At 45.0% G+C, this 288358-nt stretch overlaps 4 protein-coding genes across 8 annotated transcripts in view; 2 read left to right on the forward strand and 2 right to left on the reverse strand.

Annotated features, from left to right (window-relative positions):
* Positions 1 to 8612: 8612 nt before the first annotated feature.
* LOC137528097 (uncharacterized) lies at positions 8613 to 181311 on the reverse strand. 2 transcript variants are annotated; one of them, XM_068249372.1, is made up of 16 exons: positions 181228 to 181311; positions 162194 to 162311; positions 145916 to 145954; positions 132940 to 133071; positions 118152 to 118241; positions 108995 to 109048; positions 105582 to 105695; positions 96966 to 97079; positions 95123 to 95257; positions 75575 to 75685; positions 62479 to 62586; positions 52570 to 52791; positions 35905 to 36153; positions 30571 to 31062; positions 17724 to 17759; positions 8613 to 9093 (listed from the first exon to the last, which is right to left on the reverse strand). In XM_068249372.1, the coding sequence occupies exons 1-16, from the start codon at positions 181297 to 181299 to the stop codon at positions 8972 to 8974; spliced, it is 2208 nt and encodes a 735-aa protein (XP_068105473.1). In that variant the 5' UTR covers positions 181300 to 181311; the 3' UTR covers positions 8613 to 8971. The 2 variants fall into 2 exon arrangements, with proteins under 2 accessions (XP_068105473.1, XP_068105474.1); XM_068249373.1 differs by lacking the exon at positions 17724 to 17759.
* A 12905-nt stretch (positions 181312 to 194216) lies between these two features.
* On the reverse strand, positions 194217 to 225918 carry LOC137528099 (major histocompatibility complex class I-related gene protein-like). Of its 2 annotated transcripts, none has more exons than XM_068249378.1 (5): positions 225756 to 225918; positions 217772 to 218029; positions 215151 to 215426; positions 204122 to 204397; positions 194217 to 194506 (listed from the first exon to the last, which is right to left on the reverse strand). In XM_068249378.1, the coding sequence occupies exons 1-5, from the start codon at positions 225817 to 225819 to the stop codon at positions 194370 to 194372; spliced, it is 1011 nt and encodes a 336-aa protein (XP_068105479.1). In that variant the 5' UTR covers positions 225820 to 225918; the 3' UTR covers positions 194217 to 194369. The 2 variants fall into 2 exon arrangements, with proteins under 2 accessions (XP_068105479.1, XP_068105480.1); XM_068249379.1 differs by lacking the exon at positions 225756 to 225918 and adding an exon at positions 222116 to 222178.
* Positions 225919 to 245162: 19244 nt separating this feature from the next.
* LOC137528098 (class I histocompatibility antigen, Gogo-B*0201 alpha chain-like) lies at positions 245163 to 271567 on the forward strand. 3 transcript variants are annotated; one of them, XM_068249377.1, is made up of 6 exons: positions 245163 to 245247; positions 246722 to 246846; positions 253262 to 253519; positions 260341 to 260616; positions 268055 to 268330; positions 270375 to 271567. In XM_068249377.1, the coding sequence occupies exons 2-6, from the start codon at positions 246804 to 246806 to the stop codon at positions 270509 to 270511; spliced, it is 990 nt and encodes a 329-aa protein (XP_068105478.1). In that variant the 5' UTR covers positions 245163 to 245247; positions 246722 to 246803; the 3' UTR covers positions 270512 to 271567. The 3 variants fall into 3 exon arrangements, with proteins under 3 accessions (XP_068105478.1, XP_068105475.1, XP_068105476.1); XM_068249374.1 differs by lacking the exons at positions 245163 to 245247; positions 246722 to 246846 and adding an exon at positions 249052 to 249144; XM_068249375.1 differs by lacking the exons at positions 245163 to 245247; positions 246722 to 246846 and adding an exon at positions 249052 to 249144 and having other exon boundaries at positions 253292 to 253519.
* A 5796-nt stretch (positions 271568 to 277363) lies between these two features.
* LOC137527287 (major histocompatibility complex class I-related gene protein-like) overlaps positions 277364 to 288358 on the forward strand; it is a 46228-nt gene continuing 35233 nt past the window's right edge. The window contains exons 1-2 of the mRNA XM_068247796.1: positions 277364 to 277421; positions 281264 to 281518. Coding sequence (XP_068103897.1) covers positions 277364 to 277421; positions 281264 to 281518 — 313 coding nt within the window. The remainder of the gene's footprint in view (positions 277422 to 281263; positions 281519 to 288358) is intronic.

Consider the following 288358-nt stretch of genomic DNA (forward strand, 5'->3'; position numbering starts at 1 on the left):
CAGCGGCACCCCGGAGTGGGAGGCTGGGTGGCGCAGCTGCCCCCCCCCCCCCCCCAAGCGTGGCCAGCGCTGGGGAGAGCCGTCCGCACCCACTTCCTAATATTAAAAACAGCCACTTACCTTAACGTCCATTGGGTTCTGCTACATGCGCATTAATTTTCTCATGGAAAGCATTTTGTGCAATTTGTATCCTTTGGAGGCAGGTGGTGGATGGCTTGCTCCGGTGGTGTGAACCCTGGAGTGAGTGCGCCTGTCCACCCCCCCCCCCCCCCTCTGGAGTGCTGTATGTGAGCCAGCCCTGAGCTCTAAAGCTCGGGGTGACCCATGCTTCTCTCCTTTCTCATGTGGTGCCCCCAAATTAATGCGCATGTAGCAGAACGCAATGGACGTTAAGGTAAGTGCCTGTTTTTAATATTGGGAGGTGGGTGCAGACGGCTCTCCCCGGCGCTGGCCAAACTTGGGGGGGGGGGGGGGGGTCGTCCACGCCACCCAGCCTCCCCCTCCGGGGTGCTGATGTGGTTTCCAGGCAGTGAGAGAGTCTGGGACCCTGCGGTCCCCCCAGTTGTATAAAAAGGGGGCATTGGGAATCCTCCCCGTGGCGCTCCTGGAGGTCTGGAGCACACCAAAAACTGCTAGCAGATCCGCAAAATGCTAGCAGATTTTGAAACGCTTTTTCTTATTTTTCTGTAGCATTTCACCTAGCATTTTGCGGTTTTGTAAAGCGTTTTTGGTGTAGTAGATTTCATATATTGTTACAGTAAAGCTGTTACTGAACAGCTTCTGTAACAAAAACGCCTGCAAAACCGCTCTGAACTGCCGTTTTTCAGAGCGGTTTGCGTTTTTCCTATACTTAACATTGAAGCAGAAACACATCCGAAATCCAAAAAAATGCCTTACCTCGGGAGTATGCGTTTCAGCAAAACGTCTCCCGCTCTGGTGTGCACCAGCCCATTGAAATACATTACCCAAGCGTATCCGCAGCCGCAAGTGGATCGCAAAACGCTGCCGAACCGCTCTGGTGTGCACTAAGCCGGATAGTGCTAATGTAGCATGTAGCAGGGTGACTGCTTTGTGGTATTGGTTTGTGCATGCATTTGCATGAGCATTGCCTCATGAATATCCAATTAGGCCAGATTTGCAATGTCAGACTTGCTAGGGTAAGGCCTCTTTTCCATGGACTGTGAATAGGCAGTGAAATGGCTCTCAAACTCTCACAACTGCTCACTGCTGCCTGGTAACTGCTCACTGCTGCCTGGTAACTGCTTGCTGCTGCCTGGTAACTGCTTGCTCACTGCTGCCTGGTAACTGCTTGCTGCTGCCTGGTAACTGCTTGCTGCTGCCTGGTAACTGCTTGCTGCTGCCTGGTAACTGCTTGCTGCTGCCTGGTAACTGCTTGCTGCTGCCTGGTAACTGCTTGCTGCTGCCTGGTAACTGCTTGCTGCTGCTGCCTGGTAACTGCTTGCTGCTGCTGCCTGGTAACTGCTTGCTGCTGCTGCCTGGTAACTGCTTGCTGCTGCTGCCTGGTAACTGCTTGCTGCTGCCGCCTGGTAACTGCTTGCTGCTGCCTGGTAACTGCTTGTTGCTGCCTGGTAACTGCTCACTGCTGCCTGGTAACTGCTTGCTGCTGCCTGGTAACTGCTTGTTGCTGCCTGGTATCTGCTCACTGCTGACTGATAACTGCTTGTTGCTGCCTGGTAACTGCTTGCTGCTGCCTGGTAACTGCTTGCTGCTGCCTGGTAACTGCTTGCTGCTGCCTGGTAACTGCTTGCTGCTGCCTGGTGTCTGCTCACTGCTGCCTGGTAACTGCTTGCTGCTGCCTGGTAACTGCTTGTTGCTGCCTGGTATCTGCTCACTGCTGCCTGGTATCTGCTCACTGCTGCCTGGTAACTGCTTGCTGCTGCCTGGTAACTGCTTGCTGCTGCCTGGTAACTGCTCACTGCTGACAGATAACTGCTTGTTGCTGCCTGGTAACTGCGTGTTGCTGCCTGGTAACTGCGTGTTGCTGCCTGGTATCTGCTCACTGCTGCCTGGTAACTGCTTGCTGCTGCCTGGTAACTGCTTGTTGCTGCCTGGTATCTGCTCACTGCTGACTGATAACTGCTTGTTGCTGCCTGGTATCTGCTCACTGCTGCCTGGTAACTGCTTGCTGCTGCCTGGTATCTGCTCACTGCTGCCTGGTAACTGCGTGTTGCTGCCTGGTATCTGCTCACTGCTGCCTGGTAACTGCTTGCTGCTGCCTGGTAACTGCTTGTTGCTGCCTGGTATCTGCTCACTGCTGACTGATAACTGCTTGTTGCTGCCTGGTAACTGCTTGTTGCTGCCTGGTATCTGCTCACTGCTGTCTGGTATCTGCTCACTGCTGCCTGGTAACTGCTTGCTGCTGCCTGGTAACTGCTCACTGCTGCCTGGTAACTGCTTGCTGCTGCCTGGTATCTGCTCACTGCTGCCTGGTAACTGCTTGCTGCTGCCTGGTAACTGCTTGCTGCTGCCTGGTAACTGCTTGCTGCTGCCTGGTAACTGCTTGTTGCTGCCTGGTATCTGCTCACTGCTGCCTGATAACTGCTTGCTGCTGCCTGGTAACTGCTTGTTGCTGCCTGGTATCTGCTCACTGCTGCCTGGTAACTGCTTGCTGAGCACACAGCTCAACAGTCCGTGGAAAAGAGGCCTTAAACTTGGTGTTTGATCACGCATAAATTTTCTCATGCAAAGTACTTCTTCTTCTTGTTTGAAGGTTGAGGCACTTAGTCTATTATATATATAGAAGATGTACCTTTCCTCTCTTTTCATTGCATACTAAAGTTGAAATACTTTGTACCTGCTAAACATGTTCATGTGTATTACTTATCTTTTTGATAAATAAAAACAAGTGTTGGACTTAAAGTTGGTAAAATATACCTAACTACAAGCTATCTCTCCTGAAGCATATACACTTCTCCCATATGCAATTCCATTTTTCACCTGAGTTTTCTCCTAGGTTATATTTTGAAACTTGTCGATAAAATTACTTTTGCCTGGTAACTGCTTGCTGCTGCCTGGTAACTGCTTGCTGCTGCCTGGTAACTGCTCACTGCTGACAGATAACTGCTTGTTGCTGCCTGGTAACTGCGTGTTGCTGCCTGGTAACTGCGTGTTGCTGCCTGGTATCTGCTCACTGCTGCCTGGTAACTGCTTGCTGCTGCCTGGTAACTGCTTGTTGCTGCCTGGTATCTGCTCACTGCTGACTGATAACTGCTTGTTGCTGCCTGGTATCTGCTCACTGCTGCCTGGTAACTGCTTGCTGCTGCCTGGTATCTGCTCACTGCTGCCTGGTAACTGCTTGCTGCTGCCTGGTATCTGCTCACTGCTGCCTGGTAACTGCTTGCTGCTGCCTGGTAACTGCTTGTTGCTGCCTGGTATCTGCTCACTGCTGACTGATAACTGCTTGTTGCTGCCTGGTAACTGCTTGTTGCTGCCTGGTATCTGCTCACTGCTGTCTGGTATCTGCTCACTGCTGCCTGGTAACTGCTTGCTGCTGCCTGGTAACTGCTCACTGCTGCCTGGTAACTGCTTGCTGCTGCCTGGTATCTGCTCACTGCTGCCTGGTAACTGCTTGCTGCTGCCTGGTAACTGCTTGCTGCTGCCTGGTAACTGCTTGTTGCTGCCTGGTATCTGCTCACTGCTGCCTGATAACTGCTTGCTGCTGCCTGGTAACTGCTTGTTGCTGCCTGGTATCTGCTCACTGCTGCCTGGTAACTGCTTGCTGAGCACACAGCTCAACAGTCCGTGGAAAAGAGGCCTTAAACTTGGTGTTTGATCACGCATAAATTTTCTCATGCAAAGTACTTCTTCTTCTTGTTTGAAGGTTGAGGCACTTAGTCTATTATATATATAGAAGATGTACCTTTCCTCTCTTTTCATTGCATACTAAAGTTGAAATACTTTGTACCTGCTAAACATGTTCATGTGTATTACTTATCTTTTTGATAAATAAAAACAAGTGTTGGACTTAAAGTTGGTAAAATATACCTAACTACAAGCTATCTCTCCTGAAGCATATACACTTCTCCCATATGCAATTCCATTTTTCACCTGAGTTTTCTCCTAGGTTATATTTTGAAACTTGTCGATAAAATTACTTTTGAACCACCAGCAAGCAAAAAAATTATCACAATAATTTTGATAGTACTTTTTACCTACATTTTGATACTTTTTCCATTGCAAAGTGCTAAAATGTTTTTTAAATCGAAAATGAAAATGTTTCTCGTAGGAGAAAACTCAGGTGAAAAAGTGAATTGCATATGGCCCTGTCTCTCTTTCTAGCTCCTATCACACAGGGAACACAAGATGGAGTGATAAACCCCTCCCTCTGCCCCCCTTAAAGGGACTCCGGGCACCTCTCATGGACATGCCTTCAAGATTCCGACCAGTACTGCAAAGTACTTAAAGATGCATACCATTCTGTAGCTTGTGTTCTCCTCTTTCATTGCCGTTCTACACCAAATAGTTTTCATTTGATTTCAGTTTAAAAATCGTGGCTGCCATCTTGGCTATGTTATAACTTCTGGGTCACCTCTGTCTTCTCTGTTAGAGAAGTGCATCACTGAATGAAGCAGGAAGAGGAAGTGACACGCATGGCCATTGCAAGAGGCTCCTCCAGAGGGGTCATAGCACGACTTTGTTGGAAGTCATCTGGCTTAAAGGCATGCCCATGAGAGGTGCTCGGAGTCCCTTCAATATCTGTCTATGGTGCTGCCTATGGTAGGATCTCTATCTCATTGGGTCTTTTTGTGCATCCTGGTAGCAAATGATTTTCTCAGCTTGGCTAAAAAAAAAAAAAAGACATGGCAAATCACTGGGCCTTTCTCATTGAAAATGTCTGTAATCAAGAAGGCCCCGATTTTATCACAGGATCAAACTTACGATTCTCACTCACTCATCCCAACTAGGAATGCTACATATGAATGTCGTATGTGTTTTTACTACATAGGATTTGATATTCGTGCACTGATCCTGGTGGTGGTTAATGATTAATTTTATATAAGACCAAATTATTTATTGGGAGAGAGCAACTTTTATATCTTATTTCTTGACCATATATGGTTGTGCGTGAAAGTTGCTCCCCTGAGGACAATCAGGATACAGATTTGAAGCTCAGCTAGAACCATGAGGGCAACCAGCAGGTGCATGCTAGCATGTGCGCTGAGCTCATTCCCACAGGCAGCATTCAGGGGACTAACCAAAATATCCCACCATGGTGTCAGATCTTCTCCCCTCCCCCTTCAGCAGAGGTCAGCAGAAGGAAGTGATGCTAATAAGTATCTTTTACCACTCTTGGTTTCTGGCTGCGATGATTTTCTCTTTACCATGGTTCATACTGAAACCTCCTCTACTTGCACATACCGGGCCCTGGCTTGAAGACTTCATAAAGTCTGAACCTGGTACATCCAATAAAGATGGTGACATCAGTACAGGCCAGGGGATCACTGCACTCACCGCAGGAATGGGGAGAAGTAATTTTCATCTGCATTGCTTCCTGCTGCCAATCTCTGCAAGAAGGGCAAGGGGTGGAAGGTGACCACTAGATTACCAGGAAGAGCTGTACAAAGGAAGGTAGACTACTAGACTACCAGGGAATACCTTGGGAGGCAATTGCAAGTATTATATGACTCATAAAGGACAACTAATGATAAAAACAGCTTATTTTGTATATTGAGAATATTAGGGCACTCATTACTGTTAGTGCTAGGAGCACTTTATATTTTCAAAAAGCTCTCTCTGCTGTAAAATCAGCTTTTTTTCACACATTTTTACTGTGGAAAAGGAATAAAGCAAGGCCTGTACTCAGTGGCGGCGCCAGGGGGGTGCTTGGGGGTGCTCAAGCACCCCCTAAATTTGTTCAAGCACCCCCAAAGCACCCCCTGGCGTGAACTGACTTCAGGCGTCTAAGAGACGCCGATTCAGTTCACAGCGGCAGCCCGAAGCAGCAGAGCAGGGCTACGGTAAGATTGCCGCCCGAAGCTCTGCAGACTTGCAGTCTGCAGTGCAGGGCTTCAGGTGGCCATTTTCCCGTAGCCCTGCTCGCCGGGTAATGCAGGCTGCAGGAAGGAAGAGGATCGTGGGAGCTGAGCTGGGCGGTGCCACAAGGAGGTCGGGAGAGGAGGAGGTCGGAACAGGAGGTCTTCTGACTAGGTGAGTAAATGGGTTTTTCTTTTCTTTTTCAGGTGGTGCTGCTGATTGTGGTCAGAACTGCTGAGAATTGTGCATATTGGGGTCAGATCTGCTGAGCATTGTGCATATTGGGGTCAGATCTGCTGAGCATTGTGCATATTGGGGTCAGATCTGCTGAGCATTGTGCATATTGGGGTCAGAACTGCTGAGCATTCTGCATATTGGGGTCAGAACTGCTGAGCATTGTGCATATTGGGGTCAGATCTGCTGAGCATTGTGCATATTGGGGTCAGATCTGCTGAGCATTGTGCATATTGGGGTCAGATCTGCTGAGGATTGTGCATATTGGGGTCATATCTGATGAGGATTGTGCATATTGGGGTCATATCTGATAACGATTGTGCATATTGGGGTCATATCTGATAACGGTTGTGCATATTGGGGTCATATCTGATAACGGTTGTGCATATTGGGGTCATATCTGATAACGATTGTTCATATTGGGGTCATATCTGATAACGGTTGTGCATATTGGGGTTATTGAACGTGTTTTTTGTTCAAATCTGCTCACATTACGTGTATTTTCTTGAGAAAACCTGCACAATTATGTGAATTTTCTGGGGAAAGGGTCACCAAAACTTGGGCCCTCTGTCTTTGAGTTGCACTTTTAAAGGGAACCCGAGGTGAGAATAATATTGAGGCTGCCATATTTATCTCCTTTTAAGCAATACCAGCTGCCTGGCTGCCGTGTTGGTCCTCTGCCTCTAATTCTTTCAACCATAGACCCTGAACAAGCATGCAGCAGGTCAGGGGTTTCTGACAATATTGTCAGAACTGACAAGATTAGCTGCATGCTTGTTTCTGGTGTAATTCAGTTCACTACTGCAGCCAAATAGATCAGCAGGGCTGCCAGGCAACTAGAATTGTTTAAAAGGAAATAAATATGGCAGCCACCATATCACTCTCACCCTGGGTTCACTTTAAATTACAGTTAGCCCCGCCCTCATCCGGTCATGACCACGCCCATCTTTTCGCCACGGCGCGCTTAGCGCGCCGCAGGTTGTAGCTACACCCAAGCGCGCCGCAGGTCGTCAGCTCCCCCGGAAATTGGTCCAGCACCTGCATAGCACCCCTAAAAAAATTCCTGGAGCCGCCACTGCCTGTACTACATGAGGGGAGCGAATTAGGGAGGGTCCACCATGATAGGAATGGCTTGCTTTAGAAGCATGGCCAGGAAGGAAAGGGTCAGTAGGAAGTGGGGATACATTTTTCCCAGGCTGGAAGTTGATTGACAGGAGTGGGAGGCCAGGGATATAGGGAGGAAGGGGAGGGGTCTTAACAGTCAGGAGTGAAGAGCTGGAAGTTGAAGCCCCTTCCACCCACCCCATTTTATTTGCAGGTTTATTGGTTGAGTGTTTTATGGTCTTTATCATTGCAGCCAGGTGAGTAAGGTCTCCGGAGGTTGGTCGGTGAATTTACTGGTGAGGTCTTCGCCTTGGTGTGGACACCTCGATTAAGGGTTGGGTTCTCCAAGATGGTGTCCTCGTTTGGGAGCTGGTATAACCATGCTGCTTGCGAATATTGGTTTAAGCCTCTATATCCCTTACCTCTGTGTTATTTTCTTGGTTTACAATTACGGTGTACAAAGAATTTTATAAGATTTATATTTTATTAGTAAAGTGGGCTGCTATGGCCTAAAATGTCAGGAAATGACTGGACGATCTTACAGCAGAGAGAGAGAGAGAGAGAGAGCTGTGTAAAGAAATAAATTGCTCCTAGTACTGTTGGTAATGTGTACCCTAACATACAATATTAAAAAAAAGTTGTTTTTTATTTGTTTTTATCGATAGTTGTCCTTTAAGGGTGATTGATCATTAGGCTATCAGAGAAAGCCATTAGGGTGGAGGAATGTCATTAGACTATCAATCAAAGCTTCAAATTGTTTGCAGACTACCAGGGACAGCTATAAGGGGGGGAGACAGGACCACCAGACTACAAAGAAAAGCTATAAGGGAGTTAGAGGCTCTACTAGACTACCAAGATAAGCTATAAAAGGAAAGAGGGTAACCACTTGGTCAGGGCTTCCCAACCCTGTCCTCAAGGCCCACCAACAGTGCATGTTTTGCAGAAAAACATTCAAAGGTGAGATAATTAGTGTCTCAGCAGAGCAGATAAGCTACCTCTGTGGATTTCCACAAAACATGCACTGTTGGTGTTACTTGAGGACAGGGCTGGGAAGCCCTGCACTAGGCTACCAGGGAGAGCTATAAATCAGAGGGAGGAACCATTAGATCACCAAGGCAACCTACAAGAAAGACACTTCCTAAAACCCCACTCACTTTTGAGACCATACCAGCTGCATATTAAAACACATTATGCTTGCTCTAAACCTTTTACACTCTTTTTTACCTTTAGTCATGTTTTATTATCATTCCTGTACTAGGAGAAAAAAAGTACACAATGCATAAAAGAATTCCTTTATTTCGAAAATCAAATACTGACACCATACACTGTAGTAGTCACACAATTGAAGTTTTATAATAAATGGTATAAATAGCCAAATGTGATTTTATCTATTAAGCCAATTTTACGATGAAGCCAACACTTATCTGTATGTTTTTGGGATGTGGAAGAAAACCAGAGTGCCTGGAGGAAACCTACGCAGCCACAGGGAGAACATACAAACTCCGTGCAGATAGTGCCTTGACATGCACTCAGTTTCTGCCTTGAGCTTTTATGTTACATCACTTCAGATGTGGCTACTGATTACGAGGAATTCAAGAAAATATTTTTTTTAAAATAAAACTATACTACGTAAGAAAGGTTAGACTAGCTGGAGGGGGAGGGGTGAATTAGTTGAGAGGGGTTGGTTTTCTATGGCCTGAGCTTCCATCTCATCCATGGTATCTTCATCATCACCTGGGGCAGCTGTGTAAATTACTGACTCTGTAAAGACATAACAAATTAAGAAACCAATGTTATCAGAGTCAGAATCAGAATCATTTTATTTCACCAAATACAGCAAGAGCTGTAAACGTAATTATTTGTGGTACACATGGCATAGACAGAGTATGAGACAGATGACAACACATACAATAGAACAATAGAAATGCAGTAATCAGTTCGTATTGGCTATTTCACTGCTGTGCAAGTACAGTCCAGTGACTAGTAGAAAGGTGCAGTTTAAGGGCCCGAGTCAATTTGGGTATCAGTCAAGGCAGGCAGCGGCGGGCACCGGCTGGCCGACCCGGCTGTAGCACGCTGGTGTGCCTTAGGAGATTGGAGTTCAGTAGCCAAACAGCTTGGGGGAAGAAGGTGTTCTTCCGCCTGGTAGTTTTGGATGGTATATACCTTGAAGGATACCTGAGTCGGTGGTGGTGGTGGGTGGGGTGGGGTGGAGTGGAGTTTCACTGACACGGGGCTTCTTTCAGCCACCCCACCATATATCAGGTCCTTCAGAGTCCTCCCAATCCCCTCCAGTGTGCTGCCGTCCTTTTGAAAATATATCTGCTAGTCAGAGGAGTTGCAGGCTACTGTGCATGCTTTGGCTGCACCCTTCCTTGATTGTGCTCCCAGGGCGTAAGCATTCTAAGCATGCGCAGAATGCTTTCAGCCACTGAAGCATGATTGAGAAGATCCATGGCCTTGGCCACCCACGCGCAGTCAGCAAGCTTTCAGAGGGGGACAACATCATACTGGTAGGGATCTAGAGGAGTCCACGGCATAGACTTCATGAGGACTGTAAGAAGCCCTAGGTAAGTAAAATTTCACTTTTCCCCCAGCCTCGGATTTTCTTTAAATGTGTTTGCTGTTTACATTTTAAAATTTCTTCATTTGCTTACTTCTACCTTTTCCTGATTCTTCACTGGCCCCGCTCATTGCTCAAACATCACTCACTCTAATGCTGGGCATACACGGATCGACTCCTGCCGCGTCCCCGCTCGTCCGCATGTGCACCCGAATTGATTCCCGCTCGTCCCCACCGGCGCTTCTTATCTTCCGCTCGATTCGCCGCCATTGTCCGCCCGTGGGGATCGAGCGCGGAATCGATCCCCGCGGTGATGGGACACGTCGGATATTATCAATCGAGCCATCAGGGGGCTTCGAGCCATGTATGCCCAGCATAACAGACCTCTTCCTCACTCATTGCTCAATCACTCACGTTCTTGGAGCCCTCTTCCTCACTCATTGTCCAAACCTCTCTCACACTCTTACAGCCCCGTCCTTACTCATTGCAGAAACATCACTTGCACTCTTACAGCCCTCTTCCTTACATTTCTAGCCCTCTCCATTAAAGGAATGTAGTTTCCATTCCTACAGCTTTAATTAACCCCTTGCCACCCATGCAGGCTAGTATTGACAGGATGACTGAGACAACCTGCATGGGGCTTCGCCATACCAGCCCACATATACAGGATGGGCCATTTATATGGATACACCTTATGTATGGATACACCCCATATACCACACCATACCATCCAACAGTCTTGGAGGGATCTATACAATGTGGGTTAGTGTCAGACCAATAGCGGTGGTTTTGTTTGTTAACTTCACCATTCACATAAAATGGTGTATCCATATAAATGGCCATATTAAGGTGTATCCATATAAATGGCCCACCCTGTAGTACATGATATGGGAGACTATGTAAAAGATGGGCAACAAAGCCACCCCTTTTCCTTCAGATTCCTTCTATATATCATGGACAAAGGGCTTTTCCCCACCTGCGGTGCCCAGGAGGAGGTGGGGGTGCATATGTCCTGGGGGGACTTATATTGGAATCTGGGTGTACCCTTTAATAAGGGGGCAGGACACAGATGTCCTGCCCCCTCCAGGTCAAAAGGTAGAGATGGTTACTCTTAACCCAATACCTTTTTAATCATATAAAATAAAACTTTATTAGAGAAAAAATACGTATGTATTCTTCTGTTTAACATTTATCACTACTTTTTTTCTCTTTTCAATCTAGATAGTAGTAATCCAGACAGCGGCATTTGGAGCTGGGCAGGTTGCCCAAAGCTGCTAGAGTCTACTTGGCAGTCAGTCCAGTCTCTCCCGTTCAGCTGCCGGCCAGAGCGAGCGGGATAGAGCGACTCCATACTACCTACAGCCAATCCTATGAAGGACTGTGAGTATTGTCTCCGTCCCATTTTACCACACGTATCTACCTGCACTATTAACCATCAAGCTTTATGAGCCAAGCAAGTCTGTCACTGGATTTAACCTACAGAAGGTACACTATCAGGACTATCCATCACATGACCTAAACCTGAGTGACTTTGGAATCATTCAGGCATTACCAATTAAGATACTGGAAAGGAAACTGTTTAAAGAGACTCCGTAACAAAAATTGCATCCTGTTTTTTATCATCCTACAAGTTCCAAAAGCTATTCTAATGTGTTCTGGCTCACTGCAGCACGTTCTACTATCACCATCTCTGTAATAAATCAACTTATCTCTCTCTTGTCAGACTTGTCAGGCTGTGTCTGGAAGGCTGCCAAGTTTTTCAGTGTTGTGGATCTGTGATGCATCTCCCCCCTCCAGGCCCCTCTATGCACACTGCCTGTGTATTATTTAGATTAGGGCAGCTTCTCTCTTCTCTCTTATATTTACAAGCTGGATAAATCCTCCTCTGAGCTGGCTGGGCTTTCACATACTGAGGAATTACATACAGGCAGAGCTGTCTGCACTCTGCAGGAAGAAACAGCCTGACACTTCAGTGGAAGATAGCTGCAGGGGGAAAGAAACACACAAATGATCTCTTGAGATTCAAAAGGAAGGCTGTATACAGCCTGCTTGTGTATGGATGTATTTTCTATGTGTGGACATGCTGTACATCAACCTACTTCCTGTTTTGGTGGCCATTTTGTTTGTTTATAAACAAACTTTTTAAAACTGTTTTTAACCACTTTTAATGCGGCGAGGAGCGGCGAAATTGTGACAGAGGGTAATAGGAGATGTCCCCTAACACACTGGTATGTTTACTTTTGTGCGATTTTAACAATACAGATTCTCTTTAAGCTTTATTAAGCAGCACATCAAAGCATCACTATTAATTTTTATTGCATTTTATAATTCTGGAATTTTTATAATTATTGTCCGTTTTTCACTACTGCAGTAGGAGGGTTTTTATGTGTTTCTGTGAAAAAATTGGTGACTTTAAAGCACATTGTAGTGTTAGAATCACTAATTCCATTGTGGTTATTTTCTATTTTTAATAAAATATCAGATTTTAAGGATCTTTTTAGCACTGTCTGGATTACTACTATCTATTTTGTCTAACCATTTGGGTGTTTGGGAAACCCACAACCCAGACTCAGCTGCATATTTTAGTGGGCGCAACACTGTTGATTTTTATCTTTTCAATCTAGATTTAAGGGTCCTTTCCTGACGCTGTTCGTTCCCAGCCGCTACTCTGGTCTGTCTGCTGCACAACAGGACACATGCTGCTCCTTCTTTTGACGGTTCTTTGCTACATTGTTAAGAAAGTTCCTGTCCTTTAAACCGACCAATGAAAATCCTCCTCAAGGAGAACTTTAATTGTTAAAAACTGAAGACCAATGGGAAGGCCCGGTGGGAGGCTTATGTGTGCCACTTTCTCCTGGCTGGCAGCAGACAAGTGACAGTTGGCCCCATGGCTAGCAGCGGGGGACAATTTTTTATTTATCTATTTAAAATACTTAGAAAAGGATACTCTCAGATGCCTAAATAAGCTGGCGGGACAAGGGCAATAGGAGTGGTGATTTATACATTTGCACAGGGGAAAAGAACTCGCTGGGCGATTATATCACCCAAGCAAGTTCTTTACCACCTGGTGGTGGTGGTGGGGGGGGGGGGGGTTGTTTTGTATAACTTGTGAATTGCATAGGGTCCATAGTGTGATAGTAACCTTTGACAGCAGATTTACAGCAATTATAAAGCAAGTTACTGGTGAAATGCATTACTGTTTGGATCAGTTATTGTATTGCCAGACAGTACAGGCCCCCTACGTTGCTAGACCCAATAGCTAAGCTATCACACTGTTTGTTGTGCATTTTGTTACATCCTTCGTAATGGGCACTTCAAGCTTATATTCGCTGAAACCCCCAAACATGCATCACAATCTAGCACATATTACAACCTTCTCGTGTAGCAATTTTACATTGTTTCACTTAAAGGGGCACTATAGTGAATCAGTGTTTATATAAGTGGAAGATCAAATTAAGCAATTATGTGAGAGAAGAAGCTACAACAAAGAATAGATTTAAAAAAAAAAAAAAAAACTAGCTGAGCTGAACTTCACTCACATAATCTTTTGGCCTCCCAGTTAAAGTGACGTGCAAGCAGCTCAGCCCATTATGTTATGGTGAACATCTGTTGTAACTGTTTATTTTTCTAAGCTCTGTCCACTTTTCACGTGTGCACTATAGCTACCTCCACCGCTATGGACAGTAATGAATCTAGCTAGACTGCTCTTACTAGCTGCGTAGCGTGTCAAGACTCTGGCACTCTGACTGGTTAAAAAAGACCCTGTCATTGTGTCGGGGTTCATGCTGCTAAAAAATAGCAGTCTAGCTAGATTTATTACTGTCCATAGCAGTGGAGGAAGCTATAGTGCATTTATGAAGGGAGGACAGATCTTAGAAAAATAAACAGTTACAACAGATGTTCCCCATAACATGGGCTGATTGGCAGCGGATTTACCACACACAAGCCTATAGGCACAGATGTCCTGGCACCCTAGATTTCACCCTCCATGAACCTACAAACCCCCACCAAACTGCACTACAAGTGAGCTGGCTGTCCCAGCTATCTCCTCCCCCTTACTTCCCTTGTCTGCCATAGGTAGCTAGAGGTGCCCCTTAGTATTAGGTAGCTAGAAGAACCTCAGTATTTAGTAGCTAGAGGTGCCCCCGGCTGAAGGGAGATCTGGACAGTGGAATGCCAAGAGCTGGGTGAGTGACCTCTCATTTACACACTCATCAGGACTCTGCATAGGGAAGGAGGGAGAGAGCCTCCTTTTCATCATATCCATCAAATCTATCTCCACACCCCCGATCTCTCCCCCTCCACCATGGACAAGGTCTCCTTCTGCCTCTCAACCATCTCCTCCTGGATGTCAGCTAGGTTCCTGAAGCTTAACCCGCACAAAACTGAGCTCATAATTTTCCTGCCCCACTCTGCACTATCCCTCCCAGATATTCACATCACTATCAACAGCACTACCATCTGTCCTACCTCGCAGGCCCCCGCTGCCTGGGCGTCACCCTAGACTTTGACCTCTCCTTCAGCTCACACAACCTGCAACTTCCACCTTTGCAACATCTCCAAAATCGGCCCCTTTCTGACCCTGGACACTACCAAGCTTCTCATCCATGCCCTCATCATCTCCCGCCTTGAATACTGCAATGCCCTACTATCTGGCCTCTCCTTAAAATGCATTGCACCCCTTCAATCAGTCATGAATGCAGCAGCTAGACTCATTCATCTTTCCTACCTCTCTGCTTCCACTTCTCCCCTCTGCAAAGCCCTACACATCTGCTTAAGGATCAGTTTTAAGGTTCTGTGCCTTACCTACAAATCTGTGCACCAGAACTGCCCAACCTACATTTCTGAGCTTGTCAACAGATATATATACCTTCCATGAGAAAATGTATGCGTGCTCAAACACCAAGTTTAACCGTAGCAAGTCTGGCTTTGCAAATCTGGCCTAATTGGCTATTCATGAGACAATGCTCATGCAAATATGCATTTGCTTTGGCATGCCAAACTATGCAGGGTCAAAAAACCAATACCGCAAAGTGGACGCCTTGCGGGAATTAGTTCATGCTACATTAGCACTATCCAGGTTCTAATGTAGCATGAACTAATTCCCGCAGGGCAACCGCTTTGTGGTATTGGTTTTTGACCCTGCATAGTTTGGCATGCGAAATCAAATGCATATTTGCATGAGCTATGCCTCATGATAAGCCAATTAGGCCAGATTTGCAAAGCCAGATTTCTTAGGGTTAAACTTGGTGTTTGAGCACGCATACATTTTCTTGTTCCAAGCAGATATATATACCTGCCCGCCCCCTCCGCTCCTCCAACAATCTCCGCCTGACACCCCCCCCCCCCAAATCATTTCTCAATCCCATGCACGCTTATAAGACTTCTCTAGAGCAGCCCCCACCCTATGGAACTCCCTTCCACCCTCCCTCAGACTTGCTCTTTCTTTCAACACCTTCAAACAAGCCCTCAAAACACATTTCTTTAAAATGGCCTACCCCACATCTACCACACTCTAACTCGCTCAGTCCACCACCTTTTCCACAGTCCTACCTTATGTGTCCCTCCCCCACACTTTAGATTGTAAGCCTTTGGCAGGGCCTCCCCCCTCCCTTAGTGTGTCCTTCTTAATTTTGCTACCCCAGCAATGACAGCCTTCTCATGGACTAACTCGGACTTGTTTTGCCCGGTCTCTGTAAAACGCATTTTATACCCTGATTGCATGTACAACCTTGTGCTATGTTGTATAACCATTTGCTACCTCTCTGTCTGTCACCCCTTGTTACAATGTATGTATCCCTATTTATTGTCCAGTGCTGCGTAATATGTTGGCACTTTATAAATACAATTAATAATAATAATCAGGTGCCTACAGTGCCTTATGGTAAATCCAGCCCTGCTGACCGGCTTGTACATTGTTTGTAACAAATGTGACGGGATGCCAAAAGATTCATGTGAGTAAAGTAACAATTCTGTTTATTTTTTTTTATATACATATTCTTTTTTATGGGTATATCTGTCACATGCTTGTTTCATTTGATCTAGCCCTTAAATAAACACTGATTCGCCACAGTGCCCCTTTAAGCCACTTTTAAGCTCTTAGGGCTCTTTCACACCAGAGCCCTTTTTCAGCGTTTTAACGCAAAGTCTATACTTTGCGTTAACCAAGGTGTCACAGGAGCCCTACTGGCTGACCGCACTTAGCCTTCTAAACGGTGCCAGCGCACAGATCGTGCGAACTCTGGTCGCAGTCAATGCGCAGGAACCGTTAAGAATTGGCCGCAGACAACTCAGAAGGGAGCCTGTGAGACACGGGTGATTACAGCGTACACACGATTCCAGGGGATTTGCCACCACCACTGGTATGGGCCAGTGGACCCGATTTACTGACTGACTGGTCCTGCGAATAAAATGGTTAAACACACGATATTCTGTCTAGCCAACAACAAACAAACAGTAGCGTATCTTCAGAGACCCGGGATCAGTTCTGTGTGTGCTGATAAGCAGGATAGCGGAACAGTGAATGACTTGGAGGAAGTCTTTATTCACAGCAATATAAATAATTAATATATACAGACAATTATTAAAATCAACAATTATTGAAACAGTAATAGCCAGAATGAAAAATAAAAGAAGGGAGAAAAATACTTAGTTCCTGGAAAGATGTCCTTTTTGTGGGAAAAATCAGAGTTCTGGTTTCCAATCAAGTTCAAGCAAAACGGTTTCAAGTTCTTAGAGTTCTTTGTTCAGATGGGTCAGCAAAATGGCCACCAGCCCTATGTCCTCTGGCTGGCAGCAGCTTGTCATGAAGATGGTAAAGGGAGGAATGATGCCCTCCTGCTGGCCAGGTGCTTTTGATGAAGCTGGTTTGGGGGTGTGGCAATGCCGGCCCATCTGAGTCACCCACCAATGACAGTTCATTCCCTCTGAGAGATTTTAGGGCTAAACTTATGAAATGCTGTAACTCCTGAACCATACACGTTATATTTAGGGGGGTAACAGCTTCAGACTTGTTGGAAAATACAGATAAATATGACATCAGACACGGCTAAGCCAGCGGGTCAGGCTCCTGAGAAGATTCATATCTCGATAACCGGACGGTCTATCCCAAGGAATTTCATATCAGCACGATGGCCAGATTTTACCGGACAAGACGATATGAATTTTATAGCTGTGCGACATACGGTTTTCGTATGCCGACAGGAAATCATATCACCCATGCTTTCCTTATGGCCCATGCTCGGTGCCGGATCGGCTGGCTTTCTATGGCCCCCCTGTGGAGCCAGTTTCCTGGTCCTTTTCATGGGGACATCTGCTGTAGGGGGAATGAGCTGGGCCCGGCAGGGAGTCCAGCCACGTGCGACATTCCGGAGGGGTGAGGGGACTGCTCTGGCTCACAGGGGAACATATCTTTGGATTTAAAATAACACAAAATGTCATTTTCGGATCGCTTGCACGACTGCTCAGATCCGACAGGGAGCGATCAGGAAAGCGACTGTGAATTCTCTAGATTCACCTGCGTTTCTCACGGCTATTCCGTGACACAAGGTAAAAGGAAAGTCCATAGACTTTCATTTTACCTTTCACATCCGACGCTGGAGTATCGGTGTTTCGAGAATCGGCGTTTCCCCTTCGGGTTAATTAACTACTACCGCTGCTACTCAGCGTCGCACTGCAGATTCCCGACGACACACCGCAACGCGTGCAGGAGCCGTTCTCCTACACGCTTTTAATGTGTAACCGGCCTTATAAAGTGCGAGAGAGCCTATCACAATGATGGGATGACAACTATATTGCAAAATTTGACCAGCAAATAAATGCTACTTACTCTGCGTTTGTTGAGTCCTTTTCTTACATTTGTTCTCTAAAAAAAGAGTAAAAAATGTAATTACTGCCAAATAGTAGATGTTGGCCTCAGCTCACTAAGGGCAGTTCGGTAAACTAATTTAGGTCTGTAAATTACTGCATTCGGTATTTTACACTTTTTTTTCCTAATTCACTAAGATTCCTTGCATGTGGTAGAAGTTTGGTAATGTACAGAAAAAAGCATGATTTTTCATCCACTAAGCCCTGCTCAGCAGTCTCACCAGCTGCAGAGCAGGTCAGGCAGCCAGGCCTGGGCTCACGAGTAGTCACGAGTGGCTAAGCACTTGAATACGTGATTTAAATGAGGCTTAATTGCCTCAGCTGTGCTCTTCAAATAGCTTGCACGTGTCCTATTAGACGCGTTGCAAGACTCACTATGCACACTTCCTCCTTCAAGCCGGAAGGAGGAAGTGTGACGGACGGTTGCGTGGCCGCAGCCGCGTCCTTGAACCGCCCGTGCAGAACATGCGATCGCAATCGATTCTCTGCATCGATTGCGATTAAGATAGATAGAATCTAGATTGGTTGTGTAGGAGCATCTGCAGTCAATCTGGGCTCTCTCTTTTCTCAGCAGAGAGATAGCAGTACTTAGGTGCAGGATGTCTTTTGATTTGTTAATTAGCTTGGACAAGGCTTGTGCCCAAGGAGAATGTTTATTTTTAATTACCTCAGGGAGATGTCCCTAGTCACCAGATGGGGACTCTATTCATAGAAAAGCTTCCCTCACAGCAGGAGACCTATTCAAAACCTGCTTTCCCACAGACTTCATGGCACCGATAAGTACAGATATGAATGTATGTGGGTTATGGTTTCTTACCTATTATATGGAGACCGTATATCGCATAGCTATAAAATTCATATAGGTAGTCTTATTCCTTAAAGTCTGCCCAACGCGCTGATATAACAGTCATGGCAATATCTCGTCCAGTTATTGCGGTATGAATCTTCTCAGGAACCTGAGAAGCTACCCAAGTCACGTCTGATATCATATTAATCTGTATTTTCCGACAAGTATGAATCTGTTATCCACCTAAATATGACATGTATCGTTTAAGAGTTACGGCATTTTATATGTTTAAACCTAAAATGTCTCAGAGGAAATGAACTGTCATTGGTGGGTAATTCAGAGGGGGCCGGCATTGCCACGCCCCCAAACCAGCTTCATCAAAAGCACCTGGCCAGCAGGCGGACCTCATTCCTCCATTTTCCACCTTCATGAGAGCTGCTGCCACTTTGAGGAACAAGTGGCGGCCATCTTGTCTGAACTTTGCTCCTGGACTGAAACAAAGCACATTTTCCATGTGCTCAGATTTTCCCAGAAGGACATCTCTCCATGAACTTTAAGTATCCGTGTTTCCTCCCTTTTATTTTCCTACTGTTACCTCATGTCTCAATAATTGTTGATTTTTAATAATTTTCTGTATATATTAATTATTCATATTGCATATTTAATAAACGACGTTCAAACGTCCTTTGTTTATTCAGCTACCCTATTACTCAGCTATACACAGAAACTGAACCCAGACTTCTGGAGAGACACTACTATTGTATTGTTGTTAGCTAGACAGAATAGAGTGTGTTTAACCATTTTATTTGCAGGACTAGAAATAGCTAGTCAGTGGGTGCTTCTGGCCCAGGAAAGCAGAAGTGGTGGCAGTTATACCCTGAACTAGTGTGTAAGTTGTAATTACCGTGCCTCACAGGCTCCCTTCTGGTCGGGCTGCTGCCCAAATTCTGTCGGTTTCTGCCCACTGATCGCGACCACAGCTTGCATGGTCTGTGTGCTGAAACCAATTGGAAGGCAATTTGCGGTCTGGCCACCAGGGGCTCTGTGACAGGAAGTGTGCGGTAGTGAGTCTTGTAACAGACAGGCAGGACGTGTGCAAGCTATTTGGAGCACACGATATACGATGGACTTATGGGTAACTAACCCCTTGTTTCCCCCGCCGCACAGCTGAGGCAATTAAGCCTAATTTAAATCACGTATTTGAGTGCTTAGCCACTCGTGACTACTCGTGATCCCATGCCTTCAGGCAGCAGCTATCAGTCTTCTCTTACACGTCTGTGCATGAGCTGCTCTATTTTCCGTCCAGTACATCCCTGGAATCCCTTTGGATGTGCATCTCTGCTAACTAGAGAGAGCTCTTCTGTGTATCAATATACAAATACTAGCCAACCCGCGTCGTAGCATACGCCGCATCTATCTATCTAATAGAGTACGAGCTTCAACCTTGAAGCAAGAAGAAGTAGGCTTTCCATGAGAAAATGTATGCGTGCTCAAACACCAAGTTTAACTGTAGCAAGTCTGGCTTTGCAAATCCGGCCTAATTGGCTATTTATGAGGCAATGCTCATGCAAATATGCATTTGCTTTCGCATGCCAAACTATGCAGGGTCAAAAAACCAATACTGCAAAGTGCTCTCTCGCTGCCTGGGAACCACACCGGCACCCCGGAGTGGGAGACTGGGTGGCGCAGCTGCTCCCCCCCCCCCCCCAAGCGTGGCCAGCGCTGGGGAGAGCCGTCCGCACCCACCTCCTAATATTAAAAACAGCCACTTACCTTAACGTCCATTGGGTTCTGCTACATGCGCATTAATTTTCTCATGGAAAGCATTTTGTGCAGTTTGTATCCTTTGGAGGCAGGTGGTGGATGGCTTGCTCCGGTGGTGTGAACCCTGGAGTGAGTGCGCCTGTCCTCCAACCCCCCCCCCCCTCTGGAGTGCTGTATGTGAGCCAGCCCTGAGCTCTAAAGCTCGGGGTGACCCATGCTTCTCTCCTTTCTTATGTGGTGCCCCCAAATTAATGCGCATGTAGCAGAACGCAATGGACGTTAAGGTAAGTGCCTGTTTTTAATATTGGGAGGTGGGTGCAGACGGCTCTCCCCGGCGCTGGCCAAACTTGGGGGGGGTCGTCCACGCCACCCAGCCTCCCCCTCCGGGGTGCCGCTGTGGTTTCCAGGCAGTGAGAGAGCCTGGGACCCTGCGGTCCCCCCAGTTGTATAAAAAGGGGGCATTGGGAATCCTCCCCGTTGCGCTCTGGAGGCCTGGAGCACACCAAAAACTGCTAGCAGATCCGCAAAATGCTAGCAGATTTTGAAACGCTTTTTCTTTTTCTGTAGCATTTCACCTAGCATTTTGCGGTTTTGTAAAGCATTTTTGGTGTAGTAGATTTCATATATTGTTACAGTAAAGCTGTTACTGAACAGCTTCTGTAACAAAAACGCCTGCAAAACCGCTCTGAACTGCCGTTTTTCAGAGCGGTTTGCGTTTTTCCTATACTTTGGAATTGAGGCAGAAATGCATCCGAAATCCCAAAAAATGCCTCACCTCGGGAGTATGCGTTTCAGCAAAACGCCTCCCGCTCTGGTGTGCACCAGCCCATTGAAATACATTACCCAAGTGTATCCGCAGCCGCAAGTGGATCGCAAAACGCTGCCGAACCGCTCTGGTGTGCACTAAGCCGGATAGTGCTAATGTAGCATGTAGCAGGGTGACTGCTTTGTGGTATTGGTTTGTGCATGCATTTGCATGAGCATTGCCTCATGAATATCCAATTAGGCCAGATTTGCAATGTCAGACTTGCTAGGGTAAGGCCTCTTTTCCATGGACTGTGAATAGGCAGTGAAATGGCTCTCAAACTCTCACAACTGCTCACTGCTGCCTGGTAACTGCTTGCTGCTGCCTGGTAACTGCTTGCTGCTGCCTGGTAACTGCTTGCTGCTGCCTGGTAACTGCTTGCTGCTGCCTGGTAACTGCTTGCTGCTGCCTGGTAACTGCTTGCTGCTGCCTGGTAACTGCTTGCTGCTGCCTGGTAACTGCTTGCTGCTGCCTGGTAACTGCTTGCTGCTGCCTGTTGCTGCCTGGTAACTGCTCACTGCTGCCTGGTAACTGCTCACTGCTGCCTGGTAACTGCTCGCTGCTGACTGATAACTGCTTGCTGTTGCCTGGTATCTGCTCACTGCTGCCTGGTAACTGCTTGCTGAGCACACAGCTCAACAGTCCGTGGAAAAGAGGCCTTAAACTTTGTGTTTGATCACGCATACATTTTCTCATGCAAAGTACTTCTTCTTGTTTGAAGGTTGAGGGCGGCACTTAGTCTATTATATATATAGATACACATCTGAAGGGATACAGAAACGCCTTTTTAAATGTCTCCTTCTCCTGCTCTGCTGTTCTGAAGTCCCACCAGCCAGAGGATCAGATCAAATGGAGTGAGAAGCAAGGCTGTGTGGCTCTCCCTATTAGCTGTCTGCCTCTTCCTGTTGGCTGTCTGCTACATTTGCTAAGCTCTTCACCACTGAGTGCTGTTTCTATTTCTGTCTTCACTGTATGCAATTGCAAAGTCCTGTTCACCTTTACAGGTTATATTAGGAAAAGAGTGAAACTGCAACCAAAATGACTCCCCTCACTACAGTGAGAGGCTATAAAGAGTTTTAGGATATCCCTAGCCACACCCTAATGCTGCCTACTGCACTGATTCAAATGTACATGATGAATTAAGGTTGAACTGGGGATGCAATATCAGAGGGAACTGAGGTCCTACAATGGAGAACATGCCTACTGATGAACAGTGAGCATAGATTATGGGGCTGCTAATCTTGAAGCTCAGCTAGTTCAAGAAAACATGGCTGTGCACTTTTACTTTTGGTCCTGTTGTACTGCTTTAAAGAGTTACACAATAATATATTTATTAAAAATAGTTTAACCTTTTAGCAGCCAAATAAAGTAAAACTTTGTGGCTGCAGGGCCATTTTTCTCCTGCCGAAGGGGGAAGTGTGCCTGCCCCAGCCTGGCAGGCTGCGGCTTATGCAGAGCAGGTGCAGGGAGCTGTTGTCGTTACCTGTTTGGACAGTTGGATCAGCTTCTTCTCTCCTCTATCACAGTGGCAATGTAATCCCAATATCATCTTCTGGGTCCCGATCACATAATATGAGTTGTGATCAGGGCCATTGTTACAGTGCCACCACTCCTCTTCCCAGTGGCGTAGCTAAGGAGCTGTGGGCCTCGATGCAAGTTTTACAATGGGGCCCCCCAAGCACTCTATATATAACAATTGATAAGGCGCACCAAAACCTGCAAATGGCAACTACAGTGTCCGAGGTGCAAGAAGGGGATGGTGAGCAGTTTGTTTATGATTACCACTATTTAAAGTATCTATAGAAGTGATTATTATGAGCACAGGACCAATAGAGAGCTAATACTGTAGTTGAGGGAGGGCCCTTCGGGGCCCCTCTGGCCCAAGGGCCCCGGAGCGGTCGCAACCTCTGCAACCTCTATTGCTACGCCCCTGCCTCTTCCACCGAGTGGGGTGTAACGCTGACACCATCCTCTGGGTCCTGATCACATGTCATCGATGTGATCAGGACCTAGAAGATGATGTCAGGATTGCAGTGCTGCAGGAGGAGGAGAGAAGAAGCCGATCATGCCATCCAGACAGGCAACTATGACAGCCCCCTTCTGCTTGCTCTGCCTAGCTGCATTAGGCAGCCGAGTTTAGCCGGCCCCCACTGCCCTGCCACTCATACAGGGGAGCTAAAAGATGAATAATAGTTTACTTTAAAAGACTTTAGTGGATTTACTGAAACCTAAATGGGTTTAGCCTGATGCCCCAATTCTCAATTGAAAGAAATTTTACATTCTGTTCGATCAGCAGTACCGTATATACTCGAATACAAGTCGACCTCAAAGGAATAAGTCGACTCCAATATTCAACCCTCCTAAGATGGAATTTTTTATTGACTCAAGTATGAGTCTACCCAGCAAAGTTAATGGCTGCACTTGGGGCTCAGGAGGGGTTAATGACTGCACTGCATACTGTATTGCAGCCTTTAACCCCTCCTGTCCCTTAAGTGCAGCCAATACCGCCTCCAGGCCCCCAAGTGCTGCAATTATTCACGCCCTTTTATGCAGCCCAGTATTTCCCCCCTGCCCCTTTCCTTGTTAATTGTTGTGGCCAGTACTTCCAGACCTGTGTTTTCTTGGCTTTTCCTTTCCTCAAAGTATAACTTACCACAGGGTAAATTGCTACAAATGGGAATGTCACTATTAGTACACACATCACTCAGTGTGCTCAGTGTTGCCTGTGACTCGTGTATAAGTCGACCCCTATACTTTTATGAAGTGAATCAGATCTAAATTTCTAGACTTATACTCAAGTATATACAGTATTTGGATTTTAAGCCCAATATCAATCAATGTTTATTGATCAGCCAAAGGTCGATCAAACATAAATATTGATCAGTGTATGGTCCACTTAAAAGGGCACAAAGTACCTGTGACTGGCAGCTAATATCATCTATATTAGAAAAAGGCATTGGAGACGGTCAATGTGATGTTGCAATTCCAGTTTGCATGCCAATTTTTAATGCAAATTGTATGTAACTTGGAGTCCAGCCATCAAAATCAGAAGGAAGTGCATTTGAGTGGCCCAGTTCCAAGCTACGGGGGAAACTCGAAAAATTCGAATATTGCGCAAAAGTCCATTTATTTCAGTAATTCAATTTAAAAGGTAAATCTAATATATGACCTAGTACCCCTTTTCACCAAGCAGGAAAAAAGGGCGCAGGAACCTTTTCGGAAAAAGTTGTCTGTAATAAAAGCCGATTTTACATCATGACAGGGATATATGGGCGCATGGCGCTGGCCACTAGTGGACCAAAATTTACCTTCTTGGCCACAAATTGTGGCTAAAGAATTGTGCAAAAGGTGGATCAGCGCATCACCAGGCTGCCTCCTGTGGCTAAAGAATGGCCGTGATATGTTGCTATGAAGGTAAAGGCTACAATAAGGTACAATTTAATTTCCGGGCACCCAACTAGTGGCAAGAGGGGGCAATTTCTGTCAGATGCCCCATAGAATCACAGCCGCCAGGGGCTTGCGGAAATCCAATAGTGGCCATGGAAGGAACGATGCTGCAATTTGTTTTTTCACAAGCACCCAAGCGCCCGCAAATCTATCAAGCGCCTTTGTCTGATGAATTTGCACCCTCTTGCTGCTAGTCGGGCACCTCCAGATGCCTCATTCTACCTTTATTTGCTGCATATCATGATTTTACGAAGGGGAGGGTAAGGATTTAGAAGAGAGATTTAGGGTTAGGCACCACCGGGGGGGGGGGGGGGGGTGTTAGTTTTAGGCACCAGCAGGGAGGTCTTAGGTCTAGACACCAACAGGGAGGTCTTAGGCACCACCGGGGGGGGACTAAGGTTTAGGTGCCACCGGGGCGGGGAATCATCTTCAGTTTTAGGCACCACCAGGGGGAAACTAAGGTTTAGGCACCACGGGGGGGGGGGGGGGGGGGGGGGGGTCGGGGCATTTTAAGCTTTATGCACTACTGAGGGGAAATGGTCTTAGGTTTTAAGCACCACCAGTGGGGGATCTTAGGAAGCGGATGCTCCCTGCAACAGATCCGTTTGTTGTGAAAAATAATGCGCTCCTGGCAAGGCTGTTGGGCCAACAGCTGCTGCCCTACCAGTTTGTGGACTGTGCCCCCTTCCACAGACTTATGAACAGTGTTTCTCCATGATGGCAGATCCCCAGTCGCCATTATTTTACAAGGAATGCTATCCCTGCCCTTCACCAGCACATTGTGGAGTGTGTCGGCCGGTCTATGGATCACGCTGTCGGAGGCAAGGTGCACTTCACTATGGGTGGCTGGAGTAGCAGGCATGGGCAGGGAAAGTATCTAACTTTTACCGCCCGTTGGGTCACCTTCCATGGTGCTGCTGAGGAGGGTGCAAGATCTGGGGCATCTCAGCTGGTGGTGCTGCCACGTGGGTTGAAGGGGAGGCCTGTTCTACTTCCCTCTGCTACCTGTTCTGTCCAAGGCCAGTCTGCTGTTGCTGAGCCTCCCAGTAAGTGGTCCCGCTCCTACACTGGTCTGCAGCACCATCGATGCCAAGCAGTGCTGAAACTGGAATCCATGGATGAGAACAGGACAACCGGATCTGTATTCCTTGCAGCCTTACAGGATCAGATTCGGCAGTGGCTGACCCCCTGAAAACTGGAGACAGGTGTAGTGGTGTCTGATAATGGTGCCAACATGCTGGCCACCATTTCACACGGTGACTACACTCACTTACCTTCCTTGGCCCACGTCTTCAACTTTGTAGTGCAGAAATTTTTACGCACTTTTGATGGGTTCCTGTGGCCTCAGCACGAAAAGTGTCAGCCCACATCCGTCGCTCCGCAACCGCCACCGCGGCCTTGAAACTGCTGCAGCACCGCCATAGCCTGCCGCAGCACAGGCTTATTTCCAGTTGTCCAACGCGGTGGAAATCCACCCTCCACCTGCTGGAGAAGTTGTGGCAGCAGCGAATGGCGGTCAGGCTATACCTGTCTCAGACATCTTCCTCCAGAACAGGGCCACTGGACTACATTACTGGGGACCAGTCACAGCTGATTGGGCAGGTGTGCAAATTGTTGGAGCCGTTTGAGCAGGCATCAAAAGTGGTCAGTGAGGAGCACTGCAGCATATCAGAAGTGCTCCCTCTTGTCTTCATGCTGGACAAGGCTCTTGACAAACTGCTTGAACAAAGGGGAAAGCCCTACTGAACAGTGGTCAGTCAAGTGGGGGAGTGAGTGAGCATGCTCAAGTCCTGGATGAGGAGGCAGAGCTTGTGGAAGCGGAAGAGCCCATTGTCCGGGGGTGGGAAGAATATTCTGATATGGAGCTGGAACACGACGACAGTTCTGACAGCCAGGAAGAGGTGATTCATGGCGGACATCTCTTCCATATGGCTGCCCATATGCTCCAGTGCCTCCATAAGGACCCCCGGATTAAAACTCTAAAATCAAGGCTCGACATGTGGGTGGCCAACATCTTAGATCCCCGGTGCAAGGGGAAAATGCGACAGTTCATACCCCCCTCCCAAGCAGACGCCAGGATGACCATATCCGAGATGCCCTTCTTCGTTGGGTAGAAGATGCGTTTCCTGCACCTGTATCCCAGGCCCAAGCTTCATCATTCTCAGCAAAGGTCTGGTGGTCCCACTCCGAGCAGCAGCACCAATAGCCAATCTGTGAACCTGCTGAGTATGTTGAAGGAATTTTATCAGCCAATGCCAGACACTCCTTCTAGCAGCAGCACCACCAGCGGACAAAGTGGTCACCACCAGCGGCTGGCCCGTATGGTGAATGATTACTTGGGGTCGGCCAGTGCTCCAGACAATATGGAGAGTAATGATGACCCCATGGACTATTGGACAAATCAACTGGATACCTGGCCTGAACTTGCTCAGTATGCACTGGAGGTGATTACATGCCCCACCGCCAGTATTCTTTCTGAGTGAATATTTAGTGCTGCAGGTGGGGTGGTCACTGACCAACGGACCCGTCTGTCCACAGACAATGTGGACATACTAACGCTCACTGATTCGCGATGAAGATTGGACAGAGTAAATTAATATTAAAATTTTGCTGTAATGACTGCCGTGAAACCACCTGTAGGTCCCATGGCCTACAACAACTCCTGTTGCTCCCCAAGAAAATTATAATGACTGCTGTGAAACCACCTCTAGGTCCCATGGCCTACGACAACTCCTGCTGCTCCCCAAAAAAAAATTATGACTGGTGTGAAACCACCTCTAGGTCCCATGGCCTACAACAACTCCTGCTGCTCCAAATAAAAATTGTGATGACTGCCGTGGAACCACCTCTAGGTCCCATGGCCTACGGCAACTCCTGCTGCTCCAAACAAAAATTGTAATGACTGCCGTGGAACCACCTCTAGGTCCCATGGCTTATGACAACTCCTGCTGAATTCCACACAATACCGCCGGAATGTAACGGTTACGGAATTTCGTTCTGATGGAATTCTGAATTTCAGCAGAATCGAAAATCGCCCTTTCCGATCATCCCTACTTCCCATGTAATCAGTCTATCTATATACTGTATATAAAATCAGATGTGTGTATGTGCCGTGATTATTCGAAAACGTCTTGACCAATTTTAATGAAACTTGGTATATAGATCCCTTACTACCTGGGATGATATGTTCTGGGGGTCTCTCGCCCCCCCCCCCCCTTTTTGCACACCTGGGTGGAGCTACAAACAGCAAATCAGATTTCACCCATTCATGTCAATGGAAAAAATGTAAGAGGCTGCCATTCTCACAGTAATCAAGCCAGAGTCCCCACACTTGACACAGGTGGTCACTTGGTGACCGAGGTTACAAATCCAGGAAAAGTGGGCGGAGCATAAAACAGCCAAACACATTTCAACCATTCATTTTAAATGGGAAAATGTAAGCTGCAGCCATTTTTAGACTGTTAATTGCAGGGTTCTCAAACTTGGCACACTTGGTCACTGAGTGAATGAGATTAAGATTCAGGAAAGTGGGTGGAGCCTACAACAGCCAATCAAAATTCACCTATTGATTTTCAAGGAGAATATTGAAACTGCTGCCATTCTTACACTGTTTATGGCAGAGGCTTCAAACCTGCTACAGTTGGTCATTGGGTGACTGGGGTCCAAATTCACTAAAGGGGCAGGCCCACAAACAGCCAATCAGATTTCCTTGCTGGATAAACTGCTTCCATTCACACATTTTTGATGCCTGGAACCTGAAAGCTCACAAACTTGGTCATTGAGTGACTGTGTGTCCAGGTTAAAAAAGTGGGTGGAGCCAAAAACAAATTTCACTGGTCAAATATAAACTGCAGCCATTCTTACACTGTTAATGGCAGGGTTCTCAAACATTGCCCAGTTGGTCACTGGGTGACTGCGATTAATATTCAGGAAAATGGTTGGAGCCTACAACAGCCAATCAAAATTCACCTGATGAATATCAAGGTGAATATTTAAATTGCTGCCATTTTTACACTGTTAATAGCAGATGCCTCAAACCTGGCACAGTGGGTGACTGGGGTTTAAATTCAGAAAGGGGGCAGAGCCACAAAAAGCCAATCAGATTTGTTTAATTTCAATGGGAATATACAAATTATTGATACCAAGGACCCCAAAGCTCATAAACTTGGTCATTAAGTGACTGTATATCAAGGTTAGAAAAAGTGGGCGGAGCCAACAACTAAATTTTTTACATGGGAAAATATAAACTGCAACCATTCTTACACTGTTAATGGCAGGGTTCCCAAACTTGACACAGTTTGCCACTGGGTGACTGGGATTAATATTTAGAAAGTGGGTGGAGCCTACAACAGCCAATCAAAATGTACCTATTGATTTTTCAAGGGGAATATTTACATTGCTACCATTCTTACACCGTTAACCTCAAACCTGATACAGTCAGTTATTGAGTGGGGTGGAGTCAGATTTTTTTAGCCAATCAGATTTGTCAGATTGACTTCAGCAATTTTTTAATTGGCAGGGTTCTCAAACTTGACACAGTTGGTGACTGGATGACTGGGATTAATATTCTGTAAAGTATGTGGAGCCTACAACAGCCAATCAAAATTCACCTATTGATTTTCAAGGGGAATATTGAAACTGCTGCCATTCTTACACTGTTAAGGGCAGAGGCCTCAAACCTGCTACAGTCGGTCATTAAGTGACTGGGGCTCAAATTCACTAAAGTGGCAGAGCCACAAACAGCCAATCAGATTTCTTTGCAGGATAAGCTACTTCTATTCACACAATTTTGATGCCAGGAACCCGAAAGCTCACAAACTTGCTAATTGAGCGACTGTGTGTCAAGGCTACAAAAACTGGGTGGTGCCAAAAACAGATTTCCCTGGGAAAATGTAAACTGCAGTCCTTCTTCACTGTTAATGGCATTGGCAGGGTTCTCAAACTTTGCACAGTTAGTTACTGGGTGGCTGGGATTAATATTCAGAAAAGTGGGTGGAGCCTAAAGAAGCCATTCAGTATTCACCTGTTTATTTTCAAGGGTAATATTAAAATTACTGCCATTCTTGCACTGTTAATGGCACAAGCCTCAATCCTGGTACATTTGGTGATTGGGTCACTGGGGTTCAAATTCTGAAAAGGGGGCAAAGCCACAAACAGCCAATCAGATTTGTTTTTATTATTGCCAAGGACCTGAAAGCTCACAAACTTCAAAGTTATTGAGTGACTGTGTGTCCAGGTTACAAAAAGTGGGCAAAGCCAAAAACAAATTTCACTGGGAAATTATAAACTGCAGCCATTCTTACACTGCTAATGGTAGCGTTCTCAAACTTTGCCCAGATGGTTACTGGGTGACTGAGATTAATATTCAGGGAAGTGGGTGGAGCCTGTAATAGCCAATCAAAATTCACCTGTTGATTTTCAAGGGGAATATTTAGATTGCTGCAATTTTTACACTGTTAATAGCAGAGGCCTCACAATTGCTACAGTTGGTCATTCGGTGACTGGGGTTCAAATGCTGGAGAGGAGCGGAGTCACAAACCACCAATCTGATTTGTTTATTTTCTATGGGAATATACAAATTATTGATGCCAAGGACCCCAAAGCTCACAAACTTGGTTATTGAGTGTTTGTTTGTTAGAGTTAGAAAAAGTGGGCAGAGTTGACACCAGCCAAATACATACCTGGACAACGCTGGGTCATCAGCTAGTTTCATATATTAATTTCAGCTTTTAAGTTGAATTACTGAGCTAAATGGACTTTTACATGATATTCTAATTTTTCAAATTCCACCTGTATATACAATTTGTATTAAATTTACATGCAAGCTGAGTTTCTCGTCATCACCAGGAAAGAGGCGATGAGGTGATTCTCTTCGCTGCCAGGTATATTCTCCATACAAGAAACAAACAAAACAAAAATCACTGCAGTTTCTCATTAAAAAGATGAACATGTATGACCAATCTATAAGACATACAAAAAGATCATCCATAGGATCATTAAACTTACCACAAGACTTTATAACAAGCCCTAATCCAACTGGGACAACAATGATACAGAAAATAGATAACCCTTGGACTAGCATCCACCAGGAACCTTTGCTGGGATCTGGACAAGATGTGGAATTGTGTGGATGAAGATCTGGTGGACAAGCTGTGGAATCGTTTGGACCAGGATCTAGTGGACTTGGCGTGGAAGCGTTTGGACCAGGATCTAGTGGACTTGGCGTGGAAGCGTTTGGACCAGGATCTAGTGGACTTGGCGTGGAAGCGTTTGGACCAGGATCTAGTGGACTTGGCGTGGAAGCGTTTGGACCAGGATCTAGTGGACTTGGCGTGGAAGCGTTTGGACCAGGATCTAGTGGACTTGGCGTGGAAGCGTTTGGACCAGGATCTAGTGGACTTGGCGTGGAAGCGTTTGGACCAGGATCTAGTGGACTTGGTGTGGAATCGTTTGGACCAGGATCTAGTGGACTTGGTGTGCAATCGTTTGGACCAGGATCTAATGAAGTAAATACATTGAAGTCACAGTTATTGATGAAATATAGTTATATGGAAACTTTACACATATAAATGCTGCTAAAAATAGAAAGATCTTCTCTCTTGTAGTAATTTTTATATATCACTGTATTAAGTACTTTCAGATCACTTCCCTACCATTAAGTTTTCTTTTGCACAGCTTATGAACTTCTTTTCTATTAAATCAGATTCTGAAGTTAATAACTTCCAGCAGCCTTGTTCACAAGAGTCCTCCTCAGGCATCTGCTTGGAAACTAGAAGAGGGCCTGAGGAGAATCTGGGACGCTAAGACAAGTATCAACTTTTAACCTTTTCTTCCTTGTAGGCTTTTACATCCAATTTCAACAGCATAGAGCTGGGCAACAGTGTGCAGGCACTTCAAGGATACCCGAGGTGCCATGTGACATGATGAGATAGACGTGTATGTACAGTGCCTAGCACACAAATAACTATGCTGTGTTCCTTTTTTTTCTTTCTCTGCCTGAAAGAGTTAAACATCAGGTATGTAAGTAGCAGTTCCTGTCAGAGTCAGAACTGGGTCAGACTACAGTGTGACCCTCACTGATCAGAAATTAAAACTATAAAACATTTTCCTAGCAGAAAATGGCTTCTGAGAGCAGGAAAGAGATAAAAATGGTCAACAGTTCATAGATTTTAGCTCTGGCATACTTCAATGAATGTGTCATTGAGCAAAAACAATAAAACAGTAAAAACTTAAAAAGTAGATTTAAATATGAAATAAAACTGGAATATCTTAAAAAGTAATTTTTAGGAGAAGGAGGATAGATACAATTGTTTATTTCATTCGTTTATTTTCACCTCGGGTGTCCTTTAAGTTAGCTGTCATTTGTTCCAGTTGTTGTACCCTGCAGAGCTTGGGTAAACGTATGCTGGTCGCTGGAACTCTTTCGAGCAGGACACGTGAGGGGTGACAGCAGGAGCTATATGACTACGGAAGTTTGTGATATGCAAATGTGAAAGAATATATCTGGTGAGCAGAAGCACATAGGGGAGGTTGTGGTCTCTTAAATAGGTGGCAGTTACCTCACTATATGTGCTGCGCACAAGGGCGATATTGTTGAGACTTGCATCTCTCTCTCTGCTTATTTTTAAGATACCCAACTTTTTAAAGAGACACTGAAGCGAAAAAAAAAATATGATATAGTGAATTGGTTGTGTACTATGAATAATTACTAGAAGATTAGCAGCAAAGAAAATCTTCTCATCTTTTTATTTTCAGGTATATAGTGTTTTTTCTAACATTGCATCATTCTATATTATGTGCAGATTACACAACACTCAGCATTCAAAATGAGTCTTTCAGAGCAGTCGGTGAAGTAATGAACTCTCCTCTGCCAGAGGAAAAGTAAACAGTTCAATTACAGTTGAGATAATAAAAGTCAGATAACAGCCCTCTCCACGACTAAGACTAAAGGTGGCCATACACTGGCCGATTTGCCATCAGATTCGACCAACAGATAGATCCCTCTCTGATCGAATCTGATCAGAGAGGGATCGTATGGCTACCTTTACTGCAAACAGATTGTGAACCGATTTCAGCCTGAAACTGATCACAATCTGTTGTGGTGGTGGTGCTGCCGCCGCTCCCCCCGCATGCCCGCATACATTACCTGCTCCGCCGGCGCGACTCCAGTCCCCAGGTCTCCGCTGCTCCGTCTCTGCTCTGGTCTCCAGGTCCAGCATGCTTTACTTCTTCCTGCCCGGCAGGAAGTTTAAACAGTAGAGCGCCCTCTACTGTTTAAACTTCCTGCCGGGCAGGAGGAACTGAAGCATGCCGGAGACCAGCGCGGACACGGAGCAGCGGTGACCGGGCGTAGACGTGCCGGCGGAGCAGGTAATGTATGCGGCTCTATTGCGTCGGTCGTCGGGCACTCGAACGCCGCTAGAGACGCGCTCCCTACCCGCGGGCGATCGACGGTAATTTTCCGCACGGAGCGATCGACGGGATCGGACGAAATGGATCAAAATTCGGCGTGTAGCGTGAACGATTGGCAGCAGATTCGATCCCAGTGATCGAATCTGCTGTCGAAACGGCGGCAAATCGGGCCAGTGTATGGCCAGCTTTAGTCCGTGAGTTAATGGCTTGTTTGCATAGAGATAACAACTGGAGTTTCTTAACTCTTCCTGTACTGGAAACAATTAGACTGATGTATCTGATCTTAAGGTTTTATTTCTTAGCTGTACTACACATACAAATCATAATATCATAATTTTTTTTGCGCTTCAGTGTCTCTTTAAGAAGATTGCGAATTGATTGCATGTCACTACTATTGTAATTGGACTTGCTTGGTGGGACTCCCTCTCATTTATAAATGGCAGCCTACAATCTAAGGACATTGTGAAGGGTATTGAGCGCAGTGTCACTGGAAAGAATGTGTCTTTGTCTGTATGGGTATAAAAGGGAACCAACACCCTATAACACTGACTTCATTTGGGACTGCTAGCAGCTTTGCCTATTACCTATTATGGCATATGGGACCCCTTAGGACTATTTTTGAACTTATCTCTGACCAAGCTGAAAGACATCTGGACGTTTGACCATCATCATCATCTGACCATCATTCCATAGCTAAGTATTTATTCACTTAATGTTATCTTTTACATCTAAGAGCTGTCTTCTGAGTTATTTTTATGTGCTCTAAAACTGTGAACCTATTATAAATACAATGCTTTGGCGTTAAATAGGCATTTATCGTTAATTATATTGGCTTTACCCCCCGCCCATTTTTTCCTTGCGCCTCTATTTCATGCATGAGACAGAGTGGCCCGACAGCTATTTAATGGGTCTCACTGCTTTGTCAAATGCCTCTGAGGAAGCGAGGAGATCCATGAAACGGCTAGCAGGCCACTCTCATCTCATATTTTGTTGTTACTGTATGTAACCCGTCCGGCTCTATACTCTTGAAATTGGACGTCAGCTTAATTCTGCAAGCCGTGAGCACAGTGTAACTTCTGCTTCCACTGTGAGTTCTGCTAGTCTGCATTATTAGCCATCCACCTCGGCAACTTCTTCTAAGGTTTCACACTTCAAGTGCACCTGAACTAAGGCCCAGTGCACACCAAAAACCGCTAGCAGATCCGCAAAACGCTAGCGGTTTTTCAAACGCTTTTTCTTTTTTTTATGAAGCGTTTCAGCTAGCTTTTTGCTGTTTTGGGTAGCTTTTTTGGTGTAGTACATTTCATATATTGTTACAGTAAATCTGTTACTGAACAGCTTCTGTAACAAAAACACCTGCAAAACCGCTCTGAACTGGCGTTTTTCAGAGCGGTTTGCGGTTTTCCTATACTTAACATTGGAGGCACAAATGCCTCTGCTATCAAAAAAATGCCTCACCCCGGGAGTATGCGTTTCAGCAAAACGCCTCCCGCTCTGGTGTGAACCACCCCATTGAAAAACATTACCCACGCGTTTCCACAGCTGCAAGCGGCTGTAAAAACGCCAGAAAACCCGCTGGGTGTGCACCAGCCCTAAGAGGGATATGGAGACTGCCATATTCATTTCCTTTTAAACCATACCAGTTGCCTGGCTGTCCTTCTGGTCTCTTTGACCACAGTCTAAATCACAGACCTGGCTAATTCAGAAACATCTGATCTGCATGCTTGTTTAGGGCCTGTGGCTAATAGTATTAGAGGCAGAGGATCAGCAGGACAGCCAGGCAACTAGTATTGTTTAATAGAAAATAAATACAGTATGACAGTCTTCATAAAGGCTTAAAAGGTAATTTTTAATTAACAGACATCCTGAAACAAATGTATGTCAGCCTCCATATCCCTCTCGCTAAAGATGTCCTTTAAAGTCACTGGGAGTAATTTTAAAAAAAGCCAGATACTTACTTAAAGTGAACCAGAGACGAAGCACCCTCCTGTATTTTACAATATATATCAGTGGGAACATTAGAGAATACACCTACCCTGCTCTCTCTTTCATCCTTCACTGCTAAGTCTGCTTGTTATCAGCCCTGATAAAATCCCAGACTGAGCATTCAGTCTGGCTTTGCTCAGGAATCATTATAGCTGAGTCTGTCTTCTGATGTCTTTTCAAGCCCAATTTCTGAGCAAAGCCAGACTGAATGCTCAGTTGGGGATTTTATCAGGGCTGATAACAAGCAGGCTTAGCAGTGAATAATGAAACAGAGAGCAGGGTAGGTGTTTTCTCTAATGTTCCCTCTGATATATATGGTAAAATACATGAGGGTGCTTCGTCTCTGGTTCACTTTAAGGAGAGGGAAGGCCTATAAAGCCTTTCCTCTACTCTCCCGGTTCCCTTGGTGCGGTGCTAGCTTCCCCATTTGAATCCCCTGCCGCCGGGGACTTCGGAAGTCTTTCGGAGCTGATTCCTTCTGAAGACAGGCGGCTCCATACTGCGCACGTGCGAGAGAGGGCGCTTGTGCGTGCGCACTATGCAGCGGTCCGTCTTTGGGAGCACTCGGGCTCCAGAAGACTTTCGAAGCCTCGATTGGGAGGCGAAGACAACAGTATTTGACCAAATTGGTTGAATACTGCCACTGGGGGAACCAGCGCTGGAATGGGGACCTGGATTGGAGCGGGAAGGCTCAGCCTTTCCTCTTCTTAGGTAAGTTGTTTTTTTTTTTAAATGACTCCCAATGACTTTAAGGAGAAAATATAAAATATCTACTTTTCCCTTGCTACATCTTCAGAAACCAGATGTGCAGAGTAATGGGAGACTGGAAGAATGTTCATATAGGGTACCCAGGTAAGGTTACCTGGGCACTCCATATGATGGCTTTGACAACCATACAGGTATTTAGTGTCATGGTAACAGTATATGTAAACAAAATCTCACATTTGATGAAAATTTCTTTATCATCGATCTCTCCTCTGAACTCGGACTCCACAATATTTTTTACTCCTTCAAGCACGTCACTGTCCTTCCGTCCAATCCCATTAACTTGTTTAAGGATAGGATCATCAAACAACTCAAACACTTGATCCATTGGAATCACGTTGCCGTCTACTGTATACCGGTATATGACATCGGTCACATTAAAATGTTCAACAATCAAGCCACGAGTATTCTGGAGAACATGTCTCTCTGCAGAAAGATTCAAACGGGAAATGGGTTAATGAACTTCACTCCATGTGATAATTATCCTTTGCTGCAGAGGCATAACTAGACTTAATAGGACCCCTCCCCCCACTGCAAAAATGATAGCATGGGGTCCCCTTGGTCCCAGAACTCCATGTGGGTCATATGATTGGGAGCTGGTGAATGGCAGCAGAGCATGCACAGCATCTGGAAATAAATTATACGTTACCGCTACTCGCTAATCTGCATGTCAGGAGGAGGTGGCGGGGACAGTTTTTGTGAGCGAACGGGGATGTCTCTTTGCTAATTGGTTGCACTTGCGTTTGGGGAGAGGGAGGAGAAGGGGTCCCCAAGGCCTCCTGGCCTCCCTGTAATAGCAGGGGTTGCAGGGGTGATTTTTACTTCCAATGCTTTGTAGTACAATTATTTGCAATGACCAACTTCTTACGAGACTGACATTTCTGGATGATTCACTTTACATATGCCTGGATTCTCGACACTGCCATGCTACTGACTGGCAAACTTACAAACGGCTTTAGGCAATTTAAAGACTGATAGCACAATCAGGAGAAACATGCGTTAATTGGGCCACAGATCAGTCCTAGGGGGCATAAGTGTTTTCATCCACTAGAGATGGCCCGAACAGTTCGCCGGCGAACTTCTGTGGTTCGCGTTCGCGGAGAGCCGCAAACTTTTCCGGAAATTCGATTCGCCCCCATAGTGCATCATTAGGTTCAACTTTGACCCTCTACATCACAGTCAGCAGGCACATTGTAGCCAATCAGGCTACACTCCATCCTGGAGCCACTCCCCCCCCTTATAAAAGGCAGGCAGCGTCAGGCATTGGACTCACTCGTGTGCCTGCAGTCATTAGAGAAGGGAGAGCTGCTGCATAGCGAGCTATAGGGAAAGCTTAGTTAGGCTCTTGTAGGCCTGTTAGCTTGCTCCTTGCTGATTCTTATTGCTAAAAAAAAACACCCCTCAACAGCTCTTTTGAGAGCTAATCTTGTTATTGTGATCTACTTTTTTTTTTTTGTGTGGCCCACTTGCATTATATATAGCCCTGTCAGTCAGTCGCAGCTGGCCTTTGGAGTAATTGCTACTGTGCCACTGCCAGGCCCAGCACATTCAGTGACTACCTGTGTGTGTGACAGGCAGCTGTAGATTTGTAATCCCATCCCAATCACTGCACCTGTTCACTGTTCAGTGCACCTACCTACCTACCTATGTGAGCGCATGTAGGTTAATACCACCAGTCATTGCACCTGTTCACGGCGGTACCTGTGTGTGTGTGTGACAGGTGCACATTTGTAATACCCATCACTGCATATACCTACCTTTTGTTCACAGTGCACCCACCTACCTACGTGAGCACTGTGCCTGTCCGGTACTTGTCTGTGAGTGACAGGTGCACAATATAATTAACCCATCACTGCATATACCTACCTGTTCCCTTCAGTGCACCCACCTACCTACGTGAGCGCATGCAGTGTCACTGCGCCTGCCCGGTACCTGTCTGTGTGCAACAGGTACACATTGTAATACCCATCACTGCATATACCTACCTGTTCCCTTCAGTTCACCCACCTACCTACATGAACGCACGTAGTGCCATTGTGCCTGTCCGGTACCTGTCTGTGTGTGACAGGTGCACATTATAAAATACCCATCACTGCAAATACCTACCTGTTGTTCACAGTGCACCCACCTACCTAGGTGAGCGCACACAGTGTCACTGTGCCTGTCCGGTACCTTTCTGTGTGTGACAGGTGCACATTGTAATACCCATCACTGCATATAACTACCTGTTGTTCCCTTCAGTGCACCCACCTACCTACGTGAGCGCACTCAGTGTCACTGTGCCTGTCCGGTACCTGTGTGTGTGACAGGTGCACATTTGCAATACCAGTCATTGCACAATTGTTCACCATACCTGTGTGACCGCACGCTGTGTAATATACCACTCCGAGCATACCTGTTAACTGCACGTGTGTGACAGCTGCACATTGTATTGTAATACCAGTCACTGCATACCTTTCACTGCATCTGTGACTGCACATTGTATTATACCTGGCAGTCAGTGCATACCTTACACTTGAATGGATGGCAGACTTGCCCTCCATAACAGATTCTCGTGAAATGTAGTAAAGTCGATTAGTGTCATATACAGCAGGGCCTCGAAAGTCCTCCTGTATTGTTATTTTTTGTCACTACGTCGGGACTTGCATGCCATGCCTGCTGCCTTCCTTGGATGTGTGGTGGTAGCCGTTTCTCAGGCTCCAACTCCGGACCGGAATCGAACCCTGACTCCCCGGCCGTACGCTTTCTGGTAGAGAAAGAACCATTGACAGTATGAGCAGCGATGGACTACTGGGTGCGCAGGCTTGACCTGTTGCCAGAGCTGTCCCAATTTGCCATCCAACTTCTGTCTTGCCCTGCCTCAAGCGTCCTGTCAGAAAGGACCTTCAGTGCAGCTGGAGGCATTGTCACTGAGAAGAGAAGTCGCCTAAGTCACAAAAGTGTTCAGTACCTTACCTTTATCAAAATTAATGAGGCATGGATCCCGGAGGGCTACTGCCCACCCGAAGACTAAGTCAGTCCTCACACACAGCATCTCTGCCTGCATACCGTGTGACTGCCTGCCCCAAGACTAAGTCGGTCCCCACACAGCATCTCTGCCTGCAGGCTGCTTGACTGCCTTCTCCGCCACAACCAATAGGGTCCAGGATTCCAGGCGGATTCCTGAATTTTTAAGGCCGCTGCTAGCAGCGGCCGCTATAATAATTTTTCTGGTGCGTGTACATGCCTGCCTAATTTTTCTGGCTGCACTGCAGCTGCAACAACAAAACAAAAGGCATGTACATGTGCCAATTCCCCTTTGTGATCGTTACCTTACCGAGTATTACAATGAAGCAATGACTGCCGGCTATATGAGTGTCTTGGGGGGGGGGGGGGGCACACCCAAGATAATAAGGTAGTTGCTTTATTGTGGACAGACCAAATTTGATCAGTTGGACAGTCACTGTTGTTCTATCATTGAGCTACCACAGCCCGGTGACCATATGGGCTGTAAAGCCACTATCACCTGCACTCTCGTCATGGTGCGCACCAGTCCAGCACGGCCGTCAATACACAAACGGCTGTTTGCAGTCACTGCATACCTTTCACTGCATTCTCGTTAAAGGATTTAAAGTTGATTCATTACATTAGGGCCTCAAAAGTCCTCCTGAGTCCTGTATTGTTATTTTTGGTCACTACCTTGGGGCGGGCATGCCATGCCTGCTGCCCTCCTTGCCTGGATGTGTGGGGGTAGCCGTTTGTTAGGCTACAACTCCGGACCGGAATCACACCAGGAATGATTCCCCGGGCCATTACCCTTGGTCAGTGGTCACAATGGCAGACTTGCCCTCCATAACTGATTCTAGTTAAAGGATTTAAAGTTGATTCATTACGTTAGGGCCTCAAAAGTCCTCCTGAGTCCTGTATTGTTATTTTTGGTCACTACCTCGGGGCGGGCATGCATGCTGCCCTCCTTGCCTGGATGTGTGGTGGTAGCCGTTTATTAGGCTACAACTCGGGACCGGAATCACACCAGGAACAATTCCCCGGCCATTACCCTTGGTCAGTGGTCGCAATGGCAGACTTGACCTCCATAACAGATTCTTGCCGGAGACCAACCTGGTGAATCGCAGTGAAGGCACCATCAGACTTGCCCTCTATAACTGATTCTAGTTAAAGGATTTAAAGTTGATTCATTACGTTAGGGCCTCAAAAGTCCTCCTGAGTCCTGTATTGTTATTTTTGGTCACTACCTCGGGGCGGGCATGCCTGCTGCCCTCCTTGCCTGGATGTGTGGTGGTAGCCGTTTGTTAGGCTACAACTCTGGATCGGAATCAGGGGTCGAGTCCTGCGTGAACGCGGGGGGACGACGTCCACTCACTTTTCTTGGAGAGTGGACGCCGTCCTCCCTAGCACCCTGGAGGGAAGCAGCGCAGCAGAGAGGAGCATTGGGCAGAGCAGCGGGGAAGGGCGGACGTTTCGACCCCCCCTTCCCTCACCTTAGGGCTCCTCTCCCTGGCTCTCCCCTCCATAACATTGCGGCGGTGGCTGGCGGCGGTGCTCCGGGCGGGCGGTGGCTGGCAGCGGCGGCGGTGGGCGGGACTTACCTCCTCCAGTGTTCCAGCGAGTGGACGCCGTGCGTGCAGCTAGTCTGGTCTTCACTAGACCAGACTAGCTGCACGCATAGGCACAGCGTCCACTCGCCGGAATACTGGAGGAGGTAAGTCCCGCCCTCCGCCGCCGCTGCCAGCCACCGCCCGCCAGCCACCGCCCGCCAGCCACCGCTGCAATGTTATGGAGGGGAGAGCAAGGGATAGGAGCCCTAAGGTGAGGGAAGGGGGGGGGAACGTCCGCCCTTTCCCGCTGCTCTGCCCAATGCTCCTCTCTGCTGCGCTGCTCCCCTCCAGCTGGGGGGGCACCTATACACCTGGCTACATATACTGAGGCCACTATACACGTGGCTACATATACTGGGGCCACTATACACGTGGCTACATATACTGGGACCACTATACACATGGCTACATATACTGGGACCACTATACACCTGGCTACATATACTGGGGCAACTATACACCTGGCTACATATACTGGGACCACTATACACCTGGCTACATATACTGGGGCCACTATACACCTGGCTACATATACTGGGGCCACTATACACCTGGCTACATATACTGGGGCCACTATACACCTGGCTACATATACTGGGGCCACTATACACCTGGCTACATATACTGGGGCCACTATACACCTGGATACATATACTGGGGCCACTATACACCTGGCTACATATACTGGGGCCACTATACACCTGGCTACATATACTGGGGCCACTATACACCTGGCTATGTATACTGGGGCCACTATACACCTGGCTACGTATACTGGGGCCACTATACACCTGGCTACGTATACTGGGGCCACTATACACCTGGCTACATATACTGGGGCCACTATACACCTGGCTACATATACTGGGGCCACTATACACTTGGCTACATATACTGGGGCCACTATACACCTGGCTACATATACTGGGGCCACTATACACCTGGCTACATATACTGGGGCCACTATACACCTGGCTACATATACTGGGGACACCTATACACCTGGCTACATATACTGGGGACATATACACCTGCCTACATATACTGCGGACACCTATACACCTGGCTATACTGGGGACACCTATACACCTGGCTATACTGGGGACACCTGAACACCTGGTTACATTTACTGGGGACACCTGGCTATACTGGGGACACCTATAGGCCTAGCTACCTATTCTGGGGACATCTATACACTTGGCCACCTATTCTGGGGACAACTATACACATGGCTACTTATACTGGGGACACCTATAGACCTAGCTAGCTATACTTGGGGTACCTATTTTGGGAGAACTGCTGTCAGATCTGTATTTTTGGAGAACCGCTGATGCCAGATTACGTGTATTTTGGGGAACCGCTGCCAGATTGTGTATGTTGGGGGACCACTGCTGCCAGATTACATGTATTTTGGGTGTTACGTGTATTTTGGGTGATCCACTACCAGGTTTCACATATTTTGGGGAACTGCTTCCAGATTATGTGTATGTTGGGGGAACTGCTGCTGCCAGATTGTCTATTTTGGGGGAACCAGTACCATATTATCTGTATTTTGGAGGAACCTCTGCCAGATTATGTGTATTTTTGGTGAAATGCTGTCAGATTACATCTACTTTTTGGGGATACACTACGACAGAGCTCAAACTTCCCCTGGCAGACCTTTTATACCACTGCTAAGGCCATGTATATTTTGCCCCACCCATGACCACACCCACACTATGAGTAACCACGCCCATTTTCCGGCGCAGATGTTTTTAGGGTTAGTCCACTCACTTCTTTTTCTAGGACTAGACCCATGATCGGAATCACACCAGGAACTATTCCCCGGCAATTACCCTTGGTCACAATGGCAGACTTGCCCTCCATAATAGATTCTCGTTGCAGGTACTGAACAGCAAGTGAAAAATGTAATGTAAAAAAAAAGATGTAAGCTTTAACAATGGTAGAGAAAGAACCATCGAAAGTTGATAAGGCAGACAGACATTACCTAACCAGACATCACTGAGTGAGGAATAGCAATCTCGCCATGGTGTGCACTGCACAATAGTCCACCACGGCCGTCACTACACAAACAGCTGTTTGCGGTGCATTACACAGTGAGTTTGGTGTGTCAGTGTGAAGCAATACTCTAATTACACTCCCTGATTGATGTAAACACATGCAAGATGTTTGAAAGCACTTTAGGCCTGCAATTTAGCAATCAATGTGATTTCTGCCCTTAAAACGCTGCTTTGCGTCACATCCAGATTTTCCCCGGGACTTTTGGCGTCTATCCCACTCATCCATGCAAAAACTCAGATGTTAGACCCCTTGAAACATCTTTTCCATCACTTTTGTGGCCAACATAAATGTTTCTAGTTTTCAAAGTTCGCCTCCCCATTGAAGTCTATTGCGGTTTGCAAAAGTTCGCAAGTTTGCGGAGGTTCGCGAACCCGGGTTCGTGAACCTAAAATCGGAGGTTCGGGCCATCTCTATTCACCACATTAAGAACTACAAAACCACCCAAATTACTTTTTTTTTTTTTAACTTTTAGATCAAAAGATGCCCTTTTGATCACTATTCAAATTAGGATCATTATGAGCCCCTGTATGGGTGTATTTTCAAATGGACACATGTTTCCTATATTACTGCAAACTCCAAATTATTTAAAGAAGAAAAGCAAAGCTTTCTCATTGGATTTTGAGAATGCTTTACCATTCACAAGCTATCAGTTGGAAAAGTTTTTAGATATTTTCTCTAACCAGCTGGCTGACTCATCTCCCTAAATGAGTCAAAAGGAAAGCAGCAAAGAAACGGGTACAGTTAAAAATGGCGCCGGCCGAATAATGGCGCCATTATTAGAACGATATTTTTAAAAAACGATATTTATCGTTTTAATCTTCATTTTATTTTCTTAAAACGTTATTTATAGTTTCAAATTGTCATCTTTGGTTGGCATTCTAAAAGTTTATTTTTATTTAATAACAGTGTTATACCTAATAGCCCTAACTAAACCGCCGCATTCCCGACGCTCTAATCTAACTAATTGCCCCCAAACTCCCCGGGGGGCAATCCAGGCTTCGTTTCCCAGTGAGGCAGGGCTAGGAGCTACAGCCCTGCCTTACACGCGTCTGTCAGCGGAGGATCTCCGCCTCTCCCCCGCCCCTCTCAGCGAAGGAAGACTGAGAGGGGTGGGGGAGAGGCGGAGATCCGCCGCTGACAGACAAGTGTGAGGCAGCGCTGCAGCTCCTAGCCCCGCCTCACTGGGAAACGAAGCCCGGATTGCCCCCCGGGGAGTTTGGGGGCAATTAGTTAGATTAGAGCGTCGGGAATGCGGCGGTTTAGTTAAGGCTATTAGGTATAACACGGTTATTAAATAAAAATAAACTTTTAGAATGCCAACCAAAGATAACAATTTGAAACTATAAATAAGGTTTTAAGAAAAAAAAAGATGAAGATTAAAACGATACATTTCGTAATGACATCCTGCGCCATTATTTCAACTTAAAAACTATAAGTATCGTTTTATAATTAAAGTCTATGAGGCGCCGTTTGTATACCATTGGCGCTAGGCACCGTTTTTCACTCATCCGAAAGAAACACAATCATAAGAGTGTGATCTCAAAAGCAAACCAAGAATAGTAAAAAAAAAAAAAACCTGATGAGATAAAGCATTGTATCTATAGTTCTAGTTCTATATAGGACTTCCCTGAAATATTATAGCATGATATTAAAGGTTGAAATCCTGGATTTACGCTTTGACTGTCTAAGGCCTCTTGCACACTGCATGCATTTCCGATTCTGCTTTTTAATCGTTTTTTTACCTCCGATTCAGATTCAGATTTTTAATCTTTACTGCATGCTGCATTTTCTGATCCGTTTTTCTGTTGAATGTATTCAGGGAAAATCAGAATTGAAAATCGGAAATGAAATCGGAATCCGAATCAGAAAACGGATTTGCAGTGTGCAGGGAGCCTTAGGCAATTTTCTAATCTTTAGTCAGCTTCCATACAAAGGTTCAAATATTATACTGTTAGCCACTAGTAAAAGCAAGGAGTTTTGAATCAGGATGATACCATGTATTGCTTGGGGGTTATACTTGACTCAGAGCTCTCCTTTAAACCTTACATTGCCTCATTAACCACCACCTGCTATTTCCAGCTCAAAAATATATTCTGTATCCGTCTCTTCCTAACACAAGAGGCCACCAAAATGCTTGTACATGCCTTAATAATCTCCCGCCTAGACTACTGCAACACCCTGCTCTGTGGTCTACCAAAAAACAGGCTAGCACCTCTCCAATCCCTTCTAAATTCAGCTGCCCGCCTCATTCATCTTTCCACGTGCCCCTTTGATGCAGCCCCACTGTGCCGTTCTCTCCACTGGCTACCCATTACCCAGAGGATCCAGTTCAAACTCCTGACTCTAACATACAAAGCCCTTCACGAGTTGTCTAAGCTGATCACCTCCTCTCATGCTCGCATCCAGGAATTTACACGAGCATCATCCCTCATCTGGAACTCTCTTCCACAGCCTGTACGCCATGCTCCAAACCTGGACATCTTCAAACGCACTCTTGAAACACACCTTTTCAGACAAGCTTATAACATTTTAGAGCCTCTATTTACTTATCTGTTCACAATGTGATCAGAGGCAAAGGGTCACTGCCTCATCCATTCTCCACCCCCTTACCTAGTGTGTCCCCCCCTACCCATTAGAGTGTAAGCTCGCAAGGTCAGGGTCCTCCTCCTAATGTTTACTGTTTTTGTCGCAATATTTGTGCTGCTTGAGACTCTGCTGTACATTTTTTGGTTGTATCTATGTTCCCCTTGTTGTCTTATTGTGCTTTGTTAAGCACTGCGGAATATGTTGGCGCTATATAAATAAAAAATATTAATAACAATAATAATAATATTGGCTAACTTAAAAAAAAGCGTAAGCTTTCAGCCAATAAGCCTTCTTCAGACTCTGTTCTTGTATGCTGACAAGTTGTTAGAACACACAGCTTATATACAGTATACATCAGAAGGAGATACATAGATTGTTTTGCAAACATAAATAAATGGGATTTGGATGCCTTAATTACAACAGACTAACCAAATGGGATCTTGAAAGGATGTTTGCTAATTTACGAGAGCTAGATAAGACCTCTTGTTTACTCAAGCACCACTGGGACTCCAAGTTCATATTCCGAGTTCAATAGATAACTTAGAAGCATAACGGATATTGTATTTGTTTAGGCTGAAAATAAATGTGGCATTAAATACTATCAACATCAGAGCAGCACAAAAAAATGCTATCCTTGTTCAAAACTCAACCTAGCTACAGTTTTGAACCAATGTATAGATTTTGTCTCTGCTATTAGTCTTTCTTTCTGTGACTTAAAGCCACCTTTTAGAACAGTAACCAGAAGGTAATTTAAGGATCACAAACTTAGACAGATATTTCCTGATCCTGCCCTCCTGGCATATCGACAGCCACCCAATTTAAAAAAGATTGGAACATCCTTCTGCCGACAAAAAAGTTGCAAGACCTGTGGACATATCTACTCCACCAACAGGATATCAATACCAGGTATACAACAGGAATGCAAAATATAAGGCACCTTTTCCTGTTAGTTCACTAATCTGGTATATCTGATCATGTTTGCAAAATGCCCCAAAGCAATTTATATGGTTGAAACCGGACAAACGCTACATAAATATATGAACTCACACAGGTACACTATTAATGATAAAAATGAACAATAAAAAATCTGTTCTAGCAGTCCATGCATATATTCACTTTCAGGAACACATCTTAAATTACCGTCTGTTAATCCCGAGTCAGGTTCAGGACGGAAATCCGCAGCTCAGACCGGTATTCCCGTGCCTGAGTGAGTTACATGCAGGAGCTGCTGCAGGTCTCTCTGTCGTACTTTTTTTTCTTGTTTTTAGGGTCTAAAAGCTTGTGAAAAAATGCATGGCTTTTAGACCCTAAATCTGGAAATAATCATAACGCCAGGGAAGTTAAGTCACAGAAAGGAAGACCAATAGCAGAGACAAAATGTTTACAGTACATTGGTTCAAAACCGTAGGAAGAGGTTGGAACAAGGATAGCAATTTTTCCTGCTGGTACGATGTTGATAGTATTTATTGCCACATTTCTTTTTAGCCTACACAAATACTGTGTCCGTAATGCTTCTAAGTTAACCACTTCAGTACCAGTGAGTACCAGTGAGACGCCTGCAGACCCAATCAGGTGCGGATATTGCCGCCTGAGCCTGATCAGAGAGCTGCTACTGCGCCTGCGCTGGATCGTGGTAGATAAATATTTACCTCGCGGGTTAATGGCCAAATTCATACTAACCAATTTACTCATATTAATGGAATTAATCCTTTTTTATCAATCCCATTGATCTGATTGGCTAGCAGGAATTTTTGTATCAATGTGCACCACATTTACTGATTACCCTGGTGATCAGAAACAATTTTCCACGGAATTGTACTGTTTATGGCACCTTTAAACGTTGTCCACCAGATCAGATCACTGTGATGGAATCTGCTAAAGATTGTTGCCCCAACATGCCAGCTGATCATAATTTTGATTGTTTTCTAGTAGAAATCAGCTGACATTACCTATCAGATGGGACAGTTTCCTTAGTGGACGATTGGGGCTGGGGAATGGGGAGCAGTATCTGTGTATGTATGCTGCTCTCTGGGGCCCCATACAAAGTATTAGCACAGCAAAGTACTCTCACACTCACTTCTAGCCTGCATACTTCCTTCTCTGTGTTTCTATCATCTCCCACTTCCTGTAGTGATCCTGTGGCCTGGCGGTATATGTGAGTGCGTACATGCTGCTAGATCGCTACAGGTACAAAGAGATGATGGCAGCACAGAGGAAGGAGTATGCCAGCTAGAGAGGTGAGTGTGAGAGTGAGAGTGCTTTGCTGTGTTAATACTCCGCACGGGGCGGAGAGGTGTACACACATACACACACACACACACACACACACTCACACTCACACACTCACACTCACACTCACACACTCACACTCACACTCACACACTCACACTCACACACTCACACTCACACTCACACTCACACTCACACTCACACTCACACTCACACTCACACTCACACTCACACTCACAAACACTGAGCTGCACTGGGTGGGAACTTGGTTAGATCCTAAGTATAAATATAAAATGGAGGATATGCTACCACCATTACAGACGGTAGTCAAATTGCAATAGTTCCATAACAAGTTGAAACAGATGCTGTATTCCACTTTTCCCTCCCAATTTCTGTCCTATCCTACTATCCTCCACTACTGCCCCACACTATCTGCCACCTCCATACCTGTGGTACACTCAGTGGAAGAGAATAAAACAATTAAAAAATTTAAATTGATGTGTCTTACCTCATAGAGGACAAGACTTCGTCTATAAGGTAAGCCACCTCAATTTTAGTTTTTAATTGTTGTATTCTCTTGGGCGACTCTCAACCGTGTGTTCCTGATATCCCCCTCCGTGAGGGGTGAATCCCCTGAGCCCTCTTTTCAGAGAGCGACCGACATACGGATCTTCCGTACCCGTTGAGAGATGGCCGTTAGTAGAATATCAGTAAATTTACTGATATTCTGTTCTTTTGCTGGGCTACTTTTAATAGTAAAATATTGTTAAATGATACCAGTATTTTACTACAGCTAAACTTAACCCTATTCTCACACAGAATCCTCCCTCTACCAATGCCAAACCCTAATCAACCCCACCCACTCCAATCAGGCCAGGATATACATCACAGGAGCCTATAGGCACATGTGTCCTGGCACCCTAGACTTCGCCCTCCATGAACCTAGAAACCCCACTAAACTGCACAGCAAGTGTGCTGGCTTTCCCAGCTGTGACTTCTCCCTTACTTCCCTTGCCTGTCATAGGTAGCTACAGATGTCCCTTAGCATTAGCTAGCCAGAGCTATCCTCAGTATTAAGTAGCTAGTGGTGCCCCTGACTGAAAGGAGATCTGGGCAGTGGAATGCTGAGACCTGGGCGTGTAACCTCTCATTCACACTCTGCTCCAGACTCTGCATAGACAAGAGGGGAGGGAGGCACTTGGGGAGAGGAGTGATCCATCTTTCCACCAGCAGGGGCCTGTAGACACATGCCTACACTGCCTTATGGTACTCCGACCCTTTTTCCTGTTAGAACACAAACACAGCTCGGCAGCCTGCAGCGCTAGGACAGTTTCCAATAGATTTCATGCTGAAATCTATTGGAGATTTGTCTGCGATATATGATGAGCAGGCAATAGATCCGTCTCTGATCGGATTGGATCAGGTAGGGATCTACCTGATGCTCGATCTGGTGGCAGATTTAACAGCGTATGGGCACCTTTAGTGGTTATTTCAAAATAACGTATGCAAGGACAGACCATAAAGACAGGCCCGGATTTGTGGCAAGGCCAAATAAGATGGTGCCTAGGGTGCCATAAAGAGAAGGGGTGGACAGCACTCAAGCAGTTAAAATGCAAGCCGCCAGCACACTCACCCGGCCAGCCCACAGCCACCCTGTTATCTGTGAACATCACAGACCACTACGGACTTGGTGCCTGCATTGTAGAGTGGGAGCAGAGCCAAGCAGCAGCCTGTCACTCACATCTCTGCTGGGCTCCCGCACTGAAGCTTCGTCAACTGGATGTCTCTCACTCCCCAGCCACCATCAGCCAACTAGTGTTGGGCGAACATCTAGATGTTCGGGTTCGGGCCGAACAGGCCGAACATGGCCGCAATGTTCGGGTGTTCGCGCCGAACTCTGAACATAATGGAAGTCAATGGGGACCCGAACTTTCGTGCTTTGTAAAGCCTCCTTACATGCTACATACCCCAAATTTACAGGGTATGTGCACCTTGAGAGTGGGTACAAGAGGAAAATTTTTTTAGCAAAAAGAGCTTATAGTTTTTGAGAAAATCTATTTTAAAGTTTCAAAGGGAAAACTGTCTTTTAAATGCGGGAAATGTCTGTTTTCTTTGCACAGGTAACATGCTTTTTGTTGGCATGCAGTCATAAATGTAATACAGATAAGAGGTTCCAGGAAAAGGGACCGGTAACGCTAACCCAGCAGCAGCACACGTGATGGAACAGGAGGAGGGCGGCGCAGGAGGAGAAGGCCACGCTTTGAGACACAACAACCCAGGCCTTGCATGAGGACAAGAAGCGTGCGGATAGCATGCATTTTGCCGCCATGCAGTCATAAATGTAATACAGATAAGAGGTTCCAGAAAAAGGGACCGGTAATGCTAACCCAGCAGCAGCACACGTGATGGAACAGGAGGAGGGCGGCATAGGAGGAGAAGGCCACGCTTTGAGACACAACAACCCAGGCCTTGCATGAGGACAAGAAGCGTGCGGATAGCATGCATTTTGCCGCCATGCAGTCATAAATGTAATACAGATAAGAGGTTCCAGGAAAAGGGACCGGTAACGCTAACCCAGCAGCAGCACACGTGATGGAACAGGAGGAGGCGCAGGAGGAGAAGGCCACGCTTTGAGACACAACAACCCAGGCCTTGCATGAGGACAAGAAGCGTGCGGAAAGCATGCATTTTGCCGCCATGCAGTCATAAATGTAATACAGATAAGAGGTTCCACGAAAAAGGGACCGGTAACGCTAACCCAGCAGCAGCACATGTGATGGAACAGGAGGAGGCGCAGGAGGAGAAGGCCACGCTTTGAGACACCCACTTAACCCACTGCTGGATGCTTGAGAGCTCATCCAATTAATTATCTGGTCCTGTTCTTTTGGATTTGTGAGGGTTGATTTCCTGGACAACATGGGCGGTATTGAGTGGGTTTTCTTCAGTGCTCCACTGTGGCCTGTACGTGAACAGTCAGGGGAAACACCTCTTCCCTTGCCCCTCCCTCTTTCACAGGATTTCTTCTTCATTTCACTTATCCTTAAAGTACACGCTGACTGGCAGCAGTACAGTGGCAGTACAGAAATGCTATACAGTGGTGGGTGAGCGGTGTACTACTGTTGCCAGCAGCGACACAGAGCACAATGCTATACAGTGGTGGGTGAGCGGTGTACTACTGTTCCCAGCAGCGACACAGAGCACAATACTATACAGTGGTGGGTGAGCGGTGTACTACTGTTCCCAGCAGCGACACAGAGCACAATTCTATACAGTGGTGGGTGAGCGGTGTACTACTGTTCCCAGCAGCGACACAGAGCACAATTCTATACAGTGGTGGGTGCGCGGTGTACTACTGTTCCCAGCAGCGACACAGAGCACAATGCTATACAGTGGTTGGTGAGCGGTGTACTACTGTTCCCAGCAGCGACACAGAGCACAATGCTATACAGTGGTGGTTGAGCGGTGTACTACTGTTCCCAGCAGAGACACAGAGCACAATGCTATACAGTGGTGGTTGAGCGGTGTACTACTGTTCCCAGCAGCGACACAGAGCACAATGCTATACAGTGGTTGGTGAGCGGTGTACTACTGTTCCCAGCAGAGACACAGAGCACAATGCTATACAGTGGTGGTTGAGCGGTGTACTACTGTTCCCAGCAGAGACACAGAGTGGCAGTAAACACAATGCTATATAGTGTGGGTGAGCGGTGTACTAATGTTCCCAGCAGCGACACAATGACGGGGGGGGACCCTGGCTAGCCTGGCTGGAGAGAGAACTACCCTGCCTGCCTACCCAAAGCTAAACCCACAGACAAATGGCGGAGAAATGACGTGGATCGGGTATTTATTTACCCGAACCACGTGACCCGTTCGGCCAATCAGAGCGCGTTCGGGTCCGAACCACGTGACCCGTTCGGCCAATCACAGCGCTAGCCGAATGTTCAGGGAACGTTCGGCCATGCGCTCTTAGTTCGACCATATGGCCGAACGGTTTGGCCGAACACCATCAGGTGTTCGGCCGAACTCGAACATCACCCGAACAGGGTGATGTTCTGCAGAACCCGAACAGTGGCGAACACTGTTCGCCCAACACTACAGCCAACACATCACAAGATGATGAGGGGGAGAGGAAGATACGCACAGTGTCTGGAGGGGAAGAGGAAGCTTCTACGCTGGAGCCTGGTGGAGAGGTTTCTTAAGTAGGAAAATACAAATATTCACATAGATCTTTACATCTGTCCTGAAAGCGGGACAAATGAGGAAGAAAGAGGGACAGAGGGCTTTGGTTCCAAAGAGGGACTGTCCCTCTGAAAGAGGTTGTTGGGCATAGTTAGAGAGTGGGTTCGTGTTAGACATAAGTACGCTGGCAAGGAGGAAGTTAGTGTTAGGCGTAGGTTGGGGGTAAATGTTAGGTGTGGGTAGTTGGGGTTAGTGTTAGGCGTAAGTATGGGGAGGTTAGTATTAGGTTAGTGTTAGGCATAGGTGGGGGGTTAGTATTAGGTGTAGATAGGGTGGAGTTAGTATTAGGCGTAGTTAGGGTGGAGTTAGTGTTAGGCATAGGTAAGTAGGAAGAAGGCGATAGCAGAATATTGGTAACAATACTAATATTCCACTATTGGAAACATGTTGTGCTCATATTAACAGGCACACCTTTTAAATGTACCCTAAGCAGGCTGCTTGATTGCAACATATTACATGAAAAACATGATCCTGATCTTTGGTACAACGAAAAAAAGAAAGCAGCAGGCACTGTGTCTTCTGTTATTTTCAGTAATGGATATATAGAGCAGTAGTATGAAAAGGGTAGGACATCCTTTCAGAATGACTGCTCTGCTCAGGGTACATGAAACAAACAATTGGGATACTTGATTCTGGAGAGAAGTATACCTGGCACTGCTATGTCATATAACAAATAATAGTTCCATATTCAGTGGTGGTAATGTAAAAATGCACAAATCCTACCCTTACGATGTAGCTGTGGGGCTGTGTGGGATGTAATAGGGTAAAAGAAATGTTATAGTACCTTACGTTTAGGCCTATTTGTCTTTGCTGCTAATTTATCTCTCTTTCCTATATATATATATATATATATATACATATATATTTTTAACATTGTTTTCTGTATGCACTGTCCTTTTAACTTCAGGTCATCCTGTGTTGTTGTGTTTCAACACAGGAGTTGTTGTTGCCACCGTCCTACAGCTACATCGTAAGGGTTTGTGCATGTTTACATTGCCACCGTTAGATGTGGAACTATTTTCCCAATAAAGTTATTTGTTATGACATTGCAGTGCCGAGTATACTTCTCTCCAGAATCAAGGATCCTGATCTTATGTATGATCCTGAAGAACAAATGTTAACAGGCACTTACCTAAGGAATGGTTCAATGAAGTATTAGGATTAAGGATGTTCGCTTTCAGGAAATTCTCCCACCCCTGGCACACTCTAGGGAGATTACACAATCTTTGCAGACTGTGATTACAATTTGAATTGCATGAATATGTTTTATCGTCGATCTGGACATCACAGTTAAATTCTGTTTGTTTGAGGTCTCTGTCAGACTTTAAAATTGTATGGATCAAATAGTGCTTTCCTAAGGAAAGAAAAAAATAAGTAGTGAATGAGGAACAGACAAAAATCTAACTTCTAGAAGAAATAAAAAGTTTGAACAGATGCAAGTCCTTTATTTGTGTTTTTATACATTATTATTAGTATTTTTATAGCACCAACATTTTTCACAGCCCTGTAGAGCGTATAAATAGTCTTATCACTTAACTGTCTCTCAGAGCGGCTCCCAATCCAATTCCTATCATAGTAAAATGTTCATCATAGTCTAGGGCCAATTTTTTAGGGGGCACCAATTAACTTGTCTGTAATTTTTTGTGATGTGGGAAGAAACCAGAGTGCCCAGAGGAAACCCACACAGACACAGGGAGAGCATACAAACTGCATGCAGATAGTGCCCTGGCTGGGATTCAAACCAGGGAGCCAGTGCTGCAAGGTGGGAGTGCTAACCACTATGCCACAGTACAGCTCTTAATTATCTTTGATATACATGCACCGCCACCACAGAACAGCAACACATCATGGCATTGCACATGCAATGTAAGTGTGCAGGCTACAAAGAAGAGAGCTTTACTGATGGTCTCTGCACAGAAGCATAGTTTCCAACCAAACACCCTGCCGGTTGTTGATACTTCTGAGCAGTGGCTTTCTAAGGGAGTAGTGCAGGGAGCAGCCCACCCCGGGTCTCAGTGTGCAGGGGTGGGTGACAACCGGCCCCCCTCCAGCCTCAGTGTCCCGGCCGGCCACCGCTGTGCACCTCCACGCTACCCCCTTGCCGCTATCTCATCTGCTCACGGTAGTCCAGCGATTTCAGACTTCCTGTCACTGCTATGCTCTGCCCCTAGTGCTGGCATTGCTTCCTGTATGCGTGTAATCATGTGATGCAGGAAGTGGTGTCAGGGAGTAGGCAAGAGCTGAGTAGTGACAGGAAGTCAGATATCAGTGGACTGTGCTGCAAAGCAGGTATAAGATAAAAGCACATCTTCCAGCTGCACATTTTCTGCATGCATGGCTACTTATACTGGGGACAACTATTCCATGCTACCTATACTGTGGACAACTATTCCATGCTACCTATACTGGGGACAACTATTCCATGCTACCTATACTGGGACAACTATTCCATGCTACCTATACTGTGGACAACTATTCCATGCTACCTATACTGGGGACAACTATTCCATACTACCTATACTGGGGACAACTATTCCATGCTACCTATACTGGGGACAACTATTCCATACTACCTATACTGGGGACAACTATTCCATGCTACCTATACTGGGGACAACTATTCCATGCTACCTATACTGGGGACAACTATTCCATGCTACCTATACTGGGGACAACTATTCCATGCTACCTATACTGGGGACAACTATTCCATGCTACCTATACTGGGGACAACTATTCCATGCTACCTGCGCTGTCGACACGCAGCGTGTCGCGGTGGGCTGTGTTTACCTCTGTAATACCAGTCTCGCCACTCCCCCGCCTCCTGCATAGCTCCGGTCCCCACCCGCGTCCCTTCCCTCCCCGCTGATTGGAGGGAAGGGACACGGGCGGGGACCGGAGCTATGCAGGAGGCGGGGGGAGCGGTGAGAGTGACACTACATAGGTAAACACAGCCCGCTGCGTGTCGACAGCGAGGCTGTGATTTATGGGGGACAGCAGAGCGCAGGGGGAACTTAGGGGGGATTGAGATAGCAACAGAGGCTGGGCAATATAGGCAGACCCAGCCTCTGTATGCGGATATCATTCTTAGAGCCCCACCTCGGGTTCTCTTTAACAAAGCCTACAGGTGAGGTTCCTCATTCAAGTGTGCTACTGAATGTCAGCTGCTGGCTCGGTGTGATATTTACATGTCATCATACATAGACTTCAGAGGGAATGCAAACGCTCACCCCTTTGCATTGGAGACGGAGAGTCTGCACTCTCTCCAAATAAACCATAGCTGGTCTTTGCTCCAAGCTGCTTGCGGGCGAAGCATTCTGGCCATCTCTACCCGCCAACCCTTAACGCCTAACCAATGTACTGTTGTGGCTGGATAGTGTACTGGAAGTACCTACTCAGTAAAGAGTCCAAGGCAAAAACCCCTAACACTGCAGGGTTGCCTTTTGAGCACGTCCCAGTGGTTGCAGCTCTTGAGGCTTTGAGTCCGACAGGAAAAAAGCGCTATACAAATGTTCTAGATATTATTCCGATTGTTCCAATTATTAACCTCCCCCTTAATCTTTAACCCTTAACCTCCCCCCTACCCAACCCTTGACTCCTAACCCTTAACCGTTTTCCCTTCCCCGTGCCGAGTAACTACATCCCTGCAAAAACCCATATCTCCTTGCAGGGATGTAGCTACTACGTCCCTCACCACCGCGCACTCCCGCTCCCCCCGCTTACCACTGCCAATTGTTAGCCAAGAAATCAAAAAATGGGAACTCGGTTCCCATTTATTGATCTAAATCCCCGTGTGAATGACTGCAGCCATTCATGAGACAGCACCGTTATTCACAAAAGCCGATACTTACACATCCACGCATAACGTCCTGTTTGTCTACTAGGGATGCTCATTCGGATTCCACGGAAATGCAATTTCCAAAAGTCCGATCGGAAATTTCATTTCCGCATCGGAATGCGGAAATCGGTAATGCAAGTGCGTTAGGCGGATTTCCGCCGGAAATCGCGGAAGATTCCGCCGGAAATCACGGAAATTCCACCCGACTTTAACATTGATTTTCTCAAAAACTATAAGGTCTTTTTGAAAACTTTTTTTGCATCTTGTTCACAAGATTCAGTTTAATAAACCCTGAAAATTTGGTGTTTCTAGGACTTACGGGGGCTTTGCTATTAACCGCTAAAGTTGGCGGATTTTTACTGTAATGTAAAATGCAGAAAATCTGCTTCTGCCTATTTTCTGCATTTACATTACAGGAAAAATCTGCCGAATTTAACGGTTAATAGCAAAGCCCCCGTACGTCCTAGAAACACCATTCCCAGGGTTTATTAAACAGAATCTTCTAAACAAGATGCAAAAAAAAGTTTTCAAAAAGACCTTATAGTTTTTGAGAAAATCGATGTTAAATTCGGGTGGAATTTCCGCGATTTCCGGCGGAAATTCCACATTGGAATGCGGAAATTGGTAGCGGAAAGCGGAATCGGTATTTAGCAATGGCGGAATGCGGAATTACCGCGGAATCGGAAATTGTCATTTCCAACCATCCCAATTGTCTAGTAATACTATGCATAGGGAAGTTATGTGCGAGGACATATTGTGGCCAAATAGTAAAATACATCAATTTTTTTTAATTAACCACTTGAGGACCACAGTGGTAAACCCCCCTAAAAACCAGGCTATTTCTTTCATAATTGGCCACTGCAGCTTTAAGGCCAAGCTGCAGGTCCGCACAACAAGCACACTAGTGAATCCCCCCCTCCTTTTCTCTCCACCAACAGAGATCTTGTGTTTATTTTTTTTGAATAAATATTGATGTATATTATTTTTTGAATATTTTGTACTATTTCTTTTTTTTTTTTTTTGTTTTTTTTTAAATCCCCTCCCACCCCCAGCCAGACACTCCTGGCGATCGGCTGTCATAGGCTTCTGCCTATGAGAGCCGATCGCTCTCTTTTGCCCCAGGGGGACAGCCGTGTCACACGGCTGTCCCCAGTACAGCGCTTTTGCTAATCGCAGCACTGTACTATGTGTAGAGACAGCGGTTTCGCAGCGTCAGCCATTTCACTCACTCGTGCGGCTGCAGTAATTAGAGAAGGGAGAGAACCTGGCTGCTGACATAGGGAAAGCTTAGTTAGGCTCTTATGTTAGGCTTGTTAGGTTGCTTCTTCTTGCTGATACTTATTGCTAAAAAGCACTCCTCATCCTCAACAGCTCTTTTGAGAGCTAATGAAGTTCTTGTGATCTATTTTTTTTTTTTTTGTGTGTGTCCCACCGACACTTGTGTTGCATATACAGCCCTGTCAGTCAGTCGCAGCTGCTGGACCTTGGCCCCTTGGTAATTCCTACTGTGCCACTGCCAGGCCCAGCACATTCAGTGACTACCTGTGTGTGTGACAGCTGCACATTTGTAATACCAATCACTGCATACCCACCTGTTCTGTGCACCTACCTACCTAAGTGAGTGCACGCAGTGCTATATACAAGTCAGTCGCTGAACCTGTTCACGGTACCTGTGTTCGTGACAGCTGCACATTGTATTGATACCAGTCACTGCATAGCTGTTCACTGCACCTGTGTGATTGCACATTGTATTAGTTAAGTCAGTGCATACCTTTCACTTCATCCCCCCAAATATGGGCAAAACAGGCAAAGGCAGGCCACCTGGCAGGTCTGTTCCAGGTCATGCTGTCGTGATTACGTGTGGCCCTGGACCAAAGTACAGTGTTCAGAAGGCGCGTGCCATCAACCTCCAAGATTGTCAGGACGTAGTTGACTATTTAACACAGAACACCTCATCTTCCTCAGCTTCCGCACAGAACCGTGACATATCTTCCTCCTCTTGCTGTGATTCTGGCACCCCACTTAACACTCAGTCGGCCGCCACCACCAAAGGGCCATCACCTCAGTGCTCAGCGGTGTGGAAATTTGTTTGTGTGTCTGCCTCATTTGAGAGCAATGCCATCTGTACTCTCTGCCACCAAAAATTGAGCCGTGGAAAGACCAAGACCCGCGTAGGGACAACTTCCTTACGAAGGCACATGATGACAAAGCACAAACTGCAATGGGATGACCACCTGAGGAAAAGCAGCACACAAAAGCAAAGCCACACACCGCAGATACCAGGCCACAATTATTTCTCAAAAAAGGTAATACCCAAACTGTACCGTGATGTTGAAAGGCAAGTGGTGTCATCTCTGACACACAGCGTTGGGTCAAGGGTCCATCTGACCACGTAGTTTGCAAAGCACGGTCAGGCCTGCCCGAAGACTAAGTCAGTCCTCACACACAGCATCTCTGCCTGCACGCCGTGTGACTGCCTGCCCCAAGACTAAGTCGTTCCCCACACATCATCTCTGCCTGCAGGCCGCTTGACTGCATTCTCATCACCACCAACAGGGTCAAGGACTACGGGCGAATTCCTGAATTTTTAAGGCCGCTGCTAGCAGTGGCCGCTATAATAATTTTTCTGGTGCGTGTACATGCCTGCCTAATTTTTCTGGCTGCACTGCAGCTGCAACAACAAAACAAAAGCAACACAGATATTTTCTGATTATTGGTGATCTGCAGTATCACCAATAATACAGATGCTATACCTGATTATGTGGTGATCTGCAGAATCACCAATAATACTAGTATAGCTAGACACAGGACACCCAATGTGATATTGTGTTTGGTGCAACAGTAAACGGAGAAGTTATCTCCCGAGAGGCGGGAGATACAGACACTACTGCAGTCAAGGATTCCCTGAGGAGCAGGGAATCAGACTGCACTGCAGCCAGTGGACCCCTGAGGGGCAGGTTTCCACTGACTGTGCTGCGAGATGATCTCCTGAGATAAAGGTAATACAGACACTACTGCAGCCGAGGATTCCCTGAGGAGCAGGGAATCGGATGGTACTGCAGCCAGTGGACACCTGAGGGGCAGGGACCACTGACTGGACTGCAAGAGTGATAACTGGTGTAATGAGAGATATGATTGGACTGCAGCCAGGGACTCCCTGAGGAGCAGGGAATCAGACTGTACTGCAACCAGTGATTCCCTGAGGGCAGGGAATCAGACTGTACTGCAGCCAGTGGACTCCTAAGGGATAGAGACCACTGACCGAGCTGCAGGATGGCCCTCTGAGGAGCAATTAACCATAAGCATGTGGTTGCAGCTGATGAACACCTGAGGAGCAAGTGTCACAGATAGTACAGTAAGACTGATCACCCAAGGGTTGGGTGACAGTCAGAAAGGTCAGACAAGCAAAGTCGGCAACACACGGACAGATAAAGTACAGAGACGGAAGACTGATTCGGTATCCGGGTACAGGCAATGTCGGCAACAGGTAATCAGATAGGCGGAGGTACCGAATCAGCAAGCAGGAGAGTGGTCAGGAAAGCCAGAGGTCATAACAGGTAACAGTATATATGTCAATCCTAGTCTTAGGTGTGAGATCCTTGGTCTCAACACCTGGGAACTAGTCTAATAGATAACAGTAGCAATGTAGCAATCTCCTAGTCTTAGGTGTGAGGTCCTTAGTCTCAACACCTGGGAACTAGTCTAATGGATAACAGTAGCACCTTAACGGCTATCACCGGAATCTGACTAAGTGTGAATTCCCAGCTCCGGCTGGTTCTAACACACTGTAAGATCTGACTGGGGTCTGAGTGCTCACACGTAAGCTTTCGCAACAGCAGACAACTTGCAACTGCCAGGCAAGTCCTATATATACCCAGAGCGCTCCACAGCGCCGCCCCAGTCACTCAGCCAATCCGGAGCATAGCTGGGATCAGCTGATCGGCATGATCAGCTGACTCCCCTTCTGCTAGCATAAAGGTCCTGTCGCCTGGCGCGCGGCGCGTAGCTCTCAATCTGTGTGCACTAGAAGGACCAGGCGAACCAGCAGCATGTTGCTGCGCGGCAGAAGCCGCCGGCTGGAACACGGAGATGGCCGCCCTGCTGGTTGCCCACGTGGCGGCATCACCGCTATTCATTACAATTCCCCTTCGTGATCGATACCTTGCTGTGGTGAAGGGGCTTGCATATCACAATTAAGCAATTACTGCTGCCTATATGAGTGTCTCGGGGGGGGGGGGGCACACCCAAGATAATAAGGTCGTTGCTTCAATGTGGACAGACCAAATTCGATCAGCTGGACAGTCACTGTTCTGCCATTGAGCTACCTTAGCCCAGCGACCATATGGGAAAGCCGCCATCACCTGCACTCTCGTCATGGTGCGCACCAGTCCAGCATGGACATCACTACACAAACAGCTGTTTGCAGTCACTGCATACCTTTCACTGCATCTGCGACTGCACATTGTATTATACCTGGCAGTCAGTGCATACCTTTCACTTGAATGGATGGCAGACTTGCCCTCCATAACAGATTCTCGTTAAAGGATTTAAAGTTGATTCGTCTCATATACAGCAGGGCCTCGAAAGTCCTCCTGTATTGTTATTTTTCATCAATACCTCCCTGCGTCAGGACTTGCATGCCATGCCTGCTTCCTGCTGCCTTCCTTGGATGTGTGGTGGTAGCCGTTCCTGCTCCTTTGCCCACAGCTTGCCTGCTGCCTTCCTTGGATGTGTGTAGCCGTTTCTCAGGATCCCACTCCGGACTGGAATTGAACCCTGATTCCCCGGCCATTACCCGTGGTCACCATGGTACTGAGAAAGTAATATGGAAACTTGTTTATCAGTCACACAGTTGAATGAATGGCAAACTTGCCCTCCATAACAGATTCTCGTTAAAGGTACTGAACAGCAAGCAGAACAAGTATTTAAAAAAATAGATGTAAGCTTTAACAATGGTAGAGAAAGAACCATCAAAAGTTGATAAGGCAGTCAGACATTAGGTGACATCACTGAGTGAGGAAGAGCACTCTCGTCATGGTGCGCAGTAGTCCAGCACGGCCGTCACTACACAAACAGCTGTTTGCGGTGCGTTACACAGTGAGTTTGGTGTGTCAGTGTGAAGCAGTACACTAATTACACTCCCTGATTGATGTATACACATGCAAGATGTTTTAAGCACTTTAGGCCTCCAAATTAGCATGCAATGTGATTTCTGCCCTTAAAAACGCTGCTGTGCGTCAAATCCAGATTTTTCCCAGGGACTTTTGGCATGTATCCCACTCCTCCATGCAAAAACACAGATGTTAGACCCCTTCAAACATCTTTTCCATCACTTTTGTGGCCAGCATAAATGTTTCTAGTTTTCAAAGTTCACCTCCCCATTGAAGTCTATGCGGTTCACAAAAGTTCGCGAGAACCAAACTTTTTGCGGAGGTTCGCGCTCGAGGTTCGCGAGCCGAAAATCGTAGGTTCGAGCCATCTCTACTCATCACCTGGCACACAGGCTCATTGCTCAGATAGAATAGCTTGAATAAGTTATAGCTAATATTCATTATGCTCTTTACACACTGACATTGCATAGGTGAAGCCAGCAATTGAATATTCAGGTAAATACTAAGCAATGTCAGGTGATAAAAAAAAACCACACACACAGTTCCACTGCGCTCTGCCAAATGAAATGTCCACAGTAACACACAAGTTCTCCACCAGGTGCTGCTCCAAAATACTCTGGGACCAAAGTATGGACACTGGTAGAAATACAGAAACACAAAAAGAGAGGAGGAGCGCTCTCTGGTGTATTAACCTTTTTTAATATTGCTTCATTCGCAAGGTAAAAAATAAAACTCACAAAGTATAAGAAACAGTAAAACTTATCACACTCAAAGTGTATATCACCGTGCCCCAGGGGATGGAAAACGCCTGCTCAGTCGCCTCCGCTCTATGGCCAGTAGTAGCGGGACTCGGGGATCCGATAGCGCCAGCGGGGACCCGGAACACGGAAGCAAGCTTGCAGCTACTCTGCGCCTTAATACATCATGACGCGTTTTGGCATTCCACGCCTTCGTCAGATGGCGTAACGGCGCAGGGACGGGAGCTAAATGCGCGGAGCTAAATGTGGCAACCAGCCGGACGCGTGACAAATGACGCGTGCGGAACAAAAACTATTGGATGCATTACATGGCATGAGGGGAGGAGTTGTTGCCCTAACAACCGGCCAAGCTTATTGGCGGTGGCCGGGATGGGCCAAACGTGTCAAATGCATAGCGTGCAATGGGCTCAGAAAAACTAATGGCTCACTGCTAAGCGGGGGTACGGAGGCAAACACCGCAACAGGTAGGCTTGTACGCCAAGCTGTTGCGGGTAGAGGATCTATATAAAGAATGCGCCCATTAAACCATACAGGACATACCATTTGCATTACTACAGAATAAAACTTAGAATTTAGCCTAAAATGCATGTTATTCCACATACAGGCGTTCATTACAAACATATATATAAAAAAAGGGGGGTCTATCGATACACATATACAAAAATACAAATTATAAAAAATACAAAATATAAAAAACATGTATAAATGCTCTAAAAGCAAGTATGTGTACAAATATATGCACACAGGCATGTGCACATAATGTGTTCACAATTCCACAACAGGTCCAAATAAGGAGGTTTTTTTTTTGTTTGTTTTTCAGGTGATAAAAAGCTTGCATGTGCAAAGCTTCTTATCAACTCGTATGAATAGATCTGGGAGATTTCAAGCCGACCAACTCTAAAAAGAAAAAGCAGACAGATTTATTACAATGTTTTTTTTTAAAAAAAAAGATTGTATTTTTGCCTATAATACATACAATATAGCTAATGCATTTAATAAATACTACAGAGATCTCCATGACATAGAGAAATCCATTACTAGCCCAACAATTCTGTACTTCAAGTTCATGAAATTCAGGCCCCTGTAACCTTTCCCTTCTTTTACAAATACAGCCAGGGTCAGACTGCGACACTGGAAGCCTACTAGAAAAATGTAAACCAGGGGCATATGTGCCGTATGATATGGAGGGGGTTAGATTGAAAGCTTCTCTAAGGACAGTTGGAGACATGACTTTCTACAGTGCTAAAGAAGATGTCAGTCAGTGCTATGTAAATACAAAATATGTCAAGAGATTGGACTGTGAGCACCTCTAAAGGGAAGTCTCACTGACTCACCAAGTGGCAGTTGATCATTTCTTGCTAGCTGGGCAGCCTGGGGTTCTCTGGTTGGCTCGGTAGAATGCCCGTGGTGGTCTGGTTGACTGGCTGGAGAGCCTGAAGATGCTGTAGAAAGATCAGACAGTGGTGGAGATTAGATTGTGAGCTCCCCTGAGGACAGTCAGTGACAGGACTATGAACTTTGTAAAGTGTTGTGGAATATTTCAGTGCTATATAGATACAACTCCCCTCTCCAGGATCCAGAAGACACATGCAACCCGCCATCCTCCTCTCCTCCTAGGTGCTCCATATCTATTGTGCAAGTGCCGTCTCTCATCATGTTACAGACGGCACTTGCACCATAAAGATGGAGCCCCCAGGAGGAGAGAAGGAAGATGGGTCGAGATGTGTCTGCTGGATCCTGTAGAGATGAATATTTCACCCTTTTACTGCTCTCTCAGTACTAAATTTCCGTTTGCGAACGTTGAATCCAAACTTCCGGAAAAAGTTTGGATTCGCACAAAACAGGCGAACCTCCATAGACTTCAATGGGTAGACAAATTTAGAAACATACAGGGACTCTTTCTGGCCACAAAAGTGATCGAAAACTTGTTTCAAAGGGTCTAACATCTGGACATGGGCATGCCAGAGGGGGATCAATGCCAAAAGTCTCACCAAAAATTATGGAGTTGACGCAGAGTCAGGTTTTAATCCCTAAAGGGCAGAAATCACAGTACATTCCTACATTTGAGGAAAGGGGCTGTTTTAAAATGTCCAGAGTGGTAATGTAAGGCTTATGCCCGCTTCACACGCTTCACACAGACCAAACTCGGTGTTTAATGCACCACAGAGAGTTGTTAATAGTTGAGACTCTCAGGACTTAAACGTTAGTCCTCTCGGCCGCAATCTTTGTGTAGTGGTCGTGCATTGGTGAGAGTGCATGCCATGGCGTTTTCCCAGCCCCCATGGACAGCACAATGACAGTAAAGTGACCCAGAAAACAGTGGTTCTGCAGTGTGGGCCCAGTGTTGGCCTAGTAGGCTTTAATGAACGATCACCTGAGGTGACCAAAGGTTTTGCCAGTTTACAACACACTCATATAGGTCATTGCTTCATTGTGATACGCAAGCCCCCTCACCACGACAAGGTAACGATCACAAAGGGGAATTGACATCATGTACATGCCTTTTTTGTTGTTGTTGTGGCCACAGTTCAGCACCATAGGCCGGAAAAATTAGGCATGTATACATGCCAGAAAAAAATATCTTTTAAGAGGCCGCAGTATCCACAGTCAGGTATAAAAGGTGGACAGGTAGCCGGGGTAGATGCACAGTCTTGAGAAAGCCAACTGGGTGAAATGATTGCAGACCATACTCCGCACCTCCATTCTGCTGCCTGTGTCCGATAAGTATTTCATATTTTTATCACAGCTTGATTGCTACAGGCATTTTATATGAAGATTCATTAAAGAGTGTTGGAATTTTATGACGAGTGCTCCTGGATTTTTTCTATTCTCCATGCAATACGTTAAGTCTATTCTTTCATCTGGAAGTTGCACCATCTGATGTTTTAACCATGTTATGATATAGCAAGTAATCATTGGTGTGCATCAAGCTTTTGTCTTCTCTGTATAGAGACTGCGGGGGAGATTTATCAATGCATTACCGACAGTTTTTTCTTCTTAAACTGTCCTTACCAGCAGGGTAAAGTGTTCTGCACGTTTGTAAGAAGCTCCCCAATGCTTTCTTAAGTGAAGGGAGATAGCGGCAGTTCTGAGAGTTTTCCTTAGATTAAGGACAGTGCAGAACTGTCCCTGAATAAGAAGTATCTAATATCACTTCTTAACCCCGCAGAGCAGGTTTATGCTGACACATCATAGCTTCCTTTTTAATTTACTGCCATCTACCCACCCTCATTTGTTACTGAGGTGAACACCCCTTCACCCTGGTGATGTTTATTTGTTTAAGAGAAGGAGGGGAATTGTGGATGAGTGTGTGGAGAATTGACTGTTTAGAGCCGGGGTGCCGAATACGTCGATCGCGATCTACCGGTAGATCGCGACCGCCCTCTGAGTAGATCGCGGCCGTCCGGCCGCGTCCTGTCAAATTGTTGTTGCGGCTCTGAAACTATGTAGCTGCGGCTGTCATTTTCTCCTACTAGGATCGGCAGCTGAAGGGGAGAGGCGCGGCTCATGGGGAGAGGCGTGGCTGAAGGGGAGAGGAGCAAATGGGAAGCCTCTCCTTCCCCTTTAGGCTCTGTGATGCAAGCCATGTGGCCACGCCTCCCCAAGTCCCGCGGGTCTTCAGTAAGTAACAGTCATCCCCGCTCTTGTGAGAGGAGCAGAGACAACTGAATGGAGGATTTCCTGCGCACAGAAAGGGGGCTAAAGAGACTGCTTTGCAAGGTGGGCAAATGGAATTTCAGATTTGATGAAGATGGGGGGATTGCTTGATTGAGCCTAATTCTTTGTGGTGGTTGGGGGGGGGGGGGGCATTTATAGATGTGTTTATAGATTTGATTATAGGAGCCATGTGCTGTGGGGGGAGAAGGATTGTGAAGGGGGGGCGGGTGTTGAAAAGAAGGGTTCTGTGACCATTTTTTTACAACTATGCTGTGATGGGGAGGGGGGATTATGACACTCTGTAGGGGAAGGATTCTGTGACCAACCATGTGCCTAACTATGCTGGGATATGTGTGTGTGTGTGTGTGGGGGGGTGCATGCGAGCGTGCGTGCGTATGTTGGTAGATCTCCTAGACTTGGTCATTTTAAAAGTAGCTCGCGACTTGAAAAAGTGTGGGCACCCCTGGTTTAGAGCATGTTAAAAATGTATGTAAAAGACAGAGCAGACATTTGGATTATTTGAGAGTGGAAGTTTAGGAGAGTAATTACAGCCTGGGCTGCTTGTGTCCCAGATGAGATAAACAAACAAGTCATACATAGAGATGTAGCGAACGGTTCGCCGGCGAACGGTTCCAGGCGAACTTTGGGGGTTCGCGGTCACCTGGACCAAGCGAACTTTTGCGGAGGTTCGATTCGCCCCATAATGCACTATGAGGGTCAACTTTGACCCTCTGCATCACAGTCAGCAGGCACATTGTAGCCATTCAGGCTACACTAAGCCCTGGAGCCCCACCCCCCTTATATAAGGCAGGTTTGCTGGCCATGACACCCACTCGTGTGCCTGCTAGAGACAGGCTAGGGACAGCTGCTTCAGACTTGTTCTCCTAGGGAAAGATTAGTTAGGCTCTTGGTCTTGGCTTGCTCCTGGCTGATTGTTATTGCTAAAATAGCACCCCTCAAGAGCTCTTTTGAGAGATAATGTTTTCCAGATGTGTTTTTTTTGTGTGTGTGTTGCTCACTGACATTATACAGCCCTATCTGTTGCAGCTGGACCTTGGTAATTGTTATTACTGTGCCAGCCAGGCCCTGCCTAACTATCTATACTGGGACACCTACCTATGCCTACCTAACTACTGGGGCACCTACTTACCTATACGGGGACACCTACCTACCTACCTATACTAGGAGACCTACCTATGCCTACCTACCTGTACTGGGTCTCCTACCTATGCCTAGCTAACTACTGGGACACCTACCTATGCCTACCTACCTATACTGGGACTCCTACCTATGCCTAGCTAACTACTGGGACACCTACCTATGCCTACCTACCTATACTGGTTCTCCTACCTATGCCTAGCTAACTACTGGGGCACCTACCTATGCCTACCTACCTATACTGGGACTCCTACCTATGCCTAGCTAACTACTGGGACACCTACCTATGTCTACCTACCTATACTGGGACTCCTATCTATGCCTACCTACCTATACTGGGACTCCTGCTTATGCCTAGCTAACTACTGGGACACCTACCTATGCCTACCTACATACAAGAAGATAATAAGGTCATTGCTTCATTGTGGACAGACCAAATTTGATCAGCTGGATAGTCACTGTTGTTCTATCATTGAGCTACCACAGCCCGGCGACCATATGGGCTTGAAAACTGCCACGACCTACACTCTCGCCACGGTGCGCACCAGTCCAGGCTGTCACTACACAAACAGCTGTTTGCGGTGCGTTACACAGTGAATTTGGCGCGTCTGTGTGAAGCAGAACTCTAATTACACTCCCTGATTGATGTATACACATGCAAGATGTTTGAAAGCACTTTAAGCCTGCAATTTAGAATTCAATGTCATTTCTGCCCTTAAAACGCTGCTTTGCGTCACATCCAGATTTTTGCCCGGGGTTTTTGGGCATGTATCCTACTCCGCCATGCCCCCCTCCAGGTGTTAGACCCCTTGAAACATGTTTTCCATCACTTTTGTGGCCAGCATAAATTTTTCTATTTTTCAAAGTTCGCATCCCCATTGAAGTCTATTGCGGTTCGCGAACTTTTCCGCGAACCGAACCTTCCGAACCGAAAATCGGAGGTTCGCGACATCTCTAGTCATACACTGTTGTACTCGTTTGTCTGAGACATCATTCTAGCTCCTCCTCACAGAGCTTGCTGACAGCAGGTGTGTTGATTACCTCAGCAACAGCAATTCCCCTCACACACTGCACTGTCTGAGAGACCTTCCTAACTCCTCCTATTCCTAACAGTTTAAGAAGGAATCTGCACTATCTAATGATTTCTTAAGATGCCTGAGACAGTTCTGCACGGATTTCTAAAAACCTACTAATATTTTGTCTCAGACACTCTTGATAAATTTGGCCCACTCTGAATATTCTGCAACACTTCAAACACAATTTAGTGATATTACTACAGGCCCTGGAGCAGTAGTGGAAAAAATGTGCTTGTGCTTTTATGTGGCACACAATTCAATATCAATGTAAGTGGGCACTTGTGTGGCTCAGACAGACACTGAGAATATGCCACAACACTTCAAACACAATTTAGTGATAATAACAGGGGCCCTGCAGCAGTAGTGGAAAAAATGTGCTTTTATGTGGCACACAATTCGATAACACTATAAGTGGGCACGTAAGTGGATCTGTGCCAGTGTGATACCTGACCTTCGCCGAATAGTGCTTGCCGGTGAAGTATTCAGGCCATCTCTAGACTGCACAGAAAATAGCAATGCAAAGTGATCATGCAACTTTCATTGTCCATTCACCGCAGCATGAACCGTCAGGTACGGAGCGCAATTGAATCAAAAATCATGCATGGAATAGAAAATGAGCACTGTGATTTACATGTAAATCCCAGTTCTGTTGTGATTGGAAAAACAGACGCGAATTGCTGCAAGTGTATAAGGACCCTTAACCTGTTATTTATCTCTATATTTGACTTGAGTTATCTCTCTTTACCCCACTTAAAGGAAACCTGAAGTGAGAAAAAAAACAAGTTCAATACTTACCTCAGCCCCTGGATGGTTCTGAGGCTTCTCCAATTTTTCTGCCCATCCTTCCAGCACAGGGTACCTCTATAGCTATTTGCCGATACACTTTGTTAATGATGTTTCTACTGGCTCACTTGTTTATTATAAATGAAGGAGAAAAGTCCTGCACAAGATGCTTCATTTTTCTGGGCACATGTGGACATGTGGGCGCATGCCTAGTCTAGATACGAGTGCCATGGCTGGGAACATGGCCAGGGGATGGAGAGGGAGCCTGCACTGGAATGGTGAGCTCTACAAAAATGCTGGGAAGTCCTGGGACCATTGAGAGGCTTCCATTTTCTAAGGTAGATATCAAACTTTCCTCCCTACCCACCTCAGGTTTGTTTTGAAGGACACATAAAGAGAATATTATAATATTAAGTGTGTGGTTTATGCAGGTTCCAGCACTGATAAATACAAACATACGGTAAGACAAAAAGGAAAAATAGAACAAACCAGTATGTGCTGCTCAATACAGCATATTTATTGCATTTTATAAAACCATACACCCACTATTATGCAAACGTGTCAGTTAATCAACTGGCACATAACGAACTGTAATTACAGTATACAGTGCTGTCTTGTCATAGACAATGTGATCTCAACTATGAACTAGTGTAAAACCAATCAACATGCCTGGGGGATGTATGTGAAAAAAGAATTTGTATAGCACCAACTGCAATAAATCTGCAGTACTGAGCAGCATATACTGGTTTGATCTCTTTTTCCTTTTTGTATTTTGTTTTGAAGGACATCTATCATAAAAATTGTAAAATTTCAAATACTGTACATACATATAAATACAGTAGATTACTCCCAGAGTAAAATGCACAATAAAATCCTTGATACTTATGTATTAGTCTGCCGGCCAGCAGTCGCTCTGTATTTTTCCTGCCGAAAAGTCTACTATCAGATAGGTCCAAAACCTGTCAGATCTGTCAGATTTTCAATACCTACTGGCAGTGACATAATAGGACAACTATTGGTTCTCATGAGGCAACCGACCGACGCTAGATCTGCAGAAAGTCTAGAGTCAGGTAGGATAGCAGCTGAATCTTCAAAACAAGGAAGTAATCTATAACACTGACAGAAACTCTAAATAAACTCTAAAATTTCACACCAGGCCTCTCGCCTATGGCCTTCAGCTTCAGGGCTTCGGGTACGGTGCTCATTTCAGCTGCTTTTCCCGCAACTTTATGAATTCTACTCGATTGGTGGTGTGAATTGTGTATCCTGCAGGCAGTTACGGTGCTCCACTAGGGCACTGGTCCCCCTGGGAATCACTGTACCCCCCTAAATGCCCCTACCCCTCTTCTCAGTAACATACAGTTAACTGTTTCCAGGATCCAGCAGCTTAAACAGAACAGGATAGGGTCTATAACTCTTCATGCCAGAGTCTATGAATCTATGAAGGCATTAAAGAGACTCTGAAGTCTTCTAAAAACAAAGTTTTTACTTTAAAAACCTCTTTAACCTAATTGCCCCTTGTAAAACGCCACATCCCAGTGGCTGAAAACGACATAAATCACCACTAATCCGCCCCCCCCCCCCCCCCCCCCGGCAAAATCCACTACTTTCTTGGTCATGGATTTTGCTGACCCAGGAGGCAGAGCTTTCAGCTGCAGTTCTGCCACCATGCGCGTCAATCCACGTGTATCTCCGCCTCCACCCCACCCCTCTCCATGAAGGAAGACTGAGAGGGGCGGGGAGAGACGGCGATCTGCACTGGTAGACAAATGTAGAGGCAGAGCTGCAGCTGAAAGCTCTGCCTCTATGCGGAAGTAGCTCCACGATGTCCCCAGGGGATTTGGGGTGATTTATGGCTTTTTCAGCCACGGGGATGCGGCGTTTTAGGAGGGACAATTAGGTTACAGAGGTTTTTAAAGTTAAAACCTAGTTTTTAGGAGACTTCAGAGTCTCTTTAAAGCGGAATATAACCCTGCATTTCAACTTTGCTCTAAAACATTATTTACAGTATATTATATGCAACCAGCATTTTTTTTTTTACTAGACCAGCATTGGAATGGTTACACACAGAGCTTTAAAGTTCCTGGAGAGAAATGCAGACGCATCCAAAGCTTACATAGATACATTTTGTTTACTTAAATGTATCGAAGTGTGGAATGTGACTCACTCTCTCTGACTGTGCAGGAGCTGTAGGACAGCCAAAGAGTGTGTAACATTTCTCACTTGTTACATCCTATTTAGTTAAATGTATCTATCTGAACTTCGGCTGTGTCTGCATATCTCTCCATGGAACTTTAAACCTCTGTGTGTAACCCTTCCAATGCTGGTCTAGTAAAAACAAAAATGCTGGTTGCATAGAATATGCTGTAAATAATGTTTTAGAGCAAAGTTGAAATGCAGGGTTATATTCCGCTTTAAAGAGACTCCGTAACAAAAATTGCATCCTGTTTTTTATCATCCTACATGTTCCAAAAGCTATTCTAATGTGTTCTGGCTGACTGCAGCACTTTCTACTATGACAGTCTCTGTAATAAATCAATGTATCTTTCCCCTGTCAGACTTGTCGGCCTGTGTCTGGAAGGCTGCCAAGTTCTTCAGTGTTGTGGTTCTGCTATGAACTCACCCTTTCTGGCCCCTCTACGCACACTGCCTGTGTATTATTTAGATAAGAGAGAAGAGAGAAGCTGCTCTAATCAGCTGGATAAATCGTCCTCTGAGCTGGCTGGGCTTTCACATACTGAGGAATTACAAACAAGGGCAAAGCTGTTTGCAGGAAGAAAAGAGCAGCCTGAAACTTCAGTGCATGGGGGAAAGAAACACACAAATGATCTCTTGAGATTCAAAAGGAATTCTGTATACAGCCTGCTTACGTATGGATGTATTTTCTATGTGTGGACATACTGTACATCAACCTACTTCCTGTTTTGGTGGCCATTTTGTTTGTTTACAAACAAACTTTTTAAAACTGTTTTTAACCACTTTTAATGTGGCGAGGAGCGGCGAAATTGTGACAGAGGGTAATAGGAGATGTCCCCTAACGCACTGGTATGTTTACTTTTGAGCGATTTTAACAATACAGATTCTCTTTAAGTAAACCAAGGGTCTTATCTATTTGAGATAAATAACTCACAATCCTTGCAAGATCCCTTGCAATTAATGTATCTGGATGACACTTATATTTGTAAAAAAAATCTCTCTACCTCCCTCTTATTCTATGTTCTAACATTGTCAGTCAACAAGAATAGTGTTTGAAGAATGCTCACTAGCTGAAAGCTTATGGTTTTTCTATTAAATTAGCCAATAATTGTTATGATCCGGATTCAAAAATTCCAATCTGTAAAATACAAGCTCTAGTCTGCAGCAATGCTTAACTAATAAGCTAAGGAATTAAACACACAGTGTTTCTCTCCCTCCTGTCTCTTTCCTCTCTTCTTTCTTATAAAGTCATCAGACACAAACTGAAATTATTTGTCTGTGATCTGTCCACACAGGAGCAGCTTGCTAGTGAGTAAGGATTAAAGCATGCCAGCCAACTAGCCAGGTACATACGTAGGTAACTTTTCTTCCATAACAGAACCATCACTTGGACAATCTGCTCTGCTCAAAAGTCTCTGAGTTTTGTTTGAAATGTTTTAATTCCTATCATTGCTGAGTTAGGAAAAACATATATAAATCAATTTATCAATATATATCAATATATAAATCAATTTTGATCACCAAAATGGGTCCCACCAGCCAGCCATTGTGTCTCCTTCGTGCCCCTCAACACATTTGAAGCTGGGGCTGCCACTGCCTGCTGGGTCTCTTTACCCTCGTGCAGCACTGAGCTGGAATAGATCAGCTGTTTGTTTTGTGACGAATCAGCTGTTAGTCTACCTGGCACTAGACTTTTCTGCAGAGGAAATACAGAGGCAGCACTGGTCGATGGTCTCATGTATTATAACCAGATCTTACAGGCCCGGGCTCTCCTGCCTCTCGCAACATGGCCGCTTCCTCTGGCCGCGGCTGCGCAGTCCGCCTTGCCGCGAGTGCGGCTGCGCAGCTCTAGGGCCAACCCCCCTGATCCACGCTACGTAGCGTGGATCGGGGGGTTGGCCCTAGAGCTGCGCAGCGTGGATTGGGGGGTTGGCCCTAGAGCTGCGCAGCCGCACTCGCGGCCAGGCGGACTGCGCAGCCGCGGCCAGAGGAAGCAGCCATGTTGCGAGAGGCAGGAGAGCCCGACCCGGGCCGTGGGGTCGGCAGCCGGCCCGGGGCGCTAATGAGCGGGGGGACCCGGCAGATCGGCACGGAGGGCGTGGATAGTGTCCTCCATGCCTCAAAAGATGAGGCAGGTAATTTACTTTTTTTAGTAATTTCGCCTCGTAAGTCCTTTAAGGACCAGAGACCACTGGTAAAGAAACGGCGGAATCCCGATGAATTTCCCCACATACCCATCACAACCACCATCATCGGCGCACGCCAGGATCCTGGGCCACCCACTCTGCCTGTCTCTATGACGGCAAAGTTCCTGAGCAGGTCAGGAGCCGCTTCCATTGGCTCCTGACTATGTCTTTCAATTTAAGCCAATGGGAGTTGCTTACATTCAAAGACAGGGCCAGGAGCCATTGAAATCGGCTCCTGACTGGCTCACAGGGCTCTGCCATCATAGAGACAGGCAGAGCAAGTGATCTGTGAAGGGAGACAGCAGCGAGGTCTTCGGGAGCGTCGAAAATGGTGGATGCGCGCAGCAGCAGTGAGTTGAAATCTAGCAGCCGGATTAGCATCAAAACAGGGCGTAGATTTCAACTACACGGGTCCAAAAGTAGTTAAAGGGACCCCGAGCAGTAAAAATAAATGGAATCGCTACTTACCTGGGGCTTTCTCCAGCCCACCGTAGGTCGGGAGGTCCCCCGGCGCCCTCCTGGCTTCTCTCCCCGTCCCTCCACCGCATACAGCACCGGCGACACCTGGGCCAGGTGTCGAGCTTCCGCTTCCATATCTCGGTCTTTTCGCGTCATCATGCCGGCCGCTTCACGTCATCACGCGACAGTACTGCGCATGCAATTGCATTTATTTTTACTGCTCGGGGTCCCTTTAAATAACATAAATAATGTAACATAAATAAAATCTTAAATATGTTCTATTTACCTCATGCAGAGTAGCTGAAACTAGAGGTAGAAGTAGTTATTTACACGTTTTAATTACATAGAACACAAAATTACTGCCTTGAAGGGGTGATCAATCCAACATTACTTTCACGATCCACAGAAAATATTAGGTATTGTCATGTAATTAGTTTTGGCCCACAAAAAAATCCAAGGAAAGTTTAAATTTCAGGCAGATGGTCGTCATGTTATCATATAACTTTAAAACGTCTTTAGATCATGAATGGTACTAATGGAAAACTGGTACCATGAACTTCGATCACAGCTGTATTGACTGAATATTATGTCATAAATTTTGAGCCAGTGCAGACCAGATGTTCCATAGAGAAAGCTGCATCAACATTGCACCAATGAGGAAAACAAAAACTCAAAAATCAGTTAGTTCATGCTGTTATTACTATTGGTGAGTACTATGAAGTCAATTATTTCTAGGGATGCACATTTTGATTTAGCTGAACAGAAATTTCTGAATTTCTGATTGGAAATGGACTTACTGCAACAGTAAATGGAAATTGGTCTCAGAAATCAGATTTCCGCATAAATGCTGCGTTACCGCAACTAGGTCATTTTAGCCCAATCACAGAACTCGGAAGCATTGGACCAATCAGAGAATGCAGATTTTTTTCCAAGAAAAACAGATTACTGTGATAATTTTAGTTCAATCAGAAGACTCAGAGAAATTTTCTGAGTCTTGTGATTGGCCTAAAATTTCAATGGTATTCCGATTACTGCAGTAAAATGTGCATTCTCTGATTGGTCCAATACTCAGAAGTACTGTATATACTCGAGTACAAGTCTAGAAATTTAGGTCTGATTCACTTCAAAAAAGTATAGGGGTAGACTTATACACGAGTCACAGGCAACACTGAGCACACTGAGTAATGTGTGTACTAATAGTGACATTCCCATTTGCAGCAATTTACCCCGTGCTACTTGACACTTTGAGGAAAGGAAATGCCAAGAAAACACAGGTCTTAAAGTCTTGGCCACAGCAATTAACAAGAAAAGGGGCAGGGGGAACATACTGGGCTGCAGGAAGTGGAGTGAATAATTGCAGCACTTGGAGGCCTGGAGGAGTTATTTGCTGCACTTAAAGTGAACCAGAGACGAAACACCCTCATATATTTTACCATATATTTCAGTGGGAACATTAGAGAAAACACCTACCCTGCTGTCTGTTTCATTTTTAACTGTTCAGCTTGCTTCTAATCAGCCCTGATAAAATTCCCGACTGAGCATTCAGTCTGGCTTTGCTATAATGACTCAGCTATAATGATTCCTGAGCAGAGCCACAAGGGGGCAGGCTTGGGATTGAAAAGACACCAGAGAACACATACTCAGCTATAAAAATTCCTGAGCAAAGCCGGACTGAATGCTCAGTCGGGGATTTTATCATGGCTGATAAGAAGCAAGCTGAACAGTTAACAATGAAACAGAGAGCAGGGTAGGTGTTTTCTCTCATATCCCCATTGATATATATGGTAAAATACATGAGGGTGCTTTGTCTCTGGTTCACTTTGAAGAGAAACTCTGACCAAGAATTGAACTTTATACCAATCAGTTGCTGCTACCCCCTTTTACATGAGAAATCTATTCCTTTTCACCAACAGACCACCAGGGGGCGCTGTATGACTGATATTGTGGTGAAACCCCTCCCACAAGAAACTCTGAGTACCATGGTACTCCTGGCAGTTTCCTGTCTGTGAACCTTGTTGAATTGTGGGAAATAGCTGTTTACAGCTGTTTCCAACTGCCAAAAAAGCATGCAGCAGCTACATCACCTGCCAACAGTAAAAATGTCACCATGTAGTATATGTCAGAATGTAAATCAGGGATTTAAAAGATTTTACAATGGGCAAACACGGACTAAATCATTTATACATAATTATTGTAAAAATGAATCAATTTTAAGAGGGTTGAATATTGGAGTCGACTTATACATGAGGTCGACTTGTATTCGAGTATATACGGTATACAAAATTACCAAAAAAAAATACTTTGCTGAGGGCTCTTTCACATCAGAGCTTGCGTTGGAGAACGCTCAAAGCATACGTTTTGTTGTATGCATTTTAATGCGTTTTGATATGCGTTGCACTGCAGTGAGTGTGCGTTTTTAATCCGTTTTCAATGCGTTACAGCACATGGGAAAACGCAGGTCATTTTTTTTTCTTTTAGTTTTCAACTTTCTACATTGTTCCTCTGTTGCATTCTGGGACTGATTGCCTGCGTTAACGGATTAAAAACGCGCATAGTGTGCGTTTTACATTGACTAACATTGTAACGCATAAAGCTAGCGTCGGCCGAAAAACTGCGCCTGGGTGCAGTGTAACGCAACGCACAAAAAGGCTGCGTTATATGTGAAAGCTAAAATGAAAGTCTATGGACTTTCATTTCACCTTGGGTAACGCAAACTTTACCCGTTGCGTTGAAACGCAGAAAATCTGCCCTAATGTGAAAGAGCCCCTCGGATTAAATCGGAAATCCACAGAGTCAGTAATCTGCATTTTCGGTAACTGTAATTTCCTTGGAATCGGAAATTAGAGCTTCTGACCATCGCTAGTTATTTCACTGTCTTGCCTTTTAACATGTCAGATAAGAAATCGAGGACTTACCCCATGATGTTACAGGAATTCCATTAATTATTGTAGGCATAGCTAATAAAATCAGAATCCACAAGATATAATTGTTAAATCCTTTTGGACATCTTGAGGAAGTACCACCACCTGTGTATTAACATAAAAAGTAAATCAGCATCATCACTAAGAATCAGAAGTTTTTAAGGGAATACAATAAAATAACAAGTGAACCCGTTATCTGAGGATGATGAGAATTGAGTTTCAGAGCTGTTTAACCTCCTGAGCGGTCTGGACGAGCTCAGCTCGTCCATCACCGCCGGAGGCTGCCGCTCAGGCCCTGCTGGGCCGATTTTTATCAAATAAAGTGCAGCACACGCAGCCGGCACTTTGCCAGCCGCGTGTGCTGCCTGATCGCCGCCGCTCTGCGGCGATTCGCCGCGAGCAGCGGTGAAAGAGGGCCCCCCTAGCCGCCTGAGCCCTGCGCAGCCGGAACAAAAAGTTCCGGCCAGCGCTAAGGGCTGGATCGGAGGCAGCTGACGTCAGGACGTCGGCTGACGTCGATGACGTCACTCCGCTCGTCGCTATGGCGACGATATAAGCAAAACAAGGAAGGCCGCTCATTGCGGCCTTCCTTGTTTATTCTGGGCGCCGGAGGCGATCGGAAGATCGCCTCCGGAGCGCCCTCTAGTGGGCTTTCATGCAGCCAACTTTCAGTTGGCTGCATGAAATAGTTTTTTTTTTATTTAAAAAAAACCCTCCCGCAGCCACCCTGGCGATTTAATCAGAACGCCAGGGTGGTTAAAGAACAAGTGAAACCCATGTTAACCTAGAAATAAAAACACACACATAAGTAGATAAATACTAGTTCTACTTACATACCAGATGTATTGCACTGTCCATGTTATGATTCCTGGAAATTTTATAAAGGAAATCAGAGAATCCTATTCTAGACAGTTTCCATCTTGGATACCTTTGAATGAAGCTAATCCTGACATCACTTCCTGCCTCACTCTTTTTTTTTCTCCTCTTGCTAATTGTGTATTCATTACCCACCCTCCTCCCAGAGTCTTCAGACCCTCCCACTGAGGTCTATACTAGGAAGTGCACTGTATTATGTCATTAGAAGGAGGGGGAAATAAAGGGAAGAGGAGGAACATATTACAGATAAAAAGACCCCCCAGCATGCAACTGTTTTTCCAGCCGATGGCAATGGCAATTAAAGGGCCAGTGCTCCTAAGGTATGTGATAACTCCAAACTATAACAGCAGAAAAAGTTTTGAAAGTTTTGAATGCAGGATTAGCATCTTTATCACTTAATACACTCAGACCAGTTGCTGTTAAAATTTGATTTTTATGGGGACTGTCCTACTTTAAATGAAGTATGGTCTGGTGTGAGTCGTGGAGCAGATGTGCAGACATCAAACCAATAAACACTCATTCAGGTAATACCATTAATGTCTAATGGTACATGGTTTATTGCAAGCTTTCAAAACATTAAAGGACAGCTGTAGTAAGAGGTATATGGAGGCTGCCATATTTATTTCCTTTTAAACCATACCAGTTGCCTGGCAGCCCTGCTGATCTATTTGGCTGCAGTAGTGAGTGAATCGCACCAGAAACAAGCATGCAGCTAATCTTGTCAGATCTGACAATAATGTCAGAAACACCTGATCTGCTGCATGCTTATTCAGGGTCTATGGCTAAAAGTATAAGGCCCTGTTCACATCAATTAGCGCAGGTGGCTGTGCGACCAGAACAAAACGCATACGATCGCATGCCATCTGTGGTGCTATGCGCTGCTGATCCCATTCACTACAGTGAATGGGTCAGCGCTGCGATTCTCAAAAAATGCATGCAGCAGTGCGATAGCGCATCGCACTGCTGCATGGTGCATATGATGGGAACCATAGAAGGGCTGTTTATGCCCTTCTACCGTTCTTGCGCATCACACACTATGCGCGCTGCCAAAATGCACGCGCCAGTGCGTATAGTCTGAATGCGGCCTTAGAGGCAGAGGATCAGCAGGATAACCAGGCAGCTGTTATTGCTCAAAAGGGAATACATGTGGCTGCCTACATATCCCTCTTGCTTCAGTTGTCCTTTTTTATGTTTTTTTTTTTGCATGATACAGATCAGGATTAGAATACATTCTGATCCACTTCTGTATCATTCTTGAAGATTAAATTTAAAGGGTACCTAAAGTGAAAGTAATGTGCCCAGTTTAACTTACTTGGGACTTCTTCCAGCCCCTCTATAGTCCTTCTGGTCACTCACCATCATTCTGTTCTGTTCTATTCATCCACTGTGCCTCTCTGAAAGCTGGCGGACTGGGCCAGTTGTGGGCTACTGCAGCACACCACTTCAATTGTGCTCCTGTAGCCGGGAGCATTGGGCCGATGCACAGTTGCAATTTTTATGAACTGTGCAAGCACAGAACAGTCCTGGTCACAGAAAGCAACTTTCCTACAGACAGATCTAATCCAACATCACTAAGTATTAAAACATTCATGAGGTTTAGATGTTGCGATTCTACACATGACTTTGTGGTGGCCACATCCGAATGTTTTCAGCCAGGTATTTACTATTTATTAAGAGTTCTGCGTAAACACATTATTACACATTCAACTTCACTGGGAACAAGCAAATAAGGTCGAATTTCTAAAACAAAAGTTAATACAACCTATAGCTATAGCTATTAAGCCCATAAACATGATAGATTAAAGTAGCCTGAGGTGGTCGATATAATGACAACCGCTGCAGATAATCCGGTTGTACACCCAGCCAGCAAGCTACTAGGTGAATCAACTCGGCCGAGCAACAGCTGATGACTTTGTTCTCGCTGTTCGCCCCTCCTGCTGCGTGACATCACATTGGTGTGTATATATATATACACACACATACTGTATGTGTGTGTGTGTGTGTATCTATCTATCTATCTATCTATCTATCTATCTATCTATCTATCTATCTAGTTAGTTAGATAGAGATAGATAGATAGATAGATAGATAGATAGATAGATAGATAGATAGATTTATATACAGAGAGAGTTTAGTTTGTCTAATTATTCCTCCTCATTTGTCTCTAATCACTAGTTGTAATTTAATCTCTCCCCTGTGTCACCTGAATGCCATGGCAGAGATGGCAGAAAAGATAATTTGAAATCACAGAATATTAACAATATAGCCATTTGGTTCCCACATGCTTCTGCGCTAAGAGCTGCCTTACTGTTACCGATTTTTGCTTGGATTTTGACTACTCTCTGCCTGCCGCCTGCACCGACCTCTGCCTGGATTTTGACCACTCTCTGCCTGCCGCCTGCACCGACCTCTGCCTGGATTTTGACTACTCTCTACCTGCTGTCTGCACCGACCTCTGCCTGGATTTTGACTACTCTCTACCTGCTGTCTGCACCGACGTCTGCCTGGATTTTGACTAATCTCTGCCTGCCGACTGCACCGACGTCTGCCTGGATTTTGACTAATCTCTGCCTGCCGACTGCACCGACGTCTGCTTGGATTTTGACTAATCTCTGCCTGCCGCCTGCACCGACGTCTGCTTGGATTTTGACTACTCTCTGCCTGCCTTATTTGTACAGTTTCACAATGTCTTAATTCAACAATGTTGTGTTGCAGTCTGTTATTTATATGCAGAATGTCTACCAGGCTTTTATTCTGATATGCTTGGAAGAACAAAGAGAAATCGAGAGCCCGATATGGTGTAGTATTGTTAAGTTGGTTGTGGTTAAAAGCAAAATATTTAGATATACTCACAAACATGGGTTACCCATAGGCAACCACTTCAAGTGCAGGTGGGGAGTATTAGAACCTGACCCCACTCAGGTTTTTAAGATGTCGCTCTCTGTAGATAGGAAATGGGGTAGCACCCCTCCACCGAGGGTGGACTCAAGATTTCAGCAAGGCTTGGTGTACAGAGGCGCCAGAGTAGAATAAAAACGTTTAAAAACCGTCTAAAAGAGGGGGATGTTCAGGTGGACTTACCTCCCTCAAAAATATAAAACTCAATTGAGTCACAATATATCAATACAAAAATATTTTATTGAACTCCACTTAGTGCAACGCGTTTCGCAGGTGTGGTCCTGCTTCATCAGGCAAACAGGAGTATAACTCAATGGGTCTAGATGCAGAAGTGAGCGCCTCTGTCAAGGCGCTCACTTTGAGGGAGGTAAGTCCACCTGAACATCCCCCTCTTTTAGACGGTTTTTAAACGTTTTTATTCTACTCTGGCGCCTCTGTACACCAAGCCTTGCTTTATTCTGATATATTTTGGTGAGTTATGACTTTAAAATTGGAAGACTAAAATTCTTGAAAAAAAATGTACCGCTTTTAGACCCATAAATCCAGACAGAAATGCCCCGCCAGGGAGGTTAAAGGGGCACTATGGAAAAAATCTGTGAAATTTTAAATATAAATAGATGCATGTGAGGAAACGCGGAAAGCTGCCGCGTGTGCCAAGTGCTAGGCGGCTGACTCCGCATCCTAAGCGGCGGTTTGCACGCGTCTGGGTGTGTGGTGGAACGCGGAAAAGCCGCCGCATGTCCTGAAAGCAAAGCGGCTGTTTGTATGCAGCAGCGTGTGCTTGGTGTGGCTGGGTCTGTTAGTGCACTTAGGCAGATGGAGAGCTATGCACAGCGCGGGCCTGAATCCAGGACCTTTATACTAGCAGGGGAAGTGTCAGCTGATCAGGAAGGTCAGCTGATTCCTGCAGGACTCATGATTGGCTGAATGGTTCGGGCGGGGCGGCAGTGTCCAGCAACTATATATTCTGCTGCTTGGTCAGTTGCTGGTTGCCTGTCGTTGCGATCACAATGTGGGAGCACGCAGACCCTTAGTCAGATCCTTAAGTGTGCCGGGACCAGCTGGAGCTGTAATCCTACACTTAGCTAGATTCTGTTGATAGCTTAAAGTACTAGTTTGATTCTGATTATCTGTTATGACTTTCTGCCTGTCTGACTACCCTCCTGATATCTGATCCTGTACTTTGTTTGTCTGTGAGTTCTCGACCCTGAGAACTATCTCTATCGATAGGAGATAGTTCATGCCTTGTATGTGCTGGGCACCTGCTCCATAGGGCCAGCTCTGTATCTGCTGGGCACCTGCTCCACAGGGCCAGCTCTGTATTTGCTGGGCACCTGCTCCACAGGGCCAGCTCTGTATGTGCTGGGCACCTGCTCCACAGGGCCAGCGCTGTATTTGCTGGGCACCTGCTCCCCAGGGCCAGCGCTGTATTTGCTGGGCACCTGCTTCCCAGGGCCAGCGCTGTATTTGCTGGGCACCTGCTCAACAGGGCCAGCTCTGTATTTGCTGGGCACCTGCTCCTCAGGTTCTCCAAGCTTGTTACTATTCTTCTGTATTCTGATCTTGTACCCTGTCATTCGGATACCCTGTTGCCGAACCTCGGCTCGCTCTTAGACTCTGCATCTGACTCCTGATTCTGTACCCCAATATTTCTGATACCCTGTTGCCGTACCCTGCCTGTTTATTAGACTCCGCCTCTGCTTTCTGTATCTGTACTGTATCTGTCCGTGTGTTACGACCTGGCTTGCCCGACTTCGAGAACTGACCTTGCTGTTAGAGGCAGTTCCCAGATCTGTTAGTGACGCCCTCTCCTAGGTGTCACTCACGTTCTGTCCTTCCTACGCTCCGCCTGACTCCTCCCCCGGGAGAGTCCAGGCCTTCGGAAGGAATCTGTATTGCTGCAGTACTTCATACAGTACGGCACTTGTTTCTGAGGCTTAGTCCTCACGGTATTACTGTTGCACCAAGCACTCACACTACTCAGGTGTTCAGAGGTTAGCGTTATATCGGATTATCGGTGATACTGCAGATCATCAATAATCGAATATATATCTGTATTGCCAGTGATACTGCAGATCACCGAGAATCAGACCCTCTCTGCTACACTGATCGTGACAGAACGACAGGCCCAAAAAACATGGTGACACTTGATGAACGGATCGATGTGTTAACCGCTACTCTTAAGGAGGTTAGGAAAACGGTTGATACATTACAGACTCAGGTTAACCAACTGACTGAGTCAATTAAGTGTATTTTAAACTCTGTTGCACCAGTGTCACCCCCCTCTGTAGAGGGTCTTTGCTTCTATTGCGGACAACATGACCATTGGGTACGAGATTGCAGGAAAAAGTCAAGAAAACATTTTTGGGGGATGGTGAGAGATCCGAGTTCTAAGGAGCCTGCTGCGCCATCCCCGGGAAATACGGGATCTGGTGCTAGTTCAGATCCCGGTCTCCAGAAACCATGTGCTGGTGTAACTGAACTCCTGGTGGGAAGTCTGTCGCTCAAGTCTTTCCCCGATTTAGATACCTCCCGTCCGTCTGATAAATCCTTTCCATGTTCACAGTCAGCCCCGTTTCTTGCCCCGTGCGGAGCGTGCCGCCGCCCGGGGCGCTGTTGGGAGGGGGGCGCTATAATGGAGGGGGGAGCCGGAGCCGCGGGGAGGGCAGCCCGACCTCTCCCTCCCTCTCCTCTCCCGGGCGCCCTCCGTGCTCCCCCCTCAGATGCAGAGTTCGTGAGCAGCAGGGAAGCGCTGTTTACAACTCACCGGCTGCCTGGCTCCAAGCGCTGCTCTCTCGCCGCTGGTCTCCATTCTCTCTCTCTCTGTATACGTACTGATACACGCTGCTTCCTGTAGCCGGAAGCAGCGTGTATCAGTATGTATACAGAGAGGGGAGACCAGCGGCGAGAGAGCAGCGCTTGGAGCCAGGCAGCCGGTGAGTTGTAAACAGCGCTTCCCAATCCCTGCTGCTCACGAACTCTGCATCTGAGGGGGGAGCACGGAGGGCGCCCGGGAGAGGAGAGGGAGGGAGAGGTCGGGCTGCCCTCCCTGCGGCTCCCCCCTCCATTATTGGGGGCATCTACCTATCTAACCTATTCTGGGGGCACCTACCTAATCTAACCTACGCTGGGGGGCAGCTGCTAATCTAACCTACGCTGGGGGGCACCTACCTATCTAACCTACACTGGGGGGCACCTACCTAATCTAACCTACACTGGGGGGCAGCTACCTATCTAACCTATACTGGGGGCAGCTACCTAATCTAACCTACGCTGGGGGGCAGCTACCTATCTAACCTACACTGGGGGCAGCTACCTAATCTAACCTACGCTGGGGGGCAGCTACCTATCTAACCTACACTGGGGGGCACCTACCTAATCTAACCTACGCTGGGGGGGCAGCTACCTATCTAACCTACACTGGGGGGCAGCTACCTATCTAACCTACGCTGGGGGGCAGCTACCTATCTAACCTATACTGGGGGCAGCTACCTAATCTAACCTACGCTGGGGGGCAGCTACCTATCTAACCTACACTGGGGGGCACCTACCTAATCTAACCTACGCTGGGGGGCAGCTACCTATCTAACCTACACTGGGGGGCAGCTACCTATCTAACCTACACTGGGGGGCAGCTACCTATCTAACCTACACTGCGGGGCAGCTACCTAATATAACCAACACTGGGGGGGCAGCTACCTATCTAACCTACACTGGGGGGCAGCTACCTAATCTAACCTATACTGGGGGGCAGCTACCTATCTAACCTATTCTGGGGGCACCTACCTAATCTAACCTACGCTGGGGGGCAGCTGCTAATCTAACCTACGCTGGGGGGCACCTACCTATCTAACCTACACTGGGGGGCACCTACCTAATCTAACCTACACTGGGGGGCAGCTACCTATCTAACCTATACTGCAGGCAGCTACCTAATCTAACCTACGCTGGGGGGCAGCTACCTATCTAACCTATACTGGGGGCAGCTACCTAATCTAACCTACGCTGGGGGGCAGCTACCTATCTAACCTACACTGGGGGGCAGCTACCTATCTAACCTACACTGGGGGGCAGCTACCTAATATAACCAACACTGGGGGGGCAGCTACCTAATCTAACCTATACTGGGGGGCAGCTACCTAATCTAACCTATACTGGGGGGCAGCTACCTATCTAACCTATACTGGGGGGCACCTACCTAACCTATACTGGGGGGCACCTACCTAACCTATACTGGGGGGGCAGCTACCTTATCTAACCTATACTGGGGGGCAGCTACCTAATCTAACCTATTCTGGGGGGCACCTGTCTAATCTAGCCTATACTAGGGGGCACCTACCTAATCTAACCTATACTGAGAGGCACCTACCTATCTAACCTAGGGGGGGGGGGGGGGGCGCAATTTTTACACCCTCGCCCTGGGTGCATTTTAGCCTAGAAACTGCACTGTTCACAGTGTAAAGAGGATTTTGTATATTATGCGGATCTCCTCAATCATAGAAAGTCCCACGTACATCTTGCACCCCCTATTATTCCTGAGAAATCGCGTTCTGGTGAGAACTCATATAGGGGAAGTATGACCTCACTGGGAGCGGAAAATAGTTTTGAAGAACAGATAGAGAGCTACTATGCGGATAACATTTCCATACTTTATGAGAGTGATGGCTCTATCTATAGTCATGAATCTGCTGCTCAAGGGTCAAGTTTGCTTATTGCAGCAAATCGAGTTCAGGAGTCTGAAACCGTACAGTCTTCAGCTCCATCATCTGACCAGATTCTAAGTAACCAGAAACCACATTCATGTTCTGAGCAGAAATTAGATCTTGTTAATCATAGTAGGCCCCACTTTGAGGGATACATATATTCATGTTCTAAGTGTGGGGACTCTTTTGTACCTGAGGGACGACCTGTGACTAATGGGAAATCTCACACAGGTGAGAAATTATACGTGTGTCCTGTATGTGAGGAGAAACTTCTCAGTCATGGGAAGTCTCACACCAATGAGAAAACGTATTCATGTTTTGAGTGTGGGGTCCCTTTTGTACCCGAACTGCCGCCTGTAGCCCATGGGAGATCTCACACCGGTGAGAAGCTGTACTGGTTCTGTATGTGAGGAAGAACTTCTCAGTCATGGGAAGTCTCACACTGATGAGAAATCACATTAATGTTCTGAGTGTGGGAAATGTTTTAAACATAACATAAATCTTGTCAATCGTAGAAACTCACACTGCGGGGGAAAGCTTTATTTGTCTTCTGAGTGTGTAACATGTTTTGTAAATAACACTGAACTTCTCAGTCATTGGAAGTCTCACACCGATGAAAAAACACGTATTCATGTTCTGAGTGTGGGAAATGTTTTTCGCATGATCCACCGGTTGTCACTCATGAGAAATCTCGCACCTGTGAAAGGTTGTATTTATGTTCTGAATGCGAGGAATTTAGTGACTATCACATTTATGCCTTGTTCCAAAATCCTGAATCTGACACAGGACAGTCCTCGACTTTGGTAGCTGACGTCGCTATCATTGTCTCCTGGGGATCTGTCTGGGGCGTGTCCGGAGTCCACGCCTCGGGGGGGGGGGGGGGGGGGTACTGTGAGGAAACGCGGAAAGCTGCCGCTTGTGCCAAGTGCTAGGCGGCTGACTCCGCATCCTACGCGGCGGTTTGCACGTGTCTGGGTGTGTGGTTGAACACGGAAAAGCCGCCGCATGTCCTGACAGCAAAGCGGCTGTTTGCATGCAGCAGCGTGTACTTGGTGTGGCTGGGTCTGTTAGTGCACTTAGGCAGATGGAGAGCTATGCACGCGCGGGCCTGAATCCAGGACCTTTATACTAGCAGGGGAAGTGTCAGCTGATCAGGAAGGTCAGCCGATTCCTGCAGGACTCATGATTGGCTGAATGGTTCAGCGGCAGTGTCCAGCAACTATATATTCTGCTGCTTGGTCAGTTGCTGGTTGCCTGTCGTTGCGATCACAATGTGGGAGCACGCAGACCCTTAGTCAGATCCTTAAGTGTGCCGGGACCAGCTGGAGCTGTAATCCTACACTTAGCTAGATTCTGTTGATAGCTTAAAGTACTAGTTTGATTGTGATTATCTGTTATGACTTTCTCCCTGTCTGACTACTCTCCTGATATCTGATCCTGTACTTTGTTTGTCTGTGAGTTCTCGACCCTGAGAACTATCTCTATCGATAGGAGATAGTTCATGCCTTGTATGTGCTGGGCACCTGCTCCACAGGGCCAGCTCTGTATGTGCTGGGCACCTGCTCTCCAGGGCCAGCACTGCATTTGCTGGGCACCTGCTCCCCAGGGCCAGCGCTGTATTTGCTGGGCACCTGCTCCCCAGGGCCAGCACTGTATTTGCTGGGCACCTGCTCCCCAGGGCCAGCACTGTATTTGCTGGGCACCTGCTCCACAGGGCCAGCTCTGTATGTGCTGGGCACCTGCTCCACAGGGCCAGCGCTGTATTTGCTGGGCACCTGCTCTTCAGGGCCAGCGCTGTATTTGCTGGGCACCTGCTCCCCAGGGCCAGCACTGTATTTGCTGGGCACCTGCTCCCCAGGGCCAGCGCTGTATTTGCTGGGCACCTGCTTCCAAGGGCCAGCGCTGTATTTGCTGGGCACCTGATCCACAGGGCCACCACTGTATTTGCTGGGCACCTGCTCCCCAGGTTCTCCAAGCTTGTTACTATTCTTCTGTATTCTGATCTTGTACCCTGTCATTCTGATACCCTGTTGCCGAACCTCGGCTCGCTCTTAGACTCTGCATCTGACTCCTGATTCTGTACCCCAATATTTCTGATACCCTGTTGCCGTACCCTGCCTGTTTATTAGACTCCGCCTCTGCTTTCTGTATCTGTACTGTATCTGTCCGTGTGTTACGACCTGGCTTGCCCGACTTCGAGAACTGACCTTGCTGTTAGAGGCAGTTCCCAGATCTGTTAGTGACGCCCTCTCCTAGGTGTCACTCACGTTCTGTCCTCCCTACGCTCCGCCTGACTCCTCCCCCGGGAGAGTCCAGGCCTTCGGAAGGAATCTGTATTGCTGCAGTACTTCATACAGTACGGCACTTGTTTCTGAGGCTTAGTCCTCAAGGTATTACTGTTGCACCAAGCACTCACACTACTCAGGTGTTCAGAGGTTAGCGTTATATCGGATTATCGGTGATACTGCAGATCATCAATAATCGAATATATATCTGTATTCCCAGTGATACTGCAGATCACCGAGAATCAGACCCTCTCTGCTACACCGATCGTGACAATGCAAACATACACCTGTCCCAAAGTAAACACTGTAATCATGTTTACTTCCTGTGCAGCTGACACAACAGTTGGCATTATAATCTGATAGATCTGAAGATGTTTCTGACAGAATTTAGATTAGTTCATTTCCTTATAGGGAATTCTTAGGGTTTCTGTAATAGAATGCAGAAAAGCCGCCGCGTGTACTGGCGGCAAGGCAGCTGATTCCGCGTCCAGCGCGGTGGTTTGTCCGCAGCAGCGTGCGTCTGGTGTGGCCGGGTCTGTTAGTTCACACAGGTTGAGGAATACGCGCGCGCTGAGAGGCAGAACCTTTATGACAAACGAGGAGGGATGATCCGGACATCGCCTCTACTGCTGAGCGGACGCTCAAGACTTTGCGGCAGGGCAGGGATCCGGTTGAAGTTTACGCAGCTGAGTTCAGAAAATGGGCAGTTTCAGCTAGATGTTTGGTCATTTGCACTCCCGGACTGTTTCTTGTCAGGGTTGTCAGACGCAGTATCTGATTTAATGCTGGGTCATCCTGAGCCGAAGTCTGTTGATGAGGCCATTTCATTAGCAGTCAGGGTTGATCGTCGTCTACGTTACCAGAAACAGGCTCGGAGTAGGAACAATGTGAGATATGTTTCCTACGCCTCTCCTCCACCCGTTTCACCCCCACCGGAACCAATGCAGATTGGTCGGTCAAAATTGTCCCGGGTGGAGCAGAATCGCAGAAAAACAGAACAGCTCTGTTTATACTGTGCAGAGGAGGGTCACAGAGTGCAGAATTGTCCCAAGAAGTTGGGAAACGCTGCCGCCTAGGTGTAGTCAGAGGTAATACCCTAGGCACGCAGTCTTTACCTCTAGACGATAAACGTTTGCTCCTCCCTTGTACTATATCTTGGGGAGATCAAACAGTGGCCACTGAGGCCTTCCTAGATTCTGGCTCAGCAGCCAATTTTATGGATTACGAATTTGCTAAGAAATTGTTGATTCCTATTTCTCCTTTGAATCAACGGATTCTTGTCAATGCAGTGGACGACTCTCCCCTGCACAGTAACTACCCTCTGTCTCAGACCCCAGAGTTAAGGGTTACGGTGGGGGTGTTACACAAAGAAAGCCTACACTTTCTGGTCTTGCGGATGACAACTTACACGATCATTCTTGGCATGCCATGGTTACAACTTCACTCTCCTCAGATCAATTGGGCTTCAGGTCAGCTAATGAGCTGGTCTACCCATTGTCATCATCATTGTTTAGCGAAGGTAACCTTGGGTAACACCAAGAGTCAGGTGGAGGGTTTGCCAAGCCAGTATTCAGAATTTGCGGATGTGTTTAGTCTCAAATCAGCAGATAAACTTCCTCCTCACCGTCCTTTTGATTTTCCCATCAATCTCAGGTCTGGTTGTATGCCCCCTAGAGGTCTCTCTATAATCTGTCTGGGCCAGAAAAATTGGCTATGCAGGAATACATCCGAGAAAATGTAGCTAGAGGTTTCATTCGCCCCTCTCGGTCACCAGCAGGGGCAGGATTCTTTTTCGTGAAAAAGAAGGATGGAGGCCTCTGTCCATGCATCGATTATCGGGGCTTAAATAAGATTACAGTAAAAAATCGTTATCCTTTGCCTTTAATTGACGATTTGTTTACCCAGGTCACCAATGCTAAGATTTTCTCGAAGCTGGATTTGAGGGGTGCATACAACCTTGTGCGTATCAGGGACGGTGATGAATGGAAGACGGGCTTTAACACACCCGACGGGCATTACGAGTACCTAGTGATGCCCTTCGGGTTGTGTAACGCCCCGGCCATCTTCCAAGAGCTGATTCACGAAGTTGTTCAGAGAGGTATTGGGCAAATTCGTCTTGGTATACTTAGACGATATACTGATTTTTTCTTCCAACCTCTCAGAACACAGGAAACATGTTGGGTTTGTGCTACGGAAGTTGAGACAGAATATGCTGTATGCTAAACTGGAAAAATGCATTTTCGAAGTGACTTCTGTCGCCTTTCTGGTGTACATAATCTCGACCTCTGGCCTCTCTATGGACCCTGGAAAGGTTTCTGCTGTCTTGGAGTGGCCTCAGCCTGTAGGACTGAAGGCACTCCAGAGATTCTTGAGGTTCGCCAACTACTACAGGAGGTTCATAAAGGGGTACTCTACGGTGATCTCGCCTCTCACCAGTCTCACCAAGAAAGGGGCAGACACTCACCACTGGCCCCCAGAGGCCCATGCTGCTTTCTCCACTCTGAAGAAATTGTTCTGTTCTGCACCCATATTGAGACATGTAGACGTCACCTTTCCCTTTATCGTGGAGGTTGATGCCTCAGAGGTAGGGGTAGGGGCTGTGCTGTCTCAGCATTCTGGTTTGCAGGGGAAACTTCACCCTTGTGCCTATTTTTCCCGTAGATTTTCACCCGCAGAGAAAAACTACGATATAGGCAACCAGGAACTTCTAGCCATCAAGTTGGCCTTTGAAGAATGGCGACATTGGCTAGAAGGGGCAGAACACACCATTACACTTTACACTGACCACAAAAATTTGGAGTACATTGAGGGCGCTAAGAGACTTCAATTCAATTCACTTTATTGTCATTGTGTAACACAACGAAATTACTTTTCATGACAACCCCACGGTGCATATAGGGAACATAGTGATAGTAACAAGGAAGAGAAGAAATTATACAAGTATGCCAGGTATTACAGATGTTTAAACAATTTGTACACAGTGTTAATTATCTCAGAGAGGATTCAGAGTTTATCAAGTTTATGGCGGATGGGAAAAAGCTGTCTTTCAGTCTGTTTGTGTGTGTGCGGGTTGATCTAAAACGTTTACCTGATGGAAGGAGCTCAAACAAGGCATTTCCAGGGTGAGTGTTGTCTTTGATAATGTTTTTGGCCCTTCTCAAGCTGCGAGTATTATACAAAAGTTCCAGTGATGGTAGTTCAGTGCCAATAATGGCTTCTGCTGTTTTAACAACTCGCTGCAGGGCTTCTCTAGTAGCCTTCGTGCAGCTGTTGTACCAGGCCATCATGCAATTGGTCAGAACGCTTTCTATAGTGCATCTGTAGAAATTAACCAGCAGCTTCTGTGGGAGGTTAGCGCTCCTTAGTTTTCTCAGAAAGTAGAGGCGTTGTTGTGCTTTGCCAGTTAGAGCTAAAGCATTGTCAGCCCAGGACAGGTTCTCTGCGATGGTGACTCCCAAAAATTTGAAGCTGGAAACTCTCTCCACAGCCTCTGCATTGATCATTAGCGGTAGGTGAGTAGTCTTTTTGGTGGTCCTAAAGTCCAGAATAATTTCTTTGGTCTTCTTTGTATTTAATAACAGGTTGTTAATGTCGCACCATGCAGTCAGGTTCCTAACTTCTTCTCTGTATGCAGCTTCCTCATTGTCTGATATAAGCCCAATGACAGTCGTATCATCTGCAAACTTAACAATTACTTTTGAGGTATGGATAGGCTGGCAGTCATGGGTGAAAAGTGCATAGAGGAGAGGGCTTAATACACAGCCCTGTGGCACGCCAGTGCTCAGGGTAAGGGTGGAGGGTGTCTGTTTTCCTAGTCTGACAGTTTGAGAACGATTAGTAAGGAAGTCCAATAACCAAGTACATATGGAGGTAGCAAGACCTAGTGCATGGAGTTTGTTGGTCAGCTGGCAAGGTACAATGGTGTTAAATGCTGAGCTGTAGTCAACAAAGAGCATCCTAACATAGGAGTTGGGCTTTTCCAGGTGTAAGAGGGCAGCATGGAGAGTTACACAGATGGCATCCTCAGTTGATCTATTTGTTCGGTAAGCAAACTGGTGTTGATCTAGATTTGCTGGGATGGAGGCCTTGATGTGTGTGGCTACCAGTCGTTCAAAGCACTTGGCGATGACAGGGGTTAGAGCAACTGGTCGATAATCATTAAGACAGGTTATTCTAGGATTTTTTGGGACTGGCACAATGGTTGTAGATTTAAGGCATGATAGGACTACACCCAAGAACAGAGAGAGGTTGAATATTTGTGTAAAAACTTTCGCTAGTTGACCAGCACAGGCCTGGAGCACACGTCCTTGCACACCATCAGGACCTGCAGCTTTCCTGGTGTTGATATTTGTGAGTGCTTGCTGCACTTCATGTATGTGAAGGTTTAAAGGCTGTGAGTCTGTAGTGGGCCCAAAGTTGACTGGAGGCCGATTGTTGTCTTTTTCAAATCTAGCAAAGAAGTTGTTAAGCTCCTCTGCTAGGCTGGGGATGTTATTGTCCAGTGTATATTGAGTGCTATTCTTCTTAGCCCCCGACAGGCCCGGTGGTCGTTATTTTTTTCGAGATTCAGATTTGTAATCACGTATACCCCTGGTAGTAAGAACATCAAGGCTGATGCCTTATCCAGGTGTTTTGAGCCCGAGACAGCACAGCCCTCAGCCCCTGAGACCATTATACCTCAAAAGGTGGTCCTGGCAGCCACAGAAACCTGGAAAGACTGGACTGTAACTCTGAGTCCATTTCAACAGGATGTTCCAGAGGAGAAGCCTGAGGGGGTCTTGTTTGTACCATTGCCTTTTCGCCTACAACTGTTGCAGCTGTTTCATTCCCACAAGAATGCTGGGCATCCTGGGGCCACCAGAACTCAGGATCTACTTGCTAGATGTGCTTGGTGGCCGTCATTGGCAACAGACTGTAAGGAGTTTGTGAGAGAGTGTGCAGTGTGGGCTAGAAGCAAACCCTCCCGTCAGGCACCTGTTGGAACTTTGCAGCCTTTACCAGTTCCAAGTGAACCTTGGACCCATTTGTCCATGGATTTTGTGGGCGAACTCCCCAGGTCTGAGGGCATGATGGTCATTTGGGTGGTAGTCGATCGATTCAGTGAGATGGCCCATTTTGTCCCTCTGAAAGGACTCCCCTCGGCCCAGGAATTGGCTGATCTCTTCATCCAGCACATTTTCCGGCTGCATGACATTCCAGAAATTATAGTGTCAGATCGGGGAGTCCAATTTGTATCAAAATTTTCGAGAGCATTTTGCCATCAGTTAGACATGGACTTTCGTTTTCATCAGGCTACCATTCACAGACCAATGGCCAGACCGAAAGAGTCAATCAGTTCCTGGAACAGTTTCTGAGATGTTATGTTGCAGATGCACAAACTGACTGGGTAAAATTTTTGCCGTTTGCAGAATTTGCACACAACAATCTGAAAAGTTCCTCTTCAGGATTTTCCCCATTTCAGGTGGTGACAGGAAGGTCACCTAAGTTTTCCCCATTGCCAGTGGCTTCTACTCCATTTCCAGCCCTGGAGAATTGGCAGAGGTCCTTGAAGCAAATTTGGAGAATAGTTAAAAGAAATTTGGGGAGGGCTTTTCAGAACCAGAAGAAACAGGCTGACAAGAGACATTCCATAGAATGGGAATTCTCTCCAGGGGACTTGGTCTGGGTGTCCACACAACATTTGGCTCTAAAGCAACTGTCACCCAAACTAGGCCCTAGATTTGTGGGTCCTTTTCCAGTGACCAGAAAGATCAATAATGTCACTTATGCCATTGATCTCCCTACCAGCATGCGAGGTGTGAGATCATTCCATGTGTCCCTACTCAAGCCGTTGGTGCACGTGGATTCCGCCCCCCCCCCTCCTGTGTTGATTGATGACCAACCTGAGTATGAGATTGAAAAGATTCTGGACTCACGGCTTGTGCAGAACTCCGTGCAGTATCTGGTTCACTGGAAGGGATATGGCATAGAGGAGAGAACTTGGGTGCCTGTCGTATGCACGCAGAGGAATTGAAGAAAGAATTCCATGACCTGCACCCTGGAAAGCCTGGTGGGAAGTGTCCGGAGTCCACTCCTCGGGTGGGAGTACTGTGATAGAACGCGGAAAAGCCGCCGCATGTACTGGCGGCAAGGCGGCTGATTTCGCGTCCAGCGCGGCGGTTTGTCCGCAGCAGCGTGCGTCTGGTGTGGCTGGGTCTGTTAGTTCACACAGGTTGAGGAATACGCGCGCGCGCTGAGAGGCAGAACCTTTATGACAAACGAGGAGGGATCAGCTGACCAGGTTGGTCAGCTGACCTCAAAGCAAGTGGCTATTGGTTGATCGTTGATGGGTGGCGCCGGAGAGCGCTGCTCTATATATAGTCACTGCTGGTCAGTCTCAGGTTGTCTGCCGTTGCGAACACTTACGTGGAAGCACTCAGACCTTAGTCAGATCCTACAGTGAGTTAGAACCAGGAGGACCTGGGAATTCACACTGAGCCAGATTACTTCTGTGTATTATTGTGTTATACTTCAGACTAGTTCCAGGGTGTCGAGACCACGGACCTCTCACCCAAAATTAGGGACTCTGTGTTATCATTCTGTTATACTTCAGACTAGTTCCAGGGTGTCGAGACCACGGACCTCACACCCAAGATTAGGGACTCCTTGTTATCATTGTGTTATACTCCAGACTAGTTCCAGGGTGTCTAGACCACGGACCTCACACCCAAGTCTAGGAATACTCTGTACCATCATATTATACTCCAGACTAGTTCCAGGGTGTAGAGACCACGGACCTCACACCCAAGACTAGGCATTGTTGATATCTGTTATGACCTATTGCATTCCTGACTATCCCTCTGCTTTCTGATTCGGTACCTACGTATATCTGATTACCTGTTGCCAAACCCTGCCTGCCTTTGGATACCGAATCAGCCTTCTGTCTCTGTACCTTATCTGTCTGTGTGTTGCCGACCTGGCTTGCCCGACCTTGAGAGCTATCTCTCTCCTTAAGAGATAGTCTCCAGACCTAGTAGTGACATCCACCTTCAGGTGTCACTCACTCACAGGTCCTTGCTACTTTCAGCCTGGGACTCCACCCCTTTGAAGGCCTCAGGCTACTGGAAGGTTTTTGTACTTCCCAAAAGGCGGTATCGCCCATGCTGCCAAAGACCACCTGCTCCTCGGGTGGTCTAACTCAAAGTCATTACTGTTGCACCAAACACTCACACTATATATGTGTCCAGAGGTTAGTTATTCTTGGATTATCGGTGATTCTGCAGATCATCAATGATCAGGTATAATCTGTATTCTTGGTGATACTGCAGATCACCAAAATCAGATTCTCTCTGTGTGCGGACACCGATCGTTACAGTTTTAGTCTAATAAGTCTGACCAGTTATTTACTCCACTTGGTTAGATTTCCACAAGTTTTTCTGGGTTCTTCTGTTCATTTACACTTAATAGAGAGTGCAAAATGTTGACAGGATGCCCAAGTTAAACAAATAGTGTTCTTGTAGTAAAAGAGAACCAGAGACCACGAGAAAAAGAAGTTATATATACCTGGGGCTTCCTCCAGCCCCATCAGCCTGGATCGCTCCCACGCTGCCTTTCTCCGCGGCCTCTGTCCGCTGGTACCGGGTCCTGTCATTTCGGCCAGTCGAGCCAGTCAACGCAAGCGCAGTGCGCTCCCTCCGTATTGCGCAGGCGCATGCGTACAAAGCCGGAGGGAGCTCCTGTGCATGCGGAAGACTGGCCGCGTCCGGCGGAAGTGACGGGACCCAATACCGGCGATAGAGGCAGCGGAGGACAGGGGTGTGGGAGCGATTCATGTGGATGTAGCTGGAGAAAGCCCTAGGTATGTATAACATCTTTTTTCATTTTTTAGAGATTGTTCGTCTCTGGTTCCCTTTAAATAAGGCTTCTTCCACCCCCCTCCCCTTAGGCTTGTAGGTTTATCGCTGTCCTTCCGGTCCTTTTACTCGACCTGCTGTTTGGCCAAGTACAATAACCAAGTTGCACACCACTGTGCATGCGCTGGTCCAGTGGCGCACTTCCTTGATCACGCTCCCTAGGTTGGGAGTGCTATGCGCATGCACACTTCATTAAGACTCATAGGGCTTGATTCACAAAGCGGTGCTAACTGTTAGCACGCCTGTGAAAACCCCCTTAGCACGTCTAAACGAGCAAAACTTTATGCGCGCAAAACTTTATGCGCGCACTGCACAGAGCGCAGGGCGCTCCGCGCAAAGTGCCCATTAAAGCCTATGGGACTTAGTGTGCATGGGACTTTGCGCGTGCAAAACTTTGCGCGTGCAAAGTTAGCGCGCTATCTGATTGAGAAATCCGGTGCTAACCTACTTAGCACCCTGGTTAGCACGTCTAAAGACTTTAGACGTGCTAAGTAGGTTAGCACCGCTTTGTGAATCAAGCCCATAGAGTGCATTTAAGTAGGTGTGCTAATAGGACAGGGTTACAGCACCACCAGGATGACGGAGGGAGAATTGCAGCGCTGGATCCCAGGGAGGCAAGTAAGTGCTGGGCTGCTGCAGATCTCTTTAGCAGCATGATTTTTTCCCGGTTTTAGGCTCTAAAAGCCTTAAAAAAAAAGGACCATTTTTAAACCCTAGATCCAGAAAGATTTATCCAGCCAGAGGGGTTAAGAGAGAGAATTCTAAAGGTTCAGACAGTCCACTGTTATGTTATGACTGTTGGTGAACTTGATACAAAAGCACATTTTTTTCACTATCAGGACAATTTTATATACAATATTTCATTATTCCATTAATTCTGTATCCTACCTGTAAAGTCATGAAGTCCATTTGAATTTTCATCGCTGTTCCTAGTTCGGTCTGGCTCATTTACTGGACTATTGTTTAACTGAAGACCGTTATCAAAACCTGCTATTGTAGGTTTAGGGTAGCTTATATTTAAATCTAAACAAACAAACAAACAAAAAAAAAGCCCATAGTTACGTTTTTAAGGGGTAAACCGTGTGAAATTTTACATTGCAGCAGTGATCTATTCTACAGCCTTTCCTGCACATTAAGGAAATATCACCAACGATAAGATGCAACTAGGTTTAGGGGACAAAAACCAGGGAAAAAATATTCTAAACGTGGTGCATCCATGATCCAGGGGCATCTTGTAGATGTTCTCCCCCCAGTTATTGTGTCCCCTTTGCACCTCTTGTGTCCCCCATGTTTCATCCTATGTCCCCCATGTAGTCTTCCTCTGTCCAACAAGCGCCCTCCTCTGCCCCCATGTATCATCCTCTGTCCCCATATGTCCTCCTGTGTCCCCCTTATGTGCTCTACCCCTCCTTGTGTCCTTTGCCTCCTTGTGTCCTCTGCTCCCCGTGTGTCCTCCTTTCCTCCTCCCATTTCCTCCTCCAGCGCAGACAATAGTGATCTGTTAAGTAGGGTTGATCATTCCGAGTAGCTATGAGTACGTAGCTACTTGGAATAGAAATTTATCCTCCTTAGCGGTTATCACGAGTCCAGCTCGGGGTGGAAAAACAAGCTAGGAGAGGTTATCTTGAGCTGAACTTGTGGTAGCCCGCCGGGAGGTCTACGCAGAGCAATGCGCGTAGCGGGCGTTTTTACACACCGCCCGGGGATCCTGACGACAGCTGCCATTCTTCTTCTCCTCCGAGGCTCTGCTTCCCCCGGTGAGATCGCCATCTGTCATCATGACAACAGCCGGCAATCTTACTATCGGGTTACAATGCCACCCGGAGGACGGAGGGAAAACTGCAGTGCTGGATCCCAGGGAGGCGAGTAGGTGCTGGGGCTGCTCCAGATCTCTCTGCAGTGTGATTTTTTTTTCCAGGCTTCAGGGTCTAAAAGCATGCTAAAAAAATTACACTGCTTTTAGACCCTAAAATCCAGAAAGAATCAGACCACCAAGGGGGTTAAATGAGATCAGGCTGTCTGCAGTCAAGGGGTATGATACACCTTAGATGATGTGCTTCCTTCACATCCCAAGACGCGTTCCATGTCACTCCTATGCTTCCTTCAACACAGAAGAAGGAAGCATGGGAGTGACGTGGAACCCGACAAGGGACACAAATTGCCGGTTTCCACTATAGCGTTGCGGAATCGCCCAAAATCACCGCTGACAAAATCGCATGCGGGATGCGATTTTGCATGCTTTTTTGCCAAGATTTCACATGCGATTTCGCATAGGCTAGGGTGTATGCGAACTTAACCATGTCACTGCCTGTGTAAATTAACATTGCTTCCTATGTGAAATCGCGGCAAAAAACGCATGCCAAAAACGCATGCGATTTCCCTATTAAATACATTGCCTGCGATTTGCATGCATTCCATGTGCAAGCGAATTCTGAGGGCTCTGCCGTGCAGAAAAATCCTGCACAGAAAAATGCTCAGAAAAACAGACAAGTGGAAACAGGCCCATCCACTTGTATTGGCTATGCGAATTTGCATGCGTACAACGCATGCAAATTCGCAATAGTGGAAACGGGCCCTCAGGTGAACGCATTGGGTAAGTTAACGTAATCGCAGCTACTCTGTATGATCAACCCAACTGTTAAGGTATTTTAAGATGTTTAACCTCTTTCTCTGGAAGTAGGCTTTTAATTCATCAATCAAGTGTTTGAGGATGAAAAGTCATTAAACTCACTTGGCATTATTGGGTGTTGCCAGAAGCTCATTGGGAATCTTACACCCATCAGAAGACGTCCAACAGAACTCAGCGTATTAATGCAGTTATAGGCAAAGGCAGGTGCTCTGAAAACTGAGAAAAAGAAAGTTATAAAAACAACATTTTTAAAGTCTAAGAAAATTCTACAGGGGGCAAGAATACCACTTCTAAGAATAGTTCAAGGTAACAAGTAAAAACAAGTCCAGAAAAATTACAGAAAACGCCTTTCCTTTTACAAGCTATGCTGTTTCCATTTGTTTACCACTAAAAAAGGTGTGTTTTTAAAACTCAGGAGAAAAAGTTAATTGCTTAAGGACCCTGGTCTCTAACAATAATGGCCTTTTTCAACTGGATTTCAATCAATATTATGATGGAGATTGATTGAATGAGACCTCTGTTTTAACTGATTTTTTGTCTTCTGCTCCCCTATGTGTTCTCCTCTGACAACCCCCCCCCCTCCCCCCACACACACACACACACCCCCAGGTCCTCCTATTGTTCACAATCTATATATATAAAATCGGATGTATGTAGGTATGTGTGTGTGTATGTGTGTGTGTATGTGTGTGTGTATGTGCCGCGATCACGCGAAAACGGCTTGACCGATTTGAACGAAACTTGGTACACAGATCCCTTACTACCTGGGATGATATGTTCTGGGGGTCTCGCGGCCCCCCTGCACACGTGGGCGGAGCTACAAACAGCAAATCAGATTCCACCCATTCAAGTCAATGGAAAAAATGTAAAAGGCTGCCATTCTCACAGTAATCAAGCCAGAGTCCCCACACATGGCACAGTTGGTCACTTGGTGACCGAGGTTACAAATCCAGGAAAAGTGGGTGGATCATAAAACAGCCAATCAAATTTCAGCCGTTCATTTTACATGGGAAAATGTAAGCTGCGACCATTCTTAGACTGTTAATCGCAGGGTTCTCAAACTTGCCACACTTGGTCACTGGGTGAATGTGATTAAGATTCGAGAAAGTGGGTGGAGCCTACAACAGCCAATCAAAATTCACCTATTGATTTTCAAGGGGAATATTTAAACTGCTGCCATTCTTACAACTGTTAATGGCAGAGGCTTCAAACTTGCTACAGTCGGTCTTTGGGTGACTGGGGTCAAAATTCACAAAAGGGGCGGGGCCACAAACAGCCAATCAGATTTCCTTGGTGGATAAACTGCTTCCATTCACACATTTTTGATGCCAGGAACCTGAAAGCTCACAAACTTGGTCATTGAGTGATGTGTGTGTCCAGGTTACAAAAAGTGGGCGGAGCCAAAAACAAATTTTACTAGGAAAATATAAACTGAAGCCATTCTTACACCGTTAATGGCAGTGTTCTCAAACTTTGCACAGTTGGTCACTGGGTAAATGAGATTAAGAATTTGGAAGGTAGGTGGAGCCTACAACAACCAATCAGAATTCACCTTTCGGTTTTCAAAGGGAATATTTAAGCTGCTACCATTCTTATACTGTTAATAGCAGATGCCTCAAACCTGGTACAGTTGGTCACTGGGTGATTAGGGTTCAAATTCAGAAAGGGTGCGGAGCCACAAACAGCCAATCAGATTTGTTTATTTTTCAATGGGAATATACAAAGTATTGATACCAAGGACCCCAAAGCTGATACACTTGATAATTGAGTGACTGTATGTCAAGGTTAGAAATAGTGTGCGGCGCCAACAACTTAATTTTTTACATGGCAGGGTTCCCAAACTTGACCCAATTGGCCACTGGGTGACTGAAATTAATATTCAGAAATGTGGGTGGAGCCTAAAAACAGCCAATCAAAATGTACCTATTGATTTTCAAGGGGGAACATTTACATTGCTACCATTCTTACACTGTTAATGGCAGAGGTCTCAAACCTGATACAGTCAGTCACTGGGAGACTGGAGTTTACATTCTGAAAAGGGAGTGGGCCAAAAACAGCCAATCAGATTTGTTTAATTTCAATGGTAAAATGCAACTTATTGATGCCAAAGACCCCACAGCTCATAAACTTGGTCACTGAGTGACTGTATGTCAAGGTTAGAAATAGTGGGCAGAGCCAAAAACAACTAACTTTTTACATGGGAAAATATAAATTGCAGCTATTCTTACACTATTAATGGCAGGGTTCTCAAACTTGGCACAGTTGGTCACTGGGGGACTAGGATTAATATTCGGAAAAGTAGGTGGAGCCTACAAGAGCCAATCAAAATTCACCTATTGATTTTCAAGGGGAATATTGAAACTGCTGTCATTCTTACACTGTTAATGGCAGAGGCCTCAAACCTGCTACAGTCGGTCATCAAGTGACTGGGGTTCAAATTCGCTAAAGGGGTCGAGCCACAAACAGCCAATCAGATTTGCTTTTTTTGGATAAACTGCTTCCATTCACACAATTTTGATGCCAGGAACCCAAAAGCTCCCAAAATTGGTCATTGAGTAGTGACTGTGTGTCAAGGTTACAAAAAGTGGGTGGAGTCAAAAACAGATTTTTCTGGGAAATTGTAAACTGCAGCCCTTCTTCGCTGTTAATGGCAGGGATCTCAAACTTTGCACAGCTGGTTACTTGTGACTGGGATTAATATTCAGAAAAGTGGGTGGAGCCTAAAAAAGCCAATCAAAATCACCTGTTGATTTTAAAGGGGAATATTAAAAATGCTACCATTCATTGCACTGTTAATGGCACAAGCCTCAAACCTGGTACAGTTAGTCATTGGGGTTGAAATTTAGAAAAGAGGACAGAGCCACAAACAGTTTCATTTCTTGGGAAAATACAAATTATTGATGACAAGGACCCCAAAGCTCACAAACTTAGTCATTGAGTGACTGTATGTCCAGGTTACAAAAAGTAGGCGGAGCAAAACAAATTTCACTGGGAAAATGTAGACTGCGGGCCTTCTTACACTGTTAATGGCAGGGTTCCCAAACTTTGCCCAGATGGTCACTGGGTGACTGAGATTAATATGGAGCCTATAATAGCCAATCAAAATTTACCTGTTGATTTTCAAGGGGAATATTTAAATTGCTGCCATTTTTATACTGGTAATAGCAGATGCCTCAAACCTGCTACAGTTGGTCATTGGGTGACTGGGGTTCAAATGCTGGAGAGGGGCAGAGCCACAAACAGCCAATCTGATTTGTTTAATTTCTATGGGAATATACAAATGATTGATGCTAAATACACCAAAGCTCACAAACTTGGTCATTGAGTGTTTGTGCGTTAAGGTTAGAAGAAGTGGGCGGAACCAACACAAGTCAAATACATACACAGGCAACGCCGGGCAATCAGTGGGTGGAGAAAAATACAAATTTCACTGGAAAAATGTAAACTGCAGCCATTCTTACACTGTTAATGGGAGGGTTATTAAACTTTGCACAGTTGGTCACTCAGTAAATAGGATCAATATTCAGAAAAGTGGGTGGAGCCTACAAAAGTGTATTAAGCTTCACCTATTGCTTTTGAAGGGAATATTTAATTGCTACCATTTTTGCACTGTTATTGGCACAGGCCTCAAACCTGGTACAGTTGGTCATTGGGTGACTGGGGTTCAAATTCAGAAAAGGGGGTGGAGCCACAAACAACTCATCAGATTTTTTCATTTCAATGCAAATTACTGATGCCAAAGACTACAAGGCTCACAAACTTGGTCATTGAGTAATTGTGTGTTAGGGTTAGAAAGAGTGGGTGGAGCCGACACCAGCCAAATACCTACCCGTGCAACGCCGGGCAATCAGCTAGTGTATAGATAAAAGCAGATGCAGCATGTCTCTCACCTCACCAATGGCCTCTCCTCTTTCTCACTGTTTCCCTAGTGCTGATTGCATCATTACACGTGACCAGCACAAGGGGAGCAGTGAGGGAGTGGTAAGGTCTCTGATCGAGCTCTGATGGATGAGGTGAGAGACGCACTGCCGCTTCTTTTATTTATACACTGAGAAGGATACGGCGATAATACATGGAGGCCCCAACATCGCGGTTGTTTTTATCAGCAGGTGTTCGTAAGTTGAGGACTTTCTGTATTTGGAATATTTAGCACTGTGACTTTTTCTAATTTAAGAGGGAGAAAAAGCGTGTCTTACATTCTGGAAAAAAATACAGTACTAACTGATTTAGTGACAAAGCAGATGTTTTACATGATTGGTGAGCTTAACCAACAGAATGTTTAAAACTGGTCACAAAACTATCCACATTAAGTAGACCTTTCAAAAAACCAAAAAACACAAAAGTTGGGACCATTTTTCTTTGATGATCATGCTACTGGTTGGGTTAATGCCCCGATTTGAAAGGCTCGAAGCAGAACTAATTATGCCATCATGGTAAGAAACTAGCTGAATTATAACTTTTCTCATTGGGCTGGAAGAAAAGGTCATTTGGAATTATCTCCTCACTTGCCAGACCTTAATCCAATTGATTTGTTTTCGGGAGTATGCTAAAGGAGGAGGGGAAAGTGAAAATCCCAGAAATTAACTTGGAAGGGACACACTATAAATGAATAAGCCCAAATTGATGGAAGTATGGAATTTTATGAAATGTAAAAAAATGTACTGCATTGGGCAAATGAAACTTTGCATCACAAATGGTGGAAATCACACTGTCACACTGAAGATGTAATTGCTTAAAGGAAATCTGAAATGAAAATAAAGTTATGATACAATGAATTGCATGTGTAGTACAGCTAAGAAATAGAACAGTATTAGCAAAGGGAAGGGTCTCATTTTGTTTCCAGTACAGGAAGAGTTAAAAAACATCAGTTATCTGTGATGATTTGCTCAGCTGCCTGTGCAGGCAGGCAGCTTTTTGACCATTGGTTAGGTTTGCATGCTGCAGGACTCTGGAAAGAAGAGCTTCTGTCAGTTTTGCAGCCTGTGCTTGCTGAGGAATTTGCATACGTTGTCATGCAAATTGCCTGGCCACATTCATTGGAGGCGTGTACTATAAGTACTATGTGTGTCCCACAATGCTTTGCTGGCCATAAGGATTTTGTCCTATGTAACACTCCCGGAGGAGTGTCAGCCTTACTCTCTGTTTGAAGATCAGCTTAGAGTAATTCCTGGAAAACTGCACTAGGCAGGTTTCCTTAGTGCAGTTAGGATTGCTTATCTGTTTGTTTGTTCTGTTGCCATTGTCCTGTCCCAACGGTGGTCGACAGGAAATGGTTCTGATCTCTGTTCTTGGAGGTATAGCTGGTGCAGCGGTTGCTACCAGCTATCTCTTCTGATCTGTCTCCTTGGATCGCGCTAGCCACTTTTCGCTAGCGCTGTGGATCCTTCTGTTCTGTCTCCTTGGATCGCGCTAGCCACTTTTCGCTAGTGCTGTGGATCCTTCTGTTCTGTCTACCGGGATCGCGCTAGCCACTTTCCGCTAGTGCTGTGGATCCTTCTGTTCTGCCTCTCTGGATCGCACTAGCATCCTGCGCTAGTGCTGTGGATCCTTCTGTTCTGTCTACCTGGATCGCACTCGCCGTTCGCTAGTGCTGTGGATCCTTCTGTTCTGCCTCTCTGGATCGCACTAGTCTCTTTTCGCTAGTGCTGTGGATCCTGTCTCTCGCTTGTTCCTGTTTTCGTGTGTCTGTCTTGTCTGCTACGAGCGTTTGCTGGAGGCTCGGTGAGGTAACCGTTGAGCGAGCGCTCGCGTCCTCTGTTTTACGTTTGTTTGTCGTTGGTTAGTTAGGCGTGCTTGTCCCTGTTGTGCTTATCACGTGGGGACCGCGCACGAACGCATGCACTGTTGCGAATGAGTGCGGGGTACGCGTTCAGTTAGCGTTTGTTATTTTCCTTGTCTTTCTCATTGTATTATTTGCTGTGCCTTTGCTACTCTCGTGCTCTGCCTTGCTGTAGCCTTGTGTCACTTCTGGCGATCGCACCTCTCGCGATCGCGTTCCTGTTTCATATCTGCTGTTGTGTGTGCGCTGTCGCGGGGTGACGACTAGATTGGCGCATACACATACAACCTGTCCCTTTGCTCGTTCGAATTCGCAATCGCTTCTCTTGCGATTGCGTTCTGCGCTTCGTACAATTCCTGTCTGGCATTTGTGGAGGTACAGAGGATTGGTTCCTCTGCACTCTCCAGCGCCATCTGCCGACAGGAATTTCCCTCTACGGGTGCGTAGCACCTTTTGCTGGGTGCCTGCAATTATACGCTTGTGGAGGATTTCTGCCGTATGAGCGCACGCGTTGTGCGCTGATCACGGAGAAAGTTCCACAATCGTTACATTATCTATGTAAAAAACTTCTCTGAGCTCGCTGACAACAGTCCTATTTTCTGAAGTACCTATACATCTAAGAGAGAAAAACAACTTCAGATAAGATTTTACTGCAGGGGAGTTCGAAGGCTCAATAGCTCTGATCTATTTCATAGTTTAACCTCCTTAGCGGAAATCAACAGCTCAGAGCAGTAGTCCCTAGTTGGATCCAGTGAAGTTGTGGAATGTGCAGGGCTGTTGCAGATCTAATTGCACCGCTTTTGGAAAAAAAAATCTGGAAATAATCATACCGCCAGGGAGGTTAAATTACAGAGTGTTGTTTGTGATTGTAAATATGACAGAATGATGCTATATAAAAAAAACTATATAAAGGAAAACAGCAATATGAGACTCTTTTCTCTGCTACCAATGTTCTATTAATTATCTGTACTAAACATACAATTAATTATGTCATAAGGTTTTTTTCGCTTCAGTGTTACCTTAATACTTGATAGACATACTGGGCCTAAGGCCCGTTTAAAAACGGGCACTAAGCTGTGGCCGTGCCCCCTCCCCAGCACTGGTCTCTATCTTTTTGGCTTAGCCGCACGCCGCACATGTGCGCACACGACGTGCACGTACCTGCCTGCCGCGCACGCACGCACACGCCGCACGCTCACAGGCCCGCCCCCCTTCGGGACCCATCTTCTTCCGTCGCCCGTCATTTCCCCCAGCTCTCTTGAGTGTCTCTGCATCCGATCCTGCACATGCGCAGTGCAAAAAAGCACCGACACAGGGACAAAACAGGATGCATAGACACAGGGAAATTATATATAGAGATAGCACCATATACACTTTACTTTTTTTCCTGATTTTTTTCCTAGGAGATAATTTTTCATCTTCAATTTGAAATAACTTTCAGTACTTTCCAATTAAAAAAGTACCAAAAAGTAGGTGAAAAGATACTATCAAAGCTATTTTGAGTTTAGTCTCACTTATTGGTGGTTTAAAGGGCACAAAGGTGTGAACATTTCACCGTAGGAGAAAAAGTGAATTACATATGGCCCATGATTTTGTGTACATTTACATCCAAATATGTACATTTAAATATACAGCAAAACTGTAAATTTTTCTGTAATTTCTAATTTTAGTATTATAGTGGAAGTAATGTAATCAAATGTATAGCTATGGCAGCATACCCCTGGTTCAAATAGGCAGTTTCAAGTCTCTTTCATTGCAGTCATGAGCTCAACCTGCTGGCAGTGTGCCAGTCAAACCCAGTAGCCGCTGATCGATTAGCTGGTTAAATCATCAGCAACTAAATGCTTTAAGTGGCTGGATTTAAGCATGTCCATGGACCTGCAGAAACTTGAATGCAGAAGAAAGTTTGCTTACCACTACTCATTAGACAGATGTTAACATCTCCACCCAGAGAGTACTAATGCTAGATACGTGTTTGCGTTCGATAGATGCGTTCGATAGATAATTTCCGTCATGTCCAATATTCCTTCCGATCGTTCAACCACTGGATTTATCATAAAAGTGAATGGAAATTGATAAGAAAGGATAAGAGAATCGAGCAGGAAATCGAGCAGGAAAACGAATCAATAATCGATCGAACAGCAGAATGGACCGAAAAAACATATCGTGTGTACTTAGCATAAGGCCGGAATGACTCTGTGGAGGTGCCTGAAAGTGAACACAACAAAAATCTGAAGGCCACCAGAACATAGAGGTAGTATAGAGCTCACAATACACCAACGTATCCAATATTTCAGGAAAGCATAAGAAAGAACTGGAGGTCAGGCAGAGTGGGTATCTATGTTCGGGTATCTGAAAGGCCCACCCCTTTCCCAGCCTAAAGCCGATGTAGGCTCTATCTTTTGGTAGCATACACAGTGCTGCTTTTTTCATAGTATAGCATTTGAATGAAAAGCGGAAACACCGTGATCTGACTGTGGCCAGATTGAGTCCATCAAAATTAAATAAGTGGCTGTTTTACTACATCTGAAATGCATTTCAGTAGATAAGGGATCTGTTAGGGCCCTTTTCCACTATCAATCCCTCCCTAGGGTTCACGCTAAACGCTAGCGATTGCGATTCAGCTAAGTGCAGCAAATTTCCTGGCGATTGCGTTTGTGATTTTGCTATGCTATGCACTGCATAGCAAAATCGCTGCAAAAATCGCTCTACGGCGCGATCGTGTTTGAGTAAAAAACGAATTGCTGTAGTGGGAATGACCTACCGCGATTCCTATGTTTGAAAATCACTAGCGGTGTGTGATTTTGCGATTCAGCATCACAATCGCCGCTAGTGGAAAAGGACCCTAAAGGTATATTAAGATGTTTAACTTCTTTGTCTGGATGTGGGCTTTTAATTCATTAATCAAATGTTTTAGGATGAAGTTTTATTAAACTCACTTGGCATTATTGGGTGTTGCCAGAAGCTCATTGGGAATCTTAAAACCATCGGAAGCCGTCCAACAGAACTCAGCGTATTAATCCATTCGTAGGCAAAGGCGGGTACTTGGAAAACTGAGAAAAAGAAAGTTAAAAAAACAACCAGTTTAAATTCTAAGATAATTCTACAGAGAGCAAGAATACCACTTCTAAAAATACTTTACAGTTCAAAGTAACAAGTAAAATCAAGTCCAGAAACATGCAGAAACTGCTTTCCCTTTTACAACTGAGCTATGTTGTCTGCATTTGTTTACCACTTAAAAAAGTTTAGTGCTTCTACTTTCATTTATGTTTGATGTGATTAATACTAAAAGCTGTTTTTTGTTTTTTTTGAAAAATAAAAATAATACCAAAATAACATATGAAATGTATTTGGAGGCATCTACCAATAAAACTGTCAGTGCCAAATTTAGAAAACAATGATAAATCTCTTCTGGATTAAAAACTTGTCTGAACCTAGCAATAATTTCAATCAGATTTCATTAGAAGAATCAAACAAATGAAATTTAAAAAGTACCAAAAATTAGGTCAAATTAGGACAAACATTTTAAATTTAAAAAGTACCAAAAAAGTACTGTACCAAAAAAAAAGTAAAGTACTGTACCAAAAAATTATTCTGACTATTTTTTTGCTTGCTGGTGGTTTAAAAGACTTTTTATTGACATGGTCAATATGCAATTCACTTTTTATTCTGCATTTTCTCATAGGTGAGATTTTCACACCTTGCCATAAAATGCCTTTTAAACCACCAGCAAGTAAGAAAATACTCAAAATAATTTTGGTAGTATCTTTTCGCCATGTTTTGGGTACTTTTGTAGGTGTAAACACTTAAATGTTATTATTAAGAGAATGTGAAAATTAGCTCCTAGGAGATAACTTAGAAGAAAAATGTAATTGCATATGGGCCCATGGTGTAAACATATCACCTTAGTTAAAACTCAGAAGAAAACTTTAATTTGCATATGGACCCTGGTCTGTAACAATAAAGGCCTTTTTCCAGCTGGATTTCAATCAATATTATAATGGAGATTGATTGTTGACTGAGACTTCTGTTTTAGAGGCCCAGTATGAAAATCTTCTAACCCTGGCAGCAGGAGGCGCCCCAAAGAAATACAAAATATTAATTTGTTATCTTTCAGATGTAATGTAACTAAACAAAGTAATACATATTAAATTATTTCATTTCAGCAATAAACATACAAAATAATATATAGTATTGATTAAACAAATCAAAAACTATGTACACCTTTTAAATTGAAAATATTTTTTTTCACAATTTTCCTCCTATAAGAACATACGAGAGGGAAGCAGAGCCCTGTTTACAGACTTGAACTAGCAGCTTCAAAAATGAATAGCAGCCTGAAAATAAATAGTAGCACTGCATTAGATGCAGCCTTATTTACAAGCAGTGAAGTAGCAACAGGGGATACAGAGTTTGCAACCACACCTAGTCCCATAGACCAGACAGCCCACAAGTAGTTCCATTAATTCTTTCTTGGTGTTATAGTGGTAAAGATTACCATTTTATTATGAGCATTAAATTGTGGTAATCATTAACACATGCATCCCTGCTTGCACCTCTCACATTGTTGCTGTCCTTAATTAGGATTATACTTCCAAAACTAACAATTCAGCAACTACTCTTAGTTACATACAAGAACATTTAAAAACATTACCCCACATTCCCTGCATCTGAAACCTTTATTTCCACTGCGTAGATCAGGAGAAGAATGCTTATCCCTGGTCACAGTGAAAAATATAACCATTGCCGGCTGAAGCTCTCTGTTCCTGTGTCTTCACTCTTTCCCATCCTTTTCCTGCTGAAGTGACTCAGCTGTTACCAGGGTGATCTGTCTTTTCAGCAGAGGGAGGGAGCAGAGTGAAGACCCATTCCTCAGAGAGCTTCAGCTGGCAATGATTATCTTTGCATTTGCCGATGACCGGAGATAAGCAAGCTGCTCCTGCTCTCTGCAGTGAAAATAAATGTTTTTTACACTCAGTTACATAAAAGTACATTGGAAAGCATTCCCACACATGAAATTTGAAATTGAAATTTTAGTTTTGGGAGTATAATCCCACTTTAGAAGAAATGTTTGTTGGTGCTATAATACATCCTCTTCTCTCTAGATATCCCCAATTAGCATGTGTTGAATTTAATTAGGGGTATCATCTTGCCACGTGCACTATGTTTACATGGCCAATGGAGATGCTTAGGGCCCGTATCCACTATGGCGAATTTGCGTGCATTAGCCACACACAAATTCACATACGCAATGTATTTCAATGTGCTTGTTTCCATTACAAGCGAAAATCGCTCCCACTGCAGGCAAAGACAAAAAAAGCTGCCTCTGTAACGATTCTACATGCAGTTTATGTTTGTTTTTATTTAACTCGTTTTCGTATGCACGTTTTTTGTGTGTTTTCGTGTGCGTATGTCAACAGTGATGAATGAGGATAGGAAAAAAAAATTGCCTACGCATGCAAATTCCAATGAAAAAAAATACGCATGCGAATTCGCTTGCAAAAAATAGCATGTGAATTTGCATGCTTGTAGTGGAGACGATCCCTAAACCGCAAGACTAATAATTCACATACTATCATGCTTGTGCCCTACCATCTACCTTGATGCTTATTACCATTGCCTTCTCCCATTTTTCTAATCCTATCAGTAGTACAATAGAGGTGATAGTTTGCCATGACATGGTTTGCTAGTGGCTAACATCTATTCCATAATGACCCGGATAACCTCTGGCTTGAAGTCAGCTGGCCAATTGAGTTGAAGTTTGCTGCAGTGGCTGTGTTCAAGTGTGTTCATGAGCGAGGTCACTGTGGCTCCATCCCTATTGGTTGGCAGACTTCAGGACAGAGGTCATTCTGGGCAATTATGCCCAGAGGCGTATGTAGAGGGGTGCAGACATGGCTCGTGCCATGGGCGCCATGAATGCCCCTGAGCTGCGCTGCCATGTTTGCCCCCATGCCTCCCCATCACTCAGACCTCAGATCAGATTAATTCTGTTATCTGGGGAACATGCCTACTTAATTTATGTATGTAGGGCACACTTGGGTTAGAGTTAAAAAAAGAGCATAGAGAGGGAATAAAGTAACTTCAGCAATATCCCAAGCCCAAAAACGCAAGCAACCATAACACATGTACAAGAGAAAGGATGCTGTTTTTAGAGGGGAAGGGGGCTCTGACCAGGGTGGGGGAGGGGGGCACAATTTCAGTGTTTGCCATAGGCTCTATATTACCCAGATACGCCCCTAATTATGCCACACCCAACTACTATCCCTACTACACACAAATGCCACCACAGCCACCAATAGTTTAGAAAAACTTCAAAAAAAGAAAAACAGCACAAGAGCTGAAAACTTACCATGTTCACGTCCATAAATTTCTGTTTCTGGAGTCAAAAGTCGGAAGTCGGCATCTAGGCAAGGCAAAACAAAAAAAGTCAATATGTCAGTGCATACAACGAACATGATTTAGGTTTTAAAAAGTAAAATGCAATACAACAATATAGTTAGTTTTGTTTGAAGTGGAAGTGTAACAAAAAAATGCGTATTGCCCTTTTCTGCAAAAAGCTCTTTTTTCCACAATCCACGTTTGCACCCTTGGCGTTGGGAGTGTAGCGCGTTTGCGGCAAGAATCGCACCAGCCGGCAATTGCGATTTGGCAAAAGATGAATTGCCTTAGTGGAAAATGAGCACTGTGATTTACATGTAAATTGCAATGCTCTACTGGGGAGCCAGCACTAGCACGGGGACTGAGAGAGGAGCTGGCAGGCTCTATAGAACCCAGAGCTCTCCCTAGGTGATATTTGGCTTATTTTTTTTTTTTGTCAATTCCCATTCACTTTAAAGAGGATCTGTGGTGAAAATAACATAATTCATAGAATAGCTTATTTTTTATGAATTTATACATTTTTTTGGTCAAATATTACCCATTGTAAAATCTTTCCTCACACTGATTTACATTCTGAAATTTTTAATTTGTGGTGGCATCTTTAGTTCTGCCAGGTGATCTATAAAGAATGTTTGTTACTGAGAGTTCTATGCACGGAGGGAGATATTGCTTGCTTGGCAGTTGAAAAAAGCTGTTATTTCCCACAATGCAATGAGGTTCACAAACAGAAGACTGTCAGGACCATGGTCATGACATCACACTGTGGGAGTGGTTTCACCACAATATCAGCATACAGGTGTCCCTGATTATCTTGTTGAGAAATGGTAAAGATGTCTCATGGGAAAGGAGGAATCAGCGCGTACATCAAAAAAGGGAGCCTGGAAAAAAAAGGGCGCGTAGTGTAGCCAAAACGAAATGATATTGTCAATAACCATATTTTATCGTTTCTTCTTACAATTAAAAAAACCTAAAAATATTGTTTATAACACTGAAAATTATAAAATATGTATAATCATTATAATTGTATAATATTGTGTATAACCTTCTTTTATCGTTTCTTCATGTAATAAAATCTGAAAATATTGTTTCTAACAATGAAAAAATATATATTTAGTTATTTGTATTTTCCAGGGAATATAATTTTAGTTATGAAACTTTACGTAGATGGAAACAATAACTATGGTAAGTATGTTTGTAAATGTAATTATATAGTAAGCATGTTTGTAAACATTATTATTCACCGGCAGGGATGCTGTCACGAGTAGATTCGAGTGGCCTAAGCACTCGAACTCGTGATTCAAATGAGCAATAATTAATGCAGGTGTGGAGCGGGACATAAGGGGTTATTTACCCATAAGGCTGCGTGCTCCCTGCGCTCCAAATAGGATCCACACGCGTCCTATTTTTTGCGTTACAAGCCTCGCTGCAGGCACTGCGGGCACTTCCTCCTTCCAGCTTGAAGGAGGAAGTGCCCGCAGTGCCTGCAGTGCTGCTTGTAACGCAAAGAATAGGATGCGTGTGGATTTCCCATTAGACCTCCATAAAACAAAATTTAACATGAGAGTCAATGGCGGCGCCCTTTTTGTCCTCTTGCCTCATGCGTCAAAAGTTTCCTGCTTCTGGAATCAGCTACTGATTGGAATTGGAATTCAATCCTGGGTTAAAATTCCTCTTTAAATTATAGAGTGGTAAAGGGTGAGAATATAATTTGGCTCTTACTACAGACTTGGTCCCCACTGACAAGATGTCACCTTACTTTCTATCAGTTAGGCCTGATTCACATTAGATTTTGCCAATGGATCGGGCCGTACAGTTCCGGTTTACGGTCCGCTGAGCAGACGAAAAAAAATTCTGCAGGTCCTAATTTTGCGATCCATTGTGCCCAGCGGAACGGAAATGGAAGGTTTTGCAGCGCAATAGGAACCTATGAAAAACGGCTGCAAAAACTGACCGTTTTCCCGGATCCAGCTGACCGGATTCGGAAAACAAGAATCGAAATGTCAACCAGGTCTTAGGGTCTTGTGACTCTGCTGATGTAAAGGCTGTGACTTTATTAATACAGCAGAGTGTCGGTGATACGGCACCGATGGGAATCTGCTGATGCCGGCTAAGTGGGCTTTGTGGTTGCTGGAGACTTAAGTCTGTAAGCACAGCAGATCCCAATAACAGCCTCAGCAGTTAGCCTTCACCACTGTGAGCACTGCTGGCAAATTGTGCTGGTTGGTTGAGACTGCTGGTGAGTTGAGTTATGGATAACTGGAATTCTATTGTACAGTATTACTATTACCATTTTTACATTACAAGTGTTATTAAAATATGCAGTGCTGTACAGAGTAGTATAAAAAAAGAAGAGGAAGACCTTGCCTAATTTAGCTTACAATCTTAAGCCACCCATCACACTATTTTCCAGAGATGCGATCATTCGATCAGATTTGCGAGTTCATAAGTAATCATCAGAAGGTAATTATCGATTGTTCCCATAAATCCAACCATATGGCACGTTCTCTCTTCAAATACAATTTTAAAAACCCACATTCCAGTCGACAGAATGTTCTATTACAATCTACTATAGAATCATTTCACTTCAGTTTTCTTCAAATTCTGCATGGTTTTCTCTACAATTTGATTGTAAAAATTTGATCAAAGGATTGCATCTGAGGAAAATATTGTACCGTTAATGGGCACCTTTAGAGTAGTGTTGGGCGAACAGTGTTCGCCACTGTTCGGGTTCTGCAGAACATCACCCTGTTCGGGTGATGTTCGAGTTCGGCCGAACACCTGACGGTGCTCGGCCAAACCGTTCGGCCATATGGCCGAACTAAGAGCGCATGGCCGAACGTTCCCCGAACGTTCGGCTAGCGCTGCGATTGGCCGAACGGGTCACGTGGTTCGGACCCGAACGCGCTCTGATTGGCCGAACTGTCACGTGGTTCGGGTAAATAAATACCCGAACCACGTCATATCTCCGCCATTTGTCTGTGGGTTTAGCTTTGGGTAGGCAGGCAGGGTAGTTCGCGCTCCAGCCACGCTAGCCAGGGTCCCCCCCAGTCATTGTGTGTCGCTGCTGGGAATAGTAGTACACCGCTCGCTCAGCATTCTGTTTACTGCCACTCTGTGTACCTCGCTCAGCCACACTATATAGCATTCTGTTTACTGCCACTCTGTGTCTGCTGGGAATAGTAGTACACCGCTTGCTCAGCCACACTATATAGCATTCTGTTTACTGCCACTCTGTGTACCTCGCTCAGCCACACTATATAGCATTCTGTTTACTGCCACTCTGTGTCTGCTGGGAATAGTGGTACACCGCTCGTTCAGCCACACTATATAGCATTCTGTTCACTGTTCTGTGTCTGCTTGGAATAGTGGTACACCGCTCGTTCAGCCACACTATATAGCATTCTGTGTACTGTTCTGTGTCTGCTGGGAACAGTAGTACACCGCTCGTTCAGCCACACTATATAGCATTCTGTGTACTGTTCTGTGTCTGCTGGGAACAGTAGTACACCGCTCGCTCAGCCACACTATATAGCATTCTGTTCACTGTTCTGTGTCTGCTGGGAATAGTGGTACACCGCTCGCTCAGCCACACTATATAGCATTCTGTTCACTGTTCTGTGTCTGCTGGGAATAGTGGTACACCGCTCGCTCAGCCACACTATATAGCATTCTGTTTACTGTTCTGTGTCTGCTGGGAACAGTAGTACACCGCTCGCTCAGCCAGAGTATATAGCATTGTGTTTACTGCCACTCTGTGTACACCGCTCAGCCAGACTATATACCATTGTTTACTGACACTCTGTGTACACCACTCAGCCACACTATATACCATTGTTTACTGACACTCTGTGTACACCGCTCAGCCAGACTATATACCATTGTTTACTGCCACTCTGATTCTGCTGGGAACAGTAGTACACCGCTCGCTCAGCCAGACTATATACCATTGTTTACTGACACTCTGTGTACACCGCTCAGCCAGACTATATACCATTGTTTACTGACACTCTGTGTACACCACTCAGCCACACTATATACCATTGTTTACTGACACTCTGTGTACACCGCTCAGCCAGACTATATACCATTGTTTACTGCCACTCTGATTCTGCTGGGAACAGTAGTACACCGCTCGCTCAGCCAGACTATATACCATTGTTTACTGACACTATATAGCAGACTATATAGCATTGTGTGTACACCGCTCAGCCAGACTATATGCCATTGTTTACTGACACTCTGTGTACACCGCTCAGCCAGACTATATACCATTGTTTACTGACACTCTGTGTACACCGCTCAGCCAGACTATATACCATTGTTTACTGCCACTCTGATTCTGCTGGGAACAGTAGTACACCGCTCGCTCAGCCAGACTATATACCATTGTTTACTGACACTCTGTGTACACCGCTCAGCCAGACTATATACCATTGTTTACTGCCACTCTGATTCTGCTGGGAACAGTAGTACACCGCTCGCTCAGCCAGACTATATACCATTGTTTACTGACACTATATAGCAGACTATATAGCATTGTGTGTACACCGCTCAGCCAGACTATATACCATTGTTTACTGACACTCTGTGTACACCGCTCAGCCAGACTATATACCATTGTTTACTGCCACTCTGATTCTGCTGGGAACAGTAGTACACCGCTCGCTCAGCCAGACTATATAGCATTGTGTTTACTGCCACTCTGTGTACACCGCTCAGCCACACTATATAGCATTGCGTACTCTGCCAGTCAGTGTGTATATTGCTGGGATCAGTAATACTCCACTCACCGTCAACCACTATATGAGCTCAACATGAGTTCCCCAGAGACCTCCGCTGTGAGCAGCACTCCCAACAACAGCAACAGCCAACGCCCCACGCAAGCTATAACATCCACCCCAGCAGCCAGTGGTCAGCAGCAGCCCTCCCCGGAGGAGAACGTTGTGTCCATCAGTCCGTCGCCAGAGCGATTAATGAGGGCTGCCATTGAGGAGATGATGGGGCCTGATGTGGAGGAGGAGGTCTGGCTCAGGCCAGCATCCCAAGTTAATGTTGAGGACGATGAGGGGTCTGTGTCTGGGGATGTTGGGGTGGCAGAGGTGGTGGGTGGGTCAGACTCAGGAGAAGAGTTGTATGATGAGGATGATGATCGGGACCATCTGTATGTGCCTCAGAGTCCGACCCCGGAAAACATGTTGTATCGTGTGTTTAGGTACTAAAATCTGCGTTCCCTCCCAGTAGTGTTGGGCGAACAGTGTTTGCCACTGTTTGGGTTCTGCAGAACATCACCCTGTTCGGGGTGACTATATAGCAGACTATATAGCATTGTGTTTAATGCCACTCTGTGTACACGGCTCAGCCACACTATATAGCATTGTGTTTACTTCCACTCTGTGTCTGCTGGGAACAGTAGTACACCGCTCACCCGCCACTGTATAGCATTGTGCTCTGTGTCACTGCTGACAATAGTGGTACACCGCTCACCCACCACTGTATAGCATTTCTGTACTGCCACTGTACTGCTGCCAGTCAGCGTGTACTTTAAGGATAAGTGAAATGAGGAAGAAATCCGGTGAAAGAGGGAGGGGCAAGGGAAGAGGTGTTTCCCCTGACGGTTCACGTACAGGCCACAGGGGAGCACCCAAGAAAACCCACTCAATACTGCCCATGTTGTCCAGGACAACAACCCTCACAGATCCAAAAGAACAGGACCAGATAATTACTTGGATGACCTCTCAAGCGTCCAGCAGTGGGTTAAGCAGCACCAGCACATCACGCACGAGGTCCGAGTCCTCAGCCAGTTAAAGTCTGGGCTTTCTTTGAAGACTGCACTGAGGATGTTACCATGGCGATTTGCAAGGTGTGCAAGACCCGCCTGAGCAGGGGGAAAAGTATTAACAACCTCTCCACCACCAGCATGAGCCGCCACATTCTATCCAAACATCCCACTCTGTGGGCAAACGCGGCAGGACAGGGTACCACCAGCAACACTGCCTCCCTTGGGTTCACCAGACTCACCACCAGACCCGCCTCAGCAGCAGCAGTAGCCCAGCCATTGCGTGGTTCACAACATTCACAAACATCAGACGATGCTGACACTGTCACTTTCCGGACTAGTGCTCTTGAGGTCTCCCAGTGTTCATCAAACACAACAACCAACAGCCCTTCGGTGTGCAGCGCTACGGTTGAGTTGTCTGTTTCTGAGATGTTTGAGCACAAGAGGAAATTGCCAGCAAATGACCCCCGGGCCGTGGCAGTAACAGCCAGCCAGCATAGCCAAGCTTCTGGCCTGCGAAATGCTGCCATATCAAGTGGTGGAGACAAACAGCTTCAAGGGCATGATGTCAGTGGCCATCCCACGTTACGTGGTTCCCAGCCGCTACCACTTTGCGCGCTCTGCAGTGCCTGAGTTGCATGAGCACGTGGTCAGCTAAATAACCCGAAGCTTGAAGAATGCCGTTGCCTGCAAGGTTCACCTCACCACTGACACCTGGACGAGTGCGTTCGGCCAGGGTCGATACATCTCCCTTACCGCGCACTGGGTGAACCTTGTGGAGCCTGGCAGCGATTCCTCACCTGCTACGGCGCGGGTGTTGCCCACGCCGCAAACAGCTGGATAACAACAGCAGCACCTACCTCTCTGACTCCTTCTCCTCCAACGCATCTCAAAGCTGTACCTCATCCGGAAATGCTAACCCAGCACCAGCAGCAGTAGGATCGTGGAAGCAGTGCAGCACAGCTGTTGGCATGCGTCAGCAAGCGTTGCTGAAGCTGATCTGCCTTGGGGATAAGCAGCACACAGGGGAGGAAATTTGGAGGGGAATAAAGGAACAGACGGATTTGTGGCTGGCACCGCTGGACCTGAAACCGGGCATGAAGCTAGACACCTGGCACGAACTGGCAATGTACGCAATAGAGGTGCTGGCTTGCCCGGCAGCCAGCGTTATGTCGGAACGCTGTTTCAGTGCTGCCGGAGGCATCATCACAGATCGGCGTATCCGCCTCTCCACAGAAAATGCAGACCGTCTGACTCAAATTAAAATGAATCAATCCTGGATTGGAAACGACTACGCAACACTCCTGGACCCCAACCAAGTAACATGACCGATGAACATCTGGGATGGTTTAGCGTTTCCGGTCCCTGTTTATTGAACCTCTCATCTGTATTACATTTATGACTGCATGGCGGCAAAAAGCATTGCTGCTATATCCGCACGCTTTTTGTCCTCATGCAAGGCCTGGGTTGTTGTGTCTCACAAAGCGTGGCCTTCTCCTCCTGCGCCTCCTCCTGTTCCATCACGTGTGCTGCTGCTGCTGCTGGGTTACCGTTGCCGCGTGGTCCCTGTTTATTGAACCTCTTATCTTTATTACATTTATGACTACATGGCGGTACAAAGCATGCTATCCGCACGCTTTTTGTCCTCATGCAAGGCCTGGGTTGTTGTGTCTCACAAAGCGTGGCCTTCTCCTCCTGCGCCTCCTCCTGTTCCATCACGTGTGCTGCTGCTGCTGCTGCTGCTGGGTTAGCGTTGCCGCGTGGTCCCTGTTTATTGAACCTCTTATCTTTATTACATTTATGACTACATGGCGGTACAAAGCATGCTATCCGCACGCTTTTTGTCCTCATGCAAGGCCTGGGTTGTTGTGTCTCACAAAGCGTGGCCTTCTCCTCCTGCGCCTCCTCCTGTTCCATCACGTGTGCTGCTGCTGGGTTAGCGTTGCCGCGTGGTCCCTGTTTATTGAACCACTTATCTTTATTACATTTATGACTGCATGGTGGTACAAAGCATGCTATCCGCACGCTTCTTGTCCTCATGCAAGGCCTGGGTTGTTGTGTCTCAAAGCGTGGCCTTCTCCTCCTGCGCCACCCTCCTCCTGTTCCATCACGTGTGCTGCTGCTGGGTTAGCATTACCGGTCCCTTTTCCTGGAACCTCTTATATGTATTACATTTATGACTGCATGCCGACAAAAAGCATGTTACCTGTGCAAAGAAAACAGACATTTCCCGCATTTAAAAGACAGTTTTCCCTTTGAAACTTTAAAATCGATTTTCTCAAAAACTATAAGCTCTTTTTGCTAAATTTTTTTTTCCTCTTGTACCCACTCCCAAGGTGCACATACCCTGTAAATTTGGGGTATGTAGCATATAAGGAGGCTTTACAAAGCACAAAAGTTCGGGTCCCCATTGACTTCCATTATGTTCGGAGTTCGGGTCGAACACCCGAACATCGCGGCCATGTTCGGCCTGTTCGGCCCGAACCCGAACATCTAGATGTTCGCCCAACACTACTTTAGAGTAGAAAGTATAGGGGCTTAATCAAATAACTTTTTCATCTGAGTTTTCTCCTAGGAGGTCATTTTTCATGTTCTGTTTAAAATAGCACTCAGCAAGTTTCAGCACTCAACAAAAAGAACAAAATAAGTAGATAAAAAAGTTCTGTCAAAATTATTTTGGCTATTTTATTGCTTGCTGGTGACTTAAGGGGATACTTAAGCCTTTAATAAAAACAATCAGTTTTACTCACCTGGGGCTTCTACCAGCCCCCTACAGCCGTTCTGTGCCCTTGCAGTCACTCACTAATCCTCCAGTCTCCCTCCGCCATCTAGTTTTGTTTTGCCGACAGACCTGGCCACGCATAGCCTTCTTCGAGTTCCCATCTGCAATAGAGTCCTGCGCCTGTGCAGGACGCTATTGCAGACAGGAACTTGAAGAAGGAGACACGTTGCCAGGCCTGCACAGGTGCAGTAAGCCTGTCGGCGAAAACAAAACTATCTGGCAGCGAGGTACAGGAGGATCCGTGAGTGACTGCGAGGGCCCAGACGGCTGTAGGGGGGCTGGTAAAAGCCCCAGGTGAGTAAAAATAATATATATATTTTTTAATCAATGGCTTAAGTATTTCTTTAAAAGGAGTTAACCTTTGCTTACTAATTAGCTATAGTCCCAGGAAAATTTGAGCTAGCAGTTCAAATTACAGTGGTTCAATATTTGCAGATTAAGGGGAGATTTAGACAGGCTGTTATCTCTAAATACACACAGGGTCAGTTTCTCTGTGTTTTCCTTCTCTCCTGTGGAAAAGTTTAGGTCTGCCTTAAGTGTAATAAAAAAATCTAAATCAACACAACTTACGCTTTTGGTTCCAGTCTTCCAAGCTTCCGTCAGTTACACTTTTTAGCAAAGGAAAAGAGTTAATAGTTCTGGACTCTTTAACCATGATACCTGAAGAGTACAAAACAAACCAGTCAATTGTTGTATTTGTTATTGCATTTCTAAAGCTTGAATCATATTCCCACCATGATTAACCACTTCAGGTTCTGGGATTATTATCCCTTAAAGTGGGATTGTGAACCATAAAATCAAATTCCATTTACTCACTGCTCTTCTGTAATACATCTTATCTCAGTCAGCCTGGCTATATTTGGTACATTGCCTACGAGTAGGAAGCTTGCCGTCACCCCTCCCACATTCCTGTTTCTCACTGATTGACAGCAGTTCAGTCAGCACTGAAAAACAATTTATGCTGTGCTTATATGTGTTTGAAAAGCAAGCTAGATATGATGATGCAGTTTCTAGTAGAAAAAAAAGAAAGGGAGGAAATTACATCAGGATTGGCTTTAGTCAGGAATAAAAATGGAAAATGCCAGGAAGAGTTTTCTCTTTATCTATATGTATAAAAAATTGGATGTGTATATGTGTGTATGTATTTATGTGCTGCGATCACTCGAAAAGGCCTTGACCGATTTGAATGAAACTTGGTATACAGATCTCTCACTACTACCTGGGATGATAGGTTCTGGGGGGTATCACCTACCTTCTGAACACCTGGGTGGAGCTACAAACAGTCAATCAGATTTCACCCATTCATGTCAATGGAAAAAAATGTAAAAGGCTGCCATTCTCACAGTAATCAAGCCAGAGTCCCCACACTTGGCACAGTTGGACACTTGGTGACCAAGGTTACAAATATGGATGCTCACTGCATTCCGCGGAATTCTGTTTTCCGCGATTCCGGTTGGAAATTGGCGATTCTGTTCCGTTGCATCGGAACGGAATTGCTATAGCGTTCCGACGGAATTCCGGAATTGCTATGCGTAATTCCGTCGGACTGCTGATTTTTTTAAGCCAATAACAAGGCCCTAGACAGAAGCTTAAAGTGAAAACAATAAGATTTCTGCATGAAAATCGGAATTTCAGCACCAATTAGAGGCTTAACAAAAACCAATCAACAGGATTTCTGCATGAAAATCGGAATTATTTCAGCACCAATTAGAGTCTTAACAAAAACCAAACAATCCTACGTTAGCAACCAGCTTCCTAGCTACCTCAGCTATCCCACTCATTTTGTATAGGTCCCATGGCTTACTCGACAACTCCTGCGGCTCCCAAAAAAAAATTATAATGACCGCCGTGGAACCACCTCTGGGTCCCATGGCTTACGCGACAACTCCTGCTGCTCCAAACCAAAATTGTAATGACAGCCATGGAACCACCTCTAGGTCCCATGGCTTACGCGACAACTCTTACTGCTCCAAACCAAAATTATAATGACCACCGTGGAAACACCTCTTGGTCCCACAATCTACACAACAACTCCTGCTGCTCCAAACCAAAATTGTAATGACCAGCGTGGAACCACCTCTAGGTCCCATGGCTTACGCGACAACTCCTGCTGCTCCAAACCAAAATTATAATGACCGCCGTGGAACCACCTCTAGGTCCTATGGCTTACACGACAACTCCTGCTGCTCCAAACCAAAATTATAATGACCGCCGTGGAACCACCTCTAGGTCCCATGGCTTACGCAACAACTACTGCTGCTCCAAACCAAAATTATAATGACTGCCATGGAACCACCTCTAGGTCCCATAGCCTGCGCGACAACTCCTGCTACAAAAAAAAATTACCGGTGGAACAGCCACCAGGTCCCATGGCCTACGATTTGTCAAAAACGAGGTTTCAATTGAAATTACTGAAATTTTACCATCGGAACGCGGAAAATTCCGACGGAATTTAACGGTTACGGAATTTAGCTCTGACAGAATTCCGGATTTCCACGGAATGACCGAGGTTACAAATCTAGGAAAAGTGGGAGGAGCATAAAACAGACAATCAAATTTCAGCCATTCATTTTAAAAGGGAAAATGTAAACTGCAGCCATTCTTACATTGTTAATCACTGGGTTTTAAAACTTGGCACACTTGGTCACTGCGTGAATGAGATTAAGATTCAGGAAAGTGGGTGGAGCCTACAACAATCAAAATTCACCCATAGATTTTTAAGGGGAATATTTAAACTGCTGCCATTCTTACACTTTTAATGGCAGAGGCTTCAAACTTGCTACAGTTGGTGATTGGGCGACTAGGGTACAAATTCACTAAAGGGGCGGGGCCACAAACAGCTAAACAGATTTTCTTGGTGGATAAACTGCTTCCATTCACACATTTTTGATGCCAGGAACCTGACAGCTCACAAACTTGGTCATTGAGTGACTGTGTGTCAAAGTTGCAAAAAGTGGGCAGAGCCCAAAAAATTCACTGGGAAAATATAAACTGCAGCCATTCTTACACTATTAATGGCAGGGTTCTCAAACTTTGCACAGTTGGTCACTGGGTGACTGGGATAAATATTCATGAAAATGGGTGGAGCCTACAACAGCCAATCAAAATTCACCTTTTGATTTTCAAGGGGAATATTTAAATTGCTGCCATTCTTACACTGTTAATAGCAGATGCCTCAAACCTGCTACAGTTAGTCACTGGGTGACTGGGGTTCAAATTCAGAAAGGGGCGGAGCCACAGCCAATCAGATTTGTTTAATTTCAATGGAAAAATACAAATTATTGATACCAAGGGCCCCAAAGCTCGTAAACTTGGTAATTGAGTGACTGTATGTCAAGGTTAGAAAAAGTGGTTGGCACCAACAACTAATTTTTTACATGGGAAAATATAAACTGCAACCATTCTTACACTGTTAATGGCAGGGTTCCCAAACTTGACACAGTTGGCCACTGGGTGACTGGGATTAATATTCAGAAATGTGGGTGGAGCCTACAACAGCTAATCAAAATTCACCTATTGATTTTCAAGGGGAATATTTAATTTACATTGTTACCATTCTTAAAGAGAACCCGAGGCGGGGTTCTCATAATGCAATCCACATACAGAGGCTGGGTCTGCCTATACAGCCCAGCCTCTGTTGCTATTTTAATCCCCCCTAAGTTCCCCCTGCGCTCTGTAATCAGCCATAAATTACAGCCACGCTGCCGACACACAGCGTGTCAGCAGCCGGCTGTGTTTACTTCTGTATGTCAGTCTGCCGCTCCCCCCGCCTCCTGCAGAGCTCCGGTCCCTGCCCGCCTCCCTTCCCTCGCCGCTGAGGACCGGAGCTCTGCAGGAGGCGGGGGGAGCAGTGAGACTGACATACAGAAGTAAACACAGCCCGCATAGTGCGGCTGTGATTTATAGGTGTTTACAGAGCGCAGGGGGTTTATGTGGGTTGCATTGTGAGAACCCCGCCTCGGGTTCTCTTTAAAGGACAACCGAGGTGACATGTGACATGATGAGACAGACGTGTATGCCTAGCACACAAATAGCTAGGCTGTGTTCCTTTTTTTCTTTCTCTGCCTGAAATAATTAATTATCAGGTATGCAAATAACAGTTTCTATGTGGGTCAGGACCGAGTCGGATTGGGTCAGACTGTAGCAGAACCCTCACAAATAAGTAATTACAGCCATAAAACATTTTCCTGTCAGTAAATGGCTTCTGAAAGCAGAAAAGAGATAAAAAGGGTCAATAACTCATAGATTTGAGCTCTGGCATACTTCAATGAAGGTGTCATTGAGCAGAGACAATGAAACGGTAAAAACTTAAAAACTAGATTTAAATATAAAATAAACCTGTGGGATAGTTTAAAAAGGAATTGTTAGGAGAAGTAGAATAGATACAATTGTTTTTCTCATTAGTTTATTTTCACCTCAGATGTCCTTTAATGGCAGAGGCCTCAAACCTGATACAGTCAGTCATTGGGTTACTTGGGTTCAAATTCACTAAAGAGGGTGGAGCCAAAAACAGCCAATCAGATTTGTTAGATTGATTTCAGCCTTTCTGTTATTGGCAGGGTTCTCATACTAGACACAGTTGGTCACTGGATGACTGGGATTAATATTCAGGAAAGTGGGTGGAGCTTAAAACAGCCAAACAAAATGCACCTATTGATATTCAAGGGGAATATTTACATTGCTGCCATTCTTACACTCTTAATGGCAGAGGTCTCAAAGCTGGTACAGTCAGTCACTGGGAGACTGGGGATTAAATTCTGAAAAGGGGACAGGTCACATACAGCCAATCAGATTTGTTTAATTTCAATGGGAAAATGCAATTTATTGATGCCAAGGACCCCAAATCTCGTAAACTTGGTAATTGAGTGACTGTATGTCAAGATTAGAAACAGACAGTGGGTGGAGCCAAAAACTACTAACTTTTTACATGGGAAAATATAAACTGCAGCCTTTCTTACACTGTTAATGGCAGGGTTCTCAAACTTGACACAGTTGGTCACTGGGTGACTAGGATTAATATTCAGAAAAGTGAGTGGAGCCTACAACAGCCAATCAAAATTCACCTAGTGATTTTGAAGGGGAATATTGAAACTGCTGCCATTCTTACACTGTTAATGGGAGAGGCCTCAAACCTGCTACAGTCAGTCATTAAGTGACTGGGGTTCAAATTCACTAAAGGGGCGGAGCCACAAACAGCCAATCAGATTTTTTGCTGGATAAACCGCAATCAGATTTCTTTTCTGGATAAACTGCTTTCATTCACACAATTTTGATGCCAGGAACCTGAAAGCTCACAAACTTGGTCATTAAGTGACTGTGTCACTGTGAAACAGATTTCCATGGAAAAACTTTAACTGCAGCCCTTTTTCACTGTTAACCATAGGGTTCTCTAACTTTGCACAGTTGGTTACTGGGATCAATATTCAGAAAACTGGGTGGAGCCTAAAAAAGCCAATCAAAATTCAGATGTTGGTTTTTCAAGGGGAATATTAAAATTGCTGCCATTCTTACACTGTTAATGGCACAAGCCTTAAACCGGGTACAGTTGGTTATTGAGTGACTGGGGGTCAAATTCAGAAAAGGGGGCAAAGCCATAAACAGCCAATCAGATTTGATTCATTTCAGTGGGAAAATACATTATTGATGCCAAGAACCCCAAAGCACACAAACGTGGTCACTTAGTGTTTGTGTGTTAGGGTTAGAAAAAGTGGGCAGAGCCAACAGCAGTCTTATACATACCCGGGCAACGCCGGGTCATCTGCTAGTTTACTATATAAAATTGACTGACACCAAAACATAGACAGTACATATGTAATGTTATGTAAGATGAACATTTATATACTTTATATATGTGTTTTTTTTTTCCTGGGATAGTATGGCTGTTCCTGCTGCTTTAAGGTCCCTGACAATTTAGACTTTTCAGCTGTGCCACTATTGATACAGTATTAACCTTCATAATACTTATGTCATCATAGTGATATATAAATACATATATAGGCCTAAACGCGGTAAAAATACACATTTTTTTATTTTTCCCTCTCCCTATTTTTTACATGACAAGTACCATAGTTATAAAATACCTCAAAACATAGGGGTTTTTTTTGCTGGTCCTAATTAAAATAATACTAAGTACCGTATATACTCGAGTATAAGCCAAGATTTTGAGACCTAAAAAGTGGTCCAAAAGTGGCTTATACTCGAGTCATGACCCCCTAAGAGTGCATCTACTGACCGCAACATGAAAATAGGAGCTGAATTATAGCGCGATGGTGCATTTTCAAATGAGCCGTGTCCCTCCTCCCCTCCATGTGCTGAGAGCGGCTTAGATTGCGCTGGCTGGTGGGCGTGCAAATCCTCGTCCGCCAGAGTGGAATGTCGGGCATACCTCTTTCCTTTTTTTCAGCCCCCTCCCATCCGGCAAAGCGTCAGAGCGTCCCCCGGTAAATGGAGCGCGCTGTTACATTTGTTTCCCTGGTTCCCGGTATGCGCTGTTCCTCTGCAACTTCACAGTCTCTTTTCTATGACGCCATCTAGCGTGCGCCACTGCTGGCGTCATAGCAAAGAGACTGTGAAGTTGCAGAGGAACAGCGCATACCGGGAACCAGGGAAACAAATGTAACAGCGCGCTCCATTTACCGGGGGACGCTCTGACGCTTTGCCGGAAGGGAGGGGGCTGAAAAAAGCAAAGAGGTATGCCCGACATTCCGCTCTGGCGGACGGGGATTTGCACGCCCACCAGCCAGCGCAATCTAAGCCACTCTTAGCACATGGAGGGGAGGAGGGACACGGCACTGACACGGCTCATTTGAAAATGCACCATTGCGCTATAATTCAGCTCCTATTTTCATTTTGCAGTGTGTTGGTGACCATGCGGTGGGGGGAGGGGGGACTTAGTTTGACAAGCTGACATCACCCTTCCAGTCGGCTGCAAGTGTCATGTCTGCAGGGTAACAGTTCAGGGTGCTGGTGACTGCACCAATTCTCAGGGGCAGGTGTTCAGGGTATGTGCTTGTTTATTACTGTGTCAGGGGCCAAATCCAGGGCAAAACACAGCCAGTCATTCAGAGCCGCAGTCCGGGGGGCTGCCTGGTCCAGAAGTGGCACACACTTCCTTTGCCTCCTCATCACCTCTGATTGTGTATCATGTGAATATGTTCCTTCTACCCCCTCCAAGTCAGCCGACTCCTCCACACAATGCTCTGTTCTGCACCATAAGGTCACTCCATTTCCTACCCTCGGCTAATACTCGAGTCAATCATTTATTCTGAAATTGTAAGGTAAAAGTTGGGGGTCGGCTTATACTCGAGTATATATGGTATGCCCAATTGAGACAGTAGTTGAGCATGTAGCGGACCATTATCTCCAGCCTGTGCGTCTGTAGTGATTGGATGTGATCGCTAGCATGCACAATTTGGGGACCACAGTGCTGTATAGATGCAGCACTAGGCAACAGCACAGCAATGCATTTATACAGTGTTGGATCCCTGAACTCTCTCCATAGTGATCGCATCCAATTTATATGGGCTGCAGCCATTACAGGTGACAATAGATCTTAAAGGGGCACTACAGTGAAGAACTGTTCAATTTTAAATATGTGCAAACATATACAAATAAGAAATACATCTTTTCCAGAGTAAAATGAGCCATAAATTACTTGTCTCCTACGTTGCTGTCACTTGCAGTAGGTAGTAGAAGTGACAGGTTTTGGACTAGTCCATCTCTTCGTAGGGGATTCTCAGGGATTTATTTATTTTCAAAAGCACTCCGGGAATGGCAGTTGCTCCGTCCAGCTGCCAAAAACCTGTGTAGCAAACAGGGAAGCTGGCCAGCATCATTGTTTAAATCCTTTTTAGGGAACATCTTTATAAAGAATAAAAGCCTTGCTGAGAATCCCCTATGAAGAGATGGACTAGTCCAAAACCTGTCATTTCTGTCAGATTTCTACTGCCTACTGTAAGCGACAGCAACATAGGAGAAAAGTAATTTATGGCTCATTTTACTCTGGAAAAAACGTTCTTCTTATTTGTTTATGTCTGCACATATTTTACAATTTTTTTGCCATATTGCCCCTTTAAAGGGAACCTGAAACGAGTAAAATTATTTAAAATAAACACAGCATAGCTGCAAATGAATATTACATACTTACAGTTCAGTTCCTCTCAGTTCCTCTCAGAAGCTCACAATTTTCTTCTTACAGTGATCCCTTCCAGTTCTGACAATATTTTGTCAGAACTGAAATATACCAGTTGCTGTCAGTTATAGATCAGCAGCTGTCAGTTACAACTGAATGTGCAAGATAATGTCCATGTTTCCCTATGGCTCAAGTGGGCGATATTACAGTTTAACAGTGTGCTGACCAGGAAGCTGCTATGGGGTAATGGCCATTTTTAAAATGGAGGACGGAGAATTCCATTGATCACAGTAGACAAAAGGGACACAGGAGAGGAGAAAGAGACTGATGAGCAGACTACACAGGAGGTAAGTATGACCTGTATATGGTTATTATGACTTTTTATTTTCAGTTCAGGTTCTCTTTAAAGAGAGAGGCCAAGAGATGACTAAAGGGGCCTTTTTTTTACTTACCTGGGGCTTCCTCCAGCCCTATAAACACAGATGCGTCCTTCGCCGCCCTCCCGCTGTCCTCCGTTAAGCTGCAATCTTCCCTGGTATGCGGCTCAGTGACATCAGCAGGGGGCCTTCTTCTGTGCATTCGCGGACCTTTTGCACATGCGCAGAAGACCCCGGCTGATGTCACTTAGACTGAGTCGCGTACCGGGGTTTAATTACGGCTGAACAGATGATTCCATGAGGACTGCGGGAGGACGCCGAAGGACGCATCCATGCTTCTGGGGCTGGAGGAAGCCCCGGGTAAGTAAAAAAAACCCCTTTCTTCATCTCAGAGTCTCAGAGCCTAGTATAGTTGATACAAAGGATTAATTGGCTTGGTAGGGGTTAAAACTTCAATGCAAAAAAAAAAAAAAACATTCATTTTTCAATGTGACACTGTCACTTTAATAAACTGAAAAAAAATCAACTTTATTGATTTCCAAGACTGTAAAGGTAATCTTCCCACCTCACAATTCAATGCCCCTGCAATACATCTCTATTTATGTTGATGGCACTTCAATAATGCCTGTCCCCCAGGCTCGCAGCCTTAGGTGTAATACTGGACTCAAGCCTCTCATTCAAACCTCATGTTAACAAACTATCCTCCTCTTGTTGCCTCCACCTAAAACACATCCCCCGCATCTGCCCTTTTCGCACACAGGACTCTACCAAACTTCTGGTGCATGCCCTGATTATTTTCCAACTAGACTGTTGCAATTCTCTGCTCTGCGGCCTCCCTGCCAACTGTTCCCATCATGAACTCTGCTGCATGACTCATCCACCTCTCCTCTTACTTCTCCAGCCCACTGTCAGTCCCTTCACTGGCTGTCAATCACACCTCCTCCACCTCCTCTCCCACTTCTCCAGCCCTATCCCCCTCTGTCAGTTCCTTCACTGGCTGCCAATCACACCTTATCCACCTCTCCTCCCACTCTTCTAGCCCTATCCCCCTCTGTCACTCCCTTCACTGGCTTCCAGTCACACCTCATCCACCTCTCCTCCCGCTTCTCCAGCCCTATCCCCTCTGTCACTCCCTTCACTGGCTGGCTGCCAGTCACACCTCATCCACCTCTCCTCCCGCTTCTCCAGTCCAATCCCACTCTGTCACTTTCTTCACTGGCTGCCCATCACATCTCTTCCAGCTCTCCTCCTGCCTCTCCAGTTCTATTGGCCTCTTTCAGTCTCTTCACTGGCTGCCAATCACACCTCATCCACCTCTCCTCCCACTTCTCCAGCCATATCCCCCTCTGTCACTCCCTTCACTGGCTGTCAATTAAACAAAGGATACAGTTTAAAATCCTGACTTTCACCTACAAAGCACTCCACAACCTAGATCATTTTTATCTAAATAAACTTATTTCCAGATACCATTGTACACACAATCTTCCCTCTACTATCGATAATCTCCTATCTTGCTCTCTGGTCACCTCATCTTAAACGCTTACAAGTCTTCTCTCGAACCTCTCTACTCCTCTGGAACACCTTCCCTCAACACATCCGCCACTCACTAGTGATGGCCTGAACAGTTCACCAGTGGACTGTTCCCTGCGAACTGGGGCTGTTCGCTGTTTCCATTTAATTGAGCTTTTTTGGCAAAAGTTTGCGTTTGCATTTTTTTACATTAAATTCAATGGCCGTCGACCAATAGCAAAGCCCCTGGTTCATAGCAAAGCCCCCATATGTGCTGGAAACATCAACATTGCAGGGTAACTGAGGATATTGGTATGGGAACTTTTTTTTTTTTAAAGGTAAATATTAATAGTTTATTAAGAACAATAAAGGACTTTACTCATTGTTGGGTCTTTATTTATTTTAACCTTTTGTGGAAATGGGTAAAGGGTATTACAGGTGGATGCGAAAGTTTGGCCAACCTTGTTAAGTCATATTTTCCTGTATAAATCATTGGTTATTACGATAAAAAATGTCAGCTAAATATATCATACAGGAGACACACACAGTGATATTTGAGAAGTGAAATTAAGTTTATTGGATTTACAGAAAGTGTGCAATCATTGTTTAAACAAAATTAGCCAGGTGCATAATTTTGGGCACCACAAAAAAAAAATTAAATCAATATTTAGTAGATACTCCTTTTGCATAAATTACAGCCTCTAAACGCTTCCTGTGGGTTTCAATGAGAGCCTGGATTCTGGTTGAAGGTATTTTGGATCATTCCTCTTTACAAAACATCTCTGTAATGATCTGCCCAGCTGTCTGCACGGGTAGACAGCTGTTTGTCCATTCTTTAGGTCTGAGTGCTGCAGGTCTCTGGAAAAGAGACCTGTCTTCACTTTGCAAGTTTCAGAGTTGCTCTGCTGAGGAATTTGCATACACTTTGCCTAGCTGCTTCCTTTGATGGCTTGCAGTATAAATGCCTTTTGCTCCCAGAATTCCTGGCTGATCATAGAGGTTTGTTCCTGCTAAACTCACCTGGAGTGTCAGCCATTGCTATCTTAGTGTAGTTAATTCTTGGGGAGTGCTCCTTGCATTCCTATTTAGTGCAGTCAGTTTGTGTATAATTTGTACTGCCTATTCTGTCTGGTCTTGTCTGTGCGATTGCACGGTCGTCAGCGGTTGGCGATAGTGTATCGTTCTGTCTTAGATCGCATTTGCCCTAGCGTTAGAGGCGGTGGATCTTTCTGTACTCTGTCTGGGAGTGTAGGCCAGAGCTGCGGTTGCTACTGGCTACTCCTTCTGTCTGTCTTGTCTTATACGAACGCTTGCTGTAGGCTCGGGGAGGTAACCATTTAGCAAGCGTTTGCGTTCTCTATTTCGTGTTTGTGTTTCATCGGTTAGTTAGGGTGGCACGCTTATCACTGGGCGCCTAACGCGCGGTGATCGTGTCTTAAACGCATTCGCTGTTGCGAATGAGTGCAGCGTTCGTGTTTAGCTAGCGTTTGTTATTTTCCTTGACGTTCTGATCATTGTTATTTGCTATGTCTTTCTTGCTACACTTGTGCTCTGTCTAATTCGGTCTTGTGTCACTATTGGCAATCGGTGCTCTGCTTGCTATAACTGAATTGCTGTTGTTTATCCCCTGCTTATTGCCTGAAGAAGTGGGCTGTGCCCGCGAAACGCGTTGCATCTTTGGGGTATTTTCAATAAATGTGTATATCTATATATTTACAGTCCTTGGTGTCTGCTTTAACGGAGGCGAGTCCACCACTTCCTCCCAGCAATTTTTTAAACATTTTATGTACTTTTATCCTTCTGGCGCCTCTGTTCACCTACCAATATATTTGAGTCCACCCCAGGTGGAGGGGTGATCTACCCCCTTTCTTCCTATCTACAGAGAGCGACTTCTTAATCCTGAGTGAGGACAGGTCTAATCTCCTCACCTGCCTAATGAGTGGTTACCTAGGTGGTAACCCGTGTTTGTGAGTATTACCATCTCACTGTTTCATTTATCCAATCAATTTTGACACACTACACCATATTGGGCTCTCGATTTCTCTTCAACTTTATTCTTGCGATTGCGTTCCCACTTCGTTTCCGCTGTTGTGTGTTCACCGTCGCTGGGTGGCGACTAGATTGTTGGACACACATACATTCTGTCTCTGTGCTCGCTTTCTTTAAGGGCTATCTTGCTCTGCATTGCTTCAACTCGTACAATTCCCATCTGGCATCTGTGGCTGTGCAGAGGCTGTGTTCGTCTGCACTCCACAGCTCCATCTGCCGGTGGGAATTTCCCTCTACTGGTGCTTTGCACCAAAAGCTGGGCTCTATCATTTGATACGCTTGTGGAGGACTTCCGCAGTGTCAGCGCACATCTTGTGCGCTGACCATGGAGATAATTCCACAATCGTTACAATCTCTAGTTCATTCAGGTTTGATGGCTTCCGAGCATGGACAGCTCTCTTTAACTCACACCACAGATTTTCAATTATATTCTGGACTGGGGACAGAGATGGCCATTCCAGAATGTTGTACTTGTTCCTCTGCATGAATGCCATAGTGGATTTTAAGAAATGTTTAGGGTCATTGTCTTGTTGAAAGATCTAGCCCCGGCGCAGCTTCAGCAATGTCACTGATTCCTGGACATTGGTCTCCAGAATCTGCTGATATTGAGTGGAATCCATGCGTCCCTCAACTTTGAAAAGATTCCCAGCCCCTGTTCTGGCCACACAGCCCCACAGCATGATGGAACCACCACCATATTTTACTATAGGTAGCTCTCGTTTTTCTTGGAATGCTGTGTTCTTTTTCCTCCATGCATAACGCCCCTTGTTATGCCCAAATAACTCAATTTGTGTTTCATCAGTCCACAGCACCTTATTCCAAAATGAAGCTGGCTTGTCCAAATGTGCTTTTATCATACCTCAAGCAGCTCTGTTTGTGCTGTGGGTGATAAAAATCTTCCTCTGCATCACTTTCGCATACAGCAACTCCTTGTGTAAAGTGCGCCAAGTGGTTGAACAATGCACAGTGACACCATCTGCAGCAAGATGATGTTGTAGGTCTTTGGTGCTAGTCTGTGGGTTGACTCTTGACTGTTCTCACCATTCGTTGCTTCTGTTTATGATTTTTCTTGGTCTGCCACTTCGAGCCTTAACTTGAACTGAACCTGTGGTCTTCCATTTTCTCAATATGTTGATATATGTGGAAACAGACAGCTGAAATCTGAGACAACTTTCTGTATCCTTCACCTAAACCATGATGGTGAACAATCTTATTTGAGAGTTGTTTTGAGAGCCCCATGTTGCTACTCTTCAGAGAAAATTAAAAGAGGACAGAAACTTACAATTGACCCCCTTAAATACTCTTTCTCATAATTGGATTCACCTGTGTATGTAGGTCAGGGGTCACTGAGCTTACCAAGCCAATTTGAGTTCCAATAATTAGTTCTAAAGGTTTTGGAATCAAATGACAACAGTGCCCAAATTTATGCACCTGCCTAATGTTATTTAAACAATTATTGCGCACTTTATGTAAATCCAATAAACTAAATTTCACTATTAAAATATCACTGTGTGTGTCTCTCCTATATGATATATTTAACTGACATTTTTTATCGCAACAACCAAGGATTTATACAGGACAATCATGACAATTAACAAGGTTGCCCAAACGTTTGCATCCCACTGTACGTACCCCATACTCATTTCTCCTGTGGAGGGGGATGGCATCTGGGGGTTCCCTCCTTAAAAGGGACTCTCAGATGCCACCATGAATCCCCCCCCCCCCCAGGGTGTTGTCAGCCCTACCTCCTCCTGGGGCACCAGAGGTGGGGAAGAGCCCTTTGTCCACGGGTTGGATAAGGGCTCTGGGGAGAGGGGGAGGCTTGGACAGAGTGCTCCCATACCATGAACCATGCGGGCTGGTATAGCTTAGGGTTCGGCCAGGGCTCCGCATTCTGGATATACCAGCCTTCATGGGTGACTAGAGGTTAAAGAGGCTCTAATTCAGTATCTGTCAATTTACCAAATTTAAATATTTTTTCCTCTAACTTAAACATCAATTTTCTCAAAAACTACAAGGTCTTTTTGAAAACATGTTTTTCCTCTTGTTCCCACTGTCCTTCTTAACAGTATTGGACTGGGAGGTGGAAAAACAGAGGAAATACACCTGCTGGCAAAGCAGCAGTAACCCTGTGTTATCACTCTCAATAGAAATCTGCAGCAAGTCTTCACTGTGAGCAGCAACACCTTATTACTGCTGCTTGGCCAACAAGTGGATTTTCTCAGCTTTTTCAGCTCCCAGTCCGACACTGCTTCTTAACATACCCTGCAAATGGTGCTTCTAGTACATATGTGGGTTAATAACCGCTAAAGTGGGCAGCCATTAAACTTTAAAAATACAACTTTAATAATAACTATTAAAAAAGTGTTTGCACAAAATACTTTTTTTTGGTGAATATTTTGCAGTTGATCCTCCTCCACCATTGCCACTGTCCAGGTTTTGGTACACTTTTTACACCTTTTTAAAGAAATAGTGGTTGCAGAGATGCCTAGAAAGTTATGAAGTTCGCCTGCCCATTAAAGTCTGTGGAGCCTGCTGAGAACGGCCGGTACGTAAACATTTGTGGAAAATTTGCGAACGCAAATTTTCATGTTCACCCCATCACTACCACTCACCCACACTTACATTTTTAGGTGCAATCTGAAAACTCAGCTCTTTTCCTCACGCTGAATCAATCTGAAACCTCACCTCAGGCAAGCATACTCTCCTACCTCGGACACTTCAGCCACTGATCACCATTTCTACCACCCCATACACAGCTTCCTACTGTCCTATACCTTAAACCTTTAGACTGTAAGGCCTTTTGGCCAGGGCTCTCTTCCAATTGTGTCTCTCAATGTTATGTAATGTAGAAATCTGTAGTTGATTTGTTCAGTGCATCAGCAGTAATCCACCATTGTCTCGTATTAACTGTTGTATTGTTTATTTTGTATAGTTTTATACCCTGTATGCTGTTGTGCAGCGCCACAGAAGACGCTGGCACTATATAAATAGATAATAATAACGTGCATGTGCACATGCAATGGGGGCACGCATGTGCATGCATGGGAGCCATGTGCACATGCAAGAGCTCAGAGGTGACACTTACTGCAGGACGTGAGTCTCAATATAAATGGTGTGACCAATAAGGGTCTATTTTAAAATCACTTCCTGCACCAGCTGTGGTATCTGTTTGGAGGTAAGCCAACACTTGCACTTATTTTTTGGTTAACTTTGAATTATTATGAACTGTGTGCCCCTTTATTGCTAGTTTCATGCAGATTTACCTGGCTTGCAAACATATCATACTCACATGATGTCCAGTCCTCCTGCTGCTCAACAGGAAGGGTGTGGTGGCCAGACCATCTTAATAAGGCCATTTTCTGACTTCCATCAGGATTTCTCAAACTAATCCAGAGGCATTTAAAAAAAGGACACTGGAAATCTAAAAAAAAAACAACAAAAGACCGATATTAGTAGAAATTGTTTTCATTACACCCTTGAAATTTTGGTGCAGTATTTCTGTATGATGTAATTTGTATAATTAGGTCAGTAAATGGAGCTGCGATGAACAGCAGACAAACTGTAATGATCCGCTCAGCTGTCTTCACAGGCAGACAGCTGTTTGACCATTCCTTAAGTCTTTGGGCTGCAGGTCTCTGGATAAGAGGCCTGTCTTCGCTTTGCAAGTTCCAGAGTTGCTCTGCTGAGGAATTTGCATACACTTGTCATGCAATGTGCCTACCTGCCTCCTTTGAAGGCTTGCAGTATAAATACCTTGCTCTCCCAGAGTCCCTTGCTGGTCATGATGGTTTGTTCCTGCTTACACCTGGAGTGTCAGCCTTTGCTATTGTTTGCTAAAGATTATCTTAGAGTAATTCCCTGGGACTGCACTAGGCATTCCTGCTAGTGCAGTCAGGTTGCATTACTTGTATTGCCTTGTTCTGTTTCTCTGCCTCGATTGTCTTGTCCCCAGCGGCGGTTGACAGGAAATCGTTCTGTCTGTCTGGGAGTGTAGGCCAGAGCTGCGGTTGCTGCTGGCTGCTCCATCTGTCTGGATTGCATTCGCCCTAGTGGTAGTGGCAGTGCTTCCTTCTGTATTCTGCCTTAGGGGTGCTAACCAGAGCAGCAGTTGCTACTAGTAGCCCCATCTGTTGTCTGTCTGGATCGCACTTGCTCTGGCGGAAAGAGCAGTGGATCCTGCTCGGCCTGTTTCTGTACTTGGATCACACTTGCTCTGGTGGAAAAGAGCAGTGGATCCTGCTAGCTCTGTTTCTGTACTTGGATCACACTTGCTCTGGTGGAATAGAGCAGCGGATCCTGCTAGCTCTGTTTCTATACTTGGATCACACTTGCTCTGGTGGAAAAGAGCAGTGGATCCTGCTAGCTCTGTTTTCTGTACTTGGATCACACTTGCTCTGGTGGAAAAGAGCAGTGGATCCTGCTAGCTCTGTTTCTGCACTTGGATCACACTTGCTCTGGTGGAAAAGAGCAGTGGATCCTGCTAGCTCTGTCTCTCTACTTGGTTTACACTTGCTCTGGTGGAAAAGAGCAATGGATCCTGCTAGCTCTGTTTTCTGTACTTGGTTCACACTCGCTCTGGCGGAAAGAGCAGTGGATCCTTCCTGTCCTGTCCCTGAACCCGGATCGCACTCGCTCTGGCGGAAGAGCGGTGGATCTTATCTGACCTATTCCTGTTTTCCGTTCATCTGTATGTCTGGAGCAAACGCTTGCGGTTGCCTGAGGTAAGGCAGCCGTTTAGCAAGCATTCCTGTTATTTGTTCATTTGTGTTCATTCATTAGTCAGGGTGGCGTGCTTGTCTCTGTTGCGCTTATCGTGCGGAGACCGCGCCGTAAACGCGCTTGTCGCTGTTGCGCTTAACGCGCGGTGACCGCGTTTAGGTATTGCGTTTGTTATTTTTGTTGACATTCTCATTGTATGATATGCTGTGTCTTTCGCTCTGCTCCTGTGTTTAACCTTTACTCTGTCTTGTGTCACTGTTGGCAGTCACCACTCTTGCGATTGCGTTCACACTTTGGTTTTCGCTGTTGTATGTCGACCGTCGCCGGGCGGCGACTAGATTGGTAGACATACATACATTCTGTCTCTGTGCTCTCTCCCTCGAGAGAAACTATCCTGCTCCGTATTGCCCCATTACGTACAATCCTTATCTGGCATCTGTGGCTGTGCAGAGGATCTGTTCCTCTGCACTCCACAGCTCCATCTGCCGGTTGGAATTCCTCTCTACGGGTGCATCCGCACCTTAGCTGGGTTCTCTTATCCAAACGTTTGTGGAGGATTTCCGTGGTGTCGGCGCGCAGGTTGTGCGCTGGCCACGGAGATAATTCCACAATCGTTGCACAAACCTTGGGGAAGGATAGTAGAACTGGGTACAGCTTGGGTTACTCCAATGTTTAGCATAGCTGACTTGTACAGAGTTGGATGAGATCATGAAATGGCTATTTTGAGCAACAGAAACTGTTATTTTAGATTAAAAAAAAAATTAAAATAAATCAAATATGTTGTGTGTTTACCATATGCAACAGTAGGGAAACAAAGGTAGAAAAAACGTGGCAACCATTCATACAAGGGTATCTGAACTAACATGTGACTGACATGAGATCAACATGGGTACATATAGTACTGAACCTACTTAGAACTTACCCATGCTCACATTTATTTGTTTGATGCAAGGGCTAAAAAATGCAACGCTTCATGTATGCAAATGAGGCAGACAAACAGCTGTCTAATACAGCAACCTTTCCTGAAAAGTAAATAGAAGCGAAACACTTTTATCTGTCCGAGAAAACCATCCTGATAACATGAGAGTGTTGAATAGCTCAAAAGCTAATTATTTATTTTTGTTGGGGACTGTAGGAATCAAATTGAACATCACACTGACATTATTGCAGAGTCCCACTGATCTTTATTGCAGCAGCCTACCACCACTTCTTACTTGTGTCCCATTATACTAAAAACACCAATAAATGGCAAAAGAGCCACAAGAGGTGTTTGAAAAAAAATACCATTGCTCACTACTATCTACTTTATTATTTAAAACTAAGAAAATGGCAATCGTCACAATCTCTTTATTGCCATTTATGTGTTAAAGCGGTAGGATTAGCCATACTATGCCAGGGGGAAAAAACACATACATAAGTAGATAAATACTTGATCTACTTATATAACACATGTATTGTACTGTCCACGTTTTGATTTCAGTGAATTTTATATAGTAAATGAACAGAATTCTGTTCCTGATGGGAACCATGTCTTTTGCCCACAGTTTAGGATAAATTCTGATGTCATTTATGCCCTTTACTTTTTTTTCTTTTCTCCTCCAATCACTGAGTCCCCTCAGCCTTGCTTGTAAACACATGTGAGCAGGGGATCATGTTTCAGATAAGCAGCTAGGCAGGGAAATAAATGGAAGAGGAGGAATATATTATAGATAAAAAGAACCCCCAGCATGCAACTGTTTGGCACTGTTTGGCACTAAGGCCAGCGCTCCTTAAGTATGTGATAACCTCAAATCATAACAGCAGAAAAAGTTTTGAAAGTTTTGAATGCAGGATTAGCATCTTTATCACTTAAAACACTCAGACCAGTTACTGTTGAAATTTGATTTTTATGGTGACAATGACAATCCCACTTTAACTGACACATTTTTAAGAGGTGAATAGGTTTGTTCACCACTTTATAAGGCTTGGTTGGCTAAGCAGTAATGTGATTACCACTTGTCTTTCCTTTGACCTAAGCATTAAAGGAAACCAATATGAAAAAACAGATGTGAAATCTTGCGCTGCTGGAGGTCAAAGGTCAATGTAGACCAAAGCACAATCCCACTCTAGCGACTCCTCAGACACTCGGCTGTGAGTGGACTACTGAGAGAAATTACAAGACAGGAGGAGTGCTCCGTAGGCTAACACCTTTTAATTCAAATTAAAATTGCGCAATAAAAGTTGCACTTACTAGATCCATGGGCTGAGCAGGCATTTAGTTTGGCATATAGCCCAGAAGAAAACGTCCCATCAGAGAAACAACCTGAGGCTGCAGCGGCCAGCAGCAGTGGGGGACCAGATGGAGGTGGACTCAACGTGTCTCTTGTGGGGTAACCATGTGCAGGTGACATCAAGCATCATTTCGGCGTAACCAACCTGCACATGGTTACCCCACAAGAGACACGTTGAGTCCACCTCCATCTGGTCCCCCACTGCTGCTGGCCGCTGCAGCCTCAGGTTGTTTCTCTGATGGGACGTTTTCTTCTGGGCTATATGCCAAACTAAATGCCTGCTCAGCCCATGGATCTAGTAAGTGCAACTTTTATTGCGCAATTTTATTCTGAATTAAAAGGTTTCATACTACGGAGCACTCCTCCTGTCTTGTAATTTCTCTCATTAAAGGAAACCCATGTCTTTAAAGCACACTTAAATTGACAGCATATCATCATGTATAGTGTGTGCAATCTCCTTTAGCATTTCCAGAAGGGGAAAACCTCTATAACAGGTATTATTTTAACCTCAGGTGTAGCAACCCCTGCCATCGTGGGGAAAGGGGAGGGCTAGGGAGCTTAACCCTGTATGTAATGTTGGGCAGCAGCGAAGCCTTTTACATTACCTGCTCACAGCGGCAGGACAGGTCCTCTTCAGTACAGCTCATTGCTTTGCCGTGCAGCCACCTTGCAACTCCAGTCTCTGCATGACATGTGACATGCATTGAGAACTGAATGGTGATTGGCTGTACACAGCGCAGTGATAAGCTGCACTGAAGAGGACCTGTTCTGCCACTGGTAGCAGGAAATCTATAACGCTCTGCCGCTGCTTTTGTTCTGCGTTTTGTAAAGAAGCAGGCTTCCTATGATGGAGATCCCGCTATGCAATGTCACAATGTAGTTATCCACAAGCCAAGCCTGTCCGCAACAAATGTAACCTCTTTTCGGTAATCGGGCACCTCCGGGCACCCAACCTTACCTTCATAGACACATATCACAGCTTTGCGGAACAGGGGGGTTAGTTTAAGGAGGGGGATTTAGAGTTAGGTGCCCCTAGAGTTAGGTGCCCCTTAGGGGGTTTGGTTTAGGCACCACCGGGGGGCACCACCAAAGGAGCGTTCCGTGTGAGAGAAAGGTTAGGTTTAGCCATATTAAAATATCGGTGAACATTACCGATATTTTACTATCAAAATTCATGAGTGCAATATCGCTAACCTGATTTTTTTACTAGTGGCAATAATCCCCACGCCCCTTTTTCCTGGCACCTTCATTTCATGTATGCCAGATAAATACTTGGGGGGTGGTTGGCTTAACGTAGTTACTCCCCTTATTTTACCCTTATCCACAATATTATAAATAAACCAATAGGAAAAAATACCAGTTATTAGCATTTTTCTGGCATTTATTTTTTGACAAACAGACTGTTTGACTCTTTATGAATAGACCCCACCCTGCATGGTAGTAGCTGGTAAATACAAGCGCTTCAGCAACACAAAGTAGAGTCTACAAATAGACTCTTTCTCCCCCGAAGGAGCCGCGTAGATGGCGAATCACGATGGCCCTGAGCAGGGGTCATCCAGCCCTTCCCATCCTGCCCTGTCTAACCTGGTAAGCCTCTCTACACTGTAGCGCTGCTATGCGCCTGACACACTGAGTCATTTCAGTCCACTCTGGTCCTATTGCGCCATGGTGCGCATCGCACAGGTTTCATTTCTTGGCTCGTGCTTTTTTTTCACTTTTTTCTACATCTTTCTTCTACATCTTCCTATACACTTTATTCTGACTTTTGGCATTCACCTATCACTCTGATTCTTGTGGTTCCATTGCATTTGCACCTTGAGGCTCATCTGTCTGTACAGACTTTGTTTAGTAGCATTCCAAGGTTTATTATGGTATTTTCAATTAGTAACCGTGACCTTTTGTAAGTGTATTTCAGAAGCCTGGTGGTCACACATTATACAATACATTGATATTCATTGCTTATTATTCTTTTACTCCTTCTCTCTGTATATCTTTTAATCAGGGGCGTAGCAATAGGGGGTGCAGAGGTAGCGACCGCATCGGGGCCCTTGGGCTAGAGGGGCCCCGAAAGGGCCCTCCCTTAACTGCAGTATTAGCTCTCTATTGCTCCTGTACTCATAATAATCACTTCTATAGATACTTTGAATAGTGGTAATCATTAACAAACTATTCCCCATCCCCTTCTTGCACCTCTGACACTGTAGTTGCCATTGGTAGGTTTTGGTGCGCCATATTAATTGTTATGTATAGAGTGCTTGGGGGGGCCCCATTGTAAAACTTGCATCGGGGCCCACAGCTCCTTAGCTACGCCACTGCTTTTAATTGTTTTTTAAGGACAACTGAAGCGAGAGGGATATGGAAGCGGCCATACTTATTTCCTTTTAACCTCCCTGGCGTTCTATTAAAATCGCCAGGGAGGCTGCCGGAGGGTTTTTTTTAAATTAAAAAAAAACTATTTCATGCAGCCAACTGAAAGTTGGCTGCATGAAAGCCCACTAGAGGGCGCTCCGGATCCGCACTTTCGATCGCCTCCGGCAATCGAAAGTAACAAGATAGGCCGCAACGAGCGGCCTATCTTGTTTTGCTTTCCTCGTCGCCATGGCGACGAGCGGAGTGACGTCATGGACGTCAGTCGACGTCCTGACGTCAGAGCCGCCCGATCCAGCCCCTAGCGCCGGCCGGAACTGTTTGTTCCGGCTGCACTGGGCTCGGGCGGCTGGGGGGACCCTCTTTCGCCGCTGCACGCGGCGGATCGCCGCGGAGCGGCGGCGATCGGGCAGCACACGCGGCTGGCAAAGTGCCGGCTGCGTGTGCTGCTCTTTACAGAATGAAAATCGGCCCAGCAGGGCCTGAGCGGCGACCTCCGGCGGCATACCCCGAGCTCAGCTCGGGATTACCGCCAAGGGGGTTAAGCAATACCAGTTGCCTGGCAGCCCTACTGATTCTCTGCCTCTAATACTTTAAGCCATAGCCCCTGAACAAGCATGCAGCAGATCAGTTTCTGACATGATTGTGAGATCTGACAAGATTAGCCACATGCTTATTTCTGGTATTATTCAGACACTACTGCAGCCAAATAGATCAGCAGGGCTGCTAGGCAACTGGTATTGTTTAAAAGGACACAAATATAGCAACCTTCATATTCTTCCCATTACAGTTGTCCTTTAACCACTTGAGGACCACAGTCTTTCTACCCCTTAAGGACCAGAGCCTTTTTTTTCCATTCAGACCACTACAGGTTTCACAGTTTATTGCTCGGTCATACAACCTACCATCTAAATGAATATTACCTCCTTTTCTTGTCACTAATACAGCTTTCTTTTGGTGCTATTTGATTGCTGCTGTGATTTGTAGTTTTTAATATATTCATCAAAAAAGACATGAATTTTGTCAAGAAAATAATTTTTTTAACTTTCTGTGCTGACATTTTTCAAATAAAGTAAAATTTCTATATACATTTTTGTCCAAATTTATTCTGCTACATGTCTTTGATAAAAAAAAAATCCAATAAGTGTATATTTATTGGTTTGGGTAAAAGTTATAGCGTTTACAAATTATGGTGCCAAAAGTGAATTTTCCCATTTTGAAGCATGTCTGACTTTTCTGACCACCTGTCAGGTTTCATGAGGTGCTAAAATTCCAGGGTAGTATAAATACCCCCCAAATTACCCCATTTTGGAAAGAAGACATCCCAAAGTATTCACTAAGAGGCATGGTGAGTTCATAGAAGATTTTATTTTTTGTCACAAGTTAGTGGAAAATGACACTTTGAAACAAAAATAAAACAAAAAAAAAGTTTCCATTTCTGCTAACTTGTGACAAAAAAAATAAATAAATCTGCCACTGACTCACCATGCCCCTTTCTGAATACCTTGGGGTGTCTACTTTCCAAAATGGGGTCATTTGTGGGGTGTGTTTACTGTCCTGGCATTTTGGGGGTGCTAAATTGTAAGCACCCCTGTAAAGCCTAAAGGTGCTCATAGGACGTTGGGCCCCTTAGCGCACTTAGGTTGCAAAAAGGGGTAACACATGTGGTATCGCTGTACTCAGGAGAAGTGGTTTAATGTGTTTTGGGGTGTATTTTTACACATACTCATGCTGGGTGGGAGAAATATCTCGGTAAATGAGATTTTTTGGAATTTTTTTACACACAATTGTCCATTTACAGAGATATTTCTCCCACCCAGCATGGGCATGTGTAAAAATACACCCCAAAACACATTATACTACTTCTCCTGAGTATGGCGATACCACATGTGTGACACTTTTTTGTAGCCTAGGTGCGCTAAGAGGCCCAACGTCCTATGAGTACCTTTAGGATTTCACAGGTCATTTTGAAGCATTTGATTTCTAGACTACTCCTCACGCTTTAGAGCCCCTAAAATTCCAGGGCAGTATTGGAACCCGACAAGTGACCTCTTTTTAGAAAGAAGACACCCCAAGGTATTCCATTAGGAGTATGGTGAGTTCATAGAAGATTTTATTTTTTGTCACAAGTTAGCGGAAATTGATTTTTATTGTTTTTTTTTTTTCACAAAGTGTCATTTTCCACTAACTTGTGACAAAAAATAAAATCTTCTATGAACTCACCATACAACTAACGGAATACCTTGGGGTGTCTTCTTTCTAAAATGGGGTCACTTGTAGGGTTCCTATACTGCCCTGGCATTTTAGGGGCCCTAAACCGTGAGGAGTAATCTAGAAACCAAATGCCTCAAAATGACCTGTGAATAGGACGTTGGCCCCTTAGTGCTCCTAGGCTGCAAAAAAGTGTCACACATGTGGTATCGCTGTACTCAGGAGAAGTAGTATTATGTGTTTTGGGGTGTATTTTTACACATACCCATGCTGGGTGGGAGAAATATCCCTGTAAATGGACAATTGTGCGTAAAAAAATCAAAAAATTGTCATTTACAGAGATATTTCTCCCACCCGGCATGGGTATGTGTAAAAATACACTACAAAACACATTATACTACTTCTCCTGAGTATGGCGATACCACATGTGTGACACTTTTTTGCAGCTTTGGTTGCGCTAAGGGGCCCAACGTCCTATTCACAGGTCATTTTGAGGCATTTGGTTTCTTGACTACTAACAGTTTAGGGCCCCTAAAACGCTAGGACAGTATAGGAACCCCACAAGTGACCCCATTTTAGAAAGAAGATACCCCAAGGTATTCTGTTAGGTGTATGATGAGTTTTTAGAAGATTTTATTTTTTGAAACCAAATGCCTCAAAATGACCTGTGAATAGGACGTTGGACCCCTTAGCGCACCTAGGCTGCAAAAAAAGTGTCACACATGTGGTATTGCCATACTCAGGAGAAGTAGTATAATGTAATGTGTTTTGGGGTGTATTTTTACACATACCCATGCTGGGTGGGAGAAATATCTCTGTAAATGACATTTTTTTTATTTTTTTACACACAAAACACATTATACTACTTCTCTCAAGTACAAAGATTTTATTTTTTGTCACAAGTTAGCGGAAATTGATTTTTATTGTTTTTTTATTCACAAAGTGTCATTTTCCACTAACTTGTGACAAAAAATAAAATCTTCTATGAACTCATCATACACCTAACGGAATACCTTGGGGTGTCTTTTTTCTAAAATGGGGTCAATTGGTGGGGTTCCTATACTGCCCTGGCATTTTAGGGGCTCAAAACCATGAGGAGTATTCTGGAAACCAAATGCCTCAAAATGCCTGTTCAGGGGTATAAGCATCTGCAAATTTTGATGACAGGTGGTCTATGAGGGGCCGAATTTTGTGGAACCGGTCATAAGCAGGGTGGCCTCTTAGATGACAGGTTGTATTGGCACTGAAGTGCAGGAAGCGCAGGATGTTCTCAAATCGTGACCTGGACATGACAGCAGAGAACATGGGCATGTGATGTAATCTAATCTGATGGGTAGCAGTGACAACTGGTGACAGGGGTGACGGGGTGATTGATAGGTGATCAGGGTGTGAATAGAGGGGAGAATAGATGCAAGAAATGCACTGGCGAGGTGGTCAGGGCTGGGGTCTGAGGGCGTTCTGAGGGTGTGGGCGGGTGATTGGGTGCCTGCAAGGGGCAGATTAGGGCCTGATCTGATGGATAGCAGTGACAGTTAGTGACGGGGTGATTGATGGGTGATTGATGGGTGTTCAGTGGGTGATTAGAGGGAAGAACAAATGTAAACAATGCACTTCGGAGGCGATCAGAGGGCAGGGGGGGGCAGATCAGTGTGTTTGGGTGCACATAGGGAGGGCTGCAGCCTGCCCTGGTGGTCCCTCGATCACTGGGACCACCAGGGCAGGAGGCAGCCTGTATAATATGCTTTGTATACATTACAAAGAGTATTATATGCTTTACATGCGGCGATCTAATGGTTAACAACCCGCTGACATTCCGAACGGCCGGCGGGTTGACGCGAAGGGTGGGCGGAGCCTCTTGCCGGCGGGCGGACGCGTCACCAGTGACACAATCGCCGCCTAAACCCGCCCATCGCCAGCACCGCCGTTGGGCATATTGCGGTCGTTCCGGCCCAGCACTTGCCGCCGCCCATCGGCTGTGGGCGGTCGGCATGTGGTTAAGCATTGTGCTCCTTTTTCTACCTAAGAAAAGCTAATTTTGTAATTTCCTATATGGTAGTAGTGGTGCGGTTATTATAGAATCTACTTTTTCTCTGTTAGGCTTGAGGTAATTTTTGATCTTCTCTGCACACTCCCATTGTCTATACTCATCATTTATGCTAATTAGCTATAGTATTTACTAATGTGTGTGGATGGTGCTTACCCGTGTCTTCAATACAAATAAAACAACAGCCAGAGATCTCCAATCCATAATTGTACAACAGTATGTAAAAATAATCCGAAGCACTAGCAAGCGTTCTATACCGACTTTCCCACAGTCAGATCAGCCACCCGTATCAGGTTCTGAGTTTCACGAAAGGACAATATACCTGCAGGCCTGGATTTACATCACAGGAGCCTATGGGCACAGATGAACTGGCACCCTAGACTTTTCCCTCCATGAACCTACAAACGCCCGCCGAACCTTACCCCAGGTGTGCTGGATGGCCCAGCTGTCACTTCTCCCTTACTTCCCTTGCCCCTCATAGGTAGAGATGTCGTGAACCTCTGATTTTCGGTTCGCGAACCGCAATAGACTTCAATGGGAATGCGAACTTTGAAAAATAGAAAAAAATATGCTGGCCACAAATGTGATGGAAAAGATGTTTCAAGGGGTCTAACACCTGGAGGGGGGCATGGAGGAGTGGGATACATGCCCAAAGTCCTGGGGAAAAATCTGGATTTGACGCAAAGCAGCGTTTTAAGGGCAGAAATCACGTTGAATGCTAAATTGCAGGCCTAAAGTGTTTTCAAACATCTTGCATGTGTATACATTAATCAGGGAGTGTAATTAGAGTTCTGCTTCACACTGACACACCAAACTCACTGTGTAACGCACCGGAAACAGCTGTTTGCGTAGTGACGGCCGTGCTGGACTGGTGCGCACCGTGGCCAGAGTGTAGGCCGTGGCGGTTTTCAAGCCCGTATGGTCGCCTGGCTGTGGTGGCTCAATGATAGAACAACAGTGACTGTCCAGCTGATCAAATTTGGTCTGACCACAATGAAGCAATGACCTTATTATCTTCTTGTATGTAGGTAGGCATAGGTAGGAGTCCCAGTATAGGTAGGTAGGCATAGGTAGGAGTCCCAGTATAGGTAGGTAGGCATAGGTAGGTGCCTCAGTAGTTAGCTAGGCATAGGTAGGAGTCCCAGTATAGGTAGGTAGGCATAGGTAGGAGTCCCAGTATAGGTAGGTAGGCATAGGTAGGAGTCCCAGTATAGGTAGGTAGGCATAGGTAGGAGTCCCAGTATAGGTAGGTAAGCATAGGTAGGTGCCTCAGTAGTTAGCTAGACATAGGTAGGAGTCCCAGTATAGGTAGGTAGGCATAGGTAGGAGTCCCAGTATAGGTAGGTAGGTAGGTAGGTGTCCCCGTATGGGTAAGTAGGTGCCCCAGTAGTTAGGTAGGCATAGGTAGGTGTCCCAGTATAGATAGTTAGGCAGGGGCTGGCTGGCACAGTAATAACAATTACCAAGGTCCAGCTGCAACAGATAGGGCTGTATAATGTCAGTGTCAGTGAGCAACACACAAAAAAAAAACACATCAGGAAAACATTAGCTCTCAAAAGAGCTGTTGAGGGGTGCTATTTTAGCAATAACAATCAGCCAGGAGCAAGCCAAGAGCCTAACTAATCTTTCCCTAGGAGAAAAAAATCTGCAGCAGCTCTCCCTAGTCTGTCTATTTGCAGCAGGCACACGAGTGAGTGTCATGGCCAGCGAGCCTGCCTTATATAAGGGGGGGTCAGGGCTTAGTGTAGCCTGAATGGCTACAATGTGCCTGCTGACTGTGATGCAGAGGGTTCAAAGTTGACCCTCATAGTGCATTATGGGGCGAATCGAACTTCGCAAAAGTTTGCTTGGTGCAGGCGAACGCGAACCCCCAAAGTTCGCCTGGAACCGTTCGCCGGCGAACCGTTCGGTACATCTCTACTCATAGGTAGCTACAGGTGCCCCTTAGTATTAGGTAGCCAAAATTATCCTCAATATTCAGTAGCTAGAGGTGCCCCTGATTAAAGGGAGATCTCATCAGTAGAATGCTGAGATCCCAACCTCTCATTTTTACTCTGCCCAGGGCTCTAAATAGGGAAGAAGAGAGGGAGGTACTAGGGGAGGAGAGGGAGCCGCCTTTCCCTCATTAGGCGCCTGTAGGCACGTGCCTACAGTGCCTTATGGTAAATCCAGTCCTGTATACCTGACAGCAGGTCAAGGCTAAAACTGGTTGGAATGGATAACAGGCAATTTGATTAGTTTGTGTCGATGACTGCACAGAGCACTTCACATATATTTTGATGCGTTTTGATGCACCCAGATCTACTTTACATGGACCCGTGATGTATAGTAAGTGTTTTTGTCCTGAAATTATTTTAATCTGTTTGGTGAAATAAGTTGTATTCCTTTTGCGACCTCAGAACATGACCTCAGTTTACATTTCTGTGGTGGTGGCCACTTGCTCTGGTCGGAGCACTGGGTAGCTGCAGGTTGATGATCTGAGTGTGGGAAACTCAGTACGGAACAATGCTTGTTAGTTTGCCAGTAAGTACTCCACGCTGTAAATTTACGGTCGTCGATTTTGGAAAAGTATAACTGGTTGCAATTTTCAATGGCATGATAATGTTAGTAAAATTAAAGGACAAAAATAACCTCAGGCAACACCTAGAACTTACCATCATTTTTCATAACACACAAAATGTAAGTGCCATCATCTAAGCAGAAAAGAAGAAAAATCATATCATTAAGGAAGCAAAAATAATGTGTAGTGAAATATAAATGCAAATGATTAGCTGATGCTAAATAAATCACTTTGAAAGAAACTGGTCTTGAACCAAGAGACTAGTCACTTTCTGCATCACAGACTCCCATTACTGGGGGCTGAAATATTCTCAAAGGCATTAAGTCTGGGCGCCCCCCCCCCCCCCCCCCCCTGTAGCCTGAACAGCAGGATGATGCAATCCAAGTAGCAGCAGCAGCAGCCCCACCCAACAAACTAGAGGCTCCCTGCACACTGCATGCGATTCCGATTTTTAATTGTTTTTTACATCCAATTCCGATTTTTAATCGTTACTGCATGCTGCGGTTTTTCCTCTGTTTTTCTGTTGATTGCATTCAGGGAAAATCAGACTTGCAAATCGGAATCGCAAAACGGATTTGCAGTGTGCAGGGAGCCTGAAACTGATTGCCTGTGATCTGATTTTTTAAGACAGTATTTTAATATGCAGAATGCTGATTTCAGATTAAAAGGTAATACTGTACCACTCTCAAACAAGTAATGTTGAGTATATAACATGAGTTAAGTTATTTATGTAACAAACATTAAATAGTTTGTATAGCCCCTGGTAATCTTTCTGTGCTCATAAAAACAGCAGTAAGATAGCTGTGCACAGGCAGTACATGGCAATTTTACTGCTACAAATGTCGGGGGAGCAGCAGCTGAGTAGCGCCGCACTGTTTAGCAGGATAACAGGCACATTGCTATGGTAATACACGGTGTAATGCATTACTATAGCAATGTGCATCAACCCCAGAAACGCATGTGGAGCCAATAGGTTAACATAAAATTGTCATGCGGGAGGGGGGTTGATTATTTTTATGGCGCTTTTGTTTTTATTTATTTATTTATTGGTTATTATTTGCTTATATTGTTGAGTCCGACAGGAGAGAGGCGCTATACAAATACTGCAATTATTAAAGCTTTTCTCTTTCCCACAAGTTCGGTTCGCCCCATAATGCTCTATGAGGGTCAACTTTGACCCTCTGCATCACAGTCAGCAGGCGCATTGTAGCCAATCCGGCTATACTAAGCCCTGGAGCCCCCCCCCCTTATATAAGGCAGGCTCCGGTGGCCATTAGCCTCAGCTGCTGCAGACTTGTTCTCCTAGGGACAGATTAGTTAGGCTCTTGCCTTCTTAGCTTGCTTAGCTGAATCTTATTGCTATAATAGCGCCCCAGAAAAGCTCTTTTCAGAGCTCATCCTGCTCGTGTGATAATTTTTTTTTTCTGTGTTTGAAACTGACACTTGTGTTTTTTAGACAGCATTGCTAATTCATACTGTGTGTCCCACTGCCAGCAGCAGCAGCACATTCAGTGACTACTACCTGTGTGTGTGATACACTTGTGTTGCTTAGACAGCATTGCTGATTCATACTGTCTGTGTCCCACTGCCAGCAGCCCACCAGCATTCAGCAGCACATTCAGTGACACCTGTGTGTGTGACAGGGAGCTGCACATTGTACTACCCACCCAGTACTGCAATTACCTACTACTAGTACCTGTTGTGTTTAGTTAACCCACCTCATCACTGCATACACCTACGTTTGTGTTGAGTGAACCCACCTCGCTGCACATAACTACCTTTTGTGTTGAGTGAACTTGCCTCAGAACTTGCCTCACTGCATATATAACTTCCTTTGGGTTGAGTGAACTCACCTCACTGCATATCTACCTTTTCTGTTGAGTGAACTCACCTCACTGCATATAACTACGTTTGTGTTGAGTGAACTCAGCTGACTGCATCTAACTACCTGTTGTGTTCAGTGAACTCACCTCACTGCATATATAACTACCTTTGGGTTGAGTGAACTCACCTCACTGCTAGAGTTCGGCCGAACGGTTCGCCTGCGAACGGTTCCATGCGAACTTCAGTGGTTCGCGTTCGCGTCCCGCAGGCGAACTTTTGCGGAAGTTCGGTTCGCCCCATAATGCACCATGAGGGTCAACTTTGACCCTCTACATCACAGTCAGCAGGCCCAGTGTAGCCAATTAGGCTACACTAGCCCCTGGAGCCACTCCCCCCCCTAATAAAAGGCAGGCAGCGGCGGCCATTAAGCTCACTCGTGTGCCTGCGTTAGTGAGAGTAGGGCGAGCTGCTGCAGACTGTCTCTCATAGGGAAAGATTAGTTAGGCTTAGCTTGTTCCTGGCTGCATACCTGTTCTGTTCAGTGAGCCCACCATACCTGTTCTGTTCAGTCAGCCCACTGGATACCTGCATACCTGTTCAGTGAACCCGCCACTGCATACCTGTTCTGTGAAACCACCACTGCATACCTGTACTGTGTACCCACCACGGCATACCTGTTCAGTGAACCCACCACTGCATACCTGTTCAGTGAACCCACCACTGCATACCAGTTCAGTGAACCTGCCACTGCATACCTGTACTGTTCAGTGAACCCGCCACTGCATACCTGTTCTGTTCAGTGAACCCGCCACTGCATACCTGTTCTGTTCAGTGAACCCGCCACTGCATACCTGTTCTGTTCAGTGAACCCGCCACTGCATACCTGTTCTGTTCAGTGAACCCGCCACTGTATTCCTGTTCAGTGAACCCACCACTGCATACCTGTTCTGTTCAGTGAACCCGCCACTGCATACCTGTTGTGTTCAGTGAACCCGCCACTGTATACCTGTTCTGTTCAGTGAACCTGCCACTGTATACCTGTTCTGTTCAGTGAATCCGCCACTGTATACCTGTTCTGTGAACCCGCCACTGCATACCTGTTCAGTGAACCTGCCACTGCATACCTGTACTGTTCAGTGAACCCGCCACTGCATACCTGTTCTGTTCAGTGAACCCGCCACTGTATACCTGTTCTGTTCAGTGAACCCGCCACTGTATACCTGTTCTGTTCAGTGAACCCGCCACTGCATACCTGTTCTGTTCAGTGAACCCGCCACTGCATACCTGTTCTGTTCAGTGAACCCGCCACTGTATTCCTGTTCTGTTCAGTGAACCTGCCACTGCATACCTGTTCTGTTCAGTCAACCCGCCATTGTATTCCTGTTCAGTGAACCCACCACTGCAAACCTGTTCTGTTCAGTGAACCCGCCACTGCATACCTGTTGTGTTCAGTGAACCCGCCACTGTATACCTGTTCTGTTCAGTGAACCTGCCACTGTATACCTGTTCTGTTCAGTGAACCCGCCACTGTATACCTGTTCTGTGAACCCGCCACTGCATACCTGTTCTGTTCAGTGAACCTGCCACTGTATACCTGTTCTGTTCAGTGAACCCGCCACTGTATACCTGTTCTGTTCAGTGAACCTGCCACTGTATACCTGTTCTGTTCAGTGAACCCGCCACTGTATACCTGTTCTGTGAACCTGCCACTGCATACCTGTTCAGTGAACCCACCACTGCAAACCTGTTCTGTTCAGTGAACCCGCCACTGCATACCTGTTCTGTGAAACCACCACTGCATACCTGTACTGTGAACCCACCACGGCATACCTGTTCAGTGAACCCACCACTGCATACCTGTTCAGTGAACCCACCACTGCATACCAGTTCAGTGAACCTGCCACTGCATACCTGTACTGTTCAGTGAACCCGCCACTGCATACCTGTTCTGTTCAGTGAACCCGCCACTGCATACCTGTTCTGTTCAGTGAACCCGCCACTGCATACCTGTTCTGTTCAGTGAACCCGCCACTGCATACCTGTTCTGTTCAGTGAACCCGCCACTGTATTCCTGTTCAGTGAACCCACCACTGCATACCTGTTCTGTTCAGTGAACCCGCCACTGCATACCTGTTGTGTTCAGTGAACCCGCCACTGTATACCTGTTCTGTTCAGTGAATCCGCCACTGTATACCTGTTCTGTGAACCCGCCACTGCATACCTGTTCAGTGAACCTGCCACTGCATACCTGTACTGTTCAGTGAACCCGCCACTGCATACCTGTTCTGTTCAGTGAACCCGCCACTGTATACCTGTTCTGTTCAGTGAACCTGCCACTGTATACCTGTTCTGTTCAGTGAACCCGCCACTGCATACCTGTTCTGTTCAGTGAACCCGCCACTGCATACCTGTTCTGTTCAGTGAACCCGCCACTGTATTCCTGTTCTGTTCAGTGAACCTGCCACTGCATACCTGTTCTGTTCAGTCAACCCGCCACTGTATTCCTGTTCAGTGAACCCACCACTGCAAACCTGTTCTGTTCAGTGAACCCGCCACTGCATACCTGTTGTGTTCAGTGAACCCGCCACTGTATACCTGTTCTGTTCAGTGAACCTGCCACTGTATACCTGTTCTGTTCAGTGAACCCGCCACTGTATACCTGTTCTGTGAACCCGCCACTGCATACCTGTTCTGTTCAGTGAACCTGCCACTGTATACCTGTTCTGTTCAGTGAACCCGCCACTGTATACCTGTTCTGTTCAGTGAACCTGCCACTGTATACCTGTTCTGTTCAGTGAACCCGCCACTGTATACCTGTTCTGTGAACCTGCCACTGCATACCTGTTCAGTGAACCCACCACTGCAAACCTGTTCTGTTCAGTGAACCCGCCACTGCATACCTGTTCTGTTCAGTGAACCCGCCACTGCATACTTGTTCTGTTCAGTGAACCCGCCACTGCATACCTGTTCTGTTCAGTGAACCCGCCACTGTATACCTGTTCAGTTAACCCGCCACTGCATACCTGTTGTGTTCAGTGAACCCGCCACTGTATACCTGTTCTGTTCAGTGAACCTGCCACTGTATACCTGTTCTGTTCAGTGAACCTGCCACTGTATACCTGTTCTGTTCAGTGAACCCGCCACTATATACCTGTTCTGTGAACCCGCCACTGCATACCTGTTCTGTTCAGTGAACCTGCCACTGTATACCTGTTCTGTTCAGTGAACCCGCCACTGTATACCTGTTCTGTGAACCTGCCACTGCATACCTGTTCTGTGAACCCACCACTGCATACCTGTTCTGTTCAGTGAACCCGCCACTGCATACCTGTTCTGTTCAGTGAACCCGCCACTGCATACCTGTTGTGTTCAGTGAACCCGCCACTGTATACCTGTTCAGTAAACCCGCCACTGCATACCTGTTGTGTTCAGTGAACCCGCCACTGCATACCTGTTGTGTACAGTGAACCCGTCACTGTATACCTGTTCAGTTAACCCGCCACTGCATACCTGTTGTGTTCAGTGAACCCGCCACTGTATACCTGTTGTGTTCAATGAACCTGCCACTGTATACCTGTTCTGTTCAGTGAACCTGCCACTGTATACCTGTTCTGTTCAGTGAACTCGCCACTGTATACCTGTTCTGTGAACCTGCCACTGCATACCTGTTCTGTGAACCCACCACTGCATACCTGTTCTGTTCAGTGAACCCGTCACTGCATACCTGTTGTGTTCAGTGAACCCGCCACTGCATACCTGTTGTGTTCAGTGAACCCGCCACTGTATACCTGTTCAGTTAACCCGCCACTGCATACCTGTTGTGTTCAGTGAACCCGCCACTGCAAACCTGTTCTGTTCAGTGAACCTGCCACTGTATACCTGTTCTGTTCAGTGAACCCACCACTGCATACCTGTTGTGTTCAGTGAACCCGCCACTGCATACCTGTTGTGTTCAGTGAACCCGCCACTGTATACCTGTTCAGTTAACCCGCCACTGCATACCTGTTGTGTTCAGTGAACCCGCCACTGTATACCTGTTCTGTTCAGTGAACCTGCCACTGTATACCTGTTCTGTTCAGTGAACCCGCCACTGCATACCTGTTGTGTTCAGTGAACCCGCCACTGCATACCTGTTGTGTTCAGTGAACCCGCCACTGCATACCTGTTGTGTTCAGTGAACCTGCCACTGCATACCTGTTGTGTTCAGTGAACCCGCCACTGCATACCTGTTGTGTTCAGTGAACCCGCCACTGTATACCTGTTCAGTTAACCCACCACTGCATACCTGTTGTGTTCAGTGAACCCGCCACTGTATACCTGTTCTGTTCAGTGAACCTGCCACTGTATACCTGTTCTGTTCAGTGAACCCGCCACTGCATACCTGTTCAGTTAACCCGCCACTGCATACCTGTTGTGTTCAGTGAACCCGCCACTGTATACCTGTTCAGTTAACCCGCCACTGCATACCTGTTGTGTTCAGTGAACCTGCCACTGTATACCTGTTCTGTTCAGTGAACCTGCCACTGTATACCTGTTCTGTTCAGTGAACCCGCCACTGCATACCTGTTGTAATCAGTGAACCCGCCACTGCATACCTGTTGTGTACAGTGAACCCGCCACTGTATACCTGTTCAGTTAACCCGCCACTGCATACCTGTTGTGTTCAGTGAACCCGCCACTGTATACCTGTTGTGTTCAATGAACCTGCCACTGTATACCTGTTCTGTTCAGTGAACCTGCCACTGTATACCTGTTCTGTTCAGTGAACTCGCCACTGTATACCTGTTCTGTGAACCTGCCACTGCATACCTGTTCTGTGAACCCACCACTGCATACCTGTTCTGTTCAGTGAACCCGTCACTGCATACCTGTTGTGTTCAATGAACCTGCCACTGCATACCTGTTCTGTTCAGTGAACCTGCCACTGTATACCTGTTCTGTTCAGTGAACCCGCCACTGCATACCTGTTGTGTTCAGTGAACCCGCCACTGCATACCTGTTCAGTGAACCCGCCACTGTATACCTGTTCTGTTCAGTGAACCCGCCACTGTATACCTGTTCTGTTCAGTGAACCCGCCACTGCATACCTGTTGTGTTCAGTGAACCCGCCACTGCATACCTGTTCTGTGAACCCGCCACTGTATACCTGTTCTGTTCAGTGAACCCGCCACTGCATACCTGTTCAGTGAACCCGCCACTGCATACCTGTTGTGTTCAGTGAACCCGCCACTGTATACCTGTTCAGTTAACCCACCACTGCATACCTGTTGTGTTCAGTGAACCCGCCACTGTATACCTGTTCTGTTCAGTGAACCTGCCACTGTATACCTGTTCTGTTCAGTGAACCCGCCACTGCATACCTGTTCAGTTAACCCGCCACTGCATACCTGTTGTGTTCAGTGAACCCGCCACTGTATACCTGTTCAGTTAACCCGCCACTGCATACCTGTTGTGTTCAGTGAACCTGCCACTGTATACCTGTTCTGTTCAGTGAACCTGCCACTGTATACCTGTTCTGTTCAGTGAACCCGCCACTGCATACCTGTTGTAATCAGTGAACCCGCCACTGCATACCTGTTGTGTACAGTGAACCCGCCACTGTATACCTGTTCAGTTAACCCGCCACTGCATACCTGTTGTGTTCAGTGAACCCGCCACTGTATACCTGTTGTGTTCAATGAACCTGCCACTGTATACCTGTTCTGTTCAGTGAACCTGCCACTGTATACCTGTTCTGTTCAGTGAACTCGCCACTGTATACCTGTTCTGTGAACCTGCCACTGCATACCTGTTCTGTGAACCCACCACTGCATACCTGTTCTGTTCAGTGAACCCGTCACTGCATACCTGTTGTGTTCAATGAACCTGCCACTGCATACCTGTTCTGTTCAGTGAACCTGCCACTGTATACCTGTTCTGTTCAGTGAACCCGCCACTGCATACCTGTTGTGTTCAGTGAACCCGCCACTGCATACCTGTTCAGTGAACCCGCCACTGTATACCTGTTCTGTTCAGTGAACCCGCCACTGTATACCTGTTCTGTTCAGTGAACCCGCCACTGCATACCTGTTGTGTTCAGTGAACCCGCCACTGCATACCTGTTCTGTGAACCCGCCACTGTATACCTGTTCTGTTCAGTGAACCCGCCACTGCATACCTGTTCAGTGAACCCGCCACTGTATACCTGTTCTGTTCAGTGAACCTGCCACTGTATACCTGTTCTGTTCAGTGAACCCGCCACTGCATACCTGTTGTGTTCAGTGAACCCGCCACTGCATACCTGTTCTGCTCAGTGAACCCGCCACTGCATACCTGTTCTGCTCAGTGAACCCGCCACTGCATACCTGTTCTGTTCAGTGAACCCACCGCATCAGTGCGCATACCTGTGCAGTTAAGTGAACCCACCTACCTACATGAGTGCACGCAGTGTGATATACCACTCCGTGCATACCCGATATGGACAAAACAGGTAGAGGAAGAGGTAGTGCCAGAGCCAGAGGAAGGCCACCCGGCAGATCTGTGCGAGGTCGTGTAAATGTAATTTCGTGTGGACCTGGCCCACAGTACAGTGCTCGGAAGAAGGCACGTCCCATCACCTCCCAAGATTGTCAGGACGTGGTTGAGTATTTAGCGACACAGAACACCTCATCTTGCTCAGCCACCAGCGCTACTACTAGCACCACTTCTGCTGCATTTGACACTTCGCAAGAATTATTTAGTGGTGAAATCACTGATGCACAGCCATTGTTGTTACAGCCAGATGAATTTTCACCAGCTCATATGTCTGAGTTACGCAGGTAAGAGGTAGAGGTAGAGGAAGACCCAGAGGAAGGCCACCTGGCACTGGCAGGTCTGTGCGAGGTGGTGTTGCTGTGATTTCGTGCGGACCTGGACCAAAGTACAGTGCTCAGAAGTAGGCACGTGCCATCACTTCCCAAAATTGTGAGGACGTGCTTGATTATTTAACACAGAAGACCTCATCTCCCGCAGCCAGTGCTACCAGCGCTAGTACAAGCACCACATCCGCTGCATTTGACACTTCGCAGGAGTTATTTGGTGGTGGTGGTGGTGAAATCACTGATTCCCAGCCACTACTGCAATAACAAGAAGAAGGCGCAGGTACACCACCTCATACGTCTGAGTTAGGTGGCGATAGTATGGACGTAATGTGTGAGGAGGGGCATGATGAACCACCTGAAGTTGGTGCAGTTGTCGAGTTGTTTGAGGAAAGCGAAGCTGGGCAGGAGGATTATGATGACGATTATACGGATGCCACGTATGTTCCCAATAGAAGAGATGACCAGGGGGACAGTTCAGAGGGGAAGCCAGAGAGGAGTAGGAGGAGACGACTCCATGATAGAAGCAGAGGGAGCTCGTCCTCAGAAACAGCTGGTGGCAGTGTCCGGCGCCATGTATCGCCAGCTATGGCCAGTCAGCCAACATGCTCTTCAACGTCAGCTGCTGATGCCACCGTGGCGCCATCACCCCAGGGGGGCTCAGCGGTTTGGAAATTTTTTAACGTGTGTGTCTCAGATCGGAGCAAAGCCATTTGTTGTCTCTGCCAGCAAAAACACGGAAAGGCCAACTCTCACGTAGGGACAAGTGCCTTACGAAGGCACCTGGAGAGAAGGCACAAACAGCTATGGGAAGAACGCCTGAGGAAAAGCAGCACCCCTCAAAAGACAAGCCACCCTCCTTATCCTCTTCCTCCTTCAGGTGCATCGTCTTCATCCGCTTTCTCCCTTGAACCTTCACAGCCACCCTCCTTCACACCACCTCTGCCCTCGAGCGGTTCCTGCTCCTCTGCCCACAGCAGTAGCCAGGTGTCCGTGAAGGAAGTCTTTGAGCGGAAGAAGCCAATTTCGGCCAGTCACCTTCTTGCCCGGCGTCTGACAGCTGGTGTGGTGGAACTATTAGCTCGCCAGCTATTACCATACAAGCTGGTGGAGTCAGAGGCTTTCTGTAAATTTGTGGCCATTGGGACACCGCAGTGGAAGATACCAGGCTGCACTTATTTTTCACGAAAGGCCATACCCAAACTGTACCGTGCAGTTCAGAGGCAAGTGGTGTCATCTTTTGCGAAGAGCGTTGGGTCAAGGGTCCACCTGACCACGGATGCCTGGTCTGCCAAGCACGGGCAGGGCCGCTACATTACGTACACAGCCCATTGGGTCAACCTGGTGACCGATGGCAGCAAGGAGGGAGTACGTGGCTGTTCAGCAGACCGACTTGTCACACCTCCACGGCTTGCAGGCAGGCCTCCTGCCACCTCCTCCCCTTCTCCTCCAGCTACATCCTCTTCGCTGTCAACCTCCTCCTCCTCAGCTGAGTGTCAGTTGAACTCTAGCGGTGCTGCCATCTCCTCTTCCTCTCCAGGTACGACGGTGTCACGCAATTTTAGACATGTCTTGCCTCAAAGCGGAGAGTCACACTGGAGCAGCTCTCCTGGCTGCTCTTAACAAACAGGTGGAGCAATGGCTGACCCCGCACCAGCTGGAAATCGGCAACGTGGTGTGTGATAACAGCAGCAATCTCCTTTCCGCTTTGAATTTGGGAAAGCTGACACATGTACCCTGCATGGCACATGTGCTGAATCTGGTCGTGCAAAGATTTGTCTCAAAGTACCCAGGCTTAGAGGACGTCCTGAAGCAAACCAGGAAGTTGTGTGGGAATTTCAGGCGGTCTTATACGGCCATGGCACGCTTTGTGGACATTCAGCGGAAAAACAACTTGCCGGTGAGACGCTTGATATGTGATAGCCCGACTCGCTGGAATTCCACCCTGCTCATGTTCTCTCGCCTGCTAGACCAGGAGAAAGCCGTCACCCAGTACCTGTACAACTACAGTAGAAGGACACAATCTGGGAAGATGGGGATGTTGTGGCCCAACAGCTGGACACTGATGCGAAATGCATGCAGGACCATGCGGCCGTTTGAGGAGGCGACCAACCCGGTGAGTCGCGCTGAAGGCACCATCAGCTACTTGATCCCCTACGCTTACTTCCTGGAGCGTGCCGTGCGTAGAGTGGTGGATGAAGCTGTGGAGGAGCGGGAACAGGAACAGCTATGGCAGGAGGAGTCATGGGACCAATTTTCAGCCGAACCACAGGTTTCCTCAACACCTGCGGCACCACAGAGGGGGGAGGAGAAAGAAGAAGAGGAGTCGTGTGGGGAAGGAGAGGAGTCAGACTCGGATTATTATGAGGAAGGTGTTTCTGTGGAGGAGGAAGAGGCGGCAGCGGCAGAAGAACAACCGCAGCAGCCGTCACAGGGGGCTTCTGCTGCTCCACGTTCCCGTGGTATTGTTCGTGGCTGGGGGGAGGAAGAGGAGTTGCGTGATGTCACTGTGGAAGAGCAAGAGGAGATGGAGAGTACTTCTGGATCCGACTTTGTGCAGATGGCCTCTTTCATGTTGTCCAGCCTGTTGAGGGACCCCCGTATCAAAAAACTCAAGGCGAATGACCTGTACTGGGTGGCCACGCTTCTAGACCCTCGGTACAGGCACAAAGTGGCAGACCTGTTAGCAACTCAACACAAGGCGGAAAGGATGCAGCACTTGCAGAACAAGCTGTCAATGATGCTTTGCAATGCATTTAAGGGTGATGTGACAGTACAACGCAATAAAGGTACCACTGGCAGTATTCCTCCTCCTCCTCACCAGTCCACGCAGGAAAGGACAGGACGCTCCAGCGATCTCGGGGTGATGTCGGAAATGCGGACATTCTTTAGTCCAACGCCTCGCAGTAGCCCTTCGGGATCCACCCTCCACCAACGCCTGGACCGGCAGGTAGTCGACTACCTGGCCTTAAGTGTGGATGTACACACTGCGACTGCGAGCAGCGAGGATGAACCCTTGCTCTACTGGTTGCGCATGCTTGACCTGTGGCCAGAGCTGTCCCAATTTGCCATACAACTTCTCTCTTGCCCTGCCACAAGCGTCCTGTCAGAAAGGACCTTCAGTGCTGCTGGAGGCATTGTCACTGAGAAGAGAAGTCGCAACAGTGTTCAGTACCTGACCTTCATCAAAATGAACGAGGCATGGATCCCTATGGGCTATGGCATGACCGAAGCCCAAGTCAGTCCCCACACACTGCATCTCTGCCTGCAGGCTGCTTGACTGCCTTCTCCGCCACCACCACCAGGGTCCAAGACTCTAGGCGGATTCCAGAATTTTTAAGGCCGCTGCTAATTTTTCTGGGGCGTGCACATGCCTGCCTAATTTTTCTGGCTGAACTGCAGGCGGCTGCAACAAAAAAACAAAAGGCATGTACATGTGCCCATCCCCCTTCGTGATCATTACCTTGCCGCGGTGAAGGGGCTTGCGTATCACAATGAAGCAATGACCACCGGCTATATGAGTGTCTCGGGTGGGGGTGGCACACCAAAGATAATAAGGTCGTTGTTTCATTATGGTCAGACCAAATTTGATCAGCTGGACAGTCACTGTTCTGTCATTCAGCTACATCAGCCGGGCAACCATATGGGCTGAAAAGCCACCATCACCTGCACTCTCGTCATGGTGCGCACCAGTCCAGCACGCCCGTCACTACACACGGCTGTTTGCAGTCATTGCATACCTTTCACTGCATCTGTGACTGCACATTATACCTGGCAGTCAGTGCTTAACTTGCACTTGAATGGATACAGTTTTAAACCATTTAAAAATATAACCATCTACATTTTCAAACAATTTAAAAATACAACCATCTACATTTTCAAACAATTTAAAAATACAACCATCTACATTTTAAAACAATTTAAAAATACAACCATCTACAGTTTCAAACAATTGAAAAAAAAAGGCAAAAAACTTGCCCTCCGTAAGACATTCTTGGCAAATGCTTTCGACTTGGTTTGTCTTCCGCTGGGTCAAGGGTCCATCTGATCACAGATGCCTGGTCTGCAAAGCACGGTCAGGGCAGCTACAGCATGGGTCTCAATAGGCTCCCACTTCGGGCCGGAATCCAACCTTCATTCCCCGCCCATTACCCGAGGTGACAATGTCAGACTTGCCCGCCTCCATATGATTCTCGTGAAAGGAATGTGGTGTCATCTTTGCCCGCCATAACTGGTTCTCGTTAAAGGATTTAAAGTACATTCATTTCAAATACAGCAAGCCCTCGATAGTCCTCCTGTATTGTTATTTTTGGTCACTACCTCGGGGCGGGCGTGCATGCCCTCCTTGGATGTGTAGTGGTAGCCGTTGCTCAGGCTCCACACCGGATTCAAACCCTCATTCCACGGCCATTACCCGGGGTCACAATGCCAGACTTGCCCGCCTCCATAGGATTCTCATTGTAGCGGTACTGAACAAGTACCGCTACAAGTAGAAAATGTAATTTAAAAACAAAACGTAAGCTTTTTAACGATGCCATGGAAAGTTGAGAAGGCAGTCACATATTACCTGACATCACTGAGTGAGGAAGAGCAATCTCGCCATGTTGAGCAGTAGTCCAGCATGGCCGTCACTACACAAACACCTGGTAACTTGCGGTGCGTTACACAGTTAGTTTGGTGCGTCAGTGTGAAGCAGTACTCTAATTACACTACCTGATTGACGTATACACATGATGTTTGAAAGCACGTTAGGCCTGCAATTTAGCATTCAATGTGATTTCTGCCCTTAAAACGCTGTTTTGCTTCACATCCAGATTTTTCCCCGGGACTTTTGGCGTGTATCCCACTCCGCCATGCCCCCTCCAGGTGTTAGACCCCTTGAAGCATCTTTTCCATCACTTTTGGGGCCAGCATAATTTTTTTTATTTTTCAAAGTTTGCCTCCCCATTGAAGTGTATTTCGGTTCGCGAACTTTTCCGCGAACTGAACCTTCCGCGGAAGTTCGCGAACCCGGTTCGCGAACCTAAAATCGGAGGTTCGGCCCATTACTAATAGGGAGGTTGTAACCTACATTAACCCTCCTGGCGGTCTATTAAAAACCGCCAGGGGGCAGCGCAGCAGTTTTTAAAAAAAAATTTTTTAAATCATGTAGCGTGCCTAGGGCTTGCTACATGATAGCCGCTGTGCAGCGGCATCCCCCCATCTGCTTCGATCGCCTCCAGAGATCTGCGATCAGGAAATCCCGTTCAAAGAATCACCGACGTCATCGACGTTGTGACGTCATCGGGAGTCCCGATCCAACCCTCAGCGCTGCCTGGCGCTGATAGGCCAGGCTGCGCAAGGGGTCTAGGGGGGGGGGGTGGCGTGGCGGATAGCGGCGAATCGGCGCGGAGCGGCAGCGATTGGCGTGCCCACGCAGCTAGCAAAGTGCTAGCTGCGTGTAGGGAAAAAAATTATGCAAATCGGCCCAGCAGGGCCCGAGAAATCCTCCTTCGCGGCTTCCCCCGAACTACATTCGGGGTTACCGCCAGGAAGGTTAATTAGTTTTGTAAGTACCAATAACAAATTCCTAGGTCATGTACTGAAATAATGGGATTGATTCACTAAATTTGTGTAAATTTACTGTGCACAGACAGCACACGGCAATTGTACTAATACTTATGCAAGGTCTGTAACGCATGCTACATGATTTGCTTTACTTAGCGCACATATTACAAGCAATGCACATTAAAGGGGCACTACAGGGAAAATGTTGCTACTGGGATAACCTTGGAAACCTAGTAGCAGGTTTGTAATAGTAAGAGAAACGCATATTAGGTATTGTATCTGGTTACAAATGCTGGCTGGATAGGATAATTTATAGCACCTCTGATTGCTCTGCCAACTCTGCCTCAGGTACACTTTAATGGAACTAGCAGTTGTGTATAAGAATTACATAAAGCACAATGTGCTAGGAATAGCCCTGTGGTTGTGTATTAACTTGCATGTTAACTGGATCTCCCTGCATATGTCCCTAGGCTATGATAGGGATAACAAGTGACATAAACACTTTGATATATGGGGCTTGATTCACAAAGCGGTGCTAACTGTTAGCACTCCTGTGAAAACCCCCTTAGCACGTCTAAACAAGCTTTTCGCGCATAAAACTTTACGCGCGCAAAACTTTATGCGCGCAAAACTTTACGCGCGTACTGCACAGAGCGCAGGGCACTCCGCGCGAAGTGCCCATAAAAGCCTATGGGACTTAGCGCGCGTAAAACTTTGCGCGCGTAAAACTTTGCGCGCGCAAAGTTAGCACGCGATCTAATTGAGAAATCTGGAGCTAACCTACTTAGCACCCTGCTTAGCGCGTCTAAAGACTTTAGACGTGCTAAGTAGGTTAGCACCGCTTTGTGAATCAAGCCCATGATGTGTTGATGCTAAATAAAAAAAAATGGAATGGCTGTAATTCCTGCCCACTCCTCCCAAACCCACAATAAACAATTAAAGACTTAAAGAGACACTGAAGCGAAAAAAAAAATATGATATAGTGAATTGGTTGTGTACTATGAATAATTACTAGAAGATTAGCAGCAAAGAAAATATTCTCAAAATTTTTATTTTCAGGTATATAGTGTTTTTTCTAACATTGCATTATTCTATAATATGTGCAGATTACACAACACTCAGCATTCAAAATGAGTCTTTCAGAGCAGTCTGTGAAGTAATGACCTCTCCTCTAGCAGAGAAAAAGTAAACGGTACAATAACACTTGAGATAATAAAAGTCAGATAACAGCCCTCTCCAAGACTAACTTAGTCGGAGAGCTTAATGGCTTGTTAGCATAGAGATAACAACTGGAGTTTCTCAACTCTTCCTGTACTGGAAACAATTAGACTGATGTATCTGATCTTAATGTTTTATTTCTTAGCTGTACTACACATACAAATCATAATATCATAATTTTTTTTCGCTTCAGTGTCTCTTTAAAGGGAACCTTAAGTAGGATATAGAGTTTTTTCCTCTTAAAATAATACCAGTTGCCTGACTCACCTGCTGATCCTGTGTGTCTAATACTTTTGGCCACAGCCCCTCAACAAGCATGCAGATCAGGTGCTCTGACTGAAGTCAGACTGGATAAGCTGCATGCTTGTTTCAGGTGTGTGATTCAGCCACTACTGCAGCCAAAGATACAGCACTTCTCTCTAGGTATCGCATGGTGGTTTGGGGGCCCCAGCCAGTGAGAGAGACTGGGGGCCCTGGCTGTCGTGCGAACCAATGTGTGTGATTTTAAATTTCTTTTTTTGCAGCTTCCAGGATGCGGTTGACAGGTGAGTGGTTAGTGTGGGAGATGTTCCAACACGGGGTGTCCCTGTAACAGATGCAATCCACGATTGCGTCCAACCAAAGCCTCCCACCTGAATGCTAATTTATGCAATTCCTGCTAGATTTGGTACGGCAGGCAAAGGGTGTATGACAGTACACCTGATTGGCTGACTGGCGCCTGCTGACCAGATAAAGGTAGGAAATTGCTTTAGCTGGAAGTGAGCAAATTTGTGTGTTTTGCAGCCAACGAGATCAGCAGGACTGCCAGGCAACTGGTATTGTTTAAAAGGATACATCCATATCCCTCTCAGTTAAGGTTCCCTTTAAGTTTAACTTAAAAAATAAGAATTGCTAAACTTTACAGGAAGATATTTGTTACAATTGTAGCATGTAATTTCTGATCTTACGGCACAGAAACGGGAAACAATAGTAGGAATCCTTTTCTTTCTTTTCATCCTTGAATTTCTTCTCTGCCAAAAGCATAACAGACTTACAGGTATTTTGATCCATAACTCCACTTGCTTCCTGAAAACAAAAGAAAAAAATAATAATAGAGGACTGCATTTTAGTATCTAACAGATACAGTATCCCTTTATTAAGACCTGACCCCTTTTTGGGGGGCTGAAACCAATATGTACAATTTCAATTTTGTACAGTTACAGTATATATGAAATATAGAGTTAGGACTAACTCAGAAATACTCCATATGCCCAGCAGATGGCAGGCTTCTTTTAAGCCTCATCTACACGGTACAATTTTTCATCAGATTGGATCTATTAGACGGATCTGTTAGATAATTTCCAACAGGTCCAATCGGATTGCGTTAGATTTGACAATAGATTTTGGGAACTTATCAAAGCAAAATCTATCGCAACATTGATCTGAAACAATTTGGATGTCTACACAAAATTCAATTTTTTATTAGATCCATCTAAAAGATCTGTCTATCTGATGGCTAATTGTACCGTGTAGATGAGGCTTTAAAATCAACATCCAGTGAGATATCTCAAAATAGAGAACTACTTAAGCCTCATGTACATGGCACAATTTTCCATAAGCTTGACAGATCTATTGGATGGATCTAATAAGAAATTGAATTGTGTGTAGACATCCAAATTGTTTCAGATCAATTTTGCGATAGATTTTGCTTTGATAAGTACCCAAAATGTATTGCAAAATCTAATGCAATCCAATTGGACCTGTTGGAAATTATCTAATAGATCTGTCTAATAGATCCAATCTGATGGAAAATTGTACCGTGTAGATGAGGCTTAAGACTTCTATTATCTGTAACATTTGTGTATTATACTTTTGGGTGAGGGTGGGATATTTGTAAAGATATGTTTTGTCCTTTGGATCTCACTGTGCTCTGGGGAATAGCAGGTGATGTTTTTAGCTGATTGCTATTGTACTCTTCTTCAGTGGTTGGCCTCCTGTTCTACCTTCCCATCCTTTCTTTAGTGTACAGTACATGCAGCTCAGAATCATCACCTCTCCTTTGGGTGAGTATAATTGCCATTTACCTGTGCAAATTATTTGGAAACTACTCTAAGCTCTGCTAAGTGGGAAATAGAAACCGCTGTGGTCAACTCCAAGGTCAGACCTGTTGATCAATTAACAGCTGATACATTTGCACATCTGTTTGTTAATTATTATTATTGATTTATAAAGCACCAGCATATTCCGTGGCGCTGTACAAAGTAATAAACAAACATGGGGTACATAATACAGACAATGGTGTACACCAATATACAAGATACATAATTAGTGACAAAATACAAAAAATGATACAGCATACAGAATACAAAATACAGAAGTGGTAATGACAGTGATGAAAGTAACATGATAAATAAAATGTATTATGATTTCCAAGACACAAAAGGGGGAGAGAGCCCTGCCCTTGTGAGCTTACAATCTAAAGGGAATGGGGGGAAACAAGAGGAGGGGTAGTATACGATAAAATATATAGAGGCTGTGTGTTTTAGGATACCTAAGTAGGAGTGCAATTTGGTCTTAGGACAAAGGGAAGTGGCCTAAGGTAGCGCATATGCTTGTCGGAACAAATTAGTTTTTAGAGAGCCTTTAAAGGTAACAAAGGTTGGCGAGTGACGAATGTGTTGTGGGAGGGCATTCCAGAGGAGGGATGAAGCACATGCAATCTTGTAAACGTGAATGTGAGGCGGTAATTCTAGGAGGACAACAGAAGATCATGTGCCGATCTGAGATTGCGATTGGGTTTGTATCTGGAGATTAGTGAGGATATGTACCGGGGAGAGAGATTGTGGCGAGCTTTGAAGGTGAGGGTTAGGAGTTTGAACTGGATCCTCTGGTTAATTTGCAACCAGTAAAGAGCTTGGCAGAGAGGGTCGGTCAGAGGAAGATCGAGAAGAAAGATGAATGAGACGAGCAGCTGAGTTCAGTACCGACTGGAGTGGGGCCAGTCTGTTAGAAGGTAGTCCACAAAGTAGTATGTTGCAGTAGTCCAGACGAGAAATTATAAGAGCATGCATTAACATTTTAGTTGTGTCTTCAGTGAGAAAAGGTCGGATGCGAGATATGTTTTTGAGTTGGAGATGGCAGGAGCTGGTTATGGAGTGAACATGAGGAATAAAAGAGAGAGATGAGTCGAATATTACCCCCAAGCACCGAGCTTTGGGAACTGAAGTTATGGGAGTGTTATTAACATTAACCACTTCGCATCCAGAACTTGTTTTCCCCTTATTGACCAGAGCAGTTTTGACACTTTAGTGGTGTCCCTTTTTAATCAGCCATAACTTTATCCTTACTCATGACACCTAAATGATCTAGGTATCGTTTTTTTCAGGACAAACTAGACTTTCATTGGCGGGTATTTTATCCCTAGACCAAAAAAGTTTTCTATGCATTTTAATGGGAAAAAGAGGGGGAAAATGAAAAAAATGCATTTTTTCTCAGTTTTTATCAATTCCAGTTTAAAAATAAAAAGTACCACAGGAGATAAAAACATGTCACCAGTATTATGTCCCCCAGTATAGATAGCAAAATTTGTCCCAAGTATCAGACCCCCCCCTTATAGCCAGATGTGTCCCCAATATCAGTCACCCCCAGTATAGCCCAATGTGTCCTCTGTGTTTGGCACCTCCCAGCATAGATAGATAGATGTATCCCCAGGATTGCTGCCCCTCATGTGTCCATATGTGTCCCCAGGAATAGTGGTCCCCCATTATAGCCAGATGCGCCCTCAGGATTAGCGGGTGCACCCTGGATTAGGGCCCCCCACCATTATAGCCAGATCTGCCCCCAGTATAAAATTATAAACATAAAATAAAATTGTACCCCCTCTTATTTTATTGTCCCCCCCCCCCCAGCTGCACATTTTACCCCCCACCCCCCACCAGGGGTCCACGCACCCCCATAGGAGCCAGCCAGATGCCCCACCCCCCACCCAGGCAGCCCCCTCGGTGGCCAGATCTGTTAAAAAAAAGGATTAGAAAGCAGCCTGACTCACCTTATCTCATTCCAGCGATCAGCCTGCAGCCCAAGCCTCCGATCGCCGCTCTGCACGCAGCCCTGTGATGCCGGTTACCGGGTCCCGGCTTGATGACGTCATCAAGCCGGGACTCGGCTGTTCAGCATCACAGGGCTGCGTGCAGAGCGGCGATCGGAGGCTTGGGCTGCAGGCTGGTCGCTGGAACAGGAAAAGGTGAGTCAGGCTGCTTCTAATCCTTTTTTTTTTTAGCAGATCCGACCACGGAGGGGGAGAGATGAATGATCACGCTGTTTGCTACAGCGGTGATCGTTCATCCATGGAGGGGTTACTAATTGGCTACAAGGGAACATTTTCCCTTTCGCCAATTAGTATTGCAGCTGTTAGTGCCAGGAGGTGCGCTCTGAAGCGCACCTGTTCCTGCACAACAGGGCTGCAAGCAGGTCAGTATATCTACGTCGCTGTGGCTTGGAGAGAGCCACAGCTGACGTAGATATACTGTAGCAAAGGACAAAGTGGTTAATTGTAACTTCAGGCAGAGAGGTGGACAGAGACGGTGGAAAAATGATTAGTTCTGTTTTACACATATTAAGTTTTAAGAAGCGAGAGGACATGAATAATAGAGTTAATAGAGTTAATGAAGGAAACTTTTATTTCAGCCAATACATCTTGATTATTTTTTTTGAAAATCTGATAATATGATTAATTGTGGTTCTATTTAAGTGATCTAAAAAATGGAGAGATATGTTTAAAAAAATAAATAAAAAAAGAATGAAAATGTAACTTGTTGATGGCGACCTTAATGTAGAACAAATGTTTCTCATCAAGCTAGAACTGAAAATAGACAACAGTTTATTCAGTGTAGAAAATCATATAAATAAACATTTTTGCATGCAGTAGGGCCTTTTGTTTCCATAGTGTCATTGTTGTATCTATAGCTGTTCCCAAATACAGACATCTCCTACAACAGTCATTCACAAGTTACGCTGCTGAAAGCCCGGTGACAGGGGGGATTTGTGGCAGGGGACAGAAGTCCCCTAAGCCTTTCCGTTCTTGTACAGCGAGAATCATCAGTGTTTTTTTTGTTCAAAAATAGTGATCATTCTGAAATGGTGCCGCTGCGCTGCCTCCCATTAGCTCGTTTTCACTGCTGATCATTAGATTAATGAATGGGACTTTGTTCCCATTCACTCAACTCCCCTCTAGGCCCTCGTGATCGCCGGCATCAATGAAATGCCTGCGTCACTTCCGAAGTGTAACAGCCACGCATTACTTCCCATTTAGCGTACTTATTATACAGGACATCTTGTGGTCAAATAGTAAAATTACACCTACATACATTAGGGACTAAAATGTTTTAATATGTATGTCAAGAGGGTATATTAATATTCAATTATTTGTTTAAAATTAGTGATGGATATAAAACTGAAAAAAAATGCAACTTTATTTCCAAATAAAATATTGTCACCATACATTGTACTAGGGAAAATTTTAAAATGTTTTAGTAACCAAACCAAGTGGGTATATCAAATTTGTGGGTTTTAATTACAGTAGCAGATATTATTTTACTGTTCAGATGACTAAGGCAGATAAAAGCAGAACGGCGCAATTCCAAATTCTACCATCCACTATGACAGAGAAACATACACCGCACAGTTTCTGTGCTTCACTGCGGATATATACATACACCACCTATCACAGAGTCAATGATCAAATAAGGTTGTTCACTTCCAAACTCCACATTAAAAAGCTAAGTTTCGAGAGAAGCATATACACTAGAGTCACTCTCTATGTTTCACTGGATGAAAAAATTTTCATATTCAGCATATAATTCCTATTTTTCCATGTCTATGCATAAAGCTTGACCACGTAGATGGAATAAAACACCACCACCACACCCTAAGACAGCAACTCACCATGTGGTGCGACCTATGCCAGGTCTATTCAGGCCTTGGGGCTGTTCCCTGGTCGTCCCTCACCCAGTGGCAATGGCTGTAATCTTCCTTAAGCTTGTATCCTCGTCCCATATACCTCAACAAAAAAGGCTCCCAATAGTGTAAAACTGCGACTTTAATTAAAACTTTAAAATACAATTGCACTTACAGATTCCACATGGGTATTAGCGCATGGAGTATCCCGGGCTCTCCCCCATTATGCAGGCAGGTAGGCAAAGCGATCCCTTGATCTAGAGGGGCGTTACCGCCGCACGCTCGGTACCGCCGATCCCCTTCACTCCTGGTCACGCCGCCCTCCACATATAGATCTCTTCCGTGTCTGACCCAACCCAACTAGTTTTGTCGATCAACGACTCATCAGAGGCTAGGAGCCAGACACCTCCTGAGATATATTTGTAGGTTCTCCAATTTTCCTACTCCCAGGAGTAGTATTGTATTTTAAAGTTTTAATTAAAGTCGCAGTTTTACACTATTGGGAGCCTTTTTTGTTGAGGTATATGGGACGAGGATACAAGCTTAAAGAGAACCTGAGGTGCGTTTAAAGAATGTTATCTGCATACAGAGGCTGGATCTGCCTATACAGCCCAGCCTGTGTTGCTATCCCAAACCCCACTAAGGTCCCCCTGCACTCTGCAATCCCTCATAAATCACAGCCATGCTGTGAGGCTGTGTTTACATCTGTAGTGTCAGTCTCAGCTGCTCCCCCGCCTCCTGCATAGCTCCGGTCCCTGCCCCCGTCCCTTCCCTCCAATCAGCAGGGAGGGAAGGGATGCAGGCGGGGACTAGAGTTCTGCAGGAGGCGGGGAGAGCAGAAGACTGACACTATAGAGATAAACACAGCCAGCTCTGACAAGCTGTTTGTCAGCAGCAGGGCTGTGATTTATGAGGGATTGCAGAGTGCAGGGGGACCTTAGGGGGGTTTGGGATAGCAACAGAGGCTGGGCTGTATACGCAGATCCAGCCTCTGTATGCAGATAATATTCTTCAAACCCACCTCGGGTTCTCTTTAAGGAAGATTACAGCCATTGCCACTGGGTGAGGGACGACCAGGGAACAGTCCCAAGGCCTGAATAGACCTGGCATAGGTCGCACCACACGGTGAGTTGCTGACTTAGGGTGTGGTGGTGGTGTTTTATTCCATCTACGTGGTCAAACTTTATGCACAGACAAAGAAAAATAGGAATTATATGCTGAATATGAAAACATTTGATCCAGTGAAACATAGAGACTTGTGTGTATATGCTTCTCTCAAAATGTTACTTTTTAATGTGCAGTTTGCAAGTGGAATATCTTATATGATAATTGACTCTGTGATAGGTGGCCTATGTATATCTCCTCAGTGAAGTATAGCTACTGTGGGGTATTTTAACCACTTTACCACCGCAGGTGCGGATATCTACGCCCCTTTTTCCACCCCTTCCCCACCAGGGGCATAGATATCCACACCTCCCACCGCTACCACCGCTGTCCGTGCTCCCGCTCGCTCGTGCGCATGCTCCCGCGCTTGTACACGCCGCCAGCCACTCACCCGGAGATCAATGAATGGGAAAAACCGTTCCCATTCGTTGATCTAAGCCCCCCAGCAATGATTGGCTGCTTCTATGAGAAGCAGCGCGATCATTGTGAAAAAAAAAAAGTTTGCCAGCCTCACTGAACTTCCTGTAAGCGTCCTTCCGACGCTTACAGGTCGCATAAACAAAAAAGTACTGTATAGTAGTAAAACTACACCCAAAAGCATTTTTCATATACAAATATATTGTTTTACACTATAAATTAACTCATTACCTCCCACACTCCCCAATTTATTTATTTTTTTTTGTAATAAAAAAATAATTACAATAAAAAAAAATGCATAAATATTTCCCTTAGGAACTGAACTCTTTAAATATTTATGTCAAGAGGGTATAACACTGTTACTTTATAAACTATAGGCTTGTAATTAGGGATGGACGCAAAACTGAAAAAATGCACCTTTATTTCCAAATAAAATATTGGCGCCAAACATTGTGATAGGGACATAATTTAAAAGGTGTAATAACCGGGACAAATGGGCAAATACATTTCATAGATTTTAATTACAGTAGCATGCATTATTTAAAAACTATAATGGCCGAAAACTGAAAAATAATGATTTTTTTTTCCCACATTTTTTCCTATTTTCCCATTAAAACACATTTAAAATAAAATAATTCTTGGCATAATGTCCCACCTAAAGAAAGCCTAATTGGTGGTGAAAAAAACAAGATATAGTTAATTTCATTGCGATAAGTAATAAGAAAAATATAGACCAATGAATGGAAGGAGTGCTGAAAGGTGAAAATTGCTCTGGTGGTGTTTCAGGGGTAAAACCCCTCAGTTGCGAAGTGGTTAAAGTTCTATCTAAAAGTGCAGTTTTACACTACTAGGAGCCCTTTTTTTATTGAGGTACATGGGACGAGGATACAAGCTTAAGGAAGATTACAGCCATTGCCACTGGGTGAGGGACGGCCAGGGAACAGTCCCAAGGCCCGAATAGACCTGGCATAGGTCGCACCACACGGTGAGTTGCTGACTTAGGGTGTGGTGGTGGTGGTGTTTTATTCCATCTACATGGTCAAGCTTTATGCATAGACATGGAAAAATAGGAATTATATGCTGAATATGAAAAATGTTTCATACAGTGAAACATAGAGTGACTCTAGTGTATATGCTTCTCTCGAAATGTAGCTTTTTAATGTGGAGTTTGGAAGTGGACTACCTTATTTGATCATTGACTCTGTGATAGGTGGTGTATGTATATGTCCTCAGTGAAGCACAGTAACTGTGCGGTGTATGTTTCTCTGTCATAGTGGATGGTAGAATTTGGAATTGCGCCGTTCTGCTTATATCTGCCTTAGGCATCTGAACAGTAACATAGATGTGACATTGCTGTGAGCGCCACCTCTGGTCATTTGATTTACATATTTTAAACAGAGTGAGCGAACCGTTTTTTTCTCCAACACCTGTGTTAGCGTTCTCCTATCAGCTCGTAGTGTGTACTTGCAAGATATTATTTTAAAATTGCCAAAAACTGAGAACTAAGGAGTTTTTTCCATTTTTTTCTTATTATTCCCATTAAAATGCATTTAGAATAAAATACTTAGCATAATGAAACACCCAAAGAAAGCCTAATTGGTGGTGAAAAAAACAAGGTATAGATCATTTTGTTGTGATAAGTAGTGATCATGTTTTTGGGGAATGAAAGGGAAGAGTGCTGAAATGTGAAAATTCCTCTCGTCCATAAGGTGAACACATCCCTCAGGCTGAAATGGTTAAATTTGCAATATTCTACTACTGAATTTCTACAGTAGAATATTTGTAATATTTACTGATATTTTACTATGGCTAAACCTAACCCCACTCTCACACAGAACCCTCCCTCTTCCGATGCCTAAACTTAATACCCCCCCCCCCCGGTGGTGCCTACCTCTAAGATCCCCGTGGTGGCACCTAAACCTAAGACCCCGTTGATGGTGCCTAACCCTAAGACCTCCCTGGTGGTGCCTAACCCTAAGATCCCACTAGTGGCACTTAATCCTAAGACCCTCTGAGGGTGCCTAACCCTAAGTACCCCTGGTGGTGCCTAATCCTAAGACCCCCCTGGTGGTGCCTAACCCTGAGACCCCCCTGATGGTTCCTAACTCTAAGACCTCCTTGGTGGTGCCTAAACCTAAGTATCCCTGGTGGTGCCTAATCCCAAGATCGTCCTTGTGGTGCCTAACCCTAAGACCCCCCTATGGTGCCTGACCCTAAGACCTCCCTGGTGGTAACTAACCCTAAGTATCCCCTTGGAGTTTCCTAACACTAGTGGTGCCTAACCCTAAGACCCCTCTCCATGCCCCCCCCCCCCTTCCCCACCGGTGCTGCCTAACCGTAACCTCTAAATAACAATTTAATTGGAGCCTCCAGCTAAATAAAAAATGTTAAGTAGCAATTTATTCGGAGCTGCTGGCTAAATAGCGCTAATCAGAACCGCCTGCTAACAATAAAAATGCAAATAACAATTTAATCAGAGCCGCCCACTAAATAGCATAGCGGGTAGCCCCTTGCCTGCTATTTAAATTGCACACATTTTTGGCCGCGTTTTTTATTAACTGCTCCGGTATACATTCCATGCACAGCAGGCAGTGACCAGCAAAGGGATTTTTTCACAAATGTCTGTCACACGTTATTTTTTTTTTTTTACAGTACGGTCAGTCAAACAAGTGGTGCTGTGATGCTGTGTAGGGTGTAGGGGTAACGCAGCATGCAGCTTGTCACAAACGCCAATAAATTACTTTTTGTGACAGTGGGCTTTAACAATGATACAGCCACACACTACAATGTATAGGGGAGTGTTGTGTTGCTTGCTATTACACACCACACCACACAAAAGCAACAAAAACAAATCAGTACAGTCAGTGGCGTAGCAAAAGAGGTTGCAGAGGTCCCGACCAAACCAGTGCCCTTGGGTCAGAGGGATCCCGTAGGGGCCCTTCCTCAACTGCACTTTTAGCTCTTTATTGGCCCTGTGCATGTAATGATCACGTCTATAAATGCTTTGAATGATAATAATCATTAGCACACTGTTCCCTAACCCCTTCTTGCACCACTGATACTGTAGTTGCTATTGGCAGGTTTTGATGCGCCGTATCAATTGTTAAGTACAGAGCGTTGAGGGGCCCCATGTAAAACTCGCACCGGGGCCCATAGCTCCCTAGCCATGCCCCTAAGTACAGCAGTGTCAGATAGCAAAATAATTTTTGTGATCAGGATGTGTCCTCAAAAGGACTATTGGGGGGGGGGGGGTACCTAGCTGGTGCACTACAAGTAGCAGAGCACCTTTGAAACAACTACAGAGCACAGTATCATAAATACATCATATCTACTCAGGATGAGTCCTCAAAAGCAGGGGTGTAGCAATAGGGGGTGCAGAGGTAGGGACCGCATCGAGGCCCCTGGGCCAGAGGGGCCCTCCCTCAACTACAATATTAGCTCTCTATTGGTCCAGTGCTCATAATAATCACTTCTATAGATATTGAGATATCTATACTACAGAATATATACTAATAGTGGTAATCATTAACAAACTGCTCCCCATCCCCTTCTTGCACCTCTGACACTGTAGTCCCCATTGGCAGGTTTTGGCACGCCGAATCAATTGTTATGTATAGAGTGCTTGGGGGGCCCCATTGTAAAACTTGCATCGGGGCCCACAGCTCCTTAGCTACGCCACTGCTCAAAAGGAATATTGGGAGTCCCTAGCTGGTAAACAGCAAGTAGCAGAGCACCTAGGAAGCAGCTACACAGCACAATTTCAAATAAACAGACTACCTCTCACTGTCCCACGATCTGCAGCAGCAGCTCCTCTCCCTACACTGACAACAGGCAGAGGGAATATCACAGTCGGGATCGTGCATTTTAGGAAGGGGGGGGGGGGGGGGGCGTGGCCCAGTTGGTGATCAGGTCTAATTGGCCGTCCTGTCCCACCTGACTTCACGGTGGAGGGTAAAAAAATGGCACTATAGCATGATGCGAGTAGTGCATGTTTGGCGGGAACCATTTGCCGGCTAACATGTCCTGCCAACACTATCAAGCAGTGCTCAGACTTATCGGTACAGTTGTATACACCAGATGTACAGCATAAACAGTTTGAAGTTATTAGGATTCAGATTAGGGAAAATGTCAGCAGTACACGACTGGCTGGACGCTACACCAATATTTCGGTGATTGTTTTTCCTTTGTGTCACTAGATCACATATTTTATTTTACATACAAAGCAGTCATGATCAGTGATTACGTCAGCTATGTTGGAGCTGGCTCTGTGCCCAGAAGAGGCGGTTCTAGTAGGTCATTTACCTCAGTTCCAGTCAGCTTCTCAAACTGGCTGGAACCTTCCAGAAGACAAAGGAAGGGAAAAAAAAAAAAAAACCTAACAACGCAACTTTATTCTTATGCATTTATACAGCACTGGTATCTTTTGCACCGTCTGCATCTACTGCAGAATACATAGGCCTCAATTCACTAAGATCATGCTGGAGATAATAAAGCAAGAGAAAACTTGCCACCACGCAGTGAGAGAGTTATCTTATCTCTTCATTCCTTAAGTTACCTCCTCTGTAGTTAAGTTACCTCCTCTGTAGTTATTTTCACACGCAGTCAATTAACAGCCTGTCTTTAACTTTAGAATTCTGGAGTTATTTTAAGGATTGAAGAGTTAACTTAAAGACAGAAGAGTTAACTTAAAGACAGAAGAGTTAACTTTATGTTTGCCTGAGATAAAATGTTTCCTGAATACTATATGCCTCATCACCATGGGGATCAATCTAGAAACGTTATTAAAGACAGGAGATAAGCTTAGTGAATTGAGGCCATAGTCATGTCACTGACTATCCTTAGAGGAGCTCACAATGTAAACCTAGCATAATCATAGTCTCATACCTCCCAACTTTTTGAGATCAGAAAGATGGACATTTAAGGCACACCCTTGCCACACCGCTGACACCCCCCCCCAGTCGTGCATACTATAAAGATTTCATTAGAAAAATATGTTGGTTTATAATTCAAACCACACTGGTCCTTTCTATCCTGGTTCATTTTCCTTCATATTAATATTTGAAAATAAGAAATATATCAATTTGAAGGATGGGAATAAAGTTTAGAGTCAATTAAACACATTTTTCAGAAGAAAAATCCATATACCCGTATATACTCGGCTATAGGTCGAGAAATTTAGGACTGACTCATAGTGCAAAAGTGGGGGGGGGGGGGGGGGACTTATACACGAGTAGTCCTAAATTTCTTGCCTTATAGCTAGGACGACACCATTCTCTCTCCCCTTGCTGCAGCAATGCGGGCACCAGTGCACTTTGATCCCGCCTCCCTCCAACCTACCCACCACCACCTAAAGGGATTGCCGCCTCTCTCTATCCTCCCCGTGTAATTACCGGTATGTGCAGCATGGGTGACGTAACTGCCGCTCACAGATAAATCGCCGGGTGCAGCAGCCTCTCTCACTCACGCTGGTTTGTGAGCATTTAGCATGAGCATCGCTCGGGCTTCCGCCTTCCGAAGTCACATGACACTGGTCACATGATACTGGCAGCCGAAGCTTTGCTAATGCTCACAGACCGGCGGCGGCAGGAGTACAAGAGATAAGAGGATGCTGCACCCGGCGATTTAATCTGTGAGTGGCTGCTTTCACTGAAGTGACTGCGTGTCACTCTATCAGGAAAGTACGCAAGGATGGAGCTCAGAGAACGCTGCCCGCTGCAACTCTGGGGGGGAGGGGGGAGAGGGGTTTGTTAAAAAAAAAAAAAGTTTATACGGGACTTAGAGGAGTCTATACTAAAGGATCTAGTACCACAATATAGGGCAAGCAGGGGGACACATACTGACACATAGTGGCAGGAGAGCGCATGCTTGCCACACTGTAAAGTAACCTGGTGATAAATACTGGCTGCAATGAAGGGGAACAGAATGACAGATTGGCCACACTGAAAGAGGGCAGGGGAACACATACTGACTGCACAGAAAGTGGGATCAAGTAAACACGGATACTTGCCACACTGATAGGGACATTGGGACAGATCAGAGGGATAATGGCTGGGGGCCTGGAGGAGTTATTGGCTGCACTAGGAGGCCAGGAGGGGTTAATGGCTACAATGCTTTATGCAGTGTAGTCATTAACCCATTCTGGTGCCCAAGTGCAGCCATTAACTTTGCTGGATAGACTTATACTTGAGACAATTAAAAAATCCAGCTTAAGAGAGTGAAATATTGGGGTCGACTTATACACGAGGTCGACTTGTATCCGAGTATATACGGTAGTTACATAACTCTGTTCCTCTGCTGTAGGAAGCCCCAGGTAAGTGGATATTTTTTTTTTTTTAAATGCGCGGATGTATCCTTTAAAGAAAACAACAACAACATGGCACCAACACTATTGCTGCAATGCTTTACAGAAAACATTCACAAAGCCACCTCTGGGCTAGTGCACACCATAATTGCAATCACTAGCACTTAGCAATTTGCGATAGTGATTTTGTGAAGCGATTTTCAAGGTGTTTTTTGAATGAATGAGCGTTTTTGCTCATTCATTCAAGCTGATTCGCTCCAAAAAATGCTACATGCAGCGCGTTTGCGAATTTTAGAAATATCACAACGCTGCTGTGGGAACACCCTCATAGGGTTTCAGTAGCCAAGTGCTTTTCAAACAGCGCTGGTGATCTGAAAAGTGGTCTGAATCGCTCTTGGTGTGCACACTAGCCTTCTAACTGAGAATCAGAAGCAGATATTTATCACAGCCTGGGGTGTAAAATTAGTAATGCCTATAAAAAAACTATGAGACAAACAGCCTGGAGCTTAGTGCAGCATTTGTGGAAGTACCAGTCCTACCACAACCTGCTGCTTTTCTTGTATTTACTTGCATGCTTAAGCGGATCCGTCACCTTAAGAAACCACATAACATATAGTTCAATCCAAATTTCAGTATCACACTTTGTTATATCGAAAAGTTGAAAATTTCTTGTGATTCCCAAGTTAATGAAAATCAATGGGCTTGAAACTCATACCTACCTAAGGAGGGAAGCCTCTGGATCCTTTTGAGGCTTTCCTCACTGTCCTCTGGTTCCCCACTTCTTGCCGGGGCCCCCCTTTAACATCGGGGCCACACTCCTCCTCTGTTACGAGCATGACTGTGCAGCAGCTGCATGAGCTGCGCTGTGCCTGCATGAGCACGGCTGCGCCTGCGCAGTAGCACAGAGCCCCTCCTGCATGAGTGGTTCTTGCTTATTGCGCAAGCGTGGCCGTGCTCATGCAGGCGCTGTATGGGAGCGCTCCTGGGGGTCCTGATGGTGGACAGCGAGGGTAGCCTTATTAGGGTCAAGAGGCTTCCTTTTCCTTAGGTTAAAACCCTGACAGCCCACTGCATTTTTTGCATGCTGCACTAGTTAGCGTCAGAATTGCGCTTAATCATTCTCAACTGCTCCACATGTATAATGCAAAACAATCAACCAAAAAAAGGGGATGGAAGATGTTTATCCGCATCTGAGAATTTGCATATTTTTATTTCTTTCTATTCAAAAATTTGCATGTCATTTATCACACATAAAATGCAAGTGTGTAGCAGGCATGGTCGGAATAGCCCATTTCCGTTTCCGGCACAATTCCACATTCCGTCATATAGAAATTCCGTTACCATTCCATTCCGACGGTATACCGGGGCAGTTCCGCGGAATTCCGACTTAAACGGAATTCCGTCTGAAAAATTTTAAAATCTCTCTCTCTCTCTCTCTCTCTCTCTCTCTCTCTCTCTCCATATATAAGCATGCTTTTCAAAAAGTACAAATCCTTAATCATGCAACTTTTTCTATCGAATTGATCATAATGGAAGTATGGTTTATGCTAGGCCAGCTTTAGCATGTAGTGTGGGTCATGGTCTAGAGGTTAAGACAGATACCTACTACACACTATGTCCTGGGTTCAAATCCCAGCTATGGTATATAAGCATGCTTTTCAAAAAGTACAAATTCTTAATCATGCTACTTTTTCTATCGAATTGATCATAATGGAAGTATGGTTTATGCTAGGCCAGCTTTAGCATGTAGTGTGGGTCATGGTCTAGAGGTTAAGACAGATACCTACTACACACTGTGTCCTGGGTTCAAATCCCAGCTATGGTATATAAGCTGTTTTGAAAATCTGCAATTCCCTACTGCATGATATAAGTGGATGGATGGAGAGAGGGAGAGAGGGAGAGATTTTTGGTGCTATTCCGGAAAATTCCGTCGGAATTATAAAATTTCCGCGGAATTCCGTTTGACTACCGGAATCGGAATTAACCTAATTCCGGCCGGAATCACAGAATTCATAATTCCGCGGAATTTTCCGAGCATCCCTAGTGTGTAGTGGAAACTAGCTGTGAAGCCTCATACACATGTACGAGGTCTGTCACCAGGCAGGGATTGGGGTTTGCTTCCTCGGGTGACAGTTTGTGAAAAAGGCTGTACAGATGTGTCGCTGGCCTGACTATGGAGAGGCACAGAGAGGCAGGAGTAAGGCGGGAAAATAGTGCAGTCTGCCAAGCTTGAATGAGATGATCCAGCAGTCCAGATCTCTCTCAGACAAGCCTAGCCTTAACCGCCCCCTGCCCACCACCATGGCCAGATTTGGGGCAAGGCCATAAAGGCCATGGCCTAGGGCACTAGAAAGCAAGGGGCAAGAAGTGGGCTGGCACACTAAGGCAGTTAAACTGCCAAACAGGTAAACCGCAGCAGTCAAACCCAGTCCGTGGCTGCCTTGCTTCCACAGGGGCCAGCAGTGGAGCACTGGTCCTGTGCTCCCCCCATTCTGTGCTGTGCTCCCTCCACCCTGGGCCTTGGGTGGTAAAATGTACAATTCCGGCCCTGCCCACCATGCCGAACCTTAGCTGCCCCCCAACAAAATTTCCCGCCTCACCCCATCAGGTTGTCATATTTAGTAATATAATATAGATTACCCACAAGCATTTCCATACAAAGCCGTTACATTCCGTGGCCACACCACACGGTCAAAGTTACGATTTGTGTTAAACATGTATTGTGTACACTCAAATCATATACTGTATGTATATATACATATATATATATATATATATATATATATATATATATATATACATATATATATATATATATATATATATATATATATATATATATATACATGTACATATACATATATATATATATATATATATATATATATATATATATATATATATATACACACATATACATATGTATACATATACATATACATACATACATATACATATATATATATATATATATATATATATATATATATATATATATATATATATATATATATATATATATATATATATATATATATATATATATATATATATATATACACACAGTATAGATATGTACAAGTACATATATATATATATATATATATATATATATATATATGTATATATATATATATATACTGTATAACAGGAGTCTCAAACTCAATTTACCTAGGGAGCCGCAGGATGCAAAGTTCAGATAAGGCTGGGATAAGGGATTTCACAATCGCGGCGCATCGCCGCCTCTGCCCGCCCCTCTCACTCTTCCTTCACAGAGAGGGGCGGGGAGAGGCGACGATCCGTGCGGCGATTTGGGGGCTCTGCAGCCCTCGTTTAGCGGCGGGGATACGGCGGATTACTTGGGAGCACTGAAGCGAACTATAAGGAAGCTTTTGCCGGCGAGGGACACAAAATATTGTATCGAGGGCCGCAAATGGCCCACGGGCCGCGAGTTTGAGACCCCTGCTGTATAATGTATATGTGAATGAGTTCATTGAATGTACAGTATATATACCTATCTATACCTATATATTTGTATTACTGTATGTATTTAGATAGATAGCTAGATGTACATGATCACTCAACGAGTCAAAATAGTACTATCACCGTCACTGTGTGTGTGGATGGTAATGCAAACAACACAAAAGCTGAACTGAATAATGCAACACACTTTTAGATAAGCCTCAAACAGTGATATAGTCTGTGGGCTGGCCACATGAGTCAAAATAGAACTGTCATCGTCACTGTGTGAGTGGACAGTAATGCAATCAAATCAAAAGCTGAATAACACAACACACTTTTAGATAAACCAAAATCAGTGATATAGTCTGTGGCCACACAAGTCAAAATAGTATTATTACTGTCACTGCATGTGTTGATAATAAATTGCAATCAAAAGCTGCACTGAATAACACAATATAATATATATACTAAGTAAGTAGGTTCACTACACAGTGCACACTATAAAACAGCAACAGGTAGAGGGTTCAACTGTTTTAATAAGAATAACCACTGCCTAGCTAACTAACCTGGAGGCTGGCTACCACAATGTATCTCTTGAGTTTTGGCTGACTGACAGGCCTGTCACTACAGCACACACTCTACAATACACTGTCACTGGCTGCACTAAATAACTATAAACCAATTACTTTCTGACTAGCTAGCAGAAATATATATACAGTAGTACGGAAAACAAAAAAAAACTTTTTTTTTTACAGAAATCGCTTGCACAGACAACACCACTGGAGCAGTCTCTCAGTCAGCTATCACGCAGCAAGTGTAAGCAACCTAAAATGGCCGCCATATATATAGTGGAGGGGTGAGCGCAAGCTCCCCTCTTCTGATTGGCTGACGAGGCATCTACTGGGGGCTCTGTGCATGGTCCAGAAGTCATGTTCTGCCGGAACCCGAAATCACGACTCGTAATCGAATTTCCGAGTCAATTCGAGCCCTGGTTTTAAATGTAATTATCGTCCGTAATTTTGGGCAATTACACCTTACAATTACGATCTGGAAATGACCAATTTCGACTTGAAATTACGAGAAGCTGCAATTTCGACCACGTAATGAACATCTTTGGACAGCAGAGAAAGCCTGGAGCGAGCGCAGGCCGTGGACAGGTAATGTATAGCTTTGCACTGGGCACCAGGAGGGATGTCATAGTCATAGCAGCCATAGCAACTGCTATGGGGTCCTGTAGTATAGGGAGCCCAAAATTGTAATTGATGTGTTGGATGCGGTGTCATAGGGTTTATTCCTGATTGAATTCAGCATGAACTTGATCGGAAATCAGCCTGTGGTGTATGGACAGATCTCTCTGTAATCAGATTCGATCAGAGAGAGATTTGTATTTTGGTTGACTCTGCCCATCATCGCCTGATCGCCATAAGTCTGTTATGGGTGTATCGGCCCCTCTCTGCTGCTTTGCCTAAGCAGGGTATTGTTTAAACTCCATTATAGATGCTCTCATTAGCACTTGATAAAGACCACCAGGTCGAAACGTTGTGCTTTTGCACTGTGGTTTCTGCACAATAAAATTGGCCAATCGGCCTAAAATCCAGGTCGAGACCCAGTCTTTTTTTATTCTGGACTGTTGTTACACCCTTGGTGAATACGGGTGTGGACTGGTTGACTCCCTGGTGCTGAACAAAAATTGTGGTTGCAGCATCAAGGTTTTATCTATACCTCATTAGCAGAAACCTCTCTGCCTCCTGTGTAGTTGCATTTTTAAGGTGCTCTTTAACAATCCAATTTCCTGCTTGATCGATCGACCTTTCAATCTAGTTGTGATCAATCAGAAACGAGGGCAAAATGCTAAGCAATTTGATGCAGACTAAAAGAATCGTTCAGAAATTTGCATCGGCAGAAAGATCATAGACACCATGAAAGGTATCCGATCAATCGTTCCAGAGATTGTACCATTAATGGGCAGATCTACTTAGAGCCTAGTCAGCAGCAGAGCCCACACACATGGGCGTAGCAATCACCCCTGTGACCCCTGCCATCGCAGGGGGGCCCAGAGGCTCCTCCCTCTCCCCAACCACAAGTGCAGCCAATTAGCAAAAATCTCATGTTCGCTTTAAAAACTGTCCCTGCCACCTTCCCCTGCCTTGAAAAGTAGCGAGAGCGTCTGTAATTTTTTTCCTGCTTCCAGACGCTGCTTCACAGTAGAACACTCCCTGCTGCCATTCGCTGAATCACATGACCCTCATGGGGTTGGGGGACCAAGGGGTCCCCATGCTATCATTTTTGCAGGGGGGCCCTATTAAGTCCAGTTACAAACTTGCCCACACACCTTCTCTATTGGATGGTTGCAGAACTCACTCAGCAACCTGTACAGAGGCCTCCAAAAGCAGAGTCTACCCTGCATCCTCTTTTATAGAGGCCCTCCTATGTAGAGACCACCCAGCAAGTTCCATAGGTTCCCCAGTAAGCAGAGCTCAGGTTAGCCTCTCAATACATATCCTCAGAGTTCCCCAAACCTGTCCTCAAACCCCACCAACAGTACATGTTTTGCAGGAAAGCACAAACATGCACAGGTGAGGTAATTAGGGTCTCAGCGGAGCTGATTAACTACCTCTGTGGAGTTCTGCAAAACATGCACTGTTGGTGGGCCCTGAGGACAGGGTTGGGGAACACTGCGGCCCAGTTCTACAAAGGGCTCACCTGTTGCAGCCAGTGCACCCTCCGGATTAAGACGGCAGGTTCAGCCGACATTCTCCCTGGTTCCCACTCCATAGTGTGCTTCTGTGTTGTTATGGGCATTGGTAGAAATTGCGGAAGCTGCCACATGTTCAGCTTGGATTGGCTACAGCCTGCTTGAGTTTGGGATTGGCTACAGCCTGCTGAAGGACTGTGATGTGCGCTGAGGACCGCTGGGGGTGTGGTCAGATAGAAAAAAAATGCCGCCATTACCTTGAGGAAAAACAAACAGCGTAGATTTGAGCTATACGAAGAGCTTATATTGTGCACGAGCAATAACAAAGAACTCCTCTCTGGCCTCCTGCCAGGACAGAGAGGAAAAACCAGCTGGACCAACTTATATTACAGCCTGTACGCGTGTTTAGATGTTTTCTTTAACCCTTTCAGTGAGAGTTGCCTGGCTGTCCTGCTGATCTATTTGGCTGCAGTAGTGTCTGAATCACATCAGAAACAAGCATGCAGCTAATCTTGCCAGATCTGACAATAATGTCAGAAGCACTTGATTTGCTGCATGCTTGTTCAGGGGCTATGGCTGAAAGTATGAGAGGCAGAGGATCAGCAGGAAAGCCAGGCGACTGGTACTGCTTAAAAGTAAATAAATATGGCAGCCTCCATATCCCTCTCACTTCAGTTGCCCTTTAAGGCTGGGTGCACACTTGTCAGTGCGTGAAAGGTCACGTTTTCTGCCTTGTGCGTTTGTGTGGTTTTAATGCTTTTTAAGTGCGTTTTCTGTACATTAGGGGTTTGCGTTTTGCGTGTGTTTTATGCGTTTGCGGTTCACATGTTTTGTATGCATTTTGCATGCGTTTTTGTATTGCGTTTTATGCAAAGGAACTTTGTCTTCACTAAAAAGACAACAGAAAGTGGAAATACATCAGAAAACATTGTTTTAAACAAAAATGCAAATAAAACGCATGCAATACGCACTAAAACGCAATACCTCTTCCCCACCATTGACTTTCATCATGTGCGTTTTTTATGCGGTTTTGAGAAACATGCAACAAAACCAGCGTTTTTAGAAACGCATATTATAAAACGAATACAAAATATGCGTTTTTTTATATGCGTTTTTTTATGCAGCCCATTGACTAACATTATACGCATGAACGCTGCGTTTTACACAATGCTAGCGTTTCTACCTAGTGTGTTCCCAGCCTCAAGCAAACCTGAACTGAAGAATAAACGTCAAAATGAACATACACACGTCATACATACCTCCTGCATAGTCTACTCATCAACCTCTTTCTCCTCTCCCGCGTCCTGTTTGTCAATGGAATTCTCCGTCCTCCATTTTTAAAGTAGTGATGACCTTGTAATAGCTTCCAGGTCAGCACACTGTTAAACTGTAATATCACGCACATGAGCCATAGGGAAATATGGACATTACCTTGCACATCAGTTCTCCTTTCAGCTGTAACTGACAGCAACTGATAAATAACTGACAGCAACTGATATATTTCAGTTCTGACAAAATCTTGTCCGAACTGGAAGGAATGATTGTTAGAAGCAAATCGAGAGCTTCTGCGAGGAATTGATGGCCAGGTAAGTACTGTATGTAATATTAATTTGCAGGTACATCAAGTGTTTATTTTAAATAATTTTACAGGTTCCCTTTAAAGGAAACACAAGGTGACAGCGATATGGAGGCTGCCATATATATTTTCTTTTAAACAATACTAGTTGCCTCCTGATCCTGTGTCTGTAATACTTAAGCCATAGACCCTGAATAAGCATGCAGATCAGATACTGTGACTTTACTGGATTAGCCATATGCTTGTTCCAGGGTTTTGACTCACTACGCCACTACGCCAGTAGATCAACAGGCAGCCTCCATATCATCTCTCCTCAGGTTCCCTTTAGGGCTCGTTTCCACTATCGCGAATCTGCATGCGTCCAACGCATGCAGATTCGCACATGTAATGCAAGTGGATGGGCCTGTTTCCACTGTAGCGTTGTTGAGGTGCGTTTTTTTCAGCGGTAAAAAAACGCACAAAAGAGCCAACGAATTCGCCTGCGAGTGGAATGCATGCGAATCGCCGCTAATGTATTTAATAGTAAAAACGCATGCGTTTGTTACATGCGTTTTTACCCGCGATTTCGCGTGCGATTTCGCACCTTTTTCAATTTTATTTTGCCCTGGCAGTGTCATGGTTAATTTCGCATGGCACCCTGCCATGCGAAATCGCACGCGAAATCGCGGGTAAAAACGCATGCGGAAACGCATCCGCATGCGTTTTTCAAGCGTCGGAATGCCGGCGAAATCGCGTTGCAACAGTGGAAACAAGCCCTCAAAGGGGCACTATGGCGAAAAATTGTAAAATTTTAAATTTATGCAAACATATACAAATAAGAAGTACATTTTTTCCAGAGTAAAATGAGCCTTAAATTACTTTTCTCCTAGTCCAAAACCTGTCACTTCTGTCAGATTTCTACTACCTCCTGTAAGTGACAGCAACATAGGAGAAAAGTAATTTATGGCTCATTTTACTCTGGAAAAAAATGTACTTCCTATTTGTCTATGTTTGCACATATTTTACATTTTAAAATTTTTCACTGTAGTGCCCCTTTAAGGATGAGAGTAGTTTTGAAATGTATGCTTGAGGGCTCGTTCCCACTGTTGCGACGCGATTTCGGCCGCATTCCGACGCTTGTAAAAACGCATGCGGATGCGTTTCCGCATGCGTTTTTACCCGCGATTTCGCATGCGATTTCGCATGGCAGGGTGCCATGCGAAATTAACCATGACACTGCCAGGGCAAAATAAAATTGAAAAAGGTGCGAAATCGCACGCAAAATCGCGGGTAAAAACGCATGTAACAAACGCATGCGTTTTTACTAATAAATACATTAGCGGCGATTCGCACGGATTCCCGACGCAGGCGAAATCGTTGGCTCTTTTGTGCGTTTTTTTACCGCTGAAAAAAACGCACCTCAACAACGCTACAGTGGAAACAGGCCCATCCACTTGCATTACATGTGCGGATCTGCATGCGTTGGACGCATGCAGATTCGCGATAGTGGGAACGAGCCCTGAAGAGAACCTGAAGTGTCTGAATAAAAAAAATGTCAATATTTACTTACTGTATTTGTCGCTGTATAAGACGCTCCATAATATAAAGGTGGCCACTAACGGTCCAATTTCTAGTGAAAAATCGTTCAAGCGATCAGAAATTCTGATCGGCCGAAAAATCGTCCACTACACCATCAACTAACCAATCATTGCTTCCTTTCTATCACGACCAACAAGAAAATCCAAATTTTGGTTAGACGAAAATTCAGTCGAAAGATTGTTTTTTTAATCGTTCATTATCGATTGTGCCCATCAACTGAGATTATTTACAACCACTCGGATCAGAATTTCTGATCGCTCGAACGATTTTTCGCTAGAAATTGGACTGTTAGTGGCCAGCTCACCCAGGTATAGAGGGCAAACACCAGGGAAAAAATGTATTTATATTAAACCTGGTACTTTGATGTTCCAGGAACGTCTTTAACATTTTCTCCCCCAAATGTTGTCCACCTGTGTCCCCATGTGTCCTCCATATCTCCCCTAGGTGTCCTCCTGTATCCCCATGTTTCCTCCTGTGTCCTCCATATCTCCCTCCTGTGTCCTCCTCCTGTATCCCCATGTGTCCTCCATATCTCCCCCATGTGTCCTCCTGTATCCCCATGTGTCATCCTGTGTCCCCCATGTGTCCTCCTCCTGTGTCCCACAAGTCTCCATCCTGTGTCCACCTGTGTCCCCATGTGTCCTCCATATCTCCCCTAGGTGTCCTCCTGTATCCCCATGTGTCCTCCTGTGTCCTCCATATCTCCCTCCTGTGTCCTCCTCCTGTATCCCCATGTGTCCTCCATATCTCCCCCATGTGTCACCCTGTATCCCCATGTGTCCTCCTGTGTCCCCATGTGACCTCCTGTGTCCCCATATGTCCTCCTTCTGTGTCCCACATGTCTCCCTCCTGTGTCCTCCTGTGTCCCCATGTGTCCTCCTGTGTCCCCATGTGTCCTCCTTCTGTGTCCCACACGTCTCCCTCCTGTGTCCTCCTGTGTCCCCATGTGTCCTACTGTGTCCCCATGTGCCCTCTTTCTGTGTCCTCCATATCTCCCCCATGTGTCCTCCTGTGTCCCCATGTGTCCTCCTCCTGTGTCCCATATGTCTCCCTCCTATGTCCTCCTGTGTCCCCATGGGCTCGATTCACAAAGCGGTGCTAACCCAGTTAGAGACTTTAGGCGTGATAACCATTGCACCACGCTGGTGAAAAGCCAGTTTAGGCATGATAAGTTTAGGCATGATAAGTTTAGATAAGTTTAGATCGCTTGCAAAGTCCCGCACGCAAAGCAGCGCCATTAAACTTTATACGAAGTGCACCAGACTTTGCTAGTGCAAAACTTTTGATCAGCTGTGCACTGCGGTGCTAACCCAATTGGCGCTTAAACTTATCATGCCTAAACTTATCACACCTAAACTTATCATGCCTAAACTTATCACACCTAAACTTATCACACCTAAACTTATCATGCCTAAACTGAGTTTAGGCATGATAAAGGGCTTTTCACCAGCGTGCTAACTGTTAGCACTGCTTTGTGAATCAAGCCCTATGTGTCCTCCTCCTGTGTCCCACATGTCTCCCTCATGTGTCCTCCTGTATCCCCATGTGTCCTCCCGTGTCCCCCATGTGTCCTCCTCCTGTGTCCCACATGTCTCCCTTCTGTGTTCTCCTGTATCCCCATGCGTCGTCCTGTGTCCCCATGTGTCCTCCTCCTGTATCCTCCTGTATCCCCATGTGTCCTCCTGTGTCCTCCATGTGTCCTCTTGTGTCCCAGTGTGTCCTCCTGTGTTCCCCATGTCTACCCATGTGTCCCACATTTGCCCTCCTGTGTCCCCCATGTCTCCCCCATATGTCCTGTGTCCTCCTGTATCCCCATGTGTCCTCCAGTGTCCCCATCTCTCCGCCCCCCGTCCCCTCGTCCCCCTCCCCGCGTGCCTCCACTCCCTTCCCATTGTGTCTCCTGGTCCCCTGTGTGTAGCGGCAGCTTACCTACTCCATGCGCCTGCAAGGATTGCAGACCTTGGTCTCCTCTGCACTCCTCCCGCTAGTGAGCATTGCAACTTGTGCTGATGGCACAATCAGTACAAGTCATTCACTAGAGGAAGCTGCACAATGGAGACGGAGGTCTGCAATCGTCGCAGACGCATGGATTAGGTAAGATGCTGCCCCATTTTTTGTGGGGGAAAAAGTGCGTCTTGTAAGGTGGAAAATACGGAAAGTACAGTGAAGCCCCTGGATTCTCCAGAGTCTTTCCACATGCCCCTTGAGCACAACAACCCTGCTCTGGACCCTCTGGAGGTTCCCATCCACTCTGTTTGTCATGTTTGAGTGCAGTCATGTTGCGCCTGCACGAGTATGGCCACCTCTAGCATGGAGCATGAAGAGGAGCACAGCCATGAGAACCTATCCAACAAGCTCTTTTCAGATAAGGTCCAAGAGTCCACACGTGGCAGCAGTGGGAGCGAGGAGGACACAAAAAGCCAATTACCTCTACTTAGGTAAGTATGTAAACTTTTCAGTTTGGGCTGCCTCGGGTACGCGTTAAAGTGACACTGAAGCGAAAAAAAAGCTCATGATATTATAATTATGAAACTAGTATCATTTTTTTTTCATATATATATAATAATTGAAGTTTCCACAATGCAATCAGCATTCTAAATGATTTCACAGAGCAAGTTATTGACTCATTGAACTTTTCTCTGCAGAAAAACTATAAACAAAGAAGAAACAATGAGAGACAGTTGAGATAGGAGCTTCAAAAGACAGTACTGTCCACGACTTTACAAAGTGGCAGAGCTCAGAGAAGCTCTTTTGCAGAGATAACAGCTGAAGTTTCTTAACTCTTCCTGTACTGGAATTAATATGAGACTCATATCTGTCCTAAAAATGTTTTATTTCTTAGCTGTACTACACATACAAATCATTATATCATAAGTTTATTTTCACTTTAGATTCCCTTTAAGACAAAGAATGCTCATTAGGATTTTGCGAAAATTTCTGATTGGAAAACTGAAATTGGAAAACAGAAATTACAACTCCGCAGAAATCTAATTTACTGTGACTCGGTAATTTTCGCCCAATGTGGTAGACAGACTCCCGATGGTACCAGAAGAGATTATTACTCAAGAGGTATGCAGAGCTCCGTTGAATTCCTTCTCTGCTTCTAGCCTTAACTGAGGAGAAGGCATTGGACAGGGGCATTCACTGGGGATTTCTTAAAGGGAAGGTTCAGGCAAAATAAAAAATCCAAATCCACTTACCTGGGGCTTTCTCCAGCCCGTGGCAGGCAGGAAATGCCCTCGCCGCCGCTCCGCAGGCTCCCGGTCTTCTCCGGTGGCCGACGCGACCTGGCCAGGCCGGCTGCCAGGTCGGGCTCTTCTGCACTTCAATAACGGTTTCTTCTGCGCTCCACGCGTGTGCGCTGACGTCATCGGACGTCCTCCAGGCTGTACTGCGCAGGCGCAGTAGTTCTGCACCTGCGCAGTCCAGCCCGGATGACGTCAGTGCGTCCGCGTGGAGCGCAGAAGAGACGTCATTGAAGCACAGAAGAGGTCCGATCAGGAAGCCGGCCGGGCCAGGTCGGGTCGGCCACCGGAGGAGACCGGGAGCCTGCGGAGTGGCGTCTAGGGCACCTCCTGCCTGCCATGGGCTGGAGGAAGCCCCAGGTAAGTGGATTTGGATTTTTTATTTTGGCCCCATAGTCCCTGGATATTTCCTTTAAGAATGTTCTGAATTACTGGTTATATTCAATCTGCAGTAATGTCTCCATATATCAACCCAACAGCAAACGTTTTAGCAGTCTTTCAATCTTGCTCCCATGGGCTTATCAAACCGGTGCAGGAAAAAAGGGCGCATGCGGCAAGTGTACAAATTAGACTCCGCCATAGGACTTAATGCAATTTATCGTTTTTTGGGCGCTGGAGGGGAAATTTGGGCGCCTGCTATTTATATCATTTTCCACTACCTCAAAACGTTAATTACCATTTTTAAAGAAAAGATCTAGCAATTGTACTGTAATTTTCCCTGCACAGCTTGTTTGTTAAATATCGTCTAATGGAGTAATTTGTCTACTCCAGCCATAGAATCTTAAATCTCTTTTTATGTCCTCCTCTTGTGAATAAAGATAACTCCAATATAATCATAATGTTGTCCAGTAATAATAAAAACCTTATGTATCCATTCCTCTCCTGCCCTTTGCATGAAAGATCTAGGGCCTAGGTTCTCAACATGTGGTACGTGTACCCCTAACCCCAGTGGGTACTTCTTATGGTTCCAGGGGGTACTTGGCCTTGATATACTTAGCCAAGAATAACAATTTAGAGTTTTAGAAAATATTAAATCTTATTTAAACAAAACCAAATTAGTGTTTTAGTTAATTTAGAGGGCTGCTATAGCAGCATAGAGGAAGCTATTGTGGCTGGGAACGCGAAGAATCAGGAGGATCGGAGGGACACGGCGAGGGCACAGGACAGCTGCTGGGGGCTATTGGAAGCCCCAGGTGAGTAAAACACTTTTTTTTTTTTTGGCTTAAGGGTCACTTTAAGCAGCTTGGAGGTGCTGCAGCATCGTTGTTGTGGCCACTATAAGACCACAAACCTATATTGACATGTGCCTGAACTAACAGACTAGCTTTCTGCTGCTGCTACTAACTGGCTGACTGTTTATATTCCATCTGCTACTGGCAATTACAGGACTCGCCTGCTGTCTACTTAAAGAGAACCCGAGGTAGGGTTCTAAGAATGAAATCTGCAGACAGAGGCTGGGTTTGCTTATATTGCCCAGCCTCCATTGCTATCTGAATCCCCCCCAAGTTTTCCCTGCGCTCTGCTGTCCCCCATAAATCACAGCCGCGCTGTCGACACGCAGAGCGCTGTGTTTACCTAGTTAGTGTCACTCTCACCACTCCCCGCTGATTGGAGGGAAGGGACGTAGGCGGGGACTGGAGTTCTGCAGGACGCGGGGGGAGTGGTGAGAGTGACACTAACTAGGTAAACACAGCGCGCTGCGTGTCGACAGCGCGGCTGTGATTTATGGGGGACAGCAGAGCGCAGGGGGAACTTAAGGGGGATTCAGATAGCAACAGAGGCTGGGCAATATAAGCAGACCCAGCCTCTGTGTGCGGATATCATTCTTAGAACCCTACCTCGGGTTCTCTTTAAGACTATTGTGCTTGACTACACAGATGCATCAATCAGGATGTATAACATCAATGGTGATGGGAGTTCACTGGACTGATGTAAAGTAGCTAACAATAGCTTTACAAGCAATATTGGTGCACAGTGCAGCTGCAGCTCACTATTTACAGAGTTTCACACAGTGCATGTATTCATGGGCCTTATGTGTATGTGTGAAGGTGCGAGTGTGGTAATCCCATGATGGATGGTGTGAGAGGTCGTGCAGTCCGCTGTATTGTTTTTAAACGTTTTATTTAGTGTGCTGATCAGCTGTCATGTTGAAGGTTGTCAATAAAGCTTTTTGTACTTTTGGAAAAGAAGAAGTCTAGAATTATCTTCTTTTCTATCCCAGTTTTTGTAGTTATATTAACCAGACCCTGGATTACTTAATGCGCTGATGAAGTATGGTGTATTTACGCCTACCCTGCACAATATATGTGAAGATAAATTTCATTAAAAAGTGAGGACTCCTGTTATCCTTTTTGTCAAGAATATTGTCAGAAACACCTGATCTGCTGCATGCTTGTTCCGGGTCTATGGCTAAAAGTGCTAGAGGCAGAGGATCAGCAGGGCAGCCAGGCAATTACCATTGCTTAAAGGGACATTGAAGCGAAAAAAAAGGGACAAACTTATGCTATAATAATTAATTGTATGTTTAGTATGGATAATTAGAACAATAGTAGCAAAGAAAGAAGTCTCATATTTTTTTTTCCAATATATAGCTATATGTTCTATTTCTTAGCTGTACTACACATACAATTCATTATCTTATAAGTTTATTTTCACTTCAGGTTCCCTTTAAATGGAAATAAATATGGCAGAATCCATATCACTCGAACCTCGGGTTCCCTTCAAGCCTTTTATGTATGAATCAAGGCCCACTTGACCCTCCAGTGTCCTGCCATCGAGTGTTAAAGAGAAACTCCAACCAAGAATTGACCTTTATCCCAATCAGTAGCTGATACCCCCTTTTACATGAGAAATCTATTGCTTTTCACGAACAGACCATCAGGGGGCGCTGTATGACTGATATTGTGGTGAAACCCCTCCCACAAGAAGCTCTGGGACCGTGGTACTTTTGACAGTTTGCCACAATGTAACAGGGTTCACAGACAGGAAATAGCTGTTTACAGCTGTCTCCAACGGCAAAAACAGCTAGCAGCAGCTACATAACCTGCCCACAGTAAAAATGGCACCATGTAATAAATGTCAGAATGTAAATCGAGGATTTAAAAGTGCAAACACTGACCAAATCATTTATAAATAACTAGCTGATTGCCCGGCGTTGCCCGGGTATGTATTTGGCTGGTGTTGACTCCGCCCACTTTTCCTAACCCTAACACACAATGACTCAATGACCTAGTTTGTGAGCTTTGCATTGTTTGGCATCAATAATTTGCATTGAAATGAAACAAATCTGATTGGCTGTGGCTCCACCCTCTTTTCTGAATTTGAACCCCAGTCACCCAATGACCAACTGTAACAGGTTTTAAGCTTGTGTCCTTAACAGTGCAAGAATGGCAGCAATATTCCCCTTGAAAAGCAATAAATGAATTTGGATTGGCTTTTGTAGGCTCCACCCTCTTTTATGAATATTATCCCAGTCACCCAGTGACCAACTGTGCAAAGTTTGAGAACCCTACCTTTAACAGTGTAAGAATGGCTGCAGTTTACATTTTCCCAGTGAAATTTGTATTTGTCTCCGCCCACTGATGACCTGGCATTGCCTGGGTATGTAATTGGCTGGTGTTGGCTATGCCCACTTTTTCTAACAGTAACAGACAATTACTTAATTACTCAAATGACCAAATTTGTGAGCTTTGCAGTCTTTGGCATCAATAATTAGCATTGAAATGAAACAAATCTGATGGGCTGTTTGTGTCTCCACCCCTTTTCTGAATTTGAACCCCAGTCACCCAATAAATAACTGTACCCAGTTTGGGGCTTGTGCCATTAACAGTGCAAGAATGGCAGTAATGAAATATTCCCCTTGAAAATCAATAGGTGAATTTTGATTGGCTTTTGTATGCTCCATCCACTTTCATGAATAATAGCTGATGAATCGGCGTTGCCTAGGTATGTATTTGGCTGGTGTTAGCTCTGGCCACTTTTTCTAACCCTAACACACAAATACTCAATGACCAAGTTTGTGAGCTTTGGGTCTTTGTCATCAATAATTTGTATATTCCCATAGAAATTAAGCAAATCAGATTTGCTGTTTGTGGCTCTGCCCCTCTCTGGGAATTTGAACCCTAGTCACCCAATGACCAACTGTAGCAGGTGAATTTTCATTGGCTATTATAGGCTTCACCCACTTCCCATAATATTAATCTCAGTCACCCAGTGACCATCTGGGCAAAGTTTGAGAGCCCTTGCCAGTAACAGTGTAAGAATGGCTGCAGTTTATATTTTCCTAGTGAAATTTGTTTTTGGCTCTGCCCAGTTTTTGTAACCTTGACACACAGTCACTCAATGACCAAGTTTGTGAGCTCTGGGGTCCTTGGCATCAATTTGTAATTTACCAGTGAGATGAAACAAATCGGAATGGCTGTTTGGAGCTTCACCCCTTTTCTGAATTTGAACCCAGTGACCCAATGACCAACTGTACCAGGTTTGAGGCTTGTGCCATTAACAGTGCAAGAATGGCAGCAATTTAAATATTCCCTTTGAAAATCAACAGGTGAATTTTGATTTTCTTTTTAGGCCCCACCCACTTTTCTGAATATTAATCCCAGTCACCCAGTGACCAAGTTTTAAGCTTTCGGGTTTCTGCCATCAAAATTGTGTGAATGGAAGCAGTTTATCCAGTAAAGTAATCTGATTGGCTGTTTGTGGCTTCACCCCTTTAGTGGATTTGAACACCAGCCACTTCATGACCGACTGTAGAAGGTTTGAGGCTTCTGACATTATTAGTGTAAGAGTGGCAGCAATTTCAATATTTCCCTTGAAAATAAATAGGTGAATTTTGATTGGCTGTTGTAGTTTTCACCCACTTTACTGAATATTAATCCCAGTCATCCATTGACCAACTGTGTCACGTTTGAGAACCCTGCCAATAACAGAATGGCTGAAATCAATCTAACAAATTGGATTGGCTGTTTGTGGCTCCACCCCCTTTAGTGAATTTGGACCCCAGTCACCTATCAGGCAAGAGGCCTCTGCCATTAACAGTGTAAGAATGGTAGCAATGTAAATATTCTCCTTGAAAATCAATAGGTAAAATTTGATTGGCTGTTGTTGGCTCCACCCACATTTCTGAATATTAATCCCAGTCACCCAGTGGCCCACTATGCCAAGTTTGGGAACCCCGCCATTAACAGTGTAAGAATGGTTGCAATTTATATTCTCCCCTAGAAAAAATGTAGTTGTTGGCTCTGCCCACTTTTTCTAACCTTGACATACAGTCACTCAATGACCAAGTTTATGAGCTTTGGGCTTTTGGTATCAATAATTTGTATATTCCCATTGAAATAAAAAAAAATCTGATTGTCTGTTTGTGGCTCCGCCCCCTTTCCTAATTTGAACCCCAGTCACCCAGCGACTAACAGTACCTGGTTTGAAGCATGTGCTATTAACTGTGTAATGCTGGGTACACACGTTGCGATTTCCTGCTCAATGTGCGGGATCAATTTGATTATTTCCAACATGTTTGATTGGGTTTCGATGGATACAGCCGTCGATTTTGCATACTTAATATGCAAAATCGACGGCTGTATCCATCGAAACCCGATCGAACATGTTGGAAATAATCTAATCGATCCATCGAGCAGGAAATCGCAACGTGTGTACGCAGCATAAGAATGGCAGCAATGTAAATATTCCCTTTGAAAATCAACAGGTGAATTCTAATTGGCTGTTGTAGGCTCCACCCACTCTCTTCAATATTCATCCCATTCACCCAGTGACCAACTGTGCAAAGTTTGAGAACTTTGCGAGTAACAGTGTAAGAATGGCTGCAGTTTATATTTTCCTGTTATTTTTGGCTCCGCCCACTTTTTGTAACCTAGACACACAGTCACTCAATGACCAAGTTTGTGAGCTTCTAGGTTCCTGGCATCAAAAATGTGTGAATGGAAGCAGTTTATCCACCAAGAAAGTCTGATTGGCTGTTTGTGGCCCCGCCCCTTTAGTGAATTTGGACCCCAGTCACCCAATGACCGACTGTAGCAAGTTTGAAGCCTCTGCCATTAACAGTGTAAGAATGGCTGCAGTTTTAATATTCCCCCTGAAAATCAATAGGCGACTTTTGATTGGCTGTTGTAGACTCCACCCACTTTCCTGAATATTAATCTGATTCTCCCAGTGACCAAGTGTGCCAAGTTTGAAAACCCTGCGATTAACAGTGTAAGAATGGCTGCAGTTTACATTTTTCCATTTAAAATGAATGTCTGAAATTTGATTGGCTGTTTTATGCTCCGCCCACTGTTCCTGGATTTGTAACCTCGGTCACCAAGTGACCAACTGTGCCAAGTGTGGGGACTCTGGCTCGATTACTGTGAGAATGGCAGCCTTTTACATTTTTTCCATTCACTTTAATGGGTGGAATCTGATTTGCTGTTTGTAGCTCCGCCCAGGTAAGCAGGGGGGACGCGAGACCCCCAGAACATATCATCCCAGGTAGTAAGGGGTCTGTATACCAAGTTTCGTTCAAATCGGTCAAGCCGTTTTCACGTGACACACACACACACACACGCACGCACACACACACACACACACACACACAAACATTTTAGAAAATAAAGATTTAATGTCCTGCAGTGATCACTGATTAGTCAACGGATGAATAATTGATACACAATGGGATAAACATTGATGGGATCCTCTCCTCCATCCCATTCAGAGACATTCATCCACAGTGGTCTCATGGTTGCGCGGGGACACATCATTGTCTTCTTCTCTTGGCCAATAACAAAGCACCAAATACTGTGAGCGTTACCATCAAAACGACAGCCAGACATATGGCAGCTGTTGCTCCACTGGAGATGTGCCTGTTGAGATCATGTGACTCCACTGAGATCTCTACATAGAAGAAACAAGCACAGTATGGCTGATATGTCACAGGAGACAAAAAGTTCACATATTGCTTGCTTTGCTAATAAATACTTTACAAGAACACTGTCACAAATCAGCATTTTTAAGAATCCCCGCTCTTTAAGGGCCCATTCACACAACGTTTTGCGTTTTTGGGAGCTTTTTCCCCCTCTCAGCGCTCCACTGCATGTTGCATTTCTAGTAAAAGTGCTTTTCTAAGCGCTTTTCCAGAGCAGTTTTGTAATTCACTCCCTGAGTCAGGGAGTGAAGTCTTTGACCCGGAAAAGAATAAATACTATGTATTTATTCTCAAAAACGCAATCGCTGCACAAAGCAATTTTGTGAGTATTTGCATTTTTCATATACCTTCCATTGAGGCAAAATCGCCCCAAAACTGGTACAGGCACCGCTTTGCTGTATGCACAGTGCATGAACCACCCTGATATGAACCTTCTCACAGAGATTCATTGCTAAAACCCCAGTTTTTTTTACATAGGGTTAAAGCTTTGTTCACAGCATTTAGCGCAGATGGCTGTGCGATCGGAACGCAACGCGTCCGATCGCACGCCATCTGCGCTACTATGCGCTGCACTGCAGATCCCATTCATTACAATGAATGGGATCTGTGCTGCGATTCCCAAAAATGCGTGCAGCACGCGATAGCGCAATCACGCTGCATATGATGGGAACGGTAGAAGGGCTGTCTATGCCCTTCTACCGTTTTTGCATGTCGCACACTATACACGCTGCCAAAATGCGCACGGCAGTGCGCATAGTCTGAACGAGCCCTAAACTCTGCACTGGGTGTTCAGTTGGGAGGTTTCCTATTTCGCTGCCTGAGTTTGTTAAAGTGAACTTAAAGTGAAAATAAACTTATGAAATAATGGATTGTATGTGTAGTACGCATATAAATAGATCATTAATAGCAAAGAAAATAGTCTCAAATTTTTATTTTCTGTTTTCTAGCTTTATTTATAACTTTGCATCAGTCTGTCACAGTTGCAGTTTAGAATCCACACTGCAAAACAAAGCAGAAGTAATGACCCTTTGAACCTTCCTGCTGTAAAACCTTATCTCAAGCTGTCTCTCACTGTTTCTTGGCTGTTTAAAGAGGAACTGTAACCAAGGATTGAACTTCATCCCAATCTGTAGCCGATATCGTCTTTCCCATGAGAAATCTTTACCTCTTCTCAAACGGATCATCAGGGGCGTCGCTAGCCCTGTTTTAGGGGGGCACGTGCCCCCAATCTTTCCTGGGGTGCCACGGATCTCCCGGCCGCCGCTGCCCCCTCTGTCAGCGGCTCCCTCCAGCCGCCGCCGCCGCGTCTCAGACCTCAGGATCAGGCGGCGAGCCGGCGACCAATCGTGCGGGCGCTAGGACCCAGCGCCCGCACTGATATGCGGAAGTGACATCACTTCCGCATATCGAGCGGGTGCGTCCAGCGCCCGCTCGTACATCTGGTCGGGTCGCCGCTGATCCTGAGGTCTGCTGAGAGGTAAGGGGGGGAGCGGCGGCGGCTAGAGGGGGGGCCTCCCTGTCACTCACTCACTCACTAAAGGGGCTCCCTGGCACGCACTTGCTCCCTAAAGGGCCTCCCTGGCACTCACTCACTCCCTAAAGGGCCTCCCTGTCACTCACTCACTCACTCACTAAAGGGCCTCCCTGTCACTCACTCACTCACTCACTAAAGGGGCTCCCCTGGCACGCACTCACTCACTAAAGGGCCTCCCTGTCACTCACTCACTCACTAAAGGGGCTCCCTGGCACTCACTCACTCCCTAAAGGGCCTCCCTGGCACTCACTCACTCCCTAAAGGGGCTCCCTGGCACTCACTCACTCCCTAAAGGGCCTCCCTGGCACTCACTCACTTCCTAAAGGGGCTCCCTGGCACTCACTCACTCCCTAAAGGGCCTCCCTGTCACTCACTCACTCACTAAAGGGGCTCCCTGGCACGCACTCACTCCCTAAAGGGCCTCCCTGGCACTCACTCACTCCCTAAAGGGGCTCCCTGGCACTCACTCACTCCCTAAAGGGGCTCCCTGGCACTCACTCACTCCCTAAAGGGGCTCCCTGGCACTCACTCACTCCCTAAAGGGGCTCCCTGGCACTCACTCACTCCCTAAAGGGGCTCCCTGGCACTCACTCACTCCCTAAAGGGGCTCCCCTGGCACTCACTCACTCCCTAAAGGGGCTCCCCTGGCACGCACCTACTCCCTAAAGGGGCTCCCTGGCACCCACTCCCTAAAGGGGCTCCCTGGCACGCACTCACTAAAGGGGCTCCCTGGCACGCACTCACTCACTAAAGGGGCTCCCTGGCACGCACTCACTCACTAAAGGGGCTCCCTGGCACGCACTCACTCACTAAAGGGGCTCCCTGGCACTCACTCACTCCCTAAAGGGCCTCCCTGTCACTCACTCACTCCCTAAAGGGGCTCCCTGTCACTCACTCACTCCCTAAAGGGGCTCCCTGTCACTCACTCACTGCCTAAAGGGGCTCCCTGTCACTCACTCACTGCCTAAAGGGGCTCCCTGTCACTCACTCACTGCCTAAAGGGGCTCCCTGTCACTCACTCACTGCCTAAAGGGGCTCCCTGTCACTCACTCACTGCCTAAAGGGGCTTCCTGTCACTCACTCACTGCCTAAAGGGGCTTCCTGTCACTCACTCACTGCCTAAAGGGGCTCCCTGGCACTCACTCACTGCCTAAAGGGGCTTCCTGGCACTCACTCACTGACTAAAGGGGCTTCCTGGCACTCACTCACTGCCTAAAGGGGCTTCCTGGCACTCACTCACTGCCTAAAGGGGCTTCCTGGCACTCACTCACTGCCTAAAGGGGCTCCCTGGCACTCACTCACTACCTAAAGGTGCTCCCTGTCACTCACTATCGGGGTCCCTGTCACTCACTACCTAACTGGAGGCGCCTGTCACTCACTAGCTAACCTGGGGGTCCCTGTCACTCACTACCTAACTTGGGGGGGCTACCATATTAAGGGGGCATTCTGCCTATTTATGTGAAATGCTGTCTATTTATGTGCCTCATGACTGCTGAATGTGTCTTGTTGGGAGCCTTATGATTTGTTGGGGGCCTCATGATTGCTGAATTTGTCTTGTTGGGGGCCTCATGATTTGTTGGGGGCCTCATGATTGCTGAATTTGTCTTGTTGGGGGCCTCATGATTGCTGAATTTGTCTTGTTGGGGGCCTCATGATTTGTTGGAGGCCTCATGATTGCTGAATTTGTCTTGTTGGGGGCCTCCTGATTTGTTGGGGGCCTCATGATTGCTGAATATGTCTTGTTGGGGGTCACATGATTGCTAACTGCGAGACTATGGGAAAAGCTGAATCCTTATCATATGAGACAATAGCATTAAACCTACTTTTTTAGCGTTTTAAAACAGAAAATAAAACTGGGAGGTTCTAAAAAATTGAATACATTTTTCAGGAGTAGGATGGATGAAATTGTTTATCTTCACAGTTTATTTTCAACTTGGATTTTCCATAATGTTCATGTATGAGTTAAAACGTTTGTACAGTATTTAGTTTAAATTGCTGTTGCCACTTTGCGATAGATACCGGTAAGTGACTTTTGGGTTGCAGTTTGGGCACTCAGCCTCCAAAAGGTTCGCCACCACTGTCCTAATCTGATGTCCCACCATTGCTAGGTTCATGTAAATTTGTCTCCACCCGTTACCACACCTATATTCTGGTCCATGGCCCACCCATTTTTTGGTGCGGCGCGATAAGCACGCCACACAACGTGATCGTCATATTTTTGGCACGCTAGCTGCAGTGTGCTGAATTCTGCTGCCTACAGTATGTACAGTATACGCTGTTCTCTAGTGCTTGCACTGTGTGCTGATTTACCTCCAGTGTGTACAGTGTAAGGTGTTACTCTGTGCCTTTATTGATTGTAAACCAGCTGTATGGTATGCTGATCCCTGCTACTTTCAGTATGTACAGTATTAGCTGTAAAGCCTGGTACACACATACAATTTTGATTAGCCAATTTTAGCTCTGTTCATAAAATTCATTGTCTGTTGGCCCACTTACTGCACGGGGGTGGGAAATTGGGGGTCAGTGATTGACCAATCAAAATTGTATGTGCGTATACATCTTTGATCTATGCCTATACTGATTGTAAATGATCGAAATAAAGGACAGGGGGCTCCGTCCAATATTTCGATGGGCAGGCCCGTTATCCGTAGCTTACACCGCTGCTAAGTTCATGTACATTTGGCCCCACCCATGGCCACGCCCACTCACCGCATGGCCACGCCCATTTTTTGCCGCGCGCCTCCCCTCCTGGTGCCCACAGGTGCCACTGATCTCCAGGGACCCTAGAAACGCCCCTGCGGATCATCATGGGGCTCTATAAGGTAGATATTGTGGTGAAACCCCTTCCCCAGAGTGATGTCAGCACCTAGGAATTGACATCACACTGGGGAACCTTCCTGCATTGTGGGAAATAAGAACTGATTCCAACTGCCAAGCAATCAGAATCTCCTTCCACAGACATCACCTGCCAGCAGTAAATATGTCACCATGTGAATTGTGATTAGAGATAAGCCGAACCTCCGATTTTACTGCCGCGGAACGTTCGGGGTTCGCAGGAACTTCCGCGAACCGCAATAGACTTCAAGGGGAAGGCAAACTTTGAAAACTAGAAACATTTCTGCTGGCCAGAAAAGTGATGAAAAAGATGTTTCAAGGTGTCTAACACCTGAGATCTTTCAGTGACTACAAGAGGGGAAAACATGTTTACAAAAATACCTTATATTTTTTGAGAAAATCATTTTAAAGTAAAAATTAAACGCCTGCCGACTTTAGCAGTTAATAGCAAAGCCCCTTTAAAAGCTAGAAACACCAAAATTACTGGAAATGTTAAGAAGAACAATGGGAACAACAGGAAAAAATTTTTTTTTCAAAAAGACCTTATAGCTTTTGAGAAAATCAATTTTAAAGTTTCAATGGAAATTCTCCTTCTGACCGTGGGAAAATATACCTCCGCCGACTTTAACGGTTAATAGCCCCTTTAAAAGCTAGCAACACCAAAATTACTGGGAATGTTAAGAAGAACAGTGGGACCAAGAGGAAAAAAACTTTTTTCAAAAAGACCTTATAGTTTTGAGAAAATCGATTTTAAAGTTAAAAAAAAAGAGTCGATTCATAAAAAATAACCGATTCATTAAAAAGATCCGGCTCATTCATGAGCCGTTAGTATAGCAAAGAATGCGTCCTCGGCAGGACGTGAAGCTGCTGGCTCCCGCTGCTGTCTCTCCCCACCTGCCTGCACCTGTTAACCCCCACCTAGGCTGGCACCCAGTGCACCCATGAGTGCACTGGGTGCCAGCCTAGGTGGGGGTTGACAGGTGTAGGCAGGCAGATGGGGAGAGACAGCGAGAGCTAGCAGCTATGCATCCGAAAGGACGCATTCTCTGCTATGTGGGTGGGGGGCTTTGGAGATCTCGGCGGATCGCAGGTGAAATGTACACACGCGGGGAAGAAATCCCCGCTATTTACATCATACGGTGCTGCTGCGCAGCAGCACCGTAAAAGGAGATCATCAATCCCCGGCCCCTGATTGGCCGGGGATCGCTGGCAGCTGATAGGCTGAAGCCTATTAGAGGCGGTGCAGGACGGACCTCCGTCCTGCGCCACCCAGGGGAAAGAGGAGAGGGAGGGAAGGGGAAGGAGGCGGAAAATCGCTGCGTAGGGGGGCTTTGAGGAGCCAACCCCCCCCCCGCTGATTGCTAATAGCCGGCGGCGATCAGAGCCCAGGACATCCCCCTAGTGGGGAAAAAAGGGGGGAAGTCTGGTCGCCCTGGCTGTCTGCTGATCTGTGCTGTGGGCTGGAGAGCTCACGCTGCACAGATCAGCGCAAACAAGCCCGGACTTACAAGGCCACAAGTATGAAAAAAGTTAAATACCATTTCATAATCCAGATCCATGGAGGACGCCATCTGCGCCCTCCCGTTCATTCCGCCATGGCTCCCGCAGTGATACCGGCCCCTGATCGGGTCCCGACCCCTCCGAACGAGTCGGGTTCTTATTCCCCCCTAAATATGGCCGCCACGGATGGCGTCCTCCATGGATCTGGATTATGAAAAGATATTTAACTTTTTTCACATTTGTGGCCTCGGAAGTCCGTTAAATATTGTTTCCTGCTATCTTTTTACATATCCTGCAAATTTGGTGTTGCTGGGATGTAAGGGGCCTTTGCTATTAACTGCTAAAGTCGGCGGGTGATGATAACCAACCAGAATTATAGGCGTGCAAAAGTGCTGAATTCTGCCATAGGCTTCCATTAGGCTCCCTATTTCACTTTCAAAAATCTCAAATCTTTTCAAAGGGCGATGGCTCAGCAGTGGCAAATTTCTAGCATTGTAGGAAGTCTTAGGAGGATCATAACTGGTGAGTTTCGGGCCCCTAGGCCAAAGAGGTCATAGCCTAGGGTCACAAAAACCTGTTTATTTGGGCAATGTCAATGGTGGAAATTCTGACGAACATAAATCGCAGCCATGGCCGTTAGCAACGTCTGAACCTCACGACATGTCTCATGCAGGTAGAAGGCATATTGTTATACTTGGAATACAAAGATGGGTTCCCTACATCTTTGCAAACCAGAGTTACAGGGGTGCAAAAGTGGTAAAATCCCCCATGGGCTTTTATTGGCTCCCTATTTCACTTTCCAAAATCTCAAATCTTTTCAAAGGGCAATGGCTCAGCAGTACCAAATTTTCTAGCATTGTAGGGACTCTTAGGGGGATCATGACTGGTGAGTTTCGGGCCCCTAGGCCAAAGAGGTCATAGCCTTGGGTCACAAAAACCTGTTTATTTGGGCAATGTCAATGGTGGAAATTCTGACAAACATAAATCGCAGCCATGGCCGTTAGCAACGTCTGAATCTCATGACATGTCTCATGCAGGTAGAAGGCATATTGTTATACTTGGAATCCAAACATGGGTTCCCTACATCTCTGCAAACCAGAGTTACAGGGGTGCAAAAGTGGTAAAAACCCCCATAGGCTTTCATTGGCTCCCTATTTCACTTTCCAAAATCTCAAATCTTTTCAAAGGGCGATGGCTCAGAAGTACCAATTTTTCTAGCATTGTAGGGACTCTTCTCAACTTATTCCCCCCTCAATATGCCCGGCACAGATTGCCGCGGCTGCGCAGTTATTAGTGCGGGAGCCATGGGGGAATGAACGGGAGGGTGCAGATGGCGTCCTCAATGGATCTGGATTATGAAAAGGTATTTAACTTTTTTTCACATTTGTGGCCTCGGAAGTCCTTTAAAAAATGTTTTTATTTTTTTATTATTATTTTTATGTGCTGTGTGTGGGAAATCTGAAAAAAAATGGCGTGGGGTCCCCCCTCCCGAGCCTCTGTAACCCCTTGTCCCCCATGCAGGCTGGGCGAGCCAGAATGCGGAGCCCTGGCCGACTGGGGCTTCGCACCCTGAGCTATACCACTATACCAGCCCGCATGATCCATGGTATGGGGGACTCCGGGGGGGGCTGGGGGGGGCGGCCAAGCCTTGAGCCTCCTCCCCCCCCCCCGGCGCCCTTGTCCAATCCAGGGACAAGGGGCTCTTCCCCACCTCCGGTGCCCCAGGAGGAGGTGGGGGCGACGACTCCCAGGGGGGGTTCATGGTGGCATCTAGGAGTCCCCTTTACCCATTTCCACAAAGGGTCAAATGAAATAAAAACACAACCACGTGAAAAGTATTTTATTATTCTAAATTAACTATAAATACCCTGTACCTTTAAAAAAGTTTCCCCACGCTAATATCCACGGTAAACAATCCAACGAACTGTATCCTCTTATGTTGCGATCTTCAATTAAGTTGATTGAAGATCTCCGACGCCTCCCACATAGCAGAGAATGCGCATAGCTGACGGCTCCTGCTGTTTCCATGGGTGCACCGGGTGCCAGGCTAGGTGAGGGTGACAGGTGCAGGCAGGTGGGGAGGGACAGCAGCGGAGAGCCGGCAGCTTCACGTCCTGCTCAGGACGCATTCTCTGCTATACTAACGGTTCATGAATCATCCAGTTCTTTTTAATGAATCGGTTCTTTTTTATGGATCGGCTCATTTTACTTTGAAACTTTAAAATTGATTTTCTCAAAAAGTATAAGGTCTTTTTGAAAAAAAAAAATGTTTTCCTCTTGTTCCCACTATTCCACTTAATATTCCCAACAATTTTGGTGTTTTTGCTATGTAAGGGGGGCTTTGCTATTAACCGCTAAAGTTGGCGCCATTAAAGTCTATGGCCGAACCAAACTTTTTGGAAAAAAGGTTCCCGGTTCTCTGCGAAGGCGAACCACCTGAAGTTCGCCAGCGAACCGTTCGGCCCATCTCTAATTGTGATACATTTTAGAATGTAAATCAGATATAGGAAAGATTTTACAATGGGAAAACACTGACTAAACCATTTATTAATAATTATTGTAAAAATTAAGCACTTTTGTTTTTCATTACGTTATTTTCACAGCCGCTCCTCTTTAAAATCTTCAGGAAATGGGACTGATTTCAATCAAGCTATTGACTAGCTCAGAGAAGCTCCTTTGCATAGAGAAAGGCACTCAAAATCCACTGTGTTTTACACTGAGACACTGTGACCCTGACCTGGAGAATCGGGTAAGACTAGCGAAGCGCTTTGTCCTTTTAAGTGTCCAATGAAATTGTTTTTGAAACCTTACTCCTCATTCGAGGTAAGAGTGATTATAATAACTTTTTGGTGCCTCCTTCCACCCATCCGAGTGTTTTCCATAGACAGGGGCTCCCCCTTGTGACATTCGGTCAGTGGTCCATTTTTACTGAAAGACCGACCAACAACATCCATAAGAACATTCCTCGACAGATCGGCGTGGAGACAGAATTTTCTCCCCGCTTGTTACTATGATTGCCTGTTAGCCTTTATAAAATCGGGTTAAACTTTATCTTTGCGAAAATTAATGTGCATTCATTTTTCGTGAAGATAAAGTCTAATTCGATTTCCAAGCAAAAATGGCATTAAAAAAAAAGTTTTGTAGGGGGGTTGCCTTTATCGCAAATTTTTGTGGCAATAGTATAATTTTTTTGCGATAGAAATACTCGCAGTAAAAAAAATAGTTTTTCCGCATTTTCACATGACATTATTTTTCACACTAATATAATTTTTTTTTCACATTTTCACGGTAAAAAATACTTTTTTGCAATGGGTGCAGAAACACAAAAATACAAGCAATGTTTTCACTGAGGTTTTCTCGAGTCAAAAATAGCATCTCCGATGCAAGAATGACTTTGGCAAACATTCGCAAGCAACACTGCTCAGCACGTTAACAATCCCCACTAGCCTTGTGCATACAACTCATACAAACACGTTCTACAACTCATAGAAGCTTTGCATTGTGGATTACTTAAAGAAACAGTTACTATGTTGAGCTTTAATCAACAAAGTCTTTGTTTTACTTGTTGGGGAGGTAAACCCACCACTGCCGCCCTTTTTTAAGCGGTTTTTAAATGTTTTTACTCTATTCTGGTGCCTCTGTTCAAGCGTCTCTTCATTATACTGTTATTTGTATCTGTCTCTGTGCTGCTATTATAGAGAAACACATGACTTACTCAGATGCTTTGACAATGGGATCATCAGGCTGCTGTGGGTGACACTGCAGGAGTAGAGGTCATCTGGGCTTGGGGTGATGTTAAAGGACAGCCATGTGAGGTAGGTGATATCGGGGAAAGGCAGGGTCACTCTGTCTATCAGGTCCTCCGATATCTGCTGCCCGTTCCTGTACCAAGTCATGTTGATGTCCTTGGGGTAATGTCCGTACGCCCGACAGTGTAACCTACATGTGGAATTCTTGATGCACGTCTGTGTCACTGTCACAGCGGGGATTTCTGCAGTAGGAAATGGAAGATGTTATTCAGAGATACTTGACAAGCTGTAGAGCAGTACAGATCGCAGTTATGATGAGTGTGACAGGAAGTCCAGTATCTTGGACAGTATGTTAAATGCAGCTACATAGTAATGCCTATAACACCCATAGTAAATAAGTTGTCAGGATCCGCACCGTCTAAAAGCTTCTTTTATTATAGCTTTTTTTTTAAATTTCATTGTAGGCATAAGATATGTGTATCACACCGCCATGACGCACAGCGTTTCAGAATAGCTCTTTCTTCAGATAGCGTCAGACACACACTCAATTAACAGACAGAAAAGCCTCACTTATATAGTCCCAAGATGGACCTGATGGAAGACTTCTCACCAGCATAAATGCAAATTCATATCCTTCACCAAACCAATAGGAATGCTTCCTATCCACCTCCATAGAGGCTAATATGTTGCCAGGCTAGAGACATAAAAATAGCTAAAACTTCACAGGAATCTTTATTGGTTACTCAGACACAAATACCACACTCCAATGTGCAGAGCCAGTGTCATTCACTGTAACTATTCCTCAGCATTATGGGGTCAGCTAAGCTTATAATAGCTGATCACATCCATATTAGCATAAAGATGTCTCAAGCCAATCATCTGCATGGCTGCAGCTTAAACTCTAAGACTGACATCGCAGCCCACCAATCATATGCGTACGCCTCAAACGGTATTGCGTAATTTAAAGCGTATCTCCAAAATCGCCGACAGCGTCCGCCTCAAGACTGCATGCGTACATTTTAACGCGACCAGTACGCATTAGCGACCAATCAGCTTCAAAAGCGACAACGTCCGCCTAAAGACTTCATTGCGTATACCTGTTGCGGCCAATACGTGTTGATTTTTAATGTTAATATGCAATAGGACTATGGAGACATCTGCATGGATGGGGCTGATATTGTTGCCCACCTGTTTGAGAATTTTCGCCTAAGACTGCAAAATTATGTGTTCATGCGTACGTTCCGCATGGAATGTACGCATTGAAGTCTTCAAGCGGACGTTGTCGCCTTGGAGCGGATTGGATGTTGATGCGTATTGGCCGCAACAGATATACGCAATGAAGTCTTTAGGCGGATGTTGTCGCTTTTGAAGCTGATTGGTCGCTAATGCGTACTGGTCGCGTCAAAATGTACGCATGCAGTCTTGAGGCGGACGCTGTCGGCGATTTCCGTGACCTAACAAATTAAATGTTTTTATTCTTTTTGGGAATTGTGGATGCTGCATCCTTTGGGCTAAAGAGAAGGACCATCTAGCATGTTAATGCAAACTTCAAAAGCCATCATCTGTGATTATTACACAGTGGTGCATTAGTACACATGTGGCATGGGTGACTTACATATCTGGAAGGGCACTGGTAATGCTGACTTATATTTATAGGTTGTGAATTATTCAGTGTTCTCTGTAAAGACTGAACAGTGGGAAGCATTATAGAAATGTAGCATGGGGGATGGGGAAAGACACTGAGGGCTCGTTTCCACTATTGCGGTGCGGAATCGCCTGGATTCCACCGCTGATGAAATCGCATGCAGGTGCGTTTTTTTACGCGTTATTTTACGCGATTACGCATGCAATTTCGCATAGGTTAGGCTATATGCATTTTTAACCATGTCACTGCCTGTGTTAATTTACATTGGTTCCTATGCGGAATCGCATGCGTAATCGCGTAAAATAACGTGTAAAAAACGCATGCGATTTCCCTATTAAATACATTGTGTGCGATTCGCCTGCATTCCACACGCAGGCGAATTCTGCAGGGTGTTCCGTGCAGATTTTCTCTGCACAATAAAACGCTCCCACAGACGCATAAGTGGAAACAGGCCCATTCACTTATATGGTCTATGCAAATCCGCATACGCAAGACGCATGCGGATTCGCGATAGTGGAAACGGGGCCTGAAAGTAGTGTTGGTGTTTATGCATGTCTGCACTGTTAACCGGTTCGGGACCACCGCAGGTTAAAACTACACATGACTTGTGGCTGCCTAAGCCTGATGCGGAATTGTTTTGCTGGTGAGTCCCATGCCCGGGGCACCATTGCGCATCTCCACCAACACAGAACTCCACTTTCTATACAACTGTCTGTAGACAGCTGTGTTCCATACATCAATCAGGAACCATTTTCATTGGCTCCTGACCCCCGGATCACTGTGAATCAGTTACAGTCATCAGGAAGTACTGAATTTAAAAAAAAATTGGTTCTTAAAGGGGCTAGAGTAGTGATGAGCACAAATTTCGCATAGATATAATTTCACATCGAAATTCGCAATTACGATGTGAAATCGTAAAGTGAAATTCCAGGAAAAATCGTAATTAATTTTGTCTGTAATTGTAATCATTTGTAATGTCCTGTAAATATCACATAATTTATGCATAATTTTGTGCCGACTTTAACGGTTAATAGCAAAGCCCCCATACATGCTATTGCCACCATTGCTGTGTATGTTATGGGGAATAATGGATACAAGTAAAAAAAAGGATTATTTCAAAAAGACCTGGTAGTTTTTTAGAAAAGCGATTTTAAAAATTCAAAAGAAAAATGTTTTTTAAACTGTCATTTTTTAAAAAAGTAAAAAAAAATATTCCTTTGCATTTTTAAAATCGATCGACAATAGCATGTACAGAATGGGGGCTTGGAAATTCACCGGCGCTAAAGTTGGCACAAAATGATGTGAAAATTACGAATGATTACCCAAAATCAATTGAATTTACAAATCGTATTTACGTATGGGCGTAATCGCGAAAATGTACACAAAAATTTGCGAAAGGGAGGCAAAATCAATAAGGATTATACTTTGGTTAATGATCAGGGGCAGTTTGAGACCGAGATGGCACATTTCTCTTATATCTACACTAATCTATTAATCCTGGGGATAATCACTTAAAGGGACACTTAAGTCAAACAAAAAAAATGAGTTTTACTCACCTAGGGCTTCCAATAGCCCCCTGCAGCTGTCCGGTGCCCTCGCCGTCTCCCTCCGATCCTCCCGGCCCCGCCGGCAGCCACTTCCTGTTTCGGTGACAGGAGCTGACAGGCTGGGGACGCGGGTGATACTTCGCGTTCCTGGCCACAATAGCGCCATCTATGCTGCTATAGCATATATCATACACCATATAGCAGCATAGAGGGTGCTAATGTGTCTGGGAACGCGAAGAATCACTCGCGTTCCCAGCCTGTCAGCTCCTGTCACCGAAACAGGAAGTGGCTGCCGGCGGGGCCAGGAGGATCGGAGGGAGACAGCGAGGGCACCGGACAGCTGCAGGGGGCTATTGGAAGCCCTAGGTGAGTAAAACTCATTTTTTTTGTTTGACTTAAGTGTCCCTTTAACCACTTAAGGACTGCAGTCATAAAACCCCTTAAAGAGAACCAGAGATGAAGCAACCTCATGTATTTTACCTTATAAATCAGTGGGAACATGACAGTAAACACCTAATCTGCTCTTTGTTACATTGTTCTCTGTTTAATTTGCCTGTTATCACCTCTAAGATAAGAATCCCGACTAAGCAGTCGGTCTGGCTTTGCTACAGAATAATTATAGCTGAGACTGTGTTCTTTGCTGTCTTCAAGTCCAAGCCTGTCCCCTGCTGGCTTTGCTCAGGAATCATTATAGCTGAGTCATTATAGCAAAGCCAGAATCAATGCTCAGTCCGGGATTCTTATCTCAGCTAGATAACAGACACTTTTAGCAGTGAGGATGGAACAGAGAGCATGGTAAATGTTTTCTCTAATGTTCCCACTGATTTCTATGGTAAAATACACAAGGGTGCTTCGTCTCTGGTTCACTTTAAGGACCAGAGCCTTTTTTTCCATTCGGACCACTGCAGCTTTCACGGTTTATTGCTCAGTCATACAACCTACCACCTAAATGAATTCTACCTCCTTTTCTTGTCACTAATACAGCTTTCTTTCGGTGCTATTTGATTGCTGCTGCGAGTTTTAGTTTTTATTATATTCATCAAAAAAGACATGAATTTTGTCAAAAAAATGACTTTTTTAACTTTCTGTGCTGACAGTTTTCAAATAAAGTAAAATTTCCTATACATTTGAGCGCGAAAGTTATTCTGCTACATGTCTTTGATAAAAAAAAACCCATTCAGTGTATATTTATTGGATTGGGTAAAAGTTATAGCGTTTACAAACTATGGTGCAAAAAGTGAATTTTCCCATTTTCAAGCATCTCTGACTTTTCTGCGCACCTGTCAGGTTTCATGAGGGGCTAAAATTCCAGGATAGTACAAATACCCCCCAAATGACCCCATTTTGGAAAGAAGACATCCCAAAGTATTCAGTGAGAGGCATGGTGAGTTCATAGAAGATTTTATTTTTTGTCACAAGTTAGCGGAAAATGACACTTTGTAACAAAAAAAAAAAAGTTTCCATTTCTTCTAACTTGCGACAAAAAAAAATGAAATCTGCCACGGACTCACTATGTTCCTCTCTGAATACCTTGAAGTGTCTACTTTCCAAAATGGGGTCATTTGTGGGGTGTGTTCACTGTCCTGGCATTTTGGGGGGTGCCTAATTGTAAGCACCCCTGTAAAGCCTAAAGATGCTCATTGGACTTTGGGCCCCTTAGCGCAGTTAGGCTGCAAAAAAGTGCCACACATGTGGTATTGCCGTACTCAGGAGAAGTAGTATAATGTGTTTTGGGGTGTATTTTTACACATACCCATGCTCGGTGGGAGAAATATCTCCGTAAATGACAATTGTTTTCTTTTTTTAACACACAATTGTCAATTTATAGAGATATTTCTCCCACTCAGCATGGGTATGTGGAAAAATACACCCCAAAACACATTATACTACTTCTCCTGAGTACGGCGATACCACATGTGTGGCACTTTTTTGCACCCTAACTGCGCTAAGGGGCCCAAAGTCCAATGAGTACCTTTAGGATTTCACAGGTCATTTTGAGAAATTTCGTTTCAAGACTGCTCCTCACGGTTTAGGGCCCCTAAAATGCCAGGACAGTATAGGAATCCCACAAATTACCCCATTTTAGAAGGAAGACACCCCAAGGTATTCCATTAGGAGGATGGTGAGTTCATAGAAGATTTTTTTTTTTTGTCACAAGTTAGCGGAAATTGATTTTAATTGTTTTTTTTTCACAAAGTGTCATTTTCTGCTAACTTGTGACAAAAATAAAATCTTCTATGAACTCACCATACTCCTAACGGAATACCTTGGGGTGTCTTCTTTCTAAAATGGGGTCATTTGTGGGGTTCCTATACTGCCCTGGCATTTTAGGGGCCCTAAACCGTGAGGAGTAGTCTTGAAACCAAATGTCGCAAAATGACCTGTGAAATCCTAAAGGTACTCATTGGACTTTGGGCCCCTTAGCGCACTTAGGGTGCAAGAAAGTGCCACACATGTGGTACCGCCGTACTCAGGAGAAGTAGTATAATGTGTTTTGGGGTGTATTTTTACACATACAGATGCTAGGTGGGAGAAATATCTCTGTAAATGACAATTATTTGATTTTTTTTACACACAATTGTCCATTTACAGAGAGATTTCTCCCACCCAGCATGGGTATGTATAAAAATACACCTCAAAACACATTATACTACTTCTTCTGAGTACGGCGATACCACATGTGTGACACTTTTTTGCAACCTAGGTGCGCTAAGGGGCCTAACGTCCTATTCACAGGTCATTTTGAGGCATTTGGATTCTAGACTACTCCTCACGGTTTAGGGCCCCTAAAATGCCAGGGCAGTATAGGAACCCCACAAGTGACCCCATTTTAGAATGAAGACACCCCAAGGTATTCCGTTAGGGGTATGGTGAGTTCATAGAAGATTTTTTTTTTGTCACAAGTTAGCGGAAAATGACACTTTGTGAAAAAAAAAACAATACATATCAATTTCCGCTAACTTGTGACAAAAAATAAAATCTTCTATGAACTCACCATACTCCTAACGGAATACCTTGGGGTGTCTTCTTTCTAGAATGGGGTCATTTGTGGGGTTCCAATACTGCCCTGGCATTTTAGGGGCCCTAAACCGTGAGTAGTCGTCTTGAACCCAAATGTCTCAAAATGACCTGTGAAATCCTAAAGGTACTCATTGGACTTTGGGCCCCTTAGCACAGTTAGGCTGCAAAAAAGTGTCACACATGTGGTATTGCCATACTCAGAAGAAGTAGTATAATGTGTTTTGTGGTGTATTTTTACATATAACCATGCTGGGTGGGAGAAATATCTCTGTAAATGACACATTTTTGATTTTTTTTACACACAATTGTCCATTTACAGAGAGATTTCTCCCACCCAGCATGGGTATGTGTAAAAATACACCACAAAACACATTATACTACTTCTCCTGAGTATGGCGATACTACATGTGTGACACTTTTTTGCAGCCTAGGTGCGCTAAGGGGCCCAACGTCCTATTCACAGGTCATTTTGAGGCATTTGTTTTCTAGACTACTCCCCACGGTTTAGGGCCCCTAAAATGCCAGGGCAGTATAGGAACCCCACAAGTGACCCCATTTTAGAAAGACGACACCCCAAGGTATTCCGTTAGGGGTATGGTGAGTTCATAGAAGATTTTATTTTTTGTCACAAGTTAGTGAAAAATGACACTTTGTGAAAAAAAACAATAAAAATCCAATTTCCGCTAACTTTTGACAAAAAATAAAATCTTCTATGAACTCATCATACACCTAACAGAATACCTTGGGGTGTCTTCTTTCTAAAATGGGGTCACTTGTGGGGTTCCTATACTGCCCTGGCATTTTACGGGCCCAAAACTGTGAGTAGTCTGGAAACCAAATTTCTCAAAATGACTGTTCAGGGGTATAAGCATCTGCACATTTTGATGACAGGTGGTCTATGAGAGGGCAAATTTTGTGGAAACGGTCATAAGCAGGGTGGCCTCTTAGATGACAGGATGTATTGGGCCTGATCTGATGGATAGGAGTGCTAGGGGGGTGACAGGAGGTGATTGATGGGTGTCTCAGGGGGCGGTTAGAGGGGAAAATAGATGCAATCAATGCACTGGGGAGGTGATCGGAAGGGGGTCTGAGGGGGATCTGAGGGTTTGGCCGAGTGATCAGGAGCCCACACGGGGCAAATTAGGGCCTGATCTGATGGGTAGGTGTGCTAGACGGTGACAAGAGGTGATTTATGGGTGTCTCAAGGTGTGATTAGAGGGGGGAAATAGATGCAAGCAATGCACTAGCGAGGTGATCAGGGCTGGGGTCTGAGGGCGTTCTGAGGTGTGGGTGGGTGATTGGGTGCCCGCAAGGGGCAGATTAGGGTCTAATCTGATGGGTAACAGTGACAGGTGGTGATAGGGGTGATTGATGGGTAATTAGTGGGTGTTTAGAGGAGAGAAGAGATGTAAACACTGCACTTGGGAGGTGATCTGATGTCGGATCTGCGGGCGATCTATTGGTGTGGGTGGGTGATCAGATTGCCCGCAAGGGGCAGGTTAGGGGCTGATTGATGGGTGGCAGTGACAGGGGGTGATTGATGGGTGGCAGTGACAGGGGGTGATTGATGGGTGATTGACAGGTGATCAGTGGGTTATTACAGGGAATAACAGATGTAAATATTGCACTGGCGAATTGATAAGGGGGGGGTCTGAGGGCAATCTGAGCGTGTGGGCGGGTGATTGGGTGCCCGCAAGGGGCAGATTAGGGTCTAATCTGATGGGTAACAGTGACAGGTGGTGATAGGGGGTGATTGATGGGTAATTAGTGAGTGTTTAGAGGAGAGAATAGATGTAAACGATGGATTTGGGAGGTGATCTGATGTCGGATCTGCGGGCGATCTATTGGTGTGGGTGGGTGATCAGATTGCCCGCAAGGGGCAGGTTAGGGGCTGATTGATGGGTGGCAGTGACAGGGGGTGATTGATGGGTGGCAGTGACAGGGGGTGATTGACAGGTGATCAGTGGGTTATTACAGGGAAGAACGGATGTAAATAATGCACTGGCGAATCGATAAGGGGGGGGGTTGAGGGCAATCTGAGTGTGTGGGCGGGCGATTGGGTGCCCGCAAGGGTCTAATCTGATGGGTAACAGTGACAGGTGGTGATAGGGGGTGATTGATGGGTGATTGATGGGTAGTTAGTGGGTGTTTAGAGGAGAGAATAGATGTAAACGATGGATTTGGGAGGTGATCTGATGTCGGATCTGCGGGCGATCTATTGGTGTGGGTGGGTGATCAGATTGCCCGCAAGGGGCAGGTTAGGGGCTGATTAATGGGTGGCAGTGACAGGGGGTGATTGATGGGTGGCAGTGACAGGGGGTGATTGACAGGTGATCAGTGGGTTATTACAGGGAAGAACGGATGTAAATAATGCACTGGCGAATCGATAAGGGGGGGGGTTGAGGGCAATCTGAGTGTGTGGGCGGGCGATTGGGTGCCCGCAAGGGTCTAATCTGATGGGTAACAGTGACAGGTGGTGATAGGGGGTGATTGATGGGTGATTGATGGGTAATTAGTGGGTGTTTAGAGGAGAGAATAGATGTAAACGATGGATTTGGGAGGTGATCTGATGTCGGATCTGCGGGCGATCTATTGGTGTGGGTGGGTGATCAGATTGCCCGCAAGGGGCAGGTTAGGGGCTGATTGATGGGTGGCAGTGACAGGGGGTGATTGATGGGTGGCAGTGACAGGGGGTGATTGACAGGTGATCAGTGGGTTATTACAGGGAAGAACGGATGTAAATAATGCACTGGCGAATCGATAAGGGGGGGGGTTGAGGGCAATCTGAGTGTGTGGGCGGGCGATTGGGTGCCCGCAAGGGTCTAATCTGATGGGTAACAGTGACAGGTGGTGATAGGGGGTGATTGATGGGTGATTGATGGGTAATTAGTGGGTGTTTAGAGGAGAGAATAGATGTAAACGATGGATTTGGGAGGTGATCTGATGTCGGATCTGCGGGCGATCTATTGGTGTGGGTGGGTGATCAGATTGCCCGCAAGGGGCAGGTTAGGGGCTGATTGATGGGTGGCAGTGACAGGGGGTGATTGACAGGTGATTGACAGGTGATTGACAGGTGATTGACAGTTGATCAGGGGGGATAGATGCATACAGTACGCAGGGGGGGGGAGGGTCTGGGGGGGTCTGGGGAGAATCTGAGGAGTGGGGGGGTGATCAGGAGGGAGCAGGGGGCAGTTTAGGGACTAAAAAAAAAAATAGCGTTGACAGATAGTGACAGGGAGTGATTGATGGGTGATTAGGGGGGTGATTGTGTGCAAATGGTGGTCTGGGGGGTGGGCAGGGGGGGGTCTGAGGGGTACTGTGGGCGATCAGGGGGCAGGGGGGGGCAGATCAGTGTGTTTGGGTGCAGACTAGGGTGGCTGCAGCCTGCCCTGGTGGTCCCTCGGACACTGGGACCACCAGGGCAGGAGGCAGCCTGTATAATACACTTTGTATACATTACAAAGTGTATTATACACTTTGTAGCGGCGATCGCGGGGTTAACAACCCGCCGGCGCTTCCGATTGGCCGGCGGGTTGACGTCGCGGGTGGGCGGAGCCTATTGCTGGTGGATGCGCGCGCATCCCAGCGCGCGATCCCCGGCCAGAGAGTGCCCCAGGACCTGATGCCAATCTGCGTTACGTGGTCCTGGGGCTGCCACTTTGCCGCCGCCAATATGAAGTAGGCGGTCGGCAAGTGGTTAAAGAGAAACTCCAGTGAAAATAATGTAATAAAAAAAGTGCTTCATTTTTACAATAATTATGTATAAATGATTTAATCAGTGTTTGCCCATTGTAAAATCTTTTAAATCCCTGATTTACATTCTGACATTTATCACATGGTGACATTTTTACTGCTGGCAGGTGATGTAGCTGCTGCATGCTTTTTTGGCAGTTGGAAACAGCTGTAAACAGCTATTTCCCACAATGTAACAGGGTTCACAGACAAGAAACTGCCAGAAGTACCTCGGTACTCAGAGCTTCTTGTGGGAGGGGTTTCACCACAATATCAGTCATACAGCGCCCCCTGATGGTCTGTTTGTAAAAAGGAATTCTCATGTAAAAGGGGGTATCAGCTACTGATTGGGATAAAGTTCAATTCTTGGTCGGAGTTTCTCTTTAAGGTGGCCACTAACGATCCAATCTTTTTCATCCAATCTTACCAAATCTATGTAGTAGAAGAGTAATCTGAGTGAATATATTGAATGTTTACTATAGGCAGTCTCTTATATTACATAGAAATGGTAAGATTGGATGAAAAAGATTGTATCGTTAGTGGCCACCTTTAGTGATATATCTACTGTAGCTGGCACGCAGTGTTGCCAACTCATCCCTTTAATTACTGACACATATGAATTATACAGGTTTCGTGGCTAGGTAGATGCAGTTAAGGCACTGATTATGTGTAAGAAGCCCCAGAAGCTGCATAACTTAGATGTGTCTGTAATTAAAGGGATGAGTTGGCAACACTGGCTGGCGCTTAATTGCCCATCAGCTCTTAAATCTGAATAGCCCCTGGAAAGTTTTAGATCAATCCTCACAAGTTTGTTTCCGCATAGAACTAAAATGTGCTATTTTATCTAGTTTCATGCTCATTCTTAGACATCATTTGAGTTTTTATGGAGAGTATTAAAGTTACAAAACTTTTAGTGACATCTTGTGGTAGAAACTGAGATGGCAGGAAACTGAAATCCCCATTCCACTACACAGCTATATAAATACCAAGAACATTATTGCTGCATCACACACTAGGCTATAAAAGTAATATGAATCAGACATTCAGTACCTCTCCTGTTAAAGGTGCAGTTCCCTAATGACAGCAGTTCTGTTATATGTGGAAGGCAGGTGTTCAGCAGAATATTCTTGTTTTTCTGTGCCAGAGTCTGGTTCTTATTAAACACATCAGCGAAGTATTGCGCTGCCCTTATCTCTGCGATCCAGGTCGCTGTCTGTACGTTGAATGTCAAGAATGGCTTCCCATCATAGCGGTAACTGAACACTGTGTCAATTGTATTATTTTCATAGTGGATACATCCTTGTAACATCTGCAGATAGTGGAATCCTGCAATCACACAAACCATGATTGACATGAATGTCATTTTTAATTGAGTTTCCACTTTAAAGAGATACTGTACTTAAAGGACCACTATTGCCAAAAACTGTCAAAACTAAAATTCTTGTGCACACGTACATGGAAGAGATCAGGGGCGTAACAATAGTCCCTGCAAGGGATGCAGCCGCAGAGGGCCCCATGGGAGGAATAGATTCTTTTCCCCGTCCTGAAAGACTGACAACTAAGGGCATGAAAAGAAAAAGCTTTCTGCTCTCTGATAAATTGTTCTAATGATGGCATCTGCTCATCCACTGATAAGGAATCAAACAAAGTTTTGCAGAAAAAGATTTGTAGACAGTCCCTATTCAGTGTGCAGCAGGGTCTTGTGTACAGCGCCCTGTCCCCAACCTCTCTACCCCTCCCCAAGTGCTGTGCACTGTAGTGATGCTGGAGGAGTCTGCAGAGCCAGTTCTGCTCCATCAGAGGAGGACAGAGTGAGTGAAATAAGAAGCACACTCCTCTGTTGGTTTTCTCTATGCGTTTTCTGCACACCATGTGTCTGTATGTGTGAAAACATGCACATTTTATCACAGAAGCTAATGCAATAGATTTAGAAAATGCGTGCAGTGCTTCACTGCTGTCTGTAGCCAATTGAAGAACATTGGTTCTCAGTTTATTGGTTTACCTGTCCAGAAATCAGGGGGGGGGGGGAGGGCCCCATCCAAAGTTTTGCAGGGGGGCCCAGTGATTTCTAGTCACGCCCCAGGAAGAGATACATTTATTCCAAAGAAAAATGCACTATAAACTACATTAGGAAAATAGGGTGCTGCCATAGGCATCCGTATTATAGCCCGGCACCCGAGTTTCTGCCCACAGCCAATATTGACATGGGTGCCTGTATGGCTGTGCCCAAACGACTGTGGCACCCAATATTTTTCATCTTCTGCAGGATGGTGGCGGGTGGAGTGTTTAAGGTCAGGCATCTATTTTTTTTCAAGGTTAAGCTTCAGGGAAGGGGGGGGGGGGTGTTGTCCATTTAAGGATAAGCATCAGTGTGGGCAGTCTTCTAAGGTTAGGAAGGTTAGCGTTTTTTTGTTTAAGTTAGGCATCCTGGGGGGTGGGAGGGGTGGTTGGTAAAGGTTAGACATCGCCGGGGGGGTGGTTAGGGTTAGGCATCGGAGGCAGGGGCGGATTTACCATAAGGCACTGTAGGCACGTGCCTACAGGTGCCTGCTGATGGAAAGGCGGCTCACTCCCCTCCCCGAGTGCCTCCCTCCCTCCTTTCCTATGCAGAGTCCTGATGAGAGTGTAATTGAGAGGTTATTCACCCAGCTCTCAGCATTCCACTGACGAGAGATCTCCCTTCAGTCAGGGGCACCTCTAGCTACTTAATATTAAGGGTGTCTCTTGCTATCTACTACTAAGGGGCAGCTGTAGCTATCTACACTGGGTAGGGGAAGTAGGGGAGAAGTGACAACTGGGCCAACCAGGACAATTGCGGTGCGGTTCGGCAGGGGTTTGTAGATTCATGGAGGGCAAAGTCTACGCTGGCAGGATATCTGTGCACCTGTGAGGTAAATCCGGGCCTGATTGGAGTGGGTAGGGGGAGTTGATTAGGGTTTGGCATTGGTAGAGGGAGGATTCTGTGTGAGAATAGGGTTAAGTTTAGCTGTAGTAAAATACTGGCATCATTTAACAGTATTTTACCATTGAAATTAGCCCCACAAAAGAGCAGAATATCAGTAAATTCACTGATATTTTACTAACGGCTATTTCTCAGGGCCCAAGTTTCGTGGTGTCCTTTTTGCATGTAAGGGCCCTTTTCCACTCCATCAAATTGACGTTACACTTTGGAAGTCCAAATGCAATGTAATTTATGCCCTTAAAGGGAACCTGTACTGAGTGAAATTATTTAAAACAAACACATGAGGTAACTTCAAATGAACATTAAATAGTTACCTTGCCATCAGTTCCTCTCAAAAGCTCACCATTTTCTTCTGACAATAATCCCTTCCAGTTCTGACAACATTTTGTCAGAACTGAAATATATCAGTTGCTGTCAGTTATAGCTTAGTGGACAACTGATGTGCCCGGTAATGTCCATGTTTCCCTATGGCTCAAGTGGACGATGTTACTGTTTAACAGTGTGCTGACCAGAAAGCTGTTATGGGGTAATGGCCATTTTCAAAATGGAGGACAGAGAATTCCCTTGATCACAGTGAACAAACAGGACGCAGGAAAGGAGAAAGAGATTGAGGAGTAGACTACATGGGAGGTAAGTATGACTTGTGTATGCTTATTTTGACTTTTAATTTTCAGTTCAGGTTTTCTTTAAATAACCCAAACTCTCTTACCGTTTGTGTCGTTCTGAAAGTTCCTAAAAAATTGGAACAACCTCTGCTCGTTCTGCTGGATCAGGTACTGGTTGATGCTGGCATCCAGTAGGGTGGCATAGGTACTCTTAAACCAGGGCACTCTGCGCATCACAACCTCGTCCTTACTGTCATACCAGTACAGGGTGATGCCATCTATGTTCCTGGTCGTGTAATAGGATGGGTAATTGTAGGTGGAGTCATTGGTGACTGTTACAAAGAAATAGTGGGAGTGGCTTCCTGTGACAAGCAAACAGGTCAGAATTAAACACAGGCAAGTAACAATACATGCATTAGTATTTTTCATATGATGGTATACTTGTATTATTATTACTACTGTAAACAATGTTATTATTATTTTCATAAATTGCAAAGTCTTGGCAGTCTTAGCCCCTGATGAGTCATCTATGACGAAACCTGTAGGGCAGAGCCTCAGACGCGGGAGACGTGGAGACGCTTAGCAGAGCGGCAGCTGTGAGGACGTCCTAACTATCAGATATGTGCATATGATTTTAACACATGTGATTGCAATACTATGTTTTTATATTGAAAATAAAACGGAATTACGCTATGGAGGCCCATGTTCTGAGTTTTTAAAGAGAATCTGTACTCTAAAATTCCTACAATAAAAAGCATACCATTCTATTCATTATGTTCTCCTGGGCCCCTCTGTGCTGTTTCTGCCACTCCCTGCTGCAATCCTGGCTTGTAATTGCCAGTTTTAGGCAGTGTTTACAAACAAAAAACATGGCTGCTAACCAGCATGTGATAGGCTGAGAGGAGCTCAGTCTGTGACTCATACAGAGCCTGAAGGGGGCTTGGAGAGGGTGTATATAGCTTCTACCTATCACAGCAGAGCAGCACATTCCTGCCTGAGCCGTCAAAGCCGGCAAAGGATAGAAGATTACATTATATAACAGAGATAATACAGGAAAGGCTGCAGTAAGACAGACCACATTAGAACAGGTATAGGAACTTATAGGATAGAAGAAATAAGGCTGAAAATTGTGTTACACAGTCTCTTGAGAGGTTATCTGGGATATCTATGTGGAGAGCAAAGAGCCTGAGGATACAGACAGTGAGCGCTCAAAGCTGGTCTATGCAGGGTCAGCCACGTTATCTGGTGAGCCTGCATTTGTCTTATTCTTGAACTGGTGTGGAGGCACTATAGAGGAGATTTGCACGGTGTCTGCTGAAGTTGGTGGTGGAGAGAAGTGTATATATATCTTGAAGCTGGATTACGCTATGCCTGTTTCCATCTTGTCAATGAGCCATATATAGGAGAAAGTGCAAGTGTCTGGTTGAATATCATCGTGACTGAGCCTATCTGCTGATCTGTAATCAAATCAGCCATTACTGTTGGTGAGCGTAATTTATATTATCGTAAGTCCTGATTTGGATACGGGGACTACTGAGGAATTCTAAAAGTGAACTCATTTGGACTATTATTACTGTGTGTTTAATGGTGTGTGCGCTGTGCCAAGATTTTGCAATTTATGCCCAGGGATGCTCGGGTAGTACTTTTTAATACCCAAATTGATCCTGATATCCAGATCCGATTCGGATATCCGAATTTTACATTTTTATATCCGACCCGATTCAGATACCCAAATGTAAAACCAGAAATGGTCTTTTCAAGGCTCCTTATCACGTTTTAGAAGCTAAAAACCCTCTCTCTCTCTCTCTCTCTCTCTCTCTCTCTCTGTGTTGACTCACCACCCAGCCCTGCACCCAGCATGTGTCTCATATGACTGTCTATAAGTAAGCTTTAGGTTAGCAGGAATGGTTGCATGGCCACCTAGCTTTTCATCCTTACCACCCTTGCCCTGGAATCTTCTAGACATCAAAGTGCTGTAATTTGCTGTGTGTGTGGTTGTTGGTATAGTGGTGAGCATAGCTGCCCTGCGAGCAGTGGACCTGGGTTCAATTCCTGGCCAAGGTATGTGAGTTTGCTTTTGACATAATACAAATCCCTTTGTAATATCCGAGGCAGCTGCGGCAAACAGCACCGCCGCCGCAGCTGCCTCCAGGCGTTCATCCGTCCGCTCGGCGGGCAGGACGCCGAGGACGGAACGTTCCCCTGCACAGGGGGCTGGCATAGCGCGCAGGCGCGCGCAGAGACGCGAAACTTTATGCAGGGAGGAAGCCCGTCAGTTGACGTCAGGGGAGACCCACGGTGCCCAGGATTGGCTGGTGTGAGGGGGCGTGCCAGTGAGGTCTCCTCTGCTTCATAAGCCTCCAGCGTGCATTTCCACCTCGTCTGTTGTCGTGAATATTTGCGTGTGAACACACAGTCCTTATATAGCTCCCTGGTGTTGATGCTACGGATTTCACACCAAGTTAGGTTATTGATATTGTGATTATTTGTTTGTATAGACTAGATCCGGGGTGTCGACACCAAGGACGTCACACCCAGACTAGGATATTGCTATTGTATTGATTTCCTGTGTATGACTCTGGCTAGCACTCCAACCTTGTATCCTGCTTTCTGACCCTGTACCTCTGCTCATCTGTCTACCTGTTGCCGAACCTCTGCCTGACCGTTTTCTCTCTAGCCTCACGATTCTATACTGATACGTACCTTCCAGTTGCTGAACCTCTGCCTGATCACCGATTACTCTCTTGCCTCTCGATTTTGTATATACTGATCTCTCTGTTGCCGAACCTTGCCTGCCTGACCTTCTACTCATCAGTGGGCCGTCGCCACTGGTGAGGTATTAGTTACACCAGCTCCTCTGGTGGAACTGTTCTCTTTCACTGTGGTACAGCCTTAACTTCCTCACTATTAGGGGTTCAGTTATTATTAGTACCTCTGTACCTCTCACACTACTGTCCAGTCTGGGTCACCCGCCTCTCGGGTGGTCTTGTGTCTGCAGTATTGTCTGAGTCACCCGCTCCCCGGGAGACTCAGCCTCTTGATTATCTAACTCTACAGCTTGCTGGAGATTGTACGCTAGTACACGTCTTGTGTACCGCTATTACCTCACCAGCCCTTTGGTGTGGTTTGCTCTAATTATTAAAGTTACTGTTGCACCCAATCACTTACACTTGCTGGTGTCCAGAGGTTAGTCATACTTGTATTATTGGTGATTCTGCAGATCACGAATAATCAGGTATACTTCTGTATTATTGGAGATACTGCAGATCCCCAATAATCAGACACTCTCTGTGTGTTGACACCCATCATCACACCCTGCAAGAAAAATCCCTGCAAGACGAGAGAGAGAGAGAGAGGGAGGAGAACGAGGTGGAGGAGGAGGAGGTCGTGGTGGTCCTTTTTGCTAGTGAACCTGGAATCCGGGTAATCCGGGTTCAGATATCTGGAAGAAATCCGCGGATATCTGGGTCAGTGGTGAAACTATCTGCAGATAGCTATCCGGGTATCTGCCCAACTATCTGTAAACCGGATCCGACCGGATAGGGTAAAAATGGTCGGATACCCGAGTTACCCGGATACCCGAAATCCGTATGAGCATCCCTGTTTATGACTATCATAGGGTGGTGATACCCTCCATTGTGTACAGCGAGCCATCTGATCAGTGTGAACCAGGGATTTATCTATTTGATTGGTGTGAGGAGCACACATACCACTTTTCTAATATTATTATTATTTTCGATTTATAAAGTATCAGCATCTTCCATGGTGCTTTACAATAAAGAATACATCAGTAAACCTTTGATTCTTAAATCATCCTATATATACGTATAACGATGCACCTTCGTGCGCACACCACATCTGCCACCTACAATGTGAACTCTATCTCCATCCAAACCCTGTGCACACCACAACTACTGCCTCCAACGCAAACACCACCTCCGCACAAAGCTGACGCACACCACATCTGCCACCTACAATGCGAACTCTACCTCCACCCAAAGCCGATGCACACCACATCTGCTGTCTACAATGCAAACGACACCTCCACCCAAAGCTTATGCACACCACAACTGCTGCCTACAATGCAAACTCCACCTCTGCCTAAAGCCTACACACACCACAACTGCCGCTTACAATGTAAACTCCACCTCCATGCAAAGCCTATGCACACCACAACCGCCGCCTACAATGCAAACTCCAGCTCTGTCCAAAGCCTATGCACACCACAACCTCTGCCTACAATGCAAACTCCACCTTTGTCTGAAGCCTATGCACACACCACAACTGCCGCCTACAATGTGAACTCCACCTCCATGCAAAGCCTATGCACACCACAACCGCCGCCTACAATGCAAATGCCATCTCTTTGCAAAGCCTGCACACACGCAGTTACCACAAAGCCTGTGCATTCACACCACAACTGTCACAGTGCGTATGTGCATGCTTACATCCTTCGTTTACTATATAGGGTTCCTGGCAGATCGGCTGAGGAGTTGCTGCTTGCTAACTGTGCAGTTTAACTGTGAACTGGTCGCAGTGTGTCCACGCTGTGCATAATTACAGCCAGGGGCGTAACAGTAGACCCTACAAGGGATGCCTTCGCAGGGGGGCCCAGAAGCCACAGGGGGCCCGTGGGGGGAAAAGTTTGAGAGACTGACAGCTAAGGGCATGGAGATAAAAAACGTATTCTGCTCTCGCACCATTGTTATATTGACTGCATGTGTCCACCACACAGATGGACTCATACACACTTTGGAATTTGTACACTGTCCCTGCTCCCTATGGTACGTAAAAAACATCTGTCTCTCACTGCTGCAAAGCTCAGATGACCACATATAGAAACTTACAAACAAAAGAGTCACATTTTCAAAAGAAGTTGTAGACTTTCCCTTTTTCACTCCTAGATTCTTATCACACAGGCTAATGACCTTATGCCCTCAGATTACTTTTACAACACAATGGAGTGGAGATTGATGTCTTTACTGTTGCTGTGTAACATCTGCAAATATGGCGGCTGCGGACACGCAGGATATTCCTGCAGCCGCCTTTGCTCCCTGTTCACAGGCCTCATCCGTTCCGTCGGCGTCTAGCACACCGGGAATGGTACTGTCTCTTGCTCATAGGGTCGCTGTATTGTGCGGGCGCGCGCGGAGACAGGACCTTTATGCTGGAAGAAGGCGCGTCAGCTGACCTGCCGGTCGGCTGACGTGAGAGGTGACTCACGCTGCTCGGATTGGCTGATTGGTAAGGGGCGTGGCTGTGAGCTCTCCTCGGCTTCTTAAGCCTTCACTGATCATTGGCAACTTGTCTGCTGTTGCGAATACTCTCGTGCTAGCCCTCAGACCTTAGACTAGTATCCGGTGTGCTTTGATCTGGGAGGAAACCAGGGATTTCACACAAGACTAGGACTATTATTATATTGTATTACTGATTACCTGTGTATGATTCTGGCTATACTCTGACCTTGCTATTGCTTATCGTTTCTGTACTTCTGCCCATCTGATCTTGTTGCTGAACCTCTGCCTGATTACCTACTACTCTCCTGCCTAACGATTTTGTACTGTATCTGCCTCTCAGTTGCCGAACCTTGCCTGTCTGACCTCTCTACTCACCAGTGGGCCCCTGCCACTGGCGAGGTGCTCTTTGACTAATACCCACCAGCTCCTCTGGTGAGGTTTAGGTTACGTCATTCAGCTCCTGTGACTGATAGTACTTTACCAGCTCCTCTGGTAAGGTCTAGTATTTATTCTACTGTGCACCAAACACCATACACCTTTATATATCTGCATTCTTTACTTGCATTATTAGTGATACTGCAGATCACCACATAATCAGGTATAGAGTCTGTATTATTGGTGATTCTGCAGATCACACAATAATCAGACGTCTGAGTAGCACACCCAATCGTTACATGCTGCTTCATTGAGAGCTTGTTAATGAAGTCCAAGATCTTGTAATAACACTATCAATCAGTGACATTCTGAATGTTTTGCTAAAGTTATACTGGGTTTACACCATACAATTTTAGATTCTTCTGTTAGATTTTTCTGTTAGATTTTCTGTTAGAATGCATAATTAGATTATTTTCTGTAGAGAATGGTCATTATCTCTGGTGCATTGTCTTCTGTTTATCTCCTGATGAGTAGAACAATGCCTAATTGCTTGCAGATAGAAGGTAAGATAGATACATTTCCAACATGTTGAACTTTATCTATCTGGCAGGGAAATCTAACAGAAAATTGTATGGTGTAAACCCAGTATTACAGTGAATACTATATCTTATGTTCAGCATGTCATTGTTGTTCCTCCATATAGCATGTGCTCTCATGTAGTAAAATAATACGGCTGTGTGTGTATGTATGTACTGGGAGCAGAGATGCGATGAGGGACTTGGCTGCAAGGGGCTGGAGGAAGCCCCGGGTAATTAGATCTAGGGGTAGCATAGATTGCCTGACATTTCCTTTAAGTCTAAGAGTTTTTATCTGCATGGGGAAAACACATTGGTCCTTAGTTTTCCTGTGCAGCGAGGGGGGTGGGGGGCCCCATCCAAAATTTCGCAGGGGGGCCCAGTGATGTCTAGTTACGCCCCTGATTACAGCTGTCTATTATCATAAAGGACCAGTAATGCCGGCGGCGAAGGGGGGGGGCGGTTAGGGATAGGCATCGGTAGAGGGAGGGATGGTGTGAGGATAGGGTTAGGTTTAGTATTAATTATTGGTGGATTTTTGGTGGGGGGGGGGGGGTGGTTAGGGTTAGGCATCGGTACAGTGAGGGATCATTTAAGGATAGAGTTAGGTTTAGCGATAGTATAATGACAGTATACATTGCAGATATTTTACTAGTGGAATTACTATTGATTAATAGTAGAATTTTAGAAAAGAGAGAAATCGAGAGCCCAATATGGTGTAGTATGTCAGAGATACGAAGGGAAATGAATAAGTGAGATGGTTATACTCACAAACATGGGTTACCGCTCAGGCAACCACTGATAATGCAGGTGAGGAGATTAGACCTGTCCTCACTCAGGATTAAGAAGTCGCTCTCTGTAGATCAGAAAAAATGGGGTAGGGTCACCCCTCCACCTGGGGTGGACTCAAGTATACTGGTAGGTGATCAGAGGCGCCAGCAGAATAAAATTAATATAAAATTGTTAAAAATTGCCGGGAGGGAAAGTGGTGGACTTCATCTCAATAATTAGACGCCAAGGTTTGTCATCAAATCAAACGAATACATTTATTCAATAGTATCCCAAAATCTGCAACGCGTTTCGTGGGAGCAGACCAACTTCTTCAGGCAATAAAACGGGGACAACAAACACAGCAATCAATGTGCAGTGAATTTAGCACCTCTGTCAAATATATATATATATAGTAGAATTTTGGTCATTTTACTGATATTCTACTAGAGGTTATCTTCTTGCACCTAAATTACCACTCTGCCCTGTTTAAATCTATGCCATAAAACATGCACCAGCTTTTGGACGCTTCAGGCCAAACTCGCATTTATTTTGTAGCTTTCATTGGCCATTTCCTCCACAAATGTGGGGGCAGATGGATGTCAGCTGGATAGCATAATGATTAAAGGAGAACTGTAATGAGAGGTATATGGAGGCTGCCATATTTATTTCCCTTTAAGCAATACCAGTTGCCCGGCTATCCTGCTGAACCTCTGCCTCTAATACTTTTAGCCATAGACCCAGAACAAGCATGCAGCAGATCAGGTGTGACAAAATTAGCTGCATGCTTGTTTCTGGTGTTATTCAGACACTACTGCAGCCAAATAGATCAACTGCCAGGCAACTGGTATTATTTAAAAGGAAAAAAAAGCCTCCATACTCTTTTCACTTCATTTGTCTTTTAAGGCTGTTATCTCTGTTGTAGGATTTGAGCCTTTGACCAAGTTTCCAATCCTGATTCCTGGCGCAAGCCAGTATGTAAAACAGTACGGAAACTTTGGGCAAGTCCACCTAATGATCCTGTTTGCTTGTGGAGTGCCCTAAGTGGCTGCAGCCCTGCAGCTCTTTCAGTCCGCCAGGATTGTTTTTTGTCTTGTATTTGCCCTTGGGATAATGTAAAGTTATTCTCTTACCTGCAAAAGCCACGGTAGTGTATAAGAAGACAATCAGAAATGCAAGTATCAGATATTTCTCCATTATCCAGCTTCTGCCTCTTCCACTTGCTCTGTGTCTTCTCCAACCTGTGCAACGACTGGGGTAACCGGGAGCTGGATCCTGCTGGTGGAGATGTACTTCCCTTCCCTGCAGTGTGACTTCCAGGTCTTGGTGTGTCTCCAGCTGCAGGCTGTGCCAAGCAATGCTCCTCACCAATGTGAAAATGAATATACAGAACTCAGGATTATCCCACATGGGCTCAGTGAAAGCTCTATTGTCTGCAGTTTATTAATTACATGCCTAAGTCGCAAAGAAAACAAGACAAGATTCCAAGTGAAGAAATGATACTCCCAACAAAAGTACCGTGTATGTTATTTCACTTACTTATGTTGCTCAATTTTGATCAGAAACCAGATATTTAAACTATGCACACCTGTCAGCATGTGTGTGTGTGGCCAAAGCCAGATCATATAGATTGACAAGCTAATGAGTGCTTCCATGCCGCGCTGACCCAATCGTTTCGCCGCTCGATTCCGGATTGAAGTGAATGGAAAACTATTAAAAAAACGAGCGGAACATAAGAGAATTGACTGCGGAATCGATCGGTGAAACGATCAAACGGGAGAATCGAGCGGCAAAATCGACCCGTGTATTCCTAGCATAAGCCACAATCATACAACAAATCCTGAACTAAAGTATACACAACAGAGTATCCCTCTACACTGAATCAAGATTAAAATATAACTTTTATTATTAATCTAAAATAATGGTCTGGCTGAAAAATATACATATTTGCAAGTATTGCTGGGCCTACTCTGTCAGTGTGTAGAAAGGTCGCTATGCTGACCCAGGCCCTATTGCAATACAGATAAATTATAAAATCACACAACCCCCACCAAACAACCCCACATGTTTCACTTCTACATGAAGCTTTATCAAGGGACAAGTGCTAAGACAGTGCAATTAGTGATAAGGTGCAATATTACATTATAGAACAAGTAAAAAATATAGCCTATAGGCTTATAACATCATAGCAGCCAAACACATATGGCAGTTTGCTCCACTTATATACCCTCCTAAGGGGTGTGGCTAAAAACCACTCCCCCTATGCACTCCCATATGTGACACCTCCCTGTTGGGCCAGCACTCCATTGGTCCAGAGTACTGTCAATCACAAAATCCACCATTGACATTATGAATATATGTACTTCCATGTATTCAAATTCAATAAAAAAAAAATACTTGTTCTATAATGTAATATTGCATTTTATCACTAATTGCACTGTCTTAGCACTTGTCCCTTGATAAAGCTTCATGTAGAAGTGAAACATGTGGGGTTGTTTGGTGGGGGTTGTGTGATTTTATAATTTATCTGTATTGCAATAGGGCCTGGGTCAGCATAGCGACCTTTCTACACACTGACAGAGTAGGCCCAGCAATACTTGCAAATATGTATATTTTCAGCCAGACCATTATTTTAGATTAATAATAAAAGTTATATTTTAATCTTTATTCAGTGTAGAGTGATACTCTGTTGTGTATACATAAGTCTACACGCGGCGGTCCCTGTAAAAGATGTAATAACGATTACATCCTACCGGGCCTCCCACCTGAATGCTAATTTATGCAGATCCTGCTAGATTTGGTATGGCAGGCAAAGGGTGTATGACCGTGCACCTGATTGGCTGATTGGCGCCTGCTGACCAGATAGAGGTAGGAAATTGCTTTAGCTGGTAGTGAGCAAATGTGTGTGTTGCAGTTTGCATTCAGTTTAGAGGCAGTGGGGGTGAAGTCCCTGGTAGTGAGAGTTCCAGGGTTCGCCTGCCTTTGCCTCTAGGTATCGCATGGTGGTTTGGGGGCCCCGGCAAGTGAGAGAGGCTGGGGCCCCCAGCTGTCGTGCGAACCAGTGTTTGTGATTTTAATCTTTCCATTCAGACATTTTTCCTTCTTTTTTTTTTAAATAATTTTCTTAATTACTTAGCCTTAGATCAACTAAATATGAGCTATTAAGGTGCTAATTGAATCAACTGATTACAGGATGTGATATAACTAAACAACTTTTGTATCTTTAAGTTAAAATGAACTTTAACCCAGGATTGAACTTCATTCCAATAAGTTGCTGATACCCTCTTTCCCACAAGAAATCTTTACTTTTTCCCAGATCATCAGGGGGGTCTGTATGGCTGATATTGTGAGATAGTGTGATGTCATGACCAAGGTCCAGACAGTTTTAAGTCTGTGAACCTCTGTGCATTGTGGGAAATAACATTTTTTTCCAACTAGCAACCAAACAGTAACTCCCTCTGGGCATAGAACTCTCAGTAACGAACATTCTGCAGAGATCACCTGGACGAATTAAAGATGTCACCACCAGTGATACATTTCAGAATGTAAATCAGGGAGAGGAAAGATGTTACAATGGGAAAACACTCACTAAATCATCTATAAATGAATATTGTAAAAAATAAGCAATTTTATTAATTATGTTATTTTCAGTACAGTTCCTCCTTAATATATCCTGGTGTTAAAGTATTGTTAAAATGACACAGAAGTGAAAATAAACTCATGAGATAGTGAATTGTATGTGTAGTACAGATGGCAATCAGATAAAATCCCTGGATCAACACCACTGGGCATTACCTAGTAATTGTAGCCATCGATGTCTTTCAACGCAAGGAAAGCATCTAAGCCCCCTTTAAAGGGAAGGTTCAGGGAAACTGTAAAAAAATAAAAATCCCTATCCACTTACCTGGGGCTTCCTCCAGCCCGTGGCAGTCAGGAGGTGCCCTCGCCGCCGCTCCAAAGGCTTCCGGTCGTCTTCGGTGGCCGACCCGACCTGGCCAGGCCGGCTGTCAGGTCGGGCTCTGCTGCGCTCCAAGGATGGGCTCTTCTGCGGGTCGGCCACCGAAGACGACCGGAAGCCTCTGGAGCGGCGGCGAGGGCACCTCCTGCCTGCCACGGGCTGGAGGAAGCCCCAGGTAAGTGGATAGGGATTTTTATTTTTTTACAGGTTTCCCTGAACCTTCCCTTTAAATGCAGGTATAGAATTTGCCATAACTACTTCCTGTGGCAATGCATTCCACATCTTCATCACTCTTACTGTAAAGAACCCTTTCCTAAATGGCTAAAACGTTTTTCCTCCATGTGCAGATCATGTCCTCTAGTCCTTTGTGAAGGCCTAGGGAAAAAAAAGGTCATCCGCCAAGCTTTTATATTGCCCTCTGATGTATTTATACATGTTAATTAGATCCCCTCTAAGGCATCTTTTCTCTAGACTAAATAAACCCAGTTTATCTAACCTTTCTTTGTAAGTGAGACCTTCCATCCCACGTATCATTTTTGTTGCTCATCTCTGCACCTGCTCCAAAACTGCAATATCTTTCCTGTAATGAGGTGCCCAGAATTGAATTCCATATTCCAGATGTGGCCTTCCTACAGAGTAAAACAGGGGCAATACTATGCTAGCATCTCGAGTTTGTATTTCCTTTTTAATGCATCCCAAAATTGGATTTGCTTTAGCTGCAGCGGCTTGGCATTGAGTACGATTATTTAACTTTGATGAGTAGTGAATTCTGGGATTGATTTTGATGTTCTAATATAGAATCCAGAAAGCTGAAATCTGCAATAAATATCCGTCTTTTCAATGAAAGCCTATAGTCTTACTATATGAGTTAGGCAAGGTTCACAGTGGATGATGCGCTCCCTGTAAAAGCGGTAATGCAACGCAATAGGAAAGTGTAACGATCGGTGAAGCACAGAGAGGACCTGATTACCAGTGATCTGCAGAATCACTGGGAATACAGATGTATACCAGATTATACGTGATCTGCAGTATCACTGATAATCCGATATACTAGCTAACCTGTGTTCACCTGAGTAGAGTGTAGTGTTTGGTGTAACAGTAACACTTTGGACTAGGCCTCAGTGCAGCAAGGAGTACTGCACAGATTCCTTCCGCAGACCTGAGCTCTCCAAGACGGGAGGAGTCACACTGACAGTAGGAAGGACAGACTGAAAGTAACCTTCAGGAGGAAGGATCACTAACAGAGCGAGGAACCGCCTCTAACAGTAAGGTCGGTTCTCGAGGTCAGACAAGCCAGGTCGTACACACACGGACAGATAAAGTACAAGATCAGAAGGCAAAGGCGGAGTCAAAGTACAGGCAGGGTTCAGCAACGGGGTATCAGAAATATCGGGGTACCAAATCAGGAGGCAGAAGCAGAGTCAAGGAATGAGCCGGGGTTCGGCAACAGAGTATCAGAAATATCGAGGTGCAAGATCAGAGTTCAGGAGGATAGTCAAGGCAGGCAAAAGTCATAACAAATAATCACAATCAAACTAGTACTTTAGCTATCAACAGAATCTAGCTAAGTGTAGGATTACAGCTCCAGCTGGTCCCGGCACACTTGCGGATCTGACTACGGATCTGGGTGCTCCCACATATGTGATCGCACGCCAGACAAAGAGCAAGTGAACAACCAGCAGTATATATACTCTAGGACCTTTCCAGGACCTCCCTAATTGCTGGTCCAATGGGAGCAGTGGAGTTTGTCAGCTGACCCAGCTGGTCAGCCGACACCCTTCTAACTGCTATTTAAACTCTGCCTCTGTGCTCGCGCGCGTGTAAGTCTGAATCTTGGTGGACTATCAGTCCCAGCCACACCAGTACTGTTTTGCAATGTATCCAGTGAACTGAGTGCGGGAGCCACCTCCAATGCGGATTCCGCCGTTCCCAATGCGGATTCCGCCGCTCTACCTAAGCGGCATGCGGCGTTTTTTCCGCGTTGTGACGCCATGCTGGACCTGGAAACAGCCGCCTCGCCTTGAGAGACAGCGGCTTTTCCGCGTTTCATCACAGAAAGTCACGCTGCACATTATCCAAGCATAGGTCACGTACAGTGAGGCATACAGTCAATTACAAAGATTCTTCACCGTCGCTGTTCATTCAAGCAGTTTGCAGTAATGCACCGCATGCACTGCGTTGGGATGCCATATATTGTTACACCGCCGCAATCCCACCCCACTGAATATCACAGCAACCATATTAGTGAACCAAAGCAACACGCGCAGTAACTTGAAACGCGTGTGGAGCTAATGGGTTAACGGACAATGTGGAGTTAGAGCCAGTAGTGACAGTAAAATTGCCGTACACTACCTGTTCACTGCAACTTTACCTGTGTGTATTGCATCAAGTCCCTTATCTATATAAAATCATATAAGCACCAAACTAGTAAAAAGTACAAAAACAAGGTGGGAGAGGTCATTATGAAGTCAATTTAAGAAAGGGCAACTTACTGTATATTAAGTATCATTTTTCCTTAAAGCAGCAAGGACAGTCATACTATCCCAGGAAAAAAAAACATATATAACACATATATAAGTAGATAAATACCTAAATACTTCTTCTACTTGCATAACAGATGTATCATACTGTCCACATTTTGATTTCAATTAATTTTATATAGTAAAAAAAGAGAATTCTGTTCCTGGCATTTGCCATCTTGGATCCCTCTGATGTAATTTCCTCCTTACTTCATTTTTCAGATTTCAGCAGCGAGCTGAACTGCCCTCAGCCAATCACGGAGTAGCAGGAATGTGGGAGGGGTGATAACAAGCTTCTCTTCTTGTTGGCAATGACAAAAATAGAGCCAGGCTGACTTAGAATTTATTACAGCAGAAACATCTCTGAATAGATTGGAGTGCTTACAAAGCAGGGTAAGGTTGCAGGCTGCATATTAAACACAGAACAGTGGGTAAATGGAATTTGATTTTTTGGCTGTAAATTCTGAAAATGTAATTTATAGACACGGCGAGAAATGGGTAAGGAGTGGGGATGATCAATCAATCAAGTCCCAACAAGGTTTAAATTGATTGGTCCATTTTCAAGCTGCATAAATTTGCACACAAATGTACATATTCCTGCATGAACTTGGAAATATTTGCATTTCATTGATCATCTCTAGTAAGGAGAGAACATTCATGAGATACATTTTGTGAATCAGCCCCATTGTTCTGAATTTGTTACTTTAGGGTTATGTGCAGGCTCGGCCTCATAAGCAGTGATAAGCGAAAATGCCGATATTATTTTTGCATTCATTGCATTCATTGAAATTCATTGAAATTCATTGATATTATTTTTGCATTCATTGAAATCATTGAAAATAATGTAAAATTTGACTTTCAAGTAACAGTTCCTTCAAAAGTTGTTTTGGAATATGTTCATGGTTTTCCACTTTTTGTGATTTTTTTTTTTGCATTAAAAGGTGCGATTTTTTGAAATTTTTTTTACGTTAAAGGTATAATGTGCTCTTAACTCTCGAATGACAATTTGCAATTTTGGAGAAAATTCACATTGCGAAAATACAATGTATTTTCATGAATATATCTTCAAAATCGAAAAAAGCATTTTTTCGATGCGAAAATGACTTTGGCAAAACAACTCTATTCAGAAGTATTGGCTATTTCAGTATCTAGTGTGCGTGCAGGTGATAACTCCTGTAGTGTTGCATAGACTCCTGCTCTGCTGTGCCTGGATAATTACACATGAAGGAAGAGAGGAGCACTGGGGTGTTTCTGGACTTTATGTACTTTACAGAGGGTGTTAAAATGTACTGAATGCTATGTCAGAGGCGAGGCACTCTAACCACTTATGTGTATAAGATGGTATATCTACGTCCTGCAGGACTTCAATTCCTGCCCAGGGACATAGATATTCGTCTATTGCGGCAATTGGCGCCGCTCACTCCCACGCACATTCTAGTTGCCACCCATTAGCAGGGAGATCAGAGAATAGGAACACAGTTCCCATTCATTGATCTAAGTCCCTGTATCAATGATCACCAGCATCAATGAGATGTCTGTGGTCATTGTAACAACCAAAGTAACACATACATGCATTACTTCCTGTTTGCATACTAACAATACATACAAGAAGAAAAATGCGTGGGAACATCTTGTGGCCAAATCGTAAAATTACACCTACATGCATTTTTAAAAAAAAATAAACATACACACATATACCATTACAATTAACCTCTTACCTCCCGCATATAAAAAAATGACAATAAAAAAATACATAAATAGTTACCTGAGGGACTGATTTTTTTCAATATGTATGTCATGGGGGTATATCACTTTTATTTTTGCAATTATGGTGTTGTAATTAGTGATGGAAAACAGAAAAATACATCTTTATTTCCAAATTAAAAATATTGCCCTTTATTGTACTAGGGACACATTTTAAACGTTGTAAGACCCGGGACAAATGAGCAAATAAAATGTGTGGATTTTATCTACAGTAGAACGTTTTATTTTAAAATTATAATGGTTGAAAATTTTCAATTTTTTTTATTATTATCATTAAAATGCATTTAGAATAAAATAATTCTTAGTAAAATGTACCAACCAAAGAAAGCTAAAAAAAAGAGATATTGATCATTTCGCTGTGAGAAATAGCTATAAAGTTATTGGTGAATGAATGGGAGGAGCGCTGGTGACAGGTGAAAATTTAAAAAAGGTGGGGGGGGAAAGGCTGCTTCCAATATGGTTTGCATGCAAAGTATAAAGTACTAGACACTTGCGCCACGGTGAGGCAAACCTCCAGGCAAGTGACCTAACCTAAATTTAAAACCTTGGGAGCAGCTAAGCAAAAAAAATTGTGTAACTAACATTTGGTTGAACAGCGAGGAGAACACCAGCGCATACTACTAAGGCTGCATCTGAAATGACCACCAGCTCAGTGTACAGCTCCTAAATAGATTTTCTGCACACTTCGCATTCAATTCAGATGCAAATCATATGCAAATCTGCTACTACTTATTATGCAAACAGGAAACTCAGGAGGAGGGGCTGGGAGCAGCTAACCTGGCGCTGGCATTCTCCTCGCTGTTCAACAGGTGAAAATTGCTCTGACACAGAAGGGGGAAACACCCTTAGTAGGGAAGATAAGCACAGCCGGTCATAAACTGAAAGAATTTTTGATAAAATGATCTGGTGGTTTTTTTCAGGCTACATTCACAGTGGCACGTTGCATTGTAATACAGCGTTAAAGTCACAACGCAGCATTACAACGCAACAAGAAAAAAGGTGGTAACGCAGATGAACGATGTGTTACCATCGCATACAGTAGGTACAGTAAAGCATACAGGCAATGAAAAGTATGCTTCCCTGTACCTGGTAACGTGTGCGATTAGAGGTAGCCCACTGCAGCGTTGCATTATCATAACACTAAACATTACAATGCGATGCTAACATTCCACTGTGAATCTGCCATAGGCTTATCATTGCAGTGTGAATAGCTGCGTTATAATGCTAGGTACACAATATACAATTTTCTGGCAGATTCCAAGATTTCATGGATTATTTCCAACATGTCCGATCTGAATTTTGATCGATTTTCCAATTAAAAATGATCGGAAAATCAAAAAATCGATCGAAAATCAGATTGCACATGTTGGAAATAATTGATCTGGCAATGTAAATCTGCCAGGAAATGTATGGTGTGTACCTAGCATAAGAGTTTATAACGCAGCTCTACAACGTCCCACTTTGAATAATCCCTCAAAGGCTTGATTTCACTTTAAGCATGGGGATTAAGATTAAAGGATACCCAAAGTGGCGTGTGACATGATGAGATAAACATGGGTATGTACAGTGCCAAGCACACTAATAACTATGCTGTGTTCCTTTTTTTTATTTATCTGCCTGAAAGAGTTAAATATCAGGCATGTAAGTGGCTGACTCAGTCCTGACTCAGACAGGAAGTGACTACAGTGTGACCCTCAGTGATAAGAAATTCCAACTATAAAACACATTCCTAGCAGAAAATGCCTTTTGAGAGCAGGAAAGAGATTAAAAGGGTCAATGGTTCATAGATTTTAGCTCTGGCATACTTCAATGAATGTGTCATTGAGAAAAAAATAATAAAACAGTTAAAACGTAAAAAGTAGATTTAAACATAAAATAAAACTGTGGGATATCTTAGAAAGTCATTTTTAGGAGAAGGAAGATAGATACAATCGTTTATTTCATTAGTTTGTTTTTGCTTCGGGTGTCCTTTAACATAGACGTCCATTTGATCCCCACCTGAGACATGTGTATGTTACATTTACACGGTGTTGTAAACAGTAGGGCTGGAAAACACCTAATTTTTTCCCTCTCTGCTCAGCATTCAGGTTATGCAACTTTTCTCCAGTTCAGCATTACACATTACTACACACATAAGAATGGATCAGGCGTCAGTGCTGAATCTGAGCCAAGCAACCTGACTCTCACGAGAAACAGATACATAAATACTCCTTAACCTGCCAAATGCCTGAGATTCCAGTGAGCTGGTGAGTGCTATAACCCTGTAGCACCATTTACTACAGGCAGGCTGGATCCACAAGGCAAACCTAGCAGCCGCCAAGGGCCTGAAGAAAGTATAGGGGCTTAGTGGATGTTAGCCCCCATCAAATCATACAAAAAAAAGCCAGATGATCATCAGTAGTGGGCAAACACTGCTATCTTGCCTAATGCCCCATTTCATCTTAATCCTTTTCTGCTGGAGTTTTTACTGTCCTAATCTTCAACATAGTTAAAGTGTACCAGAGCCAAATTCCTGCAGCTCCGGTATCGGGTCCCGTCAGTTCTGCCAGTCGCGGCCAGTCTGTGCAAGAGAAGTGTGCCCTCTACTGATCTCTCCCTCAGAAAGATGCGTAGAGAGCACACTTCCTTTTGTGAAGACTGGCCGCGACTGGCAGAACTAACGGGACCCGATACCGGAGCTGCAGGAAGCAGAGGACAGCGGGGTGGGAGTGATCCGTGCGCATGGGGCTGGAGGAAGCCCCAGGTATGTATAAAACTTTTTATTTTTTAGATCTCTGGTTTCCTTTAAAGCAATTCTGTCTTTAGTGCATGCAAGGGGTCCTCCCTATAGTGGCTATAGTGGGAAATTTGGGTTGTCCAGAATGCAAAATACAGCTGCAAATAATGGACCCTTGAGCTGGCTATTTGTAGCCGTATTTTGCCAAATTTCACATTGGGGGCCATCCCGCGGGTGCCCATATTTCACAGGGCTGGATTTCTGGAAAGGCCACAAAGGCCCGGACCTTTGGTGGCTACGGATCAAGCGGGCACCTGGACTTAAAGCAGACCCAAACCCAACATTTCTTTTAATTCAAAATATTTAGTTGCACCACTCTGACACATACAAAGATAAATAAACACTCCTTCAAGCCTATGAGCATTTCAGTCCATGCTTTTCACCCTTCTCTATCCATAACTAGGGTTATACAGGTGGCAGCCATTACTTCTGAGTTTAGTAGGAGGTTTTAGATCATGGGTGTGTTTGTCATCAGCTACCCTCCCTCACAGGAGCGTCGTCTACGTGAAATCTCACACAAGCTGAGATCATTTCCTCTGTGACATCATCAGTAGTAGCCTGTGTTTTCTTTTTGTTTTTTATCTCCTCCACCAGTCTGCCGGATTCTGTCCCGGCAATATGAAAGGAAGGGAGGGGTTCCTCCAATAAATGTGAAATATTTTATATTTGGCATCATGCAGCTGAAAAAAAGGCCGCTATTTATTATTATAAGTTAGAAAATAGATTTTATTTCTGAAATCTTGTATTTTTAATTTGGGTCCACTTTAAAATAGGGGCTGCTACATATGAAAAGGAAGGCTGCAAATGGAGCAATACATGAAAAAAGTAAGCTGATGCCTAAGGGAGTTATACATGAAAGAAAAATGCTGCAGTATATGGATGTTACACATGGAAGGAGGGGGGGGGGGGGACTACACAGCTTAGCTCGCAAGGGCAGGGCTCTCTCACCCTTTTGTGTCTTGGAAATGTATTTATTTCCTAGCTTACACTCTGTTATACATTTTATTCATCATGTTACATTTGTCATTGTAATCACCAATTCTGTATTTTGCACCAGTGTCCATATTTGATGTATATCATTGTCTGTATCATTATGTATCCCTTGTCTGTTTTCCTATTTTTTTACAGCGCCACGCAATATGTTGACGCATTATAAATTAATAAATAACAATAAATGGGAGGGGCGCTGCTGCACATAGACCGGATACCACAACATACTTGGCCTAGGAGCGGAATAAATCCGGCCTAGAAATGTCCCACTATAGCCGCTATTCATACAGGCGACTATGGCAGCATCTGAAAGTGTCGTGTGGTGGAATGGCGGTGAAAGGTAGGGGGGGGGGGTCAGAAAATGTGGGTGCCTGAGGCTAATGGAAGTTTGGAAAGCCCCTAGGCACCAATGCAATTATCAACTAGTGGATAGCCGAAGCAGAAATGTAGGCACCATATAAATAGTGGGTGCAGGGCCCCTCTAAAGGAAATGTTTCATTTTTGAGAATTAGAATGCTATATTTTTTTTTTTAAATGATCCTTTTTATTTTCAAATTTTTAGTTTTTGAAAATTATTGTTTGGAAATGTATACGGTTAGGAAGGGGGATTTTAATGTGAGGCATGAGGAAAGGGGGTCTTAAGGTTAGAAGCAAGACATTTGGCTGCCCTGGGATAATGGATGTTTTCGGTGCAGCTGCCACCTAATGCAAATATCAGTTAACCACTTAAAGACCACAGTGTTAAACCCCCTTAGTGTGACCAGGCCATTTTTTACTAAATAGGCCACTGCAGCTTAAAGGCCTCTCTGCAGGGCCGCACAACTCAGCACTCAAGTGACTCCCCCCCCCTCTTTTCTTCCCACCAACAGAGCTTTCTGTTGGTGGGGTCTGATTGCTCCCCAGTGGTTTGTTTGGTTTTTTATAATAATATTTTATAATATTTCTTAAATAAATAGTTCTATTTTTTTTTTTTTACTATTTTTATACTCCCCCCCCTCCTTCCCTCCCCCCACCAGTCAATCAGTGCAATTGGCTGTCATAGGCTTCAGCCTATGACAGCGGATCACCATTGTGCCTCTAGAGGGGACAGCTGAGTGACACGGCTGTCCCCAGTACAGCGCTGCCTTAGATCACAGCACTGTACAATGTTAATAGACGGCAGTTTCACCAACAGTCTCCGTGCGGCAATCGCCGCAGGTAGACTGATGGGTGAGCGGAGCTCCGTCATTCATGCGGAGATGCACGCGCAATCTCCTGCAATCTCCGCCCACAGCCATTATGCCAATCGGCGTGGAGTGGTCCAGGGCTGCCGCACTGATCACGCCAATGGGCGTGGAGCAGTCATTAGGAGGTTAATGGTTGCCAGAAGCAGATATTTTTGGGCACCCGAAAAATATTATTTTGTAAATTAGAACGTTATACTTTTTGAAATTGTTATCGTTTTTGAAAATTAGAAAGTTATATTGTTTAAAATAAATCAATACTTTGTAGAACCACCTTTGCTGCAATTACAGCTGCCAGTCTTTTAGGGTATGTCTCTACCAGCTTTGCACATCTAGAGACTGAAATCCTTGCCCATTCTTCTTTGCAAAACAGCTCCAGCTCAGTCAGATTAGATGGACAGCGTTTGTGAACAGCAGTTTTCAGATCTTGCCACAGATTCTCGATTGGATTTAGATCTGGACTTTGAATGGGCCATTCTAACACATAGATATGTTTTGTTATAAACCATTCCATTGTTGCCCTGGCTTTATGTTTAGGATCATTGTCCTGATGGAAGATGAACCTTCACCCCAGTCTCAAGTCTTTTGCAGTCTCCAAGAGGTTATCTTCCAAGTTTGCCCTGTTTTTGGCTCCATCCATCTTCCAATCAACTCTGACCAGCTTCCCTGTCCCTGCTGAAGAGATGCACCCCCAAGCATGATGCTGCCACCACCATATTTGACAGTGGGGATTGTGTGTTCAGAGTGATGTGCAGTGTTAGTTTTCTGCCACACATAGCGTTTTGCATTTTGGCCAAAAAGTTCCATTTTGGTCTCATCTGACCAGAGCACCTTCTTCCACATGGTTGCTGTGTCCCCCACATGGCTTGTGGCAAACTGCAAACGGGACTTCTTATGCTTTCTGTTAACAATGCCTTTCTTCTTGCCACTCTTCCATAAAAGCCAACTTTGTACAGTGCATGATGACTAATAGTTGTCCTATGGACAAAGTCTCCCACCTGAGCTGTAGATCTCTGCAGCTCGTCCAGAGTCACCACGGGCCTCTTGATTGCATTTCTGATCAGCGCTCTCCTTGTTCGGCCTGTTAGTTTAGGTGGATGGCCTTGTCTTGGTAGGTTTACAGTTGTGCCATACTCCTTCCATTTCTGAATGATCGCTTGAACAGTGCTCCTTGGGATGTTCAAGGCTTTGGAAATCTTTTTGTAGCCTAAGCCTGCTTTAAATTTCTCAATAACTTGATCCCTGACCTGTCTTGGACCTGTCTTGTATGTTCTTTGGACTTCACGGTGTTGTTGTTCCTAATATTCTCTTAGACAACCTCTGAGGCCCTCACAGAGCAGCTGTATTTGTACTGACATTAGATTACACACAGGTGCACTCTATTTAGTCATTAGCACTCATCAGGCAATGTCTATAGGCAACTGACTGCACTCAGATCAGAGGGGGCTGAATAATTATGCACACACCACTTTGCAGTTATTTATTTGTAAAAAATGTTTGGAATCATGTATGATTTTTGTTCCACTTCTCATGTGTACACCACTTTGTGTTGGTCTTTCATTTGGAATTCCAATAAAATTGATTCATGTTTGTGGCAGTAATATGACAAAATTTGGAAAACTTCAAGGGGGCCGAATATTTTTGCAATCCACTGTATAAGAACAAAAGCTTTGTGGCAGCTCTCAGACACTCCTACCTATCAACTGTTAAACTCTGCCCCCACTCCCAGCTCTTCTAGTGAACTGGAAGAATTTGACCACACATGGGTTGGGAGTTTTAGAACACAAAACAGATGATTTTTTGTTTGTACTGCATCCAATTGTGACAATATTCCATCACCTCCCCAAGGTGCACAAATCTGGTCCTCCCCTGGTGGGAAGACCAATAGTAGCAGAGACCGGCTCCTTGTGTGTGCGTTTGGGAGCTTGGATAGATGCCCATCACCAGCCACCGGTTAATCACCTACTGGGGTATCCAAATTCTTTGGTTTCACCTGTAGCAGGTAGTGCCCTAAACCATTGTCTCTTAAAAAGGGCCCTGCTTACATTGGCTACTTAATTCCCATAGCAACCTTATAGCTGTGCATATGTTGTCATAATTCATTTATTCCCTTCCAGGACTTGAGAAATCCTTCCTGACCAACCCCTCCCCACCACATGAAGATAAGCCTTCTTCAAAGCAAGGCCTTATGGTGATGTTATCAGGCCTCATCTCTCCTGGGCACTGGGATCTTCTGAAAGTAGGCTACTAAGGTGCATACCCACCAGGAATGGGGCTCAAACGCTCAATCAACAGTTTGGTTCCTGATGCTGAATAGATGCACTGCTAGCCTTCAGGCTAGAGATACTTTCTGTCACTATGGAGGGATTCTGTAGGAAAACAAAGCCTTCAGCTTGTGCCCAGCTAAGTCGATTCACTGGATGGATTCACCAGACTGGCGGTCACTATACACCCACTGGATTCTTGGTAGAGGAGGCCCCATTAGGCCTCAGCTGAGAGCCATCTAGTATGTATGGAGCTTCAAGACTCTTTTCCATTGAGGGTGATTTGGAATGAATGCAAATTCAGGGGGGGAGTCACAGTCTATTGAAATCATTAGTGTGCTTCCAGATTCATTTACGGGGAAAAAAGCAAACGGTCAGCACAGCTAGAGGCATTTGGGTGTATACTCACATCAACACAAGTGTCAACATGCGTCTTAGAGGCAAACAGGACACAGCTTCTTCCCTCAGGTGGTAGCCATGCTTAATGCAAAACCCCTCTGTTAGGGCTCAAGGTTTATTAAGTTTAAATTTTTTGTTTGTATCTGTTAAGCAACTGCCAAGTCAAATTCCTTGTAAGTGCACAATTATTTGGCCAAATAAATGTAATGTTATTCTGATTCTGAAATGGAAATGGGCCCTAAATCAGTATAGTAGCCCGACTTTCTCCCATATTTTCTGGGAGGGTGTAACACACTCTTCTATTAAAGGATACCCAAAGTGACATGTGACATGATGAGATAGACATGGGTATGTACAGTGACCAGCACACAAATAAATATGCTGTGTTCCTTTTTTTTCTTTCTCTGCCTGAAAGAGTTAAATATCAGGTATGTAAGTGGCTGACTCAGTCCTGACTCAGACAGGAAGTGACTACAGTGTGACCCTCACTGATAAGAAATTCCCCTTTTTATCTCTGTCTTGCTCTCAGAAGCCATTTTCTGCTAGCAAAGGGTTCTATAGTTGGAATTTCTTATCAGTGAGGGTCACACTGTAGTCACTTTCTGTCTGAGTCAGGGCTTAGTCAGCCACTTACATACCAGATATTCAACTATTTCAGGCAGAGAAAGAAAAAAAGGAACACAGCATGGTTATTAGTGTGCTTGGCACTGTACATACACATGTCTATCTCATCAAGTCCCATGTCACTTCGGGTAATCCTTTAACGCTCCTAACCCTCTGTTCACTATGGGCAAAGCCTGTGTTCCAACATTTCAGCATACCCGGCAAAATAGCATACAAATGCTACTGAGCATGTGCAAAGTCATGCATGCCAAATTAACCCCATAATGCCCATCAGCAGCACTAACCTTGCAACCCGAGTTAGCAGCCTGGGTCCTGATGTGCAATGTCCACTATCCACACCTCCCGCATAGTGGTGAAGCTTGGCGGGCTATAGCAGTAATGCTATAGTCCACGCCCCCGTAAACAGGTCATTTTAAAGAGAACCAGAGATGAAGCAACCTCATGTATTTTACCTTATAAATCAGTGGGAACATGACAGTAAACACCTAATCTGCTCTTTGTTACATTGTTCTCTGTTTAATTTGCCTGTTATCACCTCTAAGATAAGAATCCCGACTAAGCAGTCGGACTGGCTTTGCTACAGAATAATTATAGCTGAGACTGTGTTCTTTGCTGTCTTCAAGTCCAAGCCTGCCCCCTGCTGGCTTTGCTCAGGAATCATTATAGCTGAGTCATTATAGCAAAGCCAGACTCAATGCTCAGTCCGGGATTCTTATCTCAGCTAGATAACAGACACTTTTAGCAGTGAGGATGGAACAGAGAGCATGGTAAATGTTTTCTCTAATGTTCCCACTGATTTCTATGGTAAAATACACAAGGGTGCTTCGTCTCTGGTTCACTTTAAGTTCAGGCAAGTGCCAGCCCTTAAATTTCTTCTCCCCCAAATTGCAACAACTTGGAGGGGGAATGGTATTTAACACCCCCAAATTTGTTCGGCAGCAGGGAGAGCCGTCATTCGACTCACCCTGAGCCAAAAAGCCCCACCGCCAGCGACCCTCCCTCCTGCTGACCACAGCTTTCACCCTTGCTTCTGCAGGTTTTTGGGGGGTGCAGGAGGTAGGAAAGGTGTGGCCCAGAGGATTGTGGTTGTGTAAAGTACCTATGCCATCACTGAGCCTAGGGACAAAGGGGCCAGAGGTATAAGATGGAAGAACAGCAGCTTGCATAAAGCTGCTGTGAGCATGGGAATGATGAAACTGAGTGGAAAGGGTTAATAAGGATTTGGTACTGGCAGTTCTTCTTTTCTATTTTCAGATACAAGTGTCAGCTTACCTCACCTCAGGGAGCTGTCGTCAAGCAGGTGTGGAGCTGTGAGCCTATCAGCTGCAGCTGGAAGGTGATTGGTCGCAGCGCTTCCCTCCAGGATTGAAGGAGCCAATCAGAAGAAAGATACTGGTCTATAAAAACTGTTCCTGTCAGTGAAGTTGTTTCTAGGAGCGAGCCGAGCAGCTGCCCGCCCGCCCTCCCTTTGTTTTCTTAATTTTGGTGCTGTCGCGGGCCTTGTAGAACGGGGGGGAGGTTATGGACTTTAACCACTTAAGCCCAACTGGACGAGATTTCTCGTCCAGTTGGGCTGCGCGCACTCCCGCGGGTCGCGCGCGCGCCCGCGGGCCCCCCCGTGCGCGCCCCCGCTGCTGGCCGCTAGCCCACCGATCAGTGAAAGGGATTATAAATCCCTTTCGCTGATCGGACCCCCCCGGAGAAAAGCCGACAGCGTCTCTTCAGACGCTGCGGCTTTTCTGAGCTCTGGTCTCCTTTCTTCTGCCTGGGAGCGAGATCGATCGCTCCCAGGACTTTTTGATTCTGGCCATCTTGTGGCCAAATAGCAAATTACACTTAAAAAAAAAAAAGTTTTAAGAATAAACCTATAAATATATTAAAAAAAAACCCTGTTTACCTCCCACACCAAAAAATACCCACATACAAGTTTAAATTAAAAAAAAAAAAAAATTACAATAATAAAAAAAAAAAAAAACATAAATAGTTACCTAAGGGTCTGAACTTTTTAAATATTCATGTCAAAGGAGTATATCAATATGATTCAATAAATTATGGGCTACTAAACAGTGATGGACGCAAAACGGAAAAAATGCACCTTTATTTCCAAATAAAATATTGTCGCAATACATTGTGATAGGGACATAATTTTAACGGCGAAATACCCGGGGCATATGGGCAAATACAATACGTGAGTTTTAATTATGGAGGCATGTATTATTTTAAAACTATAATGGCTGAAAACTGAGAAATAATGAATTTTTTCCATTTTTTTCTTATTCTTCCTGTTAAAATGCATTTACAGTAAAGTGGCTCTTAGCAAAATATACCACCCACAGAAAGCCTAATTGGTGGCGGAAAAAACAAGATATAGATCAATTAATTGTGATGAGTAGTGATAAAGTTATTGGCAAATGAATGGGGGGTGAAAGTTGCTCGGATGTAAAAAAATGTCAACCCTTCGGGCTTAAGTGGTTAAAAGGACTTTGTGGTGGGATTGAGTTGGATCCCCTGACCATCAATCCCGGTTTTACTTGTTTTACGTTTTGATGTTTTGGTAAATGGTGGTTTAAAATTCATCTGGTTTGGGTTGTTAATAAAGGAAATAAATTTCCTAAGTTTAAAGTAATCAAACCCCTCCCCCGTTATCAAATAAAGAGGCCGCGGCCTGTTAAACGCCTATTGGAGTCTGAGTATTCTTTAATTTATATGTTGATTTAAGGTATGTTATTTCAATGAAATGTTGAATGCACTCCCATGGAATTTGGGGGGAGAGGGGAGTCATCTTTTAGAGGAGTTATGGATTTGGATTGATACAGTTAAAGAAAAAATAGAAACTTAATTTGAATACAACAGCATGTTGCTTCCACATTGTGTTTTAACCAGCCGGGCGGTATGGACGAGCTCAGCTCGTCCATCACCGCCGGAGGCTGCCGCTCATGCCCTGCTGGGCCGATTTTCATCAAATAAAAAGCAGCACACGCAGCCGGCACTTTGCCAGCCACGTGTGCTGCCTGATCGCCGCCGCGAGCAGCGGCGAAAGAGGGTCCCCCCAGCCGCCTGAGCCCTGCGCAGCCGGAACAAATAGTTCCGGCCAGCGCTAAGGGCTGGATCGGAGGCGGCTGACGTCAGGACATCGGCTGACGTCCATGACGTCACTCCGCTCGTCGCCATGGCGACGAAGTAAACAAAACACGGAAGGCCGCTCATTGCGGCCTTCTGTGTCACTTTTGGCCGCGGGAGGCGATCAGAAGAACGCCTCCGGAGCGCCCTCTAGTGGGCTTTCATGCAGCCAACTTTCAGTTGGCTGCATGAAATAGTTTTTTTTTTATATAAAAAAACCCCCTCCCGCAGCCACCCTGGCGATCTTAATAGAACGCCAGGGTGGTTAAAGAACACAATTTTGCCTACTCTAGGAAAAATGCTGTAATATTTGAAACAAACAAAATAATAATAATATCCACACAGCTAATCACTGTGTTAGAGACACAGCATAAAGCCTTCAGGCACAGCCTCTTTGTACATAACTAAAATATTTGAAATTATTTTTATTTTTTTAAATCATTGCAGTTATTTTTTTAAATATAGTAGGCCAAAACCTGTTTCACCAAATTAGTCCTCAGCAGTCGACTCATGCCTGCTGACCTCACCAATCACATTCAGTTTAAATCAGCACCTCCCTTCAAGCGACAGAGCAATTACTTTATTCTCTGTACGGTCATGTGACTAAAGAGTGGTTGTTTCAAGTCTGACTGGAAGTGACGTGAGTGAGTAGGCAGGCGGAGGACACTGAGGAGGAGATGAAGATCTGTACTGAGGAAGTCCACGTTACGTGGACGCAACGCGTATACAGGCGTGGAGTGACGCACTGGATGGAGGGAGTCCTTGTGGACATGTATCACTGCGGGACGCCTCAGTGCACAAGCTGTATCCAGTCTGAAGATCTTCAGGAGGCGGTAATATTGAACGCTGTGCGGAGAGCCAGCGGTAGCACACTGGACAGTTGTAGCAGTTAAACAGTCAGCCGATATTACTAGGAGTAAGATGCTGTATCTGGAAGCTTACTGCAGTTAGTATGAAATGCGAATATAATTGGACTCTGCTAAGAGAAGTAAGTTGGAGTCGGTGAGCACGTGGAATTGCATCTGAGTGAGGGTGCTCTGTCATACAGGGCTTTAGGTGCTCTTATAAGACCCAGATGATACTGTTCGCCCGTCGGACTTGTATGGCCCAGCTTGGTTCACACAAAATTTAAAAAGGACTGGACGTCCAGGATTATATGTGTGGTGTGGAAGTGAGTGTGCATGTTCATAGGAGCACTCCTTATGGAAACCAGTGGGTCTGGGGGATTTTAATGGGTTTGGGAGGGGTGTGGGGAACCAGTTTATATCCACTGCAAGTTTGAAGTGATAAAGTTTTGTACGTTTATAGGAGATGAGTGGCGGGTTCTCATTTATGTACTAGATCGGCACAGCAGGTGTGTGTGTGTATCCTACGTCATGGTCTGACGTACCACTGCTACGCCGATGACACACAGCTATACCTGTCCTTCAAACCTGGTGGAACAGACCCTACTCCAAAAATAAACTCTTGCTTAGCTGAGCTACAGGCATGGATGAATGATAACTGGTTGAAACTGAATGCTGACAAAACTGAGGTCCTGTTTGTCCAAAGCCAGCACTCGCCATCAAAACAGCCCTATCCTAAAGTAACACCAATCAGGATTGGGAATTCAGACATAAACAGCTCCAACCTTGTGCGCAGCCTTGGAGTACTAATCGATGGGGAATTTAAGTTTCAGAAACCAAATTTCATCTGTAGTTAAATCTTCCTTCTTTCATCTGAAGAACATTGCAAAGATTAAACATCTGATTCCCCCAGAGGATCTTCCAACCCTAGTCCACGCCTTCATCACATCACGGCTGGATTACTGCAATGCCCTTTATGCTGGCCTCCCCAAAAAGGACCTGCGTCGCCCGTAATTAGTGCAGAATGCTGCTGCCAGATTGTTAACAAACCAGCCTCACCACTGTCACATTACACCGATCCTTCGCTCACTGCACTGGCTACCAGTAGAATGGAGAATACTCTTCAAGATTGGACTGCTGACATTCAAATCCCTGCACAATCTGGGCCCCTGGATACATGAAGGACCTGCTGAAGCTGCACCACACCTCTCACAACCTCAGATCAGCAAGTTCTATAAACTTGGTCACTCCCAGAGTGCACCTCAAAAAATCTGGAGATAGAGCCTTCTGTCATGCTGCCCCTACTCTTTGGAACTCCCTGCCACACCCAGTAAAGACATCACCATCCCTGGAGCTATTCAAATCCAGACTGAAAAGCCACCTGTTTAGCCTGGCATTTCTGGACTTATAAAATTCTTCCTCTGTACCACGATGGTCTGAGCCATGCTTATGCGCTTTGAGTCCTACGGGAGATAAGCACTTTACAAATGTTATTTGTTGTTTGTTGTTGTTGTTGTGTGTGTGTGTCTTTCTGTCTGTGTCTGTGTGCACACAATTGATGTAAAATACTGTTTAGTGTAATGCGATCAACAAACTGATCCAGACTTCTTTTCTAAGGTGTTTTTCAGTATCAGGTTCCAACCACAGAAGTGAGCAGTGGATGAAGAAGGAACGGACGGAATAACACTGGGGGAATTTGATGTTTGCTGTTGGCTTTAATAGCAAGCTGCAGACCATAGCAGGTCAGACACCTTGTTGCTCAGAGATGGCATTAATAGCAAGCTGCAGACAATAGCAGGCCAGACACTGAGTCCATGCAGGATAACCTGCTGATTTGAATCTGACCTTTCGGGTTAACAAGGAAGTTTATTTGGCATAGTTTGAAGCTGGCAACAGGTAGAGTTGGCCCGAACTCAACTGTTCTGTTGGTAAATAGTTCACCTAAAAAAATGCGTGTTCGCATTCGCCCCCTCAGGCAAACACATGGCGTGTTCGATTCGCTCCCTATACATTATAATGGAGCCAAACTTTGACCCCTCAGACACATGGCAGCCAATCAGCTACCTCTCCCACCTGGATCCCCCCTCCCACCACCCACCCACACACACACACCTATCAGAAAGCCAGCACAGCCTATGACTGTTTGTCTATGAGCCTGGCTGGTGAGGTTAGAGTCACTCATTATTCAGCTTCTGCTACTTGGGCTGTTAATTCTGAGGATGCTTGAGCCCAGTATATGTTTAAAATGATTAATGATGTTGAACAAATAAAGATTGTTTTAAGAATATTAAACCTCAATAAATAGTACCTACAGCCATTTAAACGGTCTTTGGTGACGTAACTCTTATTATTGAGTTGAACTGGTGGCTTAGGCTTGGTTCCCATCGACAATGGATCTTGAAAGGTCCAAAGAGAGTGGACAGTGCAGTATCCACTCTAATTGTCTCTTGGGGTTCAGAGAAGATGCATTTTCACCATAGATTTCTATAGGAAATGAATCCGCTTATCCCAAAAATCCTGAAGGTCGGGACTTTGTGTTACATTTATTACAATCGATCCATTGTGAACCGACAAGTATGAATGCATCGTGTTACTAACATAGGATCTGTCATCTGTCAGTCCCTTTTGTGTTCTGGTGTGGAGTGTGGACCAAGCCAATGCTAAAATAACTGCATAAAATCCCATGTACTGCTCCCAGTCATGGCCCCAAGCCCCAGCTGCACTCGACTGTCCAATGAACAGGACATGTTTGATAAATATTCTTTCTATCATGACCAGAACTCAAAGTGTGGCCAAGTCCCGAAGAAAGGCAAACAGCAAAGTTCAGTGGCATCTGAATTTCCTGGCTCCTCCCCCTGACCCTTCTCCCCTCTGTCCTCAGGGAGGAAATATACAGGCCAGCCAGTCCCAGCATGCTGGTACTCTCTCCTCCCTGCTGTGTGTGTGGTCTACAGCTTTATTGCAGTCTGTGTTGCTGGGATTCTCTGCCATATGAAAAAATTACCCATATGGAAGAAATACCAGCCACACAGGCAACAATAAAGCCAGAGATCACACACACAACAGGAAGGAGTGAGTACAGACATGCTGGGATGGGTTGCCCTGTATATAACCTTCATAAAGACAGAGGGGAGAGAACTAAGACAAAACACCAAACATTTATGGTATATCACGCTTTTCTCCTGGCGGACTGAAAGTATCAGAGCTGCAGCGACTAGGGCTCATTCTATAGGAAGTTGCAGTGTTAGGGAGTCTTGCCCAAGGTCTCCTCACTAAATAGGTGCTGGCTTATTGAACAGCAAAAGCCGAGATTCAAACCCTGGTCTCCTGTGTCAGAGGGAGAGCCCTTAACCAGTACACTGCTAGGGGTTGGGGGGGGGGGTTGAAGGGAGAGCCAGGGAATGAAGATGCCGCGCTGAAGTTTGCTCTTTACTCCGCCGCTGCGCGCCACAAAATCCTTTCTTCGGGACTTGGCAGGCCGAGTCTTGTCAAGTAGAGTTGTGGCTGGCCAAACTCCAAAAGAAATACATTCTTCCTTTATTGGCTGAAACTTTGCATATTGGCTGGCCAAATCCCGAATTGGCCAGCTTTGGGTTCTAGCTGTAACATTTATATTGATCAAACATTGAGTGGGAGCACCCTGTTTTTTAAGAGATTTTGAACCCATGTTAGATGCAATAAAGGCATAAAATATAATCTGAAAACATCTAATGGTGGATAGATAGCTTTACAGTGATAATACTCCTGATTATTAGCAGCAGGGATGTGTAAACTTCCTTATACGACAAGTACACCTTTATTTATTTTGAGATCATGGCCGTTTATTTGGTATTGTGTAGCAATAAGTGAAGCAAATACTCCTGCCGGATTGCGCCACAGTGGGATAGCTGAATAAATATATAAGTATTCGTTAGGGGAATCCACAGTTCTGTTCGGCTGTGCCACAGACTAGAGGATGCACATAAGGAGCAGCTGCTTGATGGAGAGAAATATAGTATTGTCGCTGTGCCTTCTCTCATCTTCCTTTATTACTTCTGCAGGTAGGATCACAAAACTAATGCATGCTTTTTCCTACCCTCCCTTTTGTTATGTTTTATTGTTCATGTTATAACCTCTTATTATTTATGACATTTGTCATTATTAACCAGATATGGATGATTTGATTATTTAAAGGATACCCGAGGTGACATGTGACATAATGAGATAGACATGTGTATGTACAGTGCCTGGCACACAAATAATTATGCTGCATTCCTTTTTTTCTTTCTCTACCTGAAAGAGTTAAATATCAGGTATGTAAGTGGCTGACTCAGTCCTGACTCAGACAGGAAGTGACTACAGTGTGTCCCTCACTGATAAGAAATTCCAACTATAGAACACTTTCCTAGCAGAAAGGGGCTTCTGAGAGCAGGAAAGAGATAAAAAGGATCAATAGTTCATAGATTTTTTTAGCTATGACATACTTCAATGAATGTGTCATTGAGCAAAAACAATAAAACAGTTTAAACCTAAAAAGTAGATTTAAACATAAAATTAAACTGTAGAATATCTTAAAAAGTCATTTTTAGGAGACTGAAGATAGATACAATTGTTTATTTCATTATTTTATTTTCGTCTCGGGTGTCCTTTAATTCAGAGTTCTCCAACCCTGTCCTCAAGGCCCACCAACAGTACATGTTTTACAGAAAACCACACACAATCACAGGTGAGATAATTAGTGTATCACCAGAGCTCATTGACTTCCTCTGTGGATTTCCACAAGACATGCACTGTTGGTGGGCCTTGAGGACAGGGTTGGGGAACACTGCTTTAATTGACATGGAGAAAGACTTGGGCATACTGGTTGATAACAAGTTTAAGTTTTGTTAAGCAGCAGCAGCTAAAGCAAATACAATTCTGTGATACATAAAATGGAAAACAAAATCATGTGGATAAAATCACAAGATTCTATCATGGGCGTAACAATAGGTCCTGCAGCCCCTTCTCCCGCAGGCTGTTTTGGGGGGCTGGAGGGGACGCAGCATGAGGGAAAGCCATGGCCACACTCGGCGGGGAGGGGGGACGGTCCCCCCCTCACCTCGGGGCTCTCCCCTCTGCACCCCCCTTCAGCTTGAATTAGTGTCTGGGAAGCGGCGAGCAGCAGGCAAATACATACCTTCATTGCGTTCCACTGGGAATGTTTCTCTTTCTAGCGTCTGATGCGACTTCCTGTATAAACAGGAAGTGGCGTCAGACACTAGAGCGAGGAGTATCCACGGTGGAGCGCAAGGAAGGTATGTATCTGCCCAGACACTCATTTAAGCTGGAGGGGAGTGCAGAGGGGAGAGCCCCAAGGTGAGGGGGGGGGGACTCCCCACCGAGTGTGGCCATGGCTTTCCCTCATGCTGCGGCCCCTCCAGACCCCAAAACGGCCCTGAGCAGCCCCGGGGGGGTGGGGGGGGGGAAGTTGGCGTCAGAATCTCTGCAGGGGGGCCCAGTGGCTCCTACTTGTGAGACCACATCTGGAGTATGGGTACAGTTTTGGGCACCACACTATAGGAAGGATATTGATACATTTCAGAACAGGTACAAAGAGAGACACTAAATTAATAATATATTTTTTTTTTTTTAGAAAAGAGGGACAAACTGGGTTTATTGAGCTTGGGAAAAAGGAAGACTCAGAGGTGAAATGATTGACTCATATAAATAAATTAGAGGGCATCAGGACAATACAGAAGCTTGGCAGACAGGCTTTTTACCCATAGGCTTGGACAAAGGGATCAGAGATGACCGAAAATAACAATATTCTTTTCGCATCAATTTTCACTAAAATAATGTAAAGTTAGATTTGCAAGCGAAAATTCCATCGAAAATACGTTTTTTTTAAATCTTTCACGTTTTTCACGAATTTTCACAGTAAAATATTGTTGTCATGGAAAATTAATTGTGGTAAAAATATCGTTTTTTCACATTTTTTGTGGTAACGATATTGATTTTCAGCATTTTTGCTGTAGAAATAACTTTTTTTGCATTTATGCAAAAATTCAAGCACTTTTTCACAAAAAATGTTCTCGAATCGAAAATAGGATTTTCAAGGTGAAAATGACTTTCGCGAAAATTCGCACGCAACACTGAAATTGATATGATCTATGCATGGAAGAAAGAACATTTTACCACATGTGTAGAAAAGGGTTCTTCACAGTAAAAGTGTAATACCTTGATCTAGTTAGGGAAATGAGTTGTGAGGTTGGAATAAAGTTGATCACATTGTTTTTTAAACCTAGGCAATGGGCTTGATGCATGAACCGCCCAGTAAATTTGCACATGGCAATTTTACCAGTACTAGGTGCTGATATAGCAAAGCAAATCAATATGTCACAATTGGCTTTGGCAACAGCAATCTCTTATTGATAAGTTATCAGCAGAGGGGAGGAAGTTATCAACCCGGGCAAAAGTTATTGACAAACAGAAGTGAATTAGGTACTGGTTGCTCAACTAGTTAGGTCAGGTGAAGTTATTGGCATGGGCCACAGATAATAGTGAGCAGTGGTGTATTTGGCATGTGTGGGAACAAAGTATTGGTTAGTGTTATTGGTTGAGCTTAGGGGTTGATTAGACGTGTTAAAGAGGAACTCCAGTGAAAATAACACAACGAAAAAAGTACTTAGTTTTTACAATAATTATGTATAAATGATTTTGTCAGCGTTTTCCCATTGTAAAAGCTTTCCTCTCCCTGATTTTTATTCTGACATTTATCACATGGTGACATTTTTACTGATGTCACTGGAAGGAGATGCTGCTTGTTTTTTGGCAATTGGAACAGCTGTTATTTCCCACAATGCAACAAGGCTCCCGCAGTGCTGTGAGGTGCTGACATCACACTGTGGGAGGGGTTTTCACCACAATATCACACATACAGACCCCTCTGATGATCTATTTGAGAAAAGGTAAAGAATTTTCGTGGGAAAGGAGGTATCAGCAGCTACTAATTGGGATGAAGTTCGATTCTTGGTTACAGTTACTCTTTAAGTTTAGTGGATGAGGGAGGTTAGTGTTAGGGGTTTAGGTTAGAAGATAAAGGTCACATGTCAGAAAGGTGTTAATGCTAAGGGGCAGGTTAGGGCTAGGCATCGAGAAGGGATCAAAACTAAGGGGGTATTAAGTTTAAGAATTAACAGTTTTTCTCTCTTTCTTTTATTCTTTTTTGTTTGTATTTGTTTTTGTTTTTTGTTTCTGTTTTCTGTATTATATTTATATAGAAAGTGGGTTTGGAGCATCCTATGGATTGCTAGGTCAACTGCCTTCTGGGAGGTATGGGGTCATGTCTTGTAATGTAAGAGGTGAATGTTTTTAAGACCCCTGTAATGTACTGTTCTCTGTGTTAGCTATATTTTGTCTTAGCAATGACTGTTTATAAACAACTTTGACCTAATAAAAATTTTGATTGTGAAAAAAAAAAGACTTAAGAGTTATTTGCTGTGTGTGGCAACAATACCGTTACTAGCAGGGAAGCACATTCGGATTCTGCGGAATTGAAATTTCCTCATCTCCATTTGGAAATTGGCATTTCCGATTGGAATTCGGAAATTGGAAATCGAAATTCCGCGGAAATCCAATTTACAGCAACTCAGTAATTTTGGCCCAATCACAGAACTCTGAAGCATTGGATCAATCAGAGAATGCAAAAATCGGATCACTGCAGAAATGTTACCAATCACAAGACTTTCTGTTTTTCCGATTTCCATTGTTCTGTTTTTCTTTTGCATTCTCTGAAGTAACAAAATACTCTTTGAAAATTTGAATATGGAAAAACTGAAAATTTGAAAATGGAAATTGGCATTGGCAGAAATCGGAATCAGAATTGGGCCTTTCTGACCATCCCTAGGTACTAGCACTAGCACAGTACAGCACATTGCCCAATTAGCGTGACCCGCGGTATATGGGTAACACAAACGTTGCTATGGTAATTTGTGTTACATTACTTGCTTAACACGTGTTATCATGACAACGCTTGTATTACACCTTACATGGGTTGTGCTAATTGTGCAATGTGCAGCACTCTGCTGGCATTAGTACTGATAATATTGTCTTGCGCATAACCCACAATTTTGAATGAGGCCCAAGGTGAGATAATTCATGAGAAAAAAATTGTAATTAACCCTCTTGTCTCTTCCACAGGTCGCCATTCACATTATTATTTCCACACAGTCACCAATGATCCCACATACAACTATCCGGCGTATTACGTGACAAGGACCATAGATGATGTGACCCTTTACTGGTATGACAGCGTCGGCAGCGTAGTGGAGCGCAGGGTGCCCTGGTTCAAAGGTCCCGGTGGATCCTTAATGGATGCTAGCTTCCTTGAAGTTCAAATTCAGCGGAATATGCAACGCCTTCTACTTTCCTTGATGCTTCATCTGAATGAATCTTCCAGTAAGTAAATATTTACCTAATTCAGGGCGAATTCAACTGGCGGATATGGCCTCCGGGCCGCACTCGCTTGCCCAGACTATATTTTGTGGCAGTCATCCTCCTCTGGCAGGCCTGCCTCTTGTTTGCGGTTTGCTCCGCCCCCAAAGCCAGGAGATTGATATTATGCTACCCCCAGCCCAAAAAAAATCTGGTCCTTGACACCCCAACGACCATGAAGTTGGACAGCACTAACCTAATTATAGTGATTTGCATTCTTTCTTTTTTGCACCTGAAGCATACATCTACAGTAGTATGTCAATATTATCAGTATTAATGCTAGCATAGTAACAGACATTGCACAATTAGCTTGATCTGGGGTACATGCGTAACATAAGGCATTGCCATGGTAATGCACATTATAGCAATGGCAATATTACTATGCCATAGGTTCATGCATCAGACCCTTTGAACCATAAATAGGCAAATATCCAGAAGTGAAAAAGTCGGAAAAAAATGTGTAGATTTTAGAAATGTTGTTACCTTAGGAACTTAGCTTTCTAAATATGTACAATGGGTTGCAAAAGTATTCGGCCCCCTTGAAGTTTTCACATTTTGTCACATTACTGTCACAAACATGCATCAATTTTATTGGAATTCCACGTGAAAGACCAATACAAAGTGGTGTACATGTGAGAAGTGGATCAAAAATCATACATCATTCCAAAAATGTTTTACAAATAAATAACTGCAAAGTGGGGTGTGCGTAATTATTCGGCCCCCTGAGTCAATACTTTGTAGAACCACCTTTTTCTGCAATTACAGCTGCCAGTCTTTTAGGGTATGTCTCTACCAGCTTTGCACATCTAGAGACTGAAATCCTTGCCCATTCTTCTTTGCAAAACAGCTCCAGCTCAGTCAGATTAGATGGACAGTGTTTGTGAACAGCAGTTTTCAGATCTTGCCACAGATTCTCGATTGGATTTAGATCTGGACTTTGACTGGGCCATTGTAACACGCGGATATGTTTTGTTGTAAACCATTCCATTGTTGCCCTGGCTTTATTTTTAGGGTTGTTGTCCTGCTGGAAGGTGAACCTCCACCCCAGTCTCAAGTGTTTTGCAGACTCCAAGAAGTTTTCTTCCAAGTTTGCCCTGTATTTGGCTCCATCCATCTTCCCATCAACTCTGACCAGCTTTCCTGTCCCTGCTGAAGAGAAGCACCCCCAGAGCATGATGCTGCCACCACCATATTTGACAGTGGGGATTGTGTGTTCAGAGTGATGTGCAGTGTTAGTTTTCCTCCACACATAGAGTTTTGCATTTTGGCCAAATCTGACCAGAGCACCTTCTTCCACATGGTTGCCATGTCCCCCACATGTCTTGTGGCAAACACCAAACGGGACTTCTTATGCTTTCTGTTAACAATGCCTTTCTTCTTGCCACTCTTCCATAAAGGCCAACTTTGTACAGTGCATGACTAATAGTTGTCCTATGGACAGAGTCTCCCACCTGAGGTGTAGATCTCTGCAGCTCGTCCAGAGTCACCATGGGCCTCTTGACTGCATTTCTAATCAGCGCTCTCCTTGTCCGGCCTGTAAGTTTAGGTGGATGGCCTTGTCTTGGTAGGTTTACAGTTGTTCCATACTCCTTCCATTTCTGAATGATCGCTTGAACAGCGCTCCTTGGGATGTTCAAGGCTTTGGAAATCTTTTTGTAGCCTAAGCCTGCTTTAAATTTCTCAATAACTTGATCCCTGACCTGTCTTGGACCTGTCTTGTGTGTTCTTTGGACTTCACGGTGTTGTTGCTCCCAATATTCTCTTAGACAACCTCTGAGGCCCTCACAGAGCAGCTGTATTTGTACTGACATTAGATTACACACAGGTGCACTCTATTTAGTCATTAGCACTTATCAGGCAATGTCTATAGGCAACTGACTGCACTCAGATCAAAGGGGGCCGAATAATTATGCACACACCACTTTGCAGTTATTTATTTGTAAAAAATGTTTGGAATCATGTATGATTTTCGTTCCACTTCCACTTCTCACGTGTACACCACTTTGTGTTGGTCTTTCATGTGGAATTTCAATAAAATTGATTCATGTTTGTGGCAGTAATGTGACAAAATGTGGAAAACTTCAAGGGGGCCGAATACTTTTGCAACCCACTGTATGTCATGAGGGTATATTAATGTTATTTATTTTTACATAAGGCCTCGTAATCATTGATAGAGTACAATGAAAAAAAAAAAAGTATAAATAAAATATTGTCACCAAACATTGTACTAGGAATGTGATTTCAATGTTTTGATAACCAGTACAAATAGGTGTGGAGTTTATCTACAGAAGCATTGTTTATTTTAAAACTACCGGTATATTGGTTCGGGCTACATTCACAGTGGGACGTTGCATTGTAAAGTTGCAAAGCAACATTATAACGCAATGCAACAAAAAAGAGGTAATGCAGATTAACGCTGCATTACTGTTGCATAAAGTAGGTACAGTAAAGCGTAAAGGCAATGAAAAGTATGCTTTCCTGTACCTGGTAATATGTGCGTTTAGAGGTAATGTGCTGCAAGCAGTGTGTTATCATAGCACTACACGTTACAATGAAACTCTGACGTTGCACTATGAATGTCGCATACACTCTTCATTGCAGTGCGGCGGACCGGCGGTAAGCTGCGTTATAAATGTTTATAACGCAGCATTGCGACTTCCTACTGTAGCCTGAAAATGGAGAAATAGAGTCTTTTGTATTTTTTCCCCTTATTCTTCCCATTAAATTGCATAGAAAATAAAGCAATTAATAAAAAAAAATGTATAACCTCCAAAAAGCCTAATTGGTGGATTAAAAAATGGGAGGAGCGCTGAAAGGTGAAAACTGTTGTTGGTGGGAAGGGTAAAACAGCCCATGGAGAGAAGTGGAAGGCAGGTCTGCTTTATATCACGTGCAATTTATGTTTCAATGCAAATCAATGGGAATGCAGCAGAATTGTGTTTTGCCTGAAAGATCACACATGATTTTGAAGTTAATAAGGTACATTTTCATGTTAGTTAAAGGGCAACTGAAGTGATAGGTATATGGAGGCTGCCATATTTATTTCCTTTTTAACAATACCAGTTGCCTGGCTATCCTGCTGATCCTCTGCCTCTAATACTATCAGCCATAGCCCCTGAACAAGCATGAAGCAGATCAGGTGTTTCTGACATTATTGTCGGATCTGACTAGATTAGCTGCTTGCTTGTTTCTGGTGTTGTTCAGACACCACTGCAGCCAAATAGATCAGCAGGGCTGCCAGGCAACTGAAAATAAATATGTTAGCCTCCTTATTCCTCTCACTTCAAAGCCCCTATGCAATTAACTTTTTCTCCTGAGGTTTCTCCTAGGTGATATTTTCATACCTTGTCATAAAGTGCTTTTTAAACCACCAGCAAGAAAGAAAATACTCAAAATTATTTGTATAGTAACTTTTTTACCTATTATTTGGTACTCTTTCAGTTGGAAAATGCAAAAAAAAAAATATTTTAAACATAAAAATTATTTCCTAGGAGAAAACTCAGGAGAAAGGGCTGGTGCACACCGAGCGGCTTTTTTAGCGTTTCTGCAGCCGCTTGCGGGAGAGGATCCGCTTGGGTAATGTATCTCAATGGGCTGGTGCACACCAGAGCGGGAGGCGTTTTGCAGAAACGCATACTCTCGGGCTGCTGCAGATTTTGGATTGCGGATGCGTTTCTGCCTCAATGTTAAGTGTAGGAAAAACGCAAACCGCTCTGAAAAACGGCACTTCAGAGCGGTTTGCCAGGCGGTTTTTGTTACAGTAGCTGTTCAGTAACAACTTTACTGTAACAATACATGAAATCTACTACACCAAAAACGCTTCACAAAACCGCAAAATGCTAGCTGAAACGCTACAGAAAAAGAAGAAAAAGCGTTTCAGAATCTGCTAGCGGGTTTTGGTGTGCTCCAGGCCAAAAAGTTAAAATGGATGTGAGACAAACTTTTGCTGCCTTTTTTTCTGCCCCTTACATATAGTTTATTGTAGAAAGGGGAAAGAGGAGCCCAAGGTGAACACAATGCATTAAAAGCAACTAAAATATAGATAAATGAGGTGGCTTACCTCAATGATGATTTTTTGCAGAAAAGGGTGTGTGCATCAATCATCAAGTGAACCCTTAAATACCTGGCTTAGCAGATGAGGCCTAATTAGCTTATTAACTGCACATAAGAAGAAAGAGGCGCCCTGGCTGGATAAAAACTTCTAAAAACAGTTTAAAAACGAAAAAGAAGGTGAGGTGTCTTACCTCAATGACGAAATCTTTGTAATAATCAAAAGATTTTTATTTAGCACAGGCAACGCGTTTAGCGTGTCTGAGCCCGCTTCCTCAGGCCAATCAAAGTGCCTACAACAGTACAGAGAACTCCTCAGTATAACAAACAGATATCTGCTAATACAATATAACAATAAATAGATAGATAGTTTAAATAAAAGCTTGATTGATTAATTAGCCAATAAATTAGGAGAGATATTACATAACATTGTTTTAACATGATTCCTATTCGCATATAGTCTCTATCTAAGGATAAGATATAGTATCAAAATTATAATTAACAACAAGGCTTAATACGCATAACTAATTAGTGGATTAAAAATTGTATATATATACATGTGTCCATAAAAGATCAAGTATCAAAACCCAAGGCATTGGGAATATTGGACAATAAAATTAATTGTAGAAAAGGGAGGGAGAGAGGGGCTATGAAATATTAAATAATAAAATGCAAATTACTGAGGGATCAATGATGGTAAAAGATAAAAAAATATAATAAAAGTAATAATAAACATAAGCATAATAGGGATCTTTAAAAACTGGCCTGTGTAGAAAATACAAGTAACAATAATAATCATTACTAATAACAGTAGGCGATGTTGGATATGTTACATAGCAATAGCCTGTGTTTTTAAAATCAGACTGGTCACTGGCAGGTTAAATCAATGTGTTGCATAGTGCAGCAATGTGTAATATAATATAACAGCAGAGGGAGCGCTAAGGCTCAGAGCATAAGGAGGAGCAAAGTACAAAGCTTACCAAATGACAGGTATCAATCAGCATAGGGAGCCTCTGTATAACGCACTGCAGGGCTTTAATATATAAACTTGGTAATCTATCAGCGGCAGCAAGTCCGCGCGCTCGCCGTAGTTTGAAGGAGGATGCGACCAATGCGTGATGACGTCACCCCGAGTGGAGTCGGGTTAATGACCTCCACCTGCTTTCTGTGGTCGGTGGCCCCATGCAACCCACCTTTGTGAGTAGTACTTCATTTCATTTTTTCTTCAACATTTACAACTGACATATTGCACTACTGGGCTCCCTTTTTTTGTCTCCTGTACCTTTTTCCATAGGGTGTCAAGACACCCCCCACAACATTTTAGCTTATTAACTGAGGCATAGCACCAGCAAATCTGCATTCGCTTTCACATGCCAGGATTTGCAGGGTTTTGCCAACTAATTCACCGCAAAATTTTTGCCCTGCGGGGGATTAGTTTGCGCAGCATTTAGCACTTATACCTCAATGAGGACACACCCATTTAGGAATGGATATTTATCAGTGAAAAAAGCACAGGCAATGCGTTTCGTGGGAACTCGCCCACTTCCTCAAGCCAGATAAAGTGCCACTAAATGCTGGTAGCCGGATTCTTTCCATAGGGTGCATATATTCACCCTCAACCTTCTTATATAGTTTATTGGGCATTCTTCCCCCCCCCCCCCATGCTTCTTTTTAAAATTGTATTTATTATCTAATTGCATGTAAATGAATGTATCCATGCCCTTAGCTCCTCAAGTGCCTAAGTATTCTGAGTTCCATGCTGCAAGTGCTCATGGGAGCTCAGCCCGGGGAGGAGGAGACTTTTGCTGAAGCATGCACAAGACTTCAGAGGCAAGGGGGCAGAGAGGGGAGGAGAGAGGAGTGGAGTTTTTACAGGCTGAGGGGTGGAGATGCAGAGCAGCTTGCTTGTGTAATGATGACAAGCAGAATATGGTTGCTCTCATTGTATCACAGGAAGAAATAATCATATACTGTTGAAGCTGTTTTCAGCTAGATTTACTGTGTAAACCGATCTAAACTTTACAAAAGTTATACAGACAAGTTACTCGTGATAGTTTTACATCTCGGATCAGTTTTAATTGCACATGGGCCCAGGTGTCCTTTAACCTACTTTATATTAACGGAAAATTCAAAAACAAATTTTGCACACAAACGCAAACAAATATAAAAAAAATGCAGAAAAAATTTTGAAAAAAAAAATACTATACAAATCGCAAAACTAAGATTCGAACATGCAAACAGGCCTGGATTTACATCACTGGAGCCTATAGGCTCAGATGTCCTGGCACCCTAGACTTCAGCCTCCATGGACCTACAAACCCCCACCGAACTGCACCGCAAGTGTGCTGCTGTCCCAGATGTCACTCCTCCCTTACTTCCCTTGTCCAGCATAGGTAGCTACAGGTGCCATTTAGTATTAGAAAGCCAGAGGTACCCTCAGTAGTAAGTAGCTAGAGGTGACCCAAAGTATTAGGTAGCTAGAGGTGCCCCCAGTTGAAGGTAGATCTCGTCAGTGGAATGCTGAGTCGCGTGAGTAACCTCTCTTTTACACTCCACTCAGGACTGTGCATAGGGTGAAAGGGAGGGAGCTGTCTTTCCATCATCAGGCGCCTGTAGGCATGTGCCTACAATGCCTTATGGTAAATCCGGCCCTGCATGCAGATAACATTATGACAAGTGTGAAAGGCTCCATTTACAGAATATCAACAAACTGATGTTTTCTCCTCTTATTGCAGCATTTCCTGTTCTGCAGCTGTTAGATGGATGCACCACCAGTGATGACGGTACCCCCCATGCAGTGCTGAGCTATCGCTATAATGGTGAACCGTTCTTGACGTTCAGCGTGGAGGAAGGGGAGTGGACTGCAGAGGTGGAGGAAGCACAGTTTTATGCTGACGTTAATAATGAAAATGAGACAAGAACAGAGATGATCAGGGATAGACTTGGGCATGTGTGTATTTCCCATATCCAAGAGCTGCTGCCAATGGGGAGCTGCACTCTTAGCAGAAGAGGTATGACTCATTCTATTTGTAGAATATAGTCACATATGCATGTATAAGCAATGGTTGGTTATCATTAGTAAAAATTTGAGGGGATGAAGGAACACACGATATTAAAATAATAGATTTCTATTGGCATAAATAATCATAAAGAGAGGTTTTCTCTTACTTCTCTGGAAGATATTTTTATTATTATTTATTGTATTTATAAAGCACCAACATATTATGCAGCGCTGGACAACTAATAGGAATAGATACAATGTAAACAAGAGGTGACAGACAGAGAAGTAGCACATGGTTATACAACATAGCACAAGGTTATACATGCAAACAGGGTATAAGATGCATGATCGTGCAATTTAACAGAGTCCCGGCAATTGAAGTCTGGGTTAGTCCATGGGAAGGATGTCATTTGTGGGGGTTGTAAAATCCATAAGATCCATAAGGACACATTAAGGGGAGGTGGGGGGGACCCTGCCAAAGGCTTACAATCTAAAGGGGAGGAACACATGAGGTAGGGCTGTGGAAAAGGTGCTGGGCGGAGAGAGTTCCAAGTGTGGTAGATAGGGGTAAACCATTTTAAAGAAGTGTGTTTTGAGGGCTTACTTGTAGGTGTTGAAGCAAGGGGCAAGTCTGAGAGGGGAGGGGTGGGAGGGAGTTCCATAGGGTGGGGGCAGCTCTTGAGAAGTCTTGTGCATGGGTGGGAGAGATGTGTGGAGAGGTCAGGAGGAGATCATTTCAGGACTGGAGGGGGGCGCGCAGATATATACTGTATCTGTGGACAATCTCAGAGATGTAGGTTGGGCAGATCTTGTACATAGATTTGTAGGCTGGGCACATAATCTTAAAACTGATCTTGAAGCAGATAGGAAGCCATTGGAGGGCTTTTCAGAGGGGAGAGGTGGAAGCAGAGCAGTGTGAAGAATGGATGAGTCTAGCTCAGGCATGGGCAAATTTGGCCCTCCAGCTGTTAAGGAACTACAAATCCCACAATGCATTTGCCTTTATGAGTCATGACTGTGGCTGTAAGACTCCTGCAATGCATTGTGGGACTTGTAGTTCCTTAACAGCTGGAGGGCCAAGTTTGCCCATGCCTGATCTAGCTGCTGCATTCATGACTGATTGAATGGGTGCACTGCATTTCAAGCGGAGGCCTGGCAGTAGGGCATTGCAGTAGTCAAGGCGGGAGATGATGAGGGCATGGATGAGAAGCTTGGTAGTGTCTTGGGTCAGAAAGGGGCAGATTTTTAAGATGTTGCGAAGGTGGAAATTGCGGCTCTGGTAACATTTTGGATGTGGGGCCTGTAGGAGCGAGCAGAGTCTAGGGAAGCGGGCCTGAGAGTTATGGCAGATGGTAGTGCTGTTGATAGTGACATAAATATCCGGGAGGGGTGGTGCAGCATGGGATGGGAAAATGAGGAGCTCAAGTAACTCAAGTTAAGCTTCAGGAACCTAGCTGACATCCAGGAGCAGATAGTCAAGAGGCAGAAGGAGACCTTGTCCATGGTGGAAGGGCAGGGCTGTGGAGATTTGGGTATCTTGTGCATATAGGTGGTATTTGAAGTCCAGGGAGGATATGATTTTGCCGATGGAGGTGGTGTAAATTGAGAACAGTAGGGGGCCCCGAATAGAGCCCTGGGGGACTTCGACTGAGAGGGGGGTGAGAGTTGAGGAGGAACCATTAAAAGAGGTTGCTAAGAGGCGATAAGGGAGGTATGAGGAGATCCACGCCAGGGCACTGTCACAGATCCCTAAGGACTGTAGGGATTGGAGGAGGAGGGGATGGTCTACTGTATCAAACACTAAGGAAAGGTAGAGGAGTAGCAGGATAGAGTAGTTGCCTTCAGCTTTGGCAAGGGTGAGGACATTTACTATCTTGACAAGAGCTGTTTTCGTTGAGAGGGCAGGACGGATGCCAGATTGTAGGGGGTAGAGTAGGGAGTTGATGCTGAGGTGGTGTGTGATGCAGGCATTTGAGAGGCGGAGGGTGTCAGAGGGATCGGGGTCGAGGGGGGAGGAGGTGCCAGAGGAGGTGGCAAGTAATAGCTCCTCTTTCTCAATGGTGGAAGGAGTGAAGGAGATAAGGTGCATTGGAGCAGTCTGGATGCAGGTGAAGGGGCGGGGCAATGTGTCATCATGTCACCTCAGTTCAGGGAGATTAACACTTCTTAAACCAAAGCACTAAGTAGCATGAAAAAGTCCTCAGCATTCTCTGTAAAAATGCTTCCATGTACGCTTTGCATGAAATAATAATAATAAAATATATATATATATTTCCCACACTCAGCACATGTATACAGCTTTACACTCTCTTGGTAGACAAGGATTGATTTATGCTGTAAACATTTCCCGCACTCTGTACATGAATAAAGCTGCTCATCAGTGTGAGATCTCTCATAGCAAAAAAAATTGGATTTCTGTATAAAACATTTCACACACTCAGCACATTTTTAGTACTTATCAGTGTGAGATCTCTTATGTCTGACAAGGTTTGATTTCTGTATATAACATTTCTCTCCAAAACATTTCTTACTCATATTACATGAATAAGGTTCCTCACCAGTGTGAGATCTCTTATGAGTAACAAGGATTGACTTCCGTACAAAACATTTCCCTCACTCAGCACACGAATAGGGCTTCTCAGCAGTGTCTGATCTCTCATGTCTGACCAACACTGATTTCTGGCCAAAACATTTCCCACACTCAGCACATGTATAAGGTTTCACACCCATGTGAGATCTCTCATGTGTGACAAGGACTGACTTGTGTCCAAAACATTTCCCACGCTCAGCACTTGAATAGGGTTTTTACCAGTGTGGGATCTCTCATGTGTGACAAACTATTTCCCACACTACAGCAAATGTATAGGGCTTCTTACCAGTGTGACATCTCTCATGTCTGAGTAACACTGATTTCTAAACAAAATATTTCCCACACTCAGCACATGAACAGGAATTCCCACCAGTGTGGCATCTCTCATGTCTGACAAACTCTGCGTTGCTTCCGAAATATTTCTCACATTCAGCCATTGAATAGGGATTCATCACCAGTGTGAGATCTCTCATGAATGTGTAGATGTGATTTCTGAAAAAAAAAACACTTCCCACACTCTGCACATGAATAGGGCTTCTTACCAGTGTGAAATCTCTCATGTCTGACTAACACTGATTTCTGGGCAAAACATTTCCCACACTCAGCACATGAATAGGGCTTCTCACCATTATGATGTCTCTCATGTGTGACAAGATCTACTTTACTGCCAAAACATTTCCCACACTCAGCACATGAATAGGGCTTCTCACCATTATGATGTCTCTCATGTGTGACAAGATCTACTTTACTGCCAAAACATTTCCCACACTCAGCGCACGATTAGAGCTTCTCACCAGTGCGAGATCTTTTGTGTGTGACAAGATGTGATTTACTTCCAAAACATTTCCCACACTCAGCAGATGAATAGGTCTTCTCACCAGTGTGAGTTCTTCCATGTCTGATAAGATGTGATTTACATCCAAAACATTTCCCACACCCAGAGTATGCATAGGTCTTCTCACCAGTGTGAGTTCTTCCATGTCTGATAAGATGTGATTTACATCCAAAACATTTCCCACACTCAGAACATGGATAGGGCTTGTCACCAGTGTGATATCTCTCAAGTGTGACAAGGTTTGACTTCTTAACCAAACATTTCCCACACTCAGCACATGAATAGGGCTTCTCACTAGTGTGAGATCTCTCATGTATAATAAGGTGAGAAGAATCTGGGGGAAAATTTGGGTTAACCACGATATCTGCAGGAGACTCTTGTCCAATGACATCATCATCCGTTGTACAGTCTGTGGATAGAGAGAGACGAGTCTCTGAGAGTTTCCTGATGCCGGGACTCTGCGCTGCAAATAGATAATTCTAAGTTGATACAACATTTATGCAAATGTGTTTAGCTTTAAATTCAGCCATTCAAATGCATGTCATGATAAAAGTGATTAAAGTGACACTGAAGCGAAAAAAAAACTCATGATATAATGAACATTAGTAGCAAAGTAAATAGTGTCATATTTTTATTTTCAGGTATATAGCTTTTTTTATAACATTGCATCATTCTCTAATAATTGCTGTTTCCACAATGCAACAGCATTTTAAATTATTTCACAAAGCAGGCTACTGATCCTTTCAACTTTTCTCTGCAGAAAAAAAAAACATAAACAAAGAAGTCACAATGAGAGACAGTTGAAATAAGTGCTTCAAAAGACAGTGCCGGCTACAACTTTATAAAATCGCACACCTCAAAGAAGCTCTTTTGTATAGATAACAACTGAAGTTTCTTAACTCTTCCTGTACTGGAAAACAATATGAGACTCATATCTGTGCTACTAATGTTGTATTTCTTAGCTGTACTACACATGCAAATCATGATATCATAAGTTTATTTTCACTTCAGATTCCCTTTAAAGAGTTATTGGAATCTCATTCACCATCCCTATAGCTAAAGCATTGGCTATACATTGAAGCAGTAAATTGTACAGATTGATGAGACAATGGAAGCAATGTTTTACTCTTGTGACCACTGACCTCTATGTACTTATAGCAAGGAATCTGTGTTATGTTTGTAAAGCAATGTGGTGTCGCTTTCACATTCTTATTACCATTGTATCCTCGTGTCACTTACATGCCACTTTTTTCTCTCTCTTGTACCTAACTGAGCAAATAGAACACAAGTTTAAATGGAAAACTTTTTTATTCAAAACAAAGACAGAGAACACATTTCATGGGTACAATCCCGCTTCCTCAGGTCAATACACAGTGCCTTCTAACACTTAGCATAGAGTATGTGTGCCTCTGATCAGTTAGAAAGCAATGGACAGTATTATTATTTTATTACTCTGGGCGCCTCCATTCCAACAAATTTCTAGTCAGACCTCCTCTGTGAGGTAATAGTTTTACCCAAAACACCATCTAGGAGAGGGACCGCCCAGCATCCAGCAGGACCTGGAAAGCCGAGCGGGGACCATTTATTCCCTGCAAGCTTATATGATGGTTGCAGGGATCTGCAACCAATCCTTGTGAGTATAAATCTCATATACAGGTAGTCCCCAGTTAACGAACGATATAGGGACTATAGGTTTGTTCTTAACTTGAATCTGTTCTTAAGTCGGAACACAGTGCCATCTCTGTCCCCTTTACCTCCTCGGTGCCCCCCTGTGCCTCCAGTGTCCCCCTCTGTGTCACCTCTGCCCCCTGTACCTCCTAATGTGCCCCCCTGTGCCTCCAGTGTCCCCCTCTGTGTCACCTCTGCCCTCTGTACCTGCTCATACAAGTTTAAAAGCCATTTCTTCTCAGAATTTTTGAAAATTGATTTTCTCAAAAACTACAAGTCCAATTTGAAAAATGTTTTTTTGACTTGTTCCCATGGAAACACAGAATCCATGCCGTCCATATCGGCAGGTCGTTCGTAAGTCAGGCGTTCGTAAGTCGGAGACTACCAGTACTTACAATTACCCCTGATCTAACGGTACGGTACTACACCATTGGGCCCCTGGCTTCTCAGCTCACCACCTAGGGGTTCCAGGAGCACGAGGTTACTTCGCAATGCACTGAAACATGTCTACATTAGTACACACACTACAGTATTTACTTTAAAATGCCACTTTTATTGGTGATTCCAACACTTCTCTACCTTCGGCTATACCTAACTGATTCCTTAAAGGACACCTGAAGTGAGAAGGGTATGAATTTCCAGAACGATTGACCATCCAATCTGATAGTTGCGATAGGATCCAAAACGATCGTTGGGGCCCACCAGTGGAGACAAAAATGATAAGCAGCACGGTGGCGTAGTGGTTAGCTCTCTCGCCTTGCAGCGCTGGGTCCCTGGTTCGAATCCCAGCCAGGGCACTATCTGCAAAGAGTTTGTATGTTCTCTCCGTGTCTGCGTGGGTTTCCTCCGGGCACTCCGGTTTCCTCCCACATTCCAAAAACATACAGATAAGTTAATTGGCTCCCCCTAAAAATTGGCCCTAGACTACAGTACTTACACTACATAATATAGACATATGGCAATGGTAGGGATTAGATTGTGAGCTCCTTTGAGGGACAGTTAGTGACAAGACAATATATATATATATATATATATACTGTACGGCGCTGCGTAATATGTCGGCGCTATATAAATACTAAATAATAATAATAATAATAAGCAATCCAATCAGACTAAAAGAATCATTCAGACATTTGGATTGATGGATTGTTAGAACGGCTGCTGGAGCCCTTTTTAACGGATGCGTCGCCATTGCAATGTGTTTTTGAGCAATCGCAAATGTCCTGCATGTTGCATTTCTTCTGCATTTTCTAGCAGCCAGAGAAAATCGCAAAACGCTATTGCATTAAAATCCCATTGAGTTTTCACTTTGCGATTTCCACTATAAAACAGCGATCACAGGTACGGATGTTCAATGAGATTTTAATAATGGTGAATTGATGCAGAGTTATGCACATTTTGTATACAAAGGTATGCAACTTGAAATGGTCCAGTTGAAAGAAGCTGAGGTTGGATTTGATTGGTCTGTTTTCAAACTGCATACATTTGCATTCAAAAGTTGCATAATCTTGCATTAACTCAGAATTATTTTGCATTTCTTGGACTAGCCTTACTACCATAACAGGCAGTGATAAAGCCTAAACTTTAGGCCCTAAAGTGATCTATCTAATCAAATCCCTTCACACACTGTACACATATTTTCAATAGATTGCCTGGCCTCAACATCTATGTAAGTCCCCCCCCCCCCCCCCCCCTCATGCTGTGCAGACCCTCCCTTACCCCCGCCCCAGGCTTTGCAGGCTGTAGGGGCAGCGAATACTCATGCCTGTCCATTTACTCCTGTGTCTTCACTTCACTGCCAGGGGGCTGCTCTCTGTCTCTTCACTCCTGGGGAAGCCGTGTGTGCCAAGACTAAACACAGTGGCCAAACTCTAGGAGCACCGTAGCACATACCTTATGTTACCACTAGAGGCCTCTAGTATTTGTACTCTAGCATTTGTGACATGACACCAGCGCTCCAGGAGGAAAGAGACAGGTAGAAACTCCCGCAGTACACAAAAGGCATGGAAGAAAGTGCTGGCGGACAGGTGAGAGTAAGCTCCGCTGTTGTGTCACCTGCTGAGGAAACCCCACAAACCACTCCTGACCTGTCGCTGGTCAAGCAACATCTTCCATTCCACCAAATTAATCAATACCACCTGAAAAAGTGAATGGAAATCGTGTATGGCCTTGATTTCTAGCAGATTTTATCAAATGATCTTATTGTCCGGAATTCAATCACTCAATCAATCAATCAATCAAAAAAAAAAAAAGAGTATAGCAACATTAGCTGGGCTAATGACCATTGGTATAATAATAATAATAATAATAATAATTTCTAAATACTAATACTTACCTTTTCCTCCATCTCTACAGAAAGACCAGTTGTGAAAGTGAAACAGACGCCAATAACAAATTGCACATGTAGGTTACATTGCTTGGCATATGGACACTACCCCAAGGACATCAACATGACTTGGTACAGGAACAGGCAGCAGGTATCAGAGGACCTGATGGACAGAGTGACGCTGCCTTTCCCCGATATCACCTACCTCACCTGGCTGTCATTAAACATCTCTGTGAGCCCTGATGATGTCTACACCTGCAGTGTTACCCACAGCAGCATGATGGCGCCCTTCACAGAGGACTGGAGTAAGTCTTGTGTTTCTCTAAAACAAAAACATTATGGCCCATATGCAATTAACTTTTTCTTCTGAGTTTTCTCCTAGCTGATATTTTCCGACCTTGTCATCAATAAAACGTCTTTTAAAGAGGATCTGTATCATTAAAAAATTCCCCTGGGGGGACTCACCTCGGTAGGGGAAAGCCTCTGGATCCTATTGAGGCTTCCCCATCCTCCTGTGTCCCACAGCGGTCTCGTGTGCCTCTCCGAACAGCAGGCATGTAAATATTTCTCTTCCCGGCTCCAGCGCAGGCGCAGTAGCGGCTCTCTGCTCAGAAATGTGCGGAAATAGCTGATCCCAGTCGGGTCCGCTCTACTGTACAGGCGCCTGCGTAGTAGAGCGGTCCCTGCTGGAACAGGGAAAGGTAAATATTGCACAGCCTGACAAATTGACGGCTGTGCATTCAGTGGGCTGCAGTGAGACCACCATGGTACGGAGGAGGATGGGGAAGCCGCTATAGGATCCAGAGGCTTCCTCCTACTGAGGTGAGTACCCCCCAGGGGAACTTTTTTTTATTACAGAGTCTCTTTAAAACACTAGCAAGCAAGAAAGTACTCAGAATAAATTTGATAGTACTTTTTCACTTACTTTTTATATTGCAAAGTGCTGAATAGTTATTTTAAAGAGAAGATGGAGACTATCTCCTTGGAGAAAACTCAGGAGAAAAAGTTAATAGAATGAGTGCCGAAAATTATAAAATAATGTGTAAGTTCACTTTAGCAAAAATTATCTATAACATCCTCGGGGCTTATTTTCAGAGCTTCACTTGGGCTGGTATTGCTGGAGATGACGACCCAGCACAACTGGCTAAGATTTGCTTAAAGAGTAACTGTCAGGCTGCAAAAGCTAATTTAAACCTCTATTCTCCTGTGTTAAACAGTTTAGAAGGAAGCCAAAAAGGCAATACTGAAGTTAAAAATCTCTCTTACTTTTGATGTGTGCTGAACTGCAAGGCTGTTAGACCCAAGCTCTCAAAAGGACGAAAGGCCGCATAACATACTGCAAAGCATTCTGGGGCTGCTTGGGTCCTCCCCTCCGCTGCTAGTGAGAAAGTACAGGCTCATGTTACAACAGTGTAGCAGTCAAAAATCTCCGGGCAGAGTACACTGCAGGAGTCCGCTATTGTTCCTAGCCACATGGCTAATCAGTATTCACTGCACAGTAGTGTTTTCCATTACGGATCTTTTGTGTGAGTGAATCATCAGGAAGCAGGCAGGACATGAGGACACATTTGCCTTCATAGGAGACAGACAAACATGGAACCTGCCATGAGCTGTCAGGAGCATCATTCTCTGCAAATACTATATAAAAATTCTGTGAAGTACAAACGTGGACAGTGAAATGCATATGTAATGTAAGTACAGCCAATCTTTAGCTACTGATATATGTGCTTTTTTTCTCTTAGACCTTATACCTAACCGCTCCCCTTTAAAACTGTCTGATATTGGGTGCTTAGAGTTTGCAGTCCTAACCTGGGACATTTCAAAACAAAAACTGCTGAAAGATCGTGTGATTTAAGTTATAAGCAACTGTGCAGCTCAACTGCTTTTCTTTCTGTTTATTCCTATATGCTGTAATGAAAGAAATACTTTTTGATCAGAGTACGGGAATAAGTCAATTGAACATCTAGGATATTGATCTAGTCAGCTTGGTAGCAGAGGGGTTCGCTAATGAGTAGGGATGTTCGGAAAAAGCGATTTCCGATTCTGACGAAATGTCTGCTTTCCGAGAACTGATTTTCCTATTTCTGCATATTTTCAAAGAATCTTGTTGTTGATTTTTTTTGTCAATAAAGTTAGTTAACTGTAAAAAAAAAAAAATAAATAAAAAAATTGCGGTATCCACTATTTTTGCCCATGTACACTATTATGTGGAAGCCGCATAGCGATTTCCTCCGTGCTACTCCGATTTTCGACTATCCCTACTAATGACTTTTGGTGTTAATGAAATTACAACAGGTGCACCAGAAGGGCAGCAATGACATGTTTTCTGTGTGTGTTCTCTTCCTGCAGGACCCACCATGGATTCAGAAGAACTTAGCAGGACCATCTCCACTGGAGGGGTGATCGCCATATGCCTGGCTGTTGTTCTGTTGGTGACAGTCATAATATTTGTCTCAATATCATTGGCTAAAGAAAGACAACAGTAATGTGCCACCATGTAACCAAGAAACCAGTGATGCTTTGGAAATTTACATTCCCAAATGGGAAAAGACAATAGACTGAAGATTACCCCACCAATTAGTCTTCTCCATCTGAACACAGACATTGTGGCACTTACAAGATGGCTTCTAATGTTGGTCAATTGTGTGCAGATATTACATCTATGTTCTTCCTCTATGTGTTGAGTCATGATTGAAGATATATTTATCAATGAACTATTGTACACAGGGACATAGGGGACTCAGACATGCCTGTCCATAGACATTTCCTGCAGTCATAATATCAAAACATACTATACCATTTTTTCTCTATAGCTGGGCAATGTTTTCTATATTATTATTATTATTCTTTGGTGACCATTGCAGCATTTGTTAAATGATAAAAATCAGAGTTTTGCTTATGCATTCCTCATGTCCGAATAGCTGGAAGTGTTGTGGGGTAAGAGTAGTTCCCCCAGCAGGGAGAGTGGAGCAGCTTTTTATCACATGACTCGGAATGGCTCATAGCCATTCAGAGTCAGAATACCAGATATTCAGGCTTGTTCATTGTTAGCAATTCATAAAGTTAGATACTGCTTATCAGCCAGACAAACAGTATTTTTTTTAACAAATAAAAGATATTGATTTTTTTTAGAAAAATGTTAGGAACAAGAAACGATATAGACATCCTCCTACCCTGCCCAACCCCCTTTGCCACGCCCGTGATCCACCCCCAACAACCTGCTAAAAAACAAAACAGTAAAGTAAAAAAAAACAACATTGCTTCACACCTAGCATTCATGTATTATCCCAAGCTATGCCTTGATCCTCTATATAAGCCAAACGGGTTCCAAACTTTTTTCAAATTTAGTGGTACAGTTATGATATAAGTAAGTGATCCTGTACAGAGAAAGAGATTCATTTACTAAAGACATTAACACAGCAAAAGAGGGAGGGGGTTGTTGTATCCAATTCAGGATTATAACCTTTCCAACAGAAGAACAAAATACATTCAACAACTGATAATTGCAGGCAAAAATTGCACTTTAAGAAAAACAAATATAGGGAATGATATACACAGTGTGTATATATATATATATATATATATATATATATATATATATATATAATGTTCTCTTGGTGATTCTTACAGAAGCTGTTTATCCTCGAAGTCGAGGAACTCTGTAATAAAATATTGCAATAAGTTTCCTTATTAAGTGTCAAGAGTTATTCGAGTTTCACCCCATAGCCACTGACACTGTCAGGAATATATACATATCCTTCCCTGTCATTGGGTAACAAGCCTCAGGATCATCTTTCGAGGGGAATCATCAACTGAGGTTTGTAATATAACACAGACAACTGACTCCAGTTGAATAGCTGTAAAAACATATATTTGAAGTGAGAGGGATATGGAGGCTGCCATACTTATTCCCTTTTAAACAATACAGATTGCCTGGCTGTCCTGCTGATCATCTGCCTGTATTGCTATAGACCCTGAACAAGCATGCAGATCAGGTGTTTCTGACAGAATTCTGACTGGATTAGCTGCATGCTTGTTTCAGATGTGTGGAACTACTGCAGCCAAATAGATCAGCAGGGCTGGCAGGAAACTGGTATTGTTTAAAAGGAAAGCGTTTGGGGGGTTAGAGGGGTCGCAGCATGAGAGGAGAGCTTGACCACACATATCGGTGGAGATATGGGGGGCATTCCCCCCCCCCCCTTCCCTCACCTCTGGCTCTCCCCTCCAGCTTAAATCAGTGTCTGTGCAGCAGTGGGCATATACATATACCTTCCTTGCATTCCACCGCGGATGCTCCTCACTCTAATGCACATGTGTCGGACTGGAGGGCCAGATCCATGCCAGTGTTTAGGATGGACTTAGAAAGAAAGTTATGTGTTCTACCTGATGGACCACACCTTTCCTGATTCAGACCCATCAATTCATTTGAGCTGTTTAAAAAATGTGTGAGGATCTCGGCCCTCGTAGGGCCGGTTTGACATACCTGCTCTAGTGTCTGATGCTGCTTCCTGTTTATAAGGTGCTGTGGACAGATAAAACTAAAATTGAGTTATTTGGGCATAACAAAGGGTGTTAAATGGAGGAAAAACACAGCATTCCAAGAAAAACACCTGCTACCTACAGTAAAATATGGTGGTGGTTCCTTCATGCTGTGGGGCTGTGTGACCAGTGCAGGGACTGGGAATCTTGTCAAAGTTGAGGGACGCATGGATTCCACTCAGTATCAGCAGATTCTGGAGACCAATGTCCAGGAATCAGTGACAAAGCTGAAGCTGCGCCGGGGCTGGATCTTTCAACAAGACAACGACTGTAAACACTGCTCAAAATCCACTTAGGCATTCATGCAGAGGAACAAGTACAACGTTCTGGAATGGCCATCTCAGTCCCCAGACCTGAATATAATTGAAAATCTGTGGTGTGAGTTAAAGAGAGCTGCCATGCTCAGAAGCCATCAAACCTGAATGAACTAGAGATGTTTTGTAAAGAGGAATGGTCCAAAATACCTTCAACCAGAATCCAAACTCTCATTGGAACCTACAGGAAGCTTTTAGAGGCTGTAATTTCTGCAAAAGGAGGATCTACTAAATATTGATTTCATTTCTTTTTTGTGGTGCCTAAATTTATGCACCTGCCTAAAGGTGGCCATACACTGGTCGATTTGCCATCAGATTCGACCAACAGATAGATCCCTCTCTGATCGAATCTGATCAGAGAGGGATCGTATGGCTGCCTTACTGCAAACAGATTGTGAACCGATTTCAGCCTGAAACCGTTCACAATCTGTGGTGGTGGTGCTGCCGCCACTCCCCAAGCGCCCCTCCCTCCCCCCCCCCCCCCCCCCCCGCGCATACATATCCTGCTCTGCCGACACAAATCCCCATTTGTCTGCTGTCTTCTTCTCCGCTCTGGTCTGGTCTGGTCTCCGGCATGCTTCACTTCTCCCTGCTCGGCAGGAAGTTTAAACAGTAGAGCGCCCTCACAGCGATTGCGGACGGAAATCGATCGTTCTGTCAGCGGTGTGCTCGGCGATTTCACAGCCGATTCGATCACTGTGATCGAATCGGCCGTATATCAGCGGAAAAGTCGTTAGGTGTATGGGCCCCTTAATTCTGTTTAAACAATTATTGCGCACTTTCTTTAAATCGAATAAACTTCATTTCACTTCTCAGATATCACTGAGTGTGTCTCCTATATGATATATTTAACTGACATTGTTTATCTTAACAACCAACGATTTATGCAGGAAAATCATCACGATTATCAAGTTTGCCAAAACTTTCGCATCCCACTGTAGTGTCTGCAGGGCAGCCCCTGACCCACCCTGATGCATCAGAAAGAGATCTGGCCCATTGGATCAACTCGACCAAATGCTGCCTCCCTCCTTGCCCCTCCCACCCCAATGTGAACTGCTCCATGTCGTCCCCCCCCCTCCCCCATAGAGGCTAGTGTTGCATCCCCTACAGCATTCAACCCCAAACTGTTGCTGGGAGGATAGATTCCAGATTCATGTGGGGCGACAGTGGTGGAATGTGTGTAGCTAGTTTAAAGTGGTTAAACCCCCCTAATGACCAGGCCATTTTTTTTACACATTAGGCCACTGTAGCTTTAAAGGTTCGCTGCAGGGCTGTACAACTCAGCACACCCCTTTTTTTCTGCCCACCAACAGAGATTTCTGTTGTTGGACTGTGATCGCTCCCCAATGTTGATTTATTTTTTACAAATATTTATTTATTTTTACAATAAACCTCTCTATTTTTTCTATTTTTTTTTAACCCACCCTCCCTTCCTCCCCACGCCAGCCAATCAGTGCGATCGGCCTATGACAGCAGATCGCTTCTCTGCTGCCCAGAGCTATCGTCACTAGGAAACTGATGGCTGAGCGGAGCTCCGTCATTCAAGCAGAGATGCGAGCGCATCGGCATGCGCGATCTCCTGCAAAATTCCGCCCCAGGACTTCACGCCAATTGGTGTGGAGTGGTCTTGGGGGTTCCGCCGCGTTCATGCCAATCAGCGTTACGTGGTCGGCAAGGGGTTACTTGTGCACATGCACATACAATGTCAGTGGCCCATACAATGATCCCACCTCCATGTAGTATTCACAGATTGTCAATACTATACACAGTTTGTGTAGGTTAACTCTCATACTACATGGAAGTGTTGATGTTGGCCCAACCAAATTGGATGTGTGTACCAGAATCTGTGCAACTTATGTAAGTAAAGCCTAAATCACTGCCTAATTTTACCACCTCCATGTACTATGGGTGATTACTTTCGTAATCTGCTTATAGTATTCAATATCTGTTGACCCTCATACAACATGGAGGTGGTGAAATTGCCAAGTGATCGGCCAATCATATTTGAAAATGTGTACCAGGCTTAATACACAGAACCAGTCTTGATTGGCCAATTTTACTACTTCCATATAGTAAGCGGGTCAATAGGTTTGATTACTTTGAACAGATTGTGTGGGTAAGCTCTTGCACTACATAGAAGTGGTACAAGATTGGATGTGTACCTAATTTCACTTCAGCGCAGGTTGTTGTCTTTCACCTCCACACCAAAATAAGCGAAAATGTTTACCAGCGCCTAAAGGTGACCATACACATTGGCAACAGATAGATAAGAAATGCATCTGATGATCTATCTGATGCGTTTTTAGAACATTTTTTACCAGGATAGAATTCCAATAGATTTCAGTTTGAAATCTATTGAAATTCGATCTGATGGCATTTTTTTGCCATCAGATTTCCATTAAGGCCAATGCAAACTGATAAGCAATCTCATCAGATCGACCTAAATTTTCCACCCTGCCAGTTCGATGGAAATCCATCGAAATCGATCGAAATCGGCCATCGATCGGTCGATTGGTCAACCGATTTGCAAACGATCAATCAATCGGGATCGATCGGTCGGCCAGAAAATCGGCTGAGTGTATGGGCCCCTTTTGACCCATTTTACAAGGTCTTATCACATATTATAGATCAACAGCAGGCGTCCTCCACATCTAAGTCAACATGAAATGATCAAACTCATTAAATACACATAATCCATCACATCAACAGGTGTTAACCACTTCCCTTAGGTCTGATTACTTTGGCAATAACTTTATCAATAATTATCACAACTAAATGAACTATGTATTGCTTTTTTTCAAGACAAATTAGGCTTTAGGCTGATATTGGTTTTTTTTTTTTTTTTTTTTTTTTTTAGTAATGACCTTATTTTCTGTGCATTTTAAAAGGAAAGTAAGGTAAAAAGTGAAAAAAATACACAATTTATCCACTTTCATACATTATAGCTTTAGTGTAAACAGCTCTATTGTACATGAAACCTCCACATTTTATATGTCCATCTCTCCTGTTGATTTAATCAGTTCATTTGTTTTAATATGCATTAGTAACACAATGTATATACCCTACTCTCTTGTTACATCTGTCTGATCCTGGAATGTTTAGTTTACACTTGTTTACTAATAAACCCTGCCATTCAAAGAGACAAGAGTGGTTTTCTGTCATTCTTTTACAACTATGTAGCATTGTTATTAGCTCAGAGATAAATAAACAATGTTTTCTAGAATTTTGTAGGGAGTAGAGTGCAGAGACTTATTTTCACGTCATCTGGACAGAAAGTGGTTATTACAAAACAGAGTCTTCTCTAAGTGTAGGCTATTCACATTTATTGTACATTAAAGTTAAAACTGTGTAAAATGAGACTTCCCATATCACAGGGACCTGATTTATGGATAAGACATTAATAAATATGCAGGGCACCGTCACCACACACTCGTCCACCACGCCGGACTGGTTTCACTAATTAATAGCTTCCTCAAAGGCTCTATGTTGGCACCTGCTGGCACGGAGTGTTTTTACTTATTTTGGGGTAGTGGTGTAAGACAACAACCTGTGCTGAAGTGAAATGAGATATTATAAGAAAAAAAATGTTAATCCGAAAACTGGCCTTAAAGAGGAGCTCCAGTGAAAATTATGTAATAAAAAAGTGCTTAATTTTTACAATAATTATATATAAATGATTTAGTCAGTGTTTGCTCATTGTGAAATCTTTCCTCTCCCTCATTTACATTCTGACATTTATCACATGGTGACATTTCTACTGCTGGCAGGTGATGTCACTGGAAGGTGACGCTGCTTGCATTTTTGGCAGTTGGAAACAGCTGTTATTTCCCACAATGCAACAAGGCTTCAATAGTGTGATGTCAGGACCTCAGAGCTGTGAGGCGCTGCCATCAGACTGTGGGAGGGGTTTCACCACAAAATCAGCCATACAGAGCCCCCTGATGATCGGTTTGAGGAAAGGAATACATTTATCATGGGAAATGGGGTATCAGCTACTGATTGGGATAAATTTCAATTCTTGGTTATGGTTTCTCTATATGCTGTGAACTTTGCAATGATTTAATTTATTATTTTTTATTTTATTTTCAGTTTTAATTTTGTTTTGTTGTTGTGTAGATGTTTTTGTGTTATTAAAGTGAACCAGAGATGAAGCATACCCTCATGTATTTTACCATATACAGTATATCAGTGGGAACATTAGAGATAACACCTACCCTGCTCTCTGTTTAATTCTTCTCTGCTCAGCTTGCTTCTAATAAGCCCTGATAAAATCCCTGACTCAGCATTCAGTCTGGCTTTGCTATAATGACTCAGCTATAATGATTCCTGAACAGAGCCAGAAGGGGGCAGGCTTGGGCTTGACAAGACATCAGAGAAGACAGACTCAGCTATAATGATGTGCATATAAAATCAGAGCTTGTCACATAGCTATAGTACGTCACCGCGTTCTGTTGTAACCTCAACCGCTTGGCTTGCCTCCGCACTATGGCCAGTACTGCGGGGAATCCTGGGATTAAGAAGCGCCGGCGGGATCTGGAACACGGTAGACTCGGCAGCTGCCCTGCGTCTATTGCGTCATGACGCGTTTTCGGCGTTCCACGCCTGACGAAGGCGTGGAACGCCGAAAACGCGTCATGACGCAATAGACGCAGGGCAGCTGCCGAGTCTACCGTGTTCCAGATCCCGCCGGCGCTTCTTAATCCCAGGATTCCCCGCAGTACTGGCCATAGTGCGGAGGCAAGCCAAGCGGTTGAGGTTACAACAGAACGCGGTGACGTACTATAGCTATGTGACAAGCTCTGATTTTATATGCACATTGTAAGTGTGATTTTATTGCCTTGCGGTTAGCAGTACAATTAAAAAGTTAATACACCAGAGAGCGCTCCTCTCTTCTTCTTGTTCCTGTGTTTTACCAGCTTTCTTACTTTGATCCCTGAGTATCTATTGGAGCAGCACTCATTGGTGAATTGACGAGTGGAGACAGTGACTGATTGAGCGCAGTGGAATTGTGCATTCAGCTATAATGATTCCTGAGCAAATCCAGACTGAACGCTCAGTCGGGGATCTTATCAGGGCTGATTAGAAGCAGGCTGAGCAGTGAAGAATGAAACAGAAAGCAGGGTAGGTGTCATCTCTAATGTTCCCACTGATATATATGGTAATATACATGAGGATGCTTCGTCTCTGGTTCACTTTAAGGATTGGAAGGGTGTATGCAGAGATGGAAACCTTCTTTCAAAATTGTATCTATTATACACAAGGAAGTTGATTTGTTATTGTGGTGTAATGGGCGGCACACCTATATCTGCTACATTACCCCAGGATAGGCTGCATATATAGGATTTCTGGATGGGAACGCACAGATCAGAGTGATCCTGCCACAGATCAGGGCAGACACAGAAGAGGCAGCTGTATTATGGAGTTATTGCGACTGGCGATGTCACTGTGCCTTCTGTCATCTTCCTATATTATCTCTGCAGGTAGGATTACTAACATCAGTAACTTGTCATCAATTTGCTTCTTTATGCTTTTCCTACAAGTTTAGGTTATTTTATTTCTACTACAAAAAAAAAAAAAATGTTCTCATGACATCCATCTTTAAAGAAATACTGTAGGGGGGTCGGGGGAAAATGAGTTGAACTTACCTGGGGCTTCTATTGGTCCCCCGCAGACATCCTGTGCACGCGAAGCCACTCGCCGATGCTCCGGCCCCGCCTCCGGTACACTTCTGGAATTTCAGACTTCAAAGTCTGAAAACCACTGCGCCTGCGTTGCAGTGTCCTCAATCCCGCTGATGTCACCAGGAGCGTACTGCGCAGGCACAGACCATACGGGGCCTGCGCAGGATGCTCCTGGTGACATCAGCGGGATCGAGGACACGGCTGAGAAGGCGCAGTGGTTTTCAGACTTTAAAGTATGAAATTCTAGAAGTGAACCGGAGTGGCTGCGCGGGCACAGGATGTCTGCGGGGGACCATTAGAAGCCCCGGGTAAGTACAACTCATTTTCCCCCGACCCCCCCTACAGTAGTCCCATTAAGGTTCTCTGAATCACTTATACGACACAAGCATGGAAATTAATTTGTGCCAAATACTCTGAACTTGAGGCTTCTTCCATACTTAACTACTTACTGCACCAGGTGCAGTATAATCACGACCTGGGAAACTCCATCTGAAGTCCCAGGCCCGTGAAAGTTAGTCAATGGCAGCGCGCGCTACCATTACCGCCGGTTAACGGGGACATTAATGAATGGGAACGCAGTTCCCATTCATAAATCTAAGTTCCCAAATCAATTAACGCTGGTATCTATTAGATGCCTGCGTCATTGTATCTTCCGGCTGTTACACTGCCATGCATTATTTCCTATTCATGTCCTTATGTATGTGAATCAGAAATAATGTCTGAGGACATCTTGTGGCCAAATAGGAAAACTACATCACAACACATTTTATTTAATAAAAATACCTACACCTAAAATTAACTATTTCCCTCCCACACTCCCCCATAGTACCCAAACAGTTTATATACATAACCACACCCACCTCTAGCAGAGTTAAGCATATACATGAGTGGATTGCTCAGAGAGTTCATTTGGTAGCTAGTAAAAAGGTGAGGTGTTTTTCATTTCCTTTTCTCCAATTTAGTTGACACTTGGGTCTTTGAATTAGTTCCCACTAGACTGCTTATAAAAACTGGCATTTTGCATGGTAGAGTAGGACTCACCAGATTCGGGACACTTTGGCGCAGTTGGTGAGCTTAAGCATGTTAAAGCGTAGCCAAGAGCCCCTGTCACTGTTTTCCTGTTGTGTGCTGCAGCCCCTCTGCATATATATATATATATATATATATATATATATATATATATATATATATAAACTGTACACAAAACATACATAAATAGTTGCCTTAAGGACAGAACTTTTTAAATAGGTATGTCAAGGGGGTATATTACTGTAATTTTAAATTTGCAGGCTTATAAATAGTGATGGATGCAAAACTCAAAAAATGCACCTTTATTTCCAAATAAAGTATTGGCCCCATACATTGTACTAGGGAAAAATTTTAAATGTTGCAATAATCGGGACAAATAAAATGTGTGGGTTTTATAAACAGTCGAACATTTTATTTTAACATTATAATGACGAAAACTGAGAAATAATGATTTCTTTCAAATTTTTTCTTATTATTCCAATTAAAATGTGTTTAGAGTAAAATAATTCTTAGCAAAATGTACCTCCCAAAGAAATCCTAATTGATGGTGAAAAAAACAAGATATAGCTAATGTCATTGTGATTATTTGTGGTTAACTTATTGGCAAAAGAATGGGAGGAGCGCTGATAGCTGAAAATTGCTCTGGTCCTAAAGGGGTAAAACCCCTCAGTGGTCAAGTGGTTAAAGTGTACTCATCATGTCATGTGACATGATGAGATAAATGTGTATGTACACTGCAAATTATATTAATAACCAGGCTGCTTTACTTTTTTTATTTTGCTACCAGAAAGAGTTCATTTCTACGCATGGCAGTGAAAGCGTCTGTCTTGTCGGTACCTTGTCCGGAATATAGGAAACATCACTAATAACCAATTTACAGCCATAAAAGTTTTCCTGGCAATATACAACTTCTGAGGGTAGGGAGAGATAAAATACATGAACTATTTACCTTTTTCTAACTCTGGGACACTTAATAGGCTGGCACTAAGCAGAGGCAATAAAACATTAAATCTCGTTTGTAAATGTTAAAATATAAATATGTATAGGTATGATAAAACTTTGTTAAAAACAACTAAAATGAAAAGTGTGAGGTGGCTTACCCCAATGATGACAAATTCATATACTAAACAGCAAACTTTTATTTGCACTGGCAACACGTTTTGAGGCTCTGCGCCACTGAGGCACCTTCTGCTTGGGCTCATTAATATTCTGGCTCTTTATTCGGTCTGATGAAGTGGCACAGACCTACGAAACGCGTTGCCAGTGCAAATAAAAGTTTGTTGTTTAGTATACAAATTTGTCTTCATTGAGGTAAGCCACCTCACACTTTTCATTTCCGCTGTTTTTGATGAAGTTTTATTATACCTCGGGCGCCTCTTTTACACTTTATTTTATATTGTGTAGTAAAGCTCTCCTACCTACATGTAGTTGTTAAAATTGGCCAATCATTGGTGGTTCAAGATTGGATGTAAAAAATAACATTTGGCCAATTTAGAGATGTTTTGCCGTAGATAACTTTAGAAATACATAAAATGTATGATATGTAAAAATGACAAACTGTATTCCTTCTCTATACCAAAATGTATACATTTGCAAGGATATTTTTTGGCGTAGTAAGCAGTCAACGATTAAGCAACTCATCCATGTTTTGTTCATGTTTTTATTTCTCAATCAGGCATCAACTTGCATCATTTTTACACAACTCTCACCAATTATCCCGGCTATGATTACCCGTCATACTACACCACCAGGAGCATAAATGACATCACAGTGTACTGGTACGACAGTAAGGATTTGGTGGTACAGCGCAGAGTGCCTTGGTTTCAGAGTCCCTATCCCAGCTTACTGGAGGCCAGTTTTGTAGAGTATGATTTTCAGCTAGAAATGGAAAAGACCTTCCAGGGTCTGCAGGATTATCTAGACACATCAGGTAAGCTAAACGGGCAAGGCTTACTACTTCTACTTCTGGATTGAATATGAACGACACTTCAGGTAAGAGATTTTTAACTGAAGGGAGTCTATATTCTTGTAAAGTGAAAGTCCACTCTTACTAAAAGTCAGCCCGACTTTGCAACAAAAAAAAGCTACCATAGATACTTACCTAGGTAGAGGGAAGCCTCTGGACTGCATTTTCCCTCACCCCACAATTGCCACGCACGTGTGCTGGTGCTCCCCGCCCTGTGCGACCTCGGCCATACTGTGCCTGCTCAAGTACAGCTGCATATCCCTTAACCACTTAACGACCAGCCAACGCAGATAGGCGGCGGCTGGTCTCAGTGGTATTTCCATGGAAGCCGTTCCATGTCAGTTCAAGGAGGGCGTCTCCGTGAACAGCCTGCGAGCCTCCGATCGCGGCTCGCAGGCAAAATGTAAACACCCGGGGAAGAAATCCCTGGTGTTTACGTCGCACGGCGCTGCTGTCACAGCAGCGCCATAAAGGAGATTGGCAATCCCCGGCCTCTGATTGGCCTGGGATCGCCGCCATCTGATAGGCTGAAGCCTATCAGAGGCGGTACAGGATGGATCGCCATCCTGTGCCGCCCAAAGTGAGGAGGGAGAGAAGGAGAGGGAGGGGAGAATAGCGCTGCGGAGGGGGGATTTGAGGAGCCCCCCCGCTAAACACAGCAAGCCGGCGGCGATCAGACCCCCCCCCCAGCAGGACATCCCCCTAGTGGGGAAAAAAGGGGGGAAGTCTGATCGCCCTGCCTATTACTCGATCTGTGCTGCGGGCTGAAGAGCCCACGCAGCATAGATCACACAAAACTCGGCCGGTCCTTAAGTCTAGAACCAGAGGAAGCATGAAAATTGTAAAAAAAAAAAAAAAGCCATGCTACCTGCTCCACGCCGCCTCCCGGATGAATCTGCGCTGCTCCACGTCGCTCTCTGGGGTCCCGTTCATCCTCCACAGCCGGTGTAACCACTGCTCACTGGCAGAAGAAATTCAAGATGGCCACAACCCGGAAGTACTTGCTGGGTCACGGTGAACGCTAATTGGAGGAAGCTGGCGGAGGCGGGGGAGTGAGGTGACAGAGGCGAGAGAGTGAGGTAATGTAGGCGGATGGCTGATGGAGGCGGGAGAGCGAGGTAAATGATGAATGGAAGAGGCAAAGGAGGCTAGCGACAATCAGATTGTCGCTAGCTTTGAAGGGGGACAGTAGAGTCCAGGGGGGACTGACAGTGGCAGAGAACATGCCTCTGTGTCCTATAACCTATATAACTATCCGCCTCAGGTACACTTTAAGCCGAAGCTGTTCGTTCATAGGCAGCTCTGTGGTACTGTGCAGGCACGGCTGTACTCGTGCAGGCGCAAGAGGTCCACGCTACTGCATGGCCACCAACTAAAAGAGGGTCCTGGCCATTGGTGGTGCTCATAATGGGTCGATTATGCAACATTGTTGCATATTTTTTTCTCAATTATGTATGGGTCATTCTGTCCACCAGATCCTCTGATCTCGGCTGCCCGTTCCTGTACTATGTCATGTCCATATGCCAAGCAATGTAACCTACCGTATTTTTTGGACTACAAGACGCACTTTTTCTCCTCCAAAAGTGGGAAGAAAAAGTCAGTGCATCTTATAGTCCGAATCCCACGTACAGATATGCCTTTGGGTCCACCTCCTTGTGTCCGACTGCCTTGTGTGGGGGCCCAGATGCTGCACGTGGTGTATTTAGTGGCAGTAGCCGCTTGTGTCACTCACCGGGCTCTGTGTCCGCCTCCTTATGTCCACATGCCTTCTGTTGTGGCCCCGTAGCGGTGCGTGTTGCAATTAGCGGCAGTATCCGCTTGTGTCACTCACCGGGCTCTGTGTCCGCCTTCTTGTGCCCACATGCCTTGTGTTGCTGGCCTGTTGCTGCGCTGTGTCTTTCACTAAACCAAGCATGCTAGTGATGAACAGTGGCTCCTCTCTTACTCACTTCTTCCTCCAACTTCCTGGCCACGTACATGATTGTGTCATTATGCACGCAACCGGCTGTAGGGGGAAGAAGTGAGAAGGGGAGCTGCTGTTCAACGCTAGTGCACTCAGTTTAGTGAAATACAAAGCACAGCAATGGGGCCCCGACACAGGGCATGCGGACACAAGCCGGTGAGTGATACAAGCTGCTGCTTCCTCTAATTACACCACACACAGCGCAGCTAGGAGGCACAGAGGTGGACACACAAGCAGATACTGGGGGACAACAAGAAGACACTGGGGGACAGGAAGACGACACTGGGGGACAGAGAGAGAACATGGGGGACATCATGAGAACACTGGGGGGACAGGAGGAGGACACTGGAGGGACAGGAGAAGGACACTGGAAGGACAGGAGGAGGACACTGGAAGGACAGGAGGAGGACACTGGTGGGATAGCAGAAGGACACTGGGGGGATAGGAGGAGGTCTCTGGGGGACTGGAGGAGGATGCTGGGGGACAGGAAGAGGACATGGGGGACAGCATGAGGACACTGGGGGACTGGAGGAGGACACTGGTGGTGGTGGACAGGAGCAGGACACCAAAGGAAACAGGTTGAAGACACAAGGAAGACACTGTGGGAGACAGGAGAAGGACACTATTTGGGGGTGAACATCTACAAGACGCTCCTCGACCATGGATGCACCAAGTTTAGTATATTTTGTTCCCTGGTTTTTGCCCTCTAAATCTAGGTTCGTCTTATAGTTAGAGTTGGGCCGAACGGTTCGCGCGAACGTAGGTGGTTCGCGTGCGGGTACCGCACGCGAACCTTTTGCGGAAGAAGTTCGGTTCGCCCCATAATGCACTGAGGGTCAACTTTGACCCTCTACATCACAGTCAGCAGGCCCAGTGTAGCCAATTAGGCTACACTAGCCCCTGGAGCCCCACCCCCCCTTATATAAGGCAGGCAGCGGCGGCCATTACGGCCACTCGTGTGCCTGCATTAGTGAGAGTAGGGCGAGCTGCTGCAGTCTCTCATATAGGGAAAGATTAGTTAGGCTTAACTTCTTCCTGGCTGCATACCTGTTCTGTTCAGTGAGCCCTCAGCCCACTGCATACCTGTACTGTGATCCTGCCACTGCATACCTGTTCAGTGATCCTGCCACTGCATACCTGTTCAGTGATCCTGCCACTGCATACCTGTTCTGTTCAGTGAGCCCTCAGCCCACTGCATACCTGTACTGTGATCCTGCCACTCCATACCTGTTCAGTGATCCTGCCACTGCATACCTGTTCTGTTCAGTGAGCCCTCAGCCCACTGCATACCTGTACTGTAGTGTGAAGCAGTACCTTAATTACACTACCTGATTGATGTATACACATGCAAGATGTTTTAAAGCACTTTAGGCCTGTCATTTAGCATTCAATGTGATTTCTGCCCTTAAAACGCTGCTTTGCGTCAAATCCAGATTTTTCCCGGGGACTTTTGGCGTGTATCCCACTCCGCCATGCCCCCCTCCAGGTGTTAGACCCCTTGAAACATCTTTTCCATCACTTTTGTGGCCAGCATAATTATTTTTTTTTTTCAAAGTTCGCATCCCCATTGAAGTCTATTGCGGTTCGCGAACTTTAACGCAAACCGAATGTTCCGCGAAAGTTCGCGAACCCGGTTCGCGAACCTAAAATCGGAGGTTCGGCCCAACTCTACTTATAGTCCAGAGTGTCTTATAGTCCGAAAAATACGGGTACATGTGGAATTTGTTATTGGTGTCTGTTTCACTGTCACAACTGGTCTTTCTGTATTGATGGAGGTAAAGGTAAGTAGTATTTAGCGATTAATAATATAATTTATTAATATATTATATTAATAATTTATATATATTTATATGTATTATTAATAATATAATATTTATAATATTTACTATTAATATACTTATTATTGTTATTGAGTGCAAATGGTCAGTAGTGGTGCTCGTAATGGGTCAATTACATAAAATTTTGCGTATTTTTTCACAATTACATATTGCGTAACTGCAATTTTGTCACATACAGCATACTACGTTTGTAATTCATAATTACACCTGTAATTACACAATAACGCATCATTTTGCATTCAATGCTTAACATTTTTTGCATGTATTTGCCAGTGTACTGCGCATGCATGGCTATTCAATGCGAAAAATGCGTTCATATGAGTACAATTTGCGTCCATCAGCCAGTGTACTGCACATATGCAGCTATTACTTAAATATTCAATGCAAAAAATCCATTTGTATGTGTAAAGACGTTTGCGTCCGTCAGTGTACCGCGTAGGTGGTGTTGGATTTTTTTGTTTCCGAAATTGCGCGAACGAAATTTTGCGTAAATTACACCTACATGCATAATTACAGATAGCGATTTTGTTTCCATGCAAGATTTTTTACATATAATCTGCAAATTAAGCATTACAATTACGATGTGTAATTGCAAATTACGATGTGTAATTATGCATAGGCGTAATTTCTGCCCACCACTACTGGCCATCCTAGGGTGGCACCAGGGGCGTAACTAGAGGGGAGCAGCACCTGCCGTTGCAGGGGGCCTAGAGCTATGAAGGGCCCAAACTACTAACATTCCCTTCCTCTCATACAGGGGACTGTACTTCACATCATGTGATTTTATGGCTACACTTGTTATGGGTGTGAAGATCATGATGGTTACACTTGTTTTATAACCCTTGTGAGATGGGCCTCAAGGCTGTGAAGGGCACCAAGGGCAAAGGAAGGGGTGTGAACATTGGGGACCCCTCAAAGTTTCGCTGTGGGTGGGGGGGGGGGGGGAGGGCATGAATTGAAGTTACGCCACTGTAGCCAGATTCTACCCTCTTAGGTAGAGAGCAACAAGCTCGATAGCCTTGTTGTTATTTTTCAGGGTATGGTTAATACAAATTACTTCCCAATTTCAATTTGCAACAGGATTACAGTATAATCTGGAATCTGTGCTGTGGCACAGACAGCCCTGTGATATGCCCCTTACCAGCGCCGGTTCTAGTTTTTTACTGCCTAAGGCAAACGTCTGAGGATGCGCCCCCGCCAACGTGCACGTTAACAAAGACAATAAGCATACTTTCCATTGGAATGTGTGCTTCACTGTACTTTATGGGGCACAACCTGGCTGTAATGTGTGGTATGTAGAAGAAAGGAAAAACACAATCGAGAGCCCCCAATAGTGTATTTTTGATGATAAAGGAATGCCAAGGTAGCAGCAAATAGAAATATACTCACAAGTATAGGTTGTCGGGTCCAGGCAACCACTTAAAAGGGAACTGAAGTAAGAGGTATACGGAGGCTGCCATATTTATTTCCTTTTAATCAATACCGGTTGCCTGGCAGCCCTGCTGGTCTATTTCTTTGCAGTAGTATCTGAATAACACCAGAAACAAGCATGCAGCTAGTCTTGTCAGACCTGACTTCAACCTTCCTGGCGGTAAGCCCGAGCTGAGCCACCCGACGATTAGCTGCCGATTGCCGCGCCATGCCGCCCCCCCCCAGACCCTGTGTGCTGCCTGGCCAATTAGTGCCAGGCAGCGCTGAGGGGTGGATCGGGACTCCCTTTGACGTCACAATGTCAATGACGTCATCCCTCCCCATCGCCATGGCGACGGGGGAAGCCCTTCAGGAAATCCTGTTCTTTGAATGGGATTTCCTGATCAAAGATCGCCGGAGGTGATTGAAATGGGCGGGGGGATGCCGCCGCACAGCGGCTATCATGTAGCGAGCCCTAGGCTCGCTACATGATTTAAAAAAAAAAAAATTTAAAGACTGCTGCGCTGCCCCCTGGCGGTTTCTAATAGACCGCCAGGAGGGTTAAAGTCTGAAACACCTGATCTGCTGCATGCTTGTTCAGGGGCTATGGCTAATAGTATTAGAGGCAGAGGATCAGCAGGGCTGCCAGGCAACTGGTATTGCTTAAAAGGAAATAAACATGGCAGCCTCCATATACCTCTCTCCTCAGTTGTCCTTTTAAGCACTTATTGGAATATTAGGCATGTCCCCACTCAGGTTAAAAAGTCGCTCTCTGTAGGAGGAAAGAAGGGGTGTTCACCCATTCACAAGGTGGATAACAATAATTGCAATAGAAACAGAGGCGCCAGCAGAGTAAAAATTGATCATAGGTAAAAACAGGTGAAAGTTGGGGGGCAAGGATGGACTCACCTCCCCAAAACCAAACACTACCACTATGTATGGTTTAAATACAATTTAATTTGTACTCCAAAACAAATGCAATGCGTTTTGCAGGTCTCTAGCCGCTTCCTCAGGCAATAATACAGATAGGAGTAACTCAGAAGTTGTGTAGCCAAGTACAGCGCCTCTGTCATGTAATGTGTGGTAGGACTTTTTCTTCTGCTATGTTTCTGCCATACAGGGAATGCAACACAATGTCTCTCTGTGAATGGGGCCTTAGGGAAGGGGGCTCAAGTCTGTCAGGAAGGGGTGTTAGATGAGTCTGTCAGGGGATGGAGCTCAGGATAATTTTGCCCAGGGAGACCCATTATGAGTAGAATGGGCCCTGCAATACAGAAATATTTGTTGCTTGTTCATATTTGCACAAAGCGAGTAACTGGCAGGAAGCTGTGATATTGGTAATGGTCAATGAGATGCAAACTATTCCAAGTTGATTTTTTTTTGTGTCAATATTTTGCAAATGTATGTAGCTTATAATTGGGAATTGCCTAAAATTTCCATCAACTCGGAATTATTTGGCTCTCATGGAACATTCCTATCTGACACTACTAGTCTTGGCAGAGTTTGATCTAGTCTTAAGGTGGCCACTAACGGTTCAATTTCTAGCAAAAAATTCTGATCGGAAGAAAAATCGTTCACTACACCATCAACGAA

The sequence above is a fragment of the Hyperolius riggenbachi genome, chromosome 8 (assembly GCF_040937935.1).
Source record: "Hyperolius riggenbachi isolate aHypRig1 chromosome 8, aHypRig1.pri, whole genome shotgun sequence".
In the NCBI taxonomy this organism is placed as follows: domain Eukaryota; kingdom Metazoa; phylum Chordata; class Amphibia; order Anura; family Hyperoliidae; genus Hyperolius; species Hyperolius riggenbachi.

Excerpts from the sequence above, each read along its gene's own strand:
- LOC137528097 (XM_068249372.1), bottom strand. The coding sequence starts at position 181,299 with ATGGAGTGGGAACCAGGGAGAATGTCGGCTGAACCTGCCGTCTTAATC. Across the intron at positions 162,312-181,227 it reads GGGTGCACTGGCTGCAACAG|GAAGCAAGTGGAGTTATGGA; the intron begins GTGAGCCCTTTG and ends TTTTGTTTTCAG. Across the intron at positions 52,792-62,478 it reads AAATGATCAACTGCCACTTG|GAAAGCACTATTTGATCCAT; the intron begins GTGAGTCAGTGA and ends TTCTTTCCTTAG.
- LOC137528099 (XM_068249378.1), bottom strand. The coding sequence starts at position 225,819 with ATGGAGAAATATCTGATACTTGCATTTCTGATTGTCTTCTTATACACT. Across the intron at positions 215,427-217,771 it reads CTTTCAGAACGACACAAACG|GATTCCACTATCTGCAGATG; the intron begins GTAAGAGAGTTT and ends GTGTGATTGCAG. Across the intron at positions 194,507-204,121 it reads CCCATTGTCAAAGCATCTGA|AGATCTCAGTGGAGTCACAT; the intron begins GTAAGTCATGTG and ends TCTTCTATGTAG.
- LOC137528098 (XM_068249374.1), top strand. The coding sequence starts at position 249,060 with ATGCACATAAGGAGCAGCTGCTTGATGGAGAGAAATATAGTATTGTCG. Across the intron at positions 253,520-260,340 it reads TCATCTGAATGAATCTTCCA|CATTTCCTGTTCTGCAGCTG; the intron begins GTAAGTAAATAT and ends CTCTTATTGCAG. Across the intron at positions 260,617-268,054 it reads CTGCACTCTTAGCAGAAGAG|AAAGACCAGTTGTGAAAGTG; the intron begins GTATGACTCATT and ends CCATCTCTACAG.